The sequence below is a fragment of the Oculina patagonica genome, chromosome 12 (assembly GCF_052425735.1).
Source record: "Oculina patagonica isolate OP01 chromosome 12, crgOcupat, whole genome shotgun sequence".
Classification (NCBI taxonomy): domain Eukaryota; kingdom Metazoa; phylum Cnidaria; class Anthozoa; order Scleractinia; family Oculinidae; genus Oculina; species Oculina patagonica.
Window position 1 is genome coordinate 23410703 of NC_135769.1, and position 230220 is coordinate 23640922.

General features: G+C 39.3%; 23 protein-coding genes and 2 pseudogenes across 27 annotated transcripts in view; 12 read left to right on the forward strand and 13 right to left on the reverse strand.

Annotated features, from left to right (window-relative positions):
* Nucleotides 1-1932: 1932 nt before the first annotated feature.
* Nucleotides 1933-4298, reverse strand: LOC144632294 (actin, cytoplasmic-like). Its single transcript, XM_078490916.1, has 3 exons — nucleotides 3954-4298; nucleotides 3743-3853; nucleotides 1933-2830 (listed from the first exon to the last, which is right to left on the reverse strand). Exons 1-3 carry the CDS (start codon nucleotides 4206-4208, stop codon nucleotides 2066-2068), a joined length of 1131 nt encoding a protein of 376 aa, XP_078347042.1. The 5' UTR covers nucleotides 4209-4298; the 3' UTR covers nucleotides 1933-2065.
* Nucleotides 4299-6975: 2677 nt separating this feature from the next.
* LOC144631638 (uncharacterized) lies at nucleotides 6976-8684 on the reverse strand. Its single transcript, XM_078490119.1, has one exon. The coding sequence runs from the start codon at nucleotides 8472-8474 to the stop codon at nucleotides 7698-7700; it is 777 nt and encodes a 258-aa protein (XP_078346245.1). The 5' UTR covers nucleotides 8475-8684; the 3' UTR covers nucleotides 6976-7697.
* A 1913-nt stretch (nucleotides 8685-10597) lies between these two features.
* LOC144631434 (actin, non-muscle 6.2-like) lies at nucleotides 10598-13169 on the forward strand. The gene is made up of 3 exons (XM_078489861.1): nucleotides 10598-10943; nucleotides 11013-11123; nucleotides 12287-13169. Exons 1-3 carry the CDS (start codon nucleotides 10689-10691, stop codon nucleotides 13049-13051), a joined length of 1131 nt encoding a protein of 376 aa, XP_078345987.1. The 5' UTR covers nucleotides 10598-10688; the 3' UTR covers nucleotides 13052-13169.
* Nucleotides 13170-17902: 4733 nt separating this feature from the next.
* Nucleotides 17903-18949, reverse strand: LOC144633503 (uncharacterized). The gene has a single exon (XM_078492355.1). The coding sequence runs from the start codon at nucleotides 18947-18949 to the stop codon at nucleotides 18134-18136; it is 816 nt and encodes a 271-aa protein (XP_078348481.1). The 3' UTR covers nucleotides 17903-18133.
* Nucleotides 18950-23538: 4589 nt separating this feature from the next.
* Nucleotides 23539-25756, forward strand: LOC144632290 (actin, cytoplasmic-like). The gene is made up of 3 exons (XM_078490911.1): nucleotides 23539-23838; nucleotides 23905-24015; nucleotides 24992-25756. Exons 1-3 carry the CDS (start codon nucleotides 23581-23583, stop codon nucleotides 25754-25756), a joined length of 1134 nt encoding a protein of 377 aa, XP_078347037.1. The 5' UTR covers nucleotides 23539-23580.
* Nucleotides 25757-31555: 5799 nt separating this feature from the next.
* LOC144633364 (uncharacterized) lies at nucleotides 31556-32470 on the reverse strand. The gene is made up of 2 exons (XM_078492242.1): nucleotides 32275-32470; nucleotides 31556-32233 (listed from the first exon to the last, which is right to left on the reverse strand). Exons 1-2 carry the CDS (start codon nucleotides 32439-32441, stop codon nucleotides 31567-31569), a joined length of 834 nt encoding a protein of 277 aa, XP_078348368.1. The 5' UTR covers nucleotides 32442-32470; the 3' UTR covers nucleotides 31556-31566.
* Nucleotides 32471-36969: 4499 nt separating this feature from the next.
* On the reverse strand, nucleotides 36970-39380 carry LOC144632317 (uncharacterized). The gene is made up of 2 exons (XM_078490938.1): nucleotides 39360-39380; nucleotides 36970-38213 (listed from the first exon to the last, which is right to left on the reverse strand). The coding sequence occupies exon 2, from the start codon at nucleotides 38166-38168 to the stop codon at nucleotides 37350-37352; it is 819 nt and encodes a 272-aa protein (XP_078347064.1). The 5' UTR covers nucleotides 38169-38213; nucleotides 39360-39380; the 3' UTR covers nucleotides 36970-37349.
* Nucleotides 39381-40187: 807 nt separating this feature from the next.
* LOC144632318 (uncharacterized) lies at nucleotides 40188-180866 on the forward strand. Its single transcript, XM_078490939.1, has 2 exons — nucleotides 40188-42907; nucleotides 180849-180866. The coding sequence occupies exon 1, from the start codon at nucleotides 40900-40902 to the stop codon at nucleotides 41713-41715; it is 816 nt and encodes a 271-aa protein (XP_078347065.1). The 5' UTR covers nucleotides 40188-40899; the 3' UTR covers nucleotides 41716-42907; nucleotides 180849-180866.
* LOC144632285 (uncharacterized) lies at nucleotides 44330-53749 on the forward strand. Its single transcript, XM_078490901.1, has 3 exons — nucleotides 44330-44620; nucleotides 50160-50522; nucleotides 52178-53749. The coding sequence occupies exons 1-3, from the start codon at nucleotides 44588-44590 to the stop codon at nucleotides 52997-52999; spliced, it is 1218 nt and encodes a 405-aa protein (XP_078347027.1). The 5' UTR covers nucleotides 44330-44587; the 3' UTR covers nucleotides 53000-53749.
* Nucleotides 62579-68154, forward strand: LOC144633504 (uncharacterized). The gene is made up of 2 exons (XM_078492356.1): nucleotides 62579-62923; nucleotides 67129-68154. Exons 1-2 carry the CDS (start codon nucleotides 62579-62581, stop codon nucleotides 67948-67950), a joined length of 1167 nt encoding a protein of 388 aa, XP_078348482.1. The 3' UTR covers nucleotides 67951-68154.
* On the reverse strand, nucleotides 81873-86643 carry LOC144632911 (uncharacterized). The gene is made up of 3 exons (XM_078491674.1): nucleotides 86617-86643; nucleotides 83956-84318; nucleotides 81873-83386 (listed from the first exon to the last, which is right to left on the reverse strand). Exons 2-3 carry the CDS (start codon nucleotides 84298-84300, stop codon nucleotides 82565-82567), a joined length of 1167 nt encoding a protein of 388 aa, XP_078347800.1. The 5' UTR covers nucleotides 84301-84318; nucleotides 86617-86643; the 3' UTR covers nucleotides 81873-82564.
* LOC144631273 (uncharacterized) lies at nucleotides 118857-120363 on the forward strand. The gene has a single exon (XM_078489665.1). It carries the CDS (start codon nucleotides 118902-118904, stop codon nucleotides 119727-119729), a length of 828 nt encoding a protein of 275 aa, XP_078345791.1. The 5' UTR covers nucleotides 118857-118901; the 3' UTR covers nucleotides 119730-120363.
* Nucleotides 119961-123187, reverse strand: LOC144631272 (actin, cytoplasmic-like). The gene is made up of 3 exons (XM_078489664.1): nucleotides 122873-123187; nucleotides 122693-122800; nucleotides 119961-121760 (listed from the first exon to the last, which is right to left on the reverse strand). The coding sequence occupies exons 1-3, from the start codon at nucleotides 123122-123124 to the stop codon at nucleotides 120987-120989; spliced, it is 1134 nt and encodes a 377-aa protein (XP_078345790.1). The 5' UTR covers nucleotides 123125-123187; the 3' UTR covers nucleotides 119961-120986.
* LOC144631956 (actin, cytoplasmic-like) lies at nucleotides 124377-128916 on the forward strand. Its single transcript, XM_078490543.1, has 3 exons — nucleotides 124377-124716; nucleotides 124795-124902; nucleotides 127005-128916. Exons 1-3 carry the CDS (start codon nucleotides 124465-124467, stop codon nucleotides 127884-127886), a joined length of 1242 nt encoding a protein of 413 aa, XP_078346669.1. The 5' UTR covers nucleotides 124377-124464; the 3' UTR covers nucleotides 127887-128916.
* LOC144632344 (actin, cytoplasmic-like) lies at nucleotides 130185-139070 on the reverse strand (annotated as a pseudogene).
* Nucleotides 134832-136529, forward strand: LOC144632184 (uncharacterized; annotated as a pseudogene).
* LOC144633506 (actin, cytoplasmic-like) lies at nucleotides 142351-144729 on the forward strand. The gene is made up of 3 exons (XM_078492357.1): nucleotides 142351-142892; nucleotides 143481-143585; nucleotides 144726-144729. The coding sequence occupies exons 1-3, from the start codon at nucleotides 142351-142353 to the stop codon at nucleotides 144727-144729; spliced, it is 651 nt and encodes a 216-aa protein (XP_078348483.1).
* LOC144632292 (actin, cytoplasmic-like) lies at nucleotides 145015-148826 on the reverse strand. Its single transcript, XM_078490913.1, has 3 exons — nucleotides 148393-148826; nucleotides 148211-148321; nucleotides 145015-146040 (listed from the first exon to the last, which is right to left on the reverse strand). Exons 1-3 carry the CDS (start codon nucleotides 148645-148647, stop codon nucleotides 145276-145278), a joined length of 1131 nt encoding a protein of 376 aa, XP_078347039.1. The 5' UTR covers nucleotides 148648-148826; the 3' UTR covers nucleotides 145015-145275.
* On the reverse strand, nucleotides 151191-157605 carry LOC144632300 (uncharacterized). The gene is made up of 5 exons (XM_078490921.1): nucleotides 157266-157605; nucleotides 155436-155502; nucleotides 154160-154325; nucleotides 152782-153064; nucleotides 151191-151617 (listed from the first exon to the last, which is right to left on the reverse strand). Exons 1-5 carry the CDS (start codon nucleotides 157603-157605, stop codon nucleotides 151442-151444), a joined length of 1032 nt encoding a protein of 343 aa, XP_078347047.1. The 3' UTR covers nucleotides 151191-151441.
* LOC144632313 (ribonuclease H2 subunit A-like) lies at nucleotides 157905-165585 on the forward strand. The gene is made up of 8 exons (XM_078490935.1): nucleotides 157905-158041; nucleotides 158317-158388; nucleotides 158920-159046; nucleotides 159859-159946; nucleotides 160553-160690; nucleotides 161067-161151; nucleotides 161902-162025; nucleotides 162883-165585. The coding sequence occupies exons 1-8, from the start codon at nucleotides 157918-157920 to the stop codon at nucleotides 163025-163027; spliced, it is 903 nt and encodes a 300-aa protein (XP_078347061.1). The 5' UTR covers nucleotides 157905-157917; the 3' UTR covers nucleotides 163028-165585.
* Nucleotides 165742-176519, reverse strand: LOC144632272 (uncharacterized). The gene is made up of 6 exons (XM_078490883.1): nucleotides 176309-176519; nucleotides 175034-175139; nucleotides 173822-174446; nucleotides 170572-170669; nucleotides 169484-169960; nucleotides 165742-168804 (listed from the first exon to the last, which is right to left on the reverse strand). Exons 1-6 carry the CDS (start codon nucleotides 176359-176361, stop codon nucleotides 168517-168519), a joined length of 1647 nt encoding a protein of 548 aa, XP_078347009.1. The 5' UTR covers nucleotides 176362-176519; the 3' UTR covers nucleotides 165742-168516.
* Nucleotides 176583-184174, forward strand: LOC144632268 (ankyrin repeat and SAM domain-containing protein 3-like). 2 transcript variants are annotated; one of them, XM_078490877.1, is made up of 4 exons: nucleotides 176583-176644; nucleotides 178593-178688; nucleotides 179719-180226; nucleotides 182835-184174. In XM_078490877.1, the coding sequence occupies exons 2-4, from the start codon at nucleotides 178682-178684 to the stop codon at nucleotides 184093-184095; spliced, it is 1776 nt and encodes a 591-aa protein (XP_078347003.1). In that variant the 5' UTR covers nucleotides 176583-176644; nucleotides 178593-178681; the 3' UTR covers nucleotides 184096-184174. The 2 variants fall into 2 exon arrangements, with proteins under 2 accessions (XP_078347003.1, XP_078347004.1); XM_078490878.1 differs by lacking the exon at nucleotides 176583-176644 and having other exon boundaries at nucleotides 178565-178688.
* Nucleotides 184175-188405: 4231 nt separating this feature from the next.
* LOC144632277 (uncharacterized) lies at nucleotides 188406-196326 on the reverse strand. 3 transcript variants are annotated; one of them, XR_013566878.1, is made up of 7 exons: nucleotides 196095-196326; nucleotides 193989-194094; nucleotides 192835-193423; nucleotides 191916-192013; nucleotides 190928-191356; nucleotides 189255-190133; nucleotides 188406-188838 (listed from the first exon to the last, which is right to left on the reverse strand). XR_013566878.1 is itself a non-coding variant. In XM_078490887.1 (6 exons), the coding sequence occupies exons 1-6, from the start codon at nucleotides 196151-196153 to the stop codon at nucleotides 189840-189842; spliced, it is 1575 nt and encodes a 524-aa protein (XP_078347013.1). In that variant the 5' UTR covers nucleotides 196154-196326; the 3' UTR covers nucleotides 188406-189839. The 3 variants fall into 3 exon arrangements, 1 of the variants encoding a protein (XP_078347013.1); XR_013566877.1 differs by having other exon boundaries at nucleotides 188406-188703; nucleotides 188738-190133; XM_078490887.1 differs by having other exon boundaries at nucleotides 188406-190133.
* Nucleotides 196327-199264: 2938 nt separating this feature from the next.
* LOC144632283 (indoleamine 2,3-dioxygenase 2-like) lies at nucleotides 199265-214648 on the forward strand. Its single transcript, XM_078490898.1, has 16 exons — nucleotides 199265-199388; nucleotides 202008-202106; nucleotides 202747-202866; nucleotides 203704-203755; nucleotides 204420-204486; nucleotides 204747-204761; nucleotides 206096-206195; nucleotides 206411-206431; nucleotides 206697-206793; nucleotides 208683-208734; nucleotides 208933-208999; nucleotides 210273-210354; nucleotides 210988-211095; nucleotides 212079-212175; nucleotides 212923-212999; nucleotides 213208-214648. The coding sequence occupies exons 1-16, from the start codon at nucleotides 199305-199307 to the stop codon at nucleotides 213333-213335; spliced, it is 1266 nt and encodes a 421-aa protein (XP_078347024.1). The 5' UTR covers nucleotides 199265-199304; the 3' UTR covers nucleotides 213336-214648.
* Nucleotides 214649-220940: 6292 nt separating this feature from the next.
* Nucleotides 220941-230220, reverse strand: part of LOC144632336 (cornifelin homolog) — a 10221-nt gene continuing 941 nt past the window's right edge. The window contains exons 1-5 of one of the 2 annotated variants that reach the window (XM_078490966.1): nucleotides 227990-229240; nucleotides 227855-227916; nucleotides 223620-223921; nucleotides 221851-221990; nucleotides 220941-221195 (exon numbers count right to left, since the gene is read on the reverse strand). In XM_078490966.1, the coding sequence (XP_078347092.1) occupies nucleotides 221103-221195; nucleotides 221851-221990; nucleotides 223620-223908 (522 nt within the window). In that variant the 5' untranslated portion in view covers nucleotides 223909-223921; nucleotides 227855-227916; nucleotides 227990-229240 and the 3' untranslated portion in view covers nucleotides 220941-221102. Of the gene's footprint in view, nucleotides 221196-221850; nucleotides 221991-223619; nucleotides 223922-227854; nucleotides 227917-227989; nucleotides 229241-230220 lie in introns of those variants that run through there. The other variant, XM_078490965.1, reaches the window with a different exon arrangement.

Below are 230220 nucleotides of genomic sequence, written 5' to 3' on the forward strand. Positions count from 1 at the left end.
AGCGTGGAAATTTAGTATTTTCCATGGACTAAACGCTTCAAAATGGAATAGTTCACAATAAACATACTTTATAAAGACAAAAATAGAGAAACTTTTTCCATTTGTTACTGATTTGTAGCTTCTAAACATTACGTGACTTCAAGCTCGACCGAGTGGAGGTCTGGGACAGGTCACCGACAAAACGAAAAAAAATAATAATAATAATAATAATAAACCCCGTGCAGAGCAAGAACTGCGCAGCGCAGTTAACAAGAGCTCTTAGAGCTTACAACTGCGCTGGTCTCGTGAGTACTTTAGGGGAGCCAGGTGGGGGTAACAAAAAATGCACCCCCCCCCCCCGCCCTTATCCCCTTTACCTGCGTCGAACAATGTTGCGACTGACAAACAAGATGGTAAGAAAACGCCTTGCGTGACATTTCATGGTTGACAAGTTCCATCCGAAATTAAATATTTTTCTTATATGCTAATGGTGGCCAAATTTAATTCCCACGATCCTGATCCGTGAAACAAAAAATTCTTTTAAATCAGCATCCAGTGTTGAATTACCGTTTATACATTAAATAACCAGCTCCGAAAATGGAATATTGAAGCAAATAATTAAATCAAATTTGAGAAGAACACTAGACCTGTGTTTTGCTGAATGGGAATTCCCCGGGGAATTAATTTACCAATGACGTAACCCTTGCAAGTCAGGGCATGTTTGTCTCAGTGGTTTTCCATCAGATTTCAGAAATCCTATAGATGACACAGCTCCAAAAATAAATAACGCTAAAAAGTCGAATATTTCACACTTAACATGCTAAGTTTAGACCAGAGGATTTGTTTAGTTTCCGTTTGTAGCAGATTTAAACCTTTCAGAGCATTGCGTGATTCTTGCCGATCAGTGTCTTGTGAAAGTAAAAATTTGTTAACGCCAGCACATTCCAGGACACAAACGTAATGTAAATAAGGTAAATGTAAATTCTTGCCCGCTAAAGCGTATTTATTTAAAGCGTGAAATTTTAGTATTTTCTTCGATTCAAACGCTTCAAAATACTTCACACTGAATTTTGTAAGTAAAGATTAATGATTCGCAAAGATTTGAAAGGTAGCTGATAATAGCTTTGAAAAATTACGTGACTCGAGGTCTAGCCGATCGAAAGTGAAACTTGTCATGTCAGCACATTCTTTTACACTAACGTAATGGCTTTATAATAGCTTTATAATAGCTTTATAATAGCTTTAAAACATTACGTGACTTGAGCTCTAGCCGATCAAAAGTGAAACTTGTCATGTCAGCACATTCTTTTACACTAACGTAATGGTATTTATTCACAGATTCTGGCCCGCTGAAATATATTTTTCTTTCGACGCATGAAAATTTAGAATTTCCTTTGAATAAAACGCTTCAAGATCGAATATTTCACACTAAATATTCAAGACAAAAAATAAGAAAACGTTTCCATTTGTTACTGATTTGTAGCTTCCAAACATCGCGTGACATGAGCTTGACCGAGTGAAGGTTTGGTACAGGTCACCGACAAAACGAAAAATAATAATAATAAACCCCGTGCAGAGCAAGAACTGCGCAGCAGCGGGGTAAAAAACACTAAAACGATCATGAATGCCGCTCCAAGTGGGAGTAGGAGTACTCCTAGTGGCTTAATTCTTTCCCAATTGGGATAAGCTCCGGCCTGAGGGCGATTTGGTTCGGCGTAGACTTGACCTTATCTTTATTTTCTTAGTTGATGAGGACCTTTTCCACAGCGCCTGACTGTATATTGACTGCCCGGCTACTATATAAAGAAAGTCTAGCAAATTGACAACAGTTGGCCACGTGACCGTGCCTTTTTTCTTTTTGTCATGTTCTTATTTCGAAAATGTGACAAGTGAAACCCCGTTTTTAACATTCTTTTTTTTTTAATTATTTAGAAGAGTGAAGAAAACAATACATTTCTGCACAGAGAAGTGGTTCATTTAATTCTGCTGTTTTTTTTTTTTATAACTTAACAGCCATCTAAAAAAGGTTGTTGCAGTCGAACAAACTTGAAAACGTTCGAAGTTTATAAAAGCAAAAATTCCAGTTTTAGAAGCATTTACGATGAACAATGGAAGGACCAGCTTCATCGTATTCTTGTTTGGAAATCCACATCTGTTGGAAGGTGGACAGCGAGGCCAAGATCGATCCTCCAATCCATACAGAGTATTTACGCTCAGGAGGAGCAATGATCTTGATCTTCATCGTGGGTGGAGCCAAGGCAGCGATTTCTTTCTGCATTCTGTCAGCGATTCCTGGGAACATGCTGGAACCACCAGACAACACTGTGTTGGCGTACAAGTCCTTACGGATGTCCACGTCGCACTTCATGATGGAATTGTATGTTTGCTCGTGGATGCCAGAAGTTTCCATTCCTAGGAAATGGGGCTGGAAGAGGGCCTCGGGGCATCTGAAGCGCTCGTTGCAAATGGTGATGACCTGGCCATCAGGAAGCTCGTAACTCTTCTCCAAGCTGGCGCTTGAGGCAGCAGTCGACATTTCTTGATGGTAGTCAAGGGCCACATAGCACAGCTTCTCTTTGATGTCACGCACGATCTCGCGCTCGGCTGTTGTGGTAAAGGAGTAGCCACGCTCTGTCAGAATCTTCATAAGGTAGTCTGTCAAGTCCCTGCCGGCCAAGTCAAGACGAAGGATGGCATGGGGAAGAGCGTAACCCTCGTAGATAGGAACTGCGTGACTGACACCATCACCGCTGTCAAAGACGATACCAGTTGTACGACCAGAGGCGTAGAGAGACAACACAGCCTGGATAGCGACGTACATTGCTGGAGAGTTGAAGGTCTCGAACATAATCTGGTAAAAATGAGATACAAGCGCGGTCATGTTAGATTAAAAGTAGTTAACCGACTACTTTTTTCAACTCTCGCCGAGGGAGTCACGCGCGAACTGAGTCACGCACAGTGCGTGACTTCATGCTCTTCCAAGATCCGGTAATTTTTTAACTTATCTTTCATTTTTGTTTAACTGTAATATTTTTAGGATAAAAACATGATCATCGACATTTTAAAAGATGTAGTTTATTTTTGTTTTCTCAATAAGGGAGCTTCAGTCATAAGAAAATAAGATAAACTCACGGTTTTCCTAAAGCAAGTGCAAATCATACAACTTCGATACTTAATAAACTTTAATCCGTCACTTTATTTTTGACTTTCATCTCGATGTTTTGAAAATTGATCCAAACTGCAGGATTAATGTTCTGACCAACCAGCAACATCTTTAACCATATAAGGAGTACAGCTAAATTTGTTAATGTATTTGCGACTCCCTGCTGAAAAGTTTTGTATCCGAGAGAAAAATGTGATCGCCACTTTATGCTCAAAACTGAGAAACAAACAGTGTTTTACTATAGAAAATTACATGAACTTCTTTAAGTTGAGAAGTGTTAAGCAATTAATTTGGAGTGAAACCTTGCAGAATAAAAGTTTTCAGAATACCACACTGCGATATGTAAAGAAACAAATTTAGGCAAATTCTGCTCACTGCAGCGAACAAACGCTTTTACTCCCATGCAAATTTGTAAAAATATAAAAAAATTCAAAACACCTTCAAAGTGACTTAACAGGTGTGCAACAATAAAAAAAGTTTTAAAACGAACGTTTTGAGAAAATTGTAAGGCGAACATTAGGGCCAAAATTAACTTAATGCCATGAAACAAAAGTGAAAGAAATTTATGCTGCGGGGGAAGCAAAGAAAACAAACTTATACCTGAGTCATCTTTTCTCTGTTAGCTTTTGGGTTTAGTGGAGCTTCTGTCAGCAGAACTGGGTGTTCCTCAGGAGCAATACGCAGTTCATTGTAGAAGGTGTGGTGCCAGATCTAAAATTTAAAATATAATTCGTTAACAGTTTGAAAGGTACAATCTCCAGTGAAATTCGTGTCTGGTCTTTAGTTAACTAATCATTAAAGTTTCAATTACCTTCTCCATGTCATCCCAGTTGGTGACGATGCCGTGTTCGATGGGATATTTCAGGGTCAGAATACCTCGCTTGCTCTGAGCTTCATCGCCGACGTACGAGTCTTTCTGACCCATACCAACCATCACACCCTGATGTCTTGGGCGACCAACGATGGAGGGAAACACTGCACGAGGAGCATCGTCTCCGGCAAAACCGGCCTTGCACATACCGGAGCCATTGTCCACAACCAAGGCAGCAACTTCGTCATCGGCCATTTGTTAGCTAATGTGTGGTCAGTTAAAATGACAGAGGCTTTAGTTTCTTACTATATCGTCTGACTTGCAAGTACAAACTGCATCAATCACAATGGATTTTTGTGGCTTTATACAGGTCGAGTTCTGTGCAGATGCGCCTTAAAACCCTTTCGGCCTGTATCTCAAAATAACAATTCTCCTCACAGACTGCAATACGTTTGCTTTAATGTAAGATAGGAGAATTTGTTCGCACATCTTAGACTTCCCCATGCTGATGGTTTTCTATATTCTCATTACCTGTCTTCTTGACAAAGTATTGCTTGTGTAATGAGAAGTTGTATGTTGGTCAAGTCGTGGACCATCTGCTGTGAGTCCTTAAGTAACCTTCAATGGGAGTCCCGTTATGTCTTTTTAAAATACAAACGACTCGGTATTCTTTCAACATTATTCCCGTCGGGGACTCAGATTTTTTCTTTGTCCCACGTTCGCGACATGCTGATTATTTCATCTTTCACATTATTCCCATTGTTGTTAAGTTTATGAACCTTTCAAACCATAAATGGACTGAGACGTCGGCTGGTATCTCATCTTCTGTCAATTCAAGTCTTTCGCTATCCATCTCACGAGTTAGTGAATAAAACATACATTGCCTTGTTTAATTACCTTTCTTGGCTGAAACCAAGAAAAGGAACAAAAAAATCCGTTCTTATTTTCGGGTTTTTAATATTTTATTCTTTGACTGCGATAATTACCAGCAAGATTCTGTCAATAACAGCTTTGTTACCATAGTTAAAGATTTTTCCTTGTTTTTCTCCATATTTGGTTAAGAATCGAGCGATTTAAGAAATCCTTAAAGTTCACCTGCCTCACAACAAAAGCTGAATATTCGATTATTCACCGTCATCCCTCAACAGGTGAATAACGTAACATACACTGTGATGCCCAATCTCAAGTGAAACAATACTGAAACGTTTACTTATTTTTAGTGACTACCTATCAGTTAACGATTTCTTGACAAGTTAAGATCATCAAAAACTTGGACACCCTTGAATAAAATATTCGTTGTTTTTCGCTAAAGAAGGATCACTAGATTTGGTAATGAAAGCCTTAATTCAAGATTAACCAAGCTAATTAAGGAAGCTAACGGTTAGAAAGCATTGCACTCGAACGTGGAAGATAGCGAACAGCTCTGCAATTGGCGGCCCAGGGAACACGCCTTGGGAGATATTTCAACGATCTTTGGGAAACGCAGCGGTCTAATAGTTAGTGCGCTGGACTCCGGATTTAGGGCTGCGGGTTCGAGCTCTGACCAGGGTCATTATATTGTGTTCCCAACATACTCTCACAGGGAATCACGCACCCAGGTGTATAAATGGGTGCCGGTGAATTGAATGCTGGGGGAGGGGGTAACCCTGCATCCCATCCGGGGGGGGGGGGTAGAATGCTTCTAGTCACCTCGTGCTACTGGAATCGGGGAGAAGCGCCTCCCCCCCCGACACACACACACACCGCCTTCCTCCCCCCCCCCTCCTTTTACAATGTTGCCCACATCCTAAAAGTTTGAACAATAGAGCTTTTCTCGGAGGTGGGGGCCAGGTGCATGAGTTACTCTCATTCACGCTTTATGCTGTCAACAGTGAAGGGAGTGGGAAATTGTCCCTATAAAGTGCTGCTTTCGAAATTCCTAATTTTTCGAACCTGCCGATAATTCGAACCGAAAGTCGTTTCCCACGGAAGTCTCCGACAGTCAAAACACTGCAGTTTTACTTTCAAGTTGTCGAACGCCTCGATCTCTCGAACTCCTGATCTCTCGAAGCAATTTTTGTTTCCCTTGGAGGTTAGAGAAATTGGATTTCCAATGAGGTAATTACAGCTTGATAGCGAGACCGGTTAGCTCAGTTGGTAGAGCGACGGACTACAGTGCGGGAGGTCTCGGGTTCGAGTCCCAGACCGGACCAACACTCAGGGTCTTAAAATAACTGAGGAGAATATGCTGCCTTTGCAATAACATCTGCAAATGGTTAGATATTCTAGTCTTCTCGGATAAGGACGATAAACCGTAGGCCCCGTCTCCTGCATCTTCAGTGTTATGGTCAGCAGGGGACGTAAAAGAACCCACACGCTTATCGTAAAGAGTAGGGCATGGAGTTCCGGGGTTGTGGTCTGGTCTCTGCCCGTTGTATTGTGCTTACTGTGAAATGCTCGGAGATATACACCCCGGGGGGGGGGGACTCCCATATGAAACGGACGGGGATGCTCGTCGGAAATTTTGAAAAGAACCCCTAAAAGAGACCAATCTGGGTGTGGCTCAAGCCTTTCTTGACCCCTAAAAGATACCAAAAAACTAAGAATGGAGTTTATATTTGTATATTTCTTCGTGTGTAACCCTAAACGAGACCATTATGGCTAAAAATATTGGCGTTTTGGGCGTTTTTTCCCGGAACACCCTAAGCGAGACCAAAAGTCCGAAATTTACACCCCTAAGCGAGACGACGAGCATCCCCGTCACTTTCATATGCGAGTCCCCCCCCCGGGATATACACCTTATTCCAAAATGGCGGCAAATACATTAATCTTTTGCCTATATGTTAATTAGCCCTTATTGCCTCGTTTTAAGCCAATGATTCTTTTGAATTCTGCAGATCCGATCGAGGCAACGAGGGCCAATTAACATGAAGACAAAAGAATAATGTATTGTCCGCCATTTTGGAATAAGGTGTATTAGCTGTATAAGCTACTCTTCAAATCCGAGGGTAAACAAAGTGATGATGATGATGACGATGAGACACAAACAAAAGAAATATATAAACATGTTTGTTATGTGTTCCTCAGACGAGGTAGAGGGGAGACTTCAAACGATATATCAGCTAGCCCATTTAAATAGCTTTAAAATATATATTTATTGAATGTTTAAAAACACTTCCACACAAAACGGTTACAACAAAATATGTTGGACTATTATTCAAAATACATTATATTTTTTCTTTCTAATTACAATTGTAATTGTTTTCTTTTCAGAAATCGACCTGGGTTACTTGATTATTTTGGTAGGGTATGAAAACAATTATTTCGAAGTAACTGATATGACTTTTTTAAAAATAAGTTTCACCTTCATTAGCGCCTTTCCCGAAAAAATGCGGTGCTAGAAAACGTGTCGCATCAAAAAGTCGAAATATCAAATGAGCGCTAGCGCCCGGTGCTTTTCTACTGTACTTGTAGACTAAATCTAGCTTTGAGCCCAACCAGCAATCTGATCTTTTTCCCGGAAAACGGGATCACTTTCAAAAGTATCAAAACATTGCAACTGGATTATTCAGTCTAGTCTGATAAACGCTAACTAAATAAAGTCACTTCCTACAGTCCAGTTCCTACGTGCATTTGGGAAACGAACCCACTTTGAGTGATGATGGTATTTATATACTTTATGTACTAAACATCGTTTAAATTCGAGTTAAACGTCGAGAAGCTTTGGGTTACCGCGGCAGTTTTGTTGAAATCACCAAAATCTGCTTAAGCAAAATCGTCTTCGTCATTTAGCAATTCCCTTTCCAAATCATCTGTAATCTTTCTCAGTTGTTTCACCACTTCTGTTTCCTTATCCTTGTTGCCTTTCCGAGACGCATCAATTTCCATCGAATTTGTTACCAAGGTGTAGATGTCGAGAGGCAAAAGGGCAGCATTGAATACGAAGCCACCGACGTGAGCGACTCTGCCCGCTACGGATAGACTTTTAAATAGAGCTTCGCCTCCTTTGCTCGCTGCACCAACCCGGACTCCGATTTTATAACCTGTTTCCGCGCAGGTTTTTAAAATGTTTGCACCACGAGAGCCCATCTTTAACTTCTTTAACCACTGATTCAATCGCTGCTTGATTGTCTGTTCTGATTGTTCCAAGAGCTTTTGAATGGCTTCTGTGGCTTCTCGATCTTCTTCAATGATTTTCTGAACAGTGTCGAAAGTTTTTTTCTGAATGAAGGCCTCCGCCATCGAAGATCCGACATTTGTCAGTCCACCTGCGGCACCCATTACGAGACCGACTCCACACAAAACAAGGGAAGCGCCAAACGTTACAAAGGAAAGACCAAAACCCGTGGCAAGGGTAGCGAAGCCAGCAATTGAGAACGAACTTCCCGCTACCTGTGCGATGCACACTTTGTTATGATGCTCCATTAGCTCGTCTGCGAAGACACGCAAAGTGCGAACGGTCGCTTTTCGTTTCGGAATCCAGTCGCGAAATGCAGACCTAAGCTTTGCTTCTTGTATGAAAAGCTCGCTTCCCTCGTCCATCTTTAGACAATCTAGCCGAGAAAACAACAGCCCCGCTGTATCTTTGCATCCAGGAATCCGTCACTCACTCCGCCTCGTTTCTACGATCAGAGTTCTTATTGGCCAGGAGCTTTGCTGCAATTTCTCGGAAAAGACATACTAACAGGGTGTATCTATACGAAATTCAATCCTCTGATCTGTAAGTGAAATACAATCACAACAAATTTATAAATCCAATTCCAGGCGAGTTAAAACAAGTTCGATAAATTCAGACCCGTCATCTGTGGTAATAGTCTGGTGACGCAGAAAAGTGCACATGAGACATTGTAGAGTTAACACACTTCCCTATGTTATAGCCGGAAAAACTTAAACACAGAAGGCCATCGTGCAAATCAGAGAAAAAACACAGACAGGCACAACTATAGCATCACGCAGGCATAACACAGATAGGCATAACGCTAAATGCATCACGCAAAAAGCATAACGCTACTGAGACATCCTTCAAATAGACATACGATAAGCGTAACGCAGACAAGCATTCCACAAATGGACACATATCATTTCAAAAGACGACTGTTTTAGCGACTTTTTAAAAGAAAGACGGGTGCAATGTTGTGCTGTACCCACAGAAAGATGCATGTCTTCATTTTGTGTTTGACATTTTGACATTGTTTTGTCTGTTTCCAGAAGCTGTTTCACCTGATTGTTTTCCTGTAAAAAAAAAGTACCTGAACGTAATGAATTCGAGACTTATTGCTTTACACTTGATTTTGTGCTTTTGAAATTCTCAGTTTTATTTTCAACGTTCTTGAAATTTATTTAGTTTTGGACATTAACTATTAAAACTTACACTGGCGTAGTGTAAGAAATGAGAAACATTACAAAAAGATTCGAAGGATTAACAGCTAAGTGTTGGCGAGATTCTGTGTAACAAAATCTCGCCCAGGTTTGTTAATCTTTACTGCGCTTTTTTTTCCCCTCCGCCCCCCCCCCCCCCGGCCCCCCCCAAATTTTTAAGGATTACAAAAGATTTAAAAATTAAGTGTAGCATCATCCGATAAGCGGACTCTGTTTGTGATGCATGTTACACTGAAATTTGGTTGATTGGCATTGTTGCAAAGAAGGGTGCTTATGAAATTTTAACGGCAGACTAATCCTTCAATGACATTTGTGAAGCTTGCTTTTAGAAAATAAAACAACGAGCAAAGCTCATGGAATGGAAACTACGTTATAACAGGGTGAAATCAAACTATTGGAAAAATCCCTTCAGTTTTTATCAGTAGATCACCACTAACTGATTAAGAATATTAGTACGCGCGAACATTAGTAGGAGTAAGGTATCCGCTAAGAATAACTAAACTTTTCGGAGTTATTTCACTTAAGATTGGGATATCAAAGAGTATGTTACGTTATTCACCTGTTGAGGGATGACGGTGAATAATCGATAATTCAGCTTTTGTTATGAGGCAGGTGAATTTTCAGAATCTCTTGACTCTCTCGATTCATAACCAAATATGGAGAAAAACAACGCAAAAATCTTCTACTATGGGCACAAAGCTGTTATTGAAAGAATCCTGCTGATGAATAACGCAGTCGAAGAATAAAATATTAAAAACCCGAAAATAATAACGGATTTTTTTGTTTCTTTTTGTCACTAGAAAATTCTTCAACCAAAAAAGGTTAAACAAGACGCCGACGTTTTTATTTTCTGACAACAATACGCATCTGGTATTGGTTGCTGAGAGCTTGGATCGAAAGAAGAAGAGTCGGCCAACACTTCAGAACATTTAGTTCATAAATTTCACAACAAAGGGAATAATGTTGAAAGACTACCGGGTCGTTTGTGTTTTTAAAAGACATAACGGGAGTCCCGCTGTAGTTTACTTAGGGACTTACAGGTGGTCTTAAACTTGACCATTATATAACTTCTCTTAACACTATCAATACATTTTCAAACAAACAGGTGACGAGAATTTAGAAAACAATCAGCTAGGGAAAGTCTAAGATGTGCCGTCAAATTCTCCTAACTTACATTAAAGTAAACGTATTGAAATCTGTAAGGAGAATTCATAATTTGAGAAGAGGCTGAAAGGGTTTTCGGGCGCATGTGCACAGAACTCGACCTGTATAAAGCCACACAAACCCATTGTGATTGATGCAGTTTGTACTTGCAAGTCAGACGATATAGTAAGAAACTGAAAGCTCTGTCATTTTAACTGACCACACAGCTAAAAAATGGCCGATGATGAAGTTGCTGCTTTGGTTGTGGACAATGGCTCCGGTATGTGCAAGGCCGGTTTTGCCGGAGACGATGCTCCTCGTGCAGTGTTTCCCTCCATCGTTGGTCGCCCAAGACATCAGGGTGTGATGGTTGGTATGGGTCAGAAAGACTCGTACGTCGGCGATGAAGCTCAGAGCAAGCGAGGTATTCTGACTCTGAAATATCCCATCGAACACGGCATCGTCACCAACTGGGATGACATGGAGAAGGTAATTCCTGCTCAGAAATAAATAACGAATTTTTGGGCATAATCTGACCGTAAATTTCCTTAATTTTAGATCTGGCATCACACTTTCTACAACGAGCTGCGTGTAGCGCCAGAGGAACACCCAGTTCTGCTGACAGAAGCTCCACTCAACCCAAAGGCTAACAGAGAAAAGATGACCCAGGTATATATTTTTTTCTATAAAACATAAAAAAAATAAATTATTTGTTTCACGACCTTGACTGTATTCCCCAAATTACTACTTTTACTGCTTTGCAAGAAAGGGTTGCAATTTTATTGTCGCGGTTTTTCGAAAAATTACCTACTTTTTGTTTCTTCCAAGACGAAATGTCTGGAAAACTAATCGTTTCATTCTTCCGAACGCATAGCGTAGGACCGCGAAATCTAAAATCCACACATAAGACGCTACCCAACATCAATTGTTTAACATCATTTTCAATGGTAAAACACTGATTGTTTATCTACAACTTAGCGTTGTTTTTCTTTGCACACAAAACTCTTTCCAGGAGGGAATCGCAAAAGCAGAATATATTTTTTGCTGTATTCCTTATATGGTTAAAAATGTTTCTGGTTGGTCAGAACACCAATACTGCACTTCGGTTCAGTTTCGAAACACAACGGATTAAACTTGAATTCTGTTTCTATAGTTTTTGATTTGCTCACATTTTTATTTTATATTTTTTCTGTATTCCTTATATGGTTAAAATGTTTCTGGTTGGTCAGAACTTCAATTTTAAAGTTTGGTTTAGTTTTGAAACTGTAACGAATTAAACCTGAAAACTGTTTCCATAGTTTTAGGATTTGTTCTCAATATTATGAAAACCTTGAAAGTTTTTTCCTTGAAGTTTTTATTTTTGGCTGAAGCTCTTTAATCGAAAGAAACAAAATCTGCTTTTCCTTTATTAACTAAAATCAGACGAATGAAACATATATATGTATTGATATCGTTTTTGTTTGCTTGAAATATTTCAATACATTCTAATGGCTAAACAAAACTGAACTTAAGACTTCGTACGTCGGCGAAGAAGCTTAGAGCAAGCAAGGTCTTCAGTCTCTGAAATATCCCATTGAACAGCAGACGAATGAAATACATATATTTGATAAAGTTTTTTTTTTTTCGCATGAAATATTTCAATGTTAGTTAAACAAAGCTAAGAGCTTGAATGTTTTAAAAATGTACTGCAAAAGAAGGGCAAGGAACTCGAAAGAGAGTGAAGTGCGCCGAGCGTGGATGAATTTAACGACAAGAAGCGACGAGGCAACTGAAATAGGCGCTATTTTAGTACCTCATTTGAAATGACCACGTTTCTATCTCTTTTCCATCAGATCATGTTTGAGACTTTCAACGCTCCAGCAATGTACGTCGCTATCCAGGCTGTGTTGTCTCTCTACGCCTCTGGTCGCACGACAGGAATCGTTATGGACAGTGGTGATGGTGTAACCCACACAGTTCCCATCTACGAGGGTTACGCTCTTCCCCATGCCATCATTCGTCTTGACTTGGCCGGCAGGGACTTGACAGACTACCTCATGAAGATTCTGACAGAGCGTGGCTACTCCTTCACCACCACAGCCGAGCGCGAGATCGTGCGTGACATCAAAGAGAAACTGGCCTATGTGGCCCTTGACTTCGAGCAAGAAATGCAGACGTCTGCCTCAAGCTCCAGCTTGCAGAAGAGCTACGAGCTTCCCGACGGTCAGGTTATCACCATTAACAATGAGCGCTTCAGATGCCCGGAGGCCATGTTCCAGCCTGCTTTCCTTGGAATGGAATCTTCTGGCATCCACGAGACCACATACAATTCCATCATGAAGTGCGACGTGGACATCCGTAAGGACTTGTACGCTAACACAGTGTTGTCTGGTGGCTCCACCATGTTCCCAGGAATCGCTGACAGAATGCAGAAAGAAATCACTGCTCTCGCTCCACCCACGATGAAGATCAAGATCATTGCTCCTCCTGAGCGTAAATACTCTGTATGGATTGGAGGATCGATCTTGGCCTCGCTGTCCACCTTCCAACAGATGTGGATTTCCAAGCAGGAATACGATGAAGCTGGTCCTTCCATTGTTCACCGAAAATGCTTCTAAGGACTTGAACAGTCTTACTTTAATTGAATTCAATATTTACTAAGTTCTGAATAAAATTCGTTTAACCGCGAAACCCTTTGTAGTTTTTATAAAATAAAAGTTTTGCGATGGGCCTGGATGTTTGATTGTTCTCTTCTTTTGCATTTCCCCCTCCCTTCCCTCCGTCCATTTTTTCTCTTTCGTTCCCAAACGCAAACAAGTTCCTTGCAGCATTGGCTCAAAGTTATTTCTAACCTAAGGTTCGAGTCATTATTTAGAGGGTGGGGAGGGCTAGTGCAAATAGGGGGGGGGGGGTGGGGGTGGGCAATGATTTTTCTGCAGGAAAAAAGAGGGGGGGGGGGGCTTGTAAATTTATGCACACGCATTAGGGAGGTTTGACTGGGTAAGAGGGGGGAGGGTTTGCAAAAATTGTCCATCATGAAAGGGGAGAGTCAGGAGAATTTTAGCATAGCCTCGCTCCATTTGCACCGCCCTCCCCCCTTCTAAATAATGACCAGTCCCTAAATGCATTTCCACGAAACGTAGCCTAGCAGTCGTGCTGGTTAAATGAGTCCTTGTTGGCTTGCGATTTATGCAGATTTGAAATATTTTGGCGCTAAATAGACCCTGAATGTTAGGTTTCTGCAGGTGAGAAACGTAATGTGTTCACGCATATGGCATGCATGGCCAAAGTACAATAGTAATCAGAAGTCTTGGCGCACTTTAACTTTCCGCCAACTCAGTATTGACCAATCTTCGACTTCCTTTTCCCTCTGAGGTGACTAAGTGCAATTTGTTTAGTGTCCCTAAAAAGTGTTTCGACATTGACTGTGGCAGTGACTTCTTCATATTTGGACCGGGCAGATACTGTAAATCTTCGAGTAAGTGCTTGGGGAGCTTATCTCAAATTAAGAATAGGTTGGGGCGCTTATTCAAGGGTAAACACAGGCAGCCCAAGCTCTCTATCAGATTACCTTTTAACGTGAATCTTGCTTATGAGCGGTGTTGTGTTACAAAGAGTTATATAAGGGTTTGTATGGGAACGCAACGGTTTTGCTTTAAAAGTAAAAAAAAATCGTATATTTTGTGAATAAAATTGACTTACCCCGATTCTTTGTTTCATTCTTTGCTGTTTGCCAGCTTCTCAGGTCGATCCAACGCGTTTTCGGCGAGTTATCGTTGTTTAGGTTACACTGCTAAAATAGCAGCTTGGGCTGCCTGTGGGGAAAACTGCTTAATCGAGAGGAGGCGCTTATTTTGTTTTTTTTTTTCCAAATTGTGGCCAGATACGATTTTTTTTGGTAATAGCATTTGTGCGTAAACAACAACATAAATTGTGCATTTTAAAATATACAAAGCTGATCCTAAAGTTTTAATAGCGGAGCAGTTTGTACTCGCACAAATTTTTCCAAACTTGAAGTATTCACAAACTGAAACAAGTATGGTATAAACGTGCAAATCAAATAAATACTACACACGCAGTTAACTCGTTCGGCGAAAGTGATCACATTTAACATCAATTTTTATTTCTTCATTGTGCTCATCAGACCGGACGAGAAATATTAAACACGACCAACACTGTACATCCTTTGTTGTCTTAGTACTCGTCCATAAAAAAGAGGAGGGGTGCTTATTCGAGAAGGGGAGCTGCTTATTTTAAATTTTGGCCGATAGTGGGGGGGGGGGGGGGTGCTTATACGAGGGGTGACGCTAATCTATACACACTGCTTAGGGAGACTCGGTAGCCTGATGGTTAGCGCGCTCGACTCCTAGTCGAACGGCCCGGGTCCGAACCCTGGCCGGGCGCTGCGTTGTGTTCTTGGGCAAGACACTTTACTCTCACAGTGCCTTTCTTCATCCAGGTGTATAAATGGGTACCCCTGAGGGGTAACCCTGCTATGGACTAGCATCCCATCCACAGGAGAGTAGAAATACTCGTAGACGCTTAATGCTACAGAAACCGGTATACGCTCCGGCTGTATGGGCCACTTGGCTCGGACAACAGACTTTTGTACACACTTTTCCTACACTTCCGCCTCTCTATTGAGTCCTTGAAAAGAAAAAAGCTTCCGGGGGCTTAAAGGGACTATGTCACGGATTTAACCAGAAGTTTTAACAGCCACAATTTATATTTGTGTCGCAGGAAACCTGAAAATAATAGTCCATTTTATTAAAAGTTGCTGTATTAGAGCAATGAAACTATTAACGAGCATCTTTGGCTGCGGATGGCTCGGATGGAAACGGATTGCAACTTAAAAATGTAAGGCTTTCTCTTTCAAGTCGTTTCCGCGTGCCTCCAAAAAACTGATATATATAGCCGTAGCTTGATTTCTATTCGCAAATTAAGGTTATATCTTCTTTTAGATGTTCAAAGGTAATGTTTTTGTATGAGTGAAGTTGCCTACCACTAATTTCAGAACAGTTTAGACCAAAAATCTGCGAAATCCCCGTGACATAGCTGCAGCTATGTGGACTTCTGACAATGACATTTGATAGCTATATATTTCGAATTTTTTTTAATTACTGGACAAAAATAAGCTTTAAAAGTTTCAACGCAGACGAACGTGTTAACAAGACATGCAAAGTGTAAAAACGTTCTGTATAAAGAACCATGGTGAATGATAGAACGCAAATTTTAGAGGAATTTCATGATTGCATGATTCAGAAAAACTCAGCAATGATAAATGCAATCGAGTCTTACCTTGAGTTTAATTTTCTGTTCGACAAGGTAACTTTTTTTGAAGCAGAACCCATCAGAAGCAAGTCTTACAATCGAGGATTTGAAGCAAATGTTATTGTCTGACTCCTATGAATGTCTTATATCGAAACTAATGCATTATGCTAAAAATGTTTCTGCAACTAGTGCTTATTGGAATCGAGCAAAAGATGATTTAAAAGCAATAATAACTCAAGTTGGCGCTCCAACCAATTTTTGGACTTTGTCATGTGCTGAATTCCATTGGCCAGAATTTCGTGATCTGTTTAGCAATAACAGTGAACTCACAGATTGACACAACCATTATGCCTGCTGAAGAACAGGAAATCTCCAACATCAACACTTCTACAGCTGCTGAAAAATCTGTGATTTACTGTTCTGAAATTGAAAATTCAATGGTAGACATGTATGTCATTTGCAACTTTAAAGGCTGCAAAGACAGAATAAATGGAACACTGAATCAAAACTTGTGGTCCATTTAGCAAATATTGGATGAGGCTGAGTATGATATGAAGAATTATGCAGATCGAGAGCTCCAAATGCACAAAACGAATTTAATAGGGTTTTGACAGTAGGCAAAGTACACAAATACAAAACAACGCTCGCTTTTAAATTTGATTTAAACTTCAAAAACTCGGTTACCTTCATTAAATTTCTTGTCCTTTGGCGATATTTAGCATTTGCTTGAAGTGTCTATTGAAGCTAAATCTGATGACACAAAGCGATGTTTTCGAGTACAGGTTTCCATCGTTCTTGCTTACTTCGAATTTTGCTTACTTTAGAATTTTCGTAAAACCGCTCCGAGTCCTCCGCTGTGGCTGGATCAGAGATCTTTTCCTCTTGAAGATACGCTTTCAAAATCGATCGAGTCCCCTTCGTTGCTTTTTCCGTGTTTTGACTTTCCTTGTCTTCTAATAACTTTAAATTTTACCTCTTTGTAATGCTCAAATCTAGCGTCCATTTTCGCTTTCAACCTCCTCGGCAGCAAAGTCGTTCAGTCGCGTGACGTCAGCGGTTCTTGGGAACGAGGTTACGATCCAATAATTTTTGATATTGGATGGTTGCGATCCAATAATTGGAATTTCTTCCAAATTTGGTCGGCGCTAGCCGAATAGCTGGAATTAGTCGGGGATCGAAAGCCAATCAGAAACACAGAAATATTTTGAATGAATAATAATACACATTATTGAACAGGGCAATGCTCTTTAAAAACTGCTATTTCGAATTCAATGTCAGTTACAGCTAGAGAACGAAGGAAAACAGTACAATGTGATAGCGTACAATGAGGCTGTCAGCTGTCTCAATAAAGACAAACTTGAACAATTAGAGAACAAACTGCTTCTACTTGAAAACAATGACTTTTGATATCAATTGATATTAACTTCAAAGTTCTTATTTAATTAAAACGAAATTTATTGATCTGTTAAATCACAAACCCCAAACTTTATAGAAAATGTCCATTACAAATTGCCAACGTTATAGGTTAAGTATAAGTAATATCTTTTATAAACAAACTAATAAAAAAAATCGGTTCATAAATTGATGTTTCATTGTTATTAGTCAGCAATAAAAAAAGCGGGGGCAGATGTAGTGAGAACTATTACTAGTTGTAATTGATACATATTTTGTGGAAAAACTGGTTCCTTGGAGACGTTACATCTGTTTGTACAGTGACTAGGTTACAAGAATATAACAACTGATCATTTAAATTTAGAAGGCAAGTCGTACAGTTTATATGTCCCTAATTCCTAAAATATTTCAATATTTTATTTTTAATGATCCAACACCTAACTATTAACATTAAAAGTACTTTTTACTCAATTAAACACACGAATAAGTATCTAGAGAGAATTTCTATCTTGCTTGCTCTTTTATTGTTTTACATTTCTAGTTTCTAATTGTAAAAGTTACATAATTATTTTAATACTGCGCTGATATTTAAGATTACTATATATATTTTTATAGTTTATAAATTTAATTAAGGTGCGTCTTCCCTATCAAAGATATTCAGTACAATAATTATAGCATGCAATTCATTTAGTCATTCAATCATTCAGTTTATATGACTATGGACCCTTCGCCGCGTTTCCCGGAAATATATTGGAGCCGCCACGGTGATTTAGGCTGATGAAACTAACACAACACTAGATAATCAGTCTGGCCTGCAATGATTCTGTAATACGAAAAGCATACAGGCTGTCCAAGACTAGGGACTACATTGTCATACAATCTCTAAACTCTGAGATGATGCAATCGTACAAACCTTACAGTCTATTCCTACCTTTTGTTACAAAATCTAAACATCTGAAAAACGCAACTTGTTTTGATTGCCAAGTTTGTGATGTCATTTCTATGACTATGGCATTTGTATGATCTCTTCGGATTTACTAAAATAATTTATCAGGCCTTATTTTTAAGTTGAAGTCATTTAGTTCTCGAATAACGTCATTCTCATTAGGCATATTCCTTTCCAATTCATCGGCAAGCTCTCTCAGCTTCTTCACTGCTTTAGGCTCTTTATCCTTCTCGCCTTTCCGGGACGCATCAATTTCCATGGAGTTAGTCACCAAAGTGTAAATGTCGAATGGCAAAAGAACGGCACTGAGCGCGAAGCCGCCAATGTGAACGGCCCTGCCTGCTACACTGAGACCTCGAAACAAAGCTTCGCCTCCTTCGCTAGCAGCTGTGCTTGCAATCTTGGCTCCAACCTTCAAGCCGCTTTCCACACAATTCTTCACAATGGTTAGGCCCGCCTTTACTCCATTTTCTATTTGGCTATTCTGTGCTTCGTTTCCAAATTCCTCCAAAAGTTTTTCAATCGCTTCATGGGCTTTTCGGTCGTCGTCGATGATTTTTTGTGCGGCGTCGAACGTATCTTTCTGAATGCAGGCCTCTGCGATCATAGATCCAGCGCTTGTTAATCCACCAGTGGCCCCTACTCCCAAGCCGACTGCAGAGATTATAAGAGAGGTTCCAAACGTTACAAATGAAAGCCCAAAACCGACTGCGGTGAGAAAAAATCCCATAATGGCGGTAGAACTTCCTGTCACCTTTGCGATACACAAATTGTTATGATGGAGCACGAGTTTGTTTGCAAAATCTCGCAAAGTGGTAACGCTATTTTTTCGTTTTGAAATCCAGTCGTGTATCATAGCCTTAAGCTGCTCGACTTGTTCATTTAAAAGCTTGCTTTGCTTTGCCATGGTGAGACTGGCAATTTGTTTTCCCTCAGTAAACGACAAAACAACGACGACTCCACCGACTTGCCTTTCGTAGAATCAGTCTATGTTAGCAATGTTCAGGGATCCTATTGGCCAGAAGCTGGTGATGTGGCAGTCGTGAAATTAAATCCTATTTGTCTCACAACAAATTATGGATTCTTGGAAACCTATTTTTTTATGAAGGCAATGCGCTCTGTTTTCATTGAGTAGCGAGTTCATTTACAACCGGGTTACAATGAAAAGCTTCACCCCGCCGCTCGAACAACTTGTGCTCGAAAAAAAAACGACGACTCCTGACCACCGACATGTCTTTCGCAGAATCAGCCTTTTGTTTACACGATCATGGGGTGACAGTCGTGAAATTAAATCTTATTTGTCAGATAATAAATTATGGATTCTTGGAAACCTTATGATTTAAGAAAGCAAATGAGCGCTGTTTTCATTGAGTAGCGAGTTCATTTACCACTATACCTTGAACTTGTGCTCGACAAAACAGTCAGATCAGTCCATTTTTGCATGAACAAGGTTTCTATCGATCTTTACCTTATGCAGTCATACCATCCTCGTTTATTTTCGGTTTATTATTTCGATTCTTCTTTAGTATTTTTCTACTAGAGAAAACTATAATTTTGAGGTTTCCTTCAAAGTGAAAGTAATTTAATTTGTACTTTTAATAGGAATAGCCCTTTGAAAGTTGATACCGAGCACTTTTTAGCTTTCTTGTTTGGGCATTAAAGGAGACCTTTTAAAATGTGATTTTGGTCACTGCTGTGCCGTCAAATTGTTTCCTGCAAATGATCTTTCTCAGTTTACTTTTTTTTCACAGCAAACAACATGAAATCCGCCAACCTTTGCATTTTTCGGAAAACACTAATGTTGTTCATACTATAGACTTGCCACGGGTTTCTAGGAAGAACTATTGATTGCTACAATTCCTTAATTTTGGTAAAATACAAGAGAGCAGTATTTTATTCAATTGACATTCGCTTCAGCATTTTCAATCTGCGGCTTCTGGCGAGGGTTCAATAAACACTTGAAGAAAATAAATTAATGATATAGTGTGGTAATTTGAACTAATTTCACGGCGGACTTATCGAAGGTATGGTATACTAATTTTTTATAGCGAAGGGAAAGTTCATTTAATATGACAGGGGGGAATGAAGATATTGAGGGGGGGGGGGGGGCTGGACAAGTACCTCAAGGAACATCAACTGCCAACTGCAGGCAAGAAACCAGACAAATTGAAGAGGATCACCGCAGATTTCTATCTCAGAAACGACAAGGTGGCCACCTCAGAAGACAAGCCAGCTGACCCTGAAAGTGACTCGGATGACGACGATGTCTTAGCTGTCATTGGTGATAGTGACACCGACGAAGACTCTACAGTTGAGCCACTTGGGACCGCGGAAACAGATACATGCCAATTTTCCAGATCTGGCCGGAGGGTTGGGTCATGGATGAGCCGCTACCATGAAAACAATGTGTGAAGCATCAGAGTAGAGGTAGGCACTCTGCGACAATAAATCAATAAATACTCAAGAACTCAACAGGGATCTCATCACAACTGGATCTCAAGTCTGTCATAGCCTGCATAGTATAAACCATCGAAGACAATAACGGTAAACGTATACGTATTTGATACAGTCTAGCGATCTTTTATCAGGTTAGAAAAGAAATTGAAGGAGGAGGGGGGGAGGGGGAGCTCGGAAATTTTTTCGACTACCAAAGGGGGGCTCCTAAAAAATTGAAACGCTAGCGAGGGGGGCTGCTAAAATTTTAAGCTTCCAGTTTCAATATCTTCATCCCCCCCCCCCCCCCCTTGTTATATTAAATGAACTTTCCCTAAAAACGCGATACACGACTTCCACTTTCTGCACTGATGGTTGCACGGGTAGCTAGTTGAGTAAACGTTACTTTTTTAATAAATTATTTCTTCTCGATCGTTGAACGCCTTCTGAAACTATTTACGGTGTAAGAGTCTCTGTTGCACAGGCCACGCAAATTTGTCAACCAAACGTGGAAACGAACGGCGGGCAGCTGCATAAAAAATCAAGCTATTTATCCATCAGGAAGCAGTTTGTTGAATATAATAATACAAAATCAGATTACTATAATACAACGTGTTGAGTACCTCAGGGTTCAATTCTAGGCCCATAACTTTACTAAAATTTGTCATTCTTCAGAATTATTCAAGTTTACTTTAGGGAAGTGGTCATAACAAGTGTACTCGACGAGGACCCACCTTGTGAGGGGGTAGGGCGGCTCTGCAAGATACCACCTGTCTGATTTTATTGGCCACAAAATTCAAGTTGAGACTTTCATATTAGGTGTGGATGAAGCTTGCATTTCTTTTCTCCATGGCACAAGGAGGTTTGAATCTTTTTCTTAGTATCTACTCCTGATAGAGTGGAGGTTATACAAACAAGACACCATCTTTTACGGTGGGGAAGGGGGGTTCATGAGGAGACCACCTGTTTTTTTTTTTTTTTTTTGTAGAGTGGTGGGTCCTGTTTGAGTACAATAGTTTTGAACATTTCCCTTATTTGACTTATTTGCTGCACGATGATACCATTATATCTATTATAATCAGATGTAGTTAATGCAGAGCTTGTGAAATTAGCATTATGGTTTAGGACAAATAAACATTATCTGAATATTAAGAAAACCACGTACATGATATTTCCTAATCGAAAAAAAGAAGTCGAGACTTTTAAAAAAAAGAATTTGAAAGTGAAATAATAAATAAAGTAAATGAAACTCAATTTCTTGGACTTATTATTGATAGCCAACTAAATTGGACCATTAACCATATATGTTCTAAAAATAAAAATGTTCTAGAAATAAATGTTCAAAAATCCCAAAGAATATTGGAATAATCAATAATCTCTACTTCTTCCTTCCTAAATTCAGCTTAAAACATTTTACTTCAAATATAGCAATTAAATGTTATATACTCCATATAGTATTAATTAAGAAGGCTGTTTTAACCCTATTCAGACCGGGCTTTTTTTGGACATTCTGGGACCCCATGTAACTTCTAGAATATTTAAGCATTCACAATGAAACTTAAAGGATGTATAGTATGTCCGAACATCTATCTTTTGGTATACGTCACGTAGGATGATGACGTAAAATCACGTGACAATTACATCATGATGTCAAAACAGCCTCCATCTTGGATTTCAAAATTTTTCCAAAACGCCAGAAAACCACCAAAAATGACTTTAAAGTACTCAAAATCAATAAAACTGTGCTTAAAAACCATAAAAAGGTAAAACTAATTGCATTGAAGATAATTTTCATTAATAGAAACACAAAAATTACAAATTTGGGAAAACAATAAAATTAAAATTTTTGTTTTCGAGAAAGAAAAGCAATTTTTAGAATCGCTTGGCATTTCTAAACAAGCATCAAATACTCTCATAAGCTTTGCGTGCTGTTTTCGGTGGAAATTCGGTAAATATTTCTGATTGCCGGGAATTTATTAGTCGAATTTACTTCATTCGTGTCGAGAACGTAGCGATTTTATGGTACGCACAAGCTCGGAAAATTCGTCCACTTGAAAACCAAAATTATTTTAAGAATAGCTTGTCATTTCAAAACAAGCATGGAATACTCCCATTAGGTTAAATATAGCCTGCGAGCAGGTTCCACATCCGATCGGCGAGGGAAGCGAGCCGAGAAGAGCCTGGCACAGTCATTCGTTTGCCCGAGGTTTTCTGTTTCAATATTTCTTTCTTCCGGGTTGAGCCAAAGTCTTTCTAAGTGTCGAGAACATGCAGAGCGATTTTATGGTATGCCGAAGTGCAGATATTTCGTCAACTAGAAAACCAAAATAATATTTGGCATCGCTGGGCATTTCTAAACCATAATGAAATAAACCCGAAGCATTAAGGATAGCAAACCAGATTGATTGCAAGGCTGGTACAACTTCAGGAGGGCAAGAGCTAGTCTGTTTCAGGACCAGTTCTATAATCTAAGGAAAATAACGGCTCTAAAATTTGAATTTGGATAATACAGTGTGGGTTAATGTTTAACTAATACAAGCTATATAAAGATATACGGTGACAAGATATATAAACACGTACAATGCGGAAAATAAGGATAGGCTCAAAAGCGAAAATTTCAGTGGTTTTGTGTCCAGAAAGGTTTTTAATGGCATAATGGCAGGAGTTAAAAATCAAAACATTGACCATGGTTTTTAAACGTTGAATTTACCAGCAAAGGAAAAAATATGTAGAAAGACTGCCGAGTCGTTTCTATTTTAAACAGTCATAACACAAGTCCCGCTTTAGTTTACTTAAGGACTCACAGCAGCTGGTCCCAGACTTGACCAACATACAACTTCTCATTATCATATCAATACATTGTGAAGTAGACAGGTAATGAGAATACAGAAATCCATCAACGTATTGAAATCTGTAAGAAAAATTAATATTTTAAGAAAGAGACTGAAAGTGTTTTATGGCGCATGTGCACAGAATTCGACCTGCATTAAGCCACACAAACCCATTGTGATTGATGCAGTTTGTTCTTGTTAGTCAGACGATATAGTAAGAAAAGTAAGAAAGTGAAAGCTGTTTCATTTAAGCTGACCACACATTAGCCGAAAAATGACCGATGACAAGGTTGCTGCCGTGGTTATTGACAATGGCTCCGGTATGTGCAAGGCCGGTTTTGCCGGAGACGATGCTCCTCGTGCAGTGTTTTCCTCCATCGTTGGTCGTCCAAGACATCAGAATGTGATTGTTGGTATGGGTCAGAAAGACTCGTACGTCGTCGGCGATGAAGCTCAGAGCAAGCGAGGTATTCTGACTCTGAAATATCCCATCGAACGCGGCATCGTCACCAACTGGGATGACATGGAGAAGGTACTTCCTACCGAAAAAATAACGACATTTTTGACGTAATCTGACAGATATTTTCCTTAATTTCAGATCTGGCATCACACTTTCTACAACGAACTCCGTGTAGCACCAAAGGAACACCCAGTTCTGCTGACGGAGCCTCCAACCAACCCACAAGCTAACAGAGAAAAGATGACCCAGGTATAAGTTTTTCTTACGGCTTACCCCATAAAGCATAAATAAAGCATAAATTTACTTTGTTTCAAGACTTCGACTTATGTCTTTTTTTCCAAATTACTATTTTCACTGCTTTGCAAGGGAAAGTTACAATTTTATTGTCCTGGTTTAACGAAAAATTAACTACTTTTTGTTTCCTGTAAGTCGAAATGTCTGGAAATCTAATTGTTTGAATCTTCCGTAGGACTCCGCGAAACCTAAAAACCACACTTAAGACGCTACCCAACATTAATTGTTTAACATTATTTTATTGCTTATCAGTTATCATTGTAAGCATAACTTGGCGTTGTTTTTCTTCTGGATACAAAACGCTTTCCAGGAGGGAATCGCAAATGCAAAATATTTTTTTTGCTGTATTCCTTATATGGTTAAAAATGTTGCCGGTTGGTCAGAAATTTAATTCTTCCGTTTGGTTTAGTTTTGAAACATAACGGATAAAACTTGAAAACTGTTTCTATAGTTTATGATTTGCTCTCAATTTTGTAAAAACTTTGCGTTTAGCTTGAAGTGTTAATTTTTGGCTGAACCTCCATAATCGAAAGAAAATCTGCTTTCTTTTTTAACTAAAATCAGACGAATGAAACATATGTATTAATATCGTTTTTGTTCACTAAACAAAAATGAAAAAAAGACTTGTTCGTTGTTGATGAAGTTTAGACGACAAAAGCGAGGTATTCTGACTAGCATCCCGTCCAACACCAGACGAACACCATCGTTTTTATTCGCATGAAATATTTCAGTATCATTTAAACAACACAATAAAGCTAATTTCAAAAATGTACTGCAAAAAAAGGGCCAGGAACTCAGAGGAGAGTGAAGCGGGCTACGCGTTACTCGTTCCGCGCGTTAGATATATAAAATCGATATAAAAAGTGAGAAGTAACGAGGCAGCTGAAATACGCGTCATTATGAGACCACGCTTTCGTCTCTTTTTCACCAGATTATGTTCGAGACTTTCAATACTCCGGCTATGTACGTCATTAGACAGGCTGTGTTGTCTCTCTACGCCTCTGGTCGTACAACTGGTATCGTCTTTGACAGCGGTGATGGTGTCAGTCACGCAGTTCCTATCTACGAGGGTTACGCACTTCCCTATGACATCATCCGTCTTGACTTGGCCGGCAGGGACTTGACAGGCTACCTCATGAAGATTCTGACAGAGCGAGGCTACTCCTTCACAACAACAGCCGAGCGCGAGATCGTGCGTGACATCAAAGAGAAGCTGTGCTATGTGGCTCTTGACTTCGAGCAAGAAATGCAGACTGCTGCCTCAACGTCCAGCATGGAGAAGAGTTACGAGCTTCCCGACGGTCAGGTTATCACCATTGGCAACGAGCGCTTCAGATGCCCCGAAGCGATGTTCCAGCCTGCTTTCCTTGGAATGGAATCTTCTGGCATCCACGAGACCACATACAATTCCATCATGAAGTGCGACGTGGATATCCGTAAGGACGTGTACGCCAACACAGTGTTGTCTGGTGGCTCTACCATGTTCCCAGGAATCGCTGACAGAATGCAGAAAGAAATCACTGCTCTAGCTCCACCCACGATGGAGATCAAGATCATTGCTCCTCCTGAGCGTAAATACTCTGTATGGATTGGAGGATCGATCTTGGCCTCGCTGTCCATCTTCCAACAGATGTGGATTTCCAAACAAGAATACGACGAAGCTGGTCCTTCAATTGTTCACCGCAAATGCTTCTAAGTTAGACTTCGACATCGTCTTTCGACGTGCTGTTTCAAATGAGCCAATCAAAACCGATGCATCCCGGTGTTGGTTTCATGCAAATGAGCCTACAAATTCAGAAGGTCGTGCATGATTGGCGGATTTCGATCCTTCTTGTTTGTTTTACACGTCGATTCTTCTTCTTCTTCTTCTTCTTCTTCTTCGTCGAAAGATGGACGTCGATAGAAAGCCGCTAGACACGGAACATTGAAAGCGGGTGTAAGTTCTATATGAAATTCGTTTAACCGCAAAACCTTTTTCAGTTTCTGTAAATAAAATTGTCTCGATGGAACGAGATGTTTGATAACCACTCGTTTCCAACAAGGGCGAACGGAATAATTGTTTTAAGTAAATTCTTCTCAAGTATAAATCGACTGGACATTTCATTTTGATGTAAACGAAGTGATAGAATGATGAGGCGAGAAAATATGTGGCGCGATGTTTAATTCTTGCCCTTTTTGTATAAAAGGGCAAGATCAAAATTGGAAGGTAACAAATTTAGCTGAAGAGCTGAGCTTAATTTTACGACGAACACTGAATGAAATTGTGTCAGTTTTCTGGTCTTCCCGTAAATTATTTGCTCCTTTTTCTTCTTCGTTCAGTCGCTCTTGTTTGCACTCGTTTCCCATATAAGGTCAAACAAAGGTATATTGGCCGATAACCGGGATTCAGTAAACCAATCACAAAGCTAAAAATGCAATATCCGAAGGTGATCACATATTAAATATCAATTTCGATTTCTTCCTCGTACTCATCAGACCGGACGAGAAAAATTAAACATGGCCAACACTATACATCATTTTTTGTCTTGGTAGTCCTAAAAAGAGGGGAGAGGGGAGGGAAGAAACGCTTATTCGAAGGAGATTTTTTAAATTTTGGCTGATGAGAGAGGCGCGTATTCGAAGGAGGGGTGCTAATTCAAAGGATTTACGGTAATCTCTAGAAACTGCTTGAAATAATTAGGATCCCTACACTTCCGCCTCTCCCTTGAGCCCTTGAAAAGAAAAATCCCCTGGATGATTTGAGCTGGAGCTATGTAAAACTCACATCATAATTTGAATGATGCGTTAATATTCAAGATAACTATTTTTTTATAGTTACTATACTATATATTCTTTCTAATGTTTATAAATTTAATAAGGGTACGTCTTTCTTTTGGATCATTCATTCATGCATTTAATACAGTTGATGCTTCGCCGCGTTTCCCGGAAATATATTGGAGCCGCTACGGTGATTTAGGGTGATGAAACTAACACAACACTAGATGATCAGTCTGGCCTGCAATGATTCTGTAATACGAAATGTATGCAGGCTGTCCAAGACTAGGGACTACATTTTCAAACAATCTTTTAACTCCCGAGATGATGCAATCGTACAAACCTTACAGTCTGTTCCTACCTTTTGTTACATAATCTAGACGTTTTAAAAAACGCAACTTGTTTTGATTGCCAAGTTTGTGATGTCATTTACGACTATGGCATTTGTATGATCTCTTCGGATTTATTAATAATATATAGATTTAGGCAAGCCTAAAAGCGGAGCTCCTCAGTTATTTCTCCTTGATAATTTTTTAGACTGATTTTTTTATTCATGTTATTTTCTTTATATATGATATGTATCCCTTTCACCATGGACAACAGCACCAAATAAGAGTTAAAAAGTTGATCAATCAAAAATATCATTAGTAGTCTATGCATAACCTTCTAAAGATATACTCGCAACTCTCAAAGTTAAACAAGAACAAAGAAAGGGTTGCTCTAGAACATATCCATACCCCCATCATAACTGGTATGTTACAGCTGTACATAGCATACAATTGGAAAGTTTTGCATGTAGCTTCCCCCCTCCCCCAAACGGTGCCCCTATATGATGGAATGGTGACGATGACAGTCTTTTATTATTGCCTAACACTAAAAATAACAGCTTCCTGTTAGCAAAGTGGAGTAAAATGTAGTGGCAAGCAAAATATTGACATTCTGTCACTCTGCAAAATAGGGTCCCCCAAAACGATAAGACCTTTTTCCTTTATATGAATCCCTTTCCCCTTTGCTTAATTACATGTAAACTTAGCAAAAATTCTGGAGAGGCATAAATACTGTTTGTTAGTATAGATTGCTTGGCAAAAATTTTACCATGCCATTTTACCATACATTAAGAGATGATGAAATGTGTATCTCATTATCATAATTACTGTTCTTTGCAGCGTGCGCACTGGGAATTAAATGTTTAGGTAGCAGGATGATTTTTTATGTACATGATTGTACCTTATCTGGCTTTATTTCATTAACTTTAAAATTACAACTGTCCTTATAAATAAATTGTATTCTACACACAGTACATTTTTACATGCAATGAAGAAAATAATATAATAATCCGATTGTTCATTTATCTCTTGCTGTGTCTGCAACTCTGTGGAAATTCTGCTACTCGTGTTAATCCTGAAAAAGGCAAAAAGGACATAAGATTTGTTGATGATCATTGGCATCAAATGGATGTTTATAATTTTAAATTAGCTTAAATTGTTCAGAACAATCTGCAGATGCATAAAAAAGAAATGTATTTTTCCAATTTTTGCCTGGGCCAGGGACTGTGTTGGGGGATATGTTCAGACCCCAAAAAATCCTTTGACCTACTGAAGGCATAAATAGTGCTATCAATAAGACCTGGCACATGAATGAGCTTTGGTGGGTGTTTTGGGGTGAATCACTGGCTAAAATTCATGATTTCCCTATTAAATGAGGTGTCTTAAGACTCTTACATTGCTCTCCGACAGGTGCTGTTGAAAGCACTGTGATTAATTCCATGAAAGCTTACATATTCTCCCCTTTCTTAGCATAGCTAAGAAAACACTAAGCTGGCTCATCAACAAGCCCAACTGGCTATTCTGGCCTAAGCAGCTCTAAAAGTTTATCAACTTTTTGTTTTCACGTGAAATTTCAGCTGAGTTAAAATTCTATTTCTATATTCGCCTAGTACCACAACAAGACAATTTATGTTAAGTTAGGGCTTAAGCTTACATGTAGATATTAAGGTTAGCTAATAACAAGCAGAATTTAAACAGGTCAATTTGCACTTCTCCCACGAAATCATTACAAGTATTCCAGTAATTTGTCGGGTCAGGTAGCAGATCTTGTTGGGTTTTTTGCCCTCCTACCCCTACCCCCAGGGGGGTACTCCGGCTTGTAAATGACGGGGATGATCGAATGGAGGCAAAACTCAGGACCCAAAAAAATCCCTAAGTCTTCTGACATACCCAAAAAAATCCCTGGGTCAAAAATAAACCTAAAAAAAATCGCTTGTCAAATTACCCCTAAATTGCCAATTTAAATACTCGAAACTCATGGTTTCTTTGTAGTGGATTTTGTCTGTCAAAATGCCTGTTTGTGCATCTCCATTTTGCTCAAACGGAGCTCCAAGAAATACAAAAAACAAGGAGTTTCGACTATTAAAATATAGGGGAAATACAGGGAGCCCAAGCTCTCTATCAGATTACCTTTAAACGTGACTCTTGCTTATGAGCGGTGTTGTGTTACAAAGATTTATATAAGGGTTTGTATGGGAACGCAACGGTTTTGCTTTAAAAGTAAAAAAAAAAATCGTATATTTTGTGAATAAAATTGACTTACCCCGATTCTTTGTTTCATTCTTTGCTGTTTGCCAGCTTCTCAGTTCGATCCAACGCGTTTTCGGCGAGTTATCGTTATTTAGGTTACACTGCTAAAATAGCAGCTTGGGCTGCCTGTGGGGGAAACTGCTTAATCGAGAGGAGGCGCTTATTTTGTTTTTTTTCTTCCAAATTGTGGCACGATACGATTTTTTTGGTGATAGCATTTGTGCGTAAACAACAACATAAATTGTGCATTTTAAAATATACAAAGCTGATCCTAAAGTTTTAATAGCGGAGCAGTTTGTACTCGCACAAATTTTTCCAAACTTGAAGTATTCACAAACTGAAACAAGTATGGTATAAATGTGCAAATCAAATAAATACTACACACGCAGTTAACTCGTTCGGCGAAAGTGATCACATTTAACATCAATTTTTATTTCTTCATTGTGCTCATCAGACCGGACGAGAAATATTAAACACGACCAACACTGTACCTTTGTTGTCTTAGGCTACGTTTACACGGGACCGATCCAGAACGGAACCGGTCCGATTTTCGTACCGGATAGGCCTTCTGTTTACACGGGACCGTTCTGGAACCGGTCCGAAACGGATCCAAAACTGGACCTGTTATTTTGCAGGTCCAGTTATGGATCCGTTCCGGTCCGGTTCCAGAACGGTCCCGTGTAAACACCTGGATCGGTTCCAAATGGTTCCATGTAAACAGGTTCGGTTCGGAACGGTTCCGGACCGGTCCCGTGTAAACGTAGCCTTAGTACTCCTCCATAAAAAAGAGGAGGGGTGCTTATTCGAGAAGGGGAGCTGCTTATTTTAAATTTTGGCCGATAGTTGGGGGGGGGGGGTGCTTATACGAGGGGTGACGCTAATCTATACACACTGCTTAGGGAGACTCGGTAGCCTGATGGTTAGCGCGCTCGACTCCTAGTCGAACGGCCCGGGTCCGAACCCTGGCCGGGCGCTGCGTTGTGTCCTTGGGGGAGACACTTAACTCTCACAGTGCCTTTCTTCACCCAGGTGTTCAAATGGGTACCGCTGAAGGGTAACCCTGCTATGGACTAGCATCTCATCTAGGGGGGAGTAGCAATACTCGTAGTCGCTTAATGCTACAGAAACCGGCATACGCTCCGGCTGTATGGGCCAGTTGGCTCGGACAACAGACTTTTGTACACACTTTTCCTACACTTCCGCCTCTCTATTGAGTTCTTGAAAAGAAAAAAAGCTCCGGGGGGGGGGGGGGGGCGGCTTAAAGGGACCATGTCACGGATTTAACCAGAAGTTTTAACAGCCAAAATTTATATTTGTGTCGCAGGAAACCTGAAAAAATAGTCCATTTTATTACTAATTGATATAAATAGCAATGAAACTATTAACGAGCATCTTTGGCTGCGGATGACTCGGATGGAAACGGATTGCAACTTAAAAATGTAAGGCTTTCTTTTTCAAGTCGTTTCCGCGTGCCTCCAAAAAAGTGATATTTATAGCCGTGGCTTGATTTCTATTCGCAAATTAAGGTTATATCTTCTTTTAGATGTTCAAAGGTAATGTTTTTTTATGAGTGAAGTTGCCAACTACTAATTTCAGAACAGTTTAGACCAAAAATCTGCGAAATCCCCGTGACATAGCTGCAGCTATGTGGACTTCTGACAGTGACATTTGATAGCTATATATTTCGAATTTTTTTTCAATTACTGGACAAAAATAACCTTTAAAAGTTTCAACGCAGATTAACAATACATGCAAAGTGTAAAAACGTTCTATATAATGAGTCACGGTGAATGACCGAACGCAATTCTTAGAGGAACTTCATGATTGAACGATTCAAAAACTCAGCAATGATTAATGCAATCGAGTCTAACCTTGAGTTCTAATTTTCTAGTTACTGGGGAATTGTAAAAGTTACATAATTATTTGAATACTTCGCTGATACTCAAGATTACTATTTTTATATATTTTTTTATAGTTTATAAATTTAATTAGGGTACGTCTTCCCTATCAAAGATATTCAGAACAATGATTATAGCATGGCTTGCAATTCATTCAGTCATTAATCATTCAGTTTGTATGATTACTGACGCTTCACCGCGTTTCCCGGAAATATATTGGACCCGCTACGGTGATTTAGGATGATGAAACTAACGCAACACCCGATTAACATATAAATTTAACAGGCCTTAGAGATGTAGTCATCTAGTTCTCGAATAAAATCATTCTCATTAGGCATATTCTTTTCCAATTCATCGGCAAGCTCTCTCAGCTTCTTCACTGCTTTGGGCTTTCTCTTCTGACCTTTTCGGGATGCATCAATTTCCATGGAGTTAGTCACCAAAGTGTAAATGTCGACGGGTAACAGAACGGCACTGAGCGCGAAGCCGCCAATGTGCACGACCTTGCCTGCTACACTGAGACCTCGAAACAAAGCTTCGCCTCCTTCGCTGACAGCTGTACTAGCAATCCTGGCTCCACATTTAAACCCGGTTTCCACACAGCTTTTCACGACGAAGACACTGGTAAGGCCCGCCTTTAATCCATTTTTTATTTGGCTATTCTGTGCTTCGTTTCCAAATTCCATATAGAGTTTTTCAATCGCTTCATGGGCTACTCGGTCGTTGTCGAGGATTTTTTGAGCGGCGTCGAACGTATCTTCCCGGATCCAATCCTCCACGAACATAGATCCAGCACTTGTTACTCCTCCAGCGGCCCCCACTCCCAAGCCGATTCCAGATATTATAAGAGAGGTTCCAAACGTAGCAAATGAAAGCCCAAAACCAACTGCGTAAAGAACGAATCCCGCGACTGCGAAAGAACTTCCTGCCACGTTTGCGATACAACTTTGGAGGGACCAGGGGTTTTTTTTTTTTTCTTCTCCCCCACTTTGTTATGATGTTCCATTAGTTTGTCTGCTAAGACTCGCAAAGTGTGCACGCTATTTTTTCGTTTTGGAATCCAGTCGTGCATCATAGCCTTCAGCTGCTCGGCTTGTTTTGAAAGCTTGCCTTTAGTGCTTTGCTGCTCCACCATCATTATTATTTGTACCATGGCGAGACCGGCAATTTGCTTTTCCTTTACGACAAGGACGACTCAACCGACTTGCCTTTCGCAGAATCAGTCTGTAAGACAATATTTACATGATCAAGGTTCCTATTGGTCAAAAGCTGGTGATGTGGCAGTCGTGAAATTAAAATCTTATTTGTCCGATAATTAATTATGGATTCTTGGAAACCTTATGTTTATGGAAGCAAATGCACTGTCTTTATTGAGTAGCGAGTTCATTTACCACGGAAAGCTATACCTTGAACGACTTGTGCTACAAAACAACGACGACTCCACCGACTTGACTTCTGCAAAATCAGTCTTTATGTTTGCACGAGCAAGGTTCCTATTGGTCAGAAGCTCGTGGGATGACAGTCGTGAAATTAAATCTTATTTGTCCAATAAAAAATTTTGATTCTTGGAAACTTAGTTTTTATGGAGGCAAATGCGCTCTGTTTTCATTGAGTAGCGAGTTCATTTACCACGAAAACGACTTGTGCTCGACCGACTGGAGACTTGTCGTCACGGAAAATAAGTTTAACTGCGTTTTAAAGGGGCTATGTCACGGACGGCGCATATTGGAAAGGTGGCCGTTTTTTTCAAGCTAGGTTTGTCGTTTGTAATCGTTCCATCTTAATCGTACGGTACTAGTTGTAACTATCCTCGTTTATTTCTGTTTATATTTTTTCTTTACGATTTTTTTATCAGAGGAAACTAATTTATAGATTTAGGCAAGCCTAAAAGTGGAGCTTCCCTTTAATTTATTTAATTTTTGCTGGAGTTACAAGTTTTCATTTTGATAAATAATAAGCTGGCCCATAGTGCAAGACAAATATAAATCCATCTTTATCTCGAGGCAGAACAACTAATGGCCAAAAAAGTAAATAAGAGTTTATTCTCTCCTTATAGAAAATAGTTTTACGATCCTCTTATCGTTTTGCTTTAATACAACTCGGCATGGCCTAAAAATTAATTAAGAGTTTATTGTCTGCTTTCTAAGGCCCCGTCCCCACTGACCCGGGTAAATTTGAAAACGCATCTTTTTTTCTCCGGTTAGGCCAACCGTCCACACTGAAACGGCGTTTTCGGTCACCGAAAACGGAGCTTTTCAAAAACGCTCACCAATGAGCGTTTGGACTTGGAGCGTGAAATAGTGTATTTTTATATTTTATTGTAAATAATTTTAGAGGGCCACTGGTTTGTTAGTAATTTTTATGTTATTTTAGTGCTTCCCTCGTTAAATAAAGACTTTACTTTTACTTTTACTTTTACTTACTAATGAAGCGTATCGTTTTCAAATTTACCCGGGTTAATGTGGACGGGAAACATTTTACGCGGCGTTTTCAAATTTCTCCGTTTTCAAGTTTACCCGGGTCAGTGTGGACGGGGCCTAAGAATAGAAAATAGCAGGCATATTCCCGTCTCACTTTTCTTTCCTGTATTTGTCTTAACATCGGCGTACTGAAAAGGGTTGCTCAGTTACGTACGCAAATTTAAAACTTATCTATTATTTCTTACCGTATGCACAGTTTAAACAAATTTAAACGTACTGTAAATCATCTCTATTCAGTGTAGTTATTCAGTGTAAAAGTGGACTACACTAAAGCAAAAAAAGCTGTTTGAACTACTTTAAAAAATATGAGTCATTTTGTATTTTTCACCTGGCGCTCGAGCTAGATGGGGTAAACATGTTTTTCAGAGCAAGTTTAGTTTAAATAAATTTATTTTGTTCGAGCTTTTTGCTTTGTCGTCGTTTAGCACTTCGAAAAACGTCACTTATACTGTATGAATTTCTTCCGCAGAGAAAATGTAAGACTGAAAGTCGGAATAAACTCACAGCAATACGAAATAAACTCTCACGGCAAGGGATTAGAATTCGACTTTATTGACGGCCAAAGAAAATCAACTTACGGCCAGATAATCGGTAAATCCATCAGTAGCAAATGACCAACTTAGGGGAACAAAACAATGAGCTGACATGTTAGCGTAAGCTTAAATGTACTACAAGTCACAGTTAAAGCGACTGAAAGGGGCAAAGTATATTGCTTAAGTTACAGAAAGATCTAAACTTGCCGACACAGAATCTATCGAAACTGCGCTTAAGTTTATAAACATCATGAAATTTTCTGTCATAAAATCGGGCTCAGCAATTCAGTACGACCTGTGTTACCTTGCATCAAGTTCCTGTATCTTTCTTCAGCGGACTTGATTCATGCAGTGTTTAGCTTCGTTTTTACACATTCATTGCTAAAGTTATTGTATTCTTGATGTTGATGGCCGAAGATTCATCCGCAAACAACAGAAACTAGCAAACTGGACGTGCACAAGGAATATCATTTGCAATTATTCCGGGTCTCATTGTACACCCCTTTCGTTATCTACAATTTCACGGAATATAGGTGACTTTTGAGGACATCGTGCGAGAAATATTACGGTAAGAAAGTTCTCTGTCGCTCTTTTTTATACTCGGTTTCATTCAGCCTACACAGTGAACACCGCGCAACACATTTTCCCGCGTTTTCCTAACATAACTTCGTTTAGATCAAACTGTTGTTCTTTATCTTCGACTTTCTATTCCCTCCTGCTTTCAGAACCAATGCAGCAGTACTTTTTCGGGGGGGGGGGGGGGGACGTGGAAAAATTGGTTGAATGGCTTAGACCTTCTAAACGTTTTGGACTAGGTGCAATTTTCTTAACCCTGGGTGCCAGAGATTTTTTTTGCAGGAAAGACACTATTTGTAAGTCCATAAAAAGTGTTTAAACGTTGACCGTGGTTACTGTTGCGGCTATTTCTTTTTCCTTTGTCTCCTTTAGTTCGAATATGTTAATGCCTTTTTTTTTGACCTGTAAATTTTGTCCTGTATATTTCAGGTTACGTTTTCCATATTCATTAGCTTCAGTGTATCGTGGGCCATCGTTTAGTGTGCGTGCAATTTTTTGGTTCCCTGACCCCGTTCTTCCAGCATTTGGAATTTACTTTTTTCGTATTAAAGTTAAATTCACTTGCTAGACAAGTTAAATGAATTCTTTTGGTATACTTACGGAGCGGCCCTTTGCCTCCCCAGTTACTTCTTCATATTTGGACCGGGCAGATACCGTTAATCCTCGAGTTACCGCCTGGGCGCTTATCTCAAATTTAATTGACGATATGGGCGCTTAATCGAAGGGAGCGGGGGCGCTTAATCAAGGGTAGCTGCTTATTTAATTTTTGACAAATAATGGCCAAATATGATTGTTTTTTTGTACTAGCATTTGTACGTAAACAACAACACAAATTGTGCATTAATATACAAAGCTGATCCTTAAGTTTTATTAGCGGCACATTAAATATCAATTTTGATTTCTTCCTCGTGCTCATCAGGCCGGACGGGAACGATTAAACATGACCAGCACTATACAGTTATTACGGACACCCCATTGTTACGGACAGGATGTTGAAGTCCTGGCAAATAAGAAATACTGAAAATAACTCTCGTATACTACTGACTTCCTCTATTACGGACACCAAATGGTGGTCCCGACGGTGTCCGTTATAGAGGGATTTGACTGTACATCCTTTGTTGTCTTTGACTCGTCCATAAAAAAGGGATGAGGAGAGGGGAGGGGAGAGGACGCTTTTTCGAGGAGGAGGGCTTATTTTAAATTTTGGCCAAGGGGAGGCACTAATTCGAGGATTTAAGGTCACTGCTCAGAAATAGAACTGAACATAGATTTTCAACCAAACTTTGTCTACTGGTTGAAATAAAAAAGTGGGGTCACCATACTGGTTTAGGAGCAGAAATACCTTGTATATTCCACATAATTCCATAATTTCTCTGCAAGTACTGGCAAAGTACACGATTTCAGTGATAATTTATTTTTCAAACTTAGAAATTGATCTGTTTTCATTTTACAGAAAGAATTTGATCGTCACAGCCAAAATATGAGGAAAAAATGATAGGTCACCATACTCGTTTACCAGAGAGCGACAATTTACTTCTTTCGCGGACTAAGTGGCATAGAAAAAAGCCGCCATTTTGCTTAGGTACACGCGCTAATCACGAGTAAAATTCTGCGCAGTAACGATGCGCAATGCAATACAGGGCAATCTATACGCACTGCTTGAAATAATTAGGATTCCTACACTTTCGTTTCTCTAATGAGCCCTAAAAAAGAAAAAAAACCGACATAGTGGTATTTGCTAGTTATAAATTTTCGATGACTTATTTTATTGGACGAAATTTTGGTTTTGAAGTTACAAAACAGACGAAAGAGTCAACAAGACAAGCGAAGTGTGTGAAAACTTTTAGTATAAAAAAGAACAATGATGGAACGCAAACCTTTAATGATCTTTAATGAAACTTCATACTTATTGCCTGATTCAAAAACTCAGCAATGTCCAGTGCCAGTAGATAAATGCAATCAAGTCTAACGTTGAGTTTAATTTTCTAGTTTCTAGTTGTAATAAAACTCGCAAAACTAATTATTTGAATACTGCGCACATTATAACTATATTGCATGCAATTTTAAAAATAAGGTGTTCATTCATTCAGTCATTTAATCATTCAGTTTGTATGTCTATTGACCCTTCGCCGCGTTTCCCGGAAATATACTGGAACCGCTACGGTCAGATCTGGGATGATGAAACTAACACAACACTAGAAGATCAGTCTGGCCTGCAACGATTCTGTAATACGAAAAGCATGCAGGCTGTCCAAGACTAGGAGCTACATTGTCAGACAATCTCTAAGCTCGGAGATGATGCAATCGTACAAAACTTAAAGTCTATTCCTACCTTTTGTTACAAAATCTAAACATGTAAAAAACGCAACTTGTTTTGATTGCCAAGTTTGTGATGTTATTTCTACGACTATGGCATTTGTAGGATCTCTTCGTATGTATGTACTTATAACATTAAACAGGCCTTATTAAAATTTAAGTAGAATTCATGGTTGCGTTTAAGATGAAGTCATCTAGTTCTCGAATAAAGTCATTCTCATTGGGCATATTCTTTTCCAATTCATCGGCAAGCTCTTTCAGCTTCTTCACTGCTTTGGGCTCTTTATCCTTCTTACCTTTCCGGGATGCATCAATTTCCATGGAGTTAGTCACCAAAGTGTAAATGTCGACTGGTAACAGTACGGCACTGAACGCGAAGCCGCCAATGTGAAAGACTCTGCCTGCTACACTGAGACCTCGGAACAAAGCCTCGCCTCCTTCACTGGCAGCAGTGCTAGCAACCCTGGCTCCAACTTTCAAGCCGGTTTCCACACAGTTCTTCACAATGAAAGCGCTGGTAAGGCCCGCCTTTACTCCATTAGAAAGAGTACTTTTCTGTGCTTCGTTTCCAAATTCCTTCAAGAGTTTTTTAATCCCTTCATGGGCTTCTCGGTCGTCGTCAATGATTTTTTGAGCGGCGTCAAAAGTATCTCGCTGAATGCGGGCCTCTGCGATCATAGATCCAGCGTTTGTTACTCCTCCAGCGGCCCCCACCCCCACGCCGACCCCAGCGAGTATAAGAGAGGTTCCAAACGTAACAAATGAAAGCCCAAAACCGACTGCGGCGAGAACAAATCCCGCGACCGCGGTAGAACTTCCTGCCACCTTCGCAATACACACATTGTTATGATGGACCATTAGTTTGTCTGCTAAGACTCGCAAAGTGTGCACGGTATTTTTTCGTTTTGGAATCCAGTCGTGCATCATAGCCTTAAGCTGCTCGGCTTGTTTTAAAAGCTTGCTTTGCTCTACCATGGTGAGACTGGCAATTTGTTTTCCCTAACGACAAAACAACGACGACTCCACCGACTTGCCTTTCGCAGAATCAGTCTTTTTGTTTGCACTGTGATCAAGGTTCCTATTGGCTAGGAGCTGGTGGGGTGACAGTCGACGTCGTGAAATTAAATCTTATTTGTCTAATAATAAATTATGGATTCTTGGAAACCTTATGATTTATGGAAGCAATTAATTGCGCCGTGTCTTCACTTAGTACCGAGTTCATTTACCACTAAAAGCTATACTTTGAACTTGTGCACGACAAAACAGTAAAATCAGTCAATTTTTGCATGACCAAGGTTACTATCGATCTTTATCTTACGCAGTCATACCATCCTCGTTTTCGGTTTATTATTTCTTCTTTAGTATTTTTCTACTAGAGAAAACTATTATTTTGAGGTTTCCTTCAAAGTGAAAGTACTTTTTTAATTCAGGAATAGCTCTTTCAAAGTTGATACCGAACACTTTTTAGCTTGATTGTTTGGGCATTGAAAGGAAACCTTTTAAAAGGCGATTTGGTTCACTGCTGTGCCGTCAAATTGTCTACTGCAAATGATCTTTTTCACTTTATTTTTCCTCACGGCAAACAGCTTGAAATCCGCCAACTTTCACATTTCTTGGAAAACACTAATGTTGTTCATACGGTAGACTAGATACGGGTTTTTGGGAAGAACTATTGATTGCTACATTTTCTTAATGTTGTTAGAATACTAGAGTTGAGCAATATTAAGTCGAAATTCAGTCAATTGACATTGCTTCAGCATTTTCAATCTGCGGGTTCTGACAAGGGTTCAGTAAACTTACTCAAGATGATTTCCAGTCCGTACTGCGCAATCTCCGCTTGTTTTGTTCAAAATTTTAAAAAAAAATGGGAAAATTTTTTTTTTTAAAAAAAAAGAAAAAAAAAAAAAAAAAAAAAAGGGGGGAAAACTGAGTAATAATATGCAACAGAAATACCGAGAACGCCGTTGAAACCTTGGCAACCATTTTTATTGTTCAAAAATTAAATTGAAGTTCCCTTTGGGTTTATCAGATACTTTAAGACTAACGACTATAGTTCTCTTATCTCTTATCCATTTTATATTAAGCTGCTCGGCTTGTTTTAAAAGCTTGCTTTGCTCCACCATGGTGAGAATGGCAATTTGTTTTCCCTAACGACAAAACAATGACGACTCAACCGAGGCACCGACTTGCCTTTCGCAGAATCAGTCTTTTTGCTTGCACCGTGATCAAGGTTCCTATTGGCTAGGAGCTGGTGGGGTGACAGTCGTGAAATTAAATCTCATTTGTCCGATAATAAATAATGGATTCTTGGAAACCTTATGTTTTATGGAAGCAAATGCGCTGTCTTCATTGAGTAGCGAGTTCATTTACCACGAAGAGCTACACCTTGAACAACTTGTGCTCTGCAAAGCAACGACCGGACTCCACTGACTTGCATTTCGCAGAATCAGTCTTTATGTTTGCACGAGCAAGGTTCCTATTGGCCAGAAGTTGTTGGGGTAACAGTCGTGGAATTTAATCCTTTTTGTCTGATAAAAAAATCATTATGGATTCTTGGAAACCTATTTCTTATGAAGGCAAATGCGCACTGTCTTCATTGCCGTAGTAGCGAGTTCGTTTATCACGAAAAGCTACACCTTGAACGACTTGTGCTCGACCAGCTGAAGACTTAATTACGGAAATTAATTAGTTTAACTGCGACTTAAAGGGGCTATGTCATGGACGGTTCTTCTTGGAAAAGGTGGCCATTTTTGTTTCAAGTTTTGTCGTTTGTAATCGGTCGATCTTAATCTTACTAAGTCGTAACCTGGTAACTGTCCTTGTTTATTTTCTGTTTATTATTTCTTCTTAACGTTTACCAGAGAAAATTAACTAGTACTTTGAGTTTTACTTCAGTTTGAAAGTTATCCTGAACATCAGGAACGTGATTTATTAATAGGACATAAAATCAACCACATATTATCGTGACATGACTCCGATCACTTTTAGCTTGATTGTTTGGGCATTGAAAGGAAACCTTTTAAAAATGTGATTGGGGTCACTGCTGTGCCGTCAAATTGTCTCCTGCATATAATCTTTCTCACTTTATTTTTCCTCAACGCAAACAACTTGAAATCCGCCAACTTTCGAATTTCTCAGAAAACACTAATGATGTACATACGGTAGACTAGATACGGGTTTCTAGGAAGAGCTATTGATTGCTACAATTCCTTAATTTTGTTAAAAATACAAGAGTCAAGCAGTATTTGGAAGTATAAATTTAATCGACATTCGCTTTAGTATTTTCAATCAGCGGGTTCTGACGAGGGTTCAATAAACACTTGAAGGAAGAAAGAAATTATATATATACAACAGAAATGCCGAGAACGCCGTTGAAGCCTTGGCAACCATTTTGTTTGGTTCAAGATTGAATTGGTGGGGTAGGGAGTTCACCTATACTAACCAAAATTTCATTAATTCATATAACGGGCGATGCAGTTTATAGTTGTATTTTTAGGCCTTCCCGGATAAGTCTGAAACATATACGAAAAACAAAACTTTAGACCACAAATGCAGTGGGCACGCCGAGCAAACAACTAAGCCAGTGACATGTACACGTGACCAGTTAAGGGGTACAGTATTCTAATTAAGAAATCTACGCAAAGCTAAACCCAACCAAACAAAGCAGTTTAAGTTATAAGACTACTAGTTAAGGGTGCTCTTGAACATGGCAAAAAGGAATAGCCCAAGTGACCTTGTCACTTCCTCAAGGCAGTTAATATCCAGTATCCGACTATGGTCCGTAAAACGACGAGAAACAGTCCAAACGCTGCGAGACTTGGCAAACGAGCTCATGGAGCATCATAAAAATGTCAACATCGCCAAGGTGTCGGGTTCGTCTGCTGCCATCGCTGGATTTGTTTTAATCGCGACTGGTTTCGGTCTCGCTCCTGTTACTTTGGGAATTTCTTCGATTCTTTCTGCCGTTGGAGGAGCGATCTGCGCTGGAGGTGGCGCGACTGCCGCAGGTTCAAGCATCGTGGAAATGAAAATTTTCAAAACAAAGCTTGCGGTTGCACAGGAGGTCATTGACGCCGATCGCAAGGCTCAGGAACCTGTTCAAAAGCTTTTGGAGGATCTTCATCGCGAAGTGTCCAAGGAATCATTTGCCAGTTTAAAAAACCGTTTCTCTTACAATGCAAGCGTTGGTCTCCTGGTGAAAAGCCTTGTTGATGTAGCCAGAAGTGCGAAAGCTAGTGCAAGGGCAGCAACCACAGCCGCAAGCGAGGGAGCTGAAGCAACGCTGAGGTCAATTGGCATAGCAGCTAACGCCGTCCGAATTGGACTATTTGCGGTTAGCGTAGTACTCCTTCCACTCGACATTTATACTATGGTGAAGTCGTCGATGGCAATTGACTCGGCTCGAAAGGGAAAGAGAGACCAAGAGCCGGAAGCGGTAAAGAAGCTGCGAGAGCTCGCATCTACTTTGGAGATGGAAATGAATCCGATACTCCGAGCCGTGGATGAGTTCCAGCATGGATAAACTGCTGCTACTTTTAACGTATAACTGCCACAAACAGAAAAAAGGCAGTGCTCTGTGGAACTGGTATCGTTTACAACCCATTTAGGAGAGTAAATAAGAAGCGAACTGTGATTATATATTTTGTGACTATCTTGTATTAACTGCAGCACGTCAACATTTAATTTTCACGTCAGTTATATTTTACTAAATGTAACAAAGGTGCAGAAAATATAATATAAAATCTTTTTCTTAAATTGGAAGCAGTTTTATAAGTGATTACACGCTCTACGGACGGTATTTCTGGCAAGAGATTCGAAGTCATGGTGATTCCTGTTTATAAAACTGGCGATTCATTTATCATTTATGTAGTGCCAAAGTGTTTCCCTTCCTCAGTATTCAATCCTCAAAATGGTATGATTTGATTTACAGAGATAGGAAGAAATAACGCCTGCTAAAGGTTTATTTACCTTTTTCAGTGGTTGATTTTTAGTTTAAATGACTATTATAGTACTATGTTATAAGCTAGACCTGTCTATATATATTAGTGTTAAAAGCTATACCACTATAGCTTGCAATGCTTCTGTAATATGAGAACTATAAAGACTTATAAAGACGCCGAGGCTAAAGACTACATTCTCATAAAACCTCCAAACTCTCAGATGATACCATTTTAAATCTTAAATTCTATTCCTACCATTTGTTACAAAATCTAGACAGTAAGAACTCAACTGGTTTTAATTGCTAAGTAATCTGTACGACTTTTGGCATTTATATGATCCGGCTTCGGATTTTACTTTGAAAATTTAACAAGCCATACTTGCATTTTGAGATGAAGCCATCTCTGTATAGCTAGTTCTCGATTAAATAATTTTCAGTCGACACATTCTTTGTTGAAGGTGCAGAAAATACATTTTTACATCTTTTTCTGAAGTTGGAAGCAGTTTTATAAATAATTACACACTCTACGGACGGTATTTCTTGCAAGAGATTCGAAGTCATGATGATTCCTGTTTTATAAAACTGCATGGCGATCTATTTACCATTTATGTAGCGCCAAAGTGTTTTCCCTTCCAGACCTATTTAATCCTCAAAATGGTATGATTTGATTTATAGATTGATTTTTAGTTTTCATGACTATCATAGTTCTGAGTATTTTGTTATAAGCAAGACCTGTCTATATAGTGTTATTAGCGAGACCACTATAGTTTACAATGTTTCTGTAATAAGAAAAGTAAAAGACTTACCAAGACTCAGGCTACAACCTCTAAACTCTCAGATGATACCACTTTTTAAATGTAAAATTCCATTTCCACCAGATTGTGTGATATCTTCTGATTTATTTACATAATTTAACAGGCTGAACTTGTATTTTGAGATGAATTCATCTAGTTCTCGATAAATTAATTTTCAGTGGGCACATTCTTTACCCATTCATCAATTCAAAGCATTCATGCTTGCTTTACACACTTAAATATGATCAGTTTGTCTGCTAAGACTTGCAAACTGGAGTGTCTGTAACCGTTTATTTTTTTCTTTTTGGAATCCATTTTAGGCTTAATATACTATACAAAACCACGATGACTCCACTGACTTGCCTTTCATGATCAAGGTTCTTTCAGCCAGGAGCTGGTGGGGTGACAATCGTGATATTAAATCCTAAACAACTGCAAGCAAAGATGATCATACTACGTGAAAAGTAGACTTTGCAAGTAATCAACACGCCTAGAACCGATTCAGCAGGATTGCAACCTTGCTTGCAGTCTGATTTCATTTTATTTCTGATCGATCTCAGTAGATCCTACGAATAGCAGCATTATCGTTTGCGGTCCCTTGCAGTTTTAGTCTTACTTTTATATTAAATCCTGTTTGTCAGATAACCTTGAAATTATGTATTCTTGGAAACTATGGAGGCAAATGTGCTCTTTAGCGAGTTCATTTATCACAAAAAGCTATACCTCGAACAACTTGTGCTCGACCAACTAGAGATTTAATTACCTAGTGTAGTGTATGTCCATATATGGTATTTCCTTATTTGAAAGTGACCACGTCCTTTTGTACAAGAAACCATCTTGAATGGAGGATTAAAACGTTGTGTTGTTAAATCCTTTCTCTGTTTGTTCCGCAAATGCTACATTTTGGCGACGAGGATGGCGGTCACCTTAAGTGGATTACCGTGCATATCTTCCTTCGACTGCATTGGGGGCCGAGCCACACTGGCACAACGCTGGGAAAAAAGGAAAGCTGAGTTCGAACTGTACGTGGCAGCTTCGGAGGTGGCAGACAAAGTGCAAAAGCGAGCTCTACTTTTACGGCATCTCGCAGGACCTGCAGTCCGTGATATATTCAAAACGTATTCAGCCGAAGTGTGAGGCGACGAAAAGTTCGATAAAGCGATGAAGTGTCTTTCGGACCATTTCAAAGTAAAGAAGAACGTACCTCTAGCGAGACAGAAACTGCTGGCCAGCAAGCCAAATCCGGGCGACACGATCAGCAACTTTGTTACGCGTTTGAAAAGTTTTGCGGAACACTGTGACTATGGCGAACAAGAAGATAACCAGGTGAGAGATATTGTGATTCGCATATCACGAATGAGAAACTTAAGAGCGTATTTTACCGTGACGAAAACCTTAGACCGAAGTAAGGGCAATAAAGGAGCGAAGAGCAAGCAGCCATGACAGGGCAAATGTTGGAGATGCGAAAGATTGTAAAGTCTCTCTTAACCATACTTGCAGCAAATGTGAAAAACGTGGGCACATGGAAGTCTTTTGTCACACGAAACAGGATAAACATTGCAAAGGAAGAGGCAAATCTGGAAGAAGAAAACGAGAAGGCGTACGAAACATAGGCGACCAGCCTGACCAAGGTGACGTGGAAGGAAGCGAAGCCAGTGAAGATGATGGATTTTATGTCTTCAGCGCCTCAGATGGTGAGTCAAACACTTTACCTCTTATGATTGATAGTGAACCTGTCAGTGTCATCATTGACTCAGGTGCTACCTGCATCTTAATGTCAACTTAATGAGCAAGTGTTTGATAAAAAGTCCAAAGGAAAGCAAGAGTTGTTAGAGACTGACAGAAAAATTTATGTTTATGCATCTCAGCAGCCATTAAAGCTTAATGGAAAATGCATGTTGAACATTTGTTTACCAAATACACAAACGTCGTTGAAAGCTGAGTTCTTCGTAGTGCTGGACACCGCAGACACATTGCTGGGCAGAAGCTCTTTTGAAGAATTAGATGTCCTGAAAGTAGGTATCTCTGTAAATGCTTTTGAATTCAAAGATGTTACTGATAAGAAGGCTGCCCCTAAAGGCAAAGTACCCTCAAGTGTTTACTGGTTTTGGAAAATTGAAACATTTTCAATGAAAACTGTAGACGAAAGTGACACCCCAGTTGCTCAAGCAACTGGGGTGTCAACAAAACAACACATAAATTTTTCTGTTGACAAACTACAGGAACTTGAGGAACTTGATGTGATAGAGAACGTGAACGGTCCAACAAGTTAGATTAATCCCCTTGTTAGTGTCGAAAAGCCCAATGGTGATGTTTGCATATGCTTAGACATGCGGCAGGCTAATCGAGCGATACTAAGAGAGAAACACCCTGTGTGTACCATTGAAGAGACACTGCAAGAAGCAAAAGTGTTCTTCAAGTTAAATTTGAACATGGCATTTCACCAAGTAGAACTTGCTTCAGAGTCAAGAGACATTACCACTTTTGCAGAACCTAATGGTATTTACCGCTACAAACGTCTGATATTTAGTGTCAATATGACCACTAAGACGTTCCAACAAATCATCTGGCAGATACTCAAAGATTGCCCTGGCACTCACAATATTCATGATGACATTTGTGTAGTTGGCGCTTCTGAAGAAGAACATGAAGAAAGGTTGAATCAAGTCATGAAGAAATTAGTAGAGAGTGGCTTAACACTGAATTACGACAAGTGCCAAATCGTTCTGGGTAGCATGGAGTACCTTGGTAACGTGTTTTAAACTGACGAGGGATTAAAAGTATCCAGTGACAAAGGCTTTCCAAGCAGTCAAGATGCAGCTGACGCAGGCACCAGTCATGGCATTCTTTAAACAGGGAGCGGAGATCCGTGTCACCACAGGGGTATCGGAGCTGTCTTAGAACAAAAGCAAGAGGATGGCCTGTACATACCTGTACACTATGCTAGCCGAAAACTTACTCCACCTGAAAGCAGATATTCTCAGTTTGAGAGGGAGGTACTGGCAGTGAAGTGGGGCTGTGAAAAATTCTTCCTGTACATCCATTAAAATGAGTTCGAAATTTGCACTGACCATAAGCCGCTGGTCACTGTGTTTGGTCCACTTTCAAAACCACCTTCAGCCAGAATTGAAAGATGGTTGTTATACATGGTGCAATTCAAGTTTAGCATCAGACACATCCCTGGCAGAGAAAACGCCGCTGACGCATTGAGCAGATTGTCAGTGGATAGTGTTCCTGATGCAGCCATCAAGCAGACAGAAGAATATGCACGCACCATAGTTGCTGATGCCATACCTGCAGCATTTGCACCTCGCCAAGTTGAGAGCGAATCAGAGCGAGACCTTACCCCAGAGCGATGCCATAGCATCTGGTGATTGTCGAAACTCCAAGGAACAATCTACAAAGCTGTAAGAGATGAACTTTGGATAATGGGACAGCTGGTTATGGGAGGAAACAAAGTTGCCATTCCAGAAAAGTTTCCTTGTATTTCCTTATTTGGAAGTGACCATGTGCTTTTGTACAAGGAGGCCATCTTGAATGGAGGATTAAAACGTTGTGTTGTTAAATCCTGTCTCTGTTTGTTCCGCAAACGCTACACCTAGATTAAGTTTAATTGCGTTTTAAAGGCGCTATGTCACGCACTGCGCATCTTGGAAGAGTTGGCCAATTTTTTCAAGTTTTGTCGTTTCTTATCAGTCGTTCTAAATCTTACTTAGTTGTAACTATCCTCGTTTATATTCGGTTTACTATTTTCTTCTTTAGTGTTTTTCTACCAGAGAGACTATTACTTTGAGGTTTCCCTCAGTTTGAAAGTAATTTTCATACAGCAAGGAAAACAATTTAAATATCCTTATCGTAGAAGAACGTTCCTGTTGACCGATTCAATTCTGAATTCATTTCATTTAATCACAACTCTCAAAACCTTAAGTATGTACAAAAGTTTAATATTTACACTGTAAAAATGCTGTTTTGGTGATGAAAAAGAAACTAAAAATATTTTAATAAATAATCAGATCACCAACCTTTTACGACAACACTGGCATACTACAGATACAACTAGTCCTAAAAACTCGGCAAGTGGTATAACAAACAGATACTTTTGGTTTGTTTTTGACGATATAAAATGTTTTGGAGCAAACCGTATGGATTTGCTATTTTAGTCCGGCGGCTTAGCTCGAAATTTTAGTTGAATTGTGCATTTTTTGATACAAGCATGAAACTTAGCACAATGAAAGTGGTCACCAACAGAAGTTTTTTCAGATACAGTGCCAAGCCCCAAGAACACCGGTTTTTATGGAAACCGTAATTTATTAAAATCAATGAAATTTCGTGAAATATTTGTTTATCCTGGTTTATGGAAAAATACAATTATGTCAGAAAGTGATATCAAGTCGCACGTACAAAATTTAGAATGAAATGCTGTAATTTAGACTGTTCACAGCCCTATATTTTTCTATTTTTCTTCTGTTAGCGAACGGTTCACCGATCGCGAGAGACCTGGACGCTAGCGCAAAACGAAAGACGCCAGGGAGCAGAGGGCAGGGAACAAAAAAATCTTTTCCCATGCAATAATTTCCTAGTAAATTATTGGTATCAAACAGATGGTAAAAATGACAATTGTAAGGCTAATTTAAAGCATTCACATCTGTATTTATGAATAAAAATCTACAATAAAAAGGTTTATAAAAGTACAAGAAGAAGTACTTCGTGGGGAAGGGGCCTCTCGGCTGAAAATTTCATTGCTGTTTACTAGCTGAAAATAGGAAATTGGCGTTGGCACTATATAAAGAATTGATTAGTATACGAATGCCTATAATCCCGCAAAGTTTGGTACTTGTAGGGCTATCAAATGGTCTTTGCGAGCATTTGCGAGCATGCGAGCACAGCGTTTTTCTTTGCGAGCACGAGCATTGACAAAAATTAGCCTTGCGAGCAACGAGCACTTTTCAAAAACCTACCTCCACTAAAAACCGAGAATGCGAGCACTTGTAAAAATGTGCGAGCACAAACAAACGAGCACCCACTAAAATTGTGCGAGCATTGCGAGCACTGCGACATTTTGAGGGACCATTCTTGACTCCTACTTGTATCAAAAATCGCACAATTCAGGAGCTAAGCCGCCGAACTATTTTACAATAACTGAAAGAAGAGTCTCGCACGGGAATTAGTCGAAAGTTAAGGTCGATGAGACCACAGTACATAGACCGAATGATATCGTAAATTTTGACCATGAAAATAACGTAACCTGTAACTCAAAGTAAGGAAATCTTTAAACGATACCGCGACTTTCAGTCCAAGCGAGTTGTGAAAAGTCAGCTGGAACATTTGCACATTCGTCGGCTTCCATTTGAGTTTTAAACATCTTCTGACGTCATTTCTTAGAACGTGAAAAAAATGTTGTCGTTTTGTTAAATAGAGTTAGTTTTGACATGTTTCATGCGGTTTATTTTCGACGGACAAGTTCTCTTTACACGAATTTATTCACCGTTGCTCCATTATTTCGTCGAGTCTTGCTGAAAAATGATATTTCCCAAAACGTTTTGCCGTAACATTTTTAAATTTTAATTACGCAAATTAACCCTCTGTTGGATGCCCAAAACATCGGCCCACCTTTAACTACAAAATTGACACTAGTGTACCTCAATTGTGGTGGAGTAATCGAGATAAAAGTACGAGTAAGTTTCCTTTAAACTAACGACTATATTTTTCTTCTATATGTACTCGCTAATGAATGTTGAGGTTTAACTGAAATCCATAATCGTTTATCAAGGCGTTCCAAATTAAATTTTACGACTGTTGATTATCCGTTCATAGCCTGGACCTTCCTAGATGAATGAGAACAATCATCAATGTAGAAATGACAATTAAAAGCGCCATTCTATTGCGATCGAGAAATATTGCTGGATATGCGTAACTGATTGTGAAAACAAAGCTCGTTTGATCAATGTCGGTAGTGTTTGTGAATTGATGACATTTAAGATAAAACTGATGATAGATGAATAGCATTTTGTAAAAAAAGCGATATGAAAAAACATTGTGGATGGATTATATTGAAGATCTAAGATGAACTTGAAAATCTACGTTATGTTAAAAAAGTAAAACTTTTACGAAGAATTAATGAAGGTAGATGATATCGGCCAAACATAACGATTTTAATTAACTTTATTGCACATGTTATTGCAAAAAATTACTCTTAGTTGAATAGTAATGTTAAAAAACACCTGCTGCAAAATTCACACTTAGTGCGACAAATCTCACCGCTGCAGCTAAAGATAAGATAAAGGTGGTAAGTGGACCCTATTCATAGTAATTTTCGAGAGACTTGATTTTCGCGGTTGCAAAACAATCAGACTCGTGTGATATTCTCTTGTAAGACTTAGGAGGGGGGTGAATAGGGATACGAAAATCCGTCAATCCGTCACTATTTTCGTTCAAATCCGAATCCACTTCACTTGAAAACTTTGTGTGGTAAGGTTTCACTCCAGCGGACAGTAAATGTTGTTTTCATGCCATTTTTTCAGGAAGTTTATTTTCATATTTTGTTTTTGCATGCGAAAATTACGCCAACATACCGACGAAGACCGACCAAAGTGATCCCGCGAACGTCGTTTAGTATCCACGATCCGAACTTCCTGACATGAAGAGTCCGAAATCCGCTCTAGAATTCTCAGCTAATCCGCAATCCGCTGTTTTTGGTGCACCGTTTACATATAAATTGGTCATGATCACTGATTACATTCTCTTTCTCCGAATTAACATACGTCACAAAGACAACATATTGCAAATGCTGACCTGTGTATTTTAAAGTTGTTCGTTGCCGCAAACGAAGATACCAACCCGTTTTAAGTTCTGTTATGTTAAGGTTTTGTTAAATATCGTTGTAAGATATGGTTTTAAAATAGGTTATGCCGACTCTAAGGCCATCTGTTTATTTGTTAACACTTACGGTGGGAGGTCTTTGGAACATTTTCGCGAAATTTAGTTCCTTTTCTACACGATTTTTCTGCCAAATCGCGAAATTTAAGTCTCGCGAAATCTGCTTTTTCTTTCCCAAGAAATTTTCCCGGAAAATTAGCAGAAATAAGATCTGGGCCGGTGACGATAAATTTTCTGCTAGATTTTACATATTATTATATTTATCCGGCCTCTTTGAAGAATGCAAGACAACAAAAAAAGCAAATAAATTGATTGTTTCGATACATTTGTCAATGAAAATTATAATTTACTATTTAGGAAATCACCAAGTCAAAGATGTTTTTATTGGCACCATTGATCATTCTCATCAAAGTAACAAGCATCGTGAGATGTTCGACATGTCGAGGACATTGTCAACACTTCAAGTTTGTCATCGATCAAGATGTCGTCCATGACAACGCTCTTGAAGGTCACGTGATTAAAAGAATCACTGTAAAGAGCGCCGCCCAGTGTCACATGGAGTGTAGAGACGAGTGTCTGTGTGTCTCTATAAACTATTTACAAAATACAGTGGAAAGCAACTGCGAGCTGAATGATGTCAACAAAGAGATGAAGCCAGCTGCATTAAAACACAAACCAGGATCTCAGTACTATGATTTGGTGAGAAGCTACACTGTAGAGGTAAGGAATAATAAAGAAACACAAAACGATAGGAAAGGAAACGATCAAAAATAAACGTTGAAGAAAAAACTTCTTGGTTTGCTAAGGGACGGACCATTATTTTTTAGAGGGGGATGAAAAATAGTGAAAAAAAATTGTTTGCAGGGCCTGGAAAGACAAAATAAATCGTTTGCAAACACGATATGTATAACAAAAAATAGAAAGAATTTCGAAAAAAGGTTTGCAGAGGTGCATAAACTAAAAAAAAAGTTTGCAGAGGAAAATTTTTCATCCCCCCCCCCCTCCAAGAAAATAATAGTCCGTCCCTAATGACTTAAAGGGACACTGAAAAACTCCAGAGGCTAAAGACATATGGAAACTAGGAACAGTGGTCCAATTTTGTTAAAAATCACCATGCAAGTGTTCCGAAGCGATAAACAAGTTATATATTGTGATGCCATCAGAAACTTTAGATCTCAACTTGAAAAAGTTAGGCTAATTTGTTCAATTGTTGTCCTTGTGGACTGGAAAAACATGACTCCTTTCTTTCTTTAACATTTACTTTATATTTCCATCTTGATGTACTTGGTGGTACATGTGCGAGAAGACTTCTCCGCCAATTTTAGTACTAAATCCCCGTGACAGTTTCCCTTTAATCACAGCAATATTGGTAGAAAATAACCTCCTTTTGTCAGCTTTTTGTTAAACATGGTTGTCAAATATTTGCGAGTTAAATCAGTCATGGTATGAGATAGGACCTCGTTTTACTAGCTCGCATCAAATCTCGCTCCAGGCCACCCGAAAATAAAATAACTAATTGCTTAAGGTAATTCCACTGATATAGAACCTGCACTGAGATTTTTGACAAACTTTGCCAATTGAACGTTTATCTCATAAGAACCAAAATTTTGAAATAAAATTGGGGGGTATCCATGCTTGTTTAGGAGCAACATCACCATGTTTATACGCAATATTTCCTTATGATATCATAATGATTATAGTCCCGACTGCTTGTTAAATTCACTATTTTGACGATTATTTCTTATTCTAAACTAAGAATTGGTCTATATTTTTTTACAAAAAGAAAGTTATTACCCAATTAAAAACAACGATAGGTGACCATATTCGTTTTCAAGAAAATGATGATTTAAGGCCTGGCAAAACGGAGATACAAGTGGACGCAAGTTTTCAACTTGGGTTTACTCGCCTCTCCGTTTGGTCAGGACTTGCGTGTACTTGCGTTGACTTGCGTTCACTTTGGTCGAGATCAAATTTGCACGCAAGTGAACGCAAGTTTTTCACCGTTTGGCCACCCAACGCAAGTCAACGCAAATTTTGCTGCTTGCTTCAAATACTGAATTGTAACGCGCGCAGTAGCATTTAAATGGCTTTTTTGACAACTTCCGTGCAATTGCGAGTCCGTTTGGCCACCCAACGCAAGTTTTTACGCAAGTTCAACTTCCGACTACTTGCGTCCACTTGCGTTGCCGTTTGACCAGGGCTTTACGTCTCTGGCGAGGTCCGCCATCCTTTAATACGCGCGCGCTAATCACACGTGAAGTTATGCGCAGCAGAGATCTACAACCAGAAGTAAAAGTAAAAAAAAAAAAACAATCGTGACACACTCGTGCAAGTTTTCCCGCGCTTCTCTTGTTCTTTTTTTTTTCTTTTTTCAGGGAGGAAGGCGTTACTTACCGGAAAAAGACATCTGTGTCAATAAGTGTTGCGAGCCGGATCCTTGCCTCCAGGGAGGGGTGTGTCGGGAAATTTGTGATCCCAAGATTGTGAGATTCAACTGCACCTGTCCTTACGATTACACTGGTCAGCGGTGCGAGAAACCCACATATCCTCGAAATTGTAAAGACATCTGGAAAAATGGCGAGTTGTCTTCAGGAAAGTACAGGATCTATGACGCTCAAAATCAGTCATTTCTGGTGTACTGTGACCTCGAATCTGAGTCGGACTTTTTCTGGGCTCTCATTCAATCATTCTCGCTAGAAAACAGAGAGAAGTTTAAAAAACACTTTAATATTGATTATCCTGTTGACGAAGACTCACTGGAAGTCAATTGGGCCTCACACCGTTTGTCTTTGTCTCACATGCAGCATCTCGCTGGACATTCGACTCACTTGAGAGCAACTTGCAACTTTAATTCTGAAGGTTTCAGTTACACAGACTACGCACGCGCAGACATGACAAGCCACAAACTCTTTGACTCGTGGTGGCGGCTTTGTAAGAGATACGAATATCTAAACATCCGGGGAATTGAGTGTTACGATTGCACTTCACAAACAAACAATGTTGATAGCTCATGTTGGCTCATCAACAGCTATAGAAGCTTTATTGATCATGGTTGCGAGTTTGATGGCAGACCAGGTATGGGCAGCTCTGAATATAATTTTGGAAATTATAAAAATGTGAACCCTGAACATCGCTGCTCATCGGCGCCATCATCAACAACACAGCACTGGCTTGGAGTCAAGAGGGATGATGTGTAGACAAGAGTCATTATCAGGGATTATGGCTTCTGGTATAGATAATGATAATGGTATTGCATTTATATAACGTATTTCACAGATGTATTTGTTTAAATGCGCTTCACACATTCTGCAATTTAAAAAATGAATTAAACAATGTTCTGCTAACTATGTCTTTAAGGTCGCGCAGGACCCTTACTCATTAATAAATTCATTAGCCAAATTTCTTGACGAGGTGCTATCTTGTAAAGCTTTAATTCACTATTTTTTGAACATCGATTCCTCTAAAATTTATCACGGATATTAAGAGATGATGGAATTACATCATGATTGTCCTTTTACTGAGAGATGACCGTTTACTGTGATGTTACAAGCTGTTAAAAGTTTAATTGCAGATAATGCGATTTTGTGTCCAAGTTTTTGGCTACAACAGCTCACCGAATTAAATGATTATATAACCTAGTGATGAATCATAACCTCTTTTGTGTTATGACAAGAACGAAATTCTCGATTTCAAAAACTGCTTGAAGTTGATAGCTTCAAGAGAGTAAAAATGTGAAATCTACTGAAACTTTGAAACGTGCTATCTTCATTTTGAGAACGAAATTTCAAAATTCGCTCTTGTCAGAACACAATAGAGTGCACCAAGTTCATGTTCCTCGCGAATCAACTCTTGAAATTCTATATCGGCGGAGAAAACTTGGACACAAAATTGCAGGTTTTGAGGCTTCCGAAGACCTTCCGAGTCAATGTTTACAACAACGTGTGCTTTATTGATTTATTTATTATCTGTTCTCATTTTTTTATTGATAATATATTTGTAGTAGTATTAAGTTTTATTCTAGGGGAGGGCCACAGGTTTTTCAGTTTTCAACTGTAATGTGTAACCCTCATTAAATAAAGTTGTTATTATTATTATTATTATATGAATCTATTTATGATAATTCGCTATGTTCCAGCGCACGGTATGCAAGGCTGAGAACAATACCGTGTAATTACTTGTACAAGGAAATTTGAGAAAAAAAATCTCATGAATATTTCGTTTGTTGTCGGCTTCAGTCGTCGCAGTTCGTGCATACTCTGTAAATAAATACATACATAATGATTTCAAGAGTCCTGCGCGACCTTAAAGTAATATAAGTAAACAATGGCTCAAATTATGCTTATGGTTTGAAAAATGTTTTGTTTTATTTTGAAGAAAACATTCAAATTCAGGTATCACGTATGCTTTACGTTAACTAAACAAAGTGAAAAACATCTTTCCATTTTTTTACGCCTAATGACTTTTGTTTCTGTTTCTCAGATGCTGGTATTATATAGCCCATGACCATGGGCTCCTGTAAAAACTAAGTAAACTAAAGAAAAAAAAACTGAACTAAACTTAAAAACCCAGTTGCCCCCGCCAGGAAATCTTGCCCCCGCAGACAAAAAATCCTAGGTACGGCCCTGATAAGAAACAGATACTTATTTTAAAATGTTTCATGAGGTTTATTTTAGACGGACAAGTGCCCTTTACACGATTTTTTTTCTCCATTGCTCCATTATTTCGTCCAGTCTTTCTGAAAAATGGTATTTCCCAAAACGTTTTGCCATTACAACTTTAACTACGCAAATTAACCCTCTGTTGGATGCTAGAACATCGGCCCACCTTTAACTACAAACCTCGATTGTGGTAGAGTCACAGAGATAAATATAGATTACTTCATAGAAAGTGCGACGTACGGATTTTTATTCACGAGTTGCAAAACTTTGGAAAAACGAACGAGTGAGCGAAGCGAACGAGTGAGTTTTCCAAAGTTTTGCAACGAGTGAATAAAAAATCCGTACAAAGCACTTTCTGTGCTGTAATTTGTTTATTATATATATAAAGATAATTCAACCATTGTAAACTTGACGCGACTTTTCTCGTAAGTTAATTCATAAACCTTTGACATATTACAGTCATTACAGTTTGACCGTAGAGGGAGGAAAAACAAAGCAGCAAAATGCACATCGCTTTCCAAGCGAAATCAATTTTAACCAAATTCGAAAAAGTACTGCCAACAAAATCTCCTGTAAAAAAACTTTATTTAATTAAACACATTGCGTTAATTTTTGAAAGCAAAACTTTTGGTATCGCATCGAGTAAGCGTTGCTACAAGCGAATCGACTAAACACGCAGGCGAATTTTGAACAAAATTGTGATAACACAAGGAGTCGGTTAATTAAGCAATAATAGCGACGTAAATCCACATTCAGAAATACAATCTACTTTACCATGGTGTTCCCAAGAGTGCTTGAATATTCTTAGAAAGTCTGCGGATGCGTTGCAATTTGAAAGAAATTCTTGTCCGCCGGCTTCGCTTTCATTTATCGACACTTCCCTTGTTTTCGCTCCGCCTTTGAAGAATGATTTTTATCGTTATCATCTAATTACTGTATCCTTTCGGTTTTGCTCAGCGAGTTCCTGTTTGCTTGCCTTTCCATAAAGTTGTCCAAAGATCAATTTAATTTATAGAACAAATCGTGCAGCCATGTTTTCCAAGCATAAATTGCCGTCGGGAGCAAACTTGCCGCTGGCTGTTCAACCTTTTTGGAAACCATTTGAGTTCGCGCGCTCTGATTGGTTGGGTCGTTCCACTCTAGATGCTGATTGGTTATATTTTTCACATGGGAAGAAAGCTATACGCGAAGCTGATTGGACGTATCGCTTTTCTCACATGTGAAAATATAGAATATAGAAATCTATTTGTAAGGTTTATTGCCCAAAATTCTCGCTATATATGAAATAAAGGTAGGTGTAAGTTGGTTAATCACCTACTTTTAGACTAACGACTATTATTTTCTTCTATATGCACTTGCTAATGAATGTTAACAAGAGAAAATGTTAAGGTTAAAGTGAGATCCATAATCGTTTATCAAGGCGTTCCAAATTAAATTTTACGACTGTTAATTATCCGTCCATAAACTGGAACTTGTTAAGTGACTGAGGACGGTCATCGATAGAGAAATAACAAATAAGGCGTCATTCTATTGCGATCGAGAAATGTAGCTGGAAATACGTAACTGATTGTGAAAACAAATCTCGTTTGATCAATGTCGGTAGTGTTTGTGAATTGATGACATTTAAGATGAAACTGATGAATGGCATTTTGTAAAAAAAAAAAGCGTTTTAAAAGAATAGGATTATATATTATTATATTCTGAAAAAGTAAAACGTTTACGAAGAATTAATGAAGGTAGATGATACAAGCCAAACATAACGATTTTAATTAACTTTATTGCACATGTTGTTGCAAAAAATTACTCAGCGTAGTTGAATACTAATTATTATCAATACACGCGGCCAAATTGAATACCGCCCTATTGAAAACACGCGCTTTGCGGGCCGCAAATGACTCCTAGCGGGCTGTTAATGCATTAACGGCCGTGCAGCTGATTGGTTCTCGGTTCATCATCCGATTAACTTTAACCAATCAGCGTCACTGACGCGGGAAAACCATTCAGGTGCGTACGCGTACAGCAAGAGTCTCGAACAGTTTTTCGCGTAGAAAAAATCAAAGTCTATTTGTTGTAAATAGGACAAAATACAGCAAAAAAATCGGACAAGGCGAAGAGACAAAGAGAGAACTCCTTGTTGTCTTGCGAGAAACGAAACATCGTTCACTTGAATTGTGTATCTCCGGTCGAGCTAACTTAGCTAAAGCAGTTGCAGGAATTTTACACCGAAGTTCAATCGGAAAATATAAGTTTGTAAAGTATTTTTTATCCATGAATCAACCCATTGCTCATTATTTTCAGAGACACTGCAGCTAGCTCTTTTAGACTACAACTACACAATAAGACATATAAAGCCTCAGTAGCATCGTGTATAATTTTCATTGCGACGAAGTACTTGTGTTATTCGAATTGAAAATCATGATGCTAACTTCATTAAAGTGAATGTGTTACCTATCTGGATGTTATTTGGCCTTGTTTATTGATAATATTGACAATAAAATAACTTTTTTCGGGAATATTGTTTATTTTCTCCCTTGTAGTGTCATTTGTGGCCCTTGCGCTTCGCGGTCGGGCCACAAATAACACTACGCGGGCGCAAATAAACAATATTCCCGAAAAAAGTCATTTTATTCCCTTATTTAAAACACCTGCTGAAAAAAAACACACTTAGTCACAGGGAGCCCTCACATCCGTTAAGAATATGAATAAAATATTAACCTACCTATATCGCGCGCGTGTTTTGTGGCGGCCATTTTGAATTTTTAATACGCGCGCGGTCTGCTAGTGCGAGGTCTGGAACCGATATTACGGAAGTCTGGGACGGGCGGCAGAATTCGTAAATTCTCGGAGGATCCGATCGCTCACCGAGGATAAATAAGTGAAAAAATGGTATACAGAAACGGACCTAAACGGGTTTTGTGTGAAAGAGCGAACAATTTATCGCTTGTGATGAATGAATTTGTGTATGTTTTCATCTTTTCTCAAAGTTTCAAGGCCCGTGAAACCACCGGCTCATTCTCGGCAGTTAAAGTCGCTAAAGCAAAAAGCTGAATGAAAATGTTTGAGTTAAAGAATTCTTCACAAGATGTGTATTGCTAAAAAGAAGCTTTGATGGTTTAGCATTTCATCCTATATGACGTGCACATTGTATAAAAATGTTTGATCATTGAGAAAGCCGAAAGACCGGCGTAAGATTCCTCCTTAACTTCAGCTGTTTTAATGATCTGTTTTCAGAGCCCATATTCAGCCGGATAATTTGTGAACAATTCAACTTTGGATATCATGCTTCAATAAAATAACGAAATTTACCAGGCTCTTTTCACCAATTATATTTAATAAAAAATTGTTGTAATTTCTACAATAATACAAATTTCCTGCATTGCATTGTTATGTTCGTGTACCGGTAGCGTGCACCCATATATTCAAACATATCAGTTATTTCTCTGAAACCAAAAAAAAATAAACAGCCAGATAAACATGAAACACACATAATACCTCTTTAGGTTCGTGGCAGTCACCAATTCCTGCAAAAGAATGGATTGTTTTTGCTTTGTTTAAAACCTTCGCCGCACGCCCAGTTGTGCTTGTGACGAAAACCGTTTTCTTTGTGTGCTCACAAATTTGCTTCATGAGAAACGACTTCCCACTACCGGCGGCCCCAGATAGAAAAGTATTATGGCCAGCCAAAACGACATCCAGCACTTTCTTTTGGCAGTCAGTCAAAACGCTAGAGGCAAACGAACAGCAACATATTTTTTAAGCTGATCTGAATCGCATGCAGTACCGAAAAGGTCATTAATTACGAGAACCTCGGCGTCTCAAAGCACAAAATTACCTTCGAGTTAATTGACATTGGCGAAATTTTCTCCTACTATTTATACGTACCTCATATTGTCAGGTGGAAGAAATTTCTTAACGTAATATTCGGGGATAAAATTCCTGAACTATTCCAAATAAAAGTTTTTCGAACTTTCCCGCCACTGTGGCTTCATAAATCGGGTTTTCCTGGCCTTTGGCAGCATTCTATTTCCGGAATAAAATCATCTAACTTCCGGAATTAAAGCACACCAATCAGAACAAGCGACGCTCTCACTTCCGCTTCGATTCTGTCAATCAACTTTTCGCATTTTTCACTTCCGTGGCTCCCAACTGGCAGAGACATAGCGCGAAAGCGAGTAGTTTAAAACAACGCCAAAATATCACAGACCTTCTTAATGTTTGGGCTAAATAAACTTAAATATGTTTAGCTTAATGGGAGGCGCGGTGGCCTAATGGTTAGTGCGCCGGACTCCGGATCGAGCGGTCCGGGTTCGAGACCTGGCCGGGGTCATTGTGTTGGGTTCTTAGGCAAAACACTTTACTCTCATAGTGCCTCTCTCCATCCAGGTGTATAAATGGGTACCGGCGAATTTACTGCTGGGGGGTAGCCCTGCGATGGACTAGCATCCTATCCAGGGGGAAGTAGCAATACTCCTAGCCGCTTAATGCTACAGAAACCGGGATAAGCTCCGGCCTGATGAGCCACTTGGCTCGACAGCAGGCTTTACTAATGCTTCTTCTTCCCACAGAGTAATTTTTGTCAAATTACGAAGTAAATTTCCCCTTGAACCTATGCGAAATTCGGAACGCTATCATTTCAGTTTCATCCCTTGTCATTTTCTTAGAGCTCCGAGCAGCGTCCGCGCGATCTCCGTAATATCGGTTCCAGACCTCGCACTAGCAGACCGCGCGCGTATTAAAAATTCAAAATGGCCGCCACAAAACACGCCCGCGATATAGGTAGGTTAATATTTTATTCATATTCTTAACGGATGTGAGGGCTCCCTGTGCTTAGTGCGACAAATCTCACCGCTGCAGATAAAGATAAGATAAAGGTGGTAAGTGGACCCTATTCATAGTAATTTTCGAGAGACTTGATTTTCGCGGTTGCAAAACAATCAAGAAATTAAAGACTCGTGTGATATTCTCTTGTAAAACTCAGGTGCACAGTTTACATATAAATTGGCCATGATTGCGTTCTCTTTCTTCGAAACATACGACGGAGAGAAAACATATCGCAAATGCTGACCTGTAATATAAAGTTGTTCGTTGTTGCAAACAAACATACCAACCCGTTTTAAATTCTGTATTGTTTTTTTAAAATAGGTAATACCGACTCGGAGGCTATCTGTTTGTTAACACTTATTAGTGGGAGGTCTTTGGAACATTTTCGCGAAATTTAGTTTCTTTTCTACACGATTTTTCTGCCTGTTTAAACGGACAAGTTCTCTTTACACGAGTTTATTCACCGTTGCTCCATTATTTCGTCCAGTCGCTGAAAAATCATACCTTATTCTCACTTAATTTCGCGAGTACTAAATTTCGCGATTTTCGCAATTTTGAAAAAACGCAAAATTTAATACTCGCGAAATATAGGACACGCAAAGTTTAAAATTGCAAAATTTAATATCGTACTGATAATATAAAAAAATAATGAAACTCGATGTGTTTTATCATAGGTATTCCAACATGTCTGAGCTTCATGTTAAGGAGTTTTTTGTTTAATTTTGTCAATTAGTTATCTCCTACTCTATTAGTCACACTGTTCGAACTGTTCTCTGCCGCCAAGTTCTTAAAAAATCGCGCTCTTGCAGTCGTATATGAACCTATCAGGTATTTAGACTGTTGAAGACCTTATGTTTTGTTATGTATATATTGTTTTGTTTGCTGTTTTTACGATGACTTTCATGTTTATTATGTTGTTACAGTTACTAGGTCAAAGCTTCACATTGAAGAATAGATAAAAATCGCGAAATTTAATACACTCCAATTGTACCTTCCTCTCAAAATCGCGAAATCAAGTACTCGCGAAATATGGCTCTTAATTTTTCACGAAATTTAGTGAGAATAAGGTATTTCCCAAATCGGTTTTGCTATAACAACTTTAATTACACAAATTAAGCCTCCGTTGGATACCCAAAACATCGGCCCACCTATAACTACAAAATTGTCACTTGTGTACCTCGATTGTGGTAGAGTCACAGCGATAAAGATACGAGTAAGTTCCCTTTAATTGTGGTAGAGTCGCAAAGATAAAGGTAGGTGTTAGTTGGTTTATCAGCTACTTTTAGACTAACGACTATATTTCTTCTATATGCACTTGCTAATGAATGTTAACAAGAGAAAATGTTAAGGTTAAAGTGAGATCGATAATCGTTTATCAAAGGCGTTTCAAATTAAATTTTACGGCTGTTAATTATCCGTCCATAAACTGGAACTTGCTAGGTGACTGAGGACGGTCATCGATAGGGAAATAACAAATAACGCGTCATTCTATTGCGATCGAGAAGTATTGTTGGAAATGCTTAACTGATTGTGAAAACAAAGCTCGTTTGATCAATGTCGGTGGTGTTTGTGAATTGATGACCGATTTAAGATGAAACTGATGATAGATGAATAGCATTTTGTAAAAAAAGCGATATGAAAAAACATGGATTACATTGAAGATCTAAGATGGGCTTGAAAATCTACGTTATGTTAAAAAAGTAAAACTTTTACGAAGAATTAATGAAGGTAGATGATACAAGCCAAACATAACGATTTTAATTAACTTTATTGCACATGTTGTTGCAAAAAATTACTCGTAGTTGAATACTAATTATTATCAATACACGCGGCCAAATTGAAAATCGCCCTATTGAAAACACGCGCTTTGCGGGCCGCAAATGACTCCTAGCGGGCTGTTAATGCATTAACGGCCGTGGTTCTCGGTTCATCATCCGATTAACTTTAACCAATCAGCGTCACTGACGCAGGAAAACCATTCAGGTGCGTACGCGTACAGCAAGAGTCTCGAACAGTTTTTCGCGTAGGACTGAAATCAAAGTCTATTTATCGTAAATGGGACAAAATACAGCAAAAAAATCGGATTTAGAAGTAAATGCACAAGGCGAAGAGACAAAGAGAGCAACTCCTTGTTGTCTTGCGAGAAACGAAACATCGTTCACTTGAATTGTGTATCTCCGGTTGAGCTAATCTAGCTAAAGCAGTTGCAGGAATTTTACGCCGAAGTGCAATCGGAAAATGTAAGTTTGTACAGTATTTTTTATCCATGAATCAACCCATTGCTCATTATTTTCAGAGACACTGCAGCTAGCTCTTTTAGACTACAACTACACAAAAAGACATATAAAGCCTCAGTAGCATCGTGTATAATTTTCATTGCGACGAAGTACTTGTGTTATTTGATTGAAAATCATGATGCTAACTTCATTAAACTGAATGTGTTACCTATCTGGATGTTGTTTGGCCTTGTTTATTGATAATATTGACAATAAAATGGCTTTTTTCGGGAATATTGTTTATTTGCTCCCTTGTAGTGTCATTTGTGGCCCTTGCGCTTCGCGGTCGCGCCACAAATGACACTACGCGGGCGCAAATAAACAATATTCCCGAAAAATAGTAATTTTATTCCCTTATTTAAAACACCTGCTGCAAAATTCACACTTAACGCGACAAATCTCACCGCTGCAGATAAAGATAAGATAAAGGTGGCAAGTGGACCCTATTCATAGTAATTTTCGAGAGAAATTAAAGACTCGTGTGATATTCTCTTGTAAAACGCAGGTGCACCATTTACATATAAATTGGCCATGATTGCGTTCTCTTTCTTCGAAACATACGACAGAGAGAAAACATATCGCAAATGCTGGCCTGTAATATAAAGTTGTTCGTTGTTGCAAACGAACATACCAACCCGTTTTAAATTCTGTATTGTTGTTTTAAAATAGGTAATGCCGACTCTGAGGCTATCTGTTTGTTAACACTTATTAGTGGGAGGTCTTTGGAACATTTTCGCGAAATTTAGTTCCTTTTCTACACGATTTTTCTTCCAAATCGCGAAATTTAAGTCTCGCGAAATCTGCTTTTTCTTTCCCGCGAAATTTTCCCGGAAAATTAGCACAAATAAGATCTGGGCCGGTGACGATAAACGTTCTGCTAGATTTTACATATTATTGTATTTATCCGGCCTCTTTCAAGAATGTAGGACCGGAATAAAAAGCAAATAAATTGATTGTATCATATCGATACATTTGTCAATGAAACTTATAATTTTCAATTTAGGAAACCACCAAGTCAAAGATGTTTTTATTGGCGCCATTGATCATTCTCATCAAAGTAACAAGCATCGTGAGATGTTCGACATGTCGAGGACATTGTCAACACTTCAAGTTTGTCATCGATCAAGATGTCGTCCATGACAACGCTCTTGAAGGTCACGTGATTAAAAGAATCACTGTAAAGAGCGCCGCCCAGTGTCATATGGAGTGCAGAGACGAGTGTCTGTGTGTCTCTATAAACTATTTACAGAATACAGTGGAAAGCAACTGCGAGCTGAATGATTTCAACAAAGAGATGAAGCCAGCTGCATTAATACACAAACCAGGATCTCTGTACTATGATTTGGTGAGAAGCTACACTGTAGAGGTAAGGAATACAAAGGAAACATAAATAGAAACAAATAAACGTTGAAAAAAAAACTTCTTGGTTAATAAACTCAAGAGGCTAAAGACATATGGAAACTAGTAATAGTGGTCCAATTTTGTTAAAAATCACCATGCAAGTGTTCCGAAGCGATAAACAAGTTATATATTGTGATGCCATCAGGAACTTTTTTTTTTTTTCTCAACTTGAAAAAATCAGCCTAATTTGTTCAATTGTTGTCCTTGTGGACTGGAAAAACATGGTTCCTTTCTTCTTTAACATCAATTTACTTTATACAAAAAGAAAGTTATTACCCAATCAGCCCAATTAAAAACAACGATAGGTGACCATATTCGTTTTCAAGAAAATGATGATTTAAGGCCTGGCAAAACGGAGATGCAAGTGGACGCAAGTTTTCAACTTGGGTTTACTTGCCTCTCCGTTTGGCCAGGACTTGCGTTCACTTGCGTTGACTTGCGTTCGCTTTGGTCGAGATCAAATTTGCACGCAAGTAAACGCAAGTTTTTCACCGTTTGGCCACCCAACGCAAGTCAACGCAAGTTTTGCTGCTTGCTTCAAATACTGAATTGTAACGCGCGCAGTAGCATTTAAATGGCTTTTTTGACAACTTCCGTGCAATTGCGAGTCCGTTTGGCACCCAACGCAAGTTTTTACGGTGAGGGTAAAAGACGGAATGAGTTTGCGGAATGGCATGTGGCATGAGTTGCGGAATGGCATAATTATGCGGAATGTAATTTACGCGGAATGATTCATTGACATAAATTATACTAAAAAGCGCGCCAAATTTTAAAAGAGAAGCTGCCTTGTTAAATACTGCTGGCTCAAACAATCAGGCAAGGACTGAGCAGAGCAGTATGGACGAGGAAACTTCCATAGAACATCGTTGTAAAGATCATTTCACCGTTCAAATCACCGATTTACGCCGAACAGAAGCAGAGAAATTATTTTCGCTATTTGCCGTGACGCTTCCGAGGACTTGAATTATCGACTAGCTGGCGTTGGCTGAGTACAGTGTGAGTAGTTCTGTTAACATGAATGAAAACTCTCGTCTATTTGCCTCAAAATACAGAACGATATTCGTTGTAATGCTACGTACTTCAAGGCAAGACACACAACTGTCAATTTCAACCCATTTGAAGAGAAGTTTTAAAAAAGACAACGCATTTAAATAAATGAAAGCAAGTGAGTTGTTGTTAGTCGCCCGCGCGGAATAATATGTGACCGTGTCACTGCCTTGTTCCAGGAATCGTTTCTTTCTAAATCAAAACTTGCTAGGGGTGGGAAAAAGCTAGTGGTTTCATTGAAGACAACTACTTTTGGTATATTTCTAGCTTTTTATTACAGCGATGAAAAGATCGTGACACGGCTTCTACACTATTTACACCGCAGTGGATTTTATCGATGTGCGTCTCGTGATCTTTGCGGTAAAATAAAATGTATGTTTAGCGAATGATTTTCTTTTCCTAAGAGAAAGCCAAGTATTCACAACAAGTAGGCAGTGATAATTACTCGCCGGATTCCTTATCTGCCTTATCGGTAAATCTGCAATGCGAGCTAGATTTGAAATACGATAGCTTGTTTTTACCGTGCAGTGACTATAGTCACTATATGAAAGTTTCGCTCTACTCGATCGGCGGTCGGTTGCCGCTTTTTGCGACTTTTTTTGCTTGTTTACAAGCGAAAATAGGAGAATAGCAGTTATGTGGGGCACAATTTGGAACATTCTTGTCTACTCTCAAGGGACTTTTTTAATTTCTCAAGGGAATATTTTAATTTCTCAAGGGATTACTTTCCGCTGTGGGTGATCACGCGATCTCGTGGAAAAAACGTGACTTGTCACATTTACAAACGTTATATAACAATGTTAAAAGTGACATGTCAGCTTTCTTATCTCAACGCACGTGTGTCTGAAAGGCGATCTATAAAAAGCGTCGCACAAACAATGGATTGCGTAACTAAAACACGAATAAATAGCCACTAGCACTAACATCGTTTAAAAATTACAAACGTCAAAAATAAACCATACCAAAAAACTTGCTCTTTTCAAAGATATTATTGAAGTTAAAACAAATGCAAGAGATGGGGGCTTCTTTTAAGGCTTCTTTTTTAGGCCAAACTTGGTCGCTACAAGCGCCCATTCTATTTCGTCATCAGCCTAGGTCGTTAGGGACGTGATCTCGCGTTGACAGGGAATGACAGCAATGTTGCATGAATCGGCTTTACAACATGCGATCGTATCTACGCAGTTCGAGTGGAATTCCAGTCAGAGACAGCAAAATTCCTTTGTATTTCATCTTCAAATATAATTCGATAGCATTCACTGTATATATGGCTTTTGTTTAATCCTTCTTAAGCCCACGAAGAAGCTGTCTTGATATCCGACCCTCGCATAGACTGTCCACAGCCCTCTATTTTTCGTGTTTTTCGATCGATGAGCGCTCGGTGAGAACGGCGAGAGACCTGGACGCCAGCACAAAACAGAAGAAGCAAGAGGGTGGGGGCGCGGAGCGAAAAAAACGCCTGACTCGTCCCCAGTCGTCTTCATACAGCACGCGGCAAATATACAGCGGAGGGAGAGATTGCCGCGTGCTATATGAAGACGACTGGGGACGAGTCAGAAAAAACGCAGCTTGAGTGTATCGATTTGTTTACGCAATGTTTTCTCCGACAGTAGTCGGAAATATCCGTATTTTTTGCGTGCTCTTTCGTGGAGCAATCGTAACGATACGGCCTTGAACACATTGAACAGCGGTCTACCTATAACAATTCAAATATGGCGTCACAAAAACAAAGCGTCGAACGCATATTTTGCTGTTTCATTTGCTAATTTCGCTGCCGTAATCGACTGCCTCGAAAGGTCCTTGCAATTTTAAAGTATAGAATTGTCAGATCTCGGTGAAATTTGCACTGTTTATTTGTGTAATGTTGAGGAATATGTGTATAAATACCCGGCGCGGACGAGCCATTTTTGACAAAATTATATGGCTGCATTTCCTCCGCGAAGATAGGAAATTGTTAAACTAAACTACAAAGCAACCGTAATGATAAGTTCGAAGAACAATGCACAGGATAAACCTTCGACTCATACTTCATGCAAAAAAAGTCGGTATCTCGAAGAGACTTTGATTTAAGTTAATGTTTAAGTCTTCCACTGAGTTTATATAGTCTTCATAATGGGAGGCGAAAAGCTAGTCTCCTTCGCAGCCCGGCACTCGAGCCGAACCGGGAGCGTTGCGTCATTTCAGTCCGAGCGGCTGCGAAGGAGACTAAAGAAAAGCAGGGTTAGAAGACTTCTAATGAAACAAATATGCCGTAGTGCTCTCTGCTTTGTACCCTGTACTTACTGAGGCTGAGATGACATCCGCCAACACTGGACTTTCTGTCTCGATGTTTTGTTTAACTTATACAGTATTAATAACCGCTACATGAATATTAATACAAAGATGTATCCGAAGCATTTTTCGGTTCGTATAAAGATCTACGGTCGGTTGCTTTTCCGTCGCTGTTTTTATCTTTTGACTAAAAGCGATAAACCGTCCACAGAATGGGAAATCCTTAGCATTGGGGAAACACTGGCCGCCGAAATATTTTTCGTAGAATCCGTGAAGAACATCATACGACTCTATGCTATCTTCAATCGATTGTCATCATTAAGCCCGCAGTATTTAATAAGGCGGCTGCTCTTTAAAAATTGGCGCGCTCTTCAGTAAAGTTTATGTCAATGAATCATTCCGCGTAAATTACATTCCGCATAATTATGCCATTCCACAACTCATGCCACATGCCATTCCGCAAACTCATTCCGCCTTTTACCCTCACCGAAGTTTTTACGCAAGTTTAACTTGCAACTATTTGCGTCCACTTGCGTTGCCGTTTGGCCAGGGCTTTACGTCTCTGGCGAGGTCCGCCATCCTTTAATACGCGCGCGCTTATCACACGCGAAGTTATGCGCAGCAGAGATCTACAACAAGAAGTAAAAATAAAAAAAAATAAAAAAAACAATCGTGACACACTCGCGGCAAGTTTTGCCGCGCTTCTCTTGTTCTTGCTTCGAGTTTTGATTGGTTCACTGAATTGCTTGCGCCAATTGTGATTGGCCAGACTGACTACTTTGGTTTTGACTTTACTGCCCTCACATGAATACTGGATGTTCCAAGTCAAAAATCATAATTGTTTTCTTTTTTCAGGGAGGAAGGCGTTACTTACCGGAGAAAGACATCTGTGTCAATAAGTGTTGCGAGCCGGATCCTTGCCTCCAGGGAGGGGTGTGTCGGGAGATTTGTGACCCCAAGACTGTGAGATTCAACTGCACCTGTCCTGACGATTACACTGGTCAGCGGTGCGAGAAGCTCAAATATCCTCGAAATTGTAAAGACATCTGGAAAAATGGCGAGTCCACTTCAGGAAAGTACAGGATCTATGACGCTCAGAATCAGCCATTTCTGGTGTACTGTGACCTGGAATCTGAGCCTGACTTTTTCTGGGCTCTCATTCAATCATTCTCGCTAGAAAACAGAGAGGAGTTTAAAAAACACTTTAATATTGATTATCCTGTTGACGAAGACTCACTGGAAGTCAATTGGGCCTCACACCGTTTGTCTTTGTCTCACATGTTGCATCTCGCTGGACATTCAACTCACTTGAGAGCAACATGCAACTTTAATTCTGAAGGTTTTAGCTACACAGACTACGCACGCGCTGACTTGGCAAGCCATAATCTTTTTAACTCGTGGTGGCAACTTTGTAAGAGATACGAATATCTAAACATCCGGGGAGTTGAGTGTTACGATTGCACTTCACATACAAACAACCGTGATGACTTAGGTTGGTTCATCAACAGCTATAGAAGCTTTATTGATCATGGTTGCGAGTTTGATGGCAGACCAGGAATGGGCAGCGAAGAATATAATTTTGGAAATTATAATTATCGGAACCCTGAACATCGCTGTTCATCGGCAGCATCATCAACAACTCAGCACTGGTTTGGAGTCAAGAGAGATGATGTGTAGATTTACTGAGAAAAAAAAAACGCTACAGTGAGGAAGAGTTAATCAGTGAGTGGTTTAACAGATCGGTCAGTACAAAAGGCATTCAGTGGCACAAAAAAAATCAGCAAGTGACAAACATCACTCGGAAAAAATTCCGAAATAAACATGAAAACTTTTTGAAAAGCTTGTATTAACGTCGATATCTTTCTCGACATTTGCTACCAAGCTTAATTTTAATTAAGCTACCGACTGGAATTAAAAGTGCTACCGACTGGAATTTTCGAGAAAAAAATTTCAAAACTCCGATTTCGCATTTCTTCATATTCAGTCAAAAGAAACCCTTTGGTGAACTATTTACGAAAATGAAATTTAAAATTTTCAAAGGGTTTTTATATTTGAGAAAATCGGCAAAAGGTTAAAAGGCCGTTTTCGCGTCCCCGCCGCCATAAAATTTTGTCGAATTTTTGTGGGTATTCAAAACACTCGTACGGAAAGAAGGTTGAACATATGAAATTTATCTTTGGCAGGTATGCGGGGCATCCAATATACTACACAGAAACCTAAAAATATTGCAAAACGATGCAATTAAACAGATCTTTTTTAAAGCCCGAAAATTGGTATTTTGAGCACTTTGGTAAACACTTGAAACAAGGGTAACTTTGGTGGCAAAAATCGTGTCCTGGTACATCGAAATTTGGAATAAAAAATAGATCGGCGTCAAGTACTATTATGGTACTGTAACATATAAAAAATCCAGCCCGGGCAATTGAAAAACCACCCGTTGAGAGAAGTAAACGCATAGTAAATATTTCATGTATTGACTACAAAAATTGTCACGGTCACGCAACACTAGTAAACACATTTCGATCTGATTTATTCAATGTGTTTTAGTTTTGCTCACTTTGGCTACAGTTTATGCTCGAAAAAGTCTACCTATCTTATGTATACTTTACTGTTTTGTATTCATATAAAAATTAATTTTAGAGGATGGGATAATTGATCTGACCGCAAAAATACAAAGGTCAAGTTTCGTGTCATATTTACCGACTTTGCCGCTCACACTGTGTAACTCGCACTGTGAAAGAAATAAAACAATTCAAAGCGAAATGTCTTCACAAAGTAGTCTCGAAGCGTGTCACATTTTTATCCTGGTGGTTCTGTTTCATTAAATTACTAACTATTTAACACTGGTAAAAGTTATTTTTAGTTCCGGCTGTATCGATTCTGTAAAGTTTTTCGAATACCTCAGTCTGTGTGTCAACAACATGAATTTTGCAAATACAGTCGAAGCTCTCGTAAGCGGACACCCTCGGGACGCGAAAAGATTGTCCGTAACTGGAGCTGGCCGCTTACGAGAATGGTTCTCGTAACCGGCCACTAGAGGTGTAGAGAATAGATGGCCGCTTACGGGAGCTTACCCAGCTAACAATAACCGGACGGACGTTATTGACGACTAACAAACACTGAAATGTGGTACTGTTATTACTGTAAAGTCATTGCGACAAACGGCGATGTGAAATTGATTGAAAAAAGCAAGATACAGAGGTTGTTAATTAGATTTTCTTTGGGGTGTCCGCATACGGGAGCTTAAAAACAAAGAAAAAGTCTAAGTCGTAATTTCTGAAAGTGTCCGCGGCCGCTTACGGGAATGTCCGCTTACGAGAATGTAAAAATACAGAGTTTGTATGGAAGTTAAAACGGGGTTTCAAACAAGGCGGCCGTAAGTAGAGCTGTCCGCTTACGAGAGTGTCCGTTAAAAGAGCTTTGACTGTACAGTATGTGTTCATAAACAAGATGATGATCTTATCGACAAGCGTATCTATAGGAGAACATCGAAAAATGAAGTAGCTGTGTTCAACTGCTTGTATATTTTCCTTTTAAGAGTGCGGGTCCTCGACTTGATATTATACGTCAGAACTGATACATGTACATGTTTACCAAGAACTGCAAGAATTGGAATTAGATGTCTGTCTGACGGCACTTAGATAACGGCTTTTTTCGTAGTTTCGTTTGTCAGTACATACGAGCTATTTAAGAAGCCAAATGGTTGGTCAGAGAGCATAACTTACTTACAGACCTGGAGGAAGCCACTAACCCAGTGTCATAACGGCTGCCTTTGGATTAGAACATAAATACTACCTACCTGAAGGTAGCCACTAACCCAATGACTTAATGGCTACCTTTGGGTAAGCATAATAACACAGGATCTCTAGGTAGCCGTTATCCACATGACTTAACGGCTTCTTTTGGGTAAGTATAATTACACAAGATCTCTAGGTAGCCGTTATCCACATGACTTAACGGCTTCTTTTGGGTAAGAATAATTACACAAGATCTCTAGGTAGCCGTTATCCACATGACTTAACGGCTTCTTTTGGGTCAGCATAATGAAACAAGATCTCTAGATAGCCGTTATCGATATGACTTATGAGGTGGACAGGAATTCAGGAAGAGAGGTTTAACTTAAAAAAAAACAACAGCGACAAAAAACCTTGTAGTAGAGAGAAGAAAAGGACCAACCTTGCAGAAAAAAATTGGTCGGAAATCATTTCCTGTCTCCACTTCTCAGTATTTGAAGGTTTGCCCCTTGCCTTATTTTAGGATATGTGGGACGATTAAATGCAGAGGGCCACACAACGTTAGGAAGACTTTGGCACAATTCTTTGTCGGATCTCACGTAGCTTGGAGATGCGTGTACTAGAAGTCACTCGAGGTGTATAAAACAGTAATTTTAAATGCACGGCTAGTACGACGACACTTAGTATTGGACAATTTATTAGGAGCTAGCTTATGTGTACTAATTATAACAGTGGCGGATCCAGACCTTTAGGTAGGTAGGGCCCCCAATCATCCTTACCTGAAATTAGCTCTTGAAGATGATTTTTCTTGGTCCCGTGGGCCTCGGTTTAGCCTAAAAATAATGGGGACCAGGGCCCAATGGCTTCTCCCCTTGATCCGCCACTGTTTTTAATAGTTGCAGACGCAACAGAACACAGAGCATTTTAACTTGGTCCCGCATTCATGCAACTACATTCCTGGACAAGTTCTTGCAACAGGACCACATAAAGAGCCCTTTTCCTCACTTGTGGTACAGGAACAGCTAGTCCAAGTTCATTGCAAAAGAATTGTAGCTGCCACAGATTTTTCTTCGAAAGAGAGTTTGCCTGGACCATTTCCCACACAAGGGCCTGGCCTAAAAAAACAAATTCTGAAATCGCTAAATTAAATAGTCACTAAATCTTGCTCAGAAAAATGGCTTAAATAAGTAGCCCCTAAAAATAGCAACCTTAAGGTAACGATTACTTCTGCAATTCTGGTAATCTGGTCAGTCACTTTGTGGGACAATAAGATCAATGACAAAATAAACCTTGACCCCCTACCCCCCCCCCCCTCCCCCCGCCCAACACCCGTATAAAACCTTCCCTTTCCCCGCTATCCAAAGGATGGAATTTGATTTTAAGAGTCTGGAGGTACAAAGAGGGAGTCGAGATTGGTTGTGAATGCCGCAGTAAAAAGACAGAGAACTGCAAACGGGAGAAAGGCAGACAGCTTGGGAACAGTTGAGCGAAGGGGAGAGCGTGACGACGGCTGACAACGGCTGTGGAGTTCGCCTTTTCGAATGTGTTTGGTATTTGCTCAACCAGCCGAGAATCGTTGTTATGTTTGGACATGTATGGTAAGCTGCTGCTAGTGGTATAGTATCCTTTGCTTTATAGCCAAGAGTGTTTTTTTTATTGTTATTGTTAAACAGGAAATCAACAGACATTCAGACAGACATCTAATTCCAGTTCTTGCAGTTCTTGGTAAACATGTACATGTATCAGTTCTGGCGAATAATATCAAGTCGAGGACCCGCACTCTTAAAAGGAAAATATACAAACAGTTGAACACAGCTACTTCATTTTGCGATGTTCTCCTATAGATACGCTTGTCGATAAGATCATCATCTTGTTTATGAACACGATTTGCAAAATTCATGTTGTTGCGTGACACACAGACCGAGGTATTCGAAAAACTTTACAGAATTGATACAGCCGGAACTAAAAATAACTTTTACCAGTGTTAAATAGTTAGTAATTTAATGAAACAGAACCACCAGAATAAAATATGACACGCTTCGAGACTACTTTGTGAAGACATTTCGCTTTGAATTGTTTTATTTCTTTCACAGTGCGAGTTACACAGTGTGAGCGGCATAGTCGGTAAATATGACACGAAACTTGACCTTTGTATTTTTGCGGTCAGATCAATTATCCCATCCCTCTACAATTAATTTTTATATGAATACAAAACAGTAAATTATACATAAGATAGGTAGACTTTTTCGAGCATAAACTGTAGCCAAAGTGAGCAAAACTAAAACACATTGAATAAATCAGATCGAAATGTGTTTACTAGTGTTGCGTGACCGTGACAATTTTTGTAGTCAATACATGAAATGTTCACTATGCGTTTACTTCTCTCAACGGGTGGTTTTTCAATTACCCGGGCTGGATTTTTTATATGTTACAGTACCATAATAGTACTTGAAGTCGATCTATATTTTATTCCAAATTTCGATGTACCAGGACACGATTTTTGCCACCAAAGTTACCCTTGTTTCAAGTGTTTACCAAAGTGCTCAAAATACCAATTTTTGGGCTTTAAAAAAGATCTGTTTAATTGCATCGTTTTGCAATATTTTTAGGTTTCTGTGTAGTATATTGGATGCCCCGCATACCTGCCAAAGATAAATTTCATACGTTCAACCTTCTTTCCGTACGAGTGTTTTGAATACCCACAAAAATTCGACAAAATTTTATGGCGGCGGGGACGCGAAAACGGCCTTTTAACCTTTTGCCGATTTTCTCAAATATAAAAACCCTTTGAAAATTTTAAATGTCATTTTTTGTAAATAGTTCACCAAAGGGTTTCTTTTGACTGAATATGAAGAAATGCGAAATCGGAGTTTTGAAATTTTTTTCTCGAAAATTCCAGTCGGTAGCACTTAACATCTTTCATCGTTTGAAATTTTTTCCATGCTTCTCAATAATCGACTAATAGTAACATCATGTGGGGAGTTACTAGCTCATAAGAGTTTACTGTAAAGGTTGTAGGGAGTCCGGTCTAAGGTAAAATGTAAATAATATTCATGGTTGTCACGCACTTAGCTTCATGTCTCTACGAGACATGAAGCATTACAGGCACTAATTTATCACTGTCTAGCGGAACGTTCCCCCAAAGATGGAAGCTAGCTAAGGTCACTCCGCTATTCAAGAAGGGTGATCGAACTGATCCAAGCAACTTCCGTCCTATCTCGATTCTCCCAGTCTTGTCCAAGGTCATTGAGCGGCACATGCACGATTCTTTGTATACTTATCTGAATGACAACAACCTTCTCTACTCCAGGCAATCTGGCTTCCGGAAACATCATAGTACTGAAATAGCTCTGATCAAGATAGTGGATGAACTACTATTCAATCTCGACAATGATAAGGTGTCGGGTATGGTACTTGTGGACTATACCAAGGCATTTGACATGGTGGACCATGAACTGCTACTACGGAAGTTAGAGGTGTATGGGGTTATTAACAAAGAGCTAGTGTGGTGCCATTCATATCTCTCAAATAGGCAACAGGTGGTACAAGTGGGCGGTGAAGTTTCTTCGGAAATGCATATGGCTTACGGGGTTCCACAAGGATCTATACTAGGACCGCTATTCTTCCTATTGTTCATAAACGATTTGCCACTACACGTTTCAACTCAAGTAGACCTATATGCTGATGACACCACTGTCTGTGCCGCAGCTGACGTCGCCAATCTGCATCTTCTCAATGACTCTCTCAATACGTCGGTAGGGGAGATTGAGTCCTGGGCGAACGCGAACAAGCTTTTGTTAAACGAGAAGAAGACGAAGGTCTTGATGATCACTGGCAATCGCCTTGCTCCTAAGACAGGTGTTGAACTGTGCGTTAAGGCGGGAAACGGCGCCACAGCATTAGATAATGTATCAAGTGCAACATTACTTGGACTTGACATAGATAGCAAACTTTCGTTTAACGAACATGTAGAAAAGACATGTAAAAAAGTGGCCTCCCGTATTGCAATTCTTAGAAAAATAAGATCGTTTTTGCCGTTAGCACAACGCAAACAATACTATAACGCCTTAATACAACCTATTATAAATTATGGTAGCATAGTATGGTCGGTGTGCAACAAAGAATGTCTAAACAGAATTCTTAAACTACAGAAGCGCGCAGCCAGAGTCATTCTCTTTGCAGAACCGCGTGCATCATCTGTGGAACTTTTTAATAGACTGGGATGGATCCCAGTACACGAACAATGTAATATAAACAAATACGCGCTAGTCCACAAACGGATCTATGGAAACGTCCCTACCTTTTTAAGCGACCAACTTGTGTTAAATAGCCAAGCAAACAAAAGAAGCACTCGCTACGCTTATTTTAACTTGCGCTGCCCGAAATTCAGAAGGGAGACAGAAGGCGGGCGCACTTTTTCTGTTTCTGCCACCCGCCTTTGGAATGCTCTCCCTATCTCAAAAAGGCGAATCGAACAGCCGAAGCCCTTTAAAGAATCTCTCAGAGATCGGGTGTTTTCGGAGCAGCAGCTTTTACATCATTTTATTGTATAGTTTTAACTTTTTAGCTTCATATATCGTTTACTATTATGCATATTCGTATTCAATTTTCAATGTATATAGTGTTTTTATAATATTCTAGTGTAATTTTTAGGGAGGGCCACAGGTTTGTTAGCTTTGCTATTTAGTGTTACCCTCATTTTAAATAATTTTCTTCAAGATTTATTTGTTTTCAACCGTTTGGAGCGTGAAAAAGTTACATTTACATCGTCTAGAACTTTCAACCTCTTCAGGGTTCTCTTCAGGACATGATAATGAATATTATATAAGTCACTACGTTAAATATGCTGGGCAAGTAAGAAAATAGCACATGAACATTGATTCCCTAAGGTGCTGTCTAAATTGTCTTATTGTTTGAGTTTCTTAGGATAATAGTATTTAATTAGGATATGTCTGGATATGTACGCAGTTCTATTCTTACGCTCTGGTGATTTGTCTTTGTGCGTATTTGCGTATATATACAATATTGAAATAAGAATAAGAATAAGAATAAATAATAAGAACGTTTCCATGCTTGGCGAACCGCGCCAGTCCTATCATTCCGGTCGCAAAAATAACGTTGTTGCTCCGCAACTCATTGTGCTGCTCCTCGTTGGGTCCTGGTCTGGGGAACGGCTCCCTGCAAATATTCCAGTTTACTGTTCATTTGTAGTTGCTCCATTCCCGAGTATTTTGGTAGTCCCGTCACGATGTTGACTCCCTCCTGCACCTGCCGGGTCAGCGGGTCCTTGTGGGTGCTGGTGATCCACATGTCAAAGGTCACCTGCCGGCCGTTGTGGTAGTCAATCACATGTTTGCCCAGGGCGTTGTTTGTCTGTCGCTTCTTAGTCGCGTCTTGGTGATCTAGTGCTCGGGTGAATCCATTTCGCGCCGATTCACCGATGTAGTAAGAGACCATCGGCTTACCAGCTTCGCCCACCACCTTTTCGCCGCTGTCGGCTCTGTCGGGGATGGTGTCTGGCCCCTTGGTCCTACAGTCGCGGCATTCTATCAGGTAGCAGCAGCTATTTCGCAAGCATGGTCCTCCTCTCTTCCTGTCGGGCCTTGTCTCCGCGCTGCGACACACTAGACAGTCTGCTCTGTTGCACGGCCCTGCCCAGGGATCTTTCATCAACCTTGAGCTCATCTTTTGACCTCCTCTTTCTACGATTTTTACTCGCTCTCCGCGATCTGTCCCGCTCCTCTCTTCAACCTCCCGCAGCATGTTTGCAAGCCTGCCTCCGGGGGTGGCAGGGACGAACATGACGGTTGAGTAGCCACCGGTCTTGAACCACTGGGTCTTAGCCGACAGTTTCTTCTTTCGTCTCTCCTTGGCCTGGTAGGAGCGCGGCCTGTTGATTGGCCGGTCGTTATCTTCCTGATCTTTCTTCATCCTGTCGAATGCCATCATGGCGCTGGTGATGATCTCTTGACGGTATCTGGCGCCGTATCCGCTCGCTCGCATCCTGGCTGAGAATTCCGACAGCAGCTCGGCTTTCTTGCTGTCTGACAAGTCGAGCGAGGTGTTTCTCAGGATCCTCAGTGCTTGTTGCGTCAGTGCTGTCCTCTTCACCTTTTCTGGTATCGCCGATCTTGCCATGATCAGGAGCGGGTTGGCCATAGGCTTACGGTAGAACTGGTACATAACTTTCTCCTTCTTAGTTCCGTTTAGTTCTTTCTTTTCAATCCACACCTTAAGGTCTAGGATGGGGAGTTTCCCGTCCTCGTGCTGCGATGGCGAGTCTTCCTCGAGCTGGATCATCGGGCTGATCGAGTTGCCCATGTTCCTCAGCTCTCTCATGGTGCGGGTATCAGCCGGCGTCGTCTTGTCTGCTTCTACCTCTTCCGGCACTACGACGAGCTTATTATTATTATTGCATTACAGGCATTGCGTTACAGGCATTGCATTACAGGCATTGCATTATAGGCATTGCGTTACAGGCATTGCATTACAGGCATTGCGTTACAGGCATTGCATTACAGGCATTGCATTACAGGCATTGCATTACAGGCATTGCATTACAGTCATTGCGTTACAGGTATTGCATTACAGGCATTGCATTACAGGCATTGCGTTACAGGCATTGCATTACAGGCATTGCGTTACAGGCATTGCATTACAGGCATTGCATTACAGGCATTGCGTTACAGGCATTGCGTTACAGGCATTGCATTACAGTCATTGCATTACTGGCATTGCATTACAGGCATTGCGTTACAGGCATTGCATTACAGGCATTGCGTTACAGGCATTGCATTACAGGCATTGCATTACAGGCATTGCGTTACAGGCATTGCATTACAGGCATTGCATTACAGGCATTGCATTACAGTCATTGCGTTACAGGCATTGCATTACAGGCATTGCATTACAGTCATTGCATTACAGGCATTGCATTACAGTCATTGCATTACTGGCATTGCGTTACAGGCATTGCATTACAGGCATGCCGCTGAAACAGAGGAAACATAGAAGATGACGACTAGGGCTGTCTCAAAGATGCTCGACATTTCTTAAAAAGTTACTCAAAAGATGCTCCAAAATCCAAAACGTTGCTAAAAAAAATCCAAAACGCTGCATTTAAATAAGAAATTCTCCAAATATATGCTAATTTCCCTTTGAAGATAAGATTTCTAAGCATTTTCATGCAATTTACCGTATTTATTCAATTAAGCGCCCTGGGCGCTTATTTAATTTTTGGACCTTGAGAGTGGGCGCTTATTCGAGGTGGGCGCTTATTTGAGGCTGGGCTCTTATTAAATTTTCACCATTTCTCGCAAGTAGTAAGTTTATTTTACAACAAAACAATGAATAATTGTTCATTGAAAGTTTCTGTAAAATACTAAGAAAACTCGGTCTTCGGGGAAGTTTCTTAGTAGTGCTTAGTCAATTTCAATCTCAATTTCATTATAAATTAAAGTACTCCTCTTGTGCACTTCATTTTTTTTTTGAAGGGATATACTGTAGGGGGTGGGCGCTTATTTGAGGCTGGGCGCTTATTAACTTTTCCTGCCTATAGGGTGAGCGCTTATTCGAGGTGGGCGCTTATTCGAGGTTGGGCGCTTAATCGAATAAATACGGTAACTGCAACCGAAAAATCTACATATGACCATTTTAAGGCCAAAATTTGTTGAATTACAAGGATTTCCTTCACTAAGAACAATCGTGAAGATACCGATGACGTCATGTTTGCTGTCGAGTTTTAATGCTGATCCGAAAGTTTAAGCATCTTCTGAACTTCCTCGGAAATCTTCGGAAAATTTCGTTAATCTTCGGGTAAGTTCGAAAAATGCTCGGACACATTCGTACGGCCTTCGAACAACACTCGGACATCTTCGGAAACCTTCGGTTGTTCGAAAGTTGAAAAGTTGCCCAAAAGTTGCCGAGCATCATTGGGCATCATTGGGACAGCTCTAATGACGACGGTCCTTTCCTCGACTCTTCTTAGCTGATGTCGGATTTTTATCCGAGTAGCATGTCTCATGCAGTGACTGGTTAGAATCTTTTTAAGACTTTATAACCGCCGTCTCTCTTTTAAAACACTGTAGCAGTTTTTGTACAATAGCTGAGAGAATTCTCGCACGCTGATTGGTCGAATGTTGCGTTTGATGAAAGTGTAGACCATGAAAAATTACGTTGGAAATTGGAAAAAGGTAAAGATAACGACCGAATACCCTTCAATAAGCTTGGCAACACAGTTTTTTCGTTAAAAACAAGTTTGTAACACCAACTGCTGAAAATAGGATGTTTAAAGCCAATTTGAACAAGAAATACAAACAATACAATTCATTTACAGCCTTTCGTTTAAAGTCACAAAGGGCACCAGGCTTGCCAGCTTTCAATTTTAAATTATTAATGAGGCGGATCCGGGTGTGTGGGGGTGGTATGGATTGAGTGGCTAGCCACCTCCTTGATCCACCAGATCCACCACCATGAAACTAAATACATTTAAATAGAAAATAAGGACAATAACACTGGGTGTAAACATTTTTTTATGTTTAAGGCTTAAATGAAAGCTGAGAAAATCAGTTACATCCACCTCAAAAAACATTCGATCTCGATGAGTTCTGTTTGTGAGCCCGCGATATGTTCACGTGATACTGGTCAGCGGATACCTTGTTTTGACAGCTGTCAATTGACCATGACATGGACGTCCAATATCAAAGATGTAAGCTGACGTTAACCATAACCTTGAACTTATTTCTAGAGTATGGCCGCCATGTTGGAGCGACGTCGTCGCTAGGTACACGCGTCCGCAAACCATACCGCTAGCCATGATGACCATGAAAAACCAAAAGCATGGTTCTGTTAATTTTCTATGGGTATGGGGCTCTGCTCTGCGGCCCTTCGGGCCGCTGGGAGCTCCGCTAAGAAGAATAAAATAAATAACAAGCCAAAAGTCAACAACAACAAATAAGCATCCACGTTGCTCATTGTAAATATCACCTTTATTAGTTTGCATAGAGCAGTTTTCACTTGAGTGTCGAAAGTAATTCGCGTTTGCATTGGTTTTGCGTTACTACACTTAGTGATTGGTTTGAAAAACTCGCACCACTTTCTCGGCCAATCAGAAGTTAAACCAAAACCAATCGTGAATTGCTTGAGCAAGTTTTCCCGCGCTTCGTGATTGGTTTACTGGATTGTCTGTGTTCTTTGTGATTGGCTAAAGTAATTACTTTGGTTTTGGTTTTACGACACTCAATTGAAAATTGCTCTATAGGTACTATTTATTTGTCTATGCTTTCTTTTTTTTTACTTCATTTCTGTGTTTACATTTTTGCTCATTATGAAAATTTTTAATGAGTAACAAGCTCAGCATCCTTAAAGTATTTTGTATTTAACCTAATGCTATGTTTGTATTCAAATAAGTTATGTGCCCCTTAGTCCGGTAGAAGCAGTAGGTCGTACCGGCATGCAAGTAAATAATGAAAGTTATGTAACGTAAATAATGACTCAAATTATGATTATGGTTTGAAAAATGCTTTGTTTTATTTTGAAGAAAACATACAAAATAAGGCATCGCGTGTGTTTTACATAAACTGAATAAAGAGAAAAACCTTTTCGTGTCTGTATTATATAGCACAACGTTATGCATCAGTCAATTCGGCCCCAGACCCCGGGACTTTAACATACCGTAGAATTCCGGTTATAAGCCCTGGGCTTATACAACTTCCTTAAGGGGTTTTGTGTGGGCTTATAAGCGGAGGGGCTTTTATCCGGGAGGGCTTATAAGCAGAATGAAAAAAACGTTTCGAAACGAGCCACGGGAGTGTTGATCGAAATACGTTTAAGGTTAAAACCACATAAATAACAACATTTCGCCCTGTTCAGTACTGTCACCTGGCAGAGGGGGCGCTTAAGCTTATATCTGGGGAGGGGGCTTATAATCGGATGTATTTCTTTGTTTCCAGTTAGATGGACCGATAACCGGGGGGGGGGTCATTCCTGCCGTTGATCACATCCCTGCGGTGTTCCCTGAAACGGTCTGCCATCCTGCGCCCGGTCTCCCCATTGTACACAGTCGATGGGCATTTCTCGCATGATACACAGTATACTACGTTCTCCGTTGTGCAGGTGAAGTCGGACGATGGGAAACGAAACATTTTATTGGGATGGCCTAAGCAAATTTATTCATTTATTTTCGAACCACGGTGCAGTTGTAGCGGAATTTTGAAACATTTAGCAATATTAACAGAAATGTGTGTCGTCCTTGCGGCGAATGAACGAAAGACTTTATTCGAGTGTCAATGGTATGAAGCTTAAAAAACTAATTGGATACACTATTTTTATACATTTAAATATATCTTAGCTACTTAAAGTTAAAATTATTTACAATTTAATTTTAGAAAACCTTACTACATAGATAAATAAATAAATAAATAAATGAGAATAAAATGTGAACTTTAAATTGTAGAAGTGTAAAATGTAAAATGTAAAATTTATAGCGGCCTTGCTGCATAGGTTACATTTGTTACACTTATCTATTAGGAGTGTTTCGTCTTTGGCTCTTAATACTGTTTTAAAAACTCTTAACATTTGGTTTCTCCCTATCACTGTAATCTTATTTGTTCCAAAGATGTGGCCCAAAATGACCTAATTTGTTTTTAAATGTACTGTGCAAAAAAGGTGGAATATTAAAACCAACGTTCCTCAGATTATATCGGTTCGGGGCTGTATTAAATATTACTGTTATATAAGTGAGCACAATTACGAGTTTTACTTTAAACATGAGAATGGCGATGTTTTGTAACCGTTGTTGGTACAGACTTGGGACACGTGCTCTGTTGAGTATAATAATAATAATCATCATCATCATCATCATCCACAACTTTAATTAAAGGGGTAAACACGTGACAAATAAAAACTGAAAAACCAGTGGCCTTCTAATATATTGTACAATTAAGAACTAAAAAAAAATGGTTAAAATCTAAGAATCTAAAATTACAAAATTTAGTTAAAAATACGCTATAATATAAAAACTAGGTAAAAATTACTCTAAAAATGACGAAATTGAGCTCCGATTTGGATTTCAAGAAAGATAAATCTGCTTCTCTCCTAGGTCTCCGATTTGGATTTAAAGACGGTGCGCGCTCTTGAATTCTCTCCATTTTTTTTCTTAACGGACGATTTGCAAAAGTGCCATACAATCTCAGAATATGTTAGGTGGGGCAAATATTAGATTTGTACAGCTGTAACTTTGCAGACCATAGAATTATATTACGTAGTCTCAATAAGACCACAACCTTAAAACTCGTTTTCTTGCAATTATGATTGATGTGTTCGCTAAATATCATATTTTCAAATATTCAGATGATTTGACTTCACTGACGACCATCGAATTCCATCTTCAGTGCATATTTAGGGGTTTTCTTCGAAGACTGTGGATCAATGGTAAGGATCCGGTATTTCTGAGGGTTGGCTTGCAGTAGATTATCCTTGTATCATTGTGACACTGCCTCTGTTTGGTGACACAACAAATCCTCATCAAAAGTTTATGATTTTTTCGTAATACGTAACGACCGTAAATTGCAACGCTGGAAAGCGACTTCGCAAACGTTTGAGTAAAAGAAAACGATTGTCTTCCTCAATCCTCAGCATCTGTGCTGGAACTGTGACAGAACTTTGTTGAAACTAAGGGACAAGCTTCCTGTTTTTCGAACCAAATGTGCTACAACGCAGATAAATCTTTCCAAGGAGAGAAAGTAAAAAAAAACTCGGAGCTAGCTCTCCAAAATCAACAGATGAGCTGCGAGCTGAAGGCAAATGATTTCAAGTCTTGACACTTGATTGCCTCATTTCTGTGGCCTATAAGAGCGTACTAGTAGACCATGGAAATAGGTGCTCGATTTGTTTTATACAATAATTTTGGTGAAGTCGCAACAATTTCTCAAATTTGCCTTACTTTGCGTACCGGTTACGTCACTCAGGTTTTCATGGTCTATACTTGATAGATGAACTTGTGGCTCTCTATTCTAAAAATTTTACAATGCTTAAAATACAACTAATTAGTCGAATTTCATCTAACTACAAAACTAAAATCTCTAAAGTGCTATCGACTAGAACTTTCGACCAATCAGCGTGCGAGAACTCTCTCATTAAGCTATCGTATAAAAACAACCATAGTGTTATTAAAAAGAGAGGGCGGTAGATGTTAACTTTAGTACGTCTTAGAAAGATTCTAACCAATCAGCGAGACATGCTACTCGGAATGACTTGTGTGGGAACGACAATTCGTGTCGGTATCATGTAAACATGCATGCAGCAGAGAAATATATGGGGATGGAATGAACTATTTCTGGAATGGAAGTCATTCCGGTATCATGTTAACAGCCCCTAAACGATCTGCGACATAAGCTTCTAAAAAAGTTTTTATGTTAATTTCGGATTTTTTCCGATTAACGTTTGTCACTTGCTGATTTTATTTTTTTGCCACTGACTGCCTTTTGTACTGACTGATTAGTTGTGTCACTCAATGATTACTTCTTTCTCACTGTGGCATTTTTTTTTCTTCAGTTGATCTACACATCATCTCTCTTGACTCCAAGCCAGTGCTGTGTTGTTGATGATGGCGCCGATGAGCAGCGATGTTCAGGGTTCACATTTTTATAATTTCCAAAATTATATTCAGAGCTGCCCATACCTGGTCTGCCATCAAACTCGCAACCATGATCAATAAAGCTTCTATAGCTGTTGATGAGCCAACATGAGCTATCAACATTGTTTGTTTGTGAAGTGCAATCGTAACACTCAATTCCCCGGATGTTTAGATATTCGTATCTCTTACAAAGCCGGAACCACGAGTCAAAGAGCTTTTGGCTTGCCAAGTCTGCGCGTGCGTAGTCTGTGTAACTGAAACCTTCAGAATTAAAGTTGCATGTTGCTCTCAAGTGAGTCGAGTGTCCAGCGAGATGCTGCATGTGAGACAAAGACAAACGGTGTGAGGCCCAATTGACTTCCAGTGAGTCTTCGTCAACAGGATAATCAGTACTGAAGTGTTTTCTAAACTTCGCTCTGTTTTCTAGCGAGAATGATTGAATGAGAGCCCAGAAAAACTCAGGCTCAGATTCAAGGTCACAGTACACCAGAAATGGCTGATTCTGAGCGTCATAGATCCTGTACTTTCCTGAAGTGGACTCGCCATTTTTCCAGATGTCTTTACAATTTCGAGGATATGTGGGTTTCTCGCACCGCTGACCAGTGTAATCGTAAGGACAGGTGCAGTTGAATCTCACAGTCTTAGGATCACAAATCTCCCGACACACCCCTCCCTGGAGGCAAGGATCCGGCTCGCAGCACTTGTTGACACAGATGTCTTTTTCCGGTAAGTAACGCCTTCCTCCCTGAAAGACGAAAAAAGTATAATTTATGACTTGGAACATGCAGTTTTCATATGAGTGCAGTAAAGCCAAAACCAAAGTAATCACTTTGACCAATCACAGTTGGCGCAAACAATCCAGTGAACCAATCAAAACTCGAAGCAAGAACATGTAGCCGACGCGAGGCGTGGGAAAACGTACGCAGGGGTGTCACGATTGTTGTTTTTTTTTACTTCTTGTAAGACGAGAAAGTGGCGGGAATTTGTTTAACCAATCACTAAGCGTAGTAATGCAAAACCAGAGCAAATGTGAATTACTTTCGATATTTAAGCCATTAGTTTTTTATTTTCTGGTACGATGGAGAGGAGATTGGATGCGAGCTAGGTAAAGAGGAGAGGAAAGCAAGTCCTATCTCATCCCATAACTGATTTATCGCTCGAATACGTGTGCAACTATATTTAAAAAGGCCGAAAAAGGTGGTTGTTATTTTCTACCAACATGGCGGTTATCGTCTGCAAGCCAATAATTTATATTTTCAACGTTTATCTGATTCTGCTTTGTGGTCGTTTTGCGTTTTTTATATTGTTTCTTACCTCTACAGTGTAGCTTCTCACCAAATCATAGTACAGAGATCCTGGTTTGTGTTTTAATGCAGCTGGCTTCATCTCTTTGTTGACATCATTCAGCTCGCAGTTGCCTTCCACTGTATTCTGTAAATAGTTTATAGAGACACACAGACACTCGTCTCTACACTCCATGTGACACTGGGCGGCGCTCTTTACAGTGATTCTTTTAATCACGTGACCTTCAAGAGCGTTGTCATGGAGGACATCTTGATCGATGACAAACTTGAAGTGTTGACAATGTCCTCGACATGTCGAACATCTCACGATGCTTGTTACTTTGATGAGAATGAACAATAGCGCCAATAAAAACATCTTTGACTTGGTGATTTCCTAAATTGTAAAATATAATTTCCTTTGACAATTGTAACAAAACAATGAATTTATTTGCTTTTGCTTCATATTCTGGTTATGCATTCTTCAATGAGGGATAAATATTATAATTTGCCAAAGCTAGTCGAATATTTTTTGTCCGCCGGGCCTTGGTGTACAAATCTTTGCCGTAAATTTCCCAAAAATGGGAAAAAGCAGAATTCGCGAGTCTTAAATTCGCAATTTGGTAAAAAAAATCGTGTTGCGACAACGAACAACTTTATAACACATGTCAGCAGCACATGTGCGAGTAATAACGCCGACATTTCCGCTGATACTAAAAGTCATAACTTTTGAAATACTGTAAACATACATGGAATTTTGCATATTTTAGCCGATAAAGGACTACACCTGACCTTTCGGCTGTGTAAAGTAGAGTTATCAGCTAGGTCCCCAAATTGAAATATTCGCTTCTAAATCAAGGTCATCGTTCAACCTTCGTTCGATGCCGATCGGTAGTGGTCATTATATCATTGGTTCGCATTTCCAGATAAATTGAAGGAAAACTTGCTACTTTCTTAGAAAACAAGAAATGTTTATCAAAAAATTGATATAAAAATTGTCAGTGTTCAATGCGAATGAAATATTTGACAGCGGCTTGAAAAATACCTATTTTTCTTATTTTCCAGACCTTGCGGCGGACCCGAAAGAGGAAAATATTTAATGGCTCCTTACTCGGCCAGAAAATCATTTTAAATCAAACAATATCGTTTCAGTTCTAGCGTTGGTAAAGTCTTTCAGTTGCCAGAGTTTCAGGCAAAATTTTTTTTTTTTTGACGCAAATTTGAGTGGATGTTTTTCAGAAAGACAGCCTCTCAGTTGTAAAATTTAAATTGGAACGCCTCGTTGAACGATTACGGATTTCACTTTTAACCTTAACATTCATTAGCGAGTGCATACCATACAAGAAAACTATAGTCGTTATTCTAAAAGTAGCTGATAAACCCAAAGGAAACTTACTCGTACCTGCATCTTCCAATGACTCTTCCACAATCACGGTACACAAGTGTCAATTTTGTACTTATAGGTGGACCGATGTTTTTGACATCCAACGGAGGGTTAATTAGCGTAATTAAAGTTGTTTTTGCAAAACGTTTTGGGGAATACAATTTTCAGTAAGACTGGATGGAAACAATGGAGCCACGGGGAAGACCTTCGTGTAAAGACAACTTGTCCGTCGAAAACAAACCGCATGAAATACAGTCGAAGCTCTCTTAACGGACACTCTTGTAAGCGGACAGCTCTACTTACGGCCACTTTGTTTGAAACCCCGTTTTAACTCCCATACATCGCCGTTCGTCACAATGATTTTACAGTTATTACAGTACAATATTTCAGTGTCTGTTTTGTCGTTATCAATGTCCGATTACATTTCAAAACACCACTTACATGCATATTAGCATTATGTTAGTTGGGCAAGCTCCCGTAAGCGGCCATCTTTCCCCAACACCTCTGGTGGTCGCTTACGAGAACCATTCTCGTAAGCGGCCAGCTCCAGTTGCGGACACTTTTTTCGCGTCCCGAGGGTGTCCGCTTACGAGAGCTTCGACTGTATGTCAAAATTAACTCTATCTAATTACATGAAAATTTTGACGATACTTTAATTTTGCGAATTTTGCTAGATTAAAATGTCGCGAAATACGGATTTTCATGAAAGTTTGGAAAATTAAGTGCCCTCTGTTCTAAAGTTTACGAAAAATCGCTAAATTCAGATTTTTCAAGTGAAATCACTAAATTAACGTGTCGCCAAAAATTCACGTAATAACGAGGTATTTAACAAATCGACCACATTTCCATGGTCTAAGAAAAGACGTCACAAGATGTTCTTGAATGGTCGAAACTCAAATGGAAGCCAACGAATTTGTAGAAAATTTTGTCTAAAATGTTCCAGCTGACTTTTCACAACTCGCTAGATTCTGTGTTTGTTTTTGTCTTTTGTTTTTATTTTTGAAAAAGTCGCAACATCTTCTCAATTTGTCCGAAATTTGCCTTACTTTCCGTTAGAAAAATCTTGTTGAAAGGAACTACATTTCACGAAAATGTTATGTTCGTTTGCAACAAAGAACAACTTTATACCCCAGGTCAGCAATTGAGATGTTTTTTGTTGTTGTTGTTGTATGTCTCGAAGAAAAAGAACGTAATCATTGCCAGTTTATATGTAGACGGGGCAGCTACGTTTTAAAAGAGACTGTCACACAAGTCTTTAACTTCGTGATTGTTTTGCAATCGCAAAAACTAGTACAAATAGGGTCCACTTACCACCTTTATCTTATCTTTATCTGCAGCGGTGAGATTTGTCGCACTATAAGGGCCTTATTATATGAGCCGGGCTGGCCCGGTTAGCCGGGCTGGCTCGGTTTGCCGAGATGACTTTCAGCCCGGTATTACATGAGCCCGGTTAGCCGGGCTGGCCCGGTTTGCCGAGATGACTTTCAGCCCGGTTTCAGCATGAATGATCAGAGCACGAATGATCTTGATCACCTTTTTCCGGCAATTTGGTGGTTACATTTTTGCACTTATGCAGCTGGATGGGTTACTTTACCTGTACATCTTATTTAGAAGGAGTAGCATTGATTTTTTCGTCGGATATTGTGCTCGGAAGAGAAATTTAATGCTGACCCGCTTAGCCGGGCTGGCCTGGTGAACGCAATTACATGGAAAATTTTCAGCCCAGCTAGCCGAGATCCCGGCATCGCGATACCGGGATCTCGGCTAACCGGGCTGGCCCGGTTGTCATGTAATCGCGAAGTTGATTTTTGTTGCGTTTAACAGACGTGCCGAGATCTCGGCAAACCGAGCCAGCCCGGCTCATGTAATCAGGCCCTATTAAAGTGTGAATTTTGCAGCAGGTGTTTTAAATTAGTATTCAACTTAGAGTGATTTTTTGCAATAACATGTGTAATAATTAAAATTTTTGTGTTTGCCCTGTACTATTTCCATTAATTTTTCGTAATCTAGTTACTTTTAAACATAATGTAGATTTTTAAACCCATCTTTTATGTAATCCATCCTCAAAGGATCCTTTTTTCTTTTTGCCTCCTAGGCTATCGAACGAATAATGAAGAGGCCGTCTTTCTGAAAGTCTCAAATTCGGGTCAAAAAGTAATTTTACCTGAAACTCTGGCAACTGAAAAACTTTACCGAGGCTAGAACTAAAACAGTTTTGATTTAATTCAAAATGATTTTCTGGCTGCGTTAGGAGCCAATAAATATTTTGCACCTTCGGCTGAAGGGCGCCCGCCGCAACGTCTGGAAAATTAGACAAATAGGCCTATATCCAGGCGCTGTCAAATATTTTATTCGCATCAAACACCGACAATTTTCATACCAATTCTGCCATAAACATTTCTTGTTTTCTAAGAAAGTAGTTTTTCCCCTCGATTTATCTGTAAATGCGAAATCAAGGATATAATGACCACTTCTGATCGGCGTCGAACAAAGGTTGAATAATGAGCTTGATTTAAAAACGAATATTTCAATTCGTGACCTAGCTGATAACTCTACTTACACGGGTGTCGGTAAAACGCCGACTCGGGGTCGGGGCCGGGGTCGGGGCCGGGGTCGGGGTCGGGGTCGGGGTCGGGGTCGGGGTCGGGGTCGGGGTCGGGGTCGGGGTCGGGGTCGGGGTCGGGGTCGGGGTCGGGGTCGGGGTCGGGGTCGGGGTCAATTTTTTAATTTTTTTTAAAAAAAAAATCACCGATTCAGAAAAAAATTACAAAGTTAATATTAGCGTGTGGGAAATTTCGAGTCGGAAAAAGCATTTCCTTCACAAAATAGCCGGGAATTTTGATCCTTATAAGTTCAAAAGTATAAAAGAAGAAATCTGTGGTCTAACAGGCGAAAGGTGAAATTTTCTAACAGCTTGGCGGATAGAATTTGCTGCCGAATTCTTTCTGAGCGCTATCTCCTCGCCAACATAGCATGAACTTTTACAGGTTTAAATCAAATTGTACATGCGTTTGTGTAGCAAGAGAAAATTAATTCAGGTTTATATCTTTAAAATAAAGCCGCCTTTCGATTCCAAAAAAATATTTATAAGGAAGCAGAATTGTTTTGTTTAGACAGCGAAGCTCGCATTAACATGTCTCGCAATCTTTAAGTTTCTAAATTCTGTTATTGTTTTAAATATAAGTGGAGGTATCTAGCCATTTCTCCAATTTGCGTGACCGAAATGCGGAAAGACATTTTAATTGAGGTTATGCTGTCGAGAAAGTATCACACCCGCTTTCAGTGTTAGGTGCATAGCGGTAAGTTAAAACAAAGAACACGGATCGAAATCCGCCAATTACAGCCCACCAGAATGACCTTTTGACCTTGTGGGTGAAACCAACAAGGGTATCCATCGCTGTTTTAAAATTGGCTCATTTTAAACAGCACGTCGAAAGATGCTGTCGAAAGATGATGTCGAAAGACGGACGTAGAAAGATAGCTATGCACGTAACATTAAGAGCGGGTGTAAAATATTCGATTACAGAGAGGTAAACAACAACATCTTGTCGCTAAACTGTATGTAAAAGTTAAATTTCACCTCTCGCCTGTTAGACCTTAACTAAAATGCTTCTCTTATACTCTTGAACTTATAAGGATCAAGATTTGTGCCCAATTTGTGAAGAAAAATGCTTTTTTTTTACCCACACGCTAATATAAACTTTGTATTTTTTTCTGTGAATTTTTCAGTGAATCAGTGAATTTAAAAAAAAAAAAATTGACCCCGACCCCGACCCCGACCCCGGCCCCGGCCCCGGCCCCGACCCCGAGTCGGCGTTTTACCGACACCCACTCTACACAGCGGAAAATTGTTATCCATTATCGGCTAAAATATCCAAAATCCAATGTACGTTTCAGTATTTCAAAAGTTATGACCGTTTGTATCAGCAAATGTGCGAGTAATAACGACATTTCCGCTTATATCGTTTTGGGCGATACTACTTTTTAGTAAGACTGGAAGGAAATAATAGAGCAACGGGGAATAACTTCGTGTACAGAGAATTTATCCGTCGAAAACAAACCGCATGAAACATGTGAAAATTAAATCTACTTTTAAGTTAGCGAATTTAGCTATTTTGTCTAAAAATCAAAAGGCGTTACACTAAAATGTCCCTAAATACGGATTTTCACGGAATTTTGGAAAATTAAGTGACTTCGGTTCCAAAATTTACGAAAAATCGCTAAATACGGCAAATTAAGTGACTTATGTTCCAAGATTTACGAAAAATCACTAAATTAAAGTGTCGCTAAATACGGATTTTTTAAAATTACTAAATTAATGTGTCGCCAAAATTTCATGTAAAAAGGTATGTACCAAATCGACCACATTTCCATGGTCTAAGAAATGACGTCATAAGACGTTCTCGAATCTTCAAAACTCAAATGGAAGCCAACGAATCTGTAGAAAATGTTGTCCAAAATGTTCCAGCTGACTTTTCACAACTCGCTGGATTCTGGCTGTGTTTTTTTTTGTTGTTTTTTGTTTTTAAAAAAGTCGCAACATTTGTCTTTGCGTTAGAAAAATCGTGGTAAAAGGAACTACATTTTGCGAAAATGTTATTTTCTTTTGCGACAACGAACAACTTTATAACACAGGTCAGCACTTGAGATTTGTTTTCTCCCTGTTGTATGTCTCGAAGAAAAAGAACGTAATCATGGCCAGTTTTTATGTAAATGGTGCAGCTAAATTTTAAAAGAGAGTGTCATAAGTCTTTGTCTTCGTGATTGTTTTGCAATCGCGAAAATTAATCCTCGGGAAAATTAGAAAGAATGGGGTACATTTACCACCTTTATTTTTTAAATTATCTGCAGCAGCGAGGTGTGAACTTTGCATCACTTGTTTTATAGAATTAGTTCTCAACTTGGAGTTTTTTGCCATAACATGTGCAATAAGTTAATTAAAATTTTTGTTTGCCCTGTATCATTCCCCTTAATTTTTTTTTAATTACTTTTTAACATAATGTAAATTTTTACACTCATCTTTTATGTAATCCATCCTCAAAAGTTTTTTTTTGCCTTCTAGGCTATGGAACGGATAATTAACTGTCGTAAAATTTAATTTGGAACGCCTTGTTAAGCGGATTTTACTTTTTACCTTTAACTTAAGCGATGGCATATACAAGAAAACTATCCACCTAGTCTAAAAGTAGCTGATAAACCAAAAGGGAATTTACACTTACCTCTATCTCTGTGACTCTACAATTAAAGGGAACTTACTCGTACCTTTTCTCTCTGAGACTCTACCACAATAGCAGTATAAAAGTCGGTTAATTTTGTAGTTAAAGGTGGGCCAATGTTTTTGGCATCCAACGGAGGATTTATTTGCGTAATTAAAGTTGCTATAGCAAAACGTTTCGGGAATACTTATTTTCAGTAAGACTGGAAGGAGATAATGGAGCAACGGGGAATAACTCCGTGTAAAGAAAACTTGTCCGTTGAAAACAAACCGCATGAAACATGTCAAAACAAGAAGCTTGAGAAGCTTGAGAAGCTTGAGAAGCTTAAAATCGGGCGCTTAATAATTAGCTATCTATTTTGACTTGAAAGGCAGGGTACAGTACAGTAAAAATCACTGGAAAAAACAGTCACTTAAACCGATTCAGGCCGGGGGGAAGGGCTTTTGAGGCCCGCGCTGACTTTGGACGCTTACAACTTTGCCCGTTTATCTAAAATTCATCTCGCAATAATTTGGTAGGATTAGTTATTGTGCCAGTAACTTGAAATCACCATGGCAACGTCATTTTGACAGGCTTGTTTTCCCAAATTTGAATTTTTCGTGTTTCTATTTAATAATGAAAATCTGGAATGTTTTCAAGATTGCATTATTACTTAATGACATAATGGTCTCAATTTATAAAAATATATTTCGCACAATACAAATAAACGATTGAACTAGACGTCTAGAAAATATAAATTTGTAACACATAGCAAAGTGCAGCCTTTTCGCAATACTTAATAAAGGCGGGGTTTTTACCTGAAGATCAATTTTTCCAACGCTTTAGGTGGCTGACGCATTTCAGTATTTTCCAGCCCTTACACTTTAATGGAACAGTATACAACTTCTAATCAGGTAACTACTATTGTCAAGAAAATGATCACAACATATTGACCAATGATTAGGTATTTGTTTCATACCATTACTGTAATAGCAACTGGTGAAGAATAGTAGTACTGACCCAAAGTATAAGGGCTGGAAAACACTGAAAACCATTTCAGCCGCGTTTCAAGGAATCCAAAAAAGCTTTACTTATCCCATACATATTTGTTTTGCAGTATTTTGTTATTTTTTGGACGATTTTGGGGGATGTCTGGGAGGCGATAGTTTTTCTCAAAGGATTAGTAAAATTTAGACAAATAAGAACTATTGGAGATTTATACAGGCCCGCAAATGATCCCGACCCGCAAATGATCCCGGGACTGCAAATGATCCCCAAATTGGACCGCAAATGATCCCGGGACAGCAAATGATCCCAAAATTGAACCGCAAATGATCCTCGGACCGGAAACAGTCGCCTAACCGTAAAAGTTGGATATGCGTGGACTAAAGAATTTGGACAGGGGATTTAAATTTATTTAATCCATTTCTTTATTAATAATACAACAATTAGAAAAACAATTAACGCGAGAGAATGTACCGTATTTGAACGATTTACTAAAGTAAATTCAAAACCACAACTGTATCAATATAGCTGATAAATATGCTCCGATTAGTAACCTAAAACGTGACATAAAGTTTAACAATCCAACCAACAGAAATATGAACTCTCTCCAATCAAGGGATGATTTATTTGCGGCGAAATGCTTTAAGCTGATAGCCATTCACACGCAGTCACGCAGCGTTCATAGCGACATTATAAATGTCTAGACGTAAAGTCTGGAAGAAAGTTGAGTTTTGTTGCTGATTTCTATCATATCGATCTCCGACTCTTGTTATCGAGCTACTCTATTTCAAAATCTGTGGTTATTTTTTTCTTTAAATGTCTTCATCAAGTCACTGAAATAAATTCTGACACAGGCAACTGAAAATTCTCTCAAAAACTGACTTCATTTTCGCGTAGCTTTCAGTACAGATTAATTGACAGTAAGAAATTTGCACGTGCAAAAGTTGACAGCTCTATGCGTGCGGTATGCAAATAAATTTACCCAGAGACGCTGTAACCGTTTACTGTATTTCATTTTATATTTGCAAGAACGAACTGTGAAGGAAAATGTGTTCTCAAATAACGGTTTCAAAATCTGTCATAAACTCCAAAATTCGCACGTAGAAATTTTGTGCGCTTCCAAGGAAAAGGAGGCTCGTGTCTACCAAGTAGGCTTTTGTACATTATGCTATTGTTTCCCCACTAAAATGCTCCACCTTAATGCTCCATTTTTCCCACTAAAATGCTCGGTCTCCCCCCCAAAAAGTCACTAAAATGCTCGGATAATGCTCATTATACAAACGATTTTTTAACATGGTGTTAACTGTTAACACTTACAAAAACGTGCAAGTGTTAGAAGTAACAACAACAACGTATAAAAGTTCATAAATACAGCCAAAAAATCATAATCCTCGAAATCATCTACGGGGCTAAGTACAGAAAGTAGTTGACTATCTCCAGAAAGCTATTTGTAGTTGAATTTTGAGTTTTAGTCTTCATTTTCTCTAAAAAAAATAATTTCTTTTTTATTTTCTCGGGAAAGAAGTAAATTTTCCAGGAAAATAGCACTAAAATGCTCAAATAATGCTGAATGCTTTTGCCTCACTAAAATGCTCGAATAAATGCTAGCATAATGTACAAAAGCCTACTACCAAGGCAGCATTGTACAGGAAGTGGTAATTAGACAGCAGAGACGTCTTCAAAGATTTATGTTCATTTTTTAGGTGTGTTTTCTAAATGAAAAACTTAGATGGTCACATGTTAATTTTGTTATTTCGCGCGTTATTTTCACCGTTTTTAATCGTTGCGTTTTATAATGCCTGAGGCACTTGGTCTTTTATAAAAATACATCCATAGACGATTCATAAAGTCCACGCCATTCCAAGTATTCTGTTGTATCATTTACACAAATCATTTCCGGTACTGGGATCATTTGCGGTCCAATTTGGGATCATTTGCGGTCCCGGGATCATTTGCGGGCCTGTACAGCTCCCGCAACCTCTTACGAAAAATAAGAAACCCTCCACAAAAACTGATAGCAGTATAAAGGAATTATGGACCAAAACAGTAGCCTTACTTTTGTTTGATGGTCATTTTTATCAGTTATCTTGTTTTTATCTAATGCTCACTTTTGATTTTATTATGCGTGGAAATCATGTACCGATCTTTGACCATGCGCTATTGGTGTTGTTAATCATTATTAATATTTCTGTTCTTATTAATTGTCATGCTTAGCTACGAACACATTAAGTTTCTTAACAAGTCTACTTTGTCTTTTACCGAAGAACAGTATGAAAGGTAAATCGTTTCACAAGTGCAGCTTATTTAGACCTTGTATTAAATTTAGACTTCTATTTGCTGTGAGAGAATTTCAATCATTTTAACACTGATCGAACTGATTAAAACAACTTGGTGTGCTCGAAAGACAAAGGCAATGAAGAAGTAGGACAAGAACTAAACAACACCATAAATTAAAAGTCATTGAGGCAAAGAGTAAAAACTAAAACAGTTTCAAAGATGTGAATGAAACACTGCACCAAAGCACAAATTGAAAAAAAAAATGATCAGTTAAACAGAAAGATGGATTTTCTGAAGAATCACGATACTGATACTTTTTTGATTCAATCGAATCAAATGTGCGAAGGAAAAACGCGACGTTCTTTAAAAAAAGTGACGGTTAACAGCTAAAGAGTTGTACTGTGGAATTTAAGATCCCTGTAGAGTAGAAGGTTCTTAAAGTCTGGTTACCTACCTTGCTTAGCTTGTTATGCCTGGATCAGCTCCTACACCTCGCTTCAGAAACTCCAGTGTGTAGAAGAACTGCTAAGTGTTAGTCGTTTTAAACCCACTGGTCGACACTGGCAATGACCTTCTTTCGACGTACGTGTTTAATGATTAATTGTCGCATATAATACATGTCATAATAAAAGTTATTTCTGGCGTTCTTAAGAAAAGAATTTTCATATCCTGTTCGCGTTTCCAGGATGAACATTTTTTCATGAAACTGAAGGTATCTTGGAAATACTCTGTTATGATAGATCAATAAACCAGATTAGATGTTGTATTTGTAATATTTGTTTATTGTAATATGTGTGTTTTGCAGCAATAAAAATAAAATAAACCATTATCCCAGCTATAGATTGCCGCTTACAAAATTTGCCCTCAAAAAATATAACTGCTTAGCATTTAAGAGTAATATTTTTTAGCTGGATCGGCTCCTTCACCTCGCTTCACAAACCTTTAACACAAAGCTCTAACACGTGAATATTTAACGAATTCACTTACGTCTTTGTCGCCTTAATAAAAGTTATTTCTGGCGTTCTTAAGAAAAGAATTCACATCCTGTTTGCGTTTCCAGGATGAACATTTTTTTTAGTTTTTCGAGGTTTTAAGCCGTAGTGTTTCTGATGCTACAAAGAGCAAAAATACAGAACGGGAGAAATTCTGCATACTTTGGTGCGAATCAGTAGATCTTAGCATTCCATGTCTGTTGTGTAACCTGTCCTCTCGCACTGCTTGAGCAATACTTCCATGAGACTTTCCCAGAATAGTTTCAACTACCCTGCTAAAGAAGGCTCGCTTCGATCTTCCTTAGACGAAGCGACTTGGCTAGCAGGACTAGCAGGGTATTGTTTTAGTTTACATAAAATATCCCCTCGTTTTAGCACTTCCGTGGTACTAATGCGCATGGCATATAATTCAGAGTCACTTAGATCTTTCCGGGAAATTCGCCTCTTGAATCTCGATTTTTCTGGGAAAGATCTTGCCCCTGTTTTGGCACTAACTCAGTTATGGACTCACCCACCACCCCACCGTAGACAGATTCTGAACTCAAGGGGGAGAAGTAAAAATCTGAGACCTGGGCTAAATAAATATCTACCACAGGAAAGTTTGGTTATTTTTTTAAAATAACAAAAACGTGCACAGATCCGGGCAGTGACTTAATCTTTGAAGTATCGTAAAATTCGCAAATAAACCCTGGGCTTATATTTATTCAACGTCCCCTTCAGGTGGGCTGTTTTCGGGAAGGACTTATAAACGGGGGAGGAGGGGGGGGGGAGGGATTTTCATATTTCCGTATGGAGATTTACCTTAAATTTTATAAAAAAAATATTTGAGTTTGTCATATGCAGTAGAATATATCCCGATTTTTCGAACCCTTTGTTTCTCGAAACTCCCGATTTCTCGAAACAGTTTTCTGTCATGTCCCCTTGGATAGTACTTCAATGTAGTTGTACCCCCGATTTCTCGATTCACGCGTTTTCCTCGGAGGCTCGAGAAATCAGGATTCTACAGTATTAAGACGCAATACTGTGTCTGAAATTGTTTTGGTGCATGCAAAAATACGACATTGTAAAACTTTCTAAATATAACGATAAGAAACCCAAAGCGAGTCCTACAGTCGTTAAACCAACATTCGATCTTTCCTGCCTTTTTTAATCCTGAGTTTTTCGAGAAACTGACCCTGTTTCGACCCTGTTGCCCTTGTTTTGGCGCTTTAGTCAGGCATGGGCTCACCCACCCCACCGTAGACAGATTCTTAACCCAAGCGCGTAAGCGGGAGAAATGAAAATTTGAGACCTGGACCAAAGAATATTTATGACGGGAAAATTTGGCTGGCTTTTAAAATTACAAAGACATGCACAGATCCCGGCTATGAGCTTATCTTTGACATACAGTAAAATTCGAAATAAGCCCTGGGCTTATGTTTTCTCATGGACTGCAGTTTTCGGAAGATCTTGTATATGGTGGGAGGAGGGGGTGGTATTTTCGGATGGACATTTTCGTTTAAAAATCTTTGGGTTTGTTGTATATTTGGAAATGAAAATGAAATGGTTTTTCAGGCAAGAAAAGATATAACTTTGCAATTCCACAAGTTAATTTTTCAGGAAAGGGAGCCCCATCTTTAGAGTTCCTCGGTTTGCAGTTCATATAGAAGCGAGACACAGCGGACCGGAAATAGAAATACAAGCGCGCGCCCCGGAAGTGAACGCGCGAAAACTGCTAAGAGGTTGCGGACCCCCGGGGGGGGGGGGTACTTGACCTAAGTTTAGGTATAGGGGTGCCGCTGGGGGTTTGAAACCCTGACCCTGTTTAGGACAATAAAAACCTAAAATAGCTACCCTGTGTAGGACAACACCCCCTATTTTAAGACCCTATTTAGGACAAAGAACAACAACGACAATCATTTCCGCTTTATTGTGACTGCGTCCCGTACGCGATGATCGACGCTTTGAAATGCGAACACCGATCCCAGCATATAAAAATATACTTTTCATTAAAGCGAAAGCGAAAACAATGTAAACACTCGGCGGCAGTCTTTCAGCCATACCCTGTCTAGGACAGGTTCAGGCCCTGTTTAGGACAGAAGAGCATGAAATTATATACCCTGTTCAGGACTGGAGGAGTCAAAAACCATACCCTATCCAGCGGCACGTCCCCGTATAGGCCATATAGGGGAGTGCCCCCCACCCGGGTTGCGGACCTTGTGGTTTCTTTCAAGGAGTGTTACTGACTTAAGAGTCGCTACTTTGGGGGATTGCAACAGAGAATATAGGGACTTATTTCCTCAAATAGACGAGCCCTTTTCAATTTGACATTTAAAAAGTGAATTTTCTGAAACGGCATAAATCTTGTCAAACTGCATTTTGGCAGTTTTGGCTCCTGGAAGAGCTCAAAAAACTAAGGGTTTCAGTCTCTAACCAGTGGCGGATCCTGATTAATTGATGATTGATTGTCGTCATAATATATGTCATAATAAAACTTATTTCTCGCGTTCTTAAGAAAATAATTCACATCTTGCTTGCGTTTCCAGGATGAACATTTTTTTTTAAACTAAAGGTATCTTGGAAATATTTTGTTGTCATAGATCAATAGACCATTCTTCCAGCTATACATTGCCGCTTACAAAATTTGCCCCCAGAAAATATAACTGCTTAACATTTAAGAGGAATATTTTTTAGCTGGATCGGCTCCTTCACCTCGCTTCACAAACCAGCAACTACAGTGTGTAGGGGAACTGCTAAGTGTTAGTCGTTTTAAACCACTGACAATGTCCTTCTTTCGACGTACGTGATTAAACACATGAATATTAAACGAATTCACTGACGTCTTTGTCGCCATAATAAAAGTTTTTTCTGGCTTTCTTAAGAAAAGAATTCACATCCTTCTTGCGTTTCCAGGATGAACATTTTTCCATAAAACTGTTGGGATCTTAGAAATATTTTGTTATCAGAAATTAATAAACCATTCTTCCAGCTATACATTGCCGCTAACAAATCCCCCCCCTCCCCCCCCCCCCCCCCCCCTTCCCGCAAAATATAACTGCTTTGCTGAAATCCTAACAAAAACAAACTGGTTCAAAATCTTCAGTTCAGCTTTATTTGACTATTTTTTCAGCAAAAAGAAAATAAGTCCTAGACTTGTTTATCGAGGTTTTAAGCCGTAGTGTTTCTGATGCTACAAAGAAAAAAATATGGAACGGGATAAAATTCTGTATATTTTGGTGCGAATCAGTAGATCTTAGTATTCCACGTCTACTGTATAACCTGTCCTCTCACACTGCTTGAGCAATACTTCCCTGCCAAAGCAGGCTCGCTTCGATCTTCCTTAGACGAAGCGACTTGGCTAGCAGGACTAGCAGGGTATTGTTTTAGTTTTACATAATATCTTATTCTTACTAATTTTCGCGATTTTCGCGATTTCAACTGAAATAATCGCGAAATTTAATACGCGCGAAGGAAACATTTCGCAAAATTTAATACACACGCGAAAATTAAAATTAAAAAAATTTCTGTCATTGAAAGTATCTTTCCGTCTTGTTTTCGACAAGCACCCTTCCTCTGAATACTCTTTCGAGCTTGATCCCGGCCCGCAAATGATCCCGGGACCGCAAATGATCCCAAATTGGACCGCAAATGATCCCAGTACCGGAAATGATTTGTGTAAATGATACAACAGAATACTTGGAATGGCGTGGACTTTATGAATCGTCTATGGATGTATTTTTATAAAAGACCAAGTGCCTCAGGCATAATAAAACGCAGTGAAAATAACGCGCGAAATAACAAAATTAACATGTGACCATCTAAGTTTTTCATTTAGAAAACGCACCTAAAAAATAAACATGAATCTTTGAAGACGCCTCTGCTGTCTAAAGCCACTTCCTGTACAATGCTGCCTTGGTAGACACGAGCCTCCTTTTCCTTGGAAGCGCACAAAATTTCTACGTGCGAATTTTGGAGTTTATGACAGATTTTGAAACCGTCATTTGAAAACACATTTTCCTTCACAATTCGTTCTTGAAAATATAAAATAAAATACAGTAAACGGTTACAGCGTCTCTGGGTAAATTTATTTGCATACCGCACGCATAGAGCTGTCAACTTTTGTACGTGCAAATTTCTTACTGTAATCTGTACTTAAAAGGTACGCGAAAATAAAGTCAGTTTTTGAGAAAATTTTTAGTTGTCTGTGTCAGAATTTATTTCGGGGTCGGGGTCGGGGTCGGGGTCAATTTTTTAATTTTTTTTTAAAAAAAATCGCTGATTCAGAATTTTTTTTACAAAGTTTATATTAGCGTGTGGGGCATGTCGAGTCGAAAAAAAGCATTTCCTTCACAAATTCGCCACAAATCTTGATCCTTATAAGTTCAAAAGTGTAAGAGAAATATTTCAGTTAAGGTCTAACAGGCGAGAGGTGAAATTTAACTTTTACACACAATTCAGCGGTGAGATATTGTTGTCTACTTCTCTGTAATCGAATAATTTACACCCGCTAATAATGTTTAATACGTGCACATAGGCGTACGGGCAATTTTTAGCCAGGGGGGGCGGTGAGACATTTGCCCAAAAATTTTTCGCAAAATGCCCAAATTTTTACGAAACAGTCAAGAAGAACGAGAGTCATACGATGCACTAACATAGGCTTACAAATGAAGTAAAAAATTCTTACACAAGAATCTATCATATGAGCTCATAAAACACGTTAAAAGAAATAGCTGTCTCTACCATATCGACGGCCGAAGATATCAACGATACGATCCATGTCATTGTTGACTAAAGAGTTGGAATAATATGCCCATTAAATGCTAATAAGTGCAATGACAAGAAATAATTTAGGCCAAGTAAAAAAAAAAAAATGTTTCTCGTCCGGATTTCTGTGAAAAAGAGAGCGGGCGGGCGCATTTTTTTGTTATTTTTTAATTATAATCATTTTTCTTCAAAACTAATTGACCTATTGGCTCGTGATTATTGGGTTTATTACCAGTCACGAGTACAAAACAAAATACCAAGTTGTACTCGGGTAAGGCCTACTCTGGGACCCAAAGTCGCCGTAGGCGACTTTAGCTTATTTTGTCCAAAATTACGGGCGACTTTGGGCGATTTTAGGTCCCAGAGTAGGCCTAGGGTAAAATCAGGCCACGACACGTTTGCTTGTACGTACACAAAATGTGGGGTTGGTTTGTTAGTGTGATGATGTTCATATAACAAGCTCCCCCGGAAAATTTTAAATTTTTAGAGCATTAAAAACGCTATTTTAGGGAATTCTGGAGGAAATTTTCTGTCATTACAACACTGAATGGTGCTTTTTATAATAATTCCTTGACATTTTGTGAATTTAACTGGCTTTAACACGCCGACTTCAGGTTAAAATAGAAAATATCTATCTCTTGGAAAAAAAACTTCTTTAGAAACTGGCTTTGCCCAAATTTCTATTGCTGCCCAAAAAATCCGAGTTGCCCAAAATTTGGGGGGGCTGCAGCCCCCCCTGCCCCCCCGGCCCGTACGCCTATGTACGTGCATAGCTATCTTTCTACGTCTGTCTTTCGACAGCATCTTTCGACGTGCTGTTTGAAATTAGCCAATGAAAACCAATCATACCCTTGTTTGTTTTACCCACAAGGTCAAAAGGTCATGCTGGTTGGCTGTGATTGGCGGATTTCGATCCATGTTGTTTGTTTTAACAAGCCGCTGTGGTAATACTTCCTCGTCAGCATGACTTCAATTTTAGCCGTTCTTTGCTCATTCTGCATTTTTGTTTCTCGATAAAACAGAACCACCTTGTGATTCATAAAAACTTAAAAAATAGATATTGTTTTGAGAGGCTCTCCGGTTTTCAGTCCCACTGAAACAAATTAATAGGTATAAACAGAGAATTCAAGAGAAACTCGCGTAGACGTTGTCTCGAAAATATTCTAAATCTGTTTACTTTGAAACTGAAACATGCGCGGCAGATTTTTGTAGTAGAATTTGATGGGCATGAGCTGTTTCAGGTTTGTTTCCGCAGAGAAACTCGCATGTCGGGCAGTTTGTTGTAACAGGTTTCAGTCAGGAAAATTCCTCAACAATCGAAAAATACCGCAAGCTTGCACTTGCACAGACGTGAATTGGTTCATTTGTGAACTGGATCGAATTTGAACAGCAAGCGAAGATTGTATGGTGTGTGTAGCAAGCGAGAGCGACGAAAGGCGAAAACGATGCGTACATTTTACTAAGGGCCTGTTTACATGATTCCGGAATGACTTTCATTCCGGAACGAGTTCATTCCATCCCCATACATTTCTCTGTATCTGTTTACATGATACCGAGACGAAAGTCAAGTCATTCCGGAATGAGTTCATTCCGGTTTTCATTCCGGAATGAAAGTTTCGTTCTGGAATGACATTTCATTGGGTGTTACCAGAAGGATATGCTTCTGGTGTTACTAAACTGGGGATTTGCGGACCGCGGAACCTCCGGAACCTGCGGAACTTGCGGAACCTGCGGAACCCATAATTTTATGCTAATAAAAATAAAATAACGAAAACTAAAAAAATATATAAATAAACTAAAAAATCTCTAACACTACTGGCAAATTCGCAATTTACCGTGGAATATGCGCGATCAACTGGACCGAGTCACGTGATATCAAGTCACATGACGCCGTTGCAAATTTTCCTTTCGTAAACGGTCGTTGCCATTTGAAACGGTCGATGCCATTTATACTTTGGACCAAATCATAAGAAAGGATCTTTCAAACTTCTTGAGAGTATCAGATGTTTGTTTAGAAATGTCAAGCGATTCCAAAAATTATTTTGGTTTTCTAGTTGACGAAATATCCGAGCTTCGGTATACCATAAGATCGCTATGTTCTCAACACTTGTAAAAAATTGGGCTCAGCCCGGAAGTGAGAAATATTGAAACAGAAAACTGCAGAAAACCTCACGCAAACGAATGAATGAATGAATATCTCCATTTACTTTAGTAACCTAATGAGAATATTCTATGCCTGTTTAGAAATGCCAAGCGATTCTTAAAATTATTTTGGTTTCGAAGTGGACGAATTCAGGGCGAATTCTTCGAGCTTGTGCATACCGGCATGCCGAATGTCGAGAACGTAGCGATTAATAGTGTGCACAAGCTCGAAGAATTCGTCCACTTCGAAACCAAAATAATTTTTAGAATCGCTTGGCATTTCTAAACAGGCATAGAATATTCTCATTAGGTTACTAAAGTAAATGGAGATATTCATTCATTCATCGTTTGCGTGAAGTTTTCCTCAGTTTTCTGTTTCAATATTTCTTACTTCCGGGCTGAGCCCAATTTTTTACAAGTGTCGAGAACATAGCGATCTTATGGTATACCGAAGCTCGGATATTTCGTCAACTAGAAAACCAAAATAATTTTTGGAATCGCTTGACATTTCTAAACAAACATCTGATACTCTCAAGAAGTTTGAAAGATCCTTTCATGCGATTTGGTCCAAAGTATAAATGGCATCGACCGTTTCAAATGGCAACGACCGTTCTGAGAAATGGCATCGACCGTTTCAAATGGCAACGACCGTTTACGAAAGGGAAATTTGCAACGCCGTCATGTGACACGGTCCAGTTGATCGCGCATATTCCGCGGTAAATTGCGCCAATTATTTCTAGTTTTTTTTAACAAATTCTTCTTTATACTCGTAAACGAATTTGCCAGTAGTGTTAGAGATTTTTTAGTTTATTTATATATTTTTTTAGTTTTCGTTATTTTATTTTTATTAGCATAAAATTATGGGTTCCGCAGGTTCCGGAGGTTCCGCGGTCCGCAAATCCGCAGTTTAGTAACACCCATTTCATTCTGGTATCATGTAAACACAGAACGAATTTCGTTCCGAGATGAACTCGCAACTCATGAAACCGCATACGGACTCCGCAGTTTGAATTCAGAGCGAAAAAACGTAATAGCATTTACCGTTCAGCCCAAAGAAGCAGCTCTATGGTCAAATTACTCGTTAAAATTGCAGATACGGCCATTAATGGGCACAAAAACATGTTTGCGCGAAACATGCGCCATCTTGTTTTGATCTCGCGCGAAACATGCGCCACCTTGTTTTGATCTCGCGCGAAAACCGCGCACGTGAAAATGCCTTTGGTTGAACCGGTCGACTCTGTCATGTAAATGCAGAACGAACCTCATTCTGGAACGAGTTTCGTTCCGGAATGAAAGTCATTCCGGAATCATGTAAACAGGCCCTAAGATCAATTTTAATTAAAATGTCTTTCCACTTTCGGTCACGCATATTGGAAAAATGGCTATATACCTCCACTTTAATATATTAAAAACAATAACGGAATTTAGAAATTTAGTGAGACATGTTAATGCGAGCTTCGCTGTCTATAAACCAAAACAATTCTGCTTCCTTATAAATATTTACTTGGATACGAAAGGCGGCTTTATTTTAACGATATAAACCTGAATTAATTTTCTCTTGCTACACAAACGCATGTGCAATTTGATTTAAACCTGAAAAAGTTCATGCTATGTTGGCGAGGAGATAGCGCTCAGCAAGAAGTCGGCAGCAAATTCTATCCGCCAAGCTGTTAGACAATTTCACCTGTCGCCTTTTGGACCACAAATTTGCTTCTTCTATACTTTTGAACTTATAAGGATCAAGATTTGTGGCGAATTTGTGAACGAAATGCTTTTTTCAACTCAAAATGCCCCACACACTAATATGGGTGTCGGTAAAACGCCGACTCGGGGCCGGGGTCGGGGTCGGGGTCGGGGTCGGGGTCGGGGTCGGGGTCAATTTTTTTATTTTTTATTTTTTAAATTCACTTATTAAAAAAAAATAATACAAAGTATATATTAGCGTCTGGGGCATTTCGAGTCGAAAAAAAGCATTTCCTTCACAAATTCGCCACAAATCTTGATCCTTATAAGTTCAAAAGTATAAGAGAAGAATCTCAGTTAAGGTCTAACAGGCGAGAGGTGAAATTTACCGTTGTTGGTTTCACCCACAAGGTCAAAAGGTCATGCTGGTGGGCTGTGATTGGCGGATTTCGATCCGTGTTGTTTGTTTTAACAAACCGCTATGCACCTAGCCTAACACTGGAAGCGAGTGTAATACTTTCTCGTCAGCATAACCTCAATTTTAGCCGTTCTTCGCTATTTTGCATTTTGTTGATCAATAAAACAGAAACACCTTGTGATTCATAAGAACTTAAAAAATAGACTTTGTTTTGAGAGGCTCTTCGGTTTTCAGTCCAACTGAAACAAATTAGGTATAAACAGAGAATTCAAGCGTCGTCTCGCAAATATTCTAAATCTGTTTACTTTTAAACATGCGCGGCAGATTTTTTTGTAGTAGAATTTGATGCTCACGAACTGTTTCAGGTGTAAATGAAATTGTATATGTTTTTGAGTAATAAAAATTAAAGCTGCCTTCCATATCAAAAGAAGTATTTTCAAAGAAGTAGAGTGGTTTGTATCGACAGAGAAAACTCGCATGTCGGGCAGTTTGTTGTAACATGTTTCAGTCACGAAAATTCCTCAACAATCGAAACATGCAGCCAGCTTTTTAAAATTTGGACAGACGTGAATTGCTTTTTTTGTGATCTGGATAGAATTTGAACAGCAAGCGAAGATTGTATGATGTGTGTAGTAAGCGGGAGCGACGAAAGGCGGGCAGACTAAAACTCACCATTTGCGTCGAAAACGATGTGTACATTAAGATCAATTTTAATTAAAATGTCTATCCGCATTTCGGTCACGCAAATTGGAGAAATGGCTGGATACTACAACTTATATTTTAAACAATAACAGAATGTAGAAACTTAAATATTGCGAGACATGTTAATGCGAGCTTCGCTGTCTAAACAAAACAATACTGTTTCCTTATAAATAATTTTTGGATACGAAAGGCGGCTTTATTTTAACAATATAAACCTGAATTAATTTTCTCTTTTCTCTTCTCGCATGTACAATTTGATTTAAACCTGAAAAAGTTCATGCTATGTTGGCGAGGAGATTGCGCTCAGAAAGAAGTCGGCAGCACATTCTATCCGCCAAGCTGTTTAATAGAGAATTTCACCTGTCGGATGTTAGACCACAAATTTCTTCTTTTATACTTTTGAAATTATAAGGATCAAAATTCCCGGTTATTTTGTGAAGGAAATGCTTTTTCCGACTCGAAATTCCCTACACGCTAACATAAACTTTGTAATTTTTTTTTCTGAATCGGTGAATTTAAAAATAAATAAATAAATAAAAAATTGACCCCGACCCCGACCCCGACCCCGACCCCGACCCCGACCCCGACCCCGACCCCGACCCCGACCCCGGCCCCGGCCCCGACTCCGAGTCGGCGTTTTACCGACACCCCACTAATATAAACTTTGTAATTTTCTTTTCTGAATCGGGTGTCGGTAAAACGCCGACTCGGGGTCGGGGCCGGGGCCGGGGTCGGGGTCGGGGTCGCGGTCGGGGTTGGGGTCAATTTTTTTAATTTTTTTAAAAAAATTCACTGATTCAGAAAAAAAAAATAACAAAGATTATATTAGCGTGCGGGGCATTTCGAGTCGAAAAAAGCATTTCCTTCACAAATTCGCCACAAAGTTCAAAAGTATAAAAGAAGAAATTTGTGGTCTAGCAGGCGACAGGTAAAATTGTCTATCTTGGCGGATAGAATTTGCTGCCGACTACTTTCTGAGCGCTAGCTACTCGCTAACATAGCATGAACTTTTTCAGGTTTAAATTAAATTGTACATACGTCTTTGTAGCAAGAGAAAATTAATTCAGGTTTATATCGTTAAAATAAAACCGCCTTTCTCATCCAAAAAAAATATTTATAAGGAGGCAAAATTGTTTTGTTTAGAAAGCGAAGCTCGCATTAACATGTCTCGCAATCTTTAAGTTTCTACATTCTGTTATTGTTTAAAATATAAGTGGAGGTATCTAGCCATCTCTCTAATTTGCGTGACCGAAATGCGGAAAGACATTTTAATTAAAATTGATCTTAGGATTAAATAAACATAATCGTCTCCACCAAATGCTGGTATAAGGAATTTGTCAATGCTCAAATATTGGATGGAGAGCAGACGACTTCTTTGCAAGTTTTCACTCATAATTATCCATGGAAGGCTTTTTGCGGGTTATCGTAACATGGGAAGCGCTGCCGCTATCGCTCGTTATTCCAAATAACTATTTCAAATAAAAAACGCATTACATTTGTAGACATGTTCACTGGTTGTTTTAGCGGAGACAGGGCGGAGAGGACGTACTAGTTTCTTTGTTTTTGTTTGTTTGCATTTATTTTAAGCAGTACCAACTAGACTCCGCCTCCCACCCCTCTTATAGGAAAGGAAATTCAAGAGCCTGCCTTCTTCGCCGCTCCTTTGTCCTGTCCCTTTTGTTCCCCTTTTGCGGCCAATAGATAACGGTTCCAGTTGCATGAGGGTGATTTTTCAATGTTTTTTAGGGCTAAGCTTGAAATTTTTCACTTAAAAAACGATGGTGTTCTACTCCTATGCTTTGCATATTAACGCGTCCCCCCTGAGTTTCCATTTTTGTCTCGTGTTACGTCGCGGTCACGTCGTGAACGACGTGACCGTGACGTAACACGAGATTATCCGAGTAGACTTGGTAGCTCACAATAGTGCTTTGTGTAAGACCTCTCGTAAGGTAACGAAGTGATAAAGTAGCAAGGAAACAAGGTAAGAAATAGCCATATTTACATAGATACATTTTGCTGATAAGATGCACCGGGATGCTGTTCTTCGTATTGCGCGTTTTCTCTTGTCGAGTTTTAAAGTGCTTATTTACGCGTGTGAGACATATAGTGTAAATGTTTGCATTATGAGGTATGTGTATAATGTAATATATTACATGAAGTACTATCTTTAGTAATACCGCCAAATCTGATAAGGAGATTTTATCTCACATATGTTGCTTAAATAGGTAGTTTTTTACATGGAAAATGAATTTATCTTTACGGTAGGTTTGTGTTTTGATATTATATTTGCGGTGGGTATTGTTAAAGTATGAATTAGAAGATAAAGCTGTTGTCAAATTTCTGTTTGCGTTACAAGAAAACCATTTTGGCGCGTGTTAGGGTAAAGGGTTGTTGACGTCAGAGCAGTTTTCAGATATGTCAAATAATGTGTCAAAAGGAGAATATTAAGTGAAGTTATCACGCAAACAGAAATATTGATGTGGTATCTCATCTTCGGCCTTGTTCTTAAACAGGATTGCTCCTTACAGAATAATACAGAACTGTAGGTATGTCGACAATATGTCAGAAAAAAAAAAAACTTTTTTTGTCGTTCCAATCTTTTAGATTCGGATTTCAAAGATGTAATAGACCGTAATAGTCGAACCAGATGTGTGCCTTTACTAGCTGGTGCAAGTTGAAATTTGCGCTGATTAAACTAGTTAAAAAACAACTTGTAGATCCCTTGGACATTTTTTTCCTTGCGTATTCAACCATTTTGGAAAACAGTTCAAAATTCCCTGAATTCCCCCATTCACTAAGACACATGCTAAAGGTCAACTCGTCGCAGTAGTAAAGAAAGACACAAACAAGAAGCCCTGTGGCTTTATAGACGTGCCTAGTAGCGTTATTTCCTTTTTTGCGTGACAACCGATATACGAATACGATACTTTGCCGCCAGTAAGGTCAAAGGCTGCTTGCTTATTTACACCGCTTTGATGTCTGTTTCCTTTCTTACACTAAACCGCATAAAATATAACTTGTCTCTTTAACTTATATCTTGTACAAGCCCTTTCTAATTGTCTGGTTCTATTTTGCTCTGTGGTCTAAGAGAGGATTTCTTGTTGAGTTAAATGGTTCATACAAAATGAAAAAATGCGTATTACGCTAAGGTAAACAAAATTCCTGTTCCCGATATCATCTAAGCAAATGTCTGTTTTCTTTCTAATACTAAAAACTCGTAAAATATAACTTGTCTCTTTCGTTTATATCTTGTACTAGTCATTTCTTATTGCCCGGTTCTATTTTGTTTTGTTGTCTAAGTGAGGATTCATTATCGAGTTAGACCCATGCAAAATGCGTATTACGTATGTAGTTAAAATCCCTCTTCGCCATCATTCCTGCCTTATCTGAGCAATTAATGTCAAGTGGCAGATGACGTAGAAAGAAAAACCAGAGATTACATTATCTCCGTCCCATATCCCTTCCCCCATCCAGGCAATTTCAAGGGGCTGATGAAAGATGACCCATTCTAACCTAATCAGAATGCGTCTGCCTCCTTCACAGGCTTTTCCAAGGCCGCGCGGATTTTGGAGAGTTTTGGAAAGAGGCAGGGATTTTGAGCGAGCGCGAAGCGCGAGTGGTGGGTGATGGGAAGGGGGAAAATATAGAAGTTTTATATTTTCTTCATTCTGGAATAATGCATATAGGTTTTGGAAATTTAGTTATGATAAAAAATTTTCTGTATATTATAAAATGTTATTTATGTGTGGTGTATTGGAAAGATTCCTGGTCCTATGGCCTATTGTTAATTTCGGTGAAAACATGACGGTGAATAACAGGGAATGTTATGATTGTACTTCGTTTTCACAACTTAGAAATAGGTTACGTGCAGTTGGTCTTGTTCCTTGTGATTGTGGTAGACTGCAAAACAGTCGTTTGTTCTCTTAAGTCGTTGAAAGGCGCAATGCGCCGAACGTTGTGAGCCTGCGAGGCGAGAAAAAACTTTTAGCGTCTCTCCCCAGTCCCACTCACAGTTTTACATTGGCGCCAGACCTCTCGCTGTCGTACTAAGATATTATACAGGCCCGTAACCAGGATTTTTCATGGGAGGTGTGTATGAGCGACTGTGGCACGAAATGTTGAGCGCCGCAGGCGCGTTAATGTAGGGGGGAGGGGTCTGGGGGTATCCTCTCCCAGGAAATTTTGAAAAAATAGGCATTTCGTGCGTTTTGAAGACAGTTTGTTAGGAGAAAAGGCAGGTAAAAGTGAAGAAAACGACGACAATAATTCTAGTACATTTTTAAATTCAAATCACATTTTTCGAAACAGAACCTCAAAAACGTAGTTTACAATTTATTTAGCTAAAAATGACAGCAGCACATAGAAGGAAAACAGGAAAAAGATAGGTCTCTTCATTTTAGTGTCAAAATGGTTATTACATAAATCAGCCAGAGTCGGTTTGTTGATCTTTTAGTACTGTCCTTGGGTGTTTCCGAGCCCAACAAGTACCCAGTCTCCTCTCTTTTGGTAGCGCCTGGGAATGGCACTTCGAATGGTTCGACTATGAAGGACATTAGGTACCTGAATGTATCGTTGAATTTAACCTATAATCACACAATTTGGTCTAAAATATACCACACGAATCTTCAAATGGTGGATCTTCAACCCAAAGGACCATATTGAATGTAAATAGTCGAAGTACAGAAATACCATTTCCCTTTATTTATTTATTTATTTATTTATTTATTTATTTATTTATTCATTTATTCATTTATTTATTTATTTATTTTAATATATATATGCGCGTGGATGCTCAATTTGAAACTTGTTAATGTAGTATGGCGCGTGCAGGGCAACGGTAATTTACCCTGAAGAAGACGTCTATAAGGCGTCGAAATATAGGTAAAAAAATGAAAAAAATGTCTTCATTTGTGATAAAGTTATAATTTTCTATGAAGATGGAAAGCGTTGGATGCTTGTGATGATATATATATATATATATATATATATATATATTTTTTTTTCACAATGAGCGGACTTCCAAGGCTCGTGGGGGGGGGGGGGAGGGGTGCGAACGCACCCATCGCACCCCCCTCCCTACGGGCCTGTTATACAAAGACCGAGTGCGTTACATGCGTTCGCAAAAGATACGACTAGCTGCAGTCTATGATTGTGGTGGAAATGGAGACTGTTTTCGTTTTTCGAAGTGTTAGTCATCAGATATTTGACTCGGTAGCAAGTCATTTGCTGCCCTGAGCGCCGATGGCGAATAGGGAAGTAAGTAATTAAGTATGAAAGTAGCAAATCGTAGTGCGTTTTAGATAGTGCGTTTTGTAGTTGTTGAATACCTTAGAAATCATTGCGAAGATTTTGTTGAGTTTTTGGAAGGGCAGTCTTGGTTTGACTATTTGATTAGAATGTGTAGAAAGGGCACATGGTGCGATGCTCGTGTAGCACAGGCTGTTGCAAATGCTTGAGAATGAAATTTGGGAATTAATATTGTAGAATCCGGAGATGGTTTTTCTGAGCTTATATGATTGTTAGCAACGGGTGCTACTTTACTGATCTGAAACACGAGACAGCCCAACGGGCACTTTGATTTTTCTTTGTGTTACCATCATTGCCCCTTTCTGGAAATCTAATGAACAGAAATTCGGCACGGGATATTTTTGAGGTAATTTTTTTTGCCCAGGTATTTTTTAGAGTGTTTTTGGAAGCACTCGGTTTATTTATTTATTTATTTATTTATTTATTTATTTATTTTTTTTTTTTGGGGGGGGGGGTTCTATTATCCCCGTTTCTTGAAATCCAAAATACCCTCTCTCCCCCCCCCCCCCCCCACCCCCTCGAGGTGCTGTGCATGTCTGTTATGTTTCCATTGTCCAAAATAAAGCAGCTTTGCTCTTGCTAAAACCATTATGGAATTTTTTTTAGAAAAGGCCTATTATTTGCATTTTTTCTTATCCTGAATTTCAACTCTTTCATTGACTCACATCTACTTCCTCCTCGTTATTTACGTCGACAAGTGGAGGCAGGTTCTCTGCTGCTAATTTTGACAGCTTCTCTTCTTCGAAAATCGAACACAAACGTTACCTTGCGTGCTCTGCACATACCTTATGGAAACAGAAGGAAAACTGTCAGACGTACTTGTATGTCGAAATGCCTGCATTCAGACAAGAAGCGAGTGAGACGTCGATATCTACCTGATCCAACAGGAATCGAATGTCCCGTTCTTTTAATGATTAACTTGGAGAAGATTTTGTTTATCCCTTAACCTTCCTTCGGCATTCCGACATTTTCCTCTGACGATTTTATGCTTTAGTATCTCTTGAGGGACCCTACATCTTAAGGTTCCTCCTGTCCAGCCAAGACCATTGGTTTAGCAGTCATTACGTCGGCACTTTGAGGAGTGTAAAAAATCGTAGCTCGAGCAAGAATCAACTCTACTTCACTCTCCATATCATGAAACTCCCAGAGAGACTTGAACTGTGCTATATTTTCAGTGTATGATAATAGTGAGACTTTCTCCGTAGGCTGATTTCTGTTGCTGCGATCAAAGGAGCACTGACTTTAAAAGAAAAACAAGCATTCATCTTGTTTTATACGCAAAAAGCGAAGAGTCGTGTTTACCGATCGAAGTGTGGAATTGGATATCAAAATAAAAATAATTTAATTATACAATTTGCAGGTCGCAAAGAAACTGGATTCAGGACTGATGCAAATATTGTTTTCAAATCTGGCGCTAATCATATCGCATATTCGAAGCTTCAGTTCCTTGAATAGATAGAACTTTGTACATAACTTAGAAAGGCAATGCTTTGTTTTAACTGTCTTATACCATAAAATTGTTTAAAATCCTCAGTATTACCTTCAATGTTTATATCCATTGGCCGTATACAATTCTCCTCAATAATTTCTTCTGCGTTATATTTTTCTCCTTAATATCGGCAATTTCAGACAAAAAGGAAACAACAACACATCAACAAACAACAACGACAACATCATCGCACTCGACAAATACTTAAAATTTAATTGTTGCGCTGTTTCCTTCAGATCACGCAAAGAAATAAACCAAACAATATTGACTCGTTATTACGTAAAATAATATAACTGAGAATGCTTTCCTTCCTTTATACAACCGGTTTTTGTGGATGATCGAATGATCAACAGCTTAAAACAACTATTAACACAGAACTAATATTGCCTTTACCTTTTTAAATAGTGCACCATATGACCTGTTTCTTTGCATGGGTTGTTTGACGGAATTCTCACAAGAGCGTCAAACATGCATTGAACAAGATAATTTCATTCGCTGTTTACTACCTGTGTCACCCAATTGCTGTCACACAAAAACGGCAGATTATCGGCAAAATTAGTAATAAATACAGGCCAAAGCGGGCCACTAAAAACCTTTTCCCCAGAGATTTTTTTAAATATCCTATAAGACAAGTGTCTAGTTAACCCATAAAAATTGTTTTGACGATATTTTAAGTTATCGCACATAGAAAAAAAATGGCAGAGTTTTACTGCATAATTTCGCTGGCTACTCATTTGCCAATTTTGCCTTTGGATTTATCCCCGTTTCAGGCTAAAAGTTTATCTCGATTTGTTTTATTTTTCGCTCAGTCAAACAATAAAGACCTAATTACATTATAAATATTATTAATCGGGCGTGGCCGATTTATAGTTTACCCTTTGGTCGTCCTAGACGATAGTCTCCTGTCGGCTAAAAATGACGGGGATAGCCTGGGCCAATCGGTTTCATTTCAGTTTTGACAGTAAATCGTTGTAGGAACACTGGGTCGACTTTTGAGCTAATCTGCAATCTGGTTATCTTCTTTGCTTCGGCGGGAGGACAGAGAAAAAAGCTTAAGGGGTAAAGTACTAAGAATCACCATTGTGAAACTGAAGTTGCTTTGACAAGTTAAAGCTATTTTTGAAATAAAGGGGGTAACGTCATTCATGTCACGCAATGTTTTTGTGGGAAACTTTGAATCTAGACGCTTTGCTGGTTTCTACAAATAGCAGTATGATCTGGCCCGCAAATGATCCCAAACTGGACCGCAAATGATCCCAGGACCGGAAATGATTCGTGTAAATGATACAACAAAATATTTGGAATGGCGTGGACTTTACGAATAGTCTATGCATATCTATAAAAGACAAGTGCGTCAGGCAAAAACGCAAAGTGTTGAAAATAACGCGAGAATAATATTAGCAGGTAACTATTTAAGTTTTTCGTATAGAAAACGCACCTCAAAAATATACATGAATCTTCGATTTATCAAATTAATCACTTAGAATTTTTTTTTTCTGTACAATGCTGCCTAGGTAGACACGAGCTTCCTTTTCCTTTGAAGTGCAGAAGATTTCTACGTGCAAATTTTGTAGATTATGACACATTTGTAGTTTATTAACTATTATTTGAAAACACATTTTCCTTCACAATTCGCTCAATATTAAATGAAATACAGAAAACGATTGAGTTATTATCAGCGTCTCTGGGTAGGTTTATTTGCATACCAACAAAAAAGTGGCTCTTCTATGCAAACTGAATTAAAAACTAAAAACAAACAACTATGCAAACTGAATTAAAAACTACATTTAATTTGCACGTTTGCACGTGCAAATTTCTTACTGTCAGTCATCTCCGCCTCTGCACTGAAAGAAACGCGAAAATGTAGACAAAATCTTGAGTCAGAGTTTATTTCTGTTACCTGATAAAGACATTCAAAGAAAAAATAAACCACAGTTTTCGAAAGAGAGTAGCTCGAGAACAAGAGGCGAAGATGATTGAAATCAGCAACCAAACTCAACTTTCTTCCAGACTTTTCGTCTAGACATTGTCGCTACTGAACGCAGCGTGACTGCCTTTGAATAAATGGCTATCAGCTAAAAGCATTTCGCCGCAAATAAATCATCCTTTGATTAGAGAGAGTTCATATTTCTGTTGGTTGGATTGTTAAACTTTATGTCGCGTTTTAGGCTATTAATCGGTGCATATTTAGCAGCTGTATTGATATTTTTTAAAGTTGTGGTTGTGGAATTTAAATCGTTCAAATACGGTACATTCACAATAACAATTTTTGTTATTGTTGTATTATTAAGAAAAACTGGAATAAATAAATTATAAATCCCCTTTCCAATTTCTTTAGTCCAGGCATATCCATCATTTACGGTCAGGCGACCGTTTCCGGTCTGGGGATCATTTGCGGTTCAATTTGGGGATCATTTCAGGTCCTGGGATCATTTGCGGTCCAATGTGGGGATCATTTGCTGTCCCACAGGATCATTTGCGGGTCGGGATCATTTGCGGGCCTGTACAGATCTGGCGGTACATTTTTTTGAGGCGGACTCCTCTTTAAAACTATTTTTTATATATTTAGCAAGAAGTGTGTCGATTTTCATTTCCGCACAGTTGGGCGTCAAAGTCGCCTGTCACAAAGAGTAGAATGTTTGCACAACATATGGTTTGGATATATTTTAGATTTGACTAGTGACGTTAGTAAGACACTTCTCAAGACGTCAGCAAAACATTGGCAATGTACAGTATTGGTGTGAACTTGAATGGAATTTTTTACGAGACTTGAAAATGAAAACTTCGAATAATTAGAATTAAATACCAATTGAATTTTAGATGAGAAATTCCGGAAGTGACATCTGTGTTCAAAATAGGAATTTTTGTACAACTTAAAGTTCCGAAAAAAAAGACCACATGTTTTGTAAAAATCACAGACAAACATGATCAGGAAAACAAAACAGGCCAATGGGTTTATTCACGAAAATACAACTTTCTTAAGAAAGTGTTTGTAAACAAGACAATGGAATCGAATTACATTTCACACGAAATTTGCATACATTTGAACTTGCAAAAAGGAAGTATCTCTGCCGGGACATAATAGCGAGACCTTACATTAATAGTTATGGTATTCTGATCTGATTGTTATTTTGTATGCATTAACTATTTGAAAGTGGTTCTCATCGATGAAAACAAAACGGTTTTTCATTCACTGCTTGTATTTATAGACGTGAAACATTCGCTTAATCAAATTACATTCTGCACGAAATATTTTGTATCCATTTGTCCCGAAACTTTGAGGAAATTGAAATCTTTGTGGACAGTACTGCATAAAAGCAGTTCATAGAATTTAATAAAAAGATAAGAACCATATTGATAAATTAGGAAATTTTAAAACTTTATTTTGGCTCATTTTGACGAAATTCAGGATTTTCAAAGACTGCCAGTAAACGGCTGTATCTTGTCTGTCTCTAACGATTTTGCTACGGTTTCGAACGAGCTAATTTTTCAACATGATATCATGGAAGCGGGCAGAAGTCGGTTCGTTCTGAATTTTTCAATACGGTATACAAGTTACAGGTCAATATACAGACCCTCTGTACAGTAAAAAACGTTTTTGGAACAAACCATTGTGAACTTATTTTCTATGTTGATCAGTAAAAATCCTTAGTACGACATGGGGTTGGTTATCAAGTTCGTTAGTACGTTAATACTGCAAGGTGTATAACCTCAGAGAATTCTTATCAAGTGTGTTTTGTTTTATTAGCGGTTTATACTCTAAGGTCTTGGTATGGGAGATCAAAATTAAGGCAACTTCTGTTATTATCTGATTGCTTGGCACAGATTAGTACGATACTGAATTGGTTAGGAAATGTAAATTGAATGAGAGTAGAAAGGGAGGGATAGGTGAGAGTGAAAGGCTAAGGAGATAGAAAGGGAAGGAGAATTAAAATCTATGCTTGGTTATATCACGCAACCTTTGACTTCTGTTGTTTTCTCACAAGAACAAAACTTAAGGTGGGGTTCTACCTGAATTTGAATGGAACTTAAAGAGATTTAAAGAAGGGATTGAAGAAAAGAATGGAAACACCTCCAAACAGTTGACCCCCTCGCAAGAGCACTCCGGGTTGTCAGGAGACTGTTTGGTGTCCGTCCACCAATTTTTAACTTCAAATTCAAATTTTAAAATCACATTAAATCTTCAATATTCCTTATTTGTTTAAATTTTACTAATCCTTTGAGAAAAACTATCGCCTCCCAGACACCCCCCAAAATCGTCCAAAAATTAACAAAATACTGCAAAACAAATATATATGGGATAAGTAAAGCTTTTTTGGATTCCTTGAAACGCGGCTGAAATGGTTTTCAGTGTTTTCCAGCCCTTATACTTTGGGTCAGTACTACTATTCTCACTGCATACATAATTAGCCCGTCACGCGGGAATGGCTTAAGTTCGTTAAATTCCGGTGTGTTGTACCTGCGCGCTAGTAGCATGATGCATTCCCGGGGGGGGCACTCAGAAAAGTTTTATACGGGGAGGCTCCGCCCCAAGCTCTTACCCCTTACCCTTTTGTATACCATTTTGACAGAAATTGTACCCCTTTCGTATACCTTTTACTGAAAAAAGGTACCCCTTTCATATACCTAAAAGACGTGACGTAGCCTTAAAACAGGACGTTTTCTTGTCATTTTTATGTAGCGCTTAATAAATTAAAATAATACAGCCATAACGTGCGTCTGTTCGAAATATTTTAATTACAGGCCTTTTAAAAAACCTAAATGACGGATTTTCATACCCTTTCATATACCTACACTTGTGAAATCGCTACCCTTTTATATACCTGAAGCCTGAAAAAGGTACCCCTTTCGGGCGGCGCCTCCCCGTATAGGCCGTTATATGGAGTACCCCCCCCCCCCCCGGGGATGCATTGCGACCTCAAATATCACAGTTTCAGTCACCTCGTGGCCAGTTCAACTGAGTTCGGTGAAGTGACTGTAAAAGTTTCGCCCCTCCCACCTCCCCTGGTGGCGGTCGATCACTGCTGTATCCTACATTCTACACGCCAATTGCCCTGGCATTCGCGGGTATCCTCCCATAACTTAGCTTCCCGTGTCAGGGCAATTGTATTCAGTGAGAATGTTTTACTGTTCCATTAAAGCGTAAGGGCTGGAAAATACTGAAATGCGTCAGCCACCTAAAGCGTTGGAAAAATTGGTCTTCAGGTAAAAAAACCCGCCTTTATTAAGTATTGCGAAAAGGCTGCACTTTGCTAAGTGTTACAAATTTATATTTTCTAGACGTCTAGTTCAATCGTTTATTTGTATTGTGCGAAATATATTTTTATAAATTGAGACCATTATGTCATTAAGTAATAATGCAATCTTGAAAACATTCCAGATTTTCATTATTAAATAGAAACACGAAAAATTCAAATTTGGGAAAACAAGCCTGTCAAAATGACGTTGCCGTGGTAATTTCAAGTTACTGGCACAATAACTAATCCTACCAAATTATTGCAAGATAAATTTTAGATAAACGCGCAAAGTTTGGCAGCGTTTGGTTGAATCTTGAAAAAGTTATAAGCGTCAAAAGTCAGCGCGGGCCTCAAAAGCCCCCCTCCCCCCCTCCCCCCCCCCCCGGCCTGAATAGGTTTAAGTGACTGTTTTTCCAGTGATTTTTAATGTACTGTACCCTGCCTTTCAAGTCAAAACAGATAGCTAATTATTAAGCGCCCGATTTTAAGCTTCTCAAGCTTATCAATCTTCTTGTTAAATAATCAAAAAACAGGTGCTGCATAACGCGCGAGGCGATCAAACTTTCAAAAAAATCAGTCAAACCGGAAGTGGATTTTGAGCCCAATTAGGGCGAAATCTTTTTTGACATATTTCTACGAAAGGAAGCTGTATTAAGAAAAACTAACAACTTTCCGTTTGGTTTCTCACCAGGACCTATCTATGGGAAAAATATGAGCGAAATCGTTTATTCCATTTGTTCCGCTGTCTGGTTGATAATTCTAGAAAGTCGCACTTAACAAGTCGACTACATTTCAAAGATCGAAGAAAAACGTAATAAGAGTGTGCTCGAATATTGTTCGAATGTTCAAAATGTAAATGGAAGCCGGCAAATGTGTTAAATTTTTTTCCCAAATGTTTCAGCTGACTTTTTACAACTCGCTGGATTCTGTGTTTGTTTGTTTGTTTGTTTTTTTGACGAAAAGTTCTCAAGTTTTGCAAAAATTTGCCTTACTTTGCGCTATAGGTTACGTTATTCTCGTGGTCTATAAAACTTACGATAAGCTGTGGTCTATTTAACAAATAAATTCCATTTTGGCATGCTTCTGTTCAGTTATAGATAAAAAAAAATGTGGTATGAACAAAAAAGTGGCCCTCGAGCCGCTAGGCGAGTGGGTCACTGATGTTCACTGAAGTTTTCCGTAGTCGCGAAGTGCTATCAAACCGATAATAAACAGATTAATAGAAAATTAAAACGTCAAGGAAAAAAATTAACGTTAGAAAACGCGGGGCTAGAGTCCCGGGGTCCCGGGTCTGTGAAAAACGCGGGATCCCGCAGAAAGAATCAGAGTAAAAAAGACAAGTTAAATTTTTGTTTGTTCAAATGCATCGCCAACGAACTCAGATTTTCGTGAAACGTGACCCCGGGACCCTTCGTTTCACAGACACCAGGACCCCGCGTTTTTCACAGACCCTGGGACCGCGCGTTTTCCGAATACTCCGGCACCCCGCGTTTTCCCGGGACCCTAGGACGCCGCGTTTTCCACGCACCCAAGCACCCCGCGTTTTCCCGGGATCCCGACCCCGCGTTTTCCACAGACCCCGGGACTCCACGTTTTCCACACACCCCGGCACCGTTCGTTTTCCCGGGACCCCGTCCCCGCGTTTTCCACAGACCCCGGGACTTCACGTTTTCTACAGACACCGGCACCGTGCGTTAACCCGGGATCCCTGGCCCGCGTTTTCCACTAAAACCCACTGGAATCGCTTTGAAACGCCTCCAAATGGCAAAGAAACACATGGAAGAGGGCAGGTAAGTCCATTTTATTAGATCACTTTCCCCTATTTTAAATTTTTTGTTTACGATCGTTATATTCCCATACAAACTCTTATAATAACGTTATTACGCAATGTCGTACATGTACACTGCCTGTGGTAAGATGGCTGGGCCCACATCCAACTGGCCAACGTCACAGCGTTGCTTAACTATTGAGCAACTGGCAAAAAAAAAAATTAAGGTACCATGCCGATGAACAATCCTGCAACGAATACATGACCAAACCATGTTAAAAATATAAAGAACATATCGGTTCTGAAAAGATTGCATCAGTTTGCAGCTTTAATGGACCTGTAGTCTCCCTCGCAGCCGTTTTTAGTGTCGTCACGCAACGATCCTCGTTGCGTGACGACACTAAAAACGGCTGCGAGGGAGACTAATGGTTGATTTCCACTGAGGCGTATTTTTTTACGTTCATACATTGTCTTTAATTTTTTTCACGCACGTAGAAAATAACGCCTCAGTGGAAATCCACCTTAAGGGACCCGTGGAGAGGATTTGCGTACACCGAAGCCGGGCACCAAAGCGAGGCCATGGTCACGTTGAGTAACGCAATCAAAAGAAACATTTATAAACTGCAGCACAGTCCAACATGGCACTAAAAGAGGAGAAACAGATAGATCTGGCCACTTGCTCGACAGAGCTGGTGACCAGTATTCGACTGTGGTCTGTTAAACGCCGAGAAACTGTTCAAACGTTGCGAGATTTGGCAGACGAACTTTTGGGGCATCACAAAAATGTTCACATCGCTAAGGTGTCGGGCTCGTCTGCTTCCATCGGTGGATTCGTTCTTTTAGCGACTGGTTTTGGTCTCGCTCCTGTCACATTGGGAACTTCTCTGATTCTGTCTGCTGTTGGAGGAGCGATCTGCGCCGGTGGCGGCGCGACTGTTGCCGGTTCTAGCATCGTACAAACGAAAATTTTCAAAACAAAGCTTGCAACTGCACAGGAAATCATTGACACCGATCGCAAAGCTCAGGAACCTGTTCAAGAGCTTTTGGAGGGTCTTTGTCGCGAAGTGTCGAAAGAATCGTTCGGCAGTTTGAAAAACCATCTGGCTTGCAATTTAAGCGTTGCTTTGTTGGTGAAAAACCTTGTTGATGTCAGCAATGGTGTGAATATAACCGGCGTTAGTGTAGCCACCACTATAGCAAGCGAGGGGGCCGATGGATTGCTAAGGACCATTGGCATAGCTGGTAACACGGTCCGAATTGGAATATTCGCTGTAAGCGTTGCACTTCTTCCTCTTGACATTTATACAATGGTGAAGTCATTGACGGAAATTGATTCGGTTCGAAAAGGGAAAAAAGACAATGAGCCAGAGGCTGTGAAGAAGCTGAGAGATCTGGCGGATAATTTGGAGATGGAAATGAATGAAATGCTTCATGCTGTTGACGAATTTCAGCAACAGCAAAAATAAATTGCTCAGTTTGCTGTTTAACGGTTTAATAATGATTATTGGTAAGGACTAAAGGGGAAAATTCAGCCGACATAACAGTACGGCAATACATGTAAGATATTTATAAATTCATAAACTCGCCGTTCAGCCGTTTGACTATGTGATGTTTGGTATCCTAACGAGAAGCAGAGATTTTTGCCAACGAAAATAAAAGAATAAAACTTAAGATATTTGACTAGAATACTAGAGTAGGATAAGAAGCAGTTTTATATTTAAGTATTGAGGTTTTCTATTCTTGGCATTGTCGAGTGATGGTGATTTACATAAATAAATGAATAATTAAATAAATAAAGCTGAAAAACTTCAGTGACGAGTGAAGATTTGCATATTATGCCTGAAGAGTGCCAAAACATTTCGTGTAACCATAGCAACCCACGAACGGGGGAAGAATGGCTTACAAAATGGACAGAATGGAAAGTTCATACAATGCAAAGTGAAGGTTTAACTGAAAAAAAAAAAAACACAAAGGCAGAAAAAATATATAACTTTAGCTTCAATAAGCTCCGGCCACCTGCCAATTCTAATTGTTCGATGACACTTTATACGAGCTACCCGAACTTTTAATGTCATTTTAAAACTTATAGCTTTTTAACTGCCTTAGCAATAATCAAAACACTCCAAACGTAAAAAACGGTTACTTAAATGCACCCAGCCTTTTTACAGCAAGAGAAAAATTAATTAAGCCCCTCTTTTAAATATAAGCCGAACAATTCCAGTTAACGCACAAAATGCCTTTTGATAAAAGCCCCTCAAATTAAACCAAAACTGCCTTCAAGGCCAAAACTTAAGTACAGGTCTTATATCGGAATTTTATATTGTTTCGAGCAACACAAAATAATATTTCCATAGAAGTTTACTACCTGGTTTTATTATGGGCCTGCTTAATAGTGGTTGCCATAGATACCAACCCTCGAACAGTTCTAATGTCGGACGTGAATAATATTTGGTAAAATATAATATTTGGTGTAATAATTGGTATTTAGTTTTCTTCCATCGATTATTTTGATAAATGAGCAATGTATAAAAATTAATAGCTTACAAAAATTAATATACTTGTATACTATATAATAGCTTGTGAGAGTCTTTGTAAACACTTAATGTATTTTCAAAATGGCAATAAATATGTGGAAAAAAAAAAGAATAACGTGTATAAAAAACGAAACTGAATTACGCTACTGTTTGACTGCTAAGAATGAAAAAGTTCGCGTTCTATTAAAACTAAACACATTTGCGCTCGACTATTGCAGGACCAGATTCGTCGTATTCTTTTTTAGTGATCCACATGGGCTTAAAATCGTCCAGCGAGGCCAAGATCGATCCACCGATCCATACAGAATATGTACGCTGTGGAGGAGCAATGATCTTGATCTCCGTCTCCGCTGGAGCCAGAGCAGTGATTTCTTTCTGCATTCTGTCAGCGATTCCTGGGAACATGCTGGAGCCACCAGCCAAGACTATGTTGGCGAACATGTTTGTTCGGATGTCTTCGTCGCACTTCATGATGGAATTGTAAGTGAGCTGATGGATACCAGTGGAACCGGTGGAACCAGACGAACCGGTTTCAGCCATTGAAGGCTGGAACAGTGCTTCAGGACATCTGAAGCGCTCGTTGCCAATGGTGATAAACTGACCGTCAGGAAGCTCATAACTCTTCTCCAAGCTGGAGCTGGAAGCACTTGTACTCATTTCTTGCTCGAAGTCAAGAGCGACATAGCACAGCTTCTCTTTGATGTCTTGCACAGTCCAGCGGATAGGAAAAGAAATGCCACGCTCAGCCAGCATCTTTGTGAGGTGGTCTGTCAAGCCACTGCCAGCCAAGTCAAAACGAAGAATATTGTTAGGGATGGCAAACCCATCGCGGACAGGAACTGCGTGACTAACTCCAGAACCACTTTCTAGGACAATGCCTTCTTTACGACCTGACGCGTACAGTGCCAGCACGGGTGCAAGAGCTAAAAACATTGCTGGTGTATAAAAGTTCTCGAACATGATCTGCCGGAATAAAAGAAAAAAGAACTCTGTATGAAGACATAACAGTTGTCACGCAACCAGGCTGAAAATTATGCGCCTCCAAACATCAATATCTATTTTAAACAAACTTAATATATATCAAAGATCATAACAGATAGGTATTTTATGATCCACGAAAATAAGTCTTAAAACACCAATTTTCTAAAAAAAACCGGCGGACCAAAAACATTATAACCCTCCTGCCTCCGCTCCCAAAATAAAACTTGTCATTTCAGACCAAAACTTCTTGTCCCAGGGAGGCGGTAGGCACGGCTCATACCTGGTCATACCTGTCATACCTGGTCATACCTGTTAATTAATTCATAAACGACGGAGAATTGTATAAGTACAGACTATTTAATTTTACAGCCGGGGTAATCACGGTAAACATGATGGAGCCATTATGATGTCGAGAAATGCAGTGTTTGCTATTATTTTCTTTCCAGAAATATACTTGTGAATTTCAAATCGAAGATATGAAACGATAGATTTACGTCTTATCAGAAAAGTTGTATTCTAGGGTTTACATGCGCTTTAGTGGTAAAAGCACTGCATTTCCTATGATATGTTTTGTGAAGTGTATATGTTTATGCACGCGTGAACGTATTATGTTTCTCACGCGATCAAGCTGTTCGCTTAATACGCCATCTTGCCTAACTGAAAAATAATTCTTTATTGCAGCTAGAATAAAACAACAGAGAAGCCTCACAAGGAAAATTTTAGCAGCAAATGAAAAAAATCTAGAGTGATTTTATAGCATTTGATCGGGCATTTAATGAAATGTGTGACTTGTGGAAACTAACATAAACAACAAATGCCATTCATTGTTTGCACTGTTGAATCCACAGTGTGTTGAACGTATTTTATCATGAATAAACCAAAAACTAAACCAAAAATCGTAGCTTCAGTTTTACCTGTGTCGTCTTTTCCCTGTTGACTTTAGGGTTGAATGGAGCTTCAGTGAGTAAAACTGGATGTTCCTCAGGATTTACACCTAGTTTTCCAAAAGCGTAATGCCAGATCTACGATAGAATATTCAAAGTTGTTGTTTGCATACGGCGATTTAACTCTGGTGAAATTTGAATTCGACTTACCCTTTCCATATCATCCCAGTTGGTTATAATCGAGTTCTTTATGGGATAAGTAAGATCTAGATTACCAGTTAGCTCCACGGCATCCTGTCCGATGAGCGGTTCTTTACGATCCGCTTCTTCTTGACGTTTTGCGTGTTTTTCATGGCCAACGACGGAGGTAAAAACTGTATGAGGAGCCTCTCCCTTGGCAAACCCCGCTTTGATTGTGTCGGATCCGTTGTCCAAGACCAGAGCAATTTTGTTGGCTGACATTGTGATTATTTCCGACTATAACTTCAAAGTAGCTTCAGTGCCAGTCTGCTTTGTCGCTCGTCACGCAATCTGATTACGCAACAAAACAAAGGAGGAAGAGGCGGGGGACAAACTCGCTCCCAGGGCCCACTAGTTTATACTGAATCTGAATCTCTTTTCTCCCCCTTTTTTTTTTTTTTCTGGGTTTTTTTTAATTTCCCCCCCCCCCCTCTCTCGGGCTGAAATCTGTGATCCCCAAAATTAAATGTCACGCATATGTCACGTCTGAAATATATGTCACACAAACGCTACACCTTACTTCATCCTTGCCTTAATTTTTTTTTTGTTTCTCATACGTAAATCCGTACAAATAATCTGCGAAAATAATTTGTACGGTTTACGACGTTTATTTACGCTACGGCTATATGTGCAACCCGGGGGGGGGGGGGTACTCCCAATAATGGCCTATACGGGGAGGCTCCGCCCGAAAGGGGTACCTTTTTCAGGAGTCAGGTATATAAAAGGGTAGGGACTTCATAAGTTTAGGTATACTAAAGGGTATGGAAATCTGTCCTTTGAGTTTTTTGAAAGGGCCTTTAATAAAAATATTTCGAACAGATGCAATTTATAGCTGAATTATTTCAGTTTATTAAGAGCAACTTGAAAATGACAAGAAAACGTCATGTTTTAAGTCTACCATGACCAACCTCGTCCCGGCTCTCTTTTTTGTACCATGACTTTCAGGTATATCAAAGGGGTACCTTTTTTCATTGAAAGGTATACGAAAGGGGTGCAATTTCTGGCAAAATGGTATATAAAAGGGTAAGGGCTTAAGGGGTAGAGCTCGGGGCGGAGTCTCCCCGTACAAAACTTTTTTGGGTACCCCCCACCGGGGGTATGCAAGCCTGTACAAAACTATCATTTTCACAACTCTCCGAATAAAGAAGCTCGCGACAGTCGCACCAAAAAGGAGTTTTAAAGAAGTTTTACAACTACACGTTCGTAGTGCTGCTCACTAGTCTACCCATTAAAATATCGCTTTTGCGCTAGCTTGCGAACCCAGACGCATTTCTGTCGCTTGTCTCCGCCGAAAAATAGCTATTTTTCGGCGGAGACAAGCGAGAGCCGGAAATATGTCTGGGTTCGCAGGCTTCTTTTGCGCCTGCAGATGAGTGCAGATGATCTTTGGAAACTCATAGGGGTCCCATAATCGTGCTCACCCCACCCCCAACCTTTCTCTTCATCCTTGTTTTGTTGCATAATCATTCTTCACGAGAGAAGATGGCGTGACGAGTTTTACAAAGCACTAGCTACAGACTGAAGCTACCAGTACCTTGAAATTATACTCAGAAATAATCATAATGTCAGCCAACAAAACTGCTCTGGTGTTGGACCATGGATCCGACACAACTAAGGCAGGATTTGCTAAGGAAGAGGCTCCTCATATTGTTTTAACCTCCGTTCTTGGCTATGAAAAACATGTGAAACGTCAAGAATGGATGTATCAAGGCGACCCGCTCTTCGGACAAGATGCTCAGGATTTGAGTAGCAATCTAGATATTTCATATCCCATCAAGAACTCGATTATAACTAACTGGGATGATTTGGAGATGGTGAGTAGAATTTAAATTTGATCGCAGTTAATGGCGTGCTGTGTAAACAATATAAAAACTGTGAATATTCTATCGTAGATCTGGAATTACATTTCTGGAAAACTAGATGTAAATCCCGAAGAGCATCCAGTTTTACTCACTGAAGCTCCATTCAACCCGAAAGTCAACAGGGAAAAGACAACACAGGTAAATTTAAAGCTACGGTGTTTAATTCATTTATGATCGGTGCCTGACATTTGCTAGCCTGCGAACCCAGACGCATATACAGACTGCAGACTAACTAAGAGAATATATCGTGTTACCATTATCGAGAGCTAACCGTCAACAGGCTAACTGAAGTGCTTGCTATTCAGGATAACCGGAGTGAATAGTAGGCTAACCGGAGTGAATCTTGTAGGCTAACCGGAGTGTGTAGTAGGCTAACCGGGGTGAAACTCTGCAAGTCTGAAAATTTCAGACAGCGATTTATGATTAGGTTGCGTGATGCAAACGGTGAATGGCGTTCGCTGTTCTGTTGTTTTTAAAGTTTCTCACACATTAATCAAACAGTATAAAATTACTGGTGATTTTCATTCATTTTAAAATTTTCTTTGAAAAGCTTTTCCGTTGTTGTATTCTGACTGAAGTAAAGTGGTATTTTTGGAGCCCAGCGAGATCGCGTGACGAACATGCAGCTGATCGCGTGAGAAAAGTATATACGTGCACGCGTGCACGAACATAAAGCTAATTAATTCAAGAAAGGTTGTCGAAAAAAAACACACAAAAAAAGTGCACTCGACAAGACCGAATGATGGTCTGGGTATTCAACTGAATTTTGCATATTGGCCTAGAGGAAATGTACAAGTTTGTATTTTTGCACGTGAAGAATTTGTTTTTCCTCTCAGAAGGCCTTTTTCGGTAGCTTTACTTTTACTGTCGAATGTGCTTGAGTTTTGAAAATTCTTCTAAAATTCAGAGTGGCTAAAAGTACCTTATTTCCACATGTCTGAAGAGAAAAAAACGTGCAAATTCGTGTTTGTCATGTCATCCCATCTCGTTAGTATTCAGCAGGTGCAGTAGCTCTCTACTTCTAGCTGTACTGCCTTTCGGTCTTGTCGCGTGCACTTCTGTGCTTTTTTCCGACAACCTTTCTCGAATTAGCTGTACACATTTCACAAAAAATGTTATTTGCGGAAAATGTAGTGTTTTTCTATTTTAAAATTTGGCCACTAAAATCTATCGTTTTATATCTTCGATTTGAAATTCACGAGTATTTCAGACAGAAAATTAAAGCATACGCTGCATTTCTCGTCATCACTGATGATGGTCCATGAAAATTAGCCGGGCAAAAAGTAGAATAGCCCCCCCCGGGGGGGTACTCGACATAATTGTGGGTAGGGAGGTGCGGCCCGGCCTCCTAAACCCTGACCCTGTTTAAGACCCGAACCTCTGATTTTCCTACTCTGTTCAAGACAGAATGCCAATTTTTGATACCCCATCTACGACATAAACAAGTACCCCACAGGCTTTGTTGTGATTGTGAATTAAGCTAAGTATCAATGCCGAAATCAACGTAAGTCAGCAATACGAAAGAATTTGCGAAAATTCGGCTTGTATTACCTCTGCGGGCATATAAGCCTATCCTGTTTGACATTGTCATGCAAAGATACCCCGTTGAGGGGTCGCCCCGCGACAGGGAAGCCGACCAACGCACGGGCCGCCGCCCCGAGCCCTAAAAGGAAGACCCGGGAAGCCTGTGAGAAGACCATAATCTACACACGTCAGCCGGCCTGCCGTGATGCTATGGTTTCAAATGAGAATTATTATCTTCGGAGCGGGCAGAATTTTTTTTGGCTTGTACATTTTTTTTTTAGGAAAAGTGTATTTTGCGGATTATAAAACAACTGTCTTTAATGATGTTTATTAATTAATTTTAGTTAAATTAGCTATTAGCTTTAAGATCTTGTCAATGATATGTATATATTTTAATATTTTAAGGTTTTAATATCGTAATGCGCTTTTGATCATTTTTATGATAAAAGCGCCCTACAAATTAATAAATTATTATAAATAAATTAATACATTATTATCATCATCATCATCATCATCATCATCATCTAATCATTATTATTATTATTATTATTTTTTTCTTTTTTCTTTCCGCGTTTTTATCATTATTATTATTATAGTTTGCCTTAAAATAGATAACGAAGTTTGGGGGCGCATCATTTTCAGTTCAGTTGCGTGACAGTTAACTGGCACAAATCATTGCCTAAAGTCTTCATTTCTTTTCCTTTTCTTTTCGGCAGATTATGTTCGAGACTTTCCATACACCAGCAATGTATTTAGCTCTTGCACCCGTGCTGTCACTTTACGCCTCGGGCCGTAAAGAAGGCATTGTCCTAGAAAGTGGTTATGGAGTTAGTCACGCAGTTCCAGTCCGCGATGGGTTTGCCATCCCTAATAATATTCTTCGTCTTGACTTGGCTGGCAGCGGCTTGACAGACCACCTCACGAAGATGCTGGCCGAACGTGGTTACTCCTTTCCTACTGCCATCATGGAACGCAGGATGGCACGGGACATGAAAGAGAAGCTGTGCTATGTTGCTATTGACTTTGAGAAAGAAATGCAGACTGCTGCCTCAAGCTCCGGCTTGGAGAGGAAATATACGCTTCCAGACAATAACGTTATTGCCATTAGCAACGAGCGCTTCAGATGTCCTGAAGCACTGTTCCAGCCTTCAATGGCTGAAACCGGTTCGTCTGGTTCTACCGGTTCCACTGGCATTCATCAGCTCACTTACAATTCCATCATGAAGTGCGACGAAGACATCCAAGCAAACATGTTCGCCAACATCGTCTTGACTGGTGGCTCCACCATGTTCCCAGGAATCGCTGACAGAATGCAGAAAGAAATCACTGCTCTGGCTCCAGCGGAGACGAAGATCAAAGTCATGGCTCCTTATGGGCGTAAATACTCTGTATGGATTGGAGGATCGATTTTAGCCTCGCTGGACGATTTTCAGTCCAAGTGGATCACGGAAAAAGAATACGATGAATTTGGTCCTGCAATAGTCGAACGCACATTAGACTTGCCACAAGTCGACTCTATTGAGAAACGAAGTTGCGAAAAGCGAGCACCGCAATCACCGGAAACCGACATAGAGAAGTCTAAACGCAAATGTGTTTAGTTATATCTATGACTTTTTCATCGGCCACGTTCCATAGAACAGGGGCACCCAACAGACCGTTTCGGTGAATATGTGTTCGGAATACCTATTTTCGGATTAAAGTGTGGTGAAAAACTGGAGATTTCTTTAGCTCAAACTTTCGTAACATGAGGAAAGTAATGCCTGCTGTTTTCGGAGAGAGAAAAATTTCGTTTTGGGTACGAAAAAAGGCCAGCTACGATTTTCGAGAAGGCATCCGCCAGTGGCTCGTAAATTCGGGTAATAATATTTTGTTCCCTAAAAAATGTTCTGAAGTTTGAAAGTTCAGCTAGCGTATCCGAAAGGATACGGTTCTCTTAACGTTTAAAAATAAGGCTTTAAATCGCACAAAAAGGACACCTGTAACGTAAAAACGGTGTTCCGACACGTATTAGTATAGTAAAATTGTCTCGTTGGGTGCCCCTGATAGAAGTCAAACAGAAGTGTGATTAACTTTCGTTAATCTATTCTGCTCGTGTGTGAAAATATTAAGGAAAAATCTCGTTTTAGCAAAACTTAATCCACTGTAAGTAAAACGAACACGCACCAAGACGTATTCGTGGACTGTTGGTTAGCATTAAAGTTTATGTGGTTAGCATTAAAGTTTATGTCTACGGATTCAAAAGATCTTTAAAAGTAAATAAGTTCTGATCAAAGAACAGGACATAAACAGCTTATGATGTGTTTGCTATATCAACTGTTTGAAATCTAGGTAAGACAAAAATTCTAAATTTTTAAATTATTTTGAAGGGGAAATTGGGCCAAATAAGACCTCATGGAGTCTTTAACGGCCACAAATCAGTCGTCAATAGATGGAGCGTGGCGCCATATCGATCTTGACTTTGTACAAAGTGTTGGCTAAAATTTGTTTAAATCCCAGTAAACAGCACGTAGGGTACGAGTTTTCTGTCATTAGAAGAACAACAGAAATGCCAGAGATCGCCAGAGTTTAATAGTATGTAGATGAGGTAGGTTGTGGAAATATTAAATTAATGAAAAATTCCAATACAAAGCTTGTGCTTATTATTCTCCAATAGGCAGTTTTGTTTTTAAAAGGGGCTAAACACTCTAAGCGTGTAGCTACGTGTTGACATCAAGCATTATTAGCAATAAGACGACTAATGGTGATAGAAACTGAAAGCGAGCCATCTTATGGTTTTAGCACAACCCGGACACCGACCTTTTTAGTGAAAGTACGTAGTTTATTTAGAGTTTTGTTTGGTGATCTTAACGCGAGGGCGTGAGAGTGCCAAGGCAGACATAACGGTTGTTTACCATTTACACGAGGGAACCGCTTTGCTTACAGTTTGAGGAAATCATAAACAAAATTCCAGAATGGGAATTTTAAGTGAGATTTGGTAAGCGCCATTTACCAGAATATACTCCACGTATACGGGACGAAACTGGCGAAAATGGACATAAACACATTTTCCGTTCGGATATTCCTGTAGGGACTTTTGGACTAGCTTTCAAGACGCTCCGTTTAGGTTGGAAATTTTCCGTTCACGTACAGGATTCGTACTCTTTTGAGCTTTCGAAATTCCATGACTTTACATGACCTTTTCCATGCCTTTTCAAAGTTTTTCATGACATAAATTTGACCATTTTTCTTAAAAATCTTAAAAAATTTACGTTTTACCCTTTTTCGGCGCAAAAAATAACTTACCTAATTTATTTTGTACAATCAATACCATTTCACCATGACTTTCCATGACCCACACCTAAATTCCATGACTTTCCAGGCCTCGAAAATGAAATGAACCCTGCGTTCAGGTAGACTATAATTGTCTTTTCATTTTCATCCTACCCCAAATTTTCGGAATCTTTCGATAATGGTGAACAAATAAAATATGAGATATCTATAAAAAATCCCGCTTTATCCCGGGGGTCCGATGGGGAGGGGGGGGGGGGGTGGATTTCGATTCCATTGAAAGATGTGAAACTCGTCGCATTTTCAAACACGCGTTGTCAGTTCCAACAAGATATAAGTTCGCGTCAAACAAAATATCTCCCCCGTGAACCAAACCAATTCTTTTGATAGAAAACTCAAGTCAAATCCTTTATGCATATTTAACTTTCACAAGATATGACCTAAAAAGTTTTTCTGAACTTTAAACCCAAAACGAGACTCACACCACCCGTCACTTAACACGAACTTGCCGCAAAATTACAGAAGACTGTAAACGCACGAAAACCCTCGCCTCTCGCAAATCGCCTTACTCGCGCACACAGTGCAGAAACAAGCGATACTTTCGCTCTCACCGCAAGAACACAAAAGCGTTTGGAAATATGTTTTATTTTATGGTAAAACAATCTTAAAAAATTATTTAGCATCTTACAAGATTCGAAGAGAGGAAAGGCATTAAAAAAAACATTTTGGAATATACCTTATTGGTACTTATTTTCGCGGCAACTTAATTTCGCGAATATGGAACGGGCATATTTCGCGGCACTTAATTTTCGCGATTAGGCCAAAAATACGTTTAAACAATTAAAAATACGCCAGAAACGTTAAGAATAAATTTTCACGCGTCTTAAATTTCGCGATATTTTGAAAATCGCGAAAATTAAGTCCCGCGAAAATAAGTAACAATAAGGTATACTTAATTAATTTTTAAGTTGAAAACGTCTATACAAGAAACAAGCAAGAAACTAAATAAATTACGTGCTTTTACTTTATGGAGCATTACCTTGGTTTTTGAAGCGATCCTTGAAGGGGCGTCTATTAGACACGGGGCGTTTATTAGAGAGGGGCGTCTAATTCAAACTTTATACCTCAGGGGGTGCTTTTATAAGATACGAGGCGTTTATTGGATCATTTACGGTAAACCAAGACCAATTTACTTCCAATCGTTTAAAAAAGACTGGACAAAAAATGTTCTTAAAAGCATTTTCGGTGAACGATTGAGGGGCCAGATTCGTCATATTCTTGCTTGGAAATCCACATCTGTTGGAAGGTGGACAGCGAAGCCAAGATCGATCGTCCGATCCATACAGAGTATTTACGCTCAGGAGGAGCAATGATCTTTATCTTCATTGTGGGTGGAGCGAGAGCAGTGATTTCTTTCTGCATTCTGTCAGCGATTCCTGGGAACATGGTGGAGCCACCAGACAACACTGTATTGGCGTACAGGTCCTTACGGATATCCACGTCGCACTTCATGATGGAATTGTGTATGGTCTCGTGGAGGCCAGCAGATTCCATTCCAAGGAAAGAGGGCTGGAACATGGCTTCGGGACATCTGAAGCGCTCGTTGCCAATGGTGATAACCTGACCGTCGGGAAGCTCGTAACTCTTCTCCAAGCTGGAGCTTGAGGCAGCCGTCTGCATTTCTTGCTCGAAGTCAAGGGCCACATAGCACAGCTTCTCTTTGATGTCACGCACAATCTCGCGCTCGGCTGATGTGGTGAAGGAGTTGCCACGCTCTGTCAGAATCTTCATGAGGTAGTCTGTCAAGTCCCTGCCGGCCAAATCGAGACGAAGGATGGCATGGAGAAGAGCGTAACCCTCGTAGATGGGAACTGTGTGACTGACACCATCACCGCTGTCCATAACAATTCCTGTCTTACGACCAGAGGCGTAGATAGACAACACAGCCTGGATAGCAACGTACATTGCTGGGGTATTGAAAGTCTCAAACATATACTGTCAAGAAAAATAAACGACACACAAAATCATAATATAAATTTCAAGTGTTAAAACGATAGGAAGTAAAGGAAACGTTCATTTTTAATGGGGTAGGGGGGGGGGGGTATGGAACAAAGTTCTTATAATAGATAATGACCCTCCCTCTTCATCAGAATTTTTCCTTGCTCCCCTCTCGTAATCCTGAAAATAAAACTACAACTTATCAAGCTAACCTTAGAATAACGATAAAAGTGATTATCAGCTAGTGCATTGCTTTACTCTTTACTGATGGGACGTGATTGTTAGGAGGGGGGGGGGGGGTAAACTGTGTGTGGGATTGAGTTGATGCTGCTCACTACATAACGATGTAATGGGGATCTGGGGGCGCGTTAATTTCCAGAACCTCACAAACGCTGTTTTTGGATGTCATCATACGACACTTAAGGTAATTATTTTGAGTGAACCCCCTTAAAGGTAATTGTTTCAGATTGTACCACTTTGAAGCCATATGTTTTGCATGCCCCCTCTCTAATCCTCCCCCCCCCCCCCCCCATAAAAGAAGAACGGTCCCTAGTGTGGATATAACTTATAAATTTTAGGCCTGGAAATTTAAAAAAAAAAAAAGGAAACAAACAGTCATGAACGGAAGCTTTGGCTAAGTATTTATTTTATTTTTATTTTATTTAATTGAACAGTATTTTGCAGAAAGCCGGTGCCGGCATCATCAACTACAAATTTAATTTTTCATCGTGAGAAAAAAAAAAAGGCCGGTTTAATCAGTTCTTGTTTTACATTACTCGCGCGCGCAATGTATGAATGATAATTTCAAAAACAGAAACTTTCGATCCCTCTCAATTGTTGTATTTTTAAAATCATTCACGCACGTATTAAATGCATAAATGACCTTTTGAGAGCCTAAATCTATTGATCTCTCAGTTATCCACTCAATATCGAATCTGACCAATCAGGAACAAGTCGAGCCAAATAAGGCAACAACTAAATTCAGTTTTCCTTTGCCTTCAGCTGTCACGAAACGCTCATTTTGCGACAACAAAAAATCACGAAATAATAAATAAATTGAAAATGTTTTTCTGTTATTTGAAAACGAATTTTTCTTTTTGTTCGTCATTAAATTATCTATGATGGCGGGATTAGTTCAGGTCTAAATTGAATAATTTTGAGCAAGAGAGGATTATCCTCTCTTGTTTTGAGTTCGTGAGTTTTGGAGTTCGATCGTTTTCACTCCAAGAAACAGAAAAAAAAGCACAAGTTTTTTGTTTCCTTTTTTTGCATCAGACAGACGTGGGTCAATATTCCTTGTACGCGCTCAGGTTCTTTTAAATTTGTCGTCTGTTCTTCACAAGCGAAAAGATTTTTGTGTTCTGCTGTTATTATGCCAAATATTCTGCTGCTATTATGCCAAATGGCATAATGCCAAGTAGAACATATTGCTATCGAAGGTGGGAATGGAATGTCTAGAATAATAGGAAGAGTGTAACAATAGAAAGTGGTAACAATAGAAAGTGTGTAACAATAGATAGGAGATACTTTCTTTTTTATAGACTAAGTAAAAAGGAATTTCTGTCACTTAAATTTGATAACTTAACGATCAACTAGTCTATATGATAAAAATAGACAAAAATGAAAAAATTTCTCGGTTTCTGATATAAAAAAGTGTGTTTAAATAGACAATTCGTAACAATAGAGTGTAACAATGGGGAGCCCAGGCTCCTGCTAAGAGCTCTATATCCCGCTAGATTTGTAAGTGTGTGTGCGACGGTTTTGGGCTCCTTTCAGAGTTGTGGCTCGTGACGCACACAGCGGTTGCTAACGACGACGAATACGAAATCAGCCTTTTTTTCCGTGGAGGAAAAAAATAAACCCTCACCGCCCGTTAGCTAATGTGAAATAAAAAATAATCAAAGATCCCATCCTGTATACGTCCGAGTGAAAGCATAACGAGCTATCGACAAGAAAACATTTTTTTGAATTGTTTTCAGTTAGCACGTTTGCTATTTATACGCGCTTAAACAGACCTTATTGTGGTTTGTGGTTTGTGACGTACGCAGCGGTAGCTGGCATGTTGCTTTGCATGCACAGGGGTTACGACCAAGAGAGGATGAGAGGACGACTTTTAAAGGTCGGGACACACTATGCGACAAGTCGCATTGACAGGTCGCTACGAGTCGCTCCGTGTGTACCTCTTAAAAACAAGTCGCTGCGACAAGGTTTTTTTGTTCGGTGCACAAAAAGCGAATTTGGAAGAGTGGAAATGTGAACTAGTTTTCCAATTCAATATGGCTAAAATACATGGCGCTCTCTCATTGGTTAATTTATAATTTGTCGCAGCAACTTGTCGCAGCGATTTGTCGCAGATGTGTACACACGCTGCGACAACGCTGCTATCGCTCATTTTGTCGCTGCGATGTGTCGCACGAATTTGAATTCGTGCGACACATCGCAGAGACAAAATTTTGACGCAGCGACTGGTTTGTCGCAAGAATGCACCATGTCACACGAGGCGACATGTCGCAGCAACATGTCGCCGCCACGTGTTGCAGCGACGTGTCGCCTAGTGTGTCCCGACCTTTATGGTGATAGTGTAGCGAAAATATGCAAATAAAGGCAAAATTCCAACGTGTCTGTCATGTGAAGCCAGACGATAACCCACTCAGCATTAGCTAGCATTCGAGTCTTTTTTTGGTTTTGAATCAAGCTGCCGTTTCAACAAGAATGAGATGTTGAAAGAATGGGATGTTGTTTTGACTGTATAAACTTTGTATATACATTTTTTTTCTTAGGTGGATCATCACATACAATGGTCGCATGAAGCCGTTGCGTTTTGGCGCCAACATTAATTTTACGCTTAGGTATACATCCTTGTTCGGTTCTCGTTATTTTTATCCGTAGTTCGCCTTTAAACGCATTTTATATGCTTAGTCCGCATTTTATACCCTTGTTCGTATTTGACACCTAGTCCGCAGTTTGTAGCCTGCATTTTTTACCTCAGTCCGTGTTTTACCCAGTCCGTAGTCCGTAGTCCATATTTTATATTGACCGGCAGACTTATGTATTTTTGCCATAGTGAAATGGAAAACTAGTTCATATTCCCACTATCCCAAAAAAAAAAATTCGCTGTGTGTCAAGTGCCTTGTCACAGCGGCTTGAAGCAGTACACACGAGTCGGGATGTGACTAGTCGACAGCTTTCTGCGACTACCTAATACGTGGTTAAATTTTATGTCGTAATATTTATTATTGGACAGTGTAACATGACCAATAAGACGTCCGTGTTTGGACGTCATAAAAGTCCTCAAAGCGTTTTGAGTAGCAGTGAATGCCTTAAATACTCTCGAAGACCTCGAACTGAGCTGACTTCCTTCATTATCTGTCCCTGATAGCTTCCGTGGTGTGTTTTGTTTTCTTGTTCCTTACACGATGGGCAACTACAAAACCAAGCCGCCTCATGTCAGTCAGCGAACGACGGCCGATGGATTGAAAATCAATTGCGTCGTGCTCGCCAAAAAACTCGTTTCTTCCAAGTTTGAAGACAGCAGGCTTGTACAAAGCCAAGCGAAGGAATTACTCAACGAGTACGCGCAAGAAAAAGAAAACAGAAAACAGAACAGATTCGATTCGATTGTCCTAATGAAATGATTGCCGCCTTGGGTTCAACTGAGAACATTTATTCGCTTCAAGGTTGCGGATTTTTTTCTGGGGTCTTTTATGCCGTTCTGACAGCCTACAACAACCACTGGAAACTACGAACCTCGCCAGATGACTGGTGGTTCAGTGTTATTAAACGAGTCGCATGCGCCATCGACAAAAACGTGAAGAAAGAGTCCGTTCGCAAGATGTTTGTTGATCACGAAAGAAAGAAAACCATCGAGGTGATTGTGCCCGACACAAGCATCTACACAGTCGACTTTAGCTGGTTCTTTGATCAAATAGCAACGGGAATACAAAAGAACGTCAAAGTACCTGAGTTTGTGGATGGATTGACGGCGGATTTCAGCACCACAACTGCAGTACAGAAAATCGTTTCGCAGATCACATTGATGTATTCAGTTCAAAAGTATTTTCACTATAAAATGACATTGGCATTTGGAATCCCTGCAGTGGAGATGCTAGGTACTGAGGACGACTGGAGCAAATTAAAATCCAAACTGAAGGTACTGCGAACACTGCTTGAACCCATAGAGAAAGATCTTGGTTTGTCATCGGAGTGGTGGGATCTAGTGGAAAATGTCTTCAGCGAGTTATTGAATACTTACCAGGGGAGACCAGATAGAGAGTGGTGGAGTCATATTATCAGCTACCAGGAAAGTTTTGGGTCACGTGGGCAAAAATCTTACAGGGGCTGGATTACCGAGTTTTTGGAGAGAGAAAAAGAGCCCATGGAAATCCATGAAATGTCGACTGGTCTTGTCACTGTTCCACTTATCATTGAAGACCGCGTGTCTAGGGTGAAGGACACACAGCGGTCAAACGCAGCGCGCGTGCGCAGTTACTGTGCAATTCCCGCTAAACTTCTCCATACAAAGTCTTAAATTTTCCGAAAACTTTCGCTTTAAAGCCAAAAGTTAACGCCGTCCCTGGAAAGTTAAGGTTTATACGCCACTTATGGATTGGAAATTTGATAATTCATCTCCACTGAGTGTCCCAGCTTGAACTGTTCTTTCACCGTACCATTTCTTTGACAATTTCCTACAAAAGTTTGCACACTTTCGAGACAAATTCTCAGAAAAGTTCGAAGCGCCGAAAACCGGAGGTGACGTCATTTTTTGCGTTTGACCGCTGTGGACCGCTGTGTGGGTGAAGGATGATGCCAAGCTTGTCGCAGGAATGCTGGGATTTACCATCCACACTGACGACACTCCTGGCTCAGTCTCTGTACAGCCATTCCAAGGCTGGTCACTTCTGATGTCTCAAGCCTCGCCATTTCTTCAAAGCTCCAAAGACGTGTCTCCAAAGACTTATTCAAACAACGTAATCTGAATTGCCAAAAGAAACAGTTGGACAATTTCTTGCTTTGTTTATGTGGATTAAGCACATACGACAAAATAAAGACTTTACTAGTTGGCAAAATTAACTCAACAAACGTTTTGAATTCTGCCGATACTCAAGAGGCTGCTTTCAATTATGACAAATTGGTTAAAGCCAGATTCTAAAAGGTTAAGTTTATTTTTCGAAATGAAAGCTGCCTTATGTAATGGCCAGTTTTGAAATAGTCTCTAAATATTATGTGTAGCGAACACGATGGCGTGACTTCATTTGTCATCGATATTACCACAAAACTAAAGCTTATACATGAGGAGTATGCTGAAGATACCACTGCCCACATATACTGAGTTTCACTACTTTTAATTTTTTTTTTTTTTTAGTTTTTAGTTTTTGGTAGGTACAACAGCTTTTTAAAGCGGTAGCAGTTATGTCGAAATTTCTGACTCATTGCATGATTATTAGAAACGAATAATCTGCACATGAGTTGCCGTCTATGCTTTAATAATTCGAAATATTGGACGGGCAAAAAAAAACACATTGTAATTGGCTGACTTAAGTTATTGGTTCTCTAAGCTGTCAAAACAAGACATTTCATCACGCAAGGAGTTTCGAGCTATTTCTTCCGCGTATAACAGGAAGTAGTTTTAAAAGTGATAAAGGTCCAAATATTTACTTTCAAAAGCATCACCAATCTCGTTCCCTGGAAACGAGGTTGAAGCATCACGTACCACGGGTAGATAACAAACCATATATTAAGGCCGGCTTTGACTTTGGACAGTACAGTACTTAACTCTAGCGAACAGATCGTCCTACTATATCCAAGGATATCACGTAACTAATTTCTTTTAACAAAACAAAAATAAAGATAAGTGATAAAAGAGAATAGAATTCGCTCTACAAAGCCTCAGAGCATAGGCTATCAATGACCCATTCACGTAAGAAAACATTTAAAGACGCGCTTTAGTAAACACAACATTCATGCACGTTTTTGTTTCGTGTCACATCATCTTCGTGTCACGTCATCCGTTCTTCATCTTTTTGAGTCGTGCAGAAACATAGTTAGTAGAGAAACGCGCATCTTTCTCTCAAATTTTATTCGCTGCTCAAAATAACGCAATACGTGCTGGCAGAAAAGTAAACATATTCACAAAACAAATTTACTTAATGCTAAAAAGGATCAAAGGTTACACTTTAAAAAGCAGCTATTTCAAAGAAGGAAATAGGGTTTCAAAATTTCAAAAGCATAGTAATTTATTCGTTATTCCCTTGTGAGTGACACTTTCCCTAAGGCACGATCGAAAATTAACGACTTGCGTTGAGTGTTTTTCCGGTCACACAATGTGATCCTTAACGCACGTTACCAAGTTAGTAAAAAAAAGATATTTATAAACGTTGTTGACGTACATTTATTTTCGGTTCTATATTTCATGGTACGTGTAAAATACACCTCGGCGTGTTCGCCAACTGAGAACGCCACGAGCCAAAATACGGTCTGTTTAAGCCCGTAAAACGGTAAAACATTCCTTTAGCTCGTTCATGCTGCGAAGCACACAATAAACGAGATAATTATAATCAACCAAATCTTGACGAAAGTAGTAGACCGTGGGCATAAAATAAGGCTTCGACAAAAACCCCTAAAACGACCAATTAACCCAAAAGGGGCAGTTGAGTACATTTTCTTTATTTTTTGAACAGAAGGTAAAATTGGAACTGTTACTTGTCTCCCTTTAGCACGGTTTACATTCAGTTTATTCAAAAACCCAAGAAAACAAGAATGAGCTGGCTTTAAAAGCCCTTTGATTCATCTTTTTGAGTCGAGCAGATACACGAAGTGCCCGGGCGTATCTTTTCTCTCAAATTTTATCTGCTGCTCAACAATAACGCTATACGTGCTGACAGAAATGTAAACATATTCACAAAACAAATTTACTTATGCTTAAAAGGTTCAAAGATAATACACTGAGCGGTAAATGTTTTGGTTGTGAAAACTGATCTAGCGCTACGACGCCTGAGAGCACGAGTCATCAATGACGCAACTCACGTGGAAAAATAAAGCAAAGTGAAATTGCTTTACTTTATTGGACACTTATTAAGAAAAAATGCGGAGGTCGGCACTTCATTCATCGAATTACCATGAGGTTGCTCGAAGAGCCTTTGATTTTTTCTCTATTAGCTTTTGGGTTGAGTGGAGCTTCTGTCAGTAGAACTGGGTGTTCCTCTGGCGCTACACGCAGCTAACAATTTAATAATTACAGCAGAAATTTTACCGTTACCATCTCCATGTCATCCCAGTTGGTGACGATGCCGTGTTCGATGGGATATTTCAAAGTCAGAATATCTCGCTTGCTCTGAGCTTCATCGCCGACGTACGGGGCAGTACCAACAGCCATAAAACATCACCTGATGTCTTGGACGACCAACGATGGAGGGAAACACTGCACGAGGAGCATCGTCTCCGGCAAAACCTGCCTTGCACATACCGGAGCCATTGTCCACAACCAAGGCCATGAAGGCAGCAACGTCTTCATCGGCCATTTTTGTTTGCTTGGTAGAAAATTACACGCGTCTCTACTGACAACTGGACAGGAGTGAGTGCAGTGCCAATATTCAAAGCAAATTGTAAACAAAACTTGGGTATAGAAACTGTTAATGGATCTATGAAGATTCTGGGAATTTATTGCCAACGAGGCAGCCGAGCCAAGAGGCGAGGCTGTCGAGGCGGCAGAATCATAGAGCCGTGTGCGTGTGAGTGTATAGGCAGAGAAAATCTCAAGTTCTGCGTAAGGGACTTTTTTACCATATTTGGGTGTAATAAACCCCATATTTGGGTTGTATTGTTCTTCTCAACTGGTTCCCAGTCTCTCACATGAGCAAATGACCAAAATGGCGTCCACGGCTTGCTGTTAAAAATTTCAATGTGGTCATTCACCCCTTTTACGATAAATACACCTTCATGGAACTCTAAATGGAAAGAGAATACCCTACAGAATATTCGACCGCCGAAAAAATGAACATCAAGGTCTTCAAAGCGATGAAATAATCTTTCGACTTTGGAGTCCTTTGATTTACGAAGACCAGGAGCGATACGAAAATCAAAAGCGGACTGCTGACTTCAAATGGAGTTTTCTTGACTTACGAGAATGCTGAAGTCGGGTAAATGCTACCTTTTAGTGTTGATTGTGTTTATAGTAATTGTTTGACCGATGATTTAATCCCAAATCAAAAGCGACGCTCACTAAAATTACTGCATGTCATACACGCAAGAAAGTCAAAAGTTTTTTGCTTCTAACGGCAAATGTAATGTTTACTTGAAGAAAAATTTTGTCTCCAAATATTCCTTGACCGTTTAAGTTCTGTTTTCTGTTCATATTTTTGCTTGGGAATCGAGTTTTGCGTAACTGGACATGACACTTCGCATGCGAGACTGAAATCTGACCCGTCCATGCTGGATGACTGTCTCTGATTACTGTAAAGCGTCTTAGCAGTTTTGATTTTGGGATTTGAATTATGAGAAGTTCTTGAAATGCAACTATCCCTTTCGTGTTCGGAAACATTTTAACCATCGCGTGTTGTAATTAAAAAACAGTGATTAAACCTAATTTATTGTCCACATTTGTGACATTTTTAAAAAATTAAAAGTCTTGTCAAGAGTTACCAATCCCGTAGCCTGCGTAGCAGACATCTGTGTACGTTTTTAGTGCGTTTAAAAGAGTGCGCGATCGCGAGAATACGCGCACTGGAAACTACGGCGCCTGCTACGCAGGCTATCAATTCTGTGTCATTTATGAACACCAGAGAAATAGCACTTTTTTCGCATATTACCTAAAATACAATTTACTACATTTTGGTCATTTCAAACAAATATAGTTCTATCGAAAACATTCAGTATCTGTTCTTATGAACAAACATGAGTATTTTGCTCGTTGGCACTTACCGATAGGTAAAACTAGTTTTACTTATAATTCTCGCCTAAAACATGAACTTAATTTTGACGCAATACTTAAATCTTTGAAAAAACCTTGAATGGCTGGCAATGGAGAAATTTAACTGTGCTCGGCAAGATTCAAATTATTAAAACATTCGCAATGCCAAAACTCATGTTCCGTGCTTCCGTATTAAATCCAGATGAAAAAGATTAATTCTGTGATGTTTAATTTTTTATGGAACGGAAAAGATAAAGTCAAACCCTTAGCTCTGATCAGCGATTATAAAGACGGCGGTCTGAAAATGCCCTACGTGAATCATTTGCCTAAAGAGGTATACTGAGAACTATTATAGCCCTTAGAAACTTATTCTCTCACGGATTCTTAAAGATCACGGCGATTGCCTCCCTTCCCTACGGGAAAGAAGTGTCGTCGCCCTGAACACTATCGCCCAATCATAGCGTGAGGCTGCACGTGAAAGGCAAGGCTAATTAAATATGCGTCGACTCTATCGGAGTCAAGGTGTTGGAGAAAGCCAAAAGTGTACAAATCTTGGATATTTTTCCCGTATTCTTTAATCACGGAGAGAGGCAGCCGTATCAAAAATTTACTGTATCAAAAGTATGGTCTTCAAACTATACCCATGCGAAGGTTTGGAGTGAGCGGATGAAATAAAAAGCAATATTTGGCTTGTTTTTGTCGAACAGTGTTGTTTATCAAGCGTCGGAAGTGTTCACCCTTGCATATATTTAGGTAAGAGTAAACTAAAATTAAACATATCGGTTAAATAGGTTTAAATGCTATATAACAGTCAAAAACCATCACATAGACAACATGTGATGTAAAATGTGAACTTACCTGGCTGTTTATTATATTTTCTTTCGATATGAATTTTAGCTATAAAGTTTCATACAAATCCTTATAATTTCGACGCCGCCATTCTGACCGAGTTGTCAAGGCGTGAGCCTGGGCGCCCTGTGCAGAAATGGGAAATTCTTAAGTTTTCTTGAGCAGTTATTAGAGTTGCTACCACGATGGCGTCTATACCTTGTAGATGGTGTGGTAGCTTGCGCGCCTTAGGACCTCTAGACCTATGCCAGCGGAGGCCTTGTGCCTCCGGCAGGTTCAACCATGCTGGACAGGTCTAGGGTGAAGGGCCAGACAAAAAAAGACACCCTGGTCCTCCAGGTTGGGTGCTGGGCGTATGGCTGACAACTCTACCCCGTAAAAAAAAATTAAATTGTTACAGAAACCTGCACCAGATTCCAAAGCTGTAGCAACAGGAACAACGCGATCCAAGCAATTGGACCAATGACAGGTGTTGACCAAAGCCAGCTGGGAGCCAGCATCTCGAGAGCCGAGTTTCTGTCGCCAAAGATTAAGATCAGAGTTGGCTGCTGGAATGTACGCACCATGTATCAGACCGGCAAGCTGGCCCAAATTGTGAAGGAGATGGACAGATACAGAATGGATATCATCGGGATAAGCGAAGCAAGATGGGTAGGGTCAGGAATGATGAAGGAAAGATCTGGACATACCGTAATACACTCTGGTCGAAAAATCGGCCTTGTGTGCCCATGGGCACGAAGAGGATTGAGTGAGTGAGTGAGTATTAGAGTTGTTCCGCACAGAAACCTTAGAGATGCGGGTTTCCACTTCGTAACCTTAGGCATGCAAATTAGACAGGCGGTCCCACCCCTTTCATTTTCCTATTGTTTATGAGCTGGCCGAGTGAAAGGAGCAACGTGACGTGACAAAAATGTACACAGTATTTAAAGACTTAATTGAGAACGCCTGTCTGTTTTGCATGCCTGGGGTTGCGGGGTGGAGGTTTGCATCTCTAAGGTTCTTGTGCAGAACAACTCTATTTCGAGACCTTCCATACACCAGCAATGTATTTAGCTCTTGCACCCGTGCTGTCACTTAACGCCTCAGGTCGTAAAGAAGGCATTGTCCTAGAAAGTGGTTATGGAGTTAGTCACGCAGTTCCAGTCCGCGATGGGTTTGCCATCCCTAATAATATTCTTCGTCTTGACTTGGGTGGCAGCGGCTTGACAGACCACCTCATGAAGATGCTGGCCGAACGTGGTTACTCCTTCCCTACTACCATCATGGAGCGCAGGATGGCACGGGACATGAAAGAGAAGCTGTGCTATGCTGCTCTTGACTTTGAGAAAGAAATGAGAACCGCTGCTTCCAGCTCCAGCTTGGAGAGGAGTTATACGCTTCCAGACAATAACGTTATCGCCATTAGCAACGAGCGCTTCAGATGTCCTGAAGCACTGTTCCAGCCCTCAATGACTAAAACCGGTTCGTCTGGTTCTACAGGGTCCACTGGTATCCATCAGCTCACTTACAATTCCATCATAAAGTACGACGAAGACATCCAAGCAAACATGTTCGCTAACATCGTCTTGACTGGTGGCTCCAGCATGTTCCCAGGAATTAGGCTCTTACCGAAAGTGCTCGTAAAAAAAGCATTAAATGCTATAAGAAGTGCTCGTTTTTTGCCAAAAAAGTGCTAAAATAATGCTAATTTTTTTAAAAAGTGCTCGTGGGTAACATAAAAATGCTCACTTTTTTCCGTTATTTTTACACATAGAATATTACATTTTTCAGATTTTCAGGTACATTTTTCAACAATAAATGTAACGATCAATGTTTGATGTCAGAGTACGCTCTCGAGCTATCTCTGCCTTGGCTGGCTGACTTCCATTGTTCCTCGATGACAACGGCGATGACGTCATCTTGGAACGGGTGTGATGGACTGGGTTTCTAGAAGGCAACCACTGACTTATCAAACCTATTCCCCAGGCCTCCACGGCTCCTTTGACTAAAATGAGGGCTAATGCATCTTTGGACGCCATAAATAAAGTCAGATTGTGCTTTTTAACACAAAATTAGACAAATAGTCTGTCGGAAATCCAAAATAATGCTAGCAGTGCTTTTTGGGATAAAATGTAAAAAAAATGCTCGCGAAGCCAATAATGCCAAAAAAAAGTGCTAGCACTTTCGGTAAGAGCCTACCAGGAATCGCTGACAGAATGCAAAAAGAAATCATTGCTCTGGCTCCAGCGGAGACTAAGATCAAGATCATTGCTCCTCCTGGGCGTTACTACTCTGACGAGTGGGGCGGGGCGAAAAAAAAAAAAATAAGTTCGGCTCGCTTCGCTCGCGTATTTCTTTTTTTCGCCCTCTACCCGACTCGGGAACCTGTTCACATGCTACAAGGAGGATATAAATGGGCGTACTTCGATAACACTAAATACTTCATTTTTTGGTTCTGTAACGTGAAACAGTTAAATTTTAGGCCTTTAATTAAACACTAACAGTAAAAAATTCACTCTAACTGTAAATTTTATCCAGAAAGAAACAAAAAGGGCTCGAAAAAGGCCAATATATATTTTTTTAGTATATCAAGAAGTTTTCGGCCATTTTCCGATGATTCCCGATCATTTCGGAAGATTTCCGAAGTCTACTGAAGATTCCCTTAGACTGCCGAAGATTTCCGATATGAACCACAGGCTTCCCAAGCTCAAAAGTCGTCTTTTTGATGTGTTTGATAGAGGAAAAATATCCAATAAAATTCACTTAACTATCCTCTTCTGTCTATATCTTGTGTTTCTATGCCGTTTGGAGGCGATTTGAAGCCATTTCAGTGGGTTTTAGGTTCGCTGGTTTCCTATCATTTAAGGGTTTGTATCGGAATATAACGATCGTAAAAAATAATTCAAAATAAAGGGAAAATATCCGACAAAATCGACTTACCTATCCTCTTCTATGCAAATCTTTTGTTTCTATGCCGTTTGGGGGCGTTTTGAAGCGATTCCAGTGGGTTTTTGGTTCGCTGGTTTCCTCTCTATAGATAATTCCTAACCCTAACCCTAAGGAATTATATATAGAGAGAAAACCAGCGAACCTAAAACCCACTGGAATCGCATCAAAACGCCTCCAAACGGCATAGAAACACAAGATATAGACAGAAGAGGATAATTAAGTGAATTTTATTAGATATTTTCCCTCTATTTTGAATTATTTTTTACGATCGTTATATTCCCATACAAACTCTTATAATAACGTTATTACGCAATGTCGTATGTGGTCTATATGTTGACGGCTCCTTTAGGAGCTTGGGCTACCTGTGGTGAGATTTGGTATCCTCCATTTACCAAAATATGGTGAACACATTTTCCATTCGGATATTTCGGTTGGGACTTTTGGACTAGCTTTCAAGACGTTCCGTTTATGTTGGAAATTTTCCGTTCAGGTAGACTATAATTGTCTTCCCATTCACATCCTACCCTGAATTTTCGGAGTCTTTCGGTAATGGTTAACAAACAACATACGAGTTATCTAAAAAGACTCCCACTTTATCCCGGGGGTCGGAGCGGGGGGAGGGGGGGGGGGAGGAATTTCAATTGAAAGATGTGAAATTCGTCGCTTTTTCAAACGTGCGTTGGCAGAACACTTGCCTCTCGCAAATCGCTTCATGCGCGCACTTAATGCGGAAATCAATCGACACGTTTCTCTCGGCCTCACTGCAAGAACACAGAATCTTCGGTGGAATATGTTTTGTTTTATGGTTAACCAATCTAAAAAATATTTAGCATCTTACAAGATTCGTAGAGAGGAAAGGCATTAAAATAACATTTTGGAATATACTTATTTTTTAAGCTGAAAATATCTATACAATTGATCATAAAACGTCTCTCTGAGCGGTGAACGTTAGAACTGTTCTTATGTCCTGTCAAAGTTCTGGCCTAAACCTAGACAAATTTACTTCCAATCGTTTAAAAAAGACTGGGCAAAAAATGTTCTTAAAAGCATTTTCGGTGAACGATTGAGGGGCCAGATTCGTCATATTCTTGCTTGGAAATCCACATCTGTTGGAAGGTGGACAGCGAGGCCAAGATCGATCCTCCAATCCATACAGAGTATTTACGCTCAGGAGGAGCAATGATCTTGATCTTCATCGTGGGTGGAGCCAGAGCAGTAATTTCTTTCTGCATTCTGTCAGCGATTCCTGGGAACATGGTGGAGCCACCAGACAACACTGTGTTGGCATACAAGTCCTTACGGATATCCACGTCGCACTTCATAATGGAATTGTATGTGGTCTCGTGGAGGCCAGCAGATTCCATTCCAAGGAAAGCAGGCTGGAACATGGCTTCGGGACATCTGAAGCGCTCGTTGCCAATGGTGATAACCTGGCCGTCGGGAAGCTCGTAACTCTTCTCCAAGCTGGAGCTTGAAGCAGCCGTCTGCATTTCTTGCTCGAAGTCAAGGGCCACATAGCACAGCTTCTCTTTGATGTCACGCACGATCTCGCGCTCAGCTGTTGTGGTGAAGGAGTAGCCACGCTCTGTCAGAATCTTCATGAGGTAGTCTGTCAAGTCCCTGCCGGCCAAGTCAAGACGAAGGATGGCATGGGGAAGAGCGTAACCCTCGTAGATGGGAACTGTGTGACTGACACCATCACCACTGTCCATAACGATTCCTGTCGTACGACCAGAGGCGTAGAGAGACAACACAGCCTGGATAGCAACGTACATTGCTGGGGTATTGAAAGTCTCGAACATGATCTGTCAAGAAAGAACGACACAAACAAAATCATGATATGAATGTCAACTGTTAAAAGGATATGAAGAAAGGGACCTTTCATTTTTAATGGGGTGGGGTAGTGGGATTTGATACACAAATGACCCTCCCTCTTCATCAGATATTTTCCCTGTTCCCCTCTCGTAATCCTAAAAGTAAAACTACAACTTATCAAGCTAAACCTAGAAAATCGATAAAAGTGATTATCATATTAATCAAAACTATAACAAAATTCTCGAACGTGATTGGTTATCAGCAGCCCGATTTGAGCACTAATAGGACAGTGTACGCGTCATGCTTGTAATTGGACAGTGTAATTGGACAGTACGCGTCATTTTGCGCGCGCTGATGTTGTGCATTTCGTGGAGTAAACTGTTATGTTTTTCAATATTTTTAAAGGCGTTTAACCATTTAACCGAAGATTAGTTTAATTTGTTTCTCAAATTTTGTCATAGTTTTGATTAATTGGTAACTGGACTTCGTGTCATCCAATTCTGTCTGTAATCATACTCGTGATTAAACAAATCGGACTCCCGCTTCGCGGTCGTCCGATTTTGTAAATCACTCGTATGATTACAGACCGAATTGGACTCCACTCAGTCCTATTACCATTATTAATTATATTGCTAGTGCATTGCTTCACTATTTGCTGATGGGAAGTGATTTTTTCGGTGGGGGGGGGGGGGGGGGGGGTAACTGTGTTTGGGATTAATTGATGCCTCTCACTACATGACAAAGTAGGAGGGTCTGGGGGCATGTTCCCCCGGGGGAAATTTTAATTTTCAGAACCTCAGAAAGCTATTTTTGGATGCCATCATACGACACTTACAGTAATTATTTTGATTGACCCCCCTTGCAAAGGAATTCTTTCGGATGCTCTCCCCCCTTGAAGCCGTATCTTTTGCCCTGCCCAACCGCCACCCTCCCTCAAATCTTACATGCACCCCTTACCCCATAAAAATTGAACGGTCCCTAATGTGAATATAATTTATAAACTTTAGGCCAGGAAATTAAAACAAAAAAAAGCGGATTCAAACAGTCATAAACGGAAGCTTTGGCTATGTATTTATTATAATTTTTTGTTTTATTTTACTGAACGGTATTGTGCCGAAAGCCGGGACATCGTCAGCTACAAATACAATTTTTTTATCGTAAGAAAAAAAAATTGGCCGGTTTAATCAGTTCTTGTTTATCGCCCCGGCGGGGGGGGGGGGGGGTTCCTATATGAAACGGACGGGGATGCTCGTCGGAAATTTTGAAAAGAACCCCTAAAAGAGACTAATCTGGGTGTGGCTCAAGCTTTTCTTGACCCCTAAAAGATACCAAAAAACTAAGAATAGAATTTATATTTGTATATTTCTTCCTGTGTAACCCTAAACGAGACCATTATGGTCAAAAATATTGGCGTTTTTCCCGGAACACCCTAAGCGAGACCAGAAATCCGAAATTTACATCCCTAAGCGAGACGACGAGCATCCCCGTCACTTTCATATGCGAGTACCCCGGGGGTTTTCGTTACTCGCGCGTGCAATGTATGAACGATTTTTTGAAAACCAGAATCTTTCGATCTCTCTCAGTTGTTGTTGCGTGTAATCACTCGAGCGCGTAATACATAAATGACCTTTTGAAAGCCCGAATCTGTCGATCTCTTTCAGGTCTTGTTGTGTTTACTTGTGCGTAATGCATAAATGACCTTTTGAAAGCCGAATCTAGCCATCTCTTAGTTATCCACTCAATATCGAATCTGACCAATCAGGATCAAGTCGAACCAAATAAGGCAACAACGAATTTCAGTTTTTCCTTTGCCTTCAGCTGTCACGAAACGCTTATTTTGCGACAACAAAAAATCAGAAATTAATAATAATGATTAAAAATGTTTATTCTGTTATTTGATAACCAATTTTTATCTTTTTGTTTGTCATTAAATTGTTCATTATTGCGGGATTAGTTCAGGTCTAATTTAAATAATTTTGAGTTCGTGATTTCTGGATTGTTTTCACCGAGAAACAGAAAACGCACATGTTTATTTTTTTGCATGGCAGATGTGGGTCAATATTCGTTGTACGCGCTGAGGTTCTCTTAAAATTGTCGTCTGTTCTTCAGAAACGAAAGAAAAATTACAAAAATATAAAACAGATTTTTTAAAATACAAACCTGGGTCATCTTTTCTCTGTTAGCTTTTGGGTTGAGTGGAGCCTCTGACAGCAGAACTGGGTGTTCCTCTGGCGCTACACGCAGCTCGTTGTAGAATGTGTGATGCCAGATCTGAAATTAAAAAAAAAATGGTTGTCAGCCAAAGTGTCAACTCGATATTTAAAGCGGAATATGTAGCTTACCTTCTCCATGTCATCCCAGTTGGTGACGATGCCGTGTTCGATGGGATATTTCAGGGTCAGAATACCTCGCTTGCTCTGAGCTTCATCGCCGACGTACGAGTCTTTCTGACCCATACCAACCATCACACCCTGATGTCTTGGGCGACCAACGATGGAGGGAAACACTGCACGAGGAGCATCGTCTCCGGCAAAACCGGCCTTGCACATACCGGAGCCATTATCCACGACCAAGGCAGCAACGTCTTCATCGGCCATTTTCGTTTGCTCGGTAGAAAATTCCACGCGTGCAAGATCTTGCGTCTCTACTGACAACTGGACTGGAGTGAGTGTAGTGCCAATATTCAAAGCTTATGTACCTCAAAAACAACCACAGCACAATTTCTTTGGCCTTATTTGGTCATAATTTCAGCTAGTTTTTATGCATTGTACATTCAAAACATTTAACTGGAAGAAAACCTAAAATGCGAGTGACATTAATGACGTAATATCAACGACGGCCCTCTTTGTGTTGCCATGGTGAAAGCCCTGCACGTGCAGCCAGCTGAGCGAAAACAACTCCAGTGATTTAAAGTTTATGCTAATGCACGCAACTCTTCGAAATTTTCTTGCTTGGAAGAAGAGGATTTCACTCTTTGATCGGCCTTCCTAGATTGCATCACATGCCATATACGGCTACACGGACAGCTCACCGCCCTGAAATTTGCGAGATTTAAAAACATCCCACTTACTTATTGTCCATTTGATAAAATTAAATGTGACCTTTCGGACTAAAGTGGCTTGAAGGGAGGTGCTTGAATGAAAAACATGAGAACTTTCCATGGAGGAACGAAACAAACATCCAGAAAATGTTTTATATGAACAGATTATAATCAGAAAGTACATTTTGTTTTGCGTGTTTGTTTTCTATCCTTTTGACGTTGTAGTGCCCTTAATTTTATAAAATTAAAACTACAAACTCCTGCTTTGGTCTGGAAGGTCTATTTTAAATCAGCAGGATGTGAAAGAGGGGGAAAATGGGAATCAATTTGTCGTATTTAGTGAAGAATAAGACGACAGAAAGGGGATGTTGTTTGTCTGGTAAAGACCGCCTAAAACGTTGCCCCATCCTCTCCTCCCCTCGTCCTAAACAAGGCACGTGCATACAGTCAGCTCTGCTGTGGGTGTTACAAGTAACGCATTTGTCATGTGTCCACTGGGAATCAATAAACACACGGATCATTCGATGGGCAGTACTGAATTTATAAGCCGTTCCATTCTGTTCTTGTTTTCGGCGAGTTTTCGTGGATATTTAAATGTCCTCCTTCGCTACTCCTGTAAGCGAAATACTCAGAAATAGTTTCTAGATTTGCTCGAATCGGCCCAAGTGTGATAATGCTCATGATGTTTATAAGAATAGTGCCCTGAGACCCACGCAAAGAAGAATAAAACTGTTTGGCTTGTATTGTTTCTTGCTCAAGAAATGCTCGTACCAGACGTCACTCTAAGTGTAAATAGAACCAAAATTGATTGTAAAGCTGGCACTTAGGCAAAAGGTCAAAATCTATTGGCCGATATTTCAACTAGCAGAGCTAGTCTTATTCGGGGTCAGTATATATTGTAACGCAAGGAAAAGTACTGCATTTTATTATAGTAATGGCCCTGAAGAAGACTAGCTCCAAAGGACAGCAAAGAGACACGCAGAAGTGTCCTTATTATCGGGGTGTCCGTATTAAGCGGGCTCTGAGAATAAACGTCACAGAGACATTGTATTAATACAGTTGTCAAGCATGGCACGTCATTATGCAACTGTATTACTAATACATTACATTTTCAAGCGGTTGCATTTAGTACCCAATTGTTACAAATGAAACTGTGCGGTGCAAAGATAAGAAGTGACCGAAAAGTGTCCGTAAAGCGAGGTTAACTTTGTATGAGAGCGTTTCACTTGGGTCACAGAAAAGTGTCCGTTGTCCGTATCAACGGGTGTCCATATTAAGCGGGTTCAATGGTGTAAAAAAATGTATGAGCTTTTTGTCGGGACAAACGGAACTGTCCGTAATAAGGGGGGGGGGGGGGGTGTCCGAATTAAGCGGATGTCTGTAAAGCGGGGTGATTTCTGATCAGCGAAGACAACAAAGAGAATAACTAAATGGGACCATCTGGAAATAAGCTGGAATTAAGCTGTTGTGTTTACTGTCTGCATTCTAGCAGAGCCCCTGTACCCTTAGAGCTAAGTGAAGATATTTCACTATGTTATGGATAGTACTTGAGGTTGTCTGGGCCGTGAGTTTAAAATAAAAAAAAATTTAAATGGTGGTCATGCACTTAGCTTCATATCTCTACGAGATAGCTAGTTTACAGGCATGCCACTGAAACAGAGGAAACAAATATTTAAATGAAAAAAAAAATCCCAACTGGCAGGAGGCAGACCAGTTGGCTATATACAAAGCGTGGTCGAGGATTTGAACTCGGGAAACCGAGAAACAAATCCAGCTAGTGACCAGGGCAGGTCTTGAACCGGGGACCTCCGGATTACAACACCAGCGCCCTAAACCACTCGGCCACGCTTGCCTCCTAGTTTGCGTGAGAATCGACCATTTTGGACATCTGTACACATACATTGGTAACAGTGCATAAGAATTTCATTCCGTTCGCGCCGAGCGTTATCCAACAGGAAATGGAGCCTTGAGTTTTGTATTCGTGATCTCTGAACCAGCGTTTCTGTGTTTGTTTCTCTTGTCGCCCTGTTAGTGTAGCTTATTGTCGCACAGTTGTTGTCCTCTTTGCATAAATTATCTTGCACTGTTTGGTTTAGCTTTTCCCAGGTTCCCACCGCGCACCAGCAGTGACGGATTACAGAGAGCCAATAAGACAGCGAAAACTGAAGCTGAATAGCTGTTCAGAAAGCAGGACAAGTTTGAAAGCACAGTGGTCATTCGTAGGCAATAATTATACCGCACGTAGATAATAAATTCAACATTTTTATTTGGCCCGTTTTACTGTTTGGTTGCTCACAAGTACTCAAAGTCATATCAAGCGCATGTATATCAACCGAAGAAGACGCGAAAAGTCACAGAATATGAAATGTACTTGTTACAACAGAGCGAAGTCTGTTCACTTGTTCCGAGTCACAACACGCCCTGTCAAACAAATCATCCAGTTGTGACATGTCTTGAGTTTTAGCCAGCTGAAGCATCGTGTAAATAATACTCAGTGATTTCCATCGAACTTCCAAGAGCGGGAGTTCTAAAAGCAAGTATGTACAAACAATTTTACTGAAAATTATGTACTTTGCTCGCTAGTACTATCGTATTCTTCTTCTACGACCGCAAAGAAGACTAGCACACACACAAGGGAACACAAACTTCGCGTTGAACGTGCAGTTTCGGTTAATCTTCGCAGAAAAACAACAAAAGTTTTTTATTCTTTTAGGACAATTTAAAAATTGTCCAATCAGAAATGGCACGAGCCCTCCGAACGTTGTCACGTCATTCTGCTGCCATTTCGCGCCACGTACACGTTACTTATTAGGGCCCTTAGGGGTGGCAAAATGTATTTTCTTTTTTTTTCCCTTCAAAATTTGTTTTTTATAAAAAATTATGAAAAGTGCAAAATTTTTTTTTTTTTTTTTTTTTTTTCCCCGTTTTTAAAAAACCGGCGGGGAGAAGCTTAAACAGGGCAGCCTGGTTAACCTTATGCTCACCTTTTCTACCTTACCTCTACGTTTGACGTCCCCTACCTCGCATAATTACAAAAATAAACGACAAGAATCAGAAATTCTTTGGTTGCACTACTTGTTAGACTTGTTCTTTGACTTTTCTACGTTTTTTAGGTACTTTGATTCGGAACAAAAATATATTATACAACACACGACTTGCTACTCAAAACTGACAAACGCGTTGTAAAACTTTCAACAATTGATACATGCCCCAAGGGAGGATTACAAACTTAACAATAACAGCTCTACGACATCTCTATTTTTCATCATCACTGACACTTCTTCGCCGCCTATATATCGCCCCATAACCCTCAAGCTATACAACTAATCAGCTCCAACAACTTTATTCTAACCATAGACACCCAGAAAAATGGATATCAGCCCCTTAGTGATAGATAAAAACGAACTTACTAATTCTCTGGGAGCCGATAACAGTGTGTTTCAAACTGTTTTAGTCAGGGATATGTATTCAGGCAGCGAAGGATTGGTTCGAACCACTCCACCCCAAACCCAGCCGACGGGTTGGGTTTCGTCAAAAAATTGCGCCTGAATAATTGCGACTGAATATTAAAAGTGTTGTGTTCATTTTAAATTCTAGGGCGAGGTAGACGTTCGGGATTTTTTTGAGGTAACAAAATTAAAGCTTCTAGCTAGACACAATATTCAGTTTGAATTCTAAATAAAAAACTTACCACTTGTGGGGGAGATCGGTGGTAGTAAATCCAGTATAAATTTCAGTAATTTTCCAACTTCACGCTTTTCTGGTAAGTTCAGAATGGTATGAAGCACAACCGCAATATCGATGACCTCAAGCATCCTCGCTTGTATAATGTCATCGGCAAGCTTGTCTTTAAACTTTGACTGATCAAGCAATATGTGCAGATACTCTGTAACTGTATCCTGTTTTTCTAGTATTGATAAAACATTCCATGTTGCAGGACATTTGAGTAGTTTTCCTAGTCCATCTAATGCTACCTGTAAACAGAAATGTGAATTGAAACATATTTCCAAGAATGATTCCTATTTCCGATGTACAAAGTTTCCCGAATATTATTGAAGGAATCCCTATTAAAGATGATAATAAACGGGGATGGTTACAATATTATCAAGGAAGATAAAGACATTGTAAAAAAAACATACTCGAGAAAAATGGCCAATTTTTTCAAGTTGTGCCATAACCAGGGTTCATACTATACTCTTTTGAGCTTTTGAAATTCCATGACTTTCCATGACCTTTTCCATGACCTAACTTTGACCATTTTTCTGGGAAATTTTCAAAAATTATCTTGTTTTCAGGTATGTTTTTACCCTTTTCTTCACAAAAAATAACCAGCCTAATTTATTTTGTACAATAAATACCATTTTCCATGACTTTCTATGACTGTCCAGGCCTGGTAAATGAAATTCAAAAATTCCATGACTTTCAAACTTTTCCATGACCCTTTTCTCACAATAAATATGAGACAGAGTCAGGAAACATAGCTCAGAAGGTTGAAGAGGCCAATCACAATTTGAGGTGAAATTATTTTGGGCGAGGTCTGATTTGATATAAAGTCTTGAAAGCATTTCTGACAGGTACAGCCAACTCTCTCTAAAACGGACACCTTCGGGAACGGCTCTAACTGTCTGTCTTAGAGAGGTGTCTATCTTATAGGGAGTTTAGTTACAGTTAAATGACTGAAAAACGGCAGGGGCGGGACCAACACCAGGTGTCCGTCTTACGGAGGTGTCCATCTTATAGAGGTGTAAGAGAGAGTTCACTGTATTAACCTATGGAGTTAATTTTCCTTGGTTCATGTTCACTCAGTAAACTTTCATCTACATGTAACAGCACTTTAAAAAATCTGTAATTTCTGCTAGTGCCCCTAAACCTAAGTTAATCACCCCCAAAAAATTTTGGGAACAAGGGAACATGAACCCCCCTGGGAGGCTCTCAATCAATTGGAAACAACCAGTGTAAATAAGTTTGCATGAAAATGAAGAGCTCTAGCTTTTACTCTTACAATTTTATGTATCTTAAGTCATATGCAGTGAAAATTTACTCAGTTTAAAATTAAGTAATTACTATACCTGGTAAAGAAAGGCACTTGAACACTTGACAGGATCGCTCAGAATGTTCAAAACAGTTCGCAAGGTTAAGAGAACAAACTTTATTGCACTGAGAGGCAGGATAGCTGCCCAGGAAATGGTGATTGCACAGAGTGAACAACAAGCTATCACCTGACAAAGCTGAAACCTAAGTAAGAAAAAAAATCATTAAATCAGTTATGAAAAGTTACATCTAGAAGAAATGTAGTTCAGGCCTATCAGTTTCCCTTTTTTGTGGCTTAAATATAAAGACAATTTGTGAACTAATGTCAGTCTACTGCTGGTAGGGAGTACCTTCCCCCTGGGGGGGGGGGGGGATTAGACACAAGACTGCAAACAATCACTTTCTTTTCCTACCTTGGGACACAAAAACACAATTGCCAGGATGCCAGCTAGTAGCAAAGCTGTGAGCCACAATCCAATTTTTCCAGTCACGCGTAGGAATTCCGGAACAAAAACTGACTGCTCACATTCAAAGAGAAAGCACTTGCTATAGTGGACTCATACAGGGAGTTTCTTCCTGAAGAGGGGTTCCTTTTTCAGGCTGGAGGTATTTAAAAGGGTAGGGATTTCATGTGTCAGAGTATAGAAAAGAGAAGGGAAAACTGGGTTTAAGTATTTAAAAGGCCTTTTGAAATATCTTGAACTGACCCACTGAACGGTTTATTCATCTAAGTATTTAAAGCTGATTCCATCCGACTGCCAGACTCGGGTTGTCGTTTTTTGAATCTGAACGTTACACCGGACAGCAAGAAGTAGTCCGCCCCACTCAGAATTCCATGAGCCGTGCGTCGGCCCACTTGTTGTCTGCAAGGAATCTGGCGATGAAGAAGGAGTGCGCTGTTTGCTTGTAAACATTCCTCGTGTTGGGCTCCGATAACATTGCAGCCGAGATTGCGCAGTACGGACTGGAATTCATCTTTAAAGGGGCTATTTAAGTGAAAAGGGTTACCATTTTCTACTGAAGGTATAAGAAAGGGTTCTTTTTTTTGTCAAAAATGGTATATAAAAGGGTAAGGGTTTGGACCTCGGGGCGGAGGGCTCTGGGAATCTCCCGATATAAAATAATTTTTGAGTAAACCCTTAGCATGGGGTTACAGTAGCTGTCTGAAATTGATTGGACAACTCAGAGCTTCTGTTTGCAACAGAGTTTTGCTCTTCCTGCTAAGAGATTTATGGTCCCTATCATTGTTACCCCTCAGGGCCATCAAGGACGCTTAATAATGAGACCATTTTTTCCCTTTTTTTCTGCACTGACCTTGTATCTTCACCTGTATTAATAGACTCCTCATAAGTGGTCTGCAGATTCTTACATATTATTGTGACTAAAACAACAACAACAAACAAACAAACAAATGAAACATTAGTGATATTGGAAACCATCCAAGAAAGTTTCAACCCAGTAGCCCTTCAAGCCTTTAAGCCTGGTTTTCATATGTCGGCAAAATCCCAGATGATCGGGGATTTCACCATTTCCCGACCATCCCGATTTTGCCGTATATCGGCAAAATCTGGGATCAGAGTCGCCTTGATCGACAATGAAAGACGCCATTTTAGTTTTGAGGGGCGGTGAGAGACTGGAGCTAAGCAATTAAAAGATTGGTAACGAGCTAAAACTATCGCCGACATCCCCGACACTAAGAATTGGAGTTTTCATATATCTTGAATGATCGCCGACCATCGCAGAAATCTGGGATGCGTCGGGAAAATAGAAACGCTCCCGATTCTCCAGATTTGTCCCCGACTATCCCAGACGATGGGGATATTTAAGATTTTGAGTTTTCATTAGTCGGCAAAATCTGGGACGGTTGGGAAACAGTAAAGTCCCCGATCGTCTGGGATTTTCCTGACATATGAAAACCAGGCTTTAGTCAGAAAATGGATTTCCATAGATTTTGTACAGTAGCAGTAAATCTCCAGTGATCAGTTCTTGTACGATGGCCAAATGGCTTGTGTGCTGGACCCAGTTGTTCAAAGGGTGGATAACGCTATCTACCAGATTGCGTTTTATTCAGTGGATAGTCGAGTAGGTTTTGTTTGACAGTTATCCACTGGATAGCGATTTTTCCGGTGGGTAGGGTTATCCATCCTGGGAGGCTTGAATGCAAACTTTACCTTAACTTGGGCTAATGTATAAATTATTCCACCCTTTCAGATCGCTGACTTTGGGAAATGAGTGAAAGATATTTAAAGGAGAGAGTACCGTATTTTCTCAAATAAACGCCCCCCGGCGTTTATTTCAAACTTGGCTTTGTGAACCCGGCGTTTATTTGAAGCCGGCGTTTATTAACGGACTGCAATTTTCTGCTAATTCTTCAGATTGATTTATTGTTACCGATCTTTGAGACCAAGGGGCAGTTTGTCAAGGCGGGACGATTTTTAATAATAATAATAATAATAATCATTTCTATAGCGCATTAGCATCCAAGCGCACATCACAGAAAAAAAAAAAAAATAAAACCATCACCGAAGAGTGAAGAAAGAAATAAAACTAAAAATATCATGATAACTGGACTAAAGTAAACGTGAAGAAAAAAATAAATGTCATAGGCCAAAAGATGTTTAGGCTTTTTAAAAAAAAGAACCTAAAGAAAAGAACCTTCTCTTCGTTCTGCCCCGAAAAAGTGTCACTGGGTATCCAAAGGTGGTTATTTCCCAAAGGTGCACTATTATGGATTGAATAGTTTATGTTGCAATCGAGATTTGTGACAAACAGAATATATTTACTTGTTAGCTTGACCTCAAATAAACGCCGGGACCTCGAACAAACGCCCCCGGCGTTTATTTAAAAACTAGCAATTTTGACCCGGAGTTTATACGAGGCCGGCGTTTAATCGGGGTCCGGCGTTTAATCGAGAAAATACGGTATTTGTTTTGCCTGTTCAAACGCTATTGAATAATCTGAGAGAGTAGAACTGACAGACCTTTTAACAACATTGTAGGACTGTGGAGTGGCAGCCCCCTTAAGTTTTCTAACTGCCCTTTATGGGGGGGGGGGGGGGGGGTACAGATGTCAAATTAAACAACGATCATTCCAACATTAGAGTTTAAATAAAGAACTTGGTATCTTATATTTTATTTATCTTACCTTGTGTTTCTATGTGTTGTCCTTTGGGATCTAATCCCGAAGCAAAAACTCTCAACAAACTACAGGCCATGGATCGAACCCAACAGCAAGGAGACGAGAGGTATGGAAGCAAAGAATTCACTTGTACCTCGGCATTCAAAGGGTTATCAGGAACAAAACAAGGATGATTTGCAACCGCTGTAACCAATCTGGACTCCAGGACTAAAGGAATACCTTGAGATGAGAAGATCTTGTTGAGATTTTCGGCATCTTTCATTGCTTCGTGCACGCTCGGTTTCGAGACGTCATATTTCCCGCATAAGCGCAAAACTTCTTCTTTACAAGACGTAACGCTGTTCATAGTTTACACTGAATAGTTTCTTTGCTACGTGAGATCACTATCAAGGTTTTTTAGGCGACATTTAACACAGGATCTATACTTTTATCTCCTGCATTTCTCTGCTCAATTGCTTGTTGATCAAATCCCGCGCGCTTTCCGCCTTTCCGTTGTAAACTTCCGGTCGACCAAATCAATCAACATTCGGTATTCTCCGTAAAGTGTTCGTAGATCTCCGTAGCTTGTCGTTTTGTCGTCGTGCGGAGCCTCGACTTCAATCTGGCGCGATTGCGCGCGAAATACAGTCGCGGTTTGCCCTCGTGAAATTTCTTCAACATGGATCTCAGTTCGTTCGAAGATAATTCAAGAAATTTGACTATAAAATCTGTGATACCAGAAATAACATTAGGCGAGCCATGTTGTGTAGGCATTGATGAAGCAGGAAGAGGGCCTGTACTCGGTAAGAAAGCTAATTTTGCGGTAATATTTCAATTTGGACGAACGCTAAGCTATGTGACATTGAGCACTGAAAAGAGGCCCTGCCAGGGTAAATTCCGCAAGCGCTGGCTAAAAGTAGGCGCTAATCAAACCCCTTTTTAAAAAAATTTTTTTAAAAAATTTTTTTTTTTTTTTTTTTTTCCCCACGGGGGGATTTTTTAAAAAACGCCGGTTTTTTTATTAAAACGCACGGGCCCCCCCCCCGCGGGCTCTGAAAAAACTGTCTTGAATTTGTAGGGCCGATGGTGTATGGAATCTGTTATTTTCCACTGTCAAAATCGGAAGAGGTAAAAAACCTTGGAGTAGCAGGTTAGTAAATTCACATGTTTTTTGCATTTCCATGGCGATGACTAAAATAAAGATGGAAATATAGTGCCTTGTGTAGGGGCTATCTTGTTGTAGAACCTCGGTCCACCCAGGGGATTGTATCATTGTATGTAGGTATGAGTAAGCATCCTCAGGGCTGGGAAACTTCCTTATGGCTCAAAAGTCCCCTGGGTAATTTTTTGTAAAAAATCCCCTTAAATAATTTAAGTATCCCCTGGATGGTATACCCATCTGTCCATAAAATAATTTCCCCCAGGGGTAGATCCTTGGCCCACCCTGGGGAATTGTACATTACATGTATATGTGGATCACTGTCCTCAGGATACCCTGAGTCACGTTTTCTTAAAAAATTACAACTGTATACATGTGTAACTGATGGGATGATGAGCAACAACAAGACCCTTTACTCATAAAAGCATTAATTAACATACAGAAAATAAACATATACACTTGCCCTCAGGATGCACTTTGTCATGGAGCAAGATAAACTCTAAGCTGTTTCTGTTTTGCCAGATTCCAAAACACTTACAGAGGAACAACGTGAGGATCTTTTTCAAATCATTGATGAAAACAAAGAGTTTATTGGTTGGGCAATTGATATCTTGTCACCAAACTATCTTTCCAAGAGTATGCTGAGAAGGTAAAATCCATTTTTTTAATGGCCATTTTCAGTTGAAGATTTTGTAGCATATACCCCATAATCGGGCTTATTTACACAGAAAAATTTACCTGATGCCAAGATAAATAGTGTGTAACAATGTTGTTAAAGTTAAGCCCATATATTATTTCTGAAATGTTTATAATAAAGTTAACAAGAATAGAATACACCACAAACCTTAACAGAAATATTAGGGGTGTTGAATGGTAAATGCGAGACTTTGTGAGACTGCGAGACTGGTATCTTTTCTGCGAGCCTGCGAGAACTTTTTAGCCTTGCAAAAGAAAACAAGACTCAGAGAAAGCGTCACAGAAAAATTCAAGACGACGAGACCCCTGAAATTTGGCAAAAATTGTGTGAGACACGCATTTGTGAAGGACCATTCACCACCCCTAATATTGATTGTGTGCGCAAAATAATTCCTGTACCGGTGTCAAAAGAAACCTTGAATTCCAGCTTGACCTTCTGACAGGCAGCTCTCAAATTTTGCCTGCCCTGGGCAGTTTCATGCTTGTCTTATTTTATGTTTTATGATTTAGTCGGCAAATGTTTGCCTGGGCCAGTGAGAATGAAACATGACTTCCCAGGCAGTAATCCAGGACAACTGGATGGCTCCATTTTTAGCCCTCCTATAGGATAACATTATTGTCAAGGATTTTACCGAAGATATTACAGTAAACCTAAATTGTTCCAGAAGTATTGAAACTGATAATGATGTATTCTTACTAGCAGTTTTACCACTAAAAAAACAAATTCCCAGAAAATAAAAAGTTGCCTTGAAATTTAATCTCCAGAACCAAGTACAGCCTGAATGAAGTGTCTCATGATACAGCCATTGGACTAATCAACCTTCTCCTCTCAAACGGAATTAATGTTCATGAGGTGATGTACATGTGTATGCAATTCCATCGTCATGGGTGTTCTTTTGAAATAACCTGTCTTTATATAGGCTGTATAGTTGGTTTGTATGACATCAAGGGGTAAGGTTTTTGAGCCATTAATTTTTGGTCTGAAATAGCGTAGAGACTTTGGCTATTTTCTTCTGCAATAGGACACGTTTTGTCCACTCTGGTCTGGAAATAAGTATCAATGGCCTTTAGGAGAAATTGTTGTTTTGTTATTTTTTCATCTCATGAGAAGTTCAGTCATGTATAAAACAGGGTAGGAAAAATTACATATTTTGGTCAGAAATAGGGTTAGGGTTTCACAACACCACCCTGCCCAAATTTGTGGGGAGTACTCCCCTATCACCCCAGGCACTTGCTCAGCAAATTAATACATGTAATTCAGGGATTTCAAAATGTTTTGAAGTAGGCGTCAGCAACTGGAAGAGTAGGCGGCTGTGAGAAGGCGAGCTTGTTCTTCACGAGCTGATTGCTATGGCCAAAGTAACCAGTGACATAAAATAAAGTTGCCCGTGGAACTCTGGCGGGTGCCGGCTTGTTTTGAAAACCCTGGTAATTTAGACTGAACTGTGGATTATTTTAGGTTTATGTTGACACTGTGGGACCGGCAGAAAAATATCAAGAAAAGCTTCAAAAGATATTTCCTGGAATAAAGATCACTGTGGCACCCAAGGCTGATGCTAAATTTCCTGTTGTCAGTGCCGCAAGCATTTGTGCAAAGGTGAAATATTCAATTCATATTTATTACCGGTATATAGTCCATTTAATACAGTTGTTATTATGTGGTAAGTGTTAAAATAAATGTAAAAGCGGCTTTAAACAGTGAATAAATCAGTTACATGAGTGAAAAAAATCCTTATAGGTGGCATTTTGGTTTGACTTTCTGGTGTTATTATTATTGATCCTTAGATTTGGGAACATGTATATATCGCAATATCTTTGGTAGTTTTCCCAAAAAAGGTGACAGAACTTCCATGTAACTAAGAAACTTTGCCAGTAACACTTTCATATCTTCAGTGGCACTGCCTTGAGGTGTGACCAATGGTTTTTTCCACTCAATCCTTAATCAGCATAATTTTTGTTCTTTATCCTGCCAGGTTGCTCGAGACAAAGTGTTGAAAGAATGGAAGTTTCCTGAAAACATTGAATTTAGCAAAGAACATGGCTCTGGTTACCCTTCAGGTACCACAAAACATTTTACCTTAGGTAGTTTCACTACTAGTATTTTTCAAGACCATGCACACATTCATAAAACAAACTAAAAAAATGTATGTTTTCAACTCATGAGGATTACATGTATGTCCATAAGCCAAATTTTTTCTTCTGCAAGTCCAATACCTTCTTGGTTCCAGACACTCAAATAATGACTTCTACACCATATTTTTTTGCCAGCCCACCGCCATGAGGCCCCAGGGGGGGGGGGGGGGTACTCCCTATAACGGCCTATACAGGAAGGCCTGCCCAAAAGGGATACCTTTTTCAGGCTGCAGGTATATAAAAAGTAGCGATTTCACAAGTTTAGGTTTATGAAAGGGTAGGAAATTCTGTCATTAAAATATTTAAAAAGGCTTTTAAATTAAATATTTCATACAGCAACTTATGGCTGTATCGTCTTAATTTATTATGCGCTCCATAAAAATGACAAGAAAACGTCCCGTTTTAAAGTATATGTCGTAAGAAAGGGGTGCCTTTTCTGTCAAAATGGTGTATAAAAGGGTAAGGGGTTGGATCTCAGGGCGGAACTTCCCTGTATAAAACTTTTTTGAGTACCACCCATGAGGAAGAGCAAAATATAATAAAATGGCCATTGAGATTAGTCAGAGTTTTGTATACAGAAAATACATAATTATGACAGTGTAATATATTAAATACACAGTAGTCAAGGTCACAGCTCTAATACTTAATTGCTGTTAATTGTCTTCATTGCTATAGATCCCAACACTAAAAAGTGGTTAGCTGATTCGACAGACAAGGTTTTTGGCTTTCCTCAACTGGTTCGATTTAGCTGGTCAACTTGTAGCAATATTTTGGATAGCAAAGCAGTCGCTGTGCATTGGTAAGCAATTTGAAATTTTCTAGAACAAATTTTGCAGATGAAGTAATTTCTTGCATCAGATCAATTGATCATACCTTTCCATGTACTGGATTGAGATGCGAAATTCATCACCTCTCAATGGCTATGTGTGCTGATAACAAAACAGCACTGGTTATAAAAAATCTTCTCTGCTGAAATAAATTGTTGTTGATATCAAACATGAGAGAGGGTGTTTGGTCACATTTCTAAACACCAAAAAGAGAGTTGAAAATAAAAAGTGCAGTGAAGTGTTTGGAGGAACTTTGAGGTGTTTAAAAATGTGATGAAACACCCTCTCATATGTTGGATATAATCTCGTCAATCGAAACTAAAACTATGGAGAAAATGAAGATATAAAATCTTAAAAATCTATGCTTATGAAATCAGATATCCAAACCACCGTCATGGTTCTGAATTCTATCATGTTTGGTTCCTGGGTAGACGTGATCACTTCGCTCGACCCAGACTCTCTAAAACACGGTTGTGCAACATTTCGAGCACAACTTTGGCGGGCCATAGAACATCGGGAATTTAACCAAATTAAAAACATTTTTCGCCCAAATACTTCCAATAACAAATAGATTCATTTAAGCGAAAAAAAATTGGGGTTAGGTGCACTTTAACTATCTGATTTATCAATGAGTTTGAAAATAGGAATGAATTTAAATACTAAAAAAATAGGTTAGGACAAATATTTTAGGCATGGTAATCTTTACACAGTTGTCACAGTTATCAGAAAACAATAGCTCTTTTGTTGCGCAAGAAAAGGGACAACCATAACATCAGATGTGTCTTTCAAACTTTTGCCAAGTCTAGTAAATTTCCTTAAACAATTTCAGGGATGATGAAGATGATGATGGAGATTCACCACCAGCAGGAACTGCCTCAATAACATCATTTTTTGCTCCAAAAAGTGATTCTGTTGAACAACAAAGACACCAGTTCTTTCGAGAAAGACATTTAGAACCTGTTGATAGTTTTTAAAAAGATAGCACTGCATTTGGCACCATATTTTTTGTACAAAATGTGCACACATGAATACAGCTCATGTATAATAATAAAATGTTTTGAATATTTCTATGGTGGGTTATTACCGTCATAATTAAACTTTGGATTATGTTACTTGTTATTGCATTTTGTTTTACAATAAGTTGCTTGTGTGTTTGAATTTTATGTTGGTTGTATCAATTTTCTGTCTTGTGAAGGACCGGGATCTGCGGGATGAGTGGCACTTTGAGCCCTTCCACTACCGTTTGAAGGTCCAGTCGGTGTTGATGACGACGAATTATTTTCATTTTCAATTGATGAAAGAATTTCTGTTGCCTGGCGCAGAAGATTAATGGCCTGGGAAAAATTTGACGAAGGCTCTCTATCCGCCATCTTGGATCAACAAGGCGGGAAATAAATTACCTTGATCTGGTGACTTCCACTCCTCCCACTAGTCCCCAGGCTAATTCGAGAACTAGTAGTAGCAGAAAATTGAATGTGTCCGAAAATTCGAACTACTGGCAAAAAAAAAAACCAGAAACGAAAAACGAATCGGAGATGCAAAGCATTGGAAAACAGTCTGAAATTGGAATAGTTCCCGAAAACTGGCACAACCTGAAAAATTCAAATGACTAGAAAGTTTAGAGTTATCCGAAAATTTGATTAGACGAAAATTTCTGAATTCTGACAGAAAATTGATACAACCAACATAAAATTCAAACACACAAGCAACTTATTGTAAAACAAAATGCAATAACAAGTAACATAATCCAAAGTTTAATTATGACAGTAATCACCCACCATATATTTCAGAATTGCCTTCAATGTGAACAGCTGTCCTTTCTGTTAATATGAATACAAAAATATGATTTCGAGATTTAATTTTAGTTGTCATGTGTGTGTTGGACAAAGAAAAAAATTCTGAGTTTCAAAAGGAGTCAAACTCCTTCCACATACCAATCAGACGCTCTAATTACTGAGCTACAGGGAGACTTGTGGTGAGCTAAGCGGATTACTAGGTACAAAAATATTTGTTTTAAAACTGTCCTTATTGGGTGGTTAAGAACTCCTTTGTGTGTTATTGCATCTTTCTCCTCCGCAGAGGCCTTTTTAGTGCAGAATGCACTATTGTGATGGTTTGGTGGGTTGGCGTCTGCTAAACCCCTAAACCACTAAGCCACTAAGCCGCTAACGCGGTGTAAACTTTTAATCACCAATTAATTAATTAATATCAATTAATTAATTATTCCTGAGGAGGGGGTGGGGGTGGGGAGCACCTGACCATACCCCTAGGTAAAACCTGGAGCACATCTACGTTACTTTCATATGAAGATCTCAAACGTATATATTTGTTTCAGAAAACCCTTTGCTCTCCTTGTGGTACTACTCAACGTAATTTACACCAAACGCATGCGCAGATTAGTCTACGTTGTTTTCTGGAACTATCATGAACATCGCTTGTATTGCGTGTTTGCGGTAGGCTTCCTGCAGACTTCTTGGTGCCAAGTAAAAACCACAAATTAATTAAATTAGATTTTGAGACTTTCACAGCGCTTTCGTAATTAGGTATGCAAAAACTTGCACCGGGATTTTCGGCGTGAACACCTGATAACCAGGAAACAAATATCCTAGCTGTACTGCGTTTTAAAAAACCTGTCGAAAAATATGTTTTTTGATTAGATTTGTTTCTTTAGTTTTTGAGAATCGTCTTTCGTGCAGTCTAAACCGTAACTTAATTACATTAAACAAATGTCATCGATGCCGCCGTAAAACAAACAAAAAACAAAAGTTTCATGTTATCGCATTTTCAAGGAAGACAAAAGTATTTTGTTACAAACGAACAAAAGTGTTGTGTTACGTTTGCAAAGATTAGCGTAAGGAACACCTGGGAAAGAATACAAGTAGCCTGTGAACAGTTTTTCCGAAAGTAAAATAAAGCAAATAAACACGAACATATATAAAACATCATACTTTCAATTGTTCCATATTGCATTCTGCACTTACCAAATCATCAAGATTTTTTTTTTATTTTTCGTGCTGGAAATATAGGCCATGCTGCTGGGAAATGGGGAGAGGTGAAACGTAAGCGTGCGGAGCCTGAAGAAAGAAAAACAGAAGCGTGTGGGAGACTCTCACCCTTCCTGTCGTTCCCCGTGCTCCCCTATTTTTCATTTTTTTAAGGCTTTTCCCCTCCACTGATGGAGCCTCTGCAGAGGAGAGAATCACTGTATGGAAACAGAAGTGCTTCTTTGTTGTATAATGTTGGTTACTTGTTGTTTTGCTTGAGTGACCTTACTTTCAACCCTCAGGGCTTCGGAAAGGGCAGTTGCATGTTTCACTTGGTTTACTTTTTTAATGATTTAGTTACCCATGTAATTTGCTCAGCAGGAAACTACTTGTTCTGGATGACTTAAGTGTTTTGAACACTGACCCTATGCAAAGGGCTTGTCAATGAGTAGTTTTGCGTAGTATAAACCTCTCTGAAAAAATGATATTTTATGATCCCTCCAGCACAGTTAATGTTGGTTTTGGTCGTTTTTGACTGCATGCAAAACTTGATTAAGTGTTGGGCTATTAAACTGGCGCACGTTTTTTTTTTTTTTTTGCATTCGTAAACAGAAAGCATGATGGTTTTTCAAGGCTTCTTTTTCTACGCATTTTATACTTCAATTCACTGGTTGGGTATTTACTAATAGTTATACACTGCAAAATAGTGACAAATACTTTTTATTTGTAGGTAGCAAAAATATTAAACATTTTGTTTCTCACTACTATCAACCACTATTTTTATCATTTTGAGGTTTGTGTAACAATAAATCACCCATTTCCATTCCCACTTTAAAATGTCTTTTTTTACAAATTTTATGTGCAAGCAGCTAGAATTTACAAATAAATGCTAAATAAAATAAAGATACACACATGTCTAATATCAACAAGCAAAGTCTGATGGTCCCTTCATTGAAGCAACCCATCTTACTCAAAGTCAAGTCAGTAAGTTAGAAACAAGTGGACAGGAAGTCAGTCATAAGTCACTCAATGATAAAAAAAAAATGGGGTCATAAGGTTCATTTTTGAGTTAACAGTGCTAAAAGGGAAAATAAAGGGTGTTTTTAACAGGTTATACTGTTGCTATGGTAACCAGTGACGTCATGAAAATGATCACAACGTGTACAGCGATGATTGGACATTTGTTTGATATCATTATATATTTATTGTAGCAGCATCTAATAAAAATTTGTAGTAATGACCCATCAAAGTAAAAGAGCTGGAAAGTGCTGGAAACCGTTGTGAGCCCCCTTAGACAAATTAAATACTGTTTAAGTGATGCATGCCACACTGTTGCAACTCTACAAAAATGTAAAACTATCTTTGGCATCCTGATGAATTTGGTTTGTTACAACCATTCACAGGCATTAAAACATTAGATTTGGATTGGTGAAATAAAAAAAATAATACAACCAAAGTTGTTTAAAAAAATTCACTCAAAACCTTTGTCCAGACGCAATGGTACAGCGGTATAATACAAACTAATTTATGGAAAATTTAATTCTTTTACTTTTCATCTTTCATGTGATAAATAAACTTAATTCAAATAAACTGTTGGTTATTTTAACCTTCAAATTAATATACTTCTAAAAAAAGACACCCTTAAAAATATTTGATTTATTCCTACGACTTATCCAGTAAAAAATAGTCAAGTTCATTATTGGCTATAAGTTTGAAAGATCCATACCCTTAAATCCCAAATTTTTTTGTGACAAATTCCTATTTTTCTCTTTACCTTTTCATAACAAATTTAACTAGACAAGTGATGCTAATATAATACCCGATCACGTCTTCTTTTACAACGGTTACCAAATTCTTTCAAAGAAAAATATTGTTATAGAAAATATATGTCATATAAGAGGAGTTTTTTGGAGCTCATTCTTAGAACAATTACCGTATTTACTCGAATAAGCGCCCCCCCGAATAAGCGCCGCCCTCGAATAAGCGCCGCATTTCGGACAAAAAAGTTAATAAGCGCCGCCCCCGAATAAGAGCCGCAGTCCCGATGCGGCGCTTATTCGAGGAAATCCGTTTTGCTTAAACGTGCACTACAAAGCAACTCTAATACAAACTTGAACATTACGTTTCATCAAAAGCAATGTTTTGCAGCTGGCAGTGATGATTTTACTGCTCGCCCATTTTTTTTTTTTTCTATCAAACATTCTCACAATACGTAAATGTTGTGAAGGCCGCGAACTTTGCTAGGACAGCTAGCGCCACTACTCTCTTCAGCAAGAGACGAATACTGACAATCAGAAGATGCTATTTTCGATAACTGTAAAATATAAGACTCTTTGTGGAGTCCAAATTTTAAATAAGCGCCGCCCCCGAATAAGCGCCGCACTGGAGGTGCGAAAAATTTAATAAGCGCCGCGGTGCTTATTCGAGTAAATACGGTATTAACCACCTTAAGGTTACTATTCTTAGCGGCTACTGATTTGAGAGATTTTTTCTGAGCAACATTTAGCGACTACTTAACTCAGTGAAATTGTGTAAAGTAAAACTAGTGTAAAAGTTTTATTTAAATGAACATAATAGCTAAGATGGATAAATGTATAGTAAAATAAACTCACTTGAAATATTGCCAGGAAGAGCAAAGTTACAGGCATCCATTTTTTAAGAATTTTTCAAGTCAACTTTGTTTAATTTTGTTTGCCTATAGGGTAGGATTGGGGAGTACTTAACTGTCTAACGAGTTTTAGATTTGAGGACAAATTTTAGCGAGTACTAAATTAAGCGATTTTCACCCAAATCACTAAATTTTTAAATTTAGTAGCCGCTAACAATAGTAACCTTAACTGTGGTCATATGAATCATGTATCAAGTCATAGTTACCATAAAAGCTCTTTTAGGCCCTGGGGGTCAAGGGGAGTGCACACGAAAAACTAAAGGTAAAGTCAGTGTTTGAGCCTAATGGCCTATACAGCCTGTGCTACATATTAAGCCCCTGGATGGGATGCTAGTCCATTGTACAGTTACCTTCCAGTGTTTTAATGACTGGTACCCATTTATACACCTGGGTGGATGGAGGCACTGTAAGAGTTAAGTGTCCTTCCCAGGAGGTTTGAATTCAGACCACTCAATCCCAAGACCAGTGCACTAGCCATTGGGCCACTGTACCTTCCAAAGTGCACATGAAAAATACTCCACAAAGAGAGTAACAACAAACTGTGGTTGATATTATAACTTAAACCACATTGATAGGCTACTTATGGCTCTAAAAAATATTGTTTTCTTGTTGGGTAATCACCTTCAGATGAGGGGAAGGGGAAGAGCCTTAATTGAGCTTTTACAGCACCTACATATGTTGCCATCACTCCTGGCTTTCACCAAAATATAGAACAAGTCAAAATCAAACCAACACATCTCAAAACCAAACATCAACAGAGTGCAACCCTCTCCCTTAAACCTACGGAATATTATCTCTATGTCGGATTTAACTATGTTAAGTTCTTGACTACATTTTGGACAGTAATGACAACACCCACTACACCACCAACAACACCAAATATAATGAAGATAATGTCCTTAATAACCACACCCACAGAATTGGTGTGTTTAAATAGAACAAGGTGAAATGTGCATGGTAAAATGAACGCCAACACTGAGCTTCCCAATGAACCAATAAAAGCGTTCACATAGGCAAATTCATTCTTCAGAAGAACAGCAACTCCTGCTGTTATGAGAACCAGCACAGTACGCAGTAAATTTCTCTTCCAGGGGGCAGCCTAAGGAGAGAGAAAGAGCCAGAACTGTTTTATTTCACTGACCACTACGCAGGTGTTTTTGTTTATCAAATTGGGCTTTACTTCTTGTCGTGCAATCTTCTTGGACAGTGAGCTTGACTCTTGCCTGGTCATAGTAGCCATATGCTACATCATTTTATTGTACAGGTAAACCTCTCTAATACAGACACCCAAGTGTCCATGTTAGAGAGGCGTCTGTATTATAGAGGTCACCACAGACTATGACGTCACTTTTGACTTCATTGGCAGCTTAAAGAATTAAGTGACTCAAAAATGTTCTGCAATGCAATGCTGCAGGCAAAAAATTAACACTAAGCACAAATCTGAAAACATCTAAGATGAAAAAAGCATTACGTTTTTTTCGTTGTTGCAACCACAAACAGGAAATTGTGTCCGTAATAGAGGTTTTGCTTAATATACAGTATGAATTTATTCCCTGGGGCTGAGATTTAGTGTCTGTTGTCCATATTAGAGAGGATCCCACCGTCCGTGTTATAGAGGTTTTTTCTAAAGAAAATTATACAAGAATTTTGTTAGGACATTGGATTGTCCATAAAAGAAAGGTGGCTGTATGGAGAGGTATGACTGTACCTTGTTAGCAGAAAACCAAGTATGATAAAAATTAATTATTACACTTTAACTTATGTTATTGTGTACACACCTTATACTGAAGTTCTTCAGTATCCTTTGGTATAAGAACTTGTGTCTCATTAATACTGGTAGATATACTAGCAGATTCATCTAACGATGGATATTGTGAGTTGCTTGTGGTGGAGTCTGTAGGAGAGCTTGGATTGCTTTCTGGGCCCATGCTTGGACCCGCAATGATCTCGCTCATGTGAGACTTGCTTCTGGAATGGACTTTGGTGAAACAAATGGACTCGGCAATTTCAATGACAGGGTACAGCTGAAGAGGATATGTCATCAAGACGGCTATGATAAGTGTTATCCGAACCAGTTGCGTCAATACACTTGTTTCCAGCCGATCTGTTACTATCTGAGGAACATTGCTGCCGTAAATGACGTACCCAAGCATCCCAAATGAACCAAGAATAGTGGAGACTATCCCAAGTGCCAAGTGAAGATACAGTGGGAAGCGAGGCCTGTTCTCTGCCATGCTTGACTCAATGGGTATCACCTACATGTAACAAGTGAATGTTTAGGGATCAGTAGTAAAGTCACAAAGTTGGTTAAGTCTGCATTCAAGCCTTGTGGCCCATCTAGCCAGAGCCTATCCCGGTTTCTGTAGCATGAAGCGACTAGGAGTATTCTTACTCCCCACTGGATGGTATGCTAGTCCATTACAGGGTTACCCTCAGCATTAAATTCGCCAGTACCCATTTATACACCTGGGCGGAGAGAGGCACTGTAAGAGTAGTGTCTTGCACAAGAACACAACGCAATGACTGAGGCAAGGGCATGAACCCATACCGCTCAACCTGGAGTCCAGCGCACTAACCATAATAAGTACAAAACAAGTACAAAAACTTTAATTTAAATGATCAATTAGTAGTCCAGTAATTAATGTTAGTTGAAGTTTACCTACAGGCTTGATATTACCCTGGAGTGCAAATACATTATATTTTACATTATATTTTACGTCATCAACGTTCACTTGCACTTGGTTCAAGTCATCAAATTGTAGGATGTAAAATATGCCTGTTTTAGTGCTACTTCAATTTTGATAAGCTTGATTTTATTAATATCTATCTTGGCACTTCATGATTGCAATAATAATCCAAGACTTACCGTTCCAATTCCTTCATAAGCTCCAGTCAATTGGCCAAAGAAAATTGGAAATGTAGACAGTCTAGCAAGGTTCACATCTTTCAGCTTAAAGTGCAAGCCTACAAAAACAAACATTTTGACGAAATTTCATTAATCATGTGCTTTGCTTCCAAAATAAAATACTTTGCATCCCAAAGCAAGTTTCCTTTTTAGAAACTTGGTCAATGTCACTTTTACAGAATAAGGGCATTTTCACATTTTTGAAATCCAAAATTCTAGCAAAAAATAAGCTCCCCACCCCACCTGAAAAGGGCACTGAGCAAAGAAAGTCCAGTACAGGACTTACCTTATTATAGGACATTAATGCTTGTGTTAATTAAGGTATTGGAAAATAACGCAACTTAAATTAACGCGAATTGAAGGAAAAATTACTTCCCAATAAAGGAAATTAACGCAAAAGAGAAGGTAACATTTCAAAATGAAGGTAATCAATGTGACGTACACAACAAGAACAAGTTTAAAAATGTTCAGGTTGTAGCCAGGCATGTTAAAAAATTCGAATTACGTGTAATAAGTTGACACTGGCTAAAAATATTGTTTTTGGACCTTTCGGCCACTACTGTTGCCTTCTTCAGCAAGATAAAAATGCAAATGTTCAACGGCGTCCTGTTAAAATATGTGACAAATGTGTGATAGAAACTAAATGAACTTTCCGAGTGCAACAAAAGTCTCTAGAGCATTCTTAATGAGTCTATGAATTCTTAATGCTATTGTAAACGTTTGGTAGTGCTATGTGTTCGTTTATAGTGTTCCTATCTCGCACAGAATGCCACGCTTGAAGAATTAGTCGTTTCCACACCGTTGACCTGTCAACAATTTCGACGCTCTCCAAATCTATTTGATGGGCGACCTTGATGTTGAAGCCACGAAGAACGTTTGCAATTCTTTCGGAAAAACCTTTGGCGTAAGGGAGGATAACAAAACCACGATGGTCGATATCATTTGTTTCTTGTTGTCTACTCGGTTGGCACAGATTGTGAATAAAATTTGCAGGGTAGTTATAAGTGGCGAGGGCTTTCGCTACTCGCTTAGTTTCCCGTGATACTTCCTCCTCGGTGGAAGGAATGTTCTTCGCGTGAAGAATGTGAATAAATTAAAAGTGGTCACACTTTTGGGCGCCTTGCTGTAAATGTAAACAATGTTCATGGTACTTTTCCCTCTTCGAGCATTCTTCGCAGTGTCAGTGATAACGGCAGATGTCCACCCTGCTAAAATAATGATTTTTTTTCTTTAAGTCAAGAACGTCTGGACTGTAACGAGAAATTGGGGCCAAAATAATGGAAATTAAGGTCATGGAAATTTACGCTCCACTTAATTAATGGTGTGGGAATTAACGTTAACAAAATAATTATTAAAGCGAACATTAATTTCATGGCGCGTTAATTTCCTATATTAAGGTACTTCAGGGGCGGATCTAGGGAGATGGTACAGGGGGTGTGCACCCCCCCCCCCCCCAATATGACCTGCAGTTTTCTAATACAACTGGTACTCTGCAAAAAAGTCAGTTAAATCATTGCTTAGTGGTGCGCACCCTTCTTAGAAAAATCCTGGATCAATCCTTGTACTTTAACTCTTTCATGTCCGCCCTTTAAAATATCAGTCGCTGAAGACTGATGACAAAAAAAAATTCGCATTTATTAGCGTTACATCCATTCGCCGCCAAACTTTACAAAAAGCGTGACTAGATAATTACCCAGTCCCTCCGCAAATTTCAGCTGAAACACTTCAATGTGGCATACACGACGAATAAGCCCGCTCAGTCAAAAGTTCGAAATCACACGCGGTGGAAGTTATCGATCGCGGTCGATCGCTACTAGCCCAGAGAGAGTTCTCTAGCTCCTGGAACAAAAAGATTACACCAAAGATGGCATTTCAAGCGATGAAGAAAGTGATTTGGATCGACAGCTTCAAATTTAAGCGACGAATCGGGGTAAGAATTGAGTAAACAAACATGAAAACTGAGTCGCACGTGTCGAACCACACGCGTGGTCTGAAACGCGACAAAACGCTGTATTTAGTCGACTTCTTACGTTCAAAACCTTGCTGATACTTTGAAATAAATGTCTTGGTTATATTTGAGCTTTGTGAGATCCATATTTTTGGAGGAAAAGGGGTTTTGAGACAACAGATGTGAAGATAATTTAGTGTAATTTATGCATAGCGTCTGCAAATAAATTTAACTCGAATTGCACAATCGGAAATGCAATGATATGCTTTATATAGTTCACTTTTTACGTTCAAAACCTTGCTGATACTTTAAAATGAATGTCTTGGTTATATTTGAGCTTTGTAAGATCGATATTTTAGGAGGAAAAGGGTTTTAGGACAACAGATCAAAAGATAATTTGAGTTGAAGCTTCGTGTCAACAAGAAGCTCGAATTTCACCTATCACGTTTCATCTGCGTCAATTCAAAAAATTGCCAAAAATTTCAGAATTAATCTTTTTTAACCAAAATTGCTGCATACTTTGGCAATATAATATGAAACACTTTTGTTTTTAAGCTTTTCTTGGAAACTTTTACCATTTTTAGGTTTGTTTATTTTTGTCCATTATCTTTTGCAAATTTATGCTAATTTATGTGAATTAAATTAATGTATTCAAAAGTATTATGGGTTGTTTCGGACAAAAAAAATTTTTTTCTGGAAGCCTATTTCATATGCTTTCAAATGAGGTATGGCTCTTATCTCAATTCTAAATCCCAGCTGAGAAATAAATTAAGAAGGACAAAGGTCAATTTTGACAGTAATTTGACCCTACAGCAAAGAGTTAAGAGATTTACGGTATTTTAGCAATTTATTATGCAACATCCCTTCATGCAAATGATCAGTTTACACTTAGACAAGTTGCATACAGCACTGTCAAGTGTACAGTACTTTATACCATGCCATAGAAAATACAACCAATCAGAATACAGGAAAGCCGTTGTATATTCGACTGTATTCAACCCAACCTTCCCATAGTGCGCTGCGACTGTATTTTCGACGAAATTTAGTAAGCGTATTTTCTATGGCATGGTATAAAATAGTTACACAACACTTTCTCGTGGTATACTATGGAATATCCCACTTGTCACTTGTATTTTCTTGGCATACACACTCGCCTAAAGGCTCGTGTGTATACCGAGAAAATACAAGTGACTCGTGGAATATTCCATAGTATACCACTCGAAAGCGTTGCATAACTAGTATTTTTAAATCTATAACTCTTACCCTTCAACAGAAATGTAAGAAGGCCAAAAAATCCAGCAAGCAGGGTTACATTAGCAACACCACTGATAGGTCCAAGCTTTCGAATGCTCCGCACGTATGCCATTACAACGAGGAAAGGCAAAGGAATAAGCACAAGGAGCACAAATAGAGGTGCAGTGCTTGTGCTCTCTAGAGGAGGTACCATTGTGGAAGAGTTCGAGGATGCAGCAGTGGTTACATGTGGCTTCCCTGTGACCACGCCAGTCTGATTTAAGATGTTCATTGAATGTTTAGTAGGTGTCACAGGTTGAGTTTTAAAAGCGACAGGAAACATTTCTGCTATGGTATTTCCCATGAATATGAAATAAGCAATGCAGAATCCAGTCTGTGTTATAACTAATGCAATGTTAACAAGTCTCAATCCCCATGGTCCAACTGCAATTTTTCCAATGTCGCCCAGCGTCATCTCCTTTTCAATTGTCTCCTTTATTTTAGCCATCTCCTCGTAGCATGCTTCTCTTTGCAGTTCTTGGTATTTTGGAGATGAGTTGAGTATCATGTCGACAGCAGCATTTTTGCATTTAATTATGAGCTGGCAACAGTGGTCTGTTATTGTGGCAATGACGACAAGTCCGACTGCACCGAGCTGTAATAACAACAGTCACTGATTATTTAGTAAAGGTCATATTATAAACAGAGTTCGTCTGGGTCATAGAATACCGAAAAGTCATGGAATTTTAGAATTCACTTTCCAGGCCTGGAAAGTCATGGAACTTAAGTGTGGGTCATGGAAAATGGTATTGATTGTACATAAAAAATTAGGCAGGTTATTATTTGGTAAAGAAAAGGGTAGAAACATACCCAAAATTAAGATAATTTTTGAAAATTTCCAAGAAAAATGGTCAAATTTAGGTCATGGAAAACTTTTAAAAGTCACGGAATTTCAAAAGCTCAAAAAAGTATGACTCACGATTAAGCAATGAGGGGTTAAAGGTCAAAGCAATTTTCCTTTGGTGCCCATTTTATTTAGTTTCATAACCTCTTCTCTTGATTTAGTATATAATTTACAGAAAAAAATTTGATGTTGCTCACTGTTTTCATACATGTATGGTAATTAAAGTTTTTCAGCAAAAGGCAAACAAATGATGTTACATGTACCAATTTATCAGCCTGATTTGTTGGGCAAGAATCAAAGCGCTTATTTATCCGGTCGATAAATTAGCCTGTACTTACCACCAATCCACTCTGATAAAATGCAAATGGCAAAGACAGGTAGCTTGTTCCTATAAATGCTTTCAGGACATTTGCAAAATCTGTGAACTGCTGCCACATTGATGGTCTGCAATAAAACACAGTTAGAAGAAAAGTTATAATTTTGTAATTCTATATGACAAGATCCCCACCCTATTCCCCACAGGGAAAAAACTGATAATACCATAAATATGGAAAACCCTCTCTAGGGTAGCCTATGAATACAGCCACCTCTCATCACTCCCGACTGGTACATGGTATAGAATTTTGGGAGAGAGAGATACCAAACCTTGGGAGGGGGGGGGATAAAAGGTGGCTATATTCACAGGCTATCTCTAAGGCAGACACTGCCACTGGTTTTTTGATGGGCCCTTAGGTGCAAGCTGGTTTCCGGCAGGTTATGCCAGAGATCGTTGACATGGATCCCTGTCTTTTCACTCTGATCCTTAAAAATGTGAGGGCACAAGCTTTGCACGGAAATGCACCTTGTCCCCGGGACTGAGAAGATGTGGTCGAGTTTTGTACACATCCAGCATGGGATTGTGTACTGAAAAAAAAAAAAAAAAAAAACAGATTTTAGGACTGAGGGGTTTGTTATGGTCTTGTACATACCTGTAGAACACTCCATCAAAGTACAAATATGCGCATAACAGGCCTTCATTTCATTTTCTCAATGGTAAATTAAAATGTGAACTTTATCAAATGTTCGTATAATCACTTCGTATAGAAAGGGAATTTTAAATACAACAATTTTTTTCACGTTTCCTCATCAGAAACAACAACCAAAGGACAGTGCATGCAAATTCTGATTACATCGGTCGCGTGGCTTAAAATTATGATAATTTTAGAACTTTTTCCAGGAAAGTCCGACAACTGTAATTCCTGCGTTTTTGTTTCGAAATTTAGTGATCATCTGTTAGTCTTTTTACTCTAGGTAGCTGCAATCAGTAAAAAATAATGTGTTCCTGTAGATTGCCGGGCGTTTGAGTAAAATAGCAGTCAAGTGAAAATAATACATGCAGTGCCGGCGTAAAGTTCAATAAGCTTAAATATGTCCTTAATTTATTTCGCGTCTTCTAGATTACTGCCTGCACCCGATCGCTTCACAGAAGAGAAGCAAATTCGGGAAAATCAATCAGTTGTGAGATAAATACTTCAAATCGAAGTTACATTACATGATCGTCTTCTATTCAAAACATTCGAGGCGTCCCCCACAGCCGGAAATATTTTTAATCGAGAAAGGCTTGATGGTCTTACCCTACAAGGACGGCTTGAGAAGTCCTGGACGAAACAGACACATAGCCAGTCATATTGTTGACGTTACAGCTTAATTCAGCTCTTTGTATTCACATAAAGAACTGCTGAAGCTGATATAAGGGACGTCAATCGACAATAAACACAGCAAACAGTCGATCGACTCCCGGCAGCTGATTTGCAAGTGAAAGCATCGAAAGTGGAAGTGTTTGATGTCACATGATCTTGGCATCACGTGGTGTTATTTCCCCCGAGGCACCGGAAGTGATAGTTTACATTGCGTGACAAGGCAAAAGATGTCTCCCGGGCAAATTTAAAATCTCTGCGACAAGAAGAAAGGTAGGAGGGTGGAACATTCGTCTTACAGAGCTAGAAATTGATTTAACGACATTAACGGGATTCTGACGAAGCGAGCAAGATGAGACTTGTTTCCGAAGATGTTTGTTTTGTAACAAAAGCCAGTTTTAATATGAGAACATTTATGTCGACCCAAAAACGGGCCCTATTCAAACAAGAGAGGGGCTGGTCAGGATGAAACGAAATCACCGAAACAAGCAAAATTTACAGTTGATTTCAGTTTTTTTTGGCCGCCCACTTTGCGAAGTTCGTTGGGAAATTGTAAACTTCGTTACGAAGTTGTCAATTTCGTTGCGAGTTTGCAAATCAAATTGCGAAGTTCGATACAAAGTTCCAAACTTCGACTCGAGTTTGCTAGTTGACGAGACACAAGACTTGCTGTTTGAAAGTCATGGCCATCTGAACTCAATGATTTTAGAACTGGTCAAGGAAAGTTGAAATGTAAGAAAACGTTTCGCATGAACGATCATGCAAGTGATTTGCCGATAACAAGAGAGACCCCTCTCTTGCCGATAAATAATAATAATAATAATAATAATAAAAGCTTTATTTAACCTGAAAGAAATCTATCAGCATTTATAGAAAATCTGTTAAAAGATTCCAGTAATAAATCTAAGATTAAAATTACAATAATATAATTTACCTAAAATTACTTTTAAAATATATCAACAGCAATTGTATAAAAAAGTTAGACTGAGCATTATGATTCTTAATGTCAATTTCTTTCAGATGGTTAAAGAGTTGTAGTTTAAAAGAAGATAGTTTAGTTTGTTTTCTTAGTTCTGTAGGTAGCGAGTTCCAGTCACTTGCCCCAGCATGTTTAAATGTTCTTCTTCCCGATAAGGTTTTGACTTGGGGTAGGTCGATCATGCCACTGTTCCGTAATGCTCTGCCGTGGAGTTCGCTTTACTGTAAAGTAACCTTCTAATTGCTTAGGACATTAGAGGGATCTAATGTTAGAAAACAACAGAAAATTTAAGTATAAGCTTTCCGCAGGCATATACAAAAAAGATTTTCTTTAAACGAGTTTTTCGGCTACAGAGCCATCATTTTGCATGCCCATCATTTGCATGCAAAATTTAGATTTTCCGCATGAAAATACATATTTCACGATTTGTGGCATAATCTTCAATTCAAGTCTAAAATTGATTTTAATCAAAGCCGAGACGCGACAGGGAAAATTTGTCAAGACAACATGTTCACGGCTCGCGAACATCAAATGTTTTTACCTTTTATATGCTTTTATATTTTATTTTTATGACATTTGTTTCCAACAGTTTAGCGTTGCAAAATCCTTTTTATAACATAATTACAGAAGATTTTAATATGCACCAGTTTAAAACAATGTAAGGTTTCTATTATGTTGTATTTTGTTCAAAGTTGAGCTGCACGAGTCGCTAGGATATTCACACTTTACCTTTTTCCTTTAAAATTATCGAGCAGATCGCCATGCAATTTCTTTTTCTCCTCAGCAGCAAATTGTAAAGTTTTCGAGCCGAAGTTGGAACTTGTATCGACTGTTCGCAATTTGATTCGCAAACTCGCAACGAAATTGACAACTTCGTAACGAAGTTTACAATTTCCCAACGAACTTCGCAAAGTGGGCGGCCAAAGAAAACTGAAATCAATGGCTGTTTTTGCCAAAGCATAAACTGGAGTTAATGTTTAGCTCAATTAAACCTTGCTCTCCCCGTGGATGTGTTTTTCCGGCAATCTGTACCCCGCTCTTTGAACATGTTGAACCGTACGTAAACATGTACTTGTATCTCCCTCTATTTATACTGGCCAATGAATGATAAGCTTGCACGCGTTAACAGATTGTCGGCCAATCAGATCCACACAGCCTTCCCCTGTTTACTCTTGTGATCACAGACGATCTTCACTTGCAATTCAGTTAATAAGCTGCTGGACTCAAGCGTTTATTTCACAGTTTCAGAATTGGGGCAGCCACGACCGCGGCTGCTGCCGGCCTTCCTTCATGGCTCATCAAGATTCTTGGCCGCTGGCGCTCCGACTCCTATGAAAGGTACAGTACAGCTCAAAGTCAAGTGATCACAAGCGTCGATGATTTTCTTTCTTAGTCAGGCCATCCCAATAAAATGTTTCGTTTCCCACGCCCCGTCTCTTGTGATGGTGGGCGGTCGGTCGGGCAAAAAAAAAAAAAAAGAATGAACACTTAAAGGGTTCGGGTTCAGAAAAGGCCGGACTGCTAAGTAAGAAAGCCTGAAAAGTCAACTCGAAAACGTATTTTTCTTCGTTTTTCTTAACAGTTTAAATACGTATATCATTTTTTAAAGACAAAGACGTCACATCATACAATTTTTTAATAAAAAAGATCGGTGTATACTGCTGTTTGATTTATTTTTTTACTCGAAAAAAATGGGTCGGTCGGGCGAGGGAAACGAAACATTTTATTGGGATGGCCTGACACCGATGCCTCTGGGTCACTTGGCTATGGGGCCTTTTTCTATTTAACCAGTATTAAAGTCTCCAGCTACCTATGGGGCTCCCTGGCATCTCCACAGAAGAACGTATGCACTGAGAAAAACAATTATCCTGTTCAGATCGCCATGCAGTATTTCTTGTTTCTCCTCAGCTAGCAAACTTTAATTTAATCGAGCCGAAGTTGGGAACCTGTACGACTGATGACGCAACCGCAGACACTCGAACAATCCCAGAATTCGCAAGTGGGCGCACTTTCGTATTCGTTTCATTGACGAAAATCCTTACTCAAAAATCCAACTCGATCCTAACTCGAAAATCCTAACTCGAAAATCCAACTCGAAATCCAACTCGATCCTAACTCGAAATCCAATCGAAATCCAACTCGAAATCCCACTCGGGAGTTAGTTTGTCTCAAATATATATATATTATAGTTACACAGCCCAAATATTTTATTGGTCACGCAACTAAGGAATGTTCGCGAACAAACAAATGTGGTGCGCATGCCAGGAGTAGTGTGTGAGTTTCTCGTGAATGTCACCGTTTCCGCCAGGGTTTGAGTGTTCTCGCTAAAACAAATATAAACTTCTGATTTTTTATCTACCGTATAAAGCCACACGTATAATGGAAGAGCCACCGAAATACAGCTACGGTCGATCCGAACGTTCATCGAGTTTTACCGATGTGAACGACTGTAGTAATCTATGGAACGAAGATGAAGTGGTCAAAATGGACATCTGTACTGCTTGTTCAATCGGCGAGTACAACTGTGTCCGGCAACATCTAGCCGATGGCGTGGAACTTGCCGATCTCGATAAACCCAACATAGGTGGATGGACGCCGCTCATGTACGCCGCTTACGTCGGGCACGACAATATTGTTAATCTTCTCCTCGACCATAATGTCGACGTGAACGCTCAGACAACGAAGAACGGAGCGACACCGCTTATGCTCGCGGCAAGCTGTGGAAACGAATCTGTGGTGTACTTTCTGTTGCAGAATGGCGCTAAGATCGATCTACAGGACAAAAGAGGATGGACGTGTTTGTTTTATGCAACTTATCAAGGACACCAGAAGGTTGTGAAGATGTTATTAGAGAATCAGGCTGACAAGGAGTTAAGGTAAGTTATGACTCTATCAAGCTGAAGTTTTAACCTGCCTTTAGTCTTTAGTTTCACAATAAACAGAATTGATAAAAATTGATTAAAGTTATTTTAAACGTTGTTGGGAAGTAAGTTAAACTATAGAACTGAATTTACACCCCAGTAAACAGAGGCGATCTGATGAAGAAGATGTTTATGATTTCCTCCAGGTTTACAATTTCAATAATTATTATAATCTCCAGTATTTCCTGGTATATCTCTGTGGTTTGCCCACACGGTCAACCCCAGGGGGAAGTCAGTGATAATTGTCCATAAATAGTAAATAATTTCTCAAAACATCTTTGAATCTCACTGTGCAATCTTTGGAGATTTCGGAATACAGTCAATTAACTCTCGCCTTGCGGACACCCCACTATTGCAGGCATTCCCGGCGAAAGAGGTTTGACTGGAAATTACTCTCGCTATTAAGGACTCTCGCTATAACGGACACTTGACTAAACGACGCCCCAAGCGTGTCCGCTATAACAAGAGTTGAGTGTAATCAGGAAAACATTTGAAATGTCAGAAAAACTAAAAACTTCTTAAATATCGTAAAAAATGTTGTGGTTAATCATCGTGGTAGAGTACAATAATAATAAAGTATTTTTCGTTTGTCTCACGACGTAGTGTCACTTGTGATGTAGATCGCGACGTTTCGACTGCACACTGCTAGTCTTCATCAGGCGATAAGGTCGACTGATTGTGCGTGAACTTATAAAGCACGCTGCTGCGCTGTGATTGGTTGGTTTTCAACAGCTGTGATTGGTGCATTTCGATCCTCGCTGTTTCTGTGTCCTGTTGTTCCTTGGAAAATAGATCGACCAGAAATTTGCAATATATGCCAAAATGCTCCTTTTTGCCTTTCCGGGGTTGGGGGGGGGCTGGGGCGTTTTTTTTTTTTTTTTTTTTTTTTCTTTTTTTTTTTTTTTTTTTTTTTTTTTTTTTGTTTTTTTTTTTTTTTTTTTTTTTTTTTTTTTTTTTTTATCCCCCCCCCCCCCCATTTGTATCTTTATAGATAATACATCGTAGGTGTACGGGGCCGTGGGGGCAGGGGGGGCTGCAGCCCCCCAAATTTTGGGCAACTCAGATTTTTTGGGCAGCAAGAGAAATTTGGGCAAAGCCAGTTTTTAAAGTTTTTTTTTTTTGAAGAGATAGATATTTTCTATTTTAACCTGAAGTCGGCGTGTTAAAGCCAGTTAAATTCACATACGACAGTGGTTTTTTTAGCACGTGATGAGTTTCTGGTTAATAGTGAAGGGGATCATTTGTTGATATACATAATTGTTTTTTTTTTACTGTTGGGCACTAGCTGTACTGCGAATATCTGTCACAGCATCTGATAACTAAAGGTGACAACGTGTCAGTAAGGCCAAGTAAAAAAAACAAAACAAATGTTTCTCATCCCCGCCCGCTTCATTTTCCGGGGGCTGCCTCTCTTTTTTATTATTTTTTTTGGAAAGGTTAAAACGAACAAAAACCAACAACTTTACTTTCACTTTGTACGGAGTAATTACATGGCTTTTGTCTGCGTTTTACTGGTAATACAAACTAAGGCCCAAAACGTTTAATCCTTGTTACGCTAGGTCTGTACTGGATAGGTTAATTACCTTGCAGGATTTATTTTGGAAGTTCGCTTCTGGCCTGGAGAATTTGACGATTGAGGAAAAAAAACATTTTTGTCATCAATTAGTGTGTAAAACGCTATAACGCTTGACACTTAGTTAAGTTTACTTCCACTACATCAATATTCGAACAACATAGGTATGGAATGCAACAAAATAATAAATAATTAAAAAATAACAAAAAATGCGCCCACCCGCTCTCTTTTTTATAAAATTCTAGATGAAAAATATTTGTTTTTTTACTTGGCCTAAATTATTACTTGTCATCGCACTTGTTAGCATTTAATGGACATATTCCAACTCTGTAGTCAACAATGACATGGATGGTATTGTTGATATCTTCGGCCTTCGAAATGGTAGAGACAGCTATTTCTTTAAACATGTTTTTGAGCTCATATGATAGATTCTTATGTAAGAATTTTTCACTTCATTTGTAGGGTCTGTAAGCCTATGTAAGTGCATCGTATGACCCTCGTTTCTTCTTGACTGTTTTGTAAAAATTTGGGCAACTTGCGATAATTTTTTGGGCAAATGTCTTACCGCCCCCCTGGCAAAAAATTGCCCGTACGCCTATGTAATACATGGCTGCTTGAGGAAAAATATGTGTATTATTTTTGTGCTCAACTCGATCTCTATAGAAAAAAAAAATTGCAATGTGCTCTAAGATTGTTTGCTGCCATAATTTAATACACCTGTTATTCACATTTAAGTCTGGGTATCGTAGGAGGGAAGCCTGGGGCAATGTTAACTGTAGGGTTGTGGTGTGCCAGTTGTGCTTGAACAGTTTAGTTTTCAATAAATGGAAGGTCCTGTTTGTCTGACTCTTTCCTCTACTGCATGCCTGTTGCTATTTAATTAGTCTCCCACTAGAGTTAAATATACAGCATTTCAATCCAACTCTTTCAATCTATATAAATTACAATGTAAAATTGTTTTGACTCTTTCACATTTAATAATTATTACAGGGAATATAGACTGGGCCTGACTCCACTTTTGGCTGCTGCAAGAGAGGGACATGAAGTCATTTTTGAGGAGCTTGTCAGAAGTGGCGCTGACATGAATGCCCACACTAACCATGGTGAGGATGTGCGGTCTTTAGCTCTGCAACACGGAAACATGACAGTTGTAAACATAATTGACCAGCAAGCATTTCATAATCTGCCGAACTACATGCTTCGAAGTGAACCTGGTCTTCTGCCAGATGACAGTGATCTTATTGACGTAAAGGTTCACGATTGGCTCCAGGATAAAAATATGATCCCGCATGCTGGGATCCGTGATGGCCCAGAGGCCTTTGAAAAGCTGATGAGCGGTCATCACAAAGATGGCAAGCCAATGAACATTCCCTCTATGATGGCAAAGCAGGAAAGGATGGGCCACGTTGTAGGAAGTCCGTATCGTCTTTCTAACACTCCAGGCAGTGAAGGCACAGTTGGTAGTTTTGAAGAACACTTCTTTATCAACTGTGGCAGAACGGTTGAAAGTGCCAGTTTGCATAAACAGTTACAGAAAGTGAACAGTTTTGACAGTGAAGCCAGCAAAAGCCCGCAAATCCAAACTAATGGAATTCTGCCAATGAAACCAACCATTGCTAGCTTTCTACAGGATTTGAAATTAACAAAATATATTTCTTTGTTTGATGAGCAAGATGTGGATTTTGACACACTATTGACCCTCAAGGAAAGTGATCTAAAAGAAATTGGGATTTCATTGTTTGGACCGAGAAGAAAAATACTAACAGCACTTTCCCGTTGGAAGGAAGAACATGAAGGTTCAAAAACTACACCTGACAGGAAAACTCTGGAAAAACTTCAATGCCAAGCGCGAAAAACAGAGGCACAGCTTCATCGTGCAACATCTGAAGTGCAGCAACTCCAGATGCAACTGGCTCAAGAGAAGGACTTGCGTCATTTTGTGGAGGGATGTCTGATAGAAGAAAAAGCCAAACGACAGGAGATTTACACAAGGGTGTGCAAGTTACAGGAACAGTGGAAGCAAGTGGAAGGAGAAGTAGAGATATTAAGAGCCCTGTGTCAAGAAATGAAAGGAAACTGTAACCTGTCTCAAGAACAAGCTAAAGAAGTGTGTGGTAAATTGGAAAGCTCTGTAGCAAATCTGAGCGACTTTGTTCAGCTTGGTACAACTGGAACTAGCTTTATTTTAGGTGGACAGCAGAATGGTCAGTCAGGAAATTCCTCTGGATCGTCAGGCAATTCAAGTTCTTAACCCTTTAATGTCCAAAGCTGTCAGACAATAGATATCTCTAGTTGTGCATACATTTCTTAATAATTATTTCTCTGTGAGAAAGACATAGGCCTTCCAAGGAAAGGGGTAAGCCATGACGCAATGATGTTTCCTGAGATACTTCGATGTCGCCTAGCAAATAGCTGTAAATGTTACTGTCATTTTCCCCGCTATTGTGTTGCTGTTGCATTGCGATGCTGTCGCATTTCAGTGCCATAATGATGTTGTTTGTTGCTGTTAAAATGTTCCTGTGTCACCTGTATTCAGGGTCATGTCACTTGGCACTTTTACCCCTTGGAAGGCCTCAAAGAAAGCTGAGACTCGCATAGAAAAAATTCATACTGATCACACAGTGGAGTTCTATCTGGGTATGTAGTGATCCTTGGTTGTTACCCCTTGGTAGAACTCCCACATGTGATTATCAAAACATTTTGAAATGTACCCCTATTCTGAAATACCAGCTGTGAATGAATAAGTTTTCTCACAGAGCATAGGTCAGATTTATTTTTTACACCTTTACACTGGTATGTGGTTTTGTGGAAACATCCCAGCAACAGGTCTATTTTCTGTGGGCACGCGAGTTTAGCTCACAAACAAGTAGATCTCACAAGGCCATGTTGGATGAGGGCGGGGAGAGGGTTGGAAGCGAGGAAAAGCACTCCTACTCCTTGGGACGGTTTTCTCCTCTCCCCAATCCTCTTCTGAGTACGAATCTAAGATGGGGCACATGCCCAATCAAAATGAGTTTGCGCATGTATCAAGTCACAAGTTGTAAACCTTGGAAGGTGTGTTGATCATCCCCCACCCCTCTTTTATGTTAGATTCCCCTTTAGTTAATGGTTGTTTCTTCAATTTTCCAGGAAGGGACAAAATGCCATTATCAAATTCACCTTGAATCTGAGATAATTATAATCTTAGATATCTCACCCTCATTATATATACCACATGGAGTGGGCTTATAGTCTTATAATATTACCAATTATTAAGTTTCTAAATCACTTCCAAATCAATTTTTGCTACATGGGTTCATGTTAAGGTTATATACAGACACAGTCTTTATTTAGCACAATTTTAATATCAAACACCATAAAATACTGGATGAATAAAAATGAGACCCCCCCCCCCCCACAAATTTAAACAGGCTATTTTTTTTCATTATTGAAATGGGGGAGGGTTGGTCTTAATTTTTTATTATTCTCAATTGTCCAAGTCAGATTGCAATCTTAGACGGAATAAAAAGAGAAATGAACCCCCCCCCCCCCTGTTAAATCAATGAGAATTTGCTTTAAAACCAAAATGCGCCATTTATTCCTTCATTGAAAAGGGAGGAGTTGTGGTCTTTTATTTTTTTTTATTTCAGTTGCCCAAGATTGTAGATCCACAAACTCCAAAGAAGCCTGTTGTAAATTAAGGTTAATAGAACTTTAGGGAAAGGCAGCGATTTTAAAATTTGTGAAATTCAATTTACCTAACAAGATGTTTTGTATAAATTTTCCTTATAAATTTATTAAGTGATCAAGAGGTTACAGTTTCCTTTAAAGTATCTGTTAATAAATTTAGGATATTGTTAAGAGGTAGACCCAGGATGACGTTTTGGGTCGGTAAGATTTAATTATTTATTATTTATAATAGTAAAATAATTATTATTAAGCCAACAAATAAGTTTAAATATGTTGTTGTTGATTTTATGTGACACTTGTAATAAAAACGTCATGGTAATAATAAAATACCGGTAATATATATTCTATTCACTGAGTTGCACTTTTGTTTTTTTCTGAATATTTTTTTTTCTGAGGGAAACAAAATAAACTGATTTCCTCAGGGACCAATCTTAAGTGATTCATTATGTATACAGGGACGGCGGAGCCTGGGGGGTGGGGGGGGTCCCCCCCCCCCCCCCCTCCCCTTTTATAAAAAAATAAAAAAATAATAAATAATACTCCTCCACCTCACTAAAACCCCCCCCCCCCCCCCCCCCCCCCCCCCACCCCCCCGTATAGCCTGTGAATACAGCCGTCTCTCATCGCTCCTGCTTTAGTCAGTACTTTGTGCGAAATGCACTTAGTAGCAGGAGTGATAAGAGACGGCTGTATTTGCAGGCTACATTACGTAGATTATAATTATGAAGAACCCATCATTTCAAATGGTATGGTCATGAAACCAAGACTATTACTATATTATAATTTATGAATTTATATTGCGCTTTTTAACATGTAAATGAGCAAAAGCGCACTGAATGTGGGAGGAGCAGTGGTCTACTGGTTAGTCATTCAGTCATCCAGGTTAGAGCCCTAGCTAGGGTCATTGTGCTGCAGAGCGGTTTTCACTTGAGTGTCGAAAGTAATACAGTAGAACCCCTATTAAGCGGCCACCCTCGGGGAAATGGCAACTGGCCGCTTAATAGAGGTTGGCCGCTTAATAGGGGTTTGTCAGAAATTAGCACATTATTTCAATACAAAATAAGGTGAAGAGGAATAACGGAATCACATGAAGACGACAATAAACCTGTGTTTGAATGATTTTATCGGCCGTCACGGTCTGAGCTTGTTGGAAATTAATTTAAATATCGTATATTACATTCTTATTGGCCGCTAAATAGAGGTAAAAACAATAGAAGAACGCTCATCGGGACGGCAGAAAGCTGGCCGCGGCCGCTTAATAGGGGTGGCCACTTAAAAGGGGTTTTATTAACAGTATTATACTGACAATATTTTCGGGACTTTAGTATCTGGCCGCTTAATAGGGGGTGGCCACTTAAGGAGGCTCGATGTAGTTTTTTTAGCCCTAGGGAGGTCGTTTTTAAATTGAAAGTTATCTAGGAAGCCAATGTTCGATTTTTGGCAAAATACACCATAATGATTAAATATGACCAAAGTTTAATTTTTTACTGGTCACTTAGCCACAAAGGTTACCATAGCAACGATTGCCATTTTCTTTTGTTTTCAAACAAGCTTGATTTTCTCGAAATCTAGATTGACAATTGGTGTTTATTTTTTGATATGTTAAATATTAGAAGATTAACTAACTGTTGACAGAATTTTAGAAAAATCTGTAAGAGCGTTTTCAAGTAAATCAAGAATGAAATTTTCAGAAATATTCCATTTTAATGTGAAATAGGTGCTTTTAAATTGTTTTGTAGTATTAAAACGCAGTTATTCAATATGAAATATAAATACTTACACCATCAAAGACCATTGACTAAAAGCGAGAGAGTTTTTGCTTTAATTTGGCAAAATATATCGACTGCCAATTGTAGGAAACTACAAGAAGTTACAAAAAACTTCATTCTTGATTAACTCTAAAACGCTCTTACAGATTTTTCTGAAATTTTGTCTAAGATAGTCAATCCACTGTACTTTAACATATCAAAAAATAAACACCAATTGTCAATCTAGATTTCGAGAATATCAAGCTTGTTTGAAAACAAAAGAAAATGACAATCGTTGCTATGGTAACCTTTGTGACTAAGTGACCAGTAAAAAATTAAACTTTGGTCATATTTGATCGTTATGGTGAATTTTGGCAAAAATCAAACATTGGCTTCCTAGATAGTTTTCATTTTTAAAACGACCACCCCAGGGCTAAAAAAACTACATCGAGCCTCCTTAATGGGTGGCCGCTTAATAGGGGTTCGACTGTATTTGCGTTTGTAATTTGGTTTTGCATTACTACGCTTAGTAATTGGTTAAAAATCTCGCACCATTTTCTCAACCAATCATGACTCGCACACATAAGTTTTCCTGTGCTTTATGCTGGCAACATGTACTTGCTTCGAGTTTTGATTGGTTCACTGGATTGTCTGTGTCCTTTGTGATTGGTCAGAGTGAGAACTTTGGGTTTAGTTTTACGACACTCAATTGAAAACTGCTCTATTCTTGAACAAAACACAATTCAAAACAAATGCTGGGATAACCTTTTTGATGGGCAAGAATGTGATCAGAAAAGTTATAATGATGCAAATGGGAGGAAAAAGGAGGGGGAACTTTTCCTTTTTCGCTTCTTTCTGCATCTGCACTTCCAGTGGCTTCGCTGTTTGATTGGTGTCACTTGCACATATTTTTACTGCATGCTAGGTGACCTGCAAGCAAGCTTTCTCACAGGCTGTATGCTTGGGAAAGAGACTGCTCACAGAAAGACAATAGACTAGCATCCCATGCAGAGGGGAGAAGAGATACTCCTAGTCACTTCACTCTTAACCTGAGATAAGAACAGGCCTGATGGGTCATGAGCCTCAAAAGCAGATTCCACTTTCATTAAAAATTACATTGTAGTACTATTGAGCCAAACAACACTCTCTCAGTAAATGTTTTATTATCCATTTTCACCAACTACGGTATTACTTTTCTAAAAAAGCTAAATACCCATTGGAAAAAATATATTCTGTTTATCTGACATAATAATTGTATTACAAGAGACCATAATTTGCTGTAAAACAATGTTTTGTAAATAAATTATATTTTTATCTATCTCTCATTGTCCCCATTCCATCATTGGGTTTCCTCACATTGAGTCAACATACTGGCAGACTTGCAAATTGATTAATAAAAAATTAAATAACACATTTGCAGCAAGATGATCAATCATCATCTCCTAGCTACATTAGCAGCAGATATTGAGGCATCACTTATTATAAAATTAACATCATGCACATTTTGATGTACCACTGCGAGGCAGTCATAAATAATGAAAATTCATTGCTTTTTCCCAAAATTAACAAAACCTCTTCTGGTAAATTGACTAATATTACCACTTGACTCCCTCAGATTGTTAATATTAACTCCTTTGTTTGTCAGTTTTTTCTCAATTTTGGACAAAAAAGCCATTGGCACTTACACCCAAAATATTGACATACAAGCTGCAAATCCTGCAATTCTAAACATCTGCTCAAAGGGTGGATAATACAGTCAACTCTCGCCTTGCGGACACCCCGCTATTGCGGACACTCACTATTACGGACAAAATCCAGATCCCCAACGAACAAGGTTTGACTGGAAATGACTACCGTTATTACGGACTCTCGCTATAACGGACACGAAACGACGCCCCGAGCGTGTCCGCTATAACGAGAGTTGACTGTACTATCTACTGAAAATAATCCTATCCAGTGGATAAGTTTTGATAAAACAAACTGCCCTATTCACTGGGTACTGTTTTGTCTTGCAGATAGCAAAAATCTGTCCTTTGAACAACTGGAATCACTGGCTATTAGGCCATGTTCACACTTACCGGGTAGTGCCCAAGCACTGGTACCTGGGCACCCTTAGGGAAGTATGGTGGCAAACATTCAAATTGATCAGACAGATATTGACCAAGTTATGACCTCATGTGCCAAATGGCACTATCAGGGCTTAAAGGGTTATTAAATAATAGTGTCGTGTTCACACACAGAAACCAAAGTACCCAAGTACCATTGCAGGCACAGGCACCATGCCCAAATTATGGAATGAGCACATAAAAATAGTATGTTCATATTAGTGCCCTGCAGAAATCGTATTTGGGCACTGGGCTCAGGCACCAAGTGTGAACACAGCCTTATAATACAGGGAACTGCTTTTAAAGCCCTACGCTTAAACAACTTTGAAATGGCTTTTAAGTATGTTTTTAAAAGCAGGGTTTTACATTAGACACTTTGTGTTTCTTTCATCAACACCAAATAAAAATGTTCATGAATTATTTTAACTTGTCCCAAGCACACAACTTGCTGTCGATTAATTATTTATGGTAGTTTAACTCTTTGTAAACTGTTCAACAATCTGTGCTATTGTGACTGTTACGCCTATCACTCCTCCAATGATGCCGAAAGCAATAAATAAACAGTCCTTCACTTTGGTCAGTTTTGAACTGGAGTCCTTGCAAAGTACAAGATGAAATATACAAGGCAAGATGAAGCCAAGAGTGGAACTTCCAATAGAACCAACAATAGCGCTGACATATGCAAAATCATCTTTCAAGGCAATAGCAATGCCAGCTGTCGTTAAGACTAGGAAGGTCCGTAGTAGATTCTTTTTCCACTTTCTTGCCTACAATAAATGAAAAAGGTTTAAGTTTAGTCACATTGACAGGATTAGAATCATGCACAAAAAATGTTATCTGTTTAAACAAATAACATGCCCCCACTTGACCAGTTATAATCTATGTAACCTTATTTTAAGGTGTTATACAATTACTTTCAGTGGATTAGCATGACAAAAGGCATAGCTCCTCTTAAAATATAAAATAACGTGCACAAGTTCATGTAGGAATAATCATCCCAAGCCCAGTGGCTTATTTGGCCAGAGCTCAACTCCAATTTTTGTAATGCAATAAATATTGCTTATAAATTGCAAACACAACAGCAATGATATTTTTTTCTATAGTAAAACTATCGCCGTTCATATATAACTCATTCATGACTATACTTTACTTTTCAATAATTTTAAGCCAACCGCCGACCAGGTTAGCTCAGTTGGTAGAGCACCAGACTGTTGTGTGGAAGGTCTCAGGTTCACGCCCAGACTGTACCAACACTCTGGGTCATAAAACAACAAATGAGAACATGCTGCCTATGGCTAGATGTTCCAGTCTTCTCAGATAAGGACAATAAATGACAGGCCCTGTCTCCTGCATCTTGAGTGTTATATGGTCAGCAGGGGATGTTAAAGAATCCACACACTTATCGCAAAGAGAAGGGCACTGAGTTCCCAATGTCGTGGTCTGGCCTTGTTTCACGGGTTGGTGCTTTGCATAGGGTTAACCTCATTGCCCCTTTCCTCTTTAGACAGAATTGCCTAGGAAAAATTGCTATGACTATGACAGTTTACTTGTTTTTACGTACCAAGCTTTTCTGTTTTGGTATTTCTGGTGCAAGCAACCTGGAGCTCTCACTGGCTGATCCAACAATAACCCTCTGAGACATGTTTTGACAAGAAACATTTTCAACACTTTCTGAGCTTGTTTCGTCATTTGAATTCTCCACTGTGTTACACTCCGAAGTAAAAATCCACCCTTCAATGATCTCTATTACTGGAAAGATTTGCAGTGGGTACGTCAAAAGTATAGCAAAACACAGCAAGCACTGCACAACTTGAATAAGTATTCCTGAAGGAAAGCTTTCTGTGACAATTTGGTTCACTTCTTCACCATACACAACATATCCAAGTATACCAAAACAGCCAAGAATAACTGAAAGAGTTCCAATAGCAAAGTGCAGGTACAATGGAAATCTGTGTCGGTTCTCTGCCATGCTTGTTTCTATGGGAATCAACTGTAAACAATCAAAAGGAATCTCTGGTTAGAAATAGTTTCTAAGGCCCGGTTCAGACGCCGTACTTTTCATGAGCCGAACTCAATTCGAATTTGGACCGATCCAAATTGACAAAAGTATGCCTCTTGATTCAGACGCCGTACTTTTTGGCCGTTCCGAGGCCGTTCCTAATACAGTTCCAATAATTGAGGTAAACTGCGGCAAAATACATTATAATAATTTATGAATTAGGATCGGCACATGAAAAGTACGGCGTCTGAATCAAAGCCGTTCCAAAGGCGTTCCACAGGCGAAATTCTCGGCCAAGCCAGGCGGGAAGAACGGGTGAGCCGTTCCATATTGAAATAGCCGTTCTAATTTGATTCAGACGCCGATCTTTTCATGTACTTAATTCAAGGAATTAAGTTCGGCTCATGAAAAGATCGGCGTCTGAACCGGGTCTAACTTACACAATAAAATATTTAGCATTAAAAAATGAACTTGAATCTCTAATCACTCCCATTTGTTCTGTTTGACATTATTTTATTACTAAAATAACAAAACCAGAAATGTTACTTACAGTTCCGACGCCCTCATAAGCACTGGTCACTTGGCCAAAAAACACTGGAAATGTTGCCCAATGTGCGAGCTTGAGCTCCTTCAGTTTGAATTTTAAACCTGCAAAGAATTTAATTATATCATTGTTGTGGGAGGTAAAGAGAAGAAAAACCCCAGAAAGATTGCCTGCATTGAGAACACATAAAGGCAGACAATTCAGCAACAAATTATTTGTGTGCATCTTGAAATAATGTATTCTATAAAGCCACTTAACACAATTGAAAGTATAAAACCCATAACCTACAGATTGTAATTTTCACCCAATTTCAACCCACAATATCTCAAACTCCCCTATTTCTTGAACCACTATTGTTTCCCTTGGAGGTTGGAGAAATCAGGCTTCTACTGTTAATTGTTATATTTGTCTGACTAGTGGTACTGTACAGGTAAGATTTTGACAACCTAAACAGACACTTGCTGCCATAACATGATCTAATAAATTTTATTGGATATTAAATGTGGCAGGATTCGTCATCAAATGTTAGCAGACCGTAACGCAAACTTTCACACTCAAAATGCTCAACATAAACACTGAGTACAGGCGAAACTTCACACTAGAAGTGATTCAAGTGAACCTGCAAACGCATATTGACACAGGTCAGGTTTAATTTTTCGGAAGAAGTCTCTATATCCAACCTTTTCTGCCATTTTGAAACTGGAATGTGTTGAGCAGCCTTTCAGCACGCAAGTTGCTGTTATGGTCTGCCAAACTTCAACGTTTGATGAAGAATCGTGCCACATTTAAATTACCCAATTAGATCATGTTTCGGCAGGGAGTAGTCGTGCTCAGATGAAAGCGACAGTAGTCTTTCTAGAGATTACTCCAATCCAGACAAATGCACTGAATAAATTTAATGGTCTAGAAATAAATGTATACTTACCACTCAACATATATCCAACAACAGAGAGAAATGCAACCAAGAGTGCCACATTAGCTGCAAAACTGACTGGACCCAGCTTACGTACACTTCTTATGTATGAAAACAGTATCAGTGGTACCAGCGGCACCAGAATAAGAATAGCAAACGCAGGAGCGTGGTTAACCAAATGTGTTTTTGGAACTAATATCGTTGAGTTGTTGGTACCATTAGAAATGTTTTGTGCTGCTGGTGATTGCGTCACAACGGCATGATTCACGTAGGGTTCTTTAGTCGTGGGAAACATTGACGAGATTGTATTACCCAGAAAAATGAAATAACCAATACAGAACCCATACTGTGTGGCAAGAAGCGCAACATTGACAAGAAGCACTCCCCATTTGCCGAGAGCAATCCTTCCTATTTCTCCAAACAACATTCGTTTCTCCACAGTGTTTCTAATTGGTGTTATATTTATAGTCTGATACTCAACATCTTTTGACTGTGGGACTGTGTCCAGGACTTTTTGAACAGCAGCTTTTTTACACTTGATAATCAGCTGGCAACAGTGATCAGTGATTAGTGCAATAATAAGTACTCCAACACAACCAAGCTGAAAAATTAAATGTAACAGAAGTTACACACGTGTCAATGCACTCTGTGCCAGAGTGGCAAACATAATTGCCACAGCTTATGGTAACCCAGTTTCCGCATCATGAAGAAACTACATGTAGGGGTATTGCTACTCCCACTGGATGGGATGCTAGTCCATATACTACCCTCCCCCCCCCCCCCACCCCCTCCAGCTTTCTGTCAGGTTGCCGTGACAGTTCACTGCTACCAATTATACCCCTCGGTAGAGATACTATGTAAGTTTAAGTGTTTTGTCTGAGAGAACAACATAATGACCCCAGCCAAAGCTTGAACCTGGAACACTTATTTTGCAGTCCAATGCACTATTATGCCTTCATCCCTTCGCATTAACAGCATATATAACTGGACATAAAAAAAAAGAGAAGATCAATTTGTTTTCTTATGTCACGTTTCTGCTGTGTTGCTAATTTTGCTTTGTTCTCAGTGAACTTCAACAACGTGGAGTTTTGTTGGCATTTATGTGACCTTGCCATTATGCCGCAGTTGAAAACCAGGCTAAACACTAAGCAGTACATTATTCTTACCACAATTCCACTTTGTTTGAAAGCAAATGGTAGACCAATCCAGTTGGTTCCAATAAATGCCTTGAAAACATTCGCAAAATCTGTGACTTGTCTGAACACAGATGGCCTACAAAATTCAATCAACAGAGTCAACAATGGCTCAAGCAAACCTTAAAGTTTTCCCACATAGATTTATTTGCTGATAAAGATTTGATCAATAGATCAGGCTCCAACCTTTTAATTTATTACATTTGTATATGCATTTATATAATCATTCCAGCGATATTTAGAAGGGGTCATCAAAGTGCGAGACAGCGAGGCATGCGATCCATTTTGGTTAGCAGCCTACATGTACATAGAACTTTGGTTAACCTAAATGTCACTACAGTTAGCTTAAATAGCACTCCAGTTAGCCTATAGTTAGCTTGCGGTTAGCCTATTTATTTGGAATGGGGATTTCTGCCTCGCATGCCTCGCTGTCTTGGCTTGCATGCCTTGATGCCTCGCACTTTTGTAAGACTCGCTATAAGTCTACAATGTAGGTGTTTATAATTTTTCTAAAGGGAAATCTTGTGTGGCAAAGCCCCCTGGCTTTCATTATCCTTCACGGAAAATAATTTATTCCTCTAATTTTCAACAATAACACTATTACAAATTATAGTTCACCACTAAATTTTCTCCGATTCTGATTGGTTTAAATTGAACACGTGACGCGATAGTGCCCGCACGCCGGAGGGCACTATCAGCCCATAGTGCCCTCCCGAGCGCACCCGTGCCTTTTATTAATTCACAATGCTTGTTTTTGTATGTTTTTGTATGTACGTGACGCGATAGTGCCCGCGCGCCGGAGGGCACTATTTAACAATTAGACGGCGAGCTTGAGGTTTCTACCGGTTGATAGTTGGCGAGGGGCGAAGCCCCGAGTCAACTATCAAAAGCCGGTAGAAACCGAGAGCGAGCTGTCTAATTGTGTTAGCATAACCCACTGACCGATCTATTAAACTCAGAATATCGCTAGAATTGGTTTATTGAAGGTTTTGATTGATAAAATTAAGCGAAAACTAAGCGCGCGCTCCGAGAGCCTTCTACGGATCAATAGTAGGCACCTGTGTAGCCAATCAGATTGCGCGATTACCAATAGTAGGTCAGTGTGGTTATGCTAACAGCCCATAGTGCCCTCCCGAGCGCACCCGTGCCTTTTATTAATTCAAAATGCTTGTTTTTGTATGTGCGCGCGGAAAAAAATTTAGTGGTGAACAATAAAGACAATAGAGTGTTTCTGTCTCGTAACTATCGGTCTGATAGTTGCCCCTTGGAAATTTGATGTTCTTAAAACTAGCATATTTGCCCTCGAAGCTTCGCTTCTCGGGCTAATATTTGTTTTAAGAACATCAAATTTCCGCGGGGCAACTATCAGCCAATAGTTCCTCGACAGAAACACTCTATTGTTAAAATACTCCTGTTACACTATCCTTTAAGCTTTTTACAAAGTGCTGAATCTGCCTTAATCCAGGTGTATTCCCCACATATCCCTGTCTGTCAAACCCAGGAGAAAGCCAGTAATATTTTTAATATCCATATGTGTTATTGCATAAGGTGGTATGTGCATAAGAACACCATGCCTAGCTATCCAGCAGCTTCTGGCACAAAACAGTCATCCACAATATGCAGAAATCGAATTGAATGGACTAATTAGCAAGTACTCAAGTAAATATTTTCCATCAATACAGCGAGTTTGTTTGTAATAAGAGGTAAACCGTAACAAAACTGCATGTAATTCCTGGTAAAGGCACAAAACAAAACCGCAAACAGGAAATCGATCGAAACTGAACTGACCACATTTCTGGCACAGTGGATCGATATGCGATCCCCGAGAAGTCAAAAATATTTTCGAACATGACACACAAGAACGATTACGTGGGTTATCTCGCATGTTTCACATATTCTGAGCTCAAAGCAAAAGCCCTGCAAATAAATTCATATAGTGGTTGTATATTTACACATAGGCTGGTTAGATAATTATTTTAAAACCGATTAGTTGTTCTCTCGAGAGAGAATCGAAATCTCGCGATCATCACAAACCCATTTTCATAACAAACATTTCCCAAATTTCGGGAATAAACGCACCTAATCAAAGGAACAGCAGAAGAACCCGAAGAAATTGACTTGTATCCTATCCCAGTCATATCTTGCGATAATTTTACTTGAATCTTTGCACAGTTTCGCCACAAAAATGAGTACCACAATTTGACGATTCACAAGGCACGTCTTCTTCGAGTTTTCCCAGTAAAATTACTCCCGCCACCTTTATACAATGCCAGTCTCGTCTTGAAAGAGAGGCTCAGTAAAATCACGAAGGGTCAACCGGAAGTGGCCTGATTTGAACTATAACGGAAGTGGGCCAGGCTTGAACAGCTCGGCTGGAATGCCTTTTTGATGACCTAATTTAGGGCCAAAAACGATGTATTTAACGGGAAGCAGGACGGATCGCTTTAATTACTGGATATTTACCTAATATATACTTGTTCAAAACCGCTGTTTCAAATAAATCTGCGTGAACAAATCGTGTAGTTAGGACTTTAGCCACGGGGTTGTGAAAGAGGAAATATACTCTCAATTTAATTGCGTCACAAATTTCACGTACACTGAGAAACCAGCATGTCTCGCAACATTTTTTCCCAACAAGCATTTTACCAGTTAGAACTACGAATATTTAACTTTTCGCAGAGAATTAAAGCGACAATGGTAGAAAAAATATGTTTTGAGCATACGCGCGACATGATAATTTGCACGCAAGTAAGAATTATAGTTTCTAAGAATAATAATGACAATTGCAAACATTAAGACAGGGTGACCTCTTCTGAAGGGCAGCAATAAAGAAGATCTAATCTTCTCCAGGGGTGGGGAGTAGGGTGAGGCACCCCTGAGGGTACCACTATTTTTTCCTTTCTGAAATCCCTTACCCGTTCACCATATTCAACAAAACTGAAAAGTGATCCTTTCAAACGGCTTTCGGTAGAAAATGGTACTTTTTTTACGTGCCTACAGAAATAGAATATATATATTTAATGCAAACCATCATTATGTAAACCTGTTTTTATTTTATTGAAGTAATGACGTCTTGATCTGCCACAGCCACAACGAGTAAGGAAGGAGCTATCAACTTGTACCCTTTGTAGCAAAATACTTGTGGGAAGAACAAGCAACAAAACTTTTTTAGTGATTGTATATATTATTAGAGCATAAACAACGTTTAATTTGCAACAATACATGTTTCGATCGTTCAACGATCATCATCAGTTGTGAGTTCGTTTACAATTGCGGTTGAATTTGTACAAGCAATGGCGTACCATTTCAAACGTGATACATTTTAAAGTTTCGTACAACATTTATTAATAAAATTCACGAGACATGCAGGGAACAATTCGCGCCGTCTTGATACACGACAAAGAAATTAAACAGCATAGAGCAGTTTTCACTTGAATGTCGAAAGTGATTCACGTTCGCTTTGGTTTTGCGAGTACTACGCGTAGTCATTGGTTTCAAACACTCGCGCCACTTTCTCAGCCACTCAGAAGAAAAACTACCTTATTATAGGAAATTAACGATACATGTTATTAACGCGAATTTCAAAAATTCGCGTAGTCATTGGTTTCAAACACTCGCGCCACTTTCTCAGCCACTCAGAAGAAAAACTACCTTATTATAGGAAATTAACGATACATGTTATTAACGCGAATTTCAAAAATTCGTGTTAATTTTATTGACGTTAACTTTTTCACTATAAGGATTTAACCAGAACTTTTCTTAAATTCGCGTTAATTTTATTACGCGTACATTTTGTTCGCGTTGTTAAAAGAGGGTCATGAAGGGGGGGTTCTAAATCCCATTTCCCAGCCAGAATTTTGCCTAAATCCCATTTCCCAGCCTATTTTTTGCTCAAATCCCAGTCGCAGCAGTGAAATTTTTGGTAAATCCCAGTGCATGAAAAATCAAGGCTCAAACGCACTATACGTGTAGTAACTGTGTTGTTTTAATTGTCCTAAATCCTGTTTTTATTTCTGCCAGTTAAAATCGTTTCCTGAAATTCTCAACTCAACACATCTGTATTAACGTTTTCTCCAGTTTTTTGAGTTAGCAGTTCAGAGGAATTCCTTATTCACAATTTTCCGCGTGTGTTACTAGGTTAGTAGAGGAATTGCCGTCACATATTTCGTCCAATCACGTACCTCGAGTCTTCGTTCCATACTGCGCAATCATTTTATTGTTTAAAAAAAACAATAAACTGGCCGGATGTAAACACCAAGAAGATCGTTGAGTCATGGTTTTTAAAGCTAAGCATGCGCAATTCAACCGGAAGTCCTATATTGTTGGACTTGCAATCAGAACCTTCCAGGCTCGCTCGTTTCCAGACCGCTGTTCAAAAGGAACAAAGACCCTGGGTACGTACGAGGATGTGTCATCGCCCATATTGGATTACGCTAGTTTGAGCATGCTCAGTCATAGCTGTTCCGCTGAGTAACTAAATCACTGACAGGAAAATTGACCGCCTGCGCCACTTGAAAGACACTTGCGTGCAGGCGTTGGTTTCGTTTCAGAGTTTTCAACATTGTAACTATGCCTTGAGGAATATTATTGAGCCTGAAATATATGTTTTTTTTTTCGTGTACTGACGTGCTTCCCATTCCCATTTTCTGGTTGTGAATCCCAGTCCCAGTGACCCAAATCCCATTTTCCCAGTGAAAACATATGCAAATCCCAGTAAAAATAGGCAAATCCCAGTTCCCATTTTACCCCTTCAGGACCCTCTACGCAATTTAGACAATTTACTACACCACGGCAAACATACTTGCTACGCAATTTGCTACACCAAACACATTTGCTACGCAATTTGCTACATCAAACAAACTTCCTAATTAATTTGCTTCACAGAAAGGGTTTTCCATGTCTTTTCAAAAATAATCCCTTAAAATACTTTAATGACTCGACTGTTGGATCTGTTAACGCCCTTTAAATTAAAGCGACCCTGTTCTCCTTCAAATCACGAATCGCATATATATTTTTAGACGATTTCACGAATCACGTTAACAACATCTTTAAAGAAAATAAGATCTAACTGATTAGCCCCGTGTTGCCCTTCGGGTTTACCCTAACATGGCCTCTTGGGTACATCCCTATTCCACGCCCAGTAGCCGAGAAGAGCCTAGCCTGCTCGCTGGCTACACACAGCCCGCGACACTCACGCTAACACGCGCGCAGGTCCCACGTTCATCACGTTCACGCAATCACGCAGGGGGTTTCTTTCAGTCGTTTCCAGACTCCTTCCCCGCTACATCAATGGCTTCCGTTTCCACAGTTCCTTCTCCACGGGAATTTAATGTATCGGCAGTTTTTGGATTTATTCCAGAGAAAGAGCCTTTAGTAAGTAAGCTTATAGTCTTTTTATTACGTGAAGAGTAGTTGCTTTGAGTTATTGTAGTTCCTGTATAAAGAATAGGCCGGCGTGCCTGATTGCTGATTGCAAGGTAAAGTACGTACCTGCCTCGGCGGAAATCTGCACCAAGGCCATCCCAATAAAATGTTTCGTTTCCCATCGCCCGACCGACCCATTTTTTTTGAAAAGTAAAAAAAAATTCCAGATTTACTAGTCAAAGAAGAAGCAAGTACTTCAATTTACAAGCACACGATCTCTTCTTTTAGTAACAACAGTTGGTATGACGTGATACTACGTTATTTTGATAAGGAATAACGAACGAAAAGACCACGTTTTCGAGTTGACCTTGTAATCAGGCTTTCTTACATAGCAGCCCGGCCTTCTCTTTTTTTTTGCACGACCTACCGACTTGACCTATAGCTACCGACCCACCATCACAAGAGACGGGACGATGGGAAACGAAATTAACATTTTATTGGGATGGCCCAAGCAAAATACAGGTATACAGAGCTAATTGTGCTTTACAGCTTTTTACAGCTATTTCGTTGTGTTACCTTTTATCTCCTCTCTCAAAAGCTAGAAATACTTTTTGATTCGTTGACAAATTCAACATAAAAACACGAACATCCAGTCACTAGAGATTGTTTGCTTTTTGGAGTAACTCGTGGAGTAACTGAACTCGGTTTCGCATGCGCATGTTAGTAAACTTGTTCAGGTCTCGGGTGTTCAAAGAGGAGTTATCTTATTGATTATCGAATGAATCCTACGAGTAAATTGAATCCTACGAGAATTGTCCCTTTGTCTTTCTGGAAATTATTCGTTCATTTTCACATGAATTTGTTTGAATTTAAAAGAAATAATTCTCAAGGGTAGCATCACGTGGTCTACAATGGGACAACAAACAAACGAAGCTAAAGAGGTCTATAGTAAAAATTTTATTAAAACAAAAGCTATCACATCTAGGTTCAAGAGTGAATAAATCATTCTTTTGTTTTATTCCCCAAAGCCTCAGAGCCAAGTTAGAATATTTATATATCAGAATTAGCCTATTTAGGCAGTATACAACAAGGAAAGGTCTCACTTATGCCACATTAAGCATTATAATGCCCATTCATGCTTCAACAGTTTATGCTACACCATATTAAAACAAAACCCATCTACAGAATTTTATCAAGTAACTTAACACAGGCCCGTAGGGAGAGGGGGTGCGATGGGTCCGCACCCCCCCCCCCCCCCACGAGCCTTGGAAGTCCGCTCATTGTGAAAAAAATATTTCAAAATAAATAAATAAATAAATTTATTGCCCTCACCTTCGATGGCAATACATGTTTGTAACGAAAGTTTAAGTTCACAACATATTGGATATTCAGAGTTTAATAAACCGGTATAGACCTTATGCAAAAATGGTTGTTATTCATTTCTGTTGTTTGATCAAATTTCTTAAAACGCTGATGGTGGCACTTAAATATATATGAAATATTATCTATTCTGAAAAGTTTGAGTTTTTTGGGTTAAATGGGTGCAAAGTTATGACTCATTAAAATTTAAGAGATTTTTGAAAAAATCCCCCGGCCCCCCTTTTTTTTTTTTTTTTAAACCCTTTTTTTAATTTTTTTTTTTTTTTTTTTTTTTTTTATTTTTTTGGAACAAAAATTTTTGCTATGTGTCAATTTTCACATAGCCATTTTTTCTCCATCTCGTTGTTTGCATTGCCTTTACGAACGGAGCACAGCACACGTTTCATTCTGTTTAACAATTTGAGAGTTTGTGGGTAAATTGAAGCATAAATGGAATTGTAATTCTGTACTTGGAGTGTTTACATTCAATATGGTCCTTTGGGTTGAAGGTCCACCATTTCAAGATTCGTGTGGTATATTTTTGACCAAATTGTGTGATTTTAAGTTAATTTCAACTATACATTCTACCAAATGGCCTTTATAGTCTCGAATAGTGAACCGTTCAAAGTCCATAAATATTTCCAGGCGCTAGAAAAAAGTGAGGAAACTGGGTACTTGTTGGGCTTGGATGCACCCAAGAAGGTTGGAGCTTGCCACAGTGCTAAACAGATCAACGAACCGAATCTCGGGCAGATTTATTTAATTACCATATGACACTGAAATAAAGAAACCTATCTTTTTCCTCTCTTCCTTTATATAACGCCGTCATTGCCAGCTAAATAAATTGTACATTACGTTTACAAGGTTCTTTTCTAAAACAAAACATTTGAATTTAAAAATGTACCAGATTATTGTCATTGCTACCTTCACTTTTACCTGCCTTGTTTCCTTACAAACTGTCTTCAAAACGCACGAAATGCTGTCTCGGATAACCTATTTTTTCACAATTTCCTAGGGGTCAGGGTACCCCGGCCCCATACCCCCTATGTTTTCGCGCCTGCGGCGCTCAGGAGTTCGCACCGGAGGCGCTCCTACGCACCTCTCCAGGAAAAATCCTGGTTACGGGCCTGTAACAGTTGCATTCCTGAACCTTTCAACAATTATTATTCACAACAGACAAAAGTGGTGAAGATAAAAAACACAAACAGTGGTTGGGGAACAAGTAATTTATCTAGAATATTGATATCAAATTGTTTCAATTTCTTTTAGCAATGTCTGCCAGAGTATTTTTCTCCTTGGGAAGAAGTCGCAAGAGATCTTCCTCAACTTGTGAAAAAGACAGAAGATTTGCGTCAAAAGATTAAAGACGTAAGGAAGCGTTCAGATTTATTTTTATATCAATTTGACCAATAAGTGATTGAAAGATGCTGTTCTAGAAAATATGCATACCCCTCGCATGTCTCGGAAGGTGTTTTTGGTTTGAGCCCCCTCCCACTCCTCTGGATTACTTACTTACTTAACCCCTCCTCTGGATTAATTCCAGTTTTCTCGGTAGCTTCATATATACTCTCCATTTGAGACCGCCACCCCCTCAATTTTCCAAGAATGACCTTCCATGGGGTTGGTTTGGACATTTTTTGTAATCTTGCAATAATGATTAATGCAATGGTACTTTAACTACACATATCTCAATTGTCTTGTGGCACTTTATATACATTTATGAGAGTGAGATCAGACCTTGAGGGAAGGGGGATCAGGAGAATTTGACTGTGGGGTGCCTTGTTTTTACACCAACCCTCCCTAAATAATGTCAGGTTGCTAGAACCATTCAGACTATTTGGCCATCTTAAATTATCATGCCTAAGGATATTGTTTTTTTTTATTTTTTTTTTTTATTATCATTACAAACACACAATAATTACAACAATACAATAACTACAACACTTACACAACTAACGGGCTCTGCCTACACTAATTTCAATACAAAGGATATTGTTGGTTTTTGTAGCTTCCTTTGTTAGACCACAGCAAGCTATCATCAGAAGATGAGTGGAAGAGAGCTCATTTGGTTCTTGCTTGTATTTCTCATTCTTATGTGTGGTGCAAAGGAGACAAAGGAGTAGCTAAGGTACAGTGGAGTAATACTGTTACTTTGTAAAGGTACAGCTTATACAGAATTTAATTTACCACATAGTTTCATTTCCAGTTTCTTTCATTTACTGCAGCTCAGCAATTAGGTCCCTCATCCATTGCCATACCAACCTGTTACGGTATCTTGAAATTACTAGTAATACGTGACTCGCAGGGCCTCGCGAAGCTCTGGGTTATTGTTGCCTAGTAACGGAAAAACAGCAGAAGAAGAAACAGAAACGAACAACAATGAACTGCACGATTACAGAGACTTGACAAAATACAGCAGACAGAAACAAAAGAAGAACAACAACGAACTGCACGAACAGAGACCGACAAAATATAGCCTGAATAGGCATGAGGGGATATGGGAAATCAGTGTTATTTTAATCCGAAAAGAAAAACGATAAAAATGAAAGGCCAGGACGAACCCACAAAAAAAAATAATAGTAAAAAAATAAAAAAAAACCCAGCCGGCGAACCCCCGCCCTCAGTCCCGAAGATCTGACAAGTTCGACGCCCACCCAAGGCCACCAGCGTGCGGCCGTGGACGTCACCGCCAGACACCAAGCTCACAAATATAATATATAATGACCGAACCCACAGGAGATCACCCGCCGAGCCCTGAGGGACAAAATTAACACCCGACGTTGGGGCGTCGGAGGAACAACCAGTCCGATGTTATTATTTTCCTTTGGTTTGTAGTATAATAAGGATGATCGCTAAAAATCAAACTGGATTTTAATTAAAAGTTTTGTAACCAAAAAAAAAAAAAAAATTATTCAATAAGTGTTGAATAAAATCATAGAGTAAAAACTTGATTTTCTTGTTGTAGATTCTTCCAAAGTGCTTAGCAGTTCCCTGGGTAGCAGTGGCACATCATCTAGGTTAGTGAGAATGTTACTGACATTAATCAACAATTTCAAAGTCTTTGTTAATCATGTTTTTAATTGATGAAGGCCAGAAGGGTGGGGGAGGGTTAGTGTTTTTAATTGAAATATGTGAGGGTAGCAATTTAAGGTTCATGCGTGACACGTGAAAAGGGCAAAAATTAGTCCATGACGTGTGAAAATAGGGCAAAAAATATACTGGGACATGTGAAAATAGCTAGAAAGAGGCATAATTCGTGAATTCTGCTGTTTCAAGTAAACGTGACGTATGAATTTGGTTAAAATTTGTGCGTGAAATGGGATCACCCCCTATAATTATATGCTACCCTCATGTGCAGGACTGATAAGAATGCTCATTTAACAGATGGCAAATAGCACAGCATGCTCATGGATGCATGCAGGAAGTTGCTAAGCAAATCCCTTCCCCTCTCTCCCCTCCCCTATGACTGGTAAATCCTGGCACCCCAGTCTAATGAACCCCACACCAAGGGAAGCTAGCACCTATTACACTGACAGGACAGTGGAAAAAACAAAGGGAGGAAAAATGATTATGCCCAAAATAAATTAATCAATTATTAAAGAAATCAAGGGTAAGAATAGTGCTTTAATTTATTTATCTCTTTATTAAACTACAGTTAACTGGCATTTGTTTCAATTCTAGATATTCCTCCTGTAATAACACACTGTAGCTATGCCCTATACAACTGGAGATATATTGACCCTAGCCGGTAAGCTGTTTCAAAATTTCGTGAAAGATTTCAACCCATCATTTATATGTAATTACTTTTACAATATTCACTAAAGTGGCTAGTGGCATTTTGAAAAGGTTTTTTTAAACTTTTAAAAAAGTTTAAAAATGCTAAAAATAATTTTATTTTTATATACTGGTACATGTATGACTAAATATTATATGCTATTTACTTTTAGCTGCTAATAAGTAATTTCTTTTCTTTTTTATTTCATTTACTGTCACCTTTAATCACTGGAGGCCTCTTAGCATGGAGTAAGTTATGATAACCTGTTTATAATAATAATAATAATAATAATAATAATAATTAAATATTAATAATAATAATAATAATAATAACACTTCTCTAGCGCCATATCTTTACGTGCTTACAACAGAATAGTTCAAACTTAAAAATTATGAAATGTTCTTCTTACTGAATTCAGAAATCTTTGTTCTAATTAGGACAGTCAATTGTTTTGGAATTATTGCAGCACAGCTTACATTTATATATGATGTAAAACAGTATACTTGTAAAACATATAGTGGTGTGATTTATATAAGGTACAACAAAATATCAACTAAACTGAAACCAAAATCAAATGGACTCAGCTGTAAAGCGGTTTTCACTTAAGTGTCGAAAGTAAATTGCGCTTGCTTTGGTTTTGCATTAGTACGCTCAGTGATTGGCTTAAAAATCTCGCGCCACTTTCTCAGCCAATCAGAACTAAAACCAAAACCAATCTTGACTAGCTTGCGCACGTTTTCCCGTGCTTCGTGCCAGCTACGTGTATTTGCTTCGAGTTTTGATTGGTTCACTGGATTGTCTGTGTCCTTTGTGATTGGCCAGAGTTATTACTTTGGTTTTGGTTTTACGACACTCAATTGAAAACTGCTCTAACAGGACGGTGTAACAGCTAGGTTACTCAGACCTGCAGAGCATCGTTCATCTTTTCAAACTCCAACTCAGCTTATTGTCCAAGTCATCATTGTATTAACTAAAGTTTGTTGATGTCCAAAAATACCTTGACAACTATTTTAATTCATATTATATAATTATATAAGTGTTATAAGTCTCAAATCTTAAATTTGCTCCGTAAAAACTAAAATCTTAATTTAAGACGCTTCGTCTTATTTCAGCACCAGAACAACAGCTGAGAAGTTACGTCAGCTATTGTTCTGGTGCTGAGGTAAGACGAAACGTCTTAAATTAAGATTTTAGTTTTTACGGAGTGTTACAAATGCAATGGGGAGGCAATGTTATCCTTGAAAACAGGTTTCATGTAAAATGTTGTTGTTGTCACTTGTTATTACTACAGTTCCAAAATGCACATAATAAGGAATACAATGTGTGGCTCCAGAAAAAAAAAAACATACCCCTCCTACGGAAGGTTTTATGGTTTGAATCCCCCACCCCTCTGGAAATTCCAGTTAAGCCTCGACCATACTTTCCTTTAATAATTTTGGTTTTTTAGACCCCCCAACCCCCTCGGAATTTCCAATGACCTTCCATGGGGTGGGTACAGATATTTTCTGGAACTGCACAATCTAACATTATTTGTCATAGCAGATATGTAACATTTAATAATTGTTATTGTTTCTGTAATCAGCAACCTAAAACTCTCTGTTATGATGACTGGAACATGGACTGAGGAAGGATTTGTGAAAATTCCTCTTCAAGTTGAGTTAGAGTTTGGAAAAGGATACCATGTAAGGTTAAACATAATACTGTTGTTGGTGTTAAAGGTAATGTGGACCTGGCTACCTTGTGAATGTGCACCTGCAGACAGAGCTTAACTTGTTTGCTTCTCTAAGCACTTCTCTTGCACGTTCTACAAATCCCATACATGCTTACATAACTCAACAATGCACTTTGGAGGTGTTTGTTTACCTATTGTATTAATATTTTTTCTTTTAATTTGCAGAGTATCATTGACGGACAAAAGGTTAGATGATACTCTATTTACGTTTTAATAATAATAGCATTTATGTAAAAATTATATACTCTTTAATGATATATAATCTGATGTACAATAAAGAGGTCATGTAAAATTATTCTGCCAGATAAAAAATATACAATATGTACTGATATAAATCTCGCTAAAATACTGCAACCATCCTGCAAAAATTGAATATTATTGGCATGTTAAAGCAGTTGAATTTTGGTCTTTATAAGCGTTAACCTTGATTTCCTTTCATTTCTATTGTCAGTCAGTTGTGAATGGTGACAGCACAGGAGTATTGAAAGCACTGATGTCACTTAAAGAAACAATAGTGAGACTCAAGACAGCTTTCCTACGAATTTACGGTAAGTAAAGGTTAAATTCTGTCTTCAAACCTACAATGGGCGTCAAAAGTCCTTGAGACAGTTGGATGAAATTAATACTAATTTCAAATTCCCGTTTTTCCACCTTTAATCTGCTGCCGCTTTTGAACCACTCCCCCTCCCCCTTTTCAATGTTGTACACAAATGAGGCAAGTCTTGCTGATAGCAAATCCAACATTGTTTCGGGGGGAGGGGGTAATATTGAAGGGGTGAGGGGTAAAATTTGTGTAAGGTACTCAAAAAGTGCCGACTGTCTCAACACTTTTGGCGCCCATTGTAGATGGCTTACAGGGCTGGCAATAACTAGGAGGTGTCTCTGGTTTCCACAACATCAAGTAGGAAGAGTATTGCTACTCCAGGCTGTTGGATGACATAATAGTCCCTTGCTGCATGCATCTGCCCCTATCCCCACCCCTGCTGGATAAGATAATAGTCCTTTGGCACCTACCCCTAACCCCACCCCTGCTGAATGAGATAATAGTCCATTGCTATCTACCCCTACCCCTTACCCCCCTTCTGGCTAGAAAGAGATGGCTTGGCAGTGCCTTGCCTAAAATATAGGGTTAAGCCAGTGTTGAGACTTGGACATCTCAATCCTGAGTCTAGTGAACTATAACCGTTAGTTGCTGCACCTCTTGTAAAGTTACAGTAAATGTCATTATTACCAGCGGGTACTTCTTATGATTAGCTTGTTAGAGCTGGTACAGCTAATTTAACTTATAACATTCAACCAATGCATTATCACCGTGTAAACACATTGTTCGAATTTTTAACCAAATTGAGAAAAAAATAGAATAGTTTCAATTCAAAAGAACTTAAAGGGACATGGTCAGCGTTCTTACCGCGCTCTAACATTTTTTTATTTTTAAAAAACTTTTTTTTTAAAATTTTTTTCTTTTAATAAAATAAAAAAAAAAAAAAAAAAAAAAAAAAAAAAAATATTTTTTTTTTTTTTTTTTTTTTTTTTTTTTTTTATTTTAATATTTGTTTAAATTTTTGGCAATATTGTGTGATCTGATCAGAAGCTTTTAAAGTGATTCCAGTCCGTACTGCGCTCTCGGCTTTTTTTTTGGCCCCCAGAGGGAATTTTTACAAGCAAAAATAAATGAAATTTTTTTTTTTTTTTTTTTTACAATTAAAAAAAAAAAAAAAAAAAAAATTTTTAAAATTAAAAAAAAGATGGGGAAAAAAAAACGAGAAATAAAAAAAAAAAAAAAAAAAAAAAAAAAAAAACCAAATTTAAAGGCTAACATGTTCTGATCTACCGGTTATTTCCCTGCACCTGGGAAGGAGTAACTATTATAGCAATCATTTTTACAGTTAAGCAGAACTGTTTACTTTTAGTCCCAAATATGTAATCCCTAATTATTATTAATATGTTCTCAGCTAAAAAAATATTTAGCCTGCTAACAGGCTCCTGTTTGGGAATACAGACACAAATTGTTCTAACTGCCTTGCCATTTGAGCAAGTTATACTGTAAAATTCCGGTTATAAGCCCTGGGCTTATACAAGTTCATAAGGGTTTCTGGGTGGGCTTATAAGCGGAGGGGCTTATATCCGGGAGGGCTTATAAGCAGAACAAAAAAAAAACGTTGCGAAACGGGCCACGGGAGTGTTGATCGAAATGCGCTTTTTAGTTAAAAACGTATAATAAAGCAACATTTAGCCCTTTTCAGTACTCCCATCCGACAGAGGGGGGGCTTATATTCGGGGGGCTTATAATGGATGTATTTTTTTGTTTCCAGGTAGATGGGCCTAGAAGCGGGAGGGGAGGGGGGGGGGGGCTTATAACCGGAATTTTATGGTATTCCAAAATGTGATCCTGAGATTGTTATAAATAATTTATTATTAAAACATGATTATTTTGTAGACGTTTGTGATCCTGATGAGTTTTACCATGATCTGAGGCCCTTTCTAGCTGGGTAAGTAGAGTTTGCAATACACTTTACAGTTTTCACATTTCTTTAACAGGACTTGTCCCTACCATTAATAAATGAAAACATTTATTTATTTCATGATACATGGTTTTGAAAAAATACTTAATATTAAACAGAAATTAATTTAAGCCATAATAAAACATTAAAAGTTAGCTAGAGCTGTTATGTTTTTGTCATTTATAGGTGGCATGGCAATCCAGCTTTACCAGATGGTCTTATTTATGAAGGTGTTAGTGAAAGACCATTACAAGTAAGTTATTTAATATAATTTATGCACTTGACTCCTGGCCAAGATTGTCATTGCTTTTCAAGTTAGAATGGTAGACCAAAGTGCTTGTTTTGCATGTAAAAAAGCAGTTTCCTGGTCCCAGGGGTGGTACTCCGGCTTGTAAATGACGTGGATGATCAAATGGAGGCAAAAATCAGGACCCAAAAAAATCCCTTTGGTCTTCCGACATTACCCAAAAAAATCCCTGGACCAAAAAAATAACACCCAAAAAATCCCTTGTCAAATTACCCCTAAATTGCCAGGAGGGGCAACAATATAACACAAAGAAAATCATAAAAAATTGAACGCTCGTGTTTCTTTATTTTCATCACACCATAAATACTCCAAGGCCGCACCAAGGCACTTTAGTTCATTTTTAATACACCAAAAAAATCCCCTATTCAAATCAAGTCACCCAAGAAAAATACTTGCCAAATTTTCCAACCCAAAAAAATCCCGGAATCGAAAATTTCAAACCCAAAAAAATCCTTCGATCATCTCTGTCATTTACAAGCCGGAGTACCCCCCCCCCCCCCTGGGTTCCTGGTACTTTTTCTTAATCTCCACAATAAAAACACTCCTCCCTGTCCCTTGGTGCCCAGGGCCAAAATAACGGCCGGTCAATGGACGATGTCCGGTCAAGATGATGATTTGTCCAGACAGACATAAGTCTGCCAGTCATTTTGATAGGTCATGCACCGGCCGGACCAGAAAAATTTGTTACACCAATTTATAATGTTAATTAACTCTAACAACTTTGGAGTGAACATGTGCAGGAGCGATATTTATTTTTTACTTAATATGCAGTATCAGAGCAAACTCTTCAAGACCCGTGTTGTTTTGTTCAAGTCAGTATTATACTGCAGTATTATGCGAAACGCAACGAAAAGAACATGCATGGAAAAATGTTCGAACAGTTGGTAACAAGGCATTTGATTTGAGAGTGATACAGGGGTATTAATAAGAAAAGGCAAAACAGTGAAGAAATGGCGGGCCTTTTCAACCAGTCGCGAACAAAGACGATTCAACGAGCAGCAAATGCGACTTCTATTTTTGATATTTTCATTGGTCAGAAACGAATTTGGCCGGTCAACTTGACTGGCTACTTACTAACCAAAAATCATTTTGAGCCCTGGAGTCTGTATTTAACAGGTTTGGCTGTATATAGTTTAAGCATTAATTTTTTTACATACTGGTCGTATAATCTGTCACGAACTGGTAGTTTTTAATGAATAATTTGCTGGTTTGTTGACAGTATAATGGCGGAAGTGCAGCAGAGTCGTCAGTTTTTCAAGTTCTGGATGCAGCATTAGGTGTATCACATTCCAAAGACACAGGTAGGAAATTGTTAGATATGTTAGAATTTCCCAATACCCAAAAACACCACAAAGCTTGGCTTTAACCTACACTGATCATTCCAGAGTTGGCATCATGTTATCCATTAGGCCACTTAACCTCTCACTAACGTTCAAATAAATTAAATGAGTTCTTAAACTTTTTTCAAACTTGGCTTTATAACTAATTTATGTTTTATGCTGATTCTAGTCGTGATGTTTTTTACCAAGGCATTAGACAATTTCTGAACGTAAGATGTATGCAGTGAGATCACAAAAATCAGCTTGTAAGCGGACACCCTCGGGACGCGAAAATTTTTTGGGGGGCGTTGGTTGGGGGGGTGGGGGGGGGGGGGGGCCCAAAAACGAAAAGGAAGAAAAAAAAAATTGGGGTAAAAAAAAATGGGGGGAAAAAAGAAAAAAAAAAAAAAAAAAAAAAAAAAAAAAAAAAAAAAGTGGGATATGGATAAAAATTACTGGTTAAAGACATCAGCTAAGGAATTTGTTATTTGAATTGTACAGTTCCGCCAAATTTTTCAACTAACAACGAAAGAAGATCTCGCATGCAGGGAAATTGTAACAGTTACTTAAAGTTTTTTCCGACATCAAATTTATTACAGTCTTCTTCTTCCTCAGATTCATGTTCAGGTGGTCAGTTTTTGGAACGAATGCGTTACTACATGCCGCCTAAACATCGTGCATTTGTAGAGGCTGTGTCAAATGGGCCATCCATCAGAAAGTTTGGTGAGCTAAAACTTTGGAATGACTGGATTTTTTATATAAATTATATGCCTTATGAGTTATACATGTAGATTTAACAAGCAGGGGGGGCAAAAATTCCACTTATAACTTCTGAAACTTCCAGTGAAGAATAAATCAATCTCGTACCTCGAGTCTTCGTTCCTTACTGCGCCAAGCTTGTTTTTGGCCTGCCTCTCTTCCTCTTTCCCTCTGGGGTCCTTGGCTTACTTTTTAGTTTTGTGAGGAGGACGAAACGAGCGACTCAAAGATTCCGTTGCAGGATCAAATCTTATTGGCTTGAAAAACAAAAAAACTGACCGTAAGTGAAACACCAAAAAGTTCATTGGTCAGGCTTTTGAAAGCTAGGCATGTGCAATGCAACCGGAAGTCCGACATTTTCGGACTTCAAATCGGAACTTGCCAGGGTCGCCGTCTCTCAACCGCTGGTCAAAGAGAACGAAGACCCTGGGTACGAGGGTGAGAATGAATAAGATCGACATTTTCTGGTAGACTGTGCATGCACTGGAATGAAAAATTTTCCAAAATTTCCAAAAAAAGAGGAGAACCTCTAATTTCGAAATTTTCTTCCCTGAATATATTTCCTTTCCATTCAATATTGCTCCCAGAATTTCTGGTTAAATGGTTGTAATTTGGAAAAATTAACTCATTTTTCGGGACGGACCGTGGCTACCCAACAAACGTTTTTACAAGTGTGCTTTCGTAAGTTTATTATTTGTTTGACAAACATGCCTCCTTGCAAAGTTAAATACGATAAAATGGATACTTGTTACATCGTATTTATCAACAAAACGCGGTGAAAACGTAAAAGTTTACAAGATGACACTTGTAAAGAAGTTTGTTTGGTGGCCACGGTAAGGCATGTCGCACTGTAAATGGATAGCTATTTATCCGGTGGATAGCGTTATCCACCCTTAGACCAACTGGACCCTGGTTTCTAACAATAAACATTTACCTTGTACGTCAAGCCCTTATGAGTGGAGATCCCAACCTTGTTGAGGAGTACAACAATTGTGTGGAGAAATTAAAGGACTTCAGGAATGTTCACTTGCAAGTTGTAGCAAGGTTAGTAGCATAAATCAGAGAGATATAATTGATTGACTTCTTTTAGTATCTTCTTGACCCAACAATGTTATGGTAATTAGGAGACGTGTTTATTAACAGACTTAAAATATACTTGCGTGCAAATAATTATGCAGCTGTTTTGAGAAAGATTGTCCCACAGACTGGAGCACATAAGCGCACACATTGCTGCTGAAGGGTACTGTGAGTTACTGTGGGAAGTGGCAGTGTCACATTGCTTGATCAAAGTTCATGGCATTTCATCACAATTGAAAGTATTATTTCTTGCTTTCTCAATCTCTAGCACTGTGAATTTCAATCAAGCTGACAACAGTAACCATCGTGATTGCACCTGTTGGCAATTTTGCATAATGTTCTATACTTCTGTAGGAGAACGTTTCCCAAAACAGCTGTTCATACCGTAAAATTCCGGTTATAAGCCCACCTCTACTGGATGACAGTACTGAACAGGGCTAAATGTTGCTTTAATACGACTTTTGGACTTAAAAACGTATTTCGATTAACACTGCCGTGGCTGGTTTGGAAACATTTTTTTTATTCCGCTTATAAGCCCTGCCGGATATAATCCCCTCCATTTATAAGCCCACCCAAAACCCCTTACGAAATTGTATAAGCCCAGGGCTTATAACCCGAATTTTATGGTATGCGTTTATGCTTGGAGTACCTTTCTCAAAACAGCTGTACATATGCAGTTTCCAGAAATTAAAATAGTAACATCTTTGTGTATAGATACATCATGATTCCAGCAAACAGGGGGAAAGAAAACAATGAACAAGGAATGGCCTTGAGGGGCACTGGAGGATCTGGTGAGTTGATTATTTTAGAGAATCCTCACATTATTCTTTTGTTAATAAATTTTACGCATGGTTTATTTAATTTGGCAAAAATTCGGATGTTATATTTGGCATGTTTCAATTTTCATTCCTTGATGTTTAGTTTCCCTAAGTCTTTTTACATGTAGTCTTGTTGTTTTGTTATGTTTTTTGACCCATTTTAATGATCTCAATGTTCCAGGTCTTATGAGTTTCCTGAAGCAGATCCGAAATGAAACTGCTAGCGCTGTTAGTTGCAATAACAACACAGACAAAGATTCATCACAAGAATCAAAGAAGGAAGTGAATGGAATTGTCAGTGACTTATGATAAAAACAATTTATTAGAGTGATTTTCAATTGATTGTCCTAAAACCAAAAGCAGAGTAATCTATCTGGCCAGTCACAAAGGACATAGACAATCCAGTGAACCAATCAAAACTCGAAGCAAATACACGTTGCAAGCACAAAACGCGGAAAAACGTACATGAGCGAGTCAGAATTGGTTTTGATTTTGGTTCTGATTGGTTGAGAAAGTGGCGCGAGAGTTTAAACCAATCACCGGAAGCGTAGTAATGAAAATTACTATTGACACTCGAGTGAAAACCGCTCTATTTCATAATACTTCACAAAACCAGTATCATATCCACTGGCCTGTGAACACAAACAGTTTTCCAGCTTTTTAAATCAATCTGTGTTCACAAGCTTCATTTTCAGAACATTCAAGCATCTCAGTCAGCAACTGGTGTTGTTCCAGGATAGTGTGAAACAACACGAATAAATCCATCTGTGTTCAAATTTTATACTGGTTATAATGGTTTTCACGTTGCTTGACTGATCAAGATTTTGGTCTGATGGGAGAGAAGTCAAGGTCAATAAGGACAAGTGATTAGTCTCCCGAAGATTGGCTTTGAAGTGTGAAAAACTAACAGAATTAGATGTCAAGTCAAATTTAAAATTTCCCATATATTTAGCATAATTACCAGTTAAAAAAGTTAATCAGCTGATGCGACATGCAACTAAAGGTGCCTAAAGGGAACTGGGTAAAGTGAAGATAAGGGTTCTGTTGCTTCAAAAGATGAGGGCCCGAAGTGAAAGTGGACTCTTTTTTGCTCTTTTGGGTATTGGGTGGAGGAGGAATTGCAGCCCTTTAGGCTTCATATTTATTGATATTAAAATAGGGGGAGGCAGCATTGGAAAAAAAAGTAGCTTTGGAAACTTTAATGGAAAACGAACTACGAGTTAAGTTTTAAATAACTCCCCCTTAAGTTAACACTTCTACTGCAAGTATATTCTGTGAAATTTTTACATTGGATGGTAATCCATTAATTAATGAAAAACATATTTTTACTATTGTATTTAATCTATTTAATACAGATTGAATTATCTCAGCCAAAAGCTATTTTGCTATGCTTGTATGAAAATAATTGCATTAAATGTTACATCAAAATAGCGAAGCAATTGCAAAATACCGGTAAAATAAAATACCGCAATATTACTTGTGCAAAAAGTGGTCACTATGAAGGTTTATTAAATAGTATTATTATATAAACTGCAGTGGTACAGCGAGTGGTAGCAAATCGATGAAAATGGTATCACGTGTGGATAAAAATGACATCCACACATGTGTGATATCATTTTGACCAATCAGCTAAAAGAGTTTCTAAGTTTCAATACTCAATGAGCCAAAGTTTATCGATATTAAGTCGAAACATCTTCGGATCTTCCTCGGCAACCTTCGGACATCTTCGGAAATTTTGGGGAAATCTTCGGGAACGTTCGTAATATGCAATTTGCTATGCAAATTCATATCTCTGCGCAACCATGTATTATCCTCTATATAGCAGTTAGTGGTACGATCAAGAAGTTAAAACTCTGCAGTTATTCCTTGTTGTTGACTATTCAAAAGTTTGTAAAATAGCCTAATTATCAAGAAACTAATATGCCCTTTTGTAGGAGACGTGGTGGCCTAATGGTCCTGGACTCTGGTTTGAGCGGTCTGTTTTCGAGCCCTGGCCTGCGCACTACGTTATGTTCTTGGGCAAGACACTTAACGCTCATCATGGATTATAAATGAAACCGTTTTATATTCGATGCTCTCATAGTGCCTCTGTCCACCCAGGTGTATAAATGGGTACCCGTGAATTTAATGCTACGCTAACCCTGGCGATGGACAAGCATCCCATCCAGGGGAGAGTAGAAATGCTCCTAGTTGCTTCATGCTACGGATGAGCTACAGCCTGATGGGCCACTAGGCTTGTATTTTTTCATGATTTCCCTTTGCAAAATACTGTCGTGTGACCATGTCAATCATAAAAAATGGTTCTGGAACGAAATTCAAGATGGATGCTAGAAATCAAGATTGTAGTAAATTCTTTAAAAGGCTGCCTTTTTTTAAAACCATTGATTTTTGTCCCAGATATAAAGGTGGTTTAAAAGCTAGCAAAACCTTCCTTCAAACGAGACGTAATGTACCAATGCACCAAAACGCAATTTCCTACACCAAACACAATTGCTACGCGATTAGCTACACTAAACAGATTTGCTTCGCAATTTGCTACACCAAACACACTTGCTTCGCAATTTGCTACATCAAACACACTTGCTACGCGATTTGCTACACCAAACACACATGTAACGCAATTTGCTACGCTAAACAGATTTGCTTGGCAATTTGCTACACCAAATACACTTGCTTCGCAATTTGCTACACCAAAAGGTACCAAACGTAGCGTAAAACAAAAACAACAAACACCTTGCTTCGCAATTTGCTTCAAAAACCACACTTGCTACACAATATACAACAAAAAGACTAGCTATGTAACTTGATACATCAAACAGACTTGCTACACAATTTCCTACACCGAACACACTTTGCTCCGGGTTTGCTACACTAAACAGACCTCGTTCGGAGTTTGCTTCATCAAACAGACTTGCTATCCAATTTGCTACATCAAACAGACTTGCTATGCAATTTGCTACATCAAACAGACTTGCTACGCAATTTGCTACATCAAACAGACTTGCTACGCAAGGCCTACTCTGGGACCCAAAATCGCCCAAAGTCGCCAAGAATCGCCTAAAGTCGCTCAAAATCGCCTAAAGTCGCCCAAAGCCGCTCTAAGTCGCTTTAAATAGTATAGATATTTTCTGTAACAATGCTTTATGGTGTACCATGATGATTACCATGTACATGAATACCACAACTGTACTTAGGTCGGTCACCTAAAATTGCCTAAAAGGTCACCTAAAATTGCCTAAAGTCGCTCAAAATCGCTCAAAATCGCCTTAAATCGCCCAAAATCGCCTGTAATTTTGGACAAAATAAGCTAAAATCGCCTAAAGTCGCCTTAAGTCGCCCAAAGTTACGGCGACTTTGGGTCCCAGAGTAGGCCTTACGCAATTTGCTACATCAAACAGACTTGCTACGCAATTTGCTAAACCAAACACACTTGCTACACAGTTTCCTACACCAAACAGACTTGCTACGGAATTTCCTACACCGGACACACTTTCCTACACCAAACAGCCTTCGTACGAAGTTTGCTACACCAAAAAGACTTGCTACGTAATTTGCTACACCAAACACTTGCTACACAATTATTTCCTTCGCCAAACACACTTGCTACGCAATTTGCTACACTTATCACACTTTCTACGAAATTTGCTACACCAAACACACTTGCTACGCAATTTGCTACACCAATCACACTTGCTACGCAATTCGCTACACCAATCACACTTGCTACGAAATTTGCTGCACCGATCACACTTGCTACGCAATTGGCTACACCAATCACACTTGCAACGCAATTTGTTACATCAAACACACTTGCTTCGCACTTTAAGACACCAATCACACTTGTTACGCAATTTGCTACACTAATCACACTTGCTACGAAATTTGCTGCACCAATCACACTTGCTACGCAATTTGCTACACCAATCACACTTGCTTCGCACTTTAAGACACCAATCACACTTGTTACGCAATTTGCTACACCAATCACACTTGCTACGGAATTTGCTACACCAAACAAACTTCCTATGCAATTTGCTACACCAAACGTACTTCCTACGGAATTTGCTACACCATACACCCTTGCTACACACTTTGCTACACAAAAGGCACTTGCTACGGAATTTGCTATACCAAACGCACTTGCTACGGAATTTGCTACACCAAACACACTTGCTACGCAATTGGCTACACCAAACACACTTGCTACACAATTTGCCACACCAAACGCACTTGCTACGCAATTTGCTACACCAAACACACTTGCTACGCAATTTGCTACACCAAACACACTTGCTACGCAATTTGCTACACCAAACAGACTTGCTACGCAATTTGCTACACCAAACACACTTGCTACGCAATTTGCTACACCAAACAGACTCTCTACGCAATTTGCTACACCAAACACAGTTGCTACGCAATTTGCTACACCAAACACACTTGCTACGCAATTTGCTACACCAAACACACTTGCTACGCAATTTGCTACACCAAACGCACTTGCTACGCAATTTGCTACACCAAACAGACTTGCTACGCAATTTGCTACACCAAACACACTTGCTACGCAATTTGCTACACCAAACGCACTTGCTACGCAATTTGCTACACCAAACAGACTTGCTACGCAATTTGCTTCACCAACCACACTTGGTACCCAATTTTCTACACCAGACACACTTGCTACACTATTTCCTATAACAAACGCATTTGGTACGCAATTTGCTACATCCAACACACTTGCTACCCAATTTGCTCACCAGACGCACTTGGTACGCAATTTGCTACACCAAACAAACTTGCTACCCAACTCTCTTCACCAAACAATCTTCCTATGCAATTTGCTACACCAACGCACCCTACGGATTTCTACACCATACACCCTTGCTACAGAATTGCTACACGTAATTAAGGCACTTGCTACCGATTTGCTACACCAAACACCTTTGCTACGCAATTCGTACAACAAACGCAGCTCGCAATAGCTACACCGAACACACTTGCTACGCAATTTGCTACACCAAAACACTTGCTACGCAATTTGCTACACAAACACACTTGCTACGCAATTTGCTACGCCAAACGCACTTGCTACGCAATTTGCTACACCAAACACACTTGCTACGCAATTTGCTACACCAAACACACTTGCTACGCAATTTGCTACACCAAACGCACTTGCTACGCAATTTGCTACACCAAACACACTTGCTACGCAATTTGCTACACTAAACAGACTTGCTACGCAATTTGCTACACCAAACACACTTGCTACGCAATTTGCTACACCAAACGCACTTGCTACGCAATTTGCTACACCAAACAGACTTGCTACGCAATTTGCTTCACCAACCACACTTGGTACCCAATTTTCTACACCAGACACACTTGCTACACTATTTCCTATAACAAACGCATTTGGTACGCAATTTGCTACATCTAACACACTTGCTACCCAATTTGCTTCACCAGACGCACTTGGTACGCAATTTGCTACACCAAACAAACTTCCTACCCAACTCTCTTCACCAAACAAACTTCCTATGCAATTTGCTACACCAAACGCACTTCCTACGGAATTTGCTACACCATACACCCTTGCTACAGAATTTGCTACACGTAATTAAGGCACTTGCTACGCAATTTGCTACACCAAACGCACTTGCTACGCAATTTCGTACAACAAACGCATTTGCTGCGCAATTAGCTACACCGAACACACTTGCTACGCAATTTGCTACACCAAACACACTTGCTACGCAATTTGCTACACAAAACACACTTGCTACGCAATTTGCTACGCCAAACGCACTTGCTACGCAATTTGCTACACCAAACACACTTGCTACGCGATTTGCTACACTAAACAGACTTGCTACGCAATTAGCTACACCAAACAGACTTGCTACGCAATTTGCTACACCAAACACACTTGCTACCCAATTTGCTACACCAAACAGACTTGCTACGCAATTTGCTACACCAAACGCACTTGCTACGCAATTTGCTACACCAAACGCACTTGCTACGCAATTTGCTACACCAAACACACTTGCTACGCAATTTGCTACACCAAACACACTTGCTACGCAATTTGCTACACCAAACACACTTGCTACCCAATTTGCTACGCCAAACACACTTGCTACCCAATTTGCTACACCAAACACACTTGCTACGCAATTTGCTACACCAGACTTGCTACGCAATTTGCTACACTAAACAGACTTGCTACGCAATTAGCTACACCAAACAGACTTGCTACGCAATTTGCTACACCAAACACACTTGCTACCCAATTTGCTACACCAAACAGACTTGCTACGCAATTTGCTACACCAAACGCATTTGCTACGCAATTTGCTACACCTAACGCACTTGCTACGCAATTTGCTACACCAAACACACTTGCTACGCAATTTGCTACACCAAACAGACTTGCTACGCAATTTGCTACACCAAACACACTTGCTACGCAATTTGCTACACCAAACACATTTGCTACCCAATTTGCTACGCCAAACACACTTGCTACGCAATTTGCTACACCAAACACACTTGCTACCCAATTTGCTACACTAAACAGACTTGCTACCCAATTTGCTACACCAAACAGACTTGCTACGCAATTTGCTACACCAAACGCACTTGCTACGCAATTTGCTACACCAAACGCACTTGCTACGCAATTTGCTACACCAAACTCACTTGCTACGCAATTTGCTACACCAAACACACTTGCTACGCAATTTGCTACACCAAACACACTTGCTACGCAATTTGCTACACCAAACACACTTGCTACCCAATTTGCTACGCCAAACACACTTGCTACCCAATTTGCTACACCAAACACACTTGCTACGCAATTTGCTACACTAAACAGACTTGCTACGCAATTAGCTACACCAAACAGACTTGCTACGCAATTTGCTACACCAAACACACTTGCTACCCAATTTGCTACACCAAACAGACTTGCTACGCAATTTGCTACACCAAACGCATTTGCTACGCAATTTGCTACACCTAACGCACTTGCTACGCAATTTGCTACACCAAACACACTTGCTACGCAATTTGCTACACCAAACGCACTTGCTACGCAATTGGCTACACCAAACGCACTTGCTACGCAATTTGCTACACTAAACAGACTTGCTACGCAATTAGTTACACCAAACAGACTTGCTACGCAATTTGCTACAGCAAATACACTTGCTACGCAATTTGCTACACCAAACACACTTGCTACCCAATTTGCTACACCAAACAGACTTGCTACGCAATTAGCTACACCAAACACACTTGCTACCCAATTTGCTACACTAAACAGACTTGCAACGCAATTAGCTACACCGAACACTTTGCATGGCAATATGCTACACCAAACAACAGACAGAGGGAGAACATGTCGTCGAGATATAATATCGTTTCCAAGCGAGTGGTTTGAATGCGCTTTGGCTACGAATTTCTGGTACGACTTTGCCCATAAATATATTGCCTAGTAGAATTCTTGTACACGGTAAGCTGGTAGGGGGCCAAGAAATTATAACGTGTAACCTTGATTGGTGAGTGGCGGGGGGGGGGGGGGGGGGGGGGGGTGGGGTGAAGTAATTTGCGGCAAAAACATTTTAACAGTGCTTTCTGAATCAAAGTTTTGACCCCCCCAATCAAAAATTCCTGGATCTTCCCCTAGTGCTATATAACAAATCACTTAAAATCTGGTCCCTCGGGAGACAAGTCAATTTTGTTTCTCTTAAATCTCACTGTTTCCCTCGGCTCCGCCTTGGGAAACATTGAGATTCTCGGGAAACAAAATTAACTGTTTCCCTCGGGACCAGACATTAAGTGTATAATATTCCACCAAAGAAAAAAAGGGTTCATTCTTTGACGCAATTCGGCAACACTGGATGGCTGTTCTCAAGCTCTTTTATTTATTGCTGTGAATAATAATGTCTATACAAACTGTCATTTGAACGACCTTTCCTATTTGCAAAACATGAATAACGAAGCGGCTATCAAAAAAAAATTGTTTGGGTCAAACTAAAAAAGGACTAAGAGAGTGGTCAGCGATTAACGCCCAGTGTGTTTGAGCTCACGTGACAGCTGGCAGAGAACGCACAGCGGACAACACTGGACGGCACAGTAATCATTCATGAGAGATCCCTGAAAAAAGAAGCGAGTTAATTTAGTACTGGGTAGGAGGGGAGGGAGTGGATATACATATGAACGAAAACAAGCAACACTGACAGGCAAATTCTTATTTAAAATTTGTACTTAAGATAGAATCCGCCAGACTTCGAGTAGTTATTGGACAAAATTATGTACCAAAATTATTTACAGCTTATTGCAAGCTTTTGTGTTACTGCTTCAAATATCTTATCAAAAGAAATCTTTTCTAACAACACCAAACAACGAAAACCAATTTCGAAGTTTCACTGAATCGCTTCAAACACGTGAGCTTTTGCCTTTAGCTTGTGATCTTTGAATTTCATTCTCTCAGATTCTGATAAGAAATTGTTGTACCAAACTTATTAACACCTAACTACAAACTTTTGTGTTACTGCTTCAAATATCTTATCAAAAGAAATCTTTTCTAACACCAAACATCGAAAACAAATTTCGAAGTTCCACTAAATTCCACTGAATGGCTTGAAGACGATTTTACAAAACGGCCACACGTGAAATTTTGCCTATAGCTTGTGAATTTTAAAATTCATTTTCTTAGACTTAGATAAGAAATTGTTGTTATCACATTATATTTGGGGTTTCAAAGAAGCGCACTTATGTAACTTATTTCCTGGACAGAATAGTTTTTTACCTGAATATTTTGCTCAACCCTCAGTTTAATCCTGAGCCCCAGCAGCGAACCAGGACAGCAACATGGAAAACAACATCCCTCACCCATCCTGGAGGAAACGTCAAACAACAGAAAAACTGGGCAAAAAATACCCATGCACACTGCAAAAACAAAAACAATTTTATAGCCAATATCATTATAATTTCTTTAACTCTCGAAAAACACACCTTTGCTAAACGTAAGTTGGCAAACTCATGTAAACTCAAGTTGGTGTGTGCGAACAACACAACAACAATTGTCAAACAAGTTGGCAAACTGTTGGCGAGAATAGAGACAAGTTGTATTTGTCGCCAACAGTTGGCCAACTTGTTTGCCGTTGTTGCTTTGTTCACACACACCAACTTGAGTTTGCCAACACTAGTTGGCCATTAGTTTGTCGTGTGAAGGCCACTTAAAGGGGCAGTATCCAGGGGCGTAGCTGGGTTTTTTGGAAGGGTGTTCGTATTGACAGGAATATTTATAAGGGGGTTATTAAATACGAGCGCCGAAGGCGCGAGCCTCCAGGGGGGTCTGGAAGCTGTCCCCCCAGAATATTTTGAAATCTAGAGGCCCGCAAATGCTATTTTCAGCATTGTACACGTCAATATTTCAAACTCGATGGAGTGTAAATAACAGGTATTTTTAGTCATAACAACAATATTTCCGGCATTTTGTTAACTTGATACATTCATACATACCGGCTTAGTACACTAAACGTTTTGCAAAAGCTTGACGTGTGCTGCAAAGGCATATCAGGGTAAAAGCTTAAGCCCCCAGCCCCCGGCTCCACCGTCAATGTACTAAAAGCAGCGTCAAAGCGTCAATATCCACTAACTACACGTATCACCTGGGTCCCCCGAAGTTGTGTTCCCCGCCTTTCGTCTATTGATATTCCATTTATCTAATCCCGAACGCTTGTTAAGGAAATATTTTTCAACGCTGGGATTATTTTGACTACATATAATACTAGGTCACTAGGATATTGAGGTCACTTACTTACTTATTCACTACAGGACTATTCGTAAAGCAAACTTGACAGTTGCATCATCCTCGGGTGGAGGCCTTGAAATAGATTGACAATTTCGTCCAGATCGACAGGCGTATCATACTTAATATGCTTGAGAGCCAGTGAGGAGAGCCCATTCTCTTAACAATTTAATACTTTCCCGATACTTTTAGCGGTTTCTTGCAGGTTAATTTAAAAGCTGCAACACTCAAAGTTTGTTTTTCATTCCCCCACTGTTTGCCAAAAGCTGAAAATCAACAGTTTTTGTTTTCATTCCTCCATTATTGACCTCCAAAGGGGGTTCGTTCGAACCCCTCGAACCCCCCCCCCCCCCCCCACCCACCTTCCTACGCGCCTGGTATCATGGGAATTTTTATGCATTTGTGGACATAATGGAGCTAAAATTATGACTAAATAGCTACGATCATTCACAAGATGCGCCTAGAACAACACCAAAATGAAGATAGTAAGTGAATCATTCAAAGAAGAGCAAAGTGTAATTACTTTTTAACGATTTATCCAAGACGTTTTCAATTTTTGATTGAAATTTGATGCCAGTACAACACATGATAACACCTATTTTGTTATACAGTCAACTCTCACTATAATGGACACCTTTCGGGACCACAATTTGGTGTCCGTAATAATGAAAGTCCGTAGTAGCGGGAGTTATTTTCAGTAATTCTTATTCATTCTTGTTCCCAGAACATAAGATTTTGCTGGGTTGCCTGTGCTACATACTCACAAGAGCCACAGTCCTCAAAACAGCCGCACAGTCCAGAGCTCCAGTTTTGCGTGGCTTTCTGTACCACTACCGCTTGTTGATTGACCACTACTGTGGTGTTTGTGGTCTGTTGGTAGGCTGGCTGCTGAGTAATCACAGGCGCAACGCCAGGGTAATGGCCAGTTGGGTACCCTGGTTGATACCCGGGCGGCGGGTAAGGGTGAACGGCTGGTTGCTGTGGGGGGTAGGGTTGATCTGCTGGCTGCTGTGGGGGGATGGGTTGATCTGCTGGTTGCTGTGACGAGTCCATGGCTTTACAGTTTCTGCAATGAAATGGTTTAAACGAGCTACGTCACGAACAGCGCATCTTGAAAAAATTGGCAAGTTTTTTCAAGTTTGTTGTTCGTAATCCGTCTTAATCTTTGTCAGTTGAAACCATCTTTGGTTATTTTCGCGTTGTTGTTACTCCTTTGTTGTTTTTCAATGTTAGAAAACTATTATTTCAAGGTTTTTTTTTAATTTGGAAGTAATCAAAACTAACTTAAATACCGTGACATTGCTCCTTAGAAGGCCAAACAGATTTTTGCGTCTTGCTTGAATGCGTACCGCCATATACACAAATGTTGCGAGAAATTTGGAATGTTTAACCTAGAAAATTTTTAGTCTTCTTTCTTCCGCAAACGTAGCTGTATTAATGCTTGTTTATGTTTTTCCTCTTTAAGTAGAAAATTAAAATTCAAAAGTGTTTTGAATCATATCTAAAGGAGCTTTGTCACGGATTTTCCCAGATTTTTGAACAGCCAAAATTTATTTTTTTGTCGTATAGGAAAGCAGGAAACCTAAGAATAATGGTCCATTTTTATTTTTAAAAAAGCTATATTATAGCAATTTTTTACTGTTAACAAGCATCTTTGGCTGCGGATGGCTCGGATGGAAACAGATTGCAATTAGAAAAATCAAAGAAAAGAATTTTTTTTTTTTCAAGAATCCCGTATTTATAGCCGTAGCTGGATTTCTATCTGCAAATTAAGGTTATATCTTCCTTTAGATGTTCAAAGATGTTTTTCATGGGTTAAGTTGCCTAAGCTCACTGAAACCGCAAAATCTGAAGTATGCACTTTAAAATGTTTACAACATAAGAATTTTAAAATGTCAAAACGCTTAGACCATTTTGATGTTCCTTTTTCGCGTATTTTTCACACAATCAACCAGACGTGAGGTCTGCAATGCGAACGTGCAATAACAAACGTATTTTCTTGCTAGAGTTAAGACGTTGAACCAAAATTGAAACTATCAGGGTGAGCAGAAAAAAGCTAACACAATCAAACACAAGGCTTTTTAACTAACAACAAAAACTGCTTTTATGATTAAAGTGTCTATATAGCCTACAGGGTTTTTTGTGGTTTTCGTTTCTCTATAATGCATAAACAAGTATCCTAAAATAAATTTTTGGATTCCGCCACTTTTTCGCTGCAAAATCGAGCTTTACCGCTTCGGCCACGCGCAAAGAAGTTGACCGCGTAATCGAGGATTGGTGATGAGTGACGTCATGTCAGGAACCGCTCGAAGCGTTTGCATTTGTTTATTTGCTTGACAGCCACTACATAAGGGTTGTTTTTCCCCCGGGGGGGACTGCCATATTAAAGGGACGGGGATGCTCGTCGGAAATTTTGAAAAGAACCCCTAAAAGAGACCAATCTGGGTGTGGCTCAAGCTATTTTAGGCTTCTAAAAGATACCAAAATTCCGAAAAAAAAAATCTTATATTTGTACATTTCTTCGCTTGCAACCCTAAACGAGACCCTGACGGCTAAAAATATTGCCAGCGAGACCCAAAGTCCGAAATTTATACCCCTAAGCGAGACGACGAGCATCCCCGTCACTTTCATATGGGAGTCCCCCCCCCCCCCGGGGGGTTTTCCCAAGAATTCTTCGAGTTTGGTACAATAGTCGCACTACAGCGATTTCTTATCTGAAGAAGACGAGACTAGCGGTTCATCTGATTCGAACGAAGAGATCGACTCCGGAGAACTCGAATCTTTCCCTTGCACTGCAGTAGAAGATAAGAGAAACAGAGAAAAAGGCGCTTACCGTATTTACTCGAATAAGCGCCGCCCCCGAATAAGCGCCGCCCTCGAATAAGCGCCGCATTTGGGACCAAAAAGTTAATAAGCGCCGCCCCCGAATAAGCGCCGCAGTCCTGACGCGGCACTTATTCAAGGCAACTCTATAACAAACTTGGACCTTCCTTTTTCATCAAAAGCGATGTTTTGCAGTTCAAAGTGATAGTTTTACCGCTTTCCCATTAGTTCTTCTATCCAACATTCTTACAATACGTAGTCCTGTAAATGTTGTGAAGGCCACGAACATTGCCAGGACAGCTAGCGCCACTTCTCTCTTCAGCAAGAGACGAATATTGACAATCAAAAGACGCTATTTTCAGTTACTGTAAAAGATTAGATTCTTTGTTGTGTCTAAATTTTAAACAAACGCCGCCCTCAAATAAGCGCCGCCCTCGAATAAGCGCCGCACTTGAGGCGCGAAAAATTTAATAAGCGCCGCGGCGCTTATTCGAGTAAATACGGTACTCTCAAGAACCTCTAGCGGACGATGCATGGATAGAAGAATATGATCGATCGCGAGAGAGACAAATTATTGAAGAGAGGGAAAGAGAAATACAAAACCGGCTGAACAGAGTCATGGAATTAGACACATACCGGTATATATAGATACTTTTTCCAAACACTCACTCCGCGCGTTAAATTTGCATTTTGTACGCAAATTAACTCCAGAAATGGAAACTTGACGCGTTGCGAAACTTACAACGACGTACGGAAATCGATCTGCATTCTCAGGCTGTATCTTCATTTCAGATGTGAAACGAAAATATAAAGCAATATTACGAATAGACTGTAAGCACTATCATTTCCAAAAAATTGTCCTTGACACTCACATAGCGCATTGAATTTGAATGTTGTATGCTTGCAAGCTTTTGTTTGTTTTTAATCGAAACTTGTCGCGTCGGTAGACTTCAATTTGGCGCGTGGGCTGTTTATTTAGGCGACCTTTGTATACGACAAAGAATTATAGCCGTCGCATTTGCATGTTCAATTTTCTATTGCTTTTTAGCTTAAAAACAATAAAAAAATCCAACGGGTAAACGCGACGGCAATTCGCGTATGTTGCAAATAAATGTTCCCTAAGTTGATACACACGTGACACGTGAACAAGAAGCGGAACTCGACTCAAAGATTAATATTAATAAACATGTTTATTACTTTTATTACTCCTTCTTATAACAGCTTAATAAAAATACGAGCTGCTTTAGTCCTTCTTGTCACAGCCTAATCAAAATACGAGCGACTTTTCACGCGTTATATTATAGAGATACGAAAACCACAAAAAACCTGTAGGCTATATAGACACTTTAAACAAATTATTAGCAAGCAGTCACAGTTTTCACTCTAGCTCACTGTAAATTAATTCCTGACAAGATTCATCAGATGCCTCAATAATGATTTGTGACTCTGCAAGAATGAAAGTTTTCGAGCATTTTTTTTAATCTTAATACCAAAATGTTTAGTTTTTACGTCTCCTGAATACAGTACATGACAATACATGTACAGGACTAGATTTTTAGGCATTTTCTAGCAGAAGCTAACTTTACTAAGTGCGCTCAATTATACGGTTATCGCATTTCACAAATAAATCAGTCAAACCTTAAATGAAAAAGATTAAAGTTAACAGATAGAGATCCTATTCAAGCCTGTCTCTTTTTAACAATCCGCAAAATGAAATGCTCCAAGCCTAAACTTCATCGGTGTTCGACTGGATCCGCTTGGTTGAATGCCATTCCCTTTCAAAAAGAGATTTAGGAACCGAATTTACAGCAGTTAGGTTTTGTTTTGCTCAGAATAAAAAGCTAATTAAACGTAGCTCACCGACTTTCTATACTAAATACCGCGATGAAACCCTGAGCAAGATCGACGTATTAAGAGAGAGTTCATTTCAAAGATTTATAAGATCATCCCAGAGTATTATTCTATGATTTGAGACGCGATCGGGATTGATGAAACAGTAAACGTTGATATTTTTCATTTTCTTGCCGTGAGTGGCGCTCCAAAAAGGCGTTGGCGATGTGCAAAATAATGTTTTTCTGTGTTGAAATCCTAACTTTTAAGAAACAGATTTGCGGTTGCACTTTCTACGAAAGAATTCGAGACACGATTATCATGCTAACTTAACTGTACAACTTACCAAAGTTTGAAAGTACTTGGCTTAATATTCTGCTCCAGAAACTCAGCACAGTCAACTGGCTACTGTAAAGAAAAAAATTGGAGTTCAAATCATGTACGAAAACTTACGGTAGGGCGCGTCAAAAAATGCACTTACCTCTCCGAGAATTACTGCGAAATGAAGCAAGTTCTTTAAGCCAACTTCTTAAGTACTCACTAATCACTAAACTGTGATTATCACTGGTTGTTTAAATTAAAATTATGAAAGTACTGATACAACCACAGAAAAGAGTCTTAATACAAACAGAATGTTGCGTGTTTCAAGCTGTTTCTGTTTATAATAAATAAAAACAGATTGACAAGCACACATTCCGACCGCTATAAATTATTCGTCATTAACCCCTGCCAACCTTCTCTTAATGGAAATGCAAATGAATCGCTGATTGTAAATATACCTCAGCATAATTTGCTCCTGATGGGGTTTTTGATGGAATATTTAAAAAATGAAGTGCAGTAGATATGATGTATTTATTGCGTTCTTAAATGAAGGAACTGCAAGTGAAAAGTGAAAAGGAATTTGACACTCGAGTGAAAATTCGTGTTGACTTGCTCTCGCTGGTTATAGCCATCGACAACAACGACGATTTCTCTGGTTTTGAATTTAACAAATGAGTAGGGTACATACGGCTTAAAATTATTTTACATGCCGGTTACTGGTACTTGAATAAATCCAGTATCTTCGTTTTAAGTATGTGGGATTATTATAAGCAGAGCTTAGTGGTATGCATGCAAAAAACTTGCTCGAGGCAACACCGCATTCCGACACAGTGAATAAATGGCACGCAATGCATGCAGAAGCGATGACGTTTTACTAATTTTCAGGACATTTGTCAAAAATTAACGTAAATAAAAGTTCATTAGAATCCCGCTTTACGTCCCCCAAAGCTAAAAGGTTGTCAGCTTCTATTTAGGACTAACTCGTAAAGAAAAATAGCATTTCCTTAAAATACGCCCCATACTGAAGGACTTGGCCGTATGTTTGGGCTTAGCCCTAGAAATACAAAGTTCAATATTTATCGTTCAGAATAATAAAAACCAAACGGCGCCTCATAAAATGAAGTGTTCAACAGCTTTCATTTCAATGATCGCACCGACTAGGGTTTCATTCACAGATCTAAACTTAGTTTATAGAACCTCCATATACATATGGAATGGTCACTCCCAGGGTTTGCTGAAATCTGACCTTGTAGAGCTTTTAAATAAACAGAACCACATGAAAGCACTGCTCAGTAGCTTTCATTTGAATGGTCACACACTATCCACAGATTTTAAAGTTAGAACATGTCCTTGCACAGCATAATAAACAGTACCACATGAAAGAACTGCTCAAAACTTTCATTTACAGTCAAACCGGATGTTCTATTGATGGGAACTTTGCAATGTTGCGGCACAATGTTCCAATATTGATTGACAGTTTGCTCGTCACAACTTAAAAACCGGAACTTGGCAACTTGCTCAGGCAAATTTGAATCGAAAGTTGCAAGTTGCGACGAGCAAACTGTCAATAGATATTGGAACATTGCGCCACAACATTGCAAAGTTCCCATCAAAAGAACATCCGGTTTGACTGTAAATGGTAATGGTAATACTTACTAGATTTTCATCCAAAGACGTAAAAGTTAGAACCAGCTTACAAGTACAGCATAATAAACAGTAACAGTACAGTACGACATGAAAGAATATAGGACAAGAAGCTGTCGATGGAGAGAATGTTGTGTTTTTACTGTTTAAAGTCACAGATCGTATATAGTTCAAGTTTCTTTTATGTCTGTGGATGTGACTATTCAAATGAAAGCTACTGAGCAGTACGTTTTGTAGTACTGTTTTTATTATGCTATACAAGGTAAGAATGTGGATGAAACCCCGGTGTGTGACCATTCAAATGAAAGCTATTGAGCAGTACTAGTTCTGTTTATCAAGCTGTACAAGGAGATCCTAACTTCTGAGTCTGTGGATGAAACCCGCCATTCAAATGAAAGCTATTGAGCAGTACTTTCATGTGGCACTGTTCATTATGTTGTTCAAGGTAGTTCTTACTTTTAAGTCTGTGGATGAAGAGCAGTGCATGATTCGATATCGAAATATGGCTCAGTGACGGACAACATTCGGTTATAATGGCAAAGCTTTAAGTTATCTTAGCTGCATTAAAAACGGGAAGCTCAACTTTTCAGAAGGTTTAGTATTTGCCTTCTGAATGCTACGCGAAACGCGTATAACGCGGGAACAACGAAATTCTCTAAGGCTTTTTAAATTAAAGTTCTGTGACCAAACCAAACCGAATTTAAATTTAAAACATACATTAGTGTTGCTAACTTAATAAGATATATT

What these genes read in the sequence shown, in the direction of transcription:
- LOC144633506 (XM_078492357.1), top strand. Translation starts at nt 142,351, where the DNA reads ATGTATTTAGCTCTTGCACCCGTGCTGTCACTTAACGCCTCAGGTCGT. An exon ending in TTGACTGGTGGCTCCAGCAT is followed by an intron (nt 142,893 to 143,480) that starts GTTCCCAGGAAT and finishes TTTCGGTAAGAG; the next exon opens with CCTACCAGGAATCGCTGACA.
- LOC144632283 (XM_078490898.1), top strand. Translation starts at nt 199,305, where the DNA reads ATGGCTTCCGTTTCCACAGTTCCTTCTCCACGGGAATTTAATGTATCG. An exon ending in TGCGTCAAAAGATTAAAGAC is followed by an intron (nt 202,107 to 202,746) that starts GTAAGGAAGCGT and finishes TGGTTTTTGTAG; the next exon opens with CTTCCTTTGTTAGACCACAG. An exon ending in TTAGTGAAAGACCATTACAA is followed by an intron (nt 209,000 to 210,272) that starts GTAAGTTATTTA and finishes GTTTGTTGACAG; the next exon opens with TATAATGGCGGAAGTGCAGC.
- LOC144632294 (XM_078490916.1), bottom strand. Translation starts at nt 4,208, where the DNA reads ATGGCCGATGACGAAGTTGCTGCCTTGGTTGTGGACAATGGCTCCGGT. An exon ending in ACTGGGATGACATGGAGAAG is followed by an intron (nt 3,854 to 3,953) that starts GTAATTGAAACT and finishes TTTAAATTTTAG; the next exon opens with ATCTGGCACCACACCTTCTA. An exon ending in ACAGAGAAAAGATGACTCAG is followed by an intron (nt 2,831 to 3,742) that starts GTATAAGTTTGT and finishes CATTTTTACCAG; the next exon opens with ATTATGTTCGAGACCTTCAA.
- LOC144632290 (XM_078490911.1), top strand. Translation starts at nt 23,581, where the DNA reads ATGACCGATGACAAGGTTGCTGCCGTGGTTATTGACAATGGCTCCGGT. An exon ending in ACTGGGATGACATGGAGAAG is followed by an intron (nt 23,839 to 23,904) that starts GTACTTCCTACC and finishes CCTTAATTTCAG; the next exon opens with ATCTGGCATCACACTTTCTA. An exon ending in ACAGAGAAAAGATGACCCAG is followed by an intron (nt 24,016 to 24,991) that starts GTATAAGTTTTT and finishes CTTTTTCACCAG; the next exon opens with ATTATGTTCGAGACTTTCAA.
- LOC144632285 (XM_078490901.1), top strand. Translation starts at nt 44,588, where the DNA reads ATGATGGATTTTATGTCTTCAGCGCCTCAGATG. An exon ending in TGTCTTCAGCGCCTCAGATG is followed by an intron (nt 44,621 to 50,159) that starts GTGAGTCAAACA and finishes TTTACTATTTAG; the next exon opens with GAAATCACCAAGTCAAAGAT. An exon ending in TGAGAAGCTACACTGTAGAG is followed by an intron (nt 50,523 to 52,177) that starts GTAAGGAATAAT and finishes TTCTTTTTTCAG; the next exon opens with GGAGGAAGGCGTTACTTACC.
- LOC144632317 (XM_078490938.1), bottom strand. Translation starts at nt 38,168, where the DNA reads ATGGTAGAGCAAAGCAAGCTTTTAAAACAAGCCGAGCAGCTTAAGGCT.
- LOC144633504 (XM_078492356.1), top strand. Translation starts at nt 62,579, where the DNA reads ATGTTTTTATTGGCGCCATTGATCATTCTCATCAAAGTAACAAGCATC. An exon ending in TGAGAAGCTACACTGTAGAG is followed by an intron (nt 62,924 to 67,128) that starts GTAAGGAATACA and finishes TTCTTTTTTCAG; the next exon opens with GGAGGAAGGCGTTACTTACC.
- LOC144632268 (XM_078490877.1), top strand. An exon ending in CAGGCTGACAAGGAGTTAAG is followed by an intron (nt 180,227 to 182,834) that starts GTAAGTTATGAC and finishes TAATTATTACAG; the next exon opens with GGAATATAGACTGGGCCTGA.
- LOC144633503 (XM_078492355.1), bottom strand. Translation starts at nt 18,949, where the DNA reads ATGGCAAAGCAAAGCAAGCTTTTAAATGAACAAGTCGAGCAGCTTAAG.
- LOC144632313 (XM_078490935.1), top strand. Translation starts at nt 157,918, where the DNA reads ATGGATCTCAGTTCGTTCGAAGATAATTCAAGAAATTTGACTATAAAA. An exon ending in TGGCTCTGGTTACCCTTCAG is followed by an intron (nt 161,152 to 161,901) that starts GTACCACAAAAC and finishes TCATTGCTATAG; the next exon opens with ATCCCAACACTAAAAAGTGG. An exon ending in AAAGCAGTCGCTGTGCATTG is followed by an intron (nt 162,026 to 162,882) that starts GTAAGCAATTTG and finishes AAACAATTTCAG; the next exon opens with GGATGATGAAGATGATGATG.
- LOC144631956 (XM_078490543.1), top strand. Translation starts at nt 124,465, where the DNA reads ATGTCAGCCAACAAAACTGCTCTGGTGTTGGACCATGGATCCGACACA. An exon ending in ACTGGGATGATTTGGAGATG is followed by an intron (nt 124,717 to 124,794) that starts GTGAGTAGAATT and finishes ATTCTATCGTAG; the next exon opens with ATCTGGAATTACATTTCTGG. An exon ending in ACAGGGAAAAGACAACACAG is followed by an intron (nt 124,903 to 127,004) that starts GTAAATTTAAAG and finishes TCTTTTCGGCAG; the next exon opens with ATTATGTTCGAGACTTTCCA.
- LOC144631638 (XM_078490119.1), bottom strand. Translation starts at nt 8,474, where the DNA reads ATGGACGAGGGAAGCGAGCTTTTCATACAAGAAGCAAAGCTTAGGTCT.
- LOC144632277 (XM_078490887.1), bottom strand. Translation starts at nt 196,153, where the DNA reads ATGACTGGGATAGGATACAAGTCAATTTCTTCGGGTTCTTCTGCTGTT. An exon ending in CTTATGAGGGCGTCGGAACT is followed by an intron (nt 191,357 to 191,915) that starts GTAAGTAACATT and finishes GATTGTTTACAG; the next exon opens with TTGATTCCCATAGAAACAAG. An exon ending in TACCAAAACAGAAAAGCTTG is followed by an intron (nt 190,134 to 190,927) that starts GTACGTAAAAAC and finishes CATTTATTGTAG; the next exon opens with GCAAGAAAGTGGAAAAAGAA.
- LOC144632272 (XM_078490883.1), bottom strand. Translation starts at nt 176,361, where the DNA reads ATGACTGGCTATGTGTCTGTTTCGTCCAGGACTTCTCAAGCCGTCCTT. An exon ending in TTTATCAGAGTGGATTGGTG is followed by an intron (nt 174,447 to 175,033) that starts GTAAGTACAGGC and finishes TTGTTATTACAG; the next exon opens with CTCGGTGCAGTCGGACTTGT. An exon ending in CTTATGAAGGAATTGGAACG is followed by an intron (nt 169,961 to 170,571) that starts GTAAGTCTTGGA and finishes TGTTACATGTAG; the next exon opens with GTGATACCCATTGAGTCAAG.
- LOC144632292 (XM_078490913.1), bottom strand. Translation starts at nt 148,647, where the DNA reads ATGGCCGATGAAGACGTTGCTGCCTTGGTCGTGGATAATGGCTCCGGT. An exon ending in ACTGGGATGACATGGAGAAG is followed by an intron (nt 148,322 to 148,392) that starts GTAAGCTACATA and finishes TTTTAATTTCAG; the next exon opens with ATCTGGCATCACACATTCTA. An exon ending in ACAGAGAAAAGATGACCCAG is followed by an intron (nt 146,041 to 148,210) that starts GTTTGTATTTTA and finishes CTTTCTTGACAG; the next exon opens with ATCATGTTCGAGACTTTCAA.
- LOC144632318 (XM_078490939.1), top strand. Translation starts at nt 40,900, where the DNA reads ATGGCAAAAAGGAATAGCCCAAGTGACCTTGTCACTTCCTCAAGGCAG.
- LOC144631273 (XM_078489665.1), top strand. Translation starts at nt 118,902, where the DNA reads ATGGCACTAAAAGAGGAGAAACAGATAGATCTGGCCACTTGCTCGACA.
- LOC144631272 (XM_078489664.1), bottom strand. Translation starts at nt 123,124, where the DNA reads ATGTCAGCCAACAAAATTGCTCTGGTCTTGGACAACGGATCCGACACA. An exon ending in ACTGGGATGATATGGAAAGG is followed by an intron (nt 122,801 to 122,872) that starts GTAAGTCGAATT and finishes ATTCTATCGTAG; the next exon opens with ATCTGGCATTACGCTTTTGG. An exon ending in ACAGGGAAAAGACGACACAG is followed by an intron (nt 121,761 to 122,692) that starts GTAAAACTGAAG and finishes TTATTCCGGCAG; the next exon opens with ATCATGTTCGAGAACTTTTA.
- LOC144631434 (XM_078489861.1), top strand. Translation starts at nt 10,689, where the DNA reads ATGGCCGATGATGAAGTTGCTGCTTTGGTTGTGGACAATGGCTCCGGT. An exon ending in ACTGGGATGACATGGAGAAG is followed by an intron (nt 10,944 to 11,012) that starts GTAATTCCTGCT and finishes CCTTAATTTTAG; the next exon opens with ATCTGGCATCACACTTTCTA. An exon ending in ACAGAGAAAAGATGACCCAG is followed by an intron (nt 11,124 to 12,286) that starts GTATATATTTTT and finishes CTTTTCCATCAG; the next exon opens with ATCATGTTTGAGACTTTCAA.
- LOC144633364 (XM_078492242.1), bottom strand. Translation starts at nt 32,441, where the DNA reads ATGGTACAAATAATAATGATGGTGGAGCAGCAAAGCACTAAAGGCAAG. An exon ending in ATGGAACATCATAACAAAGT is followed by an intron (nt 32,234 to 32,274) that starts GGGGGAGAAGAA and finishes GTCCCTCCAAAG; the next exon opens with TTGTATCGCAAACGTGGCAG.
- LOC144632300 (XM_078490921.1), bottom strand. Translation starts at nt 157,605, where the DNA reads ATGAACAGCGTTACGTCTTGTAAAGAAGAAGTTTTGCGCTTATGCGGG. An exon ending in AATACAGGTGAAGATACAAG is followed by an intron (nt 154,326 to 155,435) that starts GTCAGTGCAGAA and finishes TTTCTTACTTAG; the next exon opens with GTTTCAGCTTTGTCAGGTGA. An exon ending in CAAGTGCCTTTCTTTACCAG is followed by an intron (nt 153,065 to 154,159) that starts GTATAGTAATTA and finishes TTCTGTTTACAG; the next exon opens with GTAGCATTAGATGGACTAGG.
- LOC144632911 (XM_078491674.1), bottom strand. Translation starts at nt 84,300, where the DNA reads ATGTTTTTATTGGCGCTATTGTTCATTCTCATCAAAGTAACAAGCATC. An exon ending in TGAGAAGCTACACTGTAGAG is followed by an intron (nt 83,387 to 83,955) that starts GTAAGAAACAAT and finishes TTCGTCTTTCAG; the next exon opens with GGAGGAAGGCGTTACTTACC.